The following is a 288,358-nucleotide window of genomic DNA, read 5'->3' on the forward strand; positions in this document are numbered from 1 at the left end:
GGCAAGAAATCCTGGGCAGGTGCATTCACAGGACACCTTCTTGACCTCAACTTCCCTTTCTGTTTTTGCCAGCTTCTTTTGTGACATGAGAGAGAGAGAGAGAGAGAGAGAGAGAGAGAGAGAGAGAGAGAGAGAGAGAGAGCGAGGAGAGAGGTGGGAAACTGGGGAATTGGTTATAAGAAATGTGCACTGGTGAAGGAACTGTATAGGAACATCCTATGCACAATTGTGAACAACTTTGTAACTGTCTATCTCACAGTGATTCCATTTAAAAGTATATTAATTAAAATAACAACTTAAAAATTTTCCCCAAAAAAGCTTATCTGTCTCTAGATACAGTCAAAGCTTCAGCCTATGAATGTGGGTGGGAATGGGGGAGGTCAGCATAACCCAGGCCTAATCAGCAGCTGCAGTGCTGAGGCTTAAACTCTCTGGCCTGCCCCTGTACCCTCACGTTTATCCATGGGCAGAAGGGGTGCAGCTGAAGGTCTCCTCCCAGTGCCTTGACTCATCATACCCTCCATACCCCTTAAGTCCCTGAGATCTTGCTTTACAGCTCTCAGTCTGGCTATTAAAGCTGCAGTTATTTTTCCTCTGACTGCATTCCTCCGTCTCACAGATAATGGCCCTGTCTGCTGACCCTGTATAGTACACAGTAGGTGCTCCATAAGTACTTGTGAAATTAATGAATCACAATATTTACTCATTTGCATTGCTAAAAAAAATATAGACAGTCCATTTGGGCAACTTGGGGGTTGAATGCAATTAACAATCACAAACAAAAATTGAAGTCAACAGTATGTTTCCAACACCCAGTCAGCCAGCCAGCCACCTTCTGTGCCTGACAAGTGGCTGAGTGATCAAAGATCTTTAGGGGACACTTTAAAGTCAAGAAATCAGGAATCCAATGTGAATAAAGAAAAACATGGAAGGGCAGTGTCCACTGTGTACACGAAACTAATCTAGATTTCTGGCATCCCACAAGGTCCCCAGAGTTCTCTAGGAGTAATCCCTGAGCACAAAGCCAGGAGAAAGCCCTGTGTGCCCTACCAGGTATGATGGTGTTGGTGGAGGAGAAGGAAGAGGGAGGAAAGAGGAGGAAGGAGGTAGAAAAGGAAGGGGGAGGAGGAAATAGGAGGAGGCAGAGAAGGAAGAAAGAAAGATGAAGAGAAGGAAGAGGAAGAGGAGAAGAAAAGGGGGGTGAGGAGGAAGAGGGGCAGGGTCAGAGGCAAATGTAGATCTGAGCCCACAATGAGTTGCTTTTCCTCACAGCCAGTCTCTTTCCTGCAAAGTCCTGCCATGATACATGTTCCCAGTTCCCAGGAGGACCTTGAGCAGTGCACAGTCAGTACACAGATGTGTGGCACCCAGCACACAGATGTACTGGAGGAGGAGCTGCTTGGCTCTGTTCCTTTTTCTCTCCCCCTCTAACAATGCTAATTCTGGTTTGACTTAGTTTCTCTCCCCCTTGTGATTCTTGCCTTGACCAAGGTCCCACACTAAGCAGGAGAGCTCACAGGGTTGATATTTATGCTCACACAGCCCTGTCATGTGCTCATTCAGTCCTGCTTACAGTGTTCCAACACCTTTGGTGATGTGCTCACAGACTCCTAGTGAAGTGCCCACACACCCTTGGTTGTATGTTCACACACTCTTCATTGTGGTGCACTTTGTGGTGATAGAACAAATGATGGGGGGGCCCTAAAATATTGCCAAGATTGTCCTGGGCACACTGGATGCTTTGGGGATCAAGCTGATTGCCTGACGCCAGCAAGGCAGGACTTCAGCCCAGTGATGCCTGGCCCTAGGGTTTCTGCTTCCACTTTGATGCCTTCTGTAAATGTTTCTCTTGAATATAAATTTTAAGTGTAGCTAGTCCTTGATTTATGATCAAAAGTTACAGCTAGATACGTTGAAAATATTGTAAATCAAAAATGCATTTACTAGACCTAATATACAGAACACCCAGCTTAGCCCTACCTGCTACAACCCTGCTGAATAATCACATTGGCCTGATTCTGGGAACAGTCATCTAATACAAAGTCTATTTCTTTTGTAACCATGTTTGAAAGATATGTTTAAGTATATTTATTCACACTCTGGATTCAGTGCAAAATAATGAAAACCAAAATATTTCAGTAGCATAAGTCAATATATCGGTGTTGAAACCACTTATGGTTTTGATCATTTAACTCTAAGCAAAATGCCCCTCATTGATACCAGAAGAAGAAAGTATGCTGGGCCCTGTCAGCCTCTAAATGTCCCGTATGCCTGGAATGCATTGAGTTTATAATCTGAATTCACCTTCAACTTCATCTCACACTTGTGGTTTTCTATGAGGCTTCCTTGAGGATGCTGGAGAGATAGCATGGAGGTATAGCGTTTGCCTTGCATGTAGAAGGATGGTGATTCGAATCCCAGCATCCCATATGGTCCTCCGAGTCTGCCAGGAGCAATTTCTGAGTGTAGAACCAGGAGTAACCCATGAGCGCTGCCGGGTGTGACACAAAACACCAAATAAATAAATAAATAACCTATTAGGCTTCCTTGAGAAGAACCATATGCCTTTGTTAGCAGAAGGCCCATTGCCCCAGCATTCAGCTCCCAGCTCCTTTCCTGAGAGAAAGCTCTTTGCTCAGAGGGCTGAGTACCTGGCTCACACTTCTTTCATGAATTCTTTTATTGATTGAGTTGTTCACACCTACCAAGCCCTCCCTCTATGAATCGCAGATAGGGCTGATGTGATGACCTTCCTAACAATCAGGAAGCTATCCCATTACCCAAGAGAGCTCAAAGGGTTGAATGCCACTCTATGTGCTGAAGGTCCAAACTCTATCCCCAGCATCGACTAGTCCCTCAAGCTCCAGATGGGAGCAGCCCCTGAGCACAGGTTGGTTGACTTTGTATTCAGTTCTATCCCAACTCCCAACACACAACAGTGTGCTGTTGATCCAATTTTAGCTTGCTAGAATGTTCTATTACAAGGATTACTTGATGGTCTTGCTACTCAGAGTATGAGCTCTGAAAGACCTGGCCTCTGAATTCCCTTGGGATATCTGCAAGACTGCAGAGTTTTGGCCCTGCCCAGTCCTACACTCAGAGTACAGAATCAGGGACCAGAGAGACTGGGCAGCAGTAAGACACTTAGCATTCATGAAATCAACCTGATCTCACATAGGCTGCTAGCTGAAAATAAGTGGTGGCGTTGGTTACATCATGGGAAATTCTCCTCTGGAACAGCTGTTAATCCCTATCAGTCTCAGATTTGCAAACATCTTTTCACAATTTTTCACCCATCTGCTAACTCTGTCTATGGGCCCTTTGTTAAGTAGAGCTTCTTAATTCAGATGAATGACTTGGCGTCTTCCGTGAGTTAGGGCAGGCCTGAGTGTACCAGGCACATTGGAATGCGGTGTAATGACTCCTGCAATAAGTTGTGTCATCCTCTCTCAAATAACACTGCAGGAAAGTTCAAGTCAGCAGCCGGAGGGTAAAGTTTCACCCAATTTGCCCCGCCTGCCTCACACCTCTGCGCATTTATTTCTGCTTTAATTCCTTTTGTTTGGTTTGTCTATGTACCAGGATAAGGGAGCTCACCTACCTTGATTCACCTTACCTACTGCAATGGCCCCAGGTCCATCCACACCCTTGAGGGATGTGAAAGGCAGGATCCTGTCTTTGCCAAGAAGCTCAGAGGCTCCTGTGAGTCTAAGTTGCTTTTCTATTTTGTCATCTGCTGGTGGGAAGGTTTTTTTCTTTCTTTCACAGACCCTCTGTAATGTAGGTTAAAGGAATAATCCAACTGCTTAGGTCCATTCATTGGCTCTTTTGCCTCAAGAAACGAGATGAACTTTCTCCACCAGCCTCCTTCTAAAACAGTCCTTGGGCTGGTGCATATTGCCCCCTAGTGGCAGTAAAGTGATTTCCTCCAGGATGCTCCTGGCTCCCCAAACCTCTCCGCACTGCAACCCTTCCTCAGTCCCACCCCCACTTAAAGTGCTCAGGCACCCTGACGTCCCCCCGACACTTAACGCTCTCCCTCATCCTTGGCTTGCAGGACGGTGGTGCCAGGCCCCCTGTCATTGTGATCCCTCTGGGCCCATCCCAGGGGCTCTCAGCTCCTCACTCTGGTCATTCTCCTCAATTTTCCAGGATGCAGAAGACTCAGGCTCCAATCACAGCTGCTCCTAGTCTGACTCCCTGCAGCAGAATGGAAGTCATTATATCAGGAGTTAGCCCCTGACTGTCCCCAACTCTCCAGCCACTGGTCACTCCCTTACTCCTCACTCTCTAGTGTGGGTTTAACTTTGTTACACACACACACACACACACACACACACACACACACACACACACACACACACCCTGACCCCTGAAAATGTGATGCTTCTTGCAGCTTTGCAGGTGAAATGATGGCAGGAGTGAGGAGTAGGACTATGATGGCTTGAGTGAGTAGCACACATCTGAGCTCCAGGCTCTGAGGCAACCCAAGTGGCCCCAAAGTACCACTGGACTGAGCTCCCAAACCATCAGCCTCACACAACCAGGGGGTGGCCTCAGGCCCCCTTCCCAACCCCACTGGCTTGTGATCTCAATAGAAGAAAATCTTCAGGGACACATGGTCCTTGCTCCAGTAGGCCTAGAAAAACAAGGTGAACATGAAGACAGAGATGGCATAAGACAACTGCCATCAAGCTGCCAGAGGTAGGCAAAAGTTACTTTAACTGAAGGTACAATGAATCAGCGTGAGATATGGGGACCCCAACATCTTCCACGTCTTTTTTTTTTTGTTTTTGTTTTTGGGCCACACCCGGCGGTGCTCAGGGGTCACTCCTGGCTGTCTGCTCAGAAATAGCTCCTGGCAGGCACGGGGGACCATATGGGACACCGGGATTCAAACCAACCACCTTTGGTCCTGGATCGGCTGCTTGCTAGGCAAACGCCACTGTGCTATCTCCTCGGGCCCTCAAGTCTTAATGGTTCAACCAAAGGAGACTGTCCTTCTTCTGCCCAGGCCTATTTTCATCTAGAAATTACAGGGGCTTGGGCCTATTTTCATCTAGAAATTACAGGGGCTTGGGCCCGGAGAGATAGCACAGCGGTGTTTGCCTTGCAAGCAGCTGATCCAGGACCTAAGGTGGTTGGTTCGAACCCAGTGTCCCATATGGTCCCCCGTGCCTGCCAGGAGCGATTTCTGAGCAGACAGCCAGGAGTAACCCCTGAGCACCACCAGGTGTGACCCAAAAACCAAAAAAAAAAAAATTACAGGAGCTTGAACCTGACACCTACTGACCAGAAGATTCAAGAACCATATACTCAACCTTACTATTCCTCATAGAATAAACCCAGAGCCCCGCCCTCCCTGTGAGTTCCCTGGCTCCTTTGTCTCCAGTCAGTCCTGCACAAACATTTCCAAAAGGGCCCGGAGGACTGTCCTGTCTCTAAGGTTAAGTTAAAATACAGTTATGGCTTTGAGGTCTTTCATTCTCTTTGTACAAAACCTGAGGAAAAGAAAACATTTTCCCACATTCTTTGACTTCCCAAAGTTTGGGGAACAGGAGGTAGAGAGGGAGATGCTGAAGACATCATGGGAGGCAGTGAGGGGAGCAAAGAATATTTTTCTGAGTGCAGCTCCCTTGGTACTGCTCTAGTCCCCCAGATTAGGCAGACCAGGGAGGGCATGGGGGGGGGGGGGTGGAGAGTTCAAGGGGAGGGAGGGAGGGAGAGACCAAGCACTTAGCACTGGGGCAGTAACAGATTCTGAGAGGTGCCCCCACCCCATTCTGGCCCCTTATCCCCTGAGGCAAGGATAAGCATACAATTTCCTCTGGCCCCACAGGTCCTACCGTGTGTTAGGGATTTGGGGGTGGTGGAGTTTTTTATTTGATAGTTTTTGTTTTCGTGGTTTAGAGACTACACCCGGTAGTAGCGTTTGGGTGGACGATATAGGTCACCTGTGATGGAATGTGGGTCGTTCATGGAAGCCAAATACTCCCCTCCTTACTCGCTGCTCTATCTCTCAGCTATCTCGGCTCCCACTTCAGAAGGAAGCCCCGATTCCCACTTCGGGGAGACTCTAATTCCTTGTAGTGAAACCCCAGAACACTCCTGCTGCTGGGCATGTCTCTGTGGATGGAACAGACACTCCCGTTGAGGGTGTTGAGAGAGTTTTTCCTGAAATGTTTCCTCTTAGGAGGAAAGAGGAGGCCAAGGTCGGCCGGGGTTTGAGAAAATGCGGATTGTAGGTCAAATGTGGGTTCTTGCCAAGCCAGCAGGACGAGCCAGAGACAGGCCAGGTCAGACCCATGCCAAGAGCAGCAACAGAGCCTTGTCGCCACAGCCGAAATCTGTGTTCTCGAGGCGCCCTCTGGTGTACAGACTGTGTAACAACAGGAAATCTGGGCGCGTATCTGGAGATGCTCTTGGCTGTATGGTGGGGCTGGAAATCCTAAAATGACCCTCCGATCTACGCCCCTCAGAGCTGTCTCAAGCCCCAACTGCCTTGAGATGAGGGACCTGGGCTGTTGTTCCCTTGACAGCACTTTCCTGGGGCTGCCAGGCAAGGTGGTTGTTTTTGTTTTTGTTTTTAACCAAATCATCATCCTTGAAACTATAATTCTAGAGGAAAAAAATCTTATAAGGATCCAATATCCCTAGTATTTATAGTTTCCTTATTTCCATTGTACCTGTGAGGATGCAGAGGCTTGGTACCATTTATAAATGACGGTGCCAGAGTCCCAGCTCAGCGCCTTGACTTTTCTCTCCTTCCTTCAAAATGCAGCTCTGACTGACTTCCTGTCTCAGGCACATCCTGACATTGGCACTCAAGTTGCGTTTTCTACAACCAGTGCTGGAGCATGGGGTAAAAGAACCCTCATTCCCAGCTGGCAGGAATACCACCTGCTTCTGCCTCTATGGAAACCATTTTGGAGATTCCTTCCAAAAGCAAGAAAGGAGCTCCCATCTGATCCAGTCATTCCACTTCTTAGCATCCCACCACCACCACCAAATCAGAAACATTCATCTGAGGAGATGTATGTGCACCTATATTCACTGCAGATCCAGGCTTAATAGCCAGGATATGGAGACAAGATGTGTTGTGTGTAATGACAGATCAGTAGCTAAAGACACTGTGAAGACTGTGGAATTCACAATGAGATCTTATATAGCCATAAGAAACATGAAACCACGCAATTTGCGGCAACTTGCATGGAACTGGAGGGCATCGTGTTATGAAAAGTAAGTCAGAGCAAGAAAATAAAGGCCAGATGATCTCATCCATCTGTGAGAAACCCAAACAAGAAAATAGAGTTGAATGATAACAAGCCCTTGGCCATGATTACGCACTAAGATTCCAAACTATGGGTGGACATGGAAGTGGGAGATCAGGAGAGGCAGAGGAGGAGTAATAGGATATTGTGGGTCTTATGCGCTTTATTGTGGTGAAGGGTAGAACTTGTGTCATTCGAAACTCTAAACTTGGGGGGAGAGAGAATACAGAGATTAAGGCACTTTCCTTGCCTATGACCAACCGAGGTTCAATCAGTGGCAATGCATATGGTCCCCTGACCCCCTCAAGGATTACCTCTGAGCAAAGAGCGAGAGGTAATTAATACCTAAGTAGAAACTATAATAATAATTCTTATAAGAATGGGGGGAAAGGAGTTTTCCCAAAGAACTAAAGCAAACCTTCAAAGCAGTGCTTGTGATTGAACGTCCTGAGCAATCCTGTTCACAATGCAGCCAATCGGCCTCCACTGGACTATTGTTCACTCTAAAAAGGAATGGAGGCAGCTTGGATACCTGCTATGATGCAGATGAACCAACACCACATCATGCTGACAAGATGAGCCAGAAGGAAATGACAACTTACTGTGTGTAGAAAACATTACAACAGTCACAGATTGTACATTTGTGGGGGCAGGGGCCGGACGAGGGGCCGCAGTGACAGCTGAGTGGGGAGGGTCTCCATTGGGCCAATGAAAGTGTTTTGTGAATATATAAAAGAGATGACTATGAAATACCACTGTTTGACACATGTAAATTTTATCTCAATAAAAGATTTTGTTTAGAAAAAGAGCCTGAGGATCCAGCTCAACCTCCGTATTTCTCACCTCCCAAACTAGACATAGTCCTCCAGAAATGAACAATTTATAAAAGAGTGTGAAAGAGCATGTTGCTTACCTGTTTGGCATTTTCAAGCTTTACAATCTACCTTAAGAACATGAATTCAGCCCAGGCCACCGCTGGCGGGTCTCCAGAACGTGAAAACCGGCGGGCTTTCGCAGAAGCCAGCTGCCCTGTTGGGGACATCAGACAGGGAAAAGCCATGAATCTGCACCCGCCCAGTGGAGCCCAACTGTGAGTGCTCCTTGTAAATGTTTCTCTACTGTCCTCTTGCGTGAAACTCTTGGGAGTGGGGCAAAGGACGCTCCAGAAATCTGCTCTCCCAGACGCCATTTCCAGGGCGGGTCTCCAGAACGTGAAAACCGGCGGGCTTTCGCAGAAGCCAGCTGCCCTGTTGGGGACATCAGACAGGGAAAAGCCACGAATCTGCACCCGCCCAGTGGAGCCCAACTGTGAGTGCTCCTTGTAAATGTTTCTCTACTGTCCTCTTGCGTGAAACTCTTGGGAGTGGGGCAAAAGACGCTCCAGCAGAGCACGGCTGCTCCACTTTGCTACGCGGCCGTGCGCTCTTTCTAAGAAAAGAACACCATCGTAACAAGAAGAAAAAATCACACTAAGAACTGAGCTATAACACAGAAGCAAGCATTCCTCCTTGGACTGTCTTCTCCGTTGAATGCTTGGGCCTAAGATTTGATCCAGTGTAAGGCTTCACCCACGGAGGACTCCCCTCCCCTAGAGACAAGTCAGCCCATCCAGAAAGGGCGGAGCCAGAGAAGTGTGCTGCCCACATCATATAGCCAATGAATACCACCACAACACGTAGAAAAACCCAAAATACAAGTGTGACAATGGGGAAACAACGCAGGCCAGCATCAGACATAGAGAATGAAGAGGACAATTCTGATGACCAGATAATGGCCAACCAAATAATCAACCTCTCAGATAAGGACTTTAGACTAGCAATATGGAATATGTTCAAAGAACTCAAAGAAACCATGAATCGAGTTGAACAGAACACTAATAAGAACCAAGAAAATATGAAGACAGAAATCACAAAACTCCAAACTGAAATAACATATCAATTAACAGGCCTGAAAAAGTCAGTAAACGAAGTGAATGACAAAATGGATAAGCTCTGGGACAGGGTATCAGAAGCTGAGAATAGACTTGGTGCTGTGGAAGATGAGATACATAACAATTCCATACAGCAGGAGAGATTGGACAAAAAACTTAAAGCAAATGAGCAGACAATGGAAAAATTAGTCAAAGAATGGGAACAGATGAAAATAGAAGTCTATGATAAGATCAACAGAAACAACTTAAGAATCATTGGAGTCCCAGAGACCCAGGAAGAAAATTCCCAGGAAGAATCAATGGTCAAGAACATCATTAAAGAGAAACTTCCAGAGCTAAAGAATATAGGTGATCAGGGGGCCGGAGAGATAGCATGGAGGTAAGGCGTTTGCCTTTCATGCAGGAGGTCATCGGTTCGAATCCCGGCGTCCCATATGGTCCCCCGTGCCTGCCAGGAACAATTTCTGAGCCTGGAGCCAGGAATAATCTCTGAGCACTGCCGGGTGTGACCCAAAAACCACAAAAAAAAAAAAAAAAAGAATATAGGTGATCAAATCCTACATGCTCGAAGAGTACCAACCAAAAGAGACCCCAGAAAAAACACCCCAAGACACATCCTAGTCACAATGACAAATCCCACAGATAGAGACAGAATTCTGAAAACAGCAAGATCAAAAGGGGAAATTACATTCAAGCAAGCTTCCCTGAGATTTACAGCAGACCTGTCACCAGAAACACTCAATGCCAGAAGGCAGTGGTGGGATATTGTGACAAGACTGAATGAAATGAATGCTTCACCCAGAATACTATACCCAGCAAAACTCACTTTCCGGTTTGACGGAAGAATACATGGTTTCACAGACAAAAAACAGCTCAGAAACTTCACAGACACAAAACCAGTCTTAAGAGAAAAACTGAAAGATCTAATCTAAGACAAGACTACCCAAAAGACACACCAAATTTTGAAATAAAGATGGCGTTAAATCCCAGGACAATTCTTTCTCTCAACGTCAATGGACTAAATGCATCAGTTAAGAGACACAGAGTGGCTAAATGGATCAAAAAACTCAATCCAACCTTCTGCTGCCTACAAGAAACGCACCTGAATAGTCAGAACAAACATAGACTCAAAATAAAAGGCTGGAGAAAAATTATCCAAGCAAACAACACCCATAAAAAAGCTGGAGTGGCCATACTAATATCAGATAATGCAAACTTTATACTCAGGAAGGTTGTAAGGGACAAAGATGGACATTTTATATTAATCAAGGGGTATGTAGAGCAGGAAGAAATAACTCTCCTAAACATATATGCACCGAATGAGGGGCCAGCAAAATATTTAATACAACTGTTGACAAATCTGAAAAATAATATCAATAACAACACAATAATTGTGGGGGACCTTAACACGGCTTTGTCAACACTGGATAGGTCAACCAGACTGAAACCCAACAAGAATATACTAGATCTGAGGAGAGAAATGGAAGAAAGAGGCTTAGTGGATATATATAGGACACTCCACCCCCAGAAACCTGGATACACATTCTTCTCCAATGTACATGGGACATTCTCCGGGATAGACTACATGCTGGCACATAAAACATACCTCCATAAGATCAAGAGGATAGAAATTTTGCAGACTGCCTTTGCTGACCACAAGGCTCTGAAATTATTTGTGAATTCCAAAGGGACTCAGAAGAAAAACCTTAACACCTGGAAGTTAAACAGCCTCATACTCAATAACCAGTGGGTCCGAGATGAAATCAAGGAGAAAATCAAAAGGTTCCTGGAAACAAATGACAATCAAGACACAAACTATCAGAACTTATGGGACACAGCAAAAGCAGTACTGAGAGGAAAATTTATAGCTTTGCAAGCACACATCAGGAAGGAAGAAGGAGCTTACCTGAGTAGCCTAATGACACAGCTAATAGAACTAGAAAATGCTCAACAAAAGGACCCAAAAATAGGAAGACAGAAGGAAATAACAAAGCTGAGAGCAGAAATCAATGAAGTGGAAACCCAAAAAACAATCCGAAAGATCAACGAAAGCAGAAGTTGGTTCTTTGAAAAAATAAACAAGATTGATAGACCACTGGCAAACCTAACAAAGAAAGAGAGAGAGAGAAACTTGATAACTCGTATTAGGAATGAAAAAGGAGAGATCACTACTGACATGAGAGAGATTCAAAGGGTAATCAGAAACTACTTTGAGAAACTCTACGCCACTAAAAATGAGAACCTGGAAGAAATGGATAAATTCTTGGACTCTTATAATCTTCCACGGTTAAAGGAAGAGGATGTAGCATATCTAAACACCCCCATCACCATTGATGAAATTAGAATGGTAATCAAAGGTCTGCCGAAAAACAAAAGCCCAGGCCCAGATGGATTCACTAATGAATTCTTTCAAACTTTCCAAGAGGAACTACTACCAATCCTGGCAAGACTCTTTCATGAAATTGAACAAACGGAAACACTTCCAAATAGCTTTTATGAAGCCAACATCACCTTGATACCTAAACCAGACAGAGATGCTACAAAAAAAGAAAATTACAGACCAATATCACTGATGAATGCAGATGCAAAGATCCTCAACAAAATCCTGGCAAATAGGATTCAATGCCTCATTAAGAAGATCATCCACTATGATCAAGTAGGTTTCATCCCAGGAATGCAAGGCTGGTTTAACATCCGTAAATCTATCAACATCATACACAACATCAATAACAAGAAAAATAAAAACCACATGATCATATCAATAGATGCAGAGAAAGCATTTGATAAGGTCCAACACCCATTCTTGATCAAAACTCTCAGCAAGATGGGAATGGAAGGAACCTTTCTCAATCTAGTTGAAGCCATCTACCACAAGCCAACAGCAAATATTATCCTCAATGGAGAAAAACTAAAAGCCTTCCCTCTAAATTCTGGTACAAGACAAGGCTGTCCTCTCTCACCACTCCTATTCAACATAGCACTGGAAGTACTTGCTATAGCGATTAGGCAAGAAAAAGATATCAAGGGAATCCAGATAGGAAAGGAAGAAGTCAAGCTCTCACTGTTTGCAGATGACATGATACTCTACTTAGAAAACCCTAAAGACTCTACCAAAAAGCTTCTAGAAACAATACATTCATATAGCAAGGTGGCAGGCTACAAAATTAACACACAAAAATCAATGGCCTTTCTATACACCAACAGTAATAAGGATGAAATGGACATTAAGAAAACAACCCCATTCACAATAGTGCCACACAAACTCAAATATCTTGGAATCAACTTGACTAAAAATGTGAAGGACCTATACAGAGAAAACTATAAAACTCTGCTCCAAGAAATAAGAGAGGACACGCGGAAATGGAAACGCATACCCTGCTCGTGGATTGGCAGGATTAACATAATCAAAATGGCAATACTCCCCAAGGCATTATACAGATTTAATGCTATCCCTCTAAAGATACCCATGACATTCTTCAAAGAAGTGGATCAGACACTTTTGAAATTCATTTGGAACAATAAACACCCTAGAATAGCCAAAGCAATCATTGGGAAAAAGAATATGGGAGGAATTACTTTCCCCAACTTTAAACTGTACTACAAAGCAATAGTTATCAAAACAGCATGGTATTGGAATAAGGACAGGCCCTCCGATCAGTGGAATAGGCTTGAATACTCAGAAAATGTTCCCCGGACATACAATCAACTAATTTTTGATAAAGGAGCAGGAAACCCTAAATGGAGCAGGGAAAGCCTCTTCAACAAGTGGTGTTGGCACAATTGGATAGCTGCTTGCAAAAAATTGAACTTAGACCCCCAGCTATCATCATGTACGAAGGTAAAATCCAAATGGATTAAAGACCTCGATATCCGCCCCCAAACCATAAGATATATAGAACAGCACATAGGCAAGACACTCCAGGACATTACGGGCATCTTCAAGGAGGAAACTGCACTCTCCAAGCAAGTGAAAGCAGAGATTAACAGATGGGAATATATTAAACTGAGAAGCTTCTGCACCTCAAAGGAAATAGTGCCCAGGATACAAGAGCCACCCACTGAGTGGGAGAAACTATTCACCCAATACCCATCAGATAAGGGGCTAATCTCCAAAATATACAAGGCACTGACAGAACTTTACAAGAAAAAAACATCTAATCCCATCAAAAAATGGGGAGAAGAAATGAACAGACACTTTGACAAAAAAAGAAATACAAATGGCCAAAAGACACATGAAAAAGTGCTCCACATCACTAATCATCAGGGAGATGCAAATCAAAACAACGATGAGATACCACCTCACACCACAGAGAATGGCACACATCACAAAGAATGAGAATAAACAGTGTTGGCGGGGATGTGGAGAGAAAGGAACTCTTATCCACTGCTGGTGGGAATGCCGTCTAGTTCAACCTTTATGGAAAGCGATATGGAGATTCCTCCAAAAACTTGAAATCGAGCTCCCATATGATCCAGCTATCCCACTCTTAGGAATATACCCTAAGAACACAAAAATACAGTACAAAAACCCCTTCCTTACACCCATATTCATTGCAGCACTATTTACCATAGCAAGACTCTGGAAACAACCAAGATGCCCTTCAACAGATGAATGGCTAAAGAAACTGTGGTACATATACACAATGGAATATTATGCAGCTGTCAGGAGAGATGAAGTCATGAAATTTTCCTATACATGGATGTACACGGAATCTATTATGCTGAGTGAAATAAGCCAGAGAGAGAGAGAGAAAAACACAGAATGGTCTCACTCATCTATGGGTTTTAAGAAAAATGAAAGACATTCTTGCAATAATAATTTTTAGACACAAAAGAGAAAAGAGCTAGAAGTTCCAGCTCACCACAGGAAGCTCACCACAAAGAGTGATGAGTTTAACTAGAGAAATGACTACATTCTGAACTTTCCTAATAATGAGAATGTATGAGGGAAATGGAGAGCCTGTTTAAAGTACAGGCAGGGGTTAGGTGGGGAGGAGGGAGACTTGGGACATTGATGGTGGGAATGTTGCACTGGTGATGGGTGGCGTTCTTTACATGACTGAAACCCAAACACAATCATGTATGTAATCAAGGTGTTTAAATAAAATTAAAAAAAAAAAAGAAAAAAAAATGCAAAAAAAAAAAAAAAAAGAACATGAATTCAGGGTCAGGAGAGATAGCATGGAGGTAAGGCGTTTGCCTTTCTTGCAGAAGGACAGTGGTTCGAATCCCGGCATCCCATATGGTCCCCTGTGCCTGCCAGGGGCGATTTCTGAGCATAAAGCTAGGAGTAACCCCTGAGCTCTGCTGAGTGTGACCCCCCCCCTCCAAAAAAAGAACATAAATTCAGAGGAGAGATAGGACAGGAATTAAGGCACTTGCCTTGCACAATCCTCAGCATTGTATACAGTCTCCTGCGCACTGCCAAGAATGACCCCTGAGCAACACTGCTATGGCCTGAACCATTTCCTCCAAAAAAAAAAAGCACCCCTGGAATTATTAATTCAACAAAATTTTCTGAACACCTACTGTATGTCAGGTACTATGGAGATGCTCAGAATCAGACCCTGGGTGTTGGGTTACTGATCCTACCCTAATCAATAATTGTACTCCACCCTAGGGTGTGATCTGGTGATTAGATAGTGAATTATCCCTTATTTGGTATTCTTCTCCCACCCTAGGGTGGGACCTGATTCTTGTCAATAAAAGCATGGACTGAGGAAGGCAGGGGCTCATTCTTTTGTCTTCTTCCACTGAGTTGCTCTTCTTCTTAGGAGCAGAAAGCTTGGGTGATTTAAATTCCTTGCTTGAGCACTGGATTTCCTGAACCCATTCTTGTTCCTCTTCACTGTGTGAATTATTTTCTGCAGATCCTTATAATTAGACCTGCTCCCCCTGTCCCAATTGAACAGGGGAATGAGAACTCCCTTTCCTGTCTGGGAGCACGGTGGAAATCAAACATCAGCCAATCTCCTAAAGAACGTGACCCTTAAAAAAAAAAAAGGAACATGACCCTTCACCTGAGGACCTCTGCAGGAGGCTCTTAGATCTGGAGGCACCTTTAGACAGGGAAACAGGCCTTATCATGTATGGATTAAGTGTACTGAGGTGATCTAATGGAAAGGACAAGGGAATAGATATGTGTTGAAATAGCAAGTAAGTCTCTCAGTCCCCAAGAAGAATGAGTCTATACTAGACCCCTACACAATGAACGAGGTAGCTGAGAAATAGAAACACTCGAGGGAACTTGAGCCAAGTAGGCAGTGTAGGACAGATAGACACACAGTATGTGCCAAGGCCCTGAAAGCAGAATGAAAACCTGTGATACCCAAGTCTTAATGTCTTTTCATTCTGATCAACTCAGGAGCCTCTGGAAGGCAATGAACAGAAGGAGGACCTGACCTGATCTTTCTATCATGGGCAATAAAGCATCTCTAGGCCACAATCCCCAGCTCATTTCTCCAGGCACCACAGCAAACGCTACATCCCACCTTCCCACACCTTTCCCCAGAGGCCCACATCTCTGTGCTCTTCACAACACTTCTCTTTATTAGCTGGGCTTGCTTGCCTTTTTTAATTTCTACCTTTTGAAATTTTTATGCCTGATTTCTTCTACTACACATTCTTTTTCCAAGCTTGAACTTGAGCACAGGAGATGGTTCAAAAGGCTAGACTGTGTAGAATCCACAGGTTCCATCCCTGCCTTGTGCAGTCCCCTGGTACTGCCAGGAGCAACCCCCAAGTATCATGCCTGTGTAGCCCATAGCACTGATGGGAACAGCCAAAAAACAAAGAAGCAAATTAGCTAAGATTTCAAAATAATCGATGCTATTGTATGTACAATATTTATTGCCTTCACTTGCTGTCTGACATCTTGACATGTGTTGTCATCACCCCCTACCCTGCTAAGGAGCATGTGGACTGTTTGTAGTGTGGGGCTATGGAAGAAATGCTTCTGAGAATTTTGTCTAGACTTTGAAGGGTTCAGGTTCCTCTGGATGAGCAGCAAGGATAGTGCCGGGGCTCACAGACTTCCGGCTGTGGCCTAGTGTCCATGGTGTGTTGGGTACAGGCTTCAGACTCATGAGGGGCTGTTTCATAGTTGAAGGAGGGTTGAGGGTCCTCCTTGGGGAGTGTCATTTCTACCTTTGGGGGGCACACTTAGCAAGGCTCAAGAATTACTCCTGGTTCTGCGCTCAGAAATCACTGTTGTGGGCCCGGAGAGATAGCATAGCAGGCGTTTACCTTGCAAGCAGCCGATCCAGGACCAAAGGTGGTTGGTTCAAATCCCGGCGTCCCATATGGTCCCCCGTGCCTGCCAGGAGCTATTTCTGAGCAGACAGCCAGGAGTAACCCCTGAGCACCGCCGGGTGTGACCCAAAACTAAAAAAAAAAAAAAAAAAAAAAAAAAGGAAATCACTGTTGTCAGGATCAGGGGACCATATGAGATGCTGGGGATCTAACCCAGGTCTGCCACAGGCAAGGAAAGCAACCTACCCACTGTGCTATTGCTCCAGCCACCATTTCTGCTCTCTTATACAGTTCAGGTGCTACTTGTCCTTAGTTCCTAATACTTTGCCTTTGTCAGTTAATAAGGGCAATTCTCTTCTCCCACACTGCAGTATGTCCCGTCATAGCTCATGAATCCTTTCATTGCATGTTTCTCTGATAAAAGTCACTCAATTTATTTTTATTTATTTATTTATTTATTTAGTTAGTTAGTTAGTTAGTTAACTTATTTTGGATTTTGGGTCACACCCGGCAGCACTCAGGGGCTACTCTTGGCTCTATGTTCAGAAATCGCCTCCAGCAGGCTCAGGGGACCATATGGGATGCCGGGATTCGAACCAACGTCCTTCTGCATGCAATGCAAACGCCTTACCACTGTGCTATCCCTCTAGCCCCAAAAGTCACTCAATTTAGCAAATAATTCTGAGTTGGACAAACCCCTGTTTGATGGAGCAACCACCATGATTAAAACACAGTCTAGTCCCTCATACTCAATGGCATGTGCTTCACCCTATAGCCAACACCTGTGCCCTCAGTTTCTAATTTTGGAGAACACTGATCTGGTGTCTGTCAAAGCACATTGACCTTTCTTAGGATGCCCTATAAATGGGCACATAGACTCTGTGGACTTTGAGACTGTCTCCCTTCACTTAGCAGAATGTGTCCATCCTTGTGGGTGTATCTTGGAGCCCAATTCTTTTTTGTTAAATAATATTTCATGCTTTTCATGTGCCACCATTTATTGACCTATGAATCTATTGAAGAGCATTAGGCTATTTTCCAGTATTTTGGAAATTATGAAGACAGTTTCTATACATACTTATTCAGAGTTCATGTATGACTTTAAGCCTTCCTTTATCACACCTCAACCTGCAGTGAGAGAGTGTTTAACTGTGTAATAAAATGCCCAAATGCCCCCAACACTATCAGAGAGGTGAGTTGGTTTACATCCTTACACTATGAAGCATATGTAAGGACTGGAACTGCATTGAATTTGTATTTTCCTGATCACTAATGTCTGTCTTTGTCAAACATATAACTTTTTTTTTTTTTTTGGTTTGGGTCACTCGGCAGCGCTCAGGAGTTCCTCCTGGCTCTACACTCAGAAATCACTCCTGACAGGTTCCGGGGACCATATGGGATGCTGGGATTCAAACCACCGACCTTCTGCATGCAAGGCAAATGCCTTATCTCCATGTATCTCTTTGGCCCCATCAAACATATATCTTGCTTGGTAAAATATCTGCATGAATACTTTTTGCACACTTTTTAATTAGGCTGATTTATTTTTCTTTTCTTTTGGGAGGAGGGTATTTGGGCCACACCCAGAGGCACTCAGGGGTTACTTCTGGCTCTGCGCTCAGAAATTGTTCCTGGCTCAGGGGACCATATGGGATGCAAGGGATTGAGCCTGTGTTTATCCTGGGTCAGCTGTGTGCAAGAAGACAAATGCCCTACTGCTATATTACCATTCCCGCTCCCTAGATTGATTTCTTTTTTGTTGTTGTTGTTTTGTTTATGTTTTTGTTTTTGTTTTTGGGCCACACTCAGGGCTTACTGCTGGCTATGCTCTCAGAAATCACTCATGGCTTGGTTCCCAAGTGGGACACCAGGGGATCAAACCACAGTCCGTCCTAGGCTAGCGTGTGCAAGGCAGATGCCTTACCACTTGTGCCACCACTCCAGCCCCTAGGTTGATTTCTTAACACTGAGTTTTGAGTTACACCCTTTATCAGTTTATACACATATAAATATTTTCTCAAACTACACAAAATATGGCCAGAGAGATAGCATGGAGGTAAGGCATTTGCCTTTCATGCAGAAGGACAGTGGTTCGAATCCCAGAATCCCATATGGTCCCCTGTGCCTGTCAGGGGTGATTTCTGAGCATAGAGCCAAGAGTAACCCCTGAGCACTGCCGGGTGTGACCCCCCCCCCCAAAAAAAAACCTATAAAAATAGGTTATAAAAAACTACTTTGAAAAACTCTACGCCACTAAAAATGAGAACCTGGAAGAAATGGATAAATTCTTGGACTCTTATAATCTTCCACGGTTGAAGGAAGAGGATGTAGCATATCTAAACACCCCCATCACCATTGATGAAATTAAAACAGTAATCAAATGTCTGCCGAAAAACAAAAGCCCAGGTCCAGATGGATTCACTAATGAATTCTATCAAACTTTCCAAGAGGAACTACTGCCAATCTTGGCAAGACTATTTCATGAAATTGAACAAACAGAAACACTCCCAAATAGCTTTTATGAAGCCAACATCACCTTGATACCTAAACCAGACAGAGACGCTACCAAAAAAGAAAATTACAGACCAATATCACTGATGAATGCAGATGCAAAGATCCTCAACAAAATCCTGGCAAATAGGATTCAATGCCTCGTTAAGAAGATCATCCACTACGATCAAGTAGGTTTCATCCCAGGAATGCAAGGCTGGTTTAACATCCGTAAATCTATCAACATAATACACAACATCAATAACAAGAAAAATAAAAACCACATGATCATATCAATAGATGCAGAGAAAGCATTTGATAAGGTCCAACACCCATTCTTGATCAAAACTCTCAGCAAGATGGGAATGGAGGGAACCTTTCTCAATATAGTGAAGGCCATCTACCACAAGCCAGTGGCAAATATTATCCTCAATGGAGAAAAACTGAAAGCCTTCCCTCTAAATTCTGGCACAAGACAAGGCTGTCCTCTCTCACCACTCCTATTCAACATAGCACTGGAAGTACTTGCTATAGCGATTAGGCAAGAAAAGGATATCAAGGGAATCCAGATAGGAAAGGAAGAAGTCAAGCTCTCACTGTTTGCAGATGACATGATACTCTACTTAGAAAACCCTAAAGACTCTATCAAAAAGCTTCTAGAAACAATAGACTCATATAGCAAGGTGGCAGGCTACAAAATTAACACACAAAAATCAATGGCCTTTCTATATACCAATAGTAATAAGGATGAAATGGACATTAAGAAAACAACCCCATTCACAATAGTGCCACACAAACTCAAATATCTTGGAATCAACTTGACTAAAAATGTGAAGGACCTATACAAAGAAAACTATAAAACTCTGCTCCAAGAAATAAGAGAGGACACACGGAAATGGAAACGCATACCCTGCTCATGGATTGGCAGGATTAACATCATCAAAATGTCAATACTCCCCAAGGCATTATACAGATTTAATGCCATCCCTCTAAAGATACCCATGACATTCTTCAAAGAAGTGGATCAGACACTTTTGAAATTCATTTGGAACAATAAACACCCTCGAATAGCTAAAGCAATCATTGGGAAAAAGAATATGGGAGGAATTACTTTTCCCAACTTTAAACTGTACTACAAAGCAACAGTTATCAAAACAGCATGGTATTGGAATAAGGATAGGTCCTCAGATCAGTGGAATAGGCTTGAATACTCAGAAAATGTTCCCCAGAGATACAACCATCTAATTTTTGATAAAGGAGCAGGAAATCCTAAATGGAGCAGGGAAAGCCTCTTCAACAAGTGGTGTTGGCACAATTGGATAGCCGCTTGCAAAAAATTAAACTTAGACCCCCAGCTAACATCATGTACAAAGGTAAAATCCAAATGGATTAAAGACCTCGATATCAGCCCCCAAACCATAAGATATATAGAACAGCACATAGGCAAAACACTCCAGGACATTACAGGCATCTTCAAGGAGGAAACTGCACTCTCCAAGCAAGTGAAAGCAGAGATTAACAGATGGGAATATATTAAGCTGAGAAGCTTCTGCACCTCAAAGGAAATAGTGCCCAGGATACAAGAGCCACCCACTGAATGGGAGAAACTATTCACCCAATACCCATCAGATAAGGGGCTAATCTCCAAAATATACAAGGCACTGACAGAACTTTACAAGAAAAAAACATCTAACCCCATCAAAAAATGGGGAGAAGAAATGAACAGACACTTTGACAAAGAAGAAATACACATGGCCAAAAGACACATGAAAAAATGTTCCACATCACTAATCATCAGGGAGATGCAAATCAAAACAACGATGAGATACCACCTCACACCCCAGAGAATGGCACACATCACAAAGAATGAGAATAAACAGTGTTGGCGGGGATGTGGAGAGAAAGGAACTCTTATCCACTGCTGGTGTGGGAATGCTGTCTAGTTCAACCTTTATGGAAAGCGATATGGAGATTCCTCCAAAAACTGGAAATCGAGCTCCCATACGATCCAGCTATACCACTCCTAGGAATATACCCTAGGAACACAAAAATACAATACAAAAACCCCTTCCTTACACCTATATTCATTGCAGCTCTATTTACCATAGCAAGACTCTGGAAACAACCAAGATGCCCTTCAACAGACGAATGGCTAAAGAAACTGTGGTACATATACACAATGGAATATTATGCAGCTGTCAGGAGAGATGAAGTCATGAAATTTTCCTATACATGGATGTACATGGAATCTATTATGCTGAGTGAAATAAGTCAGAGAGAGAGAGAAAAACGCAGAATGGTCTCACTCATCTATGGGTTTTAAGAAAAATGAAAGACACCCTTGTAATAATAATTTTCAGACACAAAAGAGAAAAGAGTTGGAAGTTCCAGCTCACCTCAGGAAGCTCACCACAAAGAGTGATGAGTTTAGTTAGAGAAATAACTACATTTTGAACTGTCCTAATATTGAGAATGTACAAGGGAAATGTAGAGCCTGTTTAGGGTACAGGCAGGGGTTGGGTGGGGAGGAGGGAGATTTGGGACTTGGGTGATGGGAATGTTGCACTGGTGATGGGTGGTGTTCCTTTTATGACTGAAACCCAAACACAATCATGTATGTAATCAAGGTGTTTAAATAAAAAAAAAATATGCAAAAAAAAATAGTTTGTGTTTTTATACATTTTACAGTACAAATTAGAGATTGAACTCTGCAGAGATACACCTGAGCCTTGTTTTTTTCTTCATGATTAATTAGATTTTTCAAAACAAGGATTTTTATTTTGATAAAGCCCACTTTATTAATTTTCATTTTATAAGATTACCTTTTTAATACAGTACCTGAGAAATTCTTGCACAATTCAAGATTACAAAGATTTTCTCCAGTAAAATGATCTAGAATTATGTAACCTTTGTTTTATAGGCATATCTAGAATCTGTTTCATATAATCATTTCATAGGGATCACACTGAGTAGTGGTCAGGGAGGCTGGGCTGCTCCTAGCAGAGCTCAGCCCATGCACACTGCTCATGAGCCACAGTGCTCATGAGCCACAGTACTCAGATACATCAAGAATACATCTGGGGCTGCCTAAGAGACCATATGGCATCAAGGATCCAACTCAGAGCCTTGCACATGCTAGGCCTATATACTATCACCATTTTCTGTCCACCATGAAAAAAATAATTTATATTTATTTCTATTTTGTACTAGTATGAATTATGGCCCGAGGGGATTTTCACTCTACAGAAGTCAAGTTGTCTCAGCACATTATTGTAAAGATACTTTTATCCATCAAATTGGCCCATTTCTAGACAGACCTATGTTTGTTTCTTTATCAACACTGAGCAAGTTGAATGACCACAGATGAACAGAAATTTTTTAAATGAAAGAATGTTTGTTGGGCCCGGAGAGATAGCACAGCGGCGTTTGCCTTGCAAGCAGCCAATCCAGAACCAAAGGTGGTTGGTTCGAATCCCGGTGTCCCATATGGTCCCCCGTGCCTGCCAGGAGCTATTTCTGAGCAGACAGCCAGGAGTAACCCCTGAGCACCACCGGGTGTGACCCAAAAACCAAAAAAAAAAAAAAAGAATGTTTGTTTTTCTAATTTGTCTTTTTTCTTTTGTAATTCTTATTCATGATTTGTTTTTCCTGTCAATTGTATAATATTTGGTTTCCAGGGGAAAAGAAAACACCTAAATCTCTACTGGATGTTTTTGAAGAATAAAGTAGAATAATTTCTATTTTGATAAGAGATATTTGGGAGGTAAATTAACATGATGAATCTTCAAATCAATGAACACAAATTATCTTTCCAATTAGATTGTGTTTGATTTATTTTCTCCTTCTTTTTAATTTTTCAGTAGACTGTACTTTATAATCTTGGTGCTGTTGTAAAGGGTATTTCTTTTTAAGTATTCTGTTTCTAATTGTTTATTGCCAGTAGAAAGAACTAGAATTTATTCTTTCATATTAACCTGCTATCTGAAACCTTGCTAAACTTACTATAACCCTGAAGATCACATCTGAAAAACATCTTTACAGCAGCGATTCTATATTTTTTTTATCTCTGTTGCAAAATAATCAACTCATAACATTAGATAGCTTCAAGGTTTATAGCCCGATAATTTGACACATCTTAGATGATTTGGTGTCATTAAATTTCCAGTAAAAGTTTAGTAAACAGCAATCTCACTTCACATAATTACCACTATTTTGGAGCACTACTGTAAATGAAGCCGGTAAGGTCAGATCTCAAGATGTAGAAGTCACTGATGAGGTCAGAGTCAGTAGATGTAGAAGTCACTGATGAGGTCAGATTTCAGGCAAATTGACTCACAAAGAAGCATCCACCAATACTTTGGGAGAGTAACTCAGTTCATTGTAGGTGGGAAATGGATATTTGTATTAAGGGAGAGTAAGGTGTGGATTCTGTGTCAGCCAATGGGGTAGGATGTGAGAGGGGATTACAATAGAGTGTGTGCTCCTATGTTTAAGGAAGACAGGGTAAAGAGATTAGGAAAATCAGGGTGTGTGCTCTGGAGGTTAAAACAGGGTGTGTGCTTAAGGAGATTAACTATATAAGACCACTTAGGATCCCATCTATTCAATTTTCAAAGGCCTAATATGTTGCATTCATTATTGTCCCCTGTCATCTGTCATTTCTAATTTCATGCTTTTTACCTTTTTATCTCAATTACATAAAATATAGTATCAGTTAAAAATAATTAGCACTACTGGGTCTATCTACCAAAAATATCTGAGCATTTCTAAAAAATAACAAACCATATCTAATTAATGGTCAAAGACTGGAATCGTCTCTAAATCAGGTGCCAAATCTCACCACTATTATCCAACATAGTATTGTAAGTTCTAGAAAGAATAATAAACAAGGAGTTTGAACTATAATACAGTGGGTGGGCATTTGCCTTGCTTGCAGCCAACCTGGGTTTGATCCTCAGAACCATGTACAGGCCCCCAGCCTGCAAGGGTGATCATTGAGCCATGAGTGGACCCTGAGCACCACCAGGTATGACCAAAAACCAGAAGATAAATACATAAATATAAGCATGCAAAAAAAATTTAATATAAAAAGTAGTTAAACGTTTTTACCTATGATGTGAAATATATCTAGAAAGCGCCAAAGATTTTACTAAAAATCTATTAGAAACAGTAATTATATTCAGGTGATAATTTATACAAAAATTTATTTTATTTCTATATACAATTAAATGGAACAGAATAAAATTAAAAATCCGTTCCAGTTTTGTAACTGCATAAAAAATTGTTTACCAGAAAGAAGTTAACAAAAGAGGTAAAACACACATACAACAAAAAGTATCTATGACACAGCTAAAAGATGTCAAATAACACACAGAGATGTGTGGAGATCGGTACTCATGGATTGAAGAACTAGCCCTGTTAAGATCATGGCACCACTTTAAAATCTGTCATCTGTGACCAGGTCAGAGATGGAGGCAGTGGTGCTCAGTAAAGTCTTCTCATGACCTAGCAGTATTCAGTCACTGTGTATGTACCACAAGATCTTTATACACCCATTTGTTGTTGGGCACTTGGACTCTTAGCTATTGGGAATATCTCAGCAATGAACACAAATAAGCATGTATCATTTTGAATTCATGTTTTTCTGTTCTTGAGGCAGATGCCAGGAAGTGAATTGACAGAGTCATATCAGAATTTGATTTTTAATTATGGAGAGGTCCACACTAATCTCTACTGAGGTTGAAACCAAGGACTATCCCACCAACAGTGAGTGAGGGCACCTTTTCACCTGACAACACAGGTTGTCTCTGGTTTCTTTATATGGTTGTTCTCCTGGCTGTGAGGTTATTGACATTTTAACACACACACATGTTGGCCATCTGTTATGTCTTCCCTGAGCAAATGCTGCCCCAGTTTTTTGACCAAGTTGCTTAAATCAGAGTTCTGCTGCTGTTTTTTAATGCATTTTTCTTTTGGATTTGGATATCTTTAATCCATTTGGTTTTAACCATTGTAAAATGGGTAACAATGCCTATAATCTTACTGCTCTTTTTCTGCCTTGCTCAGACCCTCCAGAGAAGCATCTCTGTCTACACTTGAGAAAGCCCATGCTTCTAAACTCTATATTTCTATTTTTTGTTTGTTTGTTTGTTTGTTTTTGTGCCACACTTGGCAGTGCTCAGGGGTTACTCCTGGCTGTCTGCTCAGAAATAACTCCTGGCAGGCACGGGGTCCTGGATCGGCTGCTTGCAAGGCAAACACCACTGTGCTATCTCTCCAGGCCCTAAACTTCTATACTTCTGTCTATACTTTCCCCCCTGCACTCAGTTTTTTGTCCCCTTTTCCTCTGGCTTTGACAACCCAGTAACTGATCTTACTGTACTTGGGTAGGTCAGAGCATCTACAGAGAATATCTTCATACAGACTAACAGACAAGAAGCATGCATTTCTTTTTTTTTTTTTTTTTTTTTTTTATTAGTTTTTGGGTCACACCCGGCCGGTGCTCAGGGGTTACTCCTGGCTGTCTGCTCAGAAATAGCTCCTGGCAGGCACGGGGGACCATATGGGACACCGGGATTCGAACCAACCACCTTTGGTCCTGGATCGGCTGCTTGCAAGGCAAACGCCGCTGTGCTATCTCTCCGGGCCCGAAGCATGCATTTCTACTTCTTCTGAACAGGAAACAATCCAATTTGACCCCAGCCCTAAACTTTGGTGCCTGTCAGTTTGAAATCATTCATGTGATATTTAGAATAACTGAACTATGAGAAGCAGTGGCTTAAAGGGAGGGGCGTCTCAAAGATCACCCTTGGCCTTCTCATAAGTGAAGCTCAGACCTGGGGATTCTTTCTACTAATTTTTAGTCAAGAAGCCTAAAGCATGTGGTGCAGCTCAGGACTTGCAGTGCCAGGAATTAATAAGCTGGCCACACCAATAGTGCTTGGAGGGGTCTCTGGGACTTCTTCTAGCAATGCTAAAGGGGACCTGTGGCATCAGGAAATGACCTGAAATTGGCTCTGTGCTGGACATGTAACCTGTACTCTCTGTCAAGCAAGGCCTCTAACCTTAGAAGCCCTCATGCAGGGCAGTTTGTTCCTTCTAGACAACAGTTTCCAGTTAGGGAGTGATGGTGCTGGGATTTCAACCCAATGTGGTGAAGGGAACCTAGATTGTTGACTGCTGGTATATGGTGCATTGAGTGAATGTCTCCTGCCCCACAGATGAAGGTCTGCAACTTTCATTCAATAGCAAATAGTCTAAAATAAGCTGATTGTGTGTGTGTGTGTGTGTGTGTGTGTGTGTGTGTGCACTATAATTTCTACTCTATTCACTTATTTTGGGTACCCAAGATTTATTTTTTAAAAATTGTATTTTGTTAAGGCATCATGATTTACAGTTATTCATAATTGGGTTTCAGGCAACTATGTTTCAGACCAGTTGTATTACTAGTGTCAACCTCCCTCCACCAACATTCCAGGTTCCCTCTCCAACTGCCTGTTACCTTGACAGGCACCTTTTTTTTTTAAGCTGAACAAAACTTTAATCCGTCTACCTACAGCCCCAAAACTGACCAGTCAGGGTTGTCTCTCGAAGGAGATGAACCTCACCCAAGGTCATGAATAGGATTATATAGGGAAGAGATATAGGGAAATTCTAATTTTTTGATGATCTTTAAAATGATTGGCTGTGTCTCAAATACAGGCAGGGGGTGGGGGAGGAGGGAGTTAAGGGGCATTGGTAGTGGGAATGTTGCACTGGTGAAGGGGGATGTTCTTTGTATGACTGAAACCAAATTACAATCATGTTTGTAATTAAGGTGCTTAAAAAAGGAATTAAAAATAAATAAATGATTGGCTGTAGGTACCTTCCTACTACTCCCTTGTGTCCTTCCCCTTTGGCTATCTGGTATGACCAGATAGCTTGGGGCAGTGTTAATGAAAATAGGCCTGAGGAAATCTAACATGTGGCTTATACCATGCAGTCCTTACAAAATGGCGTCCCTCCTTGTTCAGAACCCAGGACCCCACATTCCCTCCTCTTCTTTTGGACCTGAGTCAAATCTTTGACTCTCCTTGAGGTTCCTTGTCCTAGTCCCTACTTATGGGCACATACTGGAACCTTAGTACAAACATCTTAACTGTACCTATGTGTGCCTGAATAAAGCAGGTAAGGAAATTAATTATGCAAGGACCTATGAAGAAAATTGTTAAAAAATGAACAATGGAGGTTTTTCAGGATGATTGAACCATTGTTCATACCAGGTGGTGAATCTTTTCATAGCCTCTCCCACTCCTGCAAACAAGCCTTCACCTACTGCAGTGTCTCATGGATGATCCCTGATTTGTTAGCATAGAAACAACATTGCTGGGCCAGAGAGATAGCATGGAGGTAAGGCGTTTGCCTTTCATGCAGGAGGTCATCGGTTCGAATCCCGGCATCCCATATGGTTCCCTGTGCCTGCCTGCCAGGAGCAATTTCTGAGCCTGGAGCCAGGAATAATCCCTGAGCACTGCCAGGTGTGACCCAAAAACCACAAAAAAAAAAAAAAAAGAAAGAAACAACATTGCTCCCCAGATCCATGTACAGCCCTCCTTCCTTTTTAGGAAGAGTAGGTCCAGTCTCTGAACAGGCACCTTTTTAAGTTGGGTCACATGAGTTCATTGTTATTGAGTCTGTGGTTTCGATATTTAACTCTGTTCTTCCTTAACTGATGTACCTGAATCACCTTGCTCCCTGATCCCTATTGCTTTTCATCTATATCCTTCCCTTGCCTACCCATGACACTAGATTTCTCCCTAAATTCTGGGTCCTAGGTTGATTTTCAAGACACCTCTTAAGTCACTGCATCTCTTTGTTCAATTATTCTAAACATCACATATGAGTGATGTCATCCTGTGTTTATCCCTTTTACTTCTGGCTTACTTCATTTGACATGATTATCTTCCAGCTCCTTTCATGTTGCTGTGAAGCACATGATTCCATCATTACGTATAGCTATAGAATTAACGCCAAAATAAGAGACTGTCTGCCCCATTAATCTTTATGAATAAGTATAAAACCTTTTAGACAGAAAAGACAGAGAATAGGAACAGAGCAAGGAATCCCACATCTCCTTTCCACAAAGCCTCCTGAGTTTTGTTTTGTTTAGGGGGGTCACAACTGGCTGTGCACATTCAGTGTTACTCCTGGCTCTGAGCTCAGAAATTACTCCTGGCAGGCTCTGGGGACCATATGAGATGCTGGGTATCAAACAAGGATCCATCCTGGGTCGGCCTCATGCAAGGCAAATGACTTATTGATAAACTATTTCTCTGGTCCCAAAGCCCCAAAGCTATCACCTCAAAAGGAGCTGCCTGCCAGCTGCATCTCTAACTCAGTGGAAGAAACTGGACTGAACCAGTGTTCATCCCTTATTTTACTTGAAATCTGTTTACTTGTCTGCTTAGGCTTTTGAACCACATCTGGCAGTGCTTGGGATTTATTCCTGACTCTGTGCTCGAGTCACTCCTGGTGGGGACTTGAGGGACCCTATGTAGTGTGAGGGATTGAACTGTGGCTATATGCAAGGAAGCACCTTCCCATGGTACTATCTCTATACTCCCTTTTCTCTTATTTTAATACTAAAAAAAAATTAAGCCTCAGTGTGGAACTTTAACATGCTAAGAAGTCATGTACTGCTTGTAGAAGTTCTGTCTATTGTCCCTGCACACCCGCTCCTGTCTCTTCCCACCCTTAAATTCTTTGAGGTCATTTTTTTCCAATTTCAAACCCCAAAATGCTTTCCCTAACTTGTGTTTGCAGAACCAACCATGAGATTCAAACTCTCCTCAGACTTCCTGTGGTGCAGGCCTTAATAAACGCACCTGAACCTCTACTTGGCCTCATGTCAGCTTCAATTTTCACCAAGACCGAAGGAACAAAGGTCTGTAACCCCACAAAGGGCATTAGCCCCCTGTGAACTACTTGGCTGAGTGTCTGCAATAGAGATGAATGGGGTGAAAGGGGTCAATTTCATGTGAACAGTGCAATCGAATTTTAGTGCTGAACATAAAGCAAGACTTATACAGGTTGATTTATAACATTGGCCAGCTGGAATGTATGTCTTATACCAGTGTTAGTGAAATTATAAAAAAACACTTGAATGAAGAGCTATCTCTTTGTTCCCTGCACCTTAGTGAGTCTCACAAAGGCCTTCAAAGCTCCATGTTTCAGAAATTCACATCTCAAGAGGGTTGGGGTGTCAACCCACACTCCCTAGGGAGAAGCTGGTATGGGTCTGTCTTATCAGGCAGGTAAGGCTGTAGGGTGGATCCGTGGTCATGTGGTCTCTAGGACTTCCCTTGCCTCAAAGCAGTTTCTAGTGGTGGAGCCAAGTGTCCTGAAGATAAAGTGACTTGGCATCTCTGTTGCCCATGTAAAACTTTCCCTAAAGATTTGGCCCCTTTGCTCCACCATCTGCATATCAACTCTCTCTAATTTGGGGCCCACTCCATTCTCCAGAGGTTCCCCTGCCTGAGCAGTAAATCCTGAATGTTGGGCAGGTGAACCAGCACAGAGAAAAAGGCACTTGCCTTCCACCCAACTGATCCCCAGCATAGGGATAGCATTGGGTCACCCGAGACTGCCAGGAGTGATGCCTGAGCACAGAAATAGGAGTATGCCCTCAACATTCCCAAGTGTGGTCCAAAGTCTCCCCACCCCAAACCCTGGTTCTAAATTTAGGAAACTCTGAAGCAGCCATAGTCACTGGCTCCTGTGCTAGTGCTCATTGTCCTTCGAATCACCCTCACAAGCTGGTTCTTTGTACCTTGAAGGACAATTCCTTTTCTTCCCTTGCAAGGCCTCAGCTTACTATAGTGACTTTCAGTCTAATTGGTGGAGGGCACTGGGGAACAGGAGAGGGACTGAGTTCTTCACCTCTAAACAAGGAAGGAGGGACTTTTCTCACATTGGTTTTCTTTTAGGGGAGTCAAGAATAAGTGGGGAACACCCAACAGTACTCAGGGACCACTCCCTGCTTGGTGCTTATGCATGGCTCCCAGAGGTGCCCAGAGGATCCTATGGTGCCAGCTTCAGACAGCTTCTGAGTGTCTGTGGCCTTGGTGTGACTGTTCTCAATGACAGGTGTGGGCACTGCTGCAGCCTCAATGGGGCAGTGAATGGGGTCCCATGTTTTGAGGTCTTTGGTATCCATATGACCATTTCCTCCCCTTCCATATTCTAACTTTGCACATAAGGATGGAACTACCCCTGGATGGTTCTGACAATGTGCCCTGAGCTCAGCCCACAGTATCCTGTGTGACTCCTACTAGAGAGTGTGAGAAACTATATTGAGGGCTGGGAACTCCCACAAAGTGCTTAGGAGACTTGGGAGCCCTGCCTAGCCATTCTTAGCCAGTATTGCAAGTGGTTCATTGCAAGTCTCAAGGACTCAGGCCCTCAGTGTTGGGGATATCCGATCACCTCTGAGGATGCTTGGGGAACTCAAGTTGCAGTTGGTGGTGGTTGGGGAACATTTTGGTTCTGAGGATTGAACCAGGCTTGGTTCCTTAAGCCCCCACATTATCTTTTCAGCCTCAAGGAGTCCCTTTTAAGTTGTACATCCACCTGGTGCCTAGCCTTTGTGACTGGCACCCAGGGACACCCCTTGATTGCCTGGTTCTGTGGTCCAGTAGATTTGGCATTTGCACATCCCACAGGTCAAGAAAGGATAGAAACAGCTCTGAGCCAGCTTTCCCCTCAGGACATGGTACAGACAAAGCACATGTGGGCTCAGAACCAGGATAGTTTGCTAATGGTGGTTGCTGTGGCTGCTGGGAAGGTTTCTAATTTAACACCCAAGGGCCACCCACGGTATTCTCCAGGGACTGAGGCTGGCAAACAGCATCTTCACCATCTCCCTCTGCCCTGACCTGGCTGTTGGTTGCCCCTGCGGGAGATAGTGCCCGAGTCTGGTTTCTGCAGTTGCCCCTGATTGCCTGACTCTGGAGGCCAGCAGGGCCTCAATTCACAGATCCTATGAGACAGGTGGAAAATCCTTCTTAACTGCTGTATTCCCAGGGCACAGAGCAGAGGCAACAAACACAGCTACCACTGAGTAGCTCCTTAGAGTGGCTTCACTTCCCAAAGAAGGAGAATTTGATACTGTCAAAGATGCTGGGGAGGCCTCTAGCTCCACTCTTTACTGACCTTCAAACACTTTATCTCAGAACACAGACAATGATTTGGGGGCCACAAACAAGGAAACCAGCCAGCAAAAAGCCTTCGGGGCCATCATAAAGTCTTTATACTACAGGGGAAGTAGCTGTTGTATGGAGTGTACAGAGCCACAGTAATGGAGAAATGGGACAACCTTTTCCAAGCAAACAACAGATAAGTGTACAAAAAAGGCCTGGGAATATCCAAGATGGTCCAAAAGGATCAGCCCAGGAGCTATCCATTTTTAAACTAAATGGGGCACAGCACCCTGAGAAAGGTCTTGATGAGAAAATGCCCTAGGGAACACACCAGGGCTTTTGGGAGCTGCAGGTCATAGAACAGAGTCCTGGCAAGTGCAAAGGGAGGGAGGGGAGAAGGAAGGAAGGGATAAAAGGAGGGAGGGAAGGAGGTAGGAAGGGACAGAGGGCATCCCATGTGAGCAGAAGATGGAAAAGCAAAGGAACCAGCAAGTTGATATTGGAGAGAAAAGACCAAGCTACAGGGGAAGATGCCCAACCCAAAAGGATTCAGGGGCACCCCAGATGGTCTGAGTCAAGAAGATGCAGACCTCACTGAGCTTAACATAAAGAACTGCTGCTACTGGCATGAGCTGGCACAGCCACTTCTGAGATGAACCCTCAAGGCTGCCCTCTCAACTCAGTGCCAGAGCCTCATGCCCACAGCCACAGCTGCCCTGGCCTTGCCCCACAAGGCAGGCTTATGGTGTGGTGCTGAGCACAAATGTCTTTCACAGATTCAGTTTTACCTGAACTTGCTAAGTAAAGCAGAATCCTGGGACTTGTATAAACTCAACTTAAGGTGTGGCTTTGTTGATTCCCAGAATAAAAGCTGCCATTCCTGAGGTGACCATGTTCCAAAGGGCCTGAGCTCCACCTAAAAGGGTCCCAGACTCAATTCTGCTTCAACAGACTCACAGTTTGACCCTACCCTACAGGTTCATACCTGCCTTATTTGGTGGGAGTGGGGTATAGGGAACATACCTAGCTGTGCTCAGGATTACTTCCTACCCTCTGTTCAAGAATCACTCCTGGTAAGGAATCATATATTGATCATATGATGATCATATGATTATCTCCATCATATGTTGAAGATGGAATCTGGGTCAGCTGCATTGAATGCAAACACTCTACCTTCCTTCCTGGCCCTCATTCCTGTCCTTTTCTTTATTTTTAAAAATTATTTAATTTTTAATTTCTTTAAGTAAATAAGCAGTGGTTTATAAGGTTATTTTTCCACAGTTATAAAGTTTCTCATGATTGAGTTTCAATCATATAGTGTACAATACCCTTCACCAGTGCACATTTCCCACCACCATTGTCTCCAGTTTCCCTGCTTGCTCTGGGGCAGACATTTTTCTTTTCTCTCTCTTCCTCTCTCTTCTCCTTTCTCTTTCTCTCTTTTTCTTTTTAGACACTGGTTTGCAATATTGTTACTGATGGGGTATCATGCATGTCTTCTCGCAGCACCCATTTCTTACCCAGAGTGATCATTTCAACAATCATTTTCATAGTGGTTCCTTTTCTATCCTAACTGTACTTCCCTGATCTTTTTGGCAAGCTTCTTACTATGGACTGGTCTTCTTGGCCCACATCTCTATTGTCTCTGGATATTACTACTATATAATATTTTTGTATAGTATCTTATTTTTATATCCCACAAGTGAATGTCTATCCCCTCTCCATCTGACTCATTTTGCCTAGCATGTTCTCCATATATATTCATGTATAAGCAAATTTCATGACTTTATTTTACTAACAGCTGCATAGTATTCCTTTATGTAGATGTACCACAGTTTCTTAGCTCTTGGGTTGTTTCCAGATTCTGGTTACTGTGAAAAGTGCTGTGGTGAACATAAAATGCAGAAGGCTTTTTTTGCACTGTGTTTTTGGGTATATTTGTAGAAGTAATGTTGCTGGGTCATATGGAAACTCAATTTCTAGTTTTTCGAGGAATACCCATGTTGCTTTCCAAAAAGTCAACATTTGCAGCTCAGTGAATGAGACTCTACAGCTGTTTCAGCACTGGTTGTTTTTGTTCTTTTTTTCATTTTGTTTTGTTTTGCTTTGCTTTGTTTTGGGGCCACATCTAGTGCCACTCAGGGGTTACTCCTGGCTCTCTGCTCAGATATCATTCCTGGCAGGTACAGGGGACCATATGGGATGCTGGGATTCAAACCACTGTTGGTTCTGGATTGGCCGCTTGCAAGGCAAATGCATTACCACTGTGCTATCTCTTCGGCCTTAGTTCTTGTTCTTTACAATGTGTGCTAGTCTCTGTGATATAAGATGATATATTTCATTGATGTTTTGTTTGCATATCCATAATGATTAATAATGTGAAGCATTTTTTTTTCATGAGCCTGTTGGCCAGGCCATCTGCATTCTTTCTTTTAAGAAGTTTCTGTTAAAAAAAAAAAAAAAGAAGTTTCTGTTAATCTCTTCTTCCCATTTTGGATGGGGCTAGGTTTTTTTTGTTGTTGTTAAGCTCTACTAGTGCCTTGTACATCTTAACTATTAACTCCTATCAGATGATACCCTGCCATTTGGACAATTCTGTAACTGCAGTTAGCTTTGAACTAAAGGAAGTTTCCACAGTGTGAGTGTACCATATTATGATGCATACATGATGCATATATGATGCAAATACAGAGCACAAAGACTCCATGAGACTCCAATACTTGCCTATGAGGTATGGAGAACAAGTAGAACCTGGTATTGAAAGAGGACAGGTGTCCTGACATGATTGGTTCCATAAAGGAACCAATCAGCATAAAGTGTGTGAAATGGAGACTGATATTAGACTTTTACACTTAATATTTTAGTAACTCTCATAGCAATGTAAGAAAGGTGAAGCCTTTGGACTATAATGCCAATAATGATTTAAGGTTTACCTTGCAAAGATTAGAATGATATCAAGAGCCAAATATTAAACAATTGTACATAAAAAAAAAAGAGGACAGGTGTCCCCAGATTACAGCTGGGAGCACCATTCTGAGGCTGCAACTGCAAGCTCTCATCCATAATGCAGCGCACACCTCAAAGATGAACCACCAACCCTAACCCCACTCAGGCAATGATTTGGAGAAACCACATGCAAGTGGCACAGGTAAATTCAAAATTCCCCTGAACAGCAGTTTCTGGGTATAGAAGATTATAGTCTCCAGTCATTGCCCAAGTCTTGTGGACTGAAATCTTATTATCTGCAAGATACCAGCAATTGTAAAGCACAGGCCAGAGGCCAGACAAGCAAGACCTCAATAATTAAAGCAGCAAGTGAGCACAAGGGTCACAAATCCCTTGTTTGTTGTCATCTGTGTGCACAAAACTCAGAGCCCCAGGCATCAGCTAGATCTGGCAAATACTTAAAAAAATAAGCTAGGGCCAGAGTGAGAGCACAGAGGCTAGGCCTTGCTGATCTGGGTTTGCAACTTGGCCTCCCATATGGTACCCTGAGCCTGCCAAGGAGTGATTTCTGATCCAGGAATAACCCCTGAGCAACATCAGATGTGGCCCAAAAACCAGAAAAGAAAAAAATGCTCATCAGATTTTCTTGCCTGGCAGAAGTCAGTGAAGTCTCAGGTACTATTTTAGCATTGCAAACAGAAGCAGGATACTGTTGAGAGCAGTCAGAACTCAGGATGACACCAGATCACCAGAATTTATTTGAAAAAAGCTAGAATTCAGCTGCATAAACAGACATCCAGGGAAGTCCTTAGCTACCTCAGTCAGAACTTCTACATTGTTTAATACTCACTTCAAAGCAACAATTCTCAAAGTTCACTGAAATGAATAAATCATTGTAAGAAAAAAATCACTATACTATAAGAAATATTTATGAACAAAACCCATAAAAGATCTATAGTAGCAGAACTCAGCCGAAGGATGGTAGATGACAAAATTGGAATCAGTGACTTCAAAAACAAGATATTAGCAGTAAAAAAAACTAATAGAAAATAGATTTTTAAAAAAATAAATAAAATTTAAGAGATAAAATATAATATCAAGATGAGCAACCTCTGCCTCATAGAATTTCTAGAGGACAGAAAAGAAAGAGGATAATGTATTTTTTTAAAGAGAAGAGTGCGTTTTAAAAATCTCCCAAATCTTACTAGAACTAGACTTATGCACTGATCAGGGGACCCAAGTCTACCAAATAAAATAACTCAAACAGAACATCAATGTATACTGCAATCCAAAGGGCAAGAATAAAAGACAGGAACTGAAGAGAGAGTGCAGGGACTTGGAACCTACCTTGCATGCCACTGACACCAGTTTAATTCCCAGAACCATGAAGAGTGATCCCAAAGTGAGCACAAAGCTAGGAGTGAGCCCAGAGAACAGCTAGCTATGACCCCAACTCTCTCACCCCCAAATAGTTTCCAAACCAAATGTTGTCAATATTGCAAAGGAGTAATAAAACTCATGAATAGACGAAGCAATCTTGAGAAAGAAAATGTTTTTCTTTCTTCAACCTTTAATTAGATTATGAAGATACAGTAATCGAGACAGTGTGGTAAAGGCAGACTGGTATCAGATTAATATCAGACCACTGGGATACAATTGAGTGTCTAAAGACAGACATACAGGCATATGGATCGCTAACCTTTGGCAAATAATCCAGAAAAGCCTTTCCAATAAATATTGGTGGGAAAACTGGTTTAGCCACATGTGAAAAATAAAGTTTGATTTCTCTCACACCATACGCAAAAATTAATTGAAGTGGATCAAAGACCAAAACTCTTGTTTTAATAACTTATACATTGAGGGAAAGATAAGCAGAATTCTACATGATACTGACTTTAGAGGAAATTTTAATAACTCAAAGCCACCAGACAAGCAAAAAGAAGCAAAATAAACATGTAGAATGGCATCAAATCAAGAAACCTCTGCTCCTCAAAAGAAATGATAAATAGGGGCCGGAGTGGTGGCCATGTGTAAGGCAAATGCCCTACTGTGCTATCGCTCCAGATCCAGTACTGGTATATATATATATTTTATGAAAAGATCTGAGCAATATAAAATAGAACTACTTGGATTAATCTCTAATGAATATACTGAGTGAGAAAATTCAATCTTAAGTAACTTGTTTGGTTTTATTACTAAAATTTTTAGATTTTTTTATTTTAGCTTTTAAGCCATACCTGGCAGTGCTCAGGGGTTACTCCCAGTTCTATGCTCAGAAATCGCTCCTTGTAGCTCAGGGAACCATATGGGATGCCAGGAATTGAACCCAGGTTCGTCCCAGGTCGGCTGTTCGAAAAGCAAATGTCCTGCCATTGTGCTATTGCTCCGGCCCCTATAAAATTTTTAGAATTTTAATAAATAAACTTTTAGAAGACAGGGGAGTGCTATTTGAAGATTAAGCATGAGTGGGGTGGAGTCGTTATAAGAAAGATTCTGATTTGGGGTAGTTTATGTCTGAACTTTGAGACACAAAGTGTCTCTTTGTAAAGAGCCTCACATGCACAGAACCACCAAAACGGTGGTTTCTCAAGAACTCTGGTGAGTTCGTTTCAGAGCAATAGCACACCAGGTGTCTTGCCTTGCACATACATGGTCAACTTGGGCTTGATTCCAGGCACTTTAGAATCCACGGTGGCAAACCTATGACACGTGTGCCAGTGATGGCACTCAGAGATCTTGCAGCTGGCACACGGAAGGTCCGCAATTATGATATGCGGGGCGTACCGCACAGTTTTTAGATACTAAAATCTTGTTATTAAGGTTTAATTGACGTGCTGGCACCTTTGAGGAAATTCTTTGGTTTTGTGCGGCAGTTTGGGCACTCGGGCTCAAAAAGGTTAGCCATCACTGCTAGATGATTCCTGGAACCCTGCTAAGATTAATCTCTGAGAACAGACCTAGGAGTAACCCTGAGCACTACCAAGTGTGGGCTCCAAACTCCTAAAGTAAAAAGACTTGTGGGTTCAGTGTCAGCGTCCAAGTAATGGCCTTGATCTACAGTTCATGAACATGAACACTCAGGAGGGCCTCAGCACCTCTGAATCCAATCCTCATTGACCTGCAGAAAGCATTTCTATCAGAAAACATGCAATGGTTTTCAAATCAGAAAATAGGAAGGAGGTTTATCAGAACCCTTCTCTCCTTTAAAAGTTAAAAAAGATTTTCTTTGCATGTTTTTACATTTTTTTTCCTTCAGAAACAGGTCAAGAAATTTTTTTTGCATTATTTGTTTCTATTATGATGTTTTAGGAATCTAATGCAAGATGCAGAGCAGACAATTTTGCCTCCAAAATCACATTTGCCCAGTCTGTTTTCTTTTGCCTCCAATGTCCATTCTTTTGGAAATGATCTGGCTGCTTTCCTGAACCTGTAGCTGAACAAGGAATTGGCAGAGAGATCCCACTCAGAAAGTCTAAACTATAGGGGCCGAAGCGGTGGCACAGCAGTAGGGTGTTTGCCTTGCATGTGGGTGTCCTAGACCATAGTTCCATCCCCCTGCATCTGATATGGTCCCTTAAGCCAAGAGCAATTTCTGAGCACATAGCTAGGAGTAACCCCTGAGTGTCACCGGGTGTGGCCCCCAAACAAAACAACAAAAAGAAAGTCTAAACTATAGACCACCTACCATCAGTAGAGTGTCCTGGCCAAAGCGAGCCAGATGGGCCTATTCAGTGGCTAGAAGCAAGTGTGAGACTGTGAGTTCGATCCTCAGAAACAGCCAAGGTTGGCCCTAGTGCTATTGGGAATCCCTGGTCTCCAGTTCACTGTACCCAGCACATTAATGACAGTGTGACATTGCAGACACCATAGAACCCACAGAACTCACAAAGCCCACAGTGCTTACATGCACCCACAGAGCCCAGCCATACCACAACCAAATTAGGGGAGAGAAGGAACCAGAGTAAAGAAAGGGAAAATAGGGTTTTGCATATAAAATATGATTTTATTTCAAAATAGGCACATTAGAAGGTTTACATCAAAACAGCCAAAATATTTTTAAATCAAAATGTCCTTGGCATAGTTTTATTTTTAAATATTCAAAATGATCTCTTAAGAGACAATATAATTCATAATGAACAAACATCGACGTTTTGTCTACAGTTATTTCAATAACATTGTTTTATTTCATAATAATGCTATTTGGAGATTTTCAACGCCATTCAATATTCTATAGAAATATAACAATGAGCAATTCTACAGTTTGTTAGAGGAGTAAGAAATCAGTATTATGCTTCCTCCTTGTTACAGCCATAGAAATTTCGGTCATAATCAATGTTTATTATCTCAAAATGTTCTTCAGTTGCCACACGCAAGATGTTGTGAATACTGGGTTAATTTGGAAGTACATCCAGAAGCGAAGATCTGAACAGCAAGAAAGGGAGGACCAGGGTATCGAAGTCTGAGGGGAGAAGCAGGGCACCGTGGAAATGGCTGCAACAGGCAGTCCTTGAAGGGCTTGACGACTTTGTTAAGATTCATTCTTCTTGCTCAGATTTTCTCGAACGTTCTGGAACGTTCCTATCACACCAGTCTTTGGTGGGTCCTGCCACACTGCTCCTACATGGAACCCACCGTCCATGGTGGGGCAGTTGCTCTTATGTGGGGCCGGTGGGCTGGAGAAAGAGCTACTAGGACTGGACATGTGAGTTGTCAGCAATCAGAGGGCACTGAGGGATGGGAAACAGCCAGGGGGCCACAAGGACTGGGGTGGCCCCTGTGTGATACTGAGGCCAGGGCACTAGCACTGCTGGTGGGGCTGTTATATCCCCTGCTTCCTGTCCTGTCTCAGCCTCTGTGCACTAGGGTACGGCTCCAGCACCCTAGCTTCGCTCCACGCCCAGGAACCCCAGGCCTCGCCTTCCTCCAGACTTGGGGCTTCTAGGCACATCTGCCCTTTTCCTGGAACACAGCTGACTCAGCCCAGTGTCAAGGGAGGAAGGACCACTGATGGGAGAGGGAGGGTGAACTTCATAGAAGCCTAGGCAGGGAGGGGGTGCCCCAATAGGCTATGCTGTGCTGATACAGCAGGGGGTGGCAGGTGATCCAGGGTGTCACACAGGGTAGCCTGAGCAGAGTAGTGGGGGGGGGTACAGTTGGGGTAGGGAGAAAGATGCAGGACAGGCCTCTGGCATGTTGGAGCTGCTATGGGCAGGCAGAGAGAAGCAGGGAAGCTTTGACTCTTGGAAACTCGAATTCATGCCTCTCTCCACAGAGGAAGTAGGGCAAGCCCTAGTTTTTCCCTGGTAGGGGCCGCAGAAGTCTGTATGTTGTTTCTCCTTCAGTTTCAGGTAAGGGTGCTTGTCCAGGGGAGTGTGAGGCTGGTACCCTGCCCAGAGCCAATTCTCAGTAGGCCTGGCCTCAGCACCTGCATCCTCTGGCTCTCAGACCCTGATCCACTCCAGGCCCAACAGATCTGACAGCTGGAAAGGACGGGGTAGGGGGTGGGGGAGTCATGGTCCATGGCCCACCAGACAAGCAGTGGGAGGCAGGACAGAGCCTGGGGAAAGATTCCCCCAAACAGTGCCCCTAGCCCCTAAAGCTCAGACTGGCATTGAACTGTAGCCAGATTGGAGGCAGTGGGGTGGGTCAACCTCCTTCCCAAAACTCACTACATGTGGGGGGTGGCTCCAGGGGCTGTTTAAAGCACTTGTCAGTCTCCTGTCACCTCCCTTAGGTTGTCTAGAGGTGAAGCCTCTGGGCCTTGGCATTCCCCCCCACACACACAGTGCTAAATTCCTTCCCACCCCTGCCTCCCCTCTCACAACCACCTCCCATCCTCCACCACACCCCCCCCCCCACACACACACACCACTGTTTGGTGCTGGCCTGAGGAGCTGTCTTGCCCTGCCTTGGTGCCTGCCTACAGGAGGAGACTGTCCAACCCACTGCCCTGCCAGAAGCCGGACATTCAGTCAAGGACTGGCCCTGCCACCAGGATTTCTGGCAGTTCAGTAACCAGATTCAAGAAGGCTCTGCCTCGGGAACTTTCCCACTAGCCTTTGCAAATCTCCACACTCACTGCTTGACCCTGACTAAGGGAGGAGTGCTTGGGACCCAAGGAAGACAGACTGTGAGCTCAGTGGGGAGGGACTCTGATTTACCTGTGTCCAATCTGCCTTCCCAGGTCACTGGACTAGGGTTGGCATGTGGGCTAGCAGAGGTGAGGTAGCTGCCTTCCAGGCATCAGGCCTCCATACCATGCCCAGCACAGCTCCTTGTGCTGTCCTAGCTGCATCATGAGTGGTACCTCTGGACAGTGCATCTGTGTGAGCAGCTTAAACAAGTGAGCACTAGCCAAGTACTGTCACCACAATAGGAAGAGGGGCGAACAAGAAAGCAAAATCACAGTGAAACCACATTTTGTTCCTCACAAGCCACTAATTGAAAAATCCTTGGACATACAGAATTGAATTCAGTACTGTCCTTGGATCATGGCATGTCCTATTATCAGGGCATTGCAACCCTCACTTCATTTATTCAGTTACACATTCATTCATTCTTTCATCCCAGGCCTCTGGAATGGCTATGTTGTTGATGATAAGTTTCTGTTGGGGTGTCTCTGCAGTCATAGTTCATGGCTCCTTAACTCAGTGTTTCCTTTGGGTGGAACCCAGGAAGGCAGAAATGGTGCAGATCTGCCAGCCAGCACCCACCTTCTTCTTGGGAACATAAGAAAATTGCTTCCCCTTGCTGGGCCTCATTTTTCTTACTCATTCAATCCTGGTTATGCTCAAATTGTTTTGCATTGGAAACAGTAAAGGAGATAATCCACATTAAAAGCATTTAAACCCATGCAAATTACACCCAGTTTGCCTTGGCTATGACTGTCATTGCCTTTTTTTTGTTGTTGTTGTTGAGGAGGCATGAGTTAGCGAGGACACGCTGGCGAAGGTTCTGGAAACAGGAAAGCAACCATTGTATGGTCCAGCAGGCACCATCGACACCAAGAGAGCACAGCTGCACATTCAGGCTTACTTCCTGGGGCCTGTGATTCCTCCTGGGCCAGATTTTCCCCTGACCTTTTTACATGCCAGGAGCTCTCTGGCTTGGTGGAACATCTGGATGGCCCCACCCTCAAAGTTTGGGATTTAGAAGACTGGAGGAAGGGCACTGAGAATTTGTATTTCTAATAACTCCCATGAGCTGCTGATTTGGAAACACTAGCAACTGATTTGACAGGCAAGGAGCAGCCAAGAAAGGCTGCTCGGAGGTGAAGGCATTTGAGGCAAACCCGGTTTTCCAGATGGAGAAATAACAGCACAAGGGATAGAAATGGGGCTGTGAGTGTAGAATAGTGCTGACAGGTGTGTGGAGAGGAACTAGATGTTCTGTGGTCACCAGAAGGAGCCAGAGAAGAAGCTGCTGTCCAATATGGTTACCTTTGGGATTAGGGGCTGGATTTGGAATTTGAGCAGTGTGAAGGGCACTTTAGGGAGAGACAGGAGGGAGTATAGTTGCCACCATGGGGACAGAGCAGTAAAGAGTCAGGCTTCCCACTCAGGCAAGTGTCACTATCCTTAAACTTCGAAGTTCCTCATACTATTGTTTACCTTGGAGATTTAGAGCCTGGAGTTTTAAGCATGAGCTGCAGCCAGACATGAGAAAGGAAACAGAAAGGAATGGAAAAGAGAACTTTGGAGTCCATTGTTTCCTGGCTAGTTTCAGGCACATGTACAACTGAGAAGGTATCTGGAAGGGCCCAGAACTGGGCTTTAGGTAGCAGTGGGTTTATAGCACCAGTCTGGTAGGTGGCCTTGCTTGGGACAAAGATTGAGTAGATAGTGGAGGAGGGTCCACAGAGCTAGCTCACCTCAAAACACAGCAAAGGAAGAATGAGCTGATGAAGCCCCTGAGGAATTCTAGGGAAGGCTGGGGTCTCTGTTGTTTCCTCTGACCCCAGGCAGAGACCCAGAAGATGCAATAGAAGATGCAAAGTAGCCTTCATAACGTTCTAAATAGGCATTCTTCGCTCGAAGAATGAAGAATGTACAAATATAAGGCTTCGAAGTTCCCCAAGCTCCAACACCAACACGTTGAGCTCCAAAACAAGCTTAAAGCCCAAGTATCAGTCAGTGACATGGGAGCTAAGGAAACAGGCTGAGTATTCAGGACCTGCTTGGTGCCTGGACAGGGGTGTGGAAGGTTCTGGCTGCTGCTCTCCAGGGCAGTTTCTGAACAAAGAGGCCCCCAGACCACTGCGTCACCCATTCAGGCCAAACAGCAGCAACAGATCTGGGTGCTTTGGCTAGATATTGCTCTAGTTCCTTCTCATCTCCCACCTGGACCACAAAAGAACCATTAGCCCATATCTTTCAGACTTGCCAAATCTGCCAGCCACTGGGTGACAGTGACAAGAACAGCATGACTTTCTAATAGGCAGTCACTCCGCTGGTTCTGGGATCCATGCACCAAACCATGTTGGCATAGACGGAATGTGTCAACTGTGTAGGTCCAGATGGCCTTAGGCTGCCTGAGCAACAGTTCCAGGGTGTGTGTGTGTGTCTGCAACCAGAGGGAAAGGTTGCACAAACAGCAGGCCAAGGAGGTTCTGGACCTCCACTTGCTGCTCCAAGCCAGGGCTCAGCAGCTATGGGCATCCAGATATGCTGCCAAGAATTTGCAAGGGGTTCAACAAGCCTGCCAGCTCACACACTGGGACAGGTCTCTGATGGTGTGATTTTCTGCCTTTCCTATTTAAAATTTCCTGTGTCCAAGAAATTTCTTACAATAGCTTCCTTCTGAATTCCCCCTCCCTGAGGATAATGTCAATTTGAAAGCCCCATCACCCATGTCCTCTGTAGCACCAGGTGGGTCTCTGTGGATACAGACACACTTGAAAGGTCCTGGTGGCTAATTGCCCTGTGAAGCACTGTCGGAAACCCCTTTTGATGCTCCCCTGAGCCCCAACATCAATGCTCACATCTTACTTCCGCTCATCCACCTTGATTGAAGCAGAAGGATAAACAGCAAATGCTGTTGTGAATTTCCTTCCAAAATGGTAATTATTGCATCATTCTCTTGGCTGTTTTCCTTGTCATGTACCATTAGAAGGGAACAAGATCATTGTCAGTCAAAGATTGTGGAGATAATTAGAGCATCTATAGGTTAGCAAGGAATCAAATTGGTGCTGGTGCCCATCAATGCTGAGGAGCTGAACATAATTAGAGGGGAAATATGCAAAGGTGGAGATGCAGAAAGCCCGGGGGACTAAATACCGTGACTGATTTGAGTCTTCTGGAGCTGACAGTGCAGAGGGCAGCAGGCAAGCAGGCGCAGTGCTGCCAGAATCGGTGTCAAGGCGCCTCAAGGGAGTGTAGGAGTGCTGCAGAAAACACTGATTGGGAAAACCATTGTTTACCATGGTTTCCAATGTACCAATCCACCTAGCTTTCTCTAAGTTCTTTGCTGCAGCCCAGGAATCATTATTAGCTTTCTGAACAATCCCTGCCCCCAAATTTCCAGGGAACTGCAGGAGTTCAGAGTCCTCTCCCTTTCCTGAATCCTTCCATTTCTATTCACTTCCATATTCAAACACCCCACCCCTGTACCTGTCCACGGGCAGGCACATGCTACTACCTGGGACTTCTTGTTTGATGTAAGATACAAATGCCAATTTGAACAATCTCACCCAAATAGCAGATTGATGAGAAAATGGAATTTTTACGTAATGAAAGTAACAGCACAGGTTTTAGAGGATGAGAGAGATGTCTGCAGGCTGATGGGAGCTATGCATCTTTGTAAGAGTGGTGACAGGTGTAACAAAATTTGGAAGGTTTTAGGAAACATAACAAGTCCAGACTAAAGGAAACAAGTAACCAAGAGAACTGCAAAAGATCCTACATAAGGCCTGTTAGTGATGCTGATCAGGTCAACTCACTCTAGAATATGCAGGAGCTGGTTTGCTTCTCTGCCTCCCATCAAAGTGCCTTTTCCTATATTACTTAAAATACACAAAGACTAAAATCCTGCAACTGACTGCATGGTCTTACAGGCCTGCTTTCTGTGGCTTCTGGAGTATGGGTCCATCTGCTCCCCCTGGCCTGGGGGACAAGACTTCTTCCCAAAGAGTATGCTGGCCACCCCACATAAACAAGCCGTTGGAAGCTTGGTTCACATTTTTTAATAACATGGCACAGTTTACATTACACAAGAAAGCGCCGCCGATGACAACATGCTGAAGATTCAGTCGCTTCTTCTCTTTTCACATAGGATCTAGAAAGGACTTTATTACATACAGGATAAACAGCAAAAAGGTCTGTATAGAACAATCTCTTTACAATACTGAAAGCTATCACTACAGTTCCAGTGTACATATCCCTCTGATTTTTTTCTTTTTAGTTGTCATTAAAAAAAAAACACTGCACAACATCTGGAGTTCACAAAATCTGAAGCTCACAACTAAACCTTCAGTTTACTACTAAAATAGATCTCTCTGCTTATTAGAAACAATGGTCTGGAGTTAACCTTTTTTTTTTTCTTTTTTTCTTTTTTTCTTTTTTTTTCATTTTTTTTGCAAAAACATGATACCAACGTCAGATAGCACTTTAATATACTAGAAGACCAAATGGAACTATTTTTTTCATACATATATTTTACAGTCCAGTAGACAAGATATATTGTATTTCTCTGCTAGTAAAGTCATATTCTCTCCAAATATGTAGACAAGAGGCTTAATGTATTATAAAAGTATTATGAAGAGACATTAAGAGATTGATGCAAACTCAAAAGCACACGCACACACAGGACTTGGTCTCTGCCCCCTTCATCCTCTGTAACTCTCTCTAGCCCCACAGAGGACACTTGGCACAGCCCTTCAGACTCGCTTTCCAGCAGGAACTGGGAGTCACACTGGGAAATGTGCCCCTTGACCTCATCAGTACTGAACAGAGTGAAAAACAATCCATCATCTGAGAAAACGTGAAGCTTTCTTTCAGGATCTGTTTGGGGTGGAATGAAATCATATCACAAAACAAGGAGGTGTGTACAGAAGGACCAGGACACATGACAAAGGCATGGGTCCCACATGGGTATGTGTGTGTGAAATCATGTGACTGATGGTGGTGACAAGATGCTGGCGACCTGTCTGTGTCCCGATTCTGGCATCTGGCAACTCCCATCCTCCCTGGCACTGGTTGCTCATGGCTTTGGCTACCTTTTAGGGTAGCTCTCTGTCCTCCCCCCACCCCTAACCCTGCCCTCCCCAGCCCACAAGCAGCGACTTTGAATGCAAACTTTCAGCCTGGGGTCCAATTTGCAAAATAGGATGTTTCTCCATTTGAAAAAAAAAAAAAATAAGCAAGGAAAACAAAGTCATATCACGTAAGCGCTTGTTCAGGGAAAATATGACCTTAAGTATGTTGTAAATGGATTTGAAAAGGCTCCTTTGAGTTAGAAGGGCTTTTGTGAAAAGCCCTGACATTCATTGCATAGTTGAAGGGTTTAGCTGTCTATAACAATATATGGGAACACAGCCCTGGCAGGCTGTGTTCACTGATATTAAGTCTGCAAATAGCACATTTTTAAAGAAGTATTAATGTATTATGTTACTTAATCTTTATCTATTTACATTTGTACAAAGTAAAGCTTTCATCTTATTACCCTTTTGCATATATGAACCATTAGCTCACGAAGCAATCTCTTTTTACAGAACTATGTACACTGCCTTCCCTTCTCATCTGAAAGAGCTCTGCAGGATGGACCGTGTGGACTATTGCGCGAACCCTCCCTCCCACCCCCGCAACCCCCTCCCCAAAGATCACCAAATCGGCGTGTGATGTCATCTTTACTGTTTTGGTTCCGATTTGAAAAGTTGTATAGGAGAAACCAAAAGAGTAGGAGACGTGGGAACGTTGGACTTGGCTTAAAAGATGTGAAAAAAAATCTCAACATAGAATATACAAAACATTTCAAAATCTGCACCTTAAGTTTATACATATTGTACAAGGGGAGGAGCGGGGGTGTCTCTGGGTGCCCCAGTCTGTGTGTCTGCAGTTGGGACGGTCCCAATTCGCTCAATCGTTCACTTGCTCCGCTCTCTCTGCTCCAGAGATGGGATAGGATCTAGGTTCGGGGGTGCGGCCCTTTCCACCTCCTTATCGAGCTTCAATATCCTTCAGCGTGTGTGAAGGTGGCCGCTCTCGCATCTCGGCGGACAGAGGCGTAGTCCTTCTGGGGGACACGGGGCGGCCCCCCAGTGTGGAGATGAGCGGCGGCGGTGCGCTCAGTGCCGCGGTTGGGGGTGTCTTGTTGAGCAGTCCGTTCTGATGGCCCGCCGTGGGGCTGATTCTGGGGTAGTGCATGCTGGGGAGTCCCGGCGTGAGGAGGCCGGGGTGCGGGAGGTGTCCGTCCAGGGAGGCAGGGTGGGCCGGGTGCAGCCGCGGGTGCTCGTAGTCCTCCCGGAGCATATGCAGGCGCTCCCTCTCGTCCAGGTGGGCACCCCGCTCGTGCTCCCGCCGGGGGTCCACGGACAGAGGGTGGTGGTGGTGATGGTGATGGTGGTTATAATCATGGGGCTCCCTGTCCCTGAAGGAGCGCTCGGCCTCGTACAGCCGTGGCGTGGAGAGGCGATGGAGAGGGTCGTTCCTGAGCAGAAAGTCCCTGCCCAGAGGGTCCCGGCGGTGGATGTCCAGTTCCCGGTAGGGATCCCGCAAAGGGTCGCGGATGGGGTCCCAGTGGAAAGAGGGGTAGGGGAACCGCTCTCCGCCGGGGATGGGGCTGATGCCCATGAAGGGGGTCATCATGCGAGTCCTGTCCAGGCTGCTGATGCTGTTCATGGGGTGAATGCCGGCCACCCCCACCGTCATGGGCATGGAGGCCAGGGGCCCGGGGTGCACGCTGCTCGAGGAGCTGGGGGGCGGCGGCTCGGTGGTGGTGGCCCCCCGGTGGGTCTGCGGTGCCTCGGCGGGCAGGTCGTGCTCTTCCTTGCGCTCCTCCTTCACCTTGACCTCCGCGCTCTTCTTGGGGTTCTCGTAGGCCGGCTCACTCTTGCGCGGCTCGGCCTCACGGCTCGAGGTGCTGTTGGGCCTGGCGCTGTCCACTCCAGGGGTGCGCACGTAGGGCGAGGGCACCCGGGCCAGCTGCTTGGCCTCGTCGGGCCCAGTGCGGCTCTCGTGGCCGTGGCCGTCCTTCTCGGGCGCGTGGCCGTCCTTCGCCTTGTGCTCGTCGGCCGGCAGCTCCTTGCGGGAATCCGAGTGCTCTCGCTCCCGCTCCCTCTCTTTGGACTTGTCTTTCTCGCGAGCCTCAGTGTTCAAATGACCCCTGATCTGTTCGGCTGAGCCGCGGGGATGCCCCAGGGTGCTCACCGGGAGGAGAGGTGCTGGTGAAAGGTGGCTGGCGTGTCTTTTCTCCACGCTTTCCCTGGGATGGGGAGAAGGGGAGAGAAAACACAAGGCAGATGTGAAATGGGCTTGTCGCCCTGCTGGGGGGGCTGCCAATGAGATGAAGGTGAGAGGAGACGAGCGGCTGGGCAGGCAGACTGACCACCCTGATGTCTCTTGCTTCAGCTTTGGAGGAAGTGTGATGGGGTGACGGGGGGGGGGGGGGGGAAATGAGGGCAAGAGGAGAGTCAGAAGGAAGCAAGGCTTCCTGGTGACCCTGGTAGGCAAGCTTTCCTGCAGCCCCATGGTACTGTGCAGTCTGAAATTCGTGATAGGCCAGACAGCCCAGTGGTCTGGCCTCAGCCCATTTCATGTTTCAATCAGTGTGTCCCAAGAGGTCCAAACCGATCTGATCACCCCCATTATATTCACATTCCAGTGGGTCAAAGCCTTTCACACAAACAGTGCACGACACACAGGACAAACACCCAGAAATAGAAGGGCTTCTGCATCGGGAAGAAGAAAGTCAAACTGACGAGATGGAGCTGCAGGGACAGCAGTTGTACAGACCAGCCTGCTGCAGAAACGGAGCCAGAGCTGGGAAGATCTTGGGCAGGGACTTAAGAACCCAGGACTTCCAGAACCCTAAACTTCTAGAATTCACCTGAAGCTCAGGGAAGTCTTTGGGGCAGCTCAGAGAGACCTGGAGCAAGTGAGGATCGAACAGGCCACCTGAGGGGACACCTTATAATTCTGATTCTAGCCAACACGTAGAGGCCATGAGAGAAATCCTCTGTCTTATGCGGTCAGAAGAAAGAAGGGCTCTTTTGTCTGGCTTTATAACTGAGATTGGCTTCTTGGCCACAGCAGGGCAGCTGAGCTGAGCTCTGGCCTGAAGCATGCTCATGGCACAGCACTGGAGTGAGAACCAGTTCTCCTGTGGGCCAAGAGACTTTTTACCCTGCTTCCTCAGAAGAAAATGGTTTCTTTTTTGAGAGAACTCAATTGGCCTTGATGGCCCAGGATAAAGACTATCACATTCAGGGTCTATAAAGGTGAATTAAAAAAAAAATCACTTCACAGAAGCCAGAGCAATAGCATAGTAGGTACGGCATTTGTCTTGCACACAGCCAACCCAGGTTTGATCCTCGGCATCCAATATGGTCCCCCAAGTCTACCAAGAGCAATTTATTTCTGAGTACAGAGCCAGGAGTAACCCCTGAGCACCATTGGTATGGTCCACAAACAAACAAACAAACAAACAAAATCACTTTACACACATACACCAATATACACATAAAGAAAATTAAAGAGATTTGGGTCCTTACTTAGGTCTCAAATGCCAAAAGGAAATTGTTATTAGATATTTACTGTCAAGCAGATATTATATATTCTTTGCTTATTAGTTGATTCAAAATGAAAACGGCCTACAATAAAAAAGACATGTCAAGAATGTTATAACATTCTTTAGGAAAAAAAAATACTGTGAGATAAAAATACTACTTTTCTCTTTGAGATTGCTTCTGTTTAACGCATGCAAATATCATGTTAACAGTGGCTAGAAAGCTCATTATCTAGTAGCAAAACAGATCCCAAACCAAAAATACTTGTTCACATTCCTCTAAGTTAAGCAAAAATTTATTAGTTATCTGTGAGCTCCAAATTTGAGTTGAAAAACAAAACAAAACAAAACAACTTGAGAACAAAAATATGTGACAATGCAAACATGACTTTTGAAAAGCAAACAGAAAGAGAGAGAGAGAGAAAGAGACCTATGAATGAGTTAATGGACTGCACGAACTGCAAAGCAAATATGGTGCTGAGTCATGCTGTGTGTGTGCGTGGTAGGACAGCTCCCTCTCGGAGAAAGGCAGCGACTGAGGCGCTAACCTCAAGGGGCTGGGAGCCTTTGCATGTGTGACTGCCAAGTCAAGGGCGCTCGCTGTGCTGGGGCACTCCTTTCAGGACATGAGAAACTAGGGGGGTGTGAGGGGTGCATTTAGGGACGGGGATGTGAGGGGCACTGGCCAGGAGAGTCAAGCCTATGTGGACATCTGAGCACAAGGCTGGGGCAGGGTGGGTGCGTGGCCAGGCCGTGGCACAGTGGGGGTTCCCCCATGGGGACTCGAGAGCGGTTTCTTTCCGTACCTTTCTTTGTCATCTTTACTAAGAGATGAGTCTCGTTTATCTACATCTCTATCTCTGTCATGAGCTGCGGCGGGCGCGCCACGCTCCAGCTCCCCTGGCTTCAGCCAGGGCGGAGGGGTCGGGAACGACGGAGGCGTTCGGTGCAGCCGGTTCCAGGGTTCATGAGGGCTGCTAAAGTTCTGCACACTGGGGCCATCCTTGTGGCCGAACATTGAGTTGGGTGCTGAAATGGTGAAGTGGAGAACAAAAAGGTTTAAGAGAAATTATATAATCCGCTTGTAATGAAGGTACTTACCAAAAAACTTCTAACAGCATTCAGAGTTAAAATGAATACATATTATTGGGAGCTGGAAAAGGAAAGGAGATTAACACACTTATTAGCGGAATGCTCGTCCTCCACTGGAGAGGCAGCTCACAGCTGTTCTGTTTTTTACACCAAAGGCAGAGGGGGTGTAGGGAGATTGAACAGGTGAGGGCCCCCCAGCAGGATCACGCAGACTGGCTCCAACATATCCGGGGCATGCACACATCCTGGGCATGCAGAGGGGAAGGCTGGTTTTGTAACCCAGTCCCGTTCCACTCAGAGCAGAAGGTATAGTGAACCTTTCCCCACACCCCCCTGCAGAGTGTAGGTCTGGTTTGCCCCCAGCGTGCAAACTTAAGCCAGAGAACATATATGGCCTCAAGTTCACCCTGCTAGAGGGGTTTATGCTGGGAAATGAGTGAGCCCTCCAGTTTCAGGCATCAGCCAAGAAGAGCACAGAAGCCTGCAGAGAGTATTGCATGAGGTACTGTCAACTCGGTCTCTCTGAGCAGAGCTGGTCTGTACCGAGTTCTTGAATAGTGGGAGGGAAGCCCAAGTACCAAGTTGGAAATCCAACTTGCAATCGCTCTAGAACCAAAGGCACATGGAAATGGAAATGCTCTCACTTTAAGGAGAGCTGAGTTCGGATAGAGAGCTTAAAAATGGATGAAACCAGAAAACTTCAGGAAAAATTAAGGGAGTTCAAACAGCTATATCTCTTTCCTAACCCTCTGAGCATGAGTTCATGGTGCTGGCCATTAAAATGCTGGTTTGGGTATCAGTGTGCTCAAACCTTATTCCCTTTTTTAGACTTCCTTTTGCAATGATAAAAATCTATATTGGCTTCCAAATATCATTTTCTTTCATCTATAAAAGCTTGGAGCTCTAGCTAGACAAGAGGCGATAACTTTAGCAGGCAGAGTTTAAGAATTTAGAGGTACTCACTAACTGAAGGATTTCCAAGTCCCCCGAAGGCATTGCCACCAACTGCTGCAAGGCCTGTGAAAGTGGATGGCCGGTTAAAAGGTTCTGCAAATAGAAATAGGAAGAAGGAAAGAGTTGAAGGACATTGGCTTTTTCCATACTCAGGCCGTGGGGCTGGCCTCCCAACCTTTCTTCACCAAGTTCCTGCTGTGCCCAAAATGGGTACAGGGTGAGTGAACCATCTCTGAGAGTTGTTTCTGGGAATGGGGCTCACTTGGTCCTATCTCTCTTTAGCCAGGTGTGGAACATTACTCAAGTTTCAGTGTTCTGAGGAACAGGCCTTACTGCATGTTTCCCTTCTTATGGGAATGTGTTCTGTGAGGGGCCCCCAAAGAAGAGAAATAAAAAAATATCTCAAGTTTCTGAAGATGCATAGTCAAGTTTCTGAGTGTTGCACTCTTGCAGGAAACACACACACCCCACCTTACCCCACCCCTGCAGGTTGAGTCTGGCCTTGAACTCAGAAGAGACACATGACTGGGGTGGTGATGAGAAAGGGGTTCTCATAATCTCATCTTGTCTTTCTTTCCACCTTCTAGAGGTGTCTGCTATCCCAGGCCTGGAGCCCTTCCTCCCACAAGCAGAAAGAAGTCCTCAAATCTGTGGGCCCAAGTGTGATTTGGTTTCCATCAATTTCAGACTGAACCCACATCTACTTCCTGAGGATAGATGGTACAAATACCCATGAGAGCCCTGTCCTGGCCCAGGCTAGGACCATGGTCAACTGGCCTGGCATTTAAAGTACACAGCTGGGGAGTGGAAAGTCTCCTAAATTGTGGGGCGACAACTCACCAAGGTGAGCAGCAGGGTTCAGGAAGTTGCTATGATGAGGAGGTGGCCCAAAAGGAGTTCCAGTTGGGTGTGTAGCACCTGTTAAGTCAAATACAAATGAATTAGATTCTACAGAAAAATAATTTCTATAAAGCAAGTGGCTTTTTGTCACCTAAGGGTCCAGGACTGAGTACCTAAAAAAACATATTCTGAGACAGGAGCCTACTCACAATTACTTCTCCTCCTGAAGGAGTTTGTGGTCCAAGTTCTATGATGGACATTCAGTCATGGAAGGCAGAATGTACTTATTCTCCTGTGCCATAAAACCAAGCTCATTCCTATGGGGTTTTTTTTGGGGGGTGGAGTGGGAGGAATACCACCTGCTTTCTGAGAACTAGGGTCACCTTGGGCTTCTATTTTAGTCACCTGCCCCCCACCTTCAACAAATTGTAGTTTAAGATGCTTCAAATACCTCCTTCCACCCCTACCCTTACTTCATCTTCTTTTTTTTTTTTTTTGGTTTTGGGTCACATCCAGCATTGCTCAGGGGTTAGTTACTCCTGGCTCTATGCTCAGAAATCACTCCTGGCAGGCTCGGGGGACCATATGGGATGCCGGGATTCGAACCACCGACCTTCTGCATGAAAGGCAAACGCCTTACCTCCATGCTATCTCTCCGGCCCCATACTTTCTCTTCTTAAAAAGAGAGAAGGCAAGGGAAAGAGGGAAAATAGGCATGTGAGTCAGGGAAAGACCATATTTGGCAACGTTTAGGAGCTCAAGTTAGCTTGTGAACACAGAGTTGCCGGCAGAGGGCAGTAATCCAGGCATGGCTCTGGGCAAAAAATTGGTCAAAGGATGGGGAAGCCTCTAGTTTCTTTCAGACATTAGTACCCAACTGCAAGAGGAAAGTGACTGAATCTAACAAATACTCTCCAGTTGCACATACTAATAAGAGATTTCTACTAATAAAGTTTAATATTAAAAGAGATCGACTAGAACTAAGTATACTAACCACCTCCATGCTCGCTTGCATTATTTTAGTTCCAGTAAAGACATATAAATGCCCATAAAAATCAGACTGAACAGAGGACCTCACTCTATATTTTTGGTTTGGAATAGTGTTCCCCCAAAATGCAGGACCTAACAGGCAGAAAGGGCAGCTGCTCCCTCTAGCTGGGACTTCTCCGTGGCCGTGCTCCAGAAAGCGAGGAGAGCCCCGCATATCCATTAGCTGCTAACAGCGCTGCCAGCTAAATAAAAATGTGGCCACATACTGTCTGTGTAGTACAAGCTAATTAATGCTTCATGAAGATCGGAGCTTTGCTCAGCCTGGCCCCTGGGGGCATCTAGCAGTTCCAGAATTATTGAAGCAAAAGAAGCCAATTCATCCGTTTGGCTCAAAAGGAAGCCAGGGAGAAATCTCTATTTCTCTCCAAAAATTGTTCTTAATGCAGCCCTGTCTCCGAGCCTAGGTGCCATGGAAACAAAGCCTTCAAATGTGTCCCCAGATAGAAATGACAGAAAAACCTGAGACCTGAGCAAATTCCGTCTACACCCATGGCTGATTCACTGGCTAGGGCAACAAGACCTGTTACCACAATGATTTCTTTCTTTCTTTCTTTCTTTTTTGGGGCCACACCCGCTGATGCTCAGGGGTTACTCCTAGCTAAGCACTCAGAAATTGTCCCTGGCTTGGGGGGACCATATGGGATGCCGGGGGATTGAACCGCGGTCGTGATCTTTCCTTGGCTATCGCTTGCAAGGCAGACACCTTACCTCTAGTGCCACCTCGCCGGCACCCACAATGATTTCTTGCCATGTGGGTGTTTCTACTTTCTTCCTGGATGGAAGTGCCTTAGTCCACCAAAAAAATGGGTCTTGGATAAAAGTCTAGGAAGGCAGCCAGCAGGATGAATGTGGAACTTGCTCCTGAAGGACAGGCCCCTTGAATACTTAAGACCTCAGAGTAAATTCTACTTTCCACCCAGGGTATGAAGTCATGGAGCTGGTCACTTGAGTGAGTCTTTACTAGTGATGACAGGTATTGCTGGAGGAGTTTGTGACAGGCACTGTACACCTTTATTGAGTGATGAGAAAGCCTAGAAACCCAGAGGATTGTTCTTGTCTACCTAATATTCCTTGCAGCTGCTGACCTCAGCAGAAACAGTTGTGAATTACATGGACAGTTGTGAGTAATTTTAAGGAGCGAGTTTTCTCAGAGGCTAATAAGCCCATCTCTTGAATGCTTTATGCCCTGACCCCTAAAATTTCTACACTACTACAATCAACCAGGTAATGATGTTAAAAGCTGTCATCAAGAAAAACAGCAACCGGGGGCCGGGCGGTGGCGCTAAAGGTAAGGTGCCTGCCTTGCCTGCGCTAGCCTTGGACGGACCGTGGTTCGATCCCCCGGTGTCCCATATGGTCCCCCAAGCCAGGAGCAACTTCTGAGCACATAGCCAGGAGTAACCCCTGAGCGTTACCGGGTGTGGCCCAAAAACCAAAAACCAAAAACCAAAAACAAAACAAACAAAAAAAAAAAAAACCAAACAGCAACCAATGGACTCATTCTCCCATTATATATACACAAGGTGACCAACAATGATCTGAATTGTGCCCTTATCTTTGGATCCTCAAACCACAGCTAGAGGATTTCTAAGTGCTCTGTGGGCATGTACAGCAAAGGCAGCCGCATTCTCATACAACTCCAGGCATTGTTTCCTTCCGAGTTTCCCTTGCAAGCATTCTGATCTTTTTTCAATAGCGTTTGACGTGCTTGTGAGTTATCCTGGTTTCATATAGAAGCAAATAATGAGCCACAGCAACGTAAGGCCCCTAAGGGAAAGATGATCCTTTCTTCCTTCTTTAATGAAAGAAGGCTAGCAATGAAGAGCAGCCCAGCTCCTGAGGCCGGCTGTGCTGGTGCCTGGAGCTGGCATCAATGGCACTTTTAGGGAGTAAGGGCGCAGCAGACCACAGCACAAACATCATTTACTGAGCTATCCGAGATGTGCCGCACTCAGCCCCCCTCTAGCTCAGCACTCACCAGCAGCGGAGAACAGAGTGGAAGGCCGAGCCAGGTCATGGGGGTGGTGAATGGCTCCAAAGAGACTGGGACCTGGGGGGCGGCTCAGGAACTCGGGCTTCAGTCCGAAGTCTAGTTTATGTGGGTCTGACTGCATCTGTTTCTAAAAGAGCAACGGGGGTGGTGGAGAGAGAGAGAGAGAGAAAAAAAAAAGATGAAACCCCAAGAGAAATGGTTGAGAAGAAGGATATTAATGATGAGGTCAAGGCAGACAGAATCAACTCTAAATGCACCTGGGCTGCAAGCCGCAGTCTGCCTCTGCTTTTGCAATGTCGTGAGAATAGCAACTCACAAACCATTTATCCCTCAAATGTCAGGAGCGAAGGCCAGCTAAGGATGGATGGGGTGGGTGTCTGCGATCAGAGAGACCAGGATCTGTGCTGAGTTCTGGGACTTGAGGAAGAAAGGCCTAGTGACTGTTTCCAACAGGGATCCCCTAAATAGCCTATCAGTTACTAGAAAGGCCCGTTTTAGGGAGGTTTTTAAATGGCAGTATTTTAAAGCTCATTTTATTAGGCTTTCTGCATGAGTAATCTACTGTGCAAATTAACTGTTTAATAACTGCCACAGAACATTAGTAACTTGAAATTATAAAGAGTATTTGCATGCCTACAAGCTAATTTTCCAGTGATCATTGCTGGAGATTTTAATTATTTCATTAATTTAGTTTTGGGGTCATAATGGCAGGCTTGGGGGATCACATGGAGTTCTGGGGATCAACTCCAGGGAGGCTGCAAGCAAGGCAAGTGCCCGGCTATGTCTCTGGCCCCATGCTGGAAACTGAAAATAGCAAGCAAAACAGAGGTATCAGTTTAGCTCAGTGGGGACTAGTATCCCTATATACTTGAGGAAGAGGAGGGAATAATCTAGGCCAGCAAGCCTTCAAGAATAGATGTAAAGGCCCAGAGTGATAATATTGCAAATAGGGTAGTGGGCTTACACATAGCTGGCCAGTTTTGATCCCTAGCACCTCATATGGTCTCCTCAAACCCCTCCAGGAGTGATTCCTGAGTGCAGAATCAGGAGTAAGCCCTGCACACTGCCAGGTGTGGCCCTAAAACAAGCATAAAATCAAGCGAACATACAAACAAAACCCATAAAAGAGCAGGTGTGATATTTCTGCTTTCCTTCCTCTGATTTAGATAGACTGACCTTTCAGGAGCCTGGCTTCAAAGTTACCTCACCTGCTTGATTATCCACCTTGTCTGAGGGTTTCACCCTCCTGGAATGCTCCCACTTCCTCGAAAGCCTGATTTTCCCTCTAGGTTCCTTCCTCTGACCTCCAATCTCCCATCATGCACACCTTTCCCCTTTCTGAGTCTCCCTTCCTGTATCTCTCACACTCCACCAATGTCCTCTATCCCTTGTTGACTCTGCCTCAAACTCCCTCATATTCTGCCATAAATAAATCCGTGCTTGATGTAGAATTAGAGTTCAGAGAAATACTAGATGGAGCACCCATGAGGACTGAGCGACGAACTGGTGGCAGAAGTTCAAGCCCCCTCTCATCCATCATAGTCATTTAGAATAAAGACGACCCGGAGCACTCTGGCTGCAAGCTGGCAACGTCGCTCCTCGGATGTGGACAGCATTTGTACCATTTTCCACGCACACACTGATCCTCACTACTAAACTCTAAGCAACGGGACCCCAGGGCCCTGGGAGCCCATTATTGTAAGTAACCTGCAGGCGCTAGGCTCCCTGGAGAAATTCTCTGCCAGAGACTAAAAGAATGCGTAAATGAATGCTAAAGAGAAGGGAGAGCAGTGTGAGTTCTGCTCAAATCCATGGGGAATGCTATCATGAAAGTCCCACTATCAAGTAACCGCCAACCCCCCAAACAAAGCTTCTAATTTACTATAAATCTAGAAAAATCTTTTGAGTGCCTCTGTTAATTTGCTTGCCAGATTATTTAGTGCTAATACTACATGGTCCACAGCACAGTTCCATTAAACACAACTTAGTCCATGAAGCAAAATGGAGCTTGGGGATTACTCTCTGAGCTTGCTGGGAAGGGAAGATGAACAGCTATCTCCTGGGCAAGAGGTCTTTCTAATTGAATTGGGATAATGAAAGTTTTAGTCAGCAGAGACACGTCCATGGAACAGAAGTTGCTTCAAGTGGCACATGCAACATCCTTCATCATTTTTAACCCAAGTGTTTCACCTGCTGTTCCCTTAACCACATCATCCGGAGATCATTCGAAGAGAATTGAATGAAGCATCAAAATCTAGTTAGCTCTTCAAAGTACTCACATCTTCTAACTAAGCCAAACCATAAGGTGTCTAATTAAACCTTGCCTTCCAGTTAAGGAAAAGTGAGCAAAACTCACTGATGGGATGTTCCGGGGAAAGCAGGTATTCGGTATCTCAGCAAAAACATTTTGGTGACTTCACTGACGAAGTGGAGTTCAGTCTTCTTAACTCTGAATTAGGCCAGATTATTTTTAGTTACTTAATCTGCTTGGCAATGCTCAGCCTGTGATACAGGCCTGATGCTTCAGTATTTGGGCCCAATGCTATGGGGGGCTATAATGGTCATCCCAACAGCACTTAGGGTCCATGTATGGTTTAGAGCCAGGTCCCAAATTTAGGGTCTACTCTCCCTGGTCATCATTAAAAAAAAATCTGTGCTACCTACCTCTGCCTCATGTTTACTCATTGCTTTTATTATTCTTGTGTTACTCCCCAACACTGCTATAAAAGCTTCGTTGTGAAAAGGGGGATTAATCAAAACTTATTGGAATTCTTGGTTTGCTGTTTACCCCAATTTCTCTAGGCACTATTACACAGAGTGGACATAATCAGAGTCTAAAATCAGGACCAATTCATCTGTTAAGAGGCACACTTTGTCCCTCTGCTCAGTGCTCACAAATGGATAGTTCAGAACATCTTGAGTCAAGCTAGTTGCCTGGCACCATTTCTATAGGCGCACTGTGTGTCTCTTCGTCACATTCAGCTAAGGTATGAACCTTACCTGTGTAGGCACAGTTAAGTCTGTGTCACTAGCTATACTGAGATGGCGTGGTGCTCAGCTCGCATTAACCCCAAGTATGCCTGGAATTTCCTCTCAGGCCAAGCACTGCTGCCCACATCTGCTGGGACAGAGTTTGTATCTCTCCCCTAATGTGTATGAGAGGACCAATACAGCCCCCACACAGGTATCTGCAAGAGGAAATATATACAAACAAGAGAAAGACCTATGGGCCAGAAAGTAATCTGGCCAACACCGACTGTGTTCTAACCCTACCCACTGGTCACTTGGATCACAACACTGTGAACCAAGCATGACTTCTAAAGAGCTATTTAATTATTATTATTATTTTGTTTTTTTTTTTGACCAGACCTATCAGTGCTCAGGGTTACTCCTGTCTCTGCACTTAAAAATTACTCCTGGCAGGCACAAGGGACCATATGAGATGCTGGGGATCAAACCCAGGTCAGCTGTGAGCAAGTCAAATGCCCTACCCACTATGTTATTGCTCTGGTCCCTACAAGAGCTATTTTATTTTATTTTTATTTATTTATTTATTTATTTGGTTTTTGGGCCACACCCGGCGATGCTCAGCGGTTACTGCTGGCTGTCTGCTCAGAAATAGCTCCTGGATGGCACGGGGGACCATATGTAACACCAGGATTCAAACCAACCACCTTTGGTCCTGGATCGGCTGTTTACAAGGCAAACGCCACTGTGCTATTTCTCCGGGCCCTACAAGAGCTATTTTAAACCTCTTTTTAAATTTTCATTTCTTTGATTTTGGGGCCACACTTGGTGGTGATCATGGCTTAGTCTTGGCTCTATGCTCAGGGATAACTCCTAGAGGTTAGAGAACTTCTGGAGATTAAACTCAAACTAGTTGTATTCAAGGCAAATGCTCTACCCACTGTACTATCTCTCTAGGCTGAAGACTTATTTTTCTGAATAGTATGCACTGCTAGTGGGAGTTCAATAGGGTAAAATCTATTCTTCTCAAGTTTCCCAGGTCATGAAATAAAAGTAATGCACCAATTCCCAAAAAATCCTTCATGTGAAGCAATTCCCAGAATTCCCACACTAATATTTTGATTCTAAAATCTATATGTTAAGACTTTATATTTAAACTCTTTAGGTCAAAAACAATAAAAGTGCTTTAAAAAAGGGGAAGAAAACACTAGGAATTCTTGTCCATTTGACACTGTTCACATTTGGGCTAGCTATTATCCCCAGTGGAAAGTTTTCCAAATAGCTTTATCGAAGAGTGCCTAGTCCTGTCTGCTTTGTGGGTCTTTGAAAATTTCCTTCACAGAGAGAAAAACACCTGAATGTCCCCACTGTTGGACTAGGAGGACAAGACTGACCTTGACTTTCTGTTGATGGTGGTATATCTGCCAGGCGATGTGAACATGCATAGCACACCACTTCCCGGGTTTCTGGAACAAGAGAGAGTGGAGTGGTCAGAAAAAAAAGTCCATTCAGAGAAAACCACTTTACATTTCCTCAAAGCTTTCATCGGATTTGGGCAGGGATGGCTTTTTCATGAAACAAGAGCCCTTCGGATCCTCCAACTGTGGCTCTCAGCAGCTCTTCCGAGCCCTAGGCCCGAGAACTCTCGCCAGCTCCCTCGCCTCCCACGGGAGCGGGAGCCAGGGGCTCTGCTTCAAAACGGCTCTCAAAGCGAACCTCCCCGGTTACCAGGGACACCATAGCAAAGCCCGAAGCCCACTTTGTGTCTCTTCTCTCCCTCTCGTCTGGTGCCAGCTGGCAGAGGGGTAGCGCGGGGAGCCCTACTTAACAAAGGCGGCCATGCTAGCATGCAAATCGGCTGTTCAGAGAAGCTAATTAGCGAATGCCCGTGAATCAACTCAAAACAAGAGAGGACAGGACCTGTCATAACCTCCCCCCAACTTTCTTCTTTAACCTCCAAAGCAAGACAAAGGAGTTCCCCACATTTTCACTGAAACCCACTTCTCACAAGTGCTTCACTCAGAGTCAACTACCCATTCAGGTTGGAGGGTGGAGGGAAAAGGGGGGAACACTGTTCATTTCCTATGTGAAAGGGGAGGAAACAAAGGCAAGAACTAGGTCCTTCCTCCCCAGGCCTCTGCAGATAACAAGTCTCTCCCTAATCCCCGGGAATCTACCAAGGCAGTCTACCAAGTTCTGCCATATTAGCGGTGAATCTGGTCTGTTCTATGCCAATAGGGCAGCGACCACCTACTGCTTTTGCTTCATTTGTATTCTTGCTGTGACTAAAATCCAAATGTGGACTCAACGGGGATGGATGGGTGAGGAGAAATCCTGCCTGTCCATACGGCAGCAAGAGACAAAACTTCTGGCTCTCTCTGAAGGAGCTACTCTGAAATAATCTACTTCAGTCCGAGTTAGGGGTCAGTTCTCTTTTCTTCTAATAAAATTATAGGTCGTTTTCAATCACCTAAGTGATGATATAATCCTCCTTTTCTTCTTTTTAGGGAAATGAAATGACCTGATTATCTACACCAGAAATGGGTTAAGTCTAGCAGGAAATCTACTACCCATTTATCTTCCATCCAACCATCTATCATCCCCATCCATCCTGCCCAAGTAAGCCAGCATTTCTCTAGCAGTCATCAGCTGGCCCATCTCCAGACCTCTCAAGAGTTAAACAAAGCAATGCTTAGAGCAGAACTTTCTGACAAAGAAAAGGTCGAGGAGCTTTAACAAGGCAACAGCCAGAAAACAGTACAAGGGACAAGGCTCTTGCCTTACACATGGCTAACTCGGGTTCAGTTTCTGATACCTCACAGGGTCTTCAGAATCTTGACAGGTGTGATCCCCAAGGGCAGAACCAGGAGTAAGTCCTGAGAACTACTGGGTGTGGGCCCCCAAACAAACAAACAAACAAACCAAAGAATTCAACAGCACTCAATATAGAATGAGGCCACTTGGGGGTGTGAGGGAGAGAAGGGAGAGGGGAAAAGGGAGAGAAAAGATGGGAGTGGGGAGAAGGAGGGAGAGATGGAGAGAGAAAGAGGTAAAGAGAGAAGGAAGGGGCCGGGCGGTGGCGCTAAAGGTAAGGTGCCTGCCTTGCCTGAGCTAGCCTTGGACGGACTGCGGTTTGATCCCCCGGTGTCCCATATGGTCCCCCAAGCCAGGAGCAACTTCTGAGCACATAGCCAGGAGTAACCCCTGAGCATTACTGGGTGTGGGCCAAAAATCAAAAAAAAAAAAAAAAAAAAGAGAGAAGGAAGAAGAGGAAGAGAAAAAAGAGAAAGAAGGAGGAGGAGAAAGGAAGATGTAGAGGAGGAAGAAAAGGAGAGAAAAGAAAGGAAGAAGAAGAGGAAGAGGAGGTGGAGGAGGAAGAAGGCGAGAGAAAGACTAGAAAGAGAGTTTCTAGATGTAGGAGGCCTTTATCTCAGTCCACAATTGGGAACCTTTCAGTCAAATCTTTCTCCAGAAGTGCTAACCAGTGTCCGATTTAGCAGGGCTTTATCCTCAATAGTTTGGCTTCTTCTAACACTCAGAGCAAACCAATTTAGGTCATTTTCAATCATTTTCCGAAAAACCTAACTACTGTCTCTATGGCCTGTTTCCTTGTAATGGAATTGTATTTTTAACCCACAGGGAGTCAAATAGAGGTTGCAAAACAGTTCTAGAAGAAGCTTTCTTACCCTTAACATAGGTCTGAAAGGATCTGTCAACTGTGAAGAGAAAATGACAACTTGGTTACATGCCTGTCACTCAAACAATTGCTCTAATTAACAAATTTGTAGTGCTTCATTAGGAGGGGAGATTAAAATGTTAGAATTTTACTTTTAAATGAAGCCCTTTTAGAGAATAATTAACCCATTTTCACACTATCAAAAGTGCCAAGTGTCCCCTCCCCCACATCACAAGCCAGGGGACAGCTACACTGACAAGTCCCTGTACAAGTTTAATCAATAGCAATTTGCCCTATGGCAAAGCGATTTGCTCACATTACCCATCCGAAGAGTTGCCCTGTGGCAGAGTGTAAAAAATGACATGCTCCATCGAGAGAGGAAAGTCTCAGAATACTGGGCTAGCTGGGGGCCAGACCCATAGATCTGTCTGTGCTCCCTCCCAGAGACTCTCTCCTATTGAAAAGGACTGGATCTCCCTCACTTAGTGGGAACCAACATGCCTCAGAAGCATACTTAAGAGTGAGTCTTTAAACTTCAGCCTCACTCTGGTCATCTATTTGTGACTGCCCTTACCTTGCCCAGGGAAAAAGATTCCGTAAAAGATAATCACGCTTCCTAGATTTACTAGGAATGCAAAGAGCTATCAATGAGCCCAGCTCCTATGTATGGTACAATTCCAAATTCTATTTTGAAATAGGCGGAGTTATAAGTTATAAATAAATAACATAACCAAAGCATAATGGAGGTTTTATTGGGCCTTCGAGCACAAGAAGATCCTTTACCACATTAAAAGTAGTGGTCAGAAGAGCTGTGCGGTACAGGCCTCAGGAAAGTGGGGATCCTGACTTCCAGGAATAAAGTGCTTAATGCTTTTCCATTGAAAATACTCGACAGCTATTTCTTTCAGAAGAGTGAAGGCAAAGGAGCAGAGGACAGAGGGTGGTAGGGCGGGCACTATCCAGGCTATAAACCTGGGCTTAGGGCCACAGGACAGTAGGAGCGACCTTGTTCATGAAGAGCAAGGGTCATTTTCTACCACCAACTGAAGAGCTCAACTTTAGGAGATGCTGAAGAAATGACCCCTTGGATGAGCTAAGGGAAAGCCTGAGTCCAGAGTTAGCTGCTCCCCACAAACCCCACCTGAGCACACCCCGAGACCACTTGCTGAGAGCAGACCTGCTTAGCACATACCCGCGGGTCCTTCTGCAGCAAAGTGTGTGGAACTGTCCCGGGCCGAGTGGCAACATCGATAGGGTTGGATGTCTGCAAAAAAACATGAACAGAGTTTAGGAAGGAATAGGAGGCACAAAGCCAAGTTCATTCTCAACTACAGTTCTTCTGTTTGCTTTCATTCTGGAATACCCAGGAGCTAGGAGGAGTGGCTCCCCGTTTCCTCCAGGGATCTCACTGCAGGCTGCCCTGGCACCTGAAGCAGGGGCAGGTCTCGCCCCACTTTGCTGCATGAAGTACCACCCAGCAGGGTGGAACTGCTCCTGAGCTGCTTTTCCTCCCCAACTGCCGACGCCTCTGCCTATCACAGTGTTTTTGCTTTATCACCAAACATTCCAAGAAATGCTTAAGCGAACATCATTATAATTTGCTGTATCAGGTGCTTCTCATCAGAATCACCGAAAGTGTTTCACAGACATTAAGCTAACGTTCTAAATTTTAACTGGCAGACAATAACAAGGAATTACACTCAGTAATTACTCATTAGCAGTGGTGGAAATGGGACAAGAGAACCTAATTTAGGGACCACACAGATCTGCTATTAGATGATTTCTGCAGTAATTCTGCTTCAGCTGGCCCATTCCCACCACCCTTCTTCGTGTCATTAATAACAATGACCTTAACGGTAGGCTTGAGTCCGAATTAACGACGACGACCACAAAAGCCCCAAGCAGCACAAGCAGTGCCTAATTTTATTTTAGCAGGGAAAGAAATCAGATACTATTTCACCAGATATTTTATTAAAAAAAAAAAATCACACCAGGTAGTTAATTCGTATGGAAAAGGAGCTCAAGTTTAGGCACAGAGCTTGCTTAAAAGGAGAAGGAAAAAAAAAATGAAAAGAAAGAAAGAAAAGCAATCAGCTGCTGTACAACTAACAATTAAGCTGGAGTTGTTAACACCCTGATTTGCATACATATGAAGAACTCCCACTAATGAACTGCAATCTACATATTCAATCAGTAAGATGGCCTGGAAAGGCCTATTTCAACACCAGGAGAGACACTTTCTTGCCCAGATGTAGTTTTCTGTGTGATTGGATAATTGTGAGTGAGGGAAATAGCCTAATTTATTAAATGACCTACCAGTCTGTTTGGGGATGCACTAGGGGTTTGATGTAGCCTAGAGGGGACACACCAGGATCTGAGGGAGGAGTAAAGAACAGACTGGGTGAAGAAGCTAAAAATCTCCACCCTATTATCACAAGATCAAGGGTTTACCAGGGCCCCACGAAACACCACCCCCCACCAAGCTGGCAAAGAAGTTTCTATCCATCAGCTGAATGTGATTTTGCAGTATTGCCACAACCTACCATCCCCTCATGGTTTTTAATTGCTTTTCCTGTTTCTGGTTTTAAGGGGAGATGCCTTTGGAAGTGTAGTATGTATTCATTCTTGGAGACAGACCCAAATCAACACTGTCTTTTAGAAATAAGATTGGGGTAGGGAGGGAGGAAAGCAAAGGAAAGCAAAAGTTTCACACAGCAGATTTTCTACCTTAAAAAAGGTGAGAATAGTTTACTAAAAGGATAAACACATTTTGACTGGGGGGGGGGGGCTGATGAAAGTGAAATCAGGGTTATAATAGATGTCAAGCCACAACAAGGCAGTGGTCTGAAAAATTACTCTTCAATATTGGTTTCAGAGGTACAAAGTTGAGCGGAATGTTACTGCCTCAGTAGAAGAGAGCTTAGTTATTATAGAGGGTAAAGGGTTAATTTCACATCAGGATGTTAGTAACTGACATAGTCTTGACCTTGGCAAGAATGACCAGGGCAGAAGAGGAATGGATTCAAAGAGGTGGGTCCTGCCTCCCCATGCGGGCAGACCTTGGGTACAGGCAGATGGGGCTGCAGAGCAAAGGAGGAGAATGAGCAGAAGAGTTTCCCTTGATATACTTTCAATTTGGTATCCCCCCTTTGTCAAAAATCAATAAAGTGCAGTCTGTCTCTCTGCTAACCATAAAGACCTTGAGGACAACTCAGTGCACATATATTTGAAACAATTCCACATTTCACAGAACTGTGAACCAGCAGCGTAGGTCCAAACTATTGGTGAGAAGATAAATACATATATACACACACATATATATGTATATATACATACATATATACAGATATGCAGAATATAATATATAATTTGCATTTTAAGAGATCATAAAAATGCTAGCTCAACTAGTATGTCAGAAGTAGTAGCAACTGAAAATTAAATTATCACTAAAATTTAAAACTAGAAGGAACTAGAAAAAAAAATTGCAGATTAATCCCAATGGTCACTTTGGGTCTGAAAAAATCAGCCACTGGTAGGAGAAAGGATGCAGATCCCACCTGCATGCCTTGGCTGAGCCCCTTTTAAGTACACCTGTGTGTTGACTGTAAAGTTTCTTACCTTGGGCTGAAATGCTCCTTGTAGTGAACCAAAAGGGCCAGTGGGTGGAATCATAGGGGGGATGCCCGATACTGCAGGAGGATAGGAATGGAAGAGCTGTGGCCAGAGATGGAGAGGGAAAACAAGAGTTTAGTAGGAGGCAAATGATATATTCAAATTCCCTTCCCATAGAAAGACATCAACATTAGCAAGCCAAGTAATCTCAGTTTGATGCTATTAGTCAAGAAGCCATGATGAAATGATCACACAGATGTGCCATGAATGTTTAACTTAAAAAGTTAAAAGTAGTTCAGAATCAATCAGCCAACAAATGATGTCCCAGATGAGGGTATCATTAGAAAGGGAGCTTTCCTAATTATTAATTGTTAAATCGGATAGAAGCCCTGAATGGTTGAAGATCTTAATGCATATCAAAAACAGGAGGGGTGCTGAGCCTAGTAAGATGCCCAGAAAATTACAAGTTAATTAGAAAAAGGGGAAAAAAAAAAAGAAAAAGAAAGGAAAAGTAGCAAGTCTTTATGAGTTCTAGGATTTTATACCATTAAAACTCAATTAGTACTTTTAGATTTTTAATAGTTTGAGGAAATGAGAAAATATTCACAATCCTTGCTTCATTAGGTTGTTCTAGAAGTGGCAGTTTCAGAGGACAATTTAATGATCTCATTTAAAACGATGACAAATATTTATGAAAGGGTAAAACAATCCCACGTGTACTTGCAATGGAGCTACTGTTTTTAAGACGGACAAGCTCAGTGTGACCTCACAGGCCACCCTGGATGTGTCCGTTTGTCTGACCCCTGAGTGCCAGGAGAAGAACGATTTGGAATTAAGGATATCAATTTTCCTGAATCGATAGTTCATAGAGCAAAGCAAGAAGGAAAGAAATCTACACCAATACTGCAACAATGCAAAAACATCTTAACCTCCTTCTGAAAAGTCAGATTCTACCACTCTGAGCCTCACAGATCTTTGAAAATGCCCCACCGTTTGGGGTTACATAATACATCAAAATCCCAAGCTCTTCCTAGTGATAAACTTATGCTAGCTATTTCTGCACGATCCTCTCTGTTTTCTAAGCACGCACTTTTGCTGTTGGTCTTTATTTCATTTTGCTCCCTTCAATGATGCAGCAAAGTTTGTCAGACTAATTGATATTGAACTAAATCCACTTAAACGGTGATTGCAAGCCAAGTGCCCTCATTTAAAACTCCTTTTAAGTCTAAAATTGTGTTTTAGATACTTGAGTGCATTGCATCTTAATTTCCCTTATAACATCCTAATCCCAACGCAGGGGAGACCCTGGGCTTTGTCTATTATCTGCTATAACTAATAACATGAAGAAGAAACTCTCCCACTGCACTCTGTATGAAGTGGAGTAATTAAATACATGACACACTAAACCACACTAAAGTTTCGATTCCTCTGTCTCAAGTGGTGTATTTCCTTTTATGGTTTCAGTAAAAAAAACTTGGGTTGTTTTCACCATTTTCCTTTTGCTTTACTCCACTGTTGACATGTTTACACTATTAGCTGACTACTCCCACTCTAAACTGAAAATCTGCAGCATCTAAGTCACAAAACACAAATCTTCCAAAAATTCAGGCCTCCAGGCACTTGCTGGAGAAAATGCATACAAAAAGGCCATGCATATGGTTGATATAAGTAAAGTTAAGACACCTGTTGAACACATTACACTTTCCCTGAAGATATAGATTTAAAATCAGTGAGACAGGGGCCGTCGAGGTGGCGCTAGAGGTAAGGTGTCTGCCTTGCAAGCGCTAGCCAAGGAAAGGACCACGATTTGATCCCCCTGCTCCATATGGTCCCCCAAGCCAGGGGCAATTTCTGAGCGCATAGCCAGGAGTAACCCCTGAGCATCAAATGGGTGTGGCCCGAAAAACCAAAAAAAAAAAAAAAAAAAGAATCAGTGAGATAGGCACAAAAGGCAAAATGCAGTGACTATTAGGGCTGGATCCTTCACGTGAGAGATTCCACGTGAAGGACTATGGACCCACTGCATCTTGCACCTCTATTTAACCAATCTTGAGCAGAACATTGGAACAATGTATGGGAGAACACACACTGTGCTCAACCTTTTGGTAGTTCTGATGATCTCTGGAGTCAGTAATTTCATATTGAATTTTGTATTGATTTCGAATATCTTCTGGTCTTGACTTCTTAGCTATACTCAGCTCTAATGCAGCGTCTACTTAAGTGGTTCAAAGCAGGGATGAATTTACAGACTATTGCTCTAATAAGTAGCAGTTCCAGTGATAAGATAATACCATTCAAAAATCAAAGCAAGAATGTTAAGCAGATTGAATCAACATGACTACAAGCAATGGTCAATCTTCCTTCTTTCTGGCTTTAAAAAAAGATAGAAATAAACTATCGAGAAAAGAAACTTGCAAAAACTTCAGGTAAAAACAATGCAGTATTCACTCCATAATCAAAACATCATCTAAGATGGTTCAAGGTCTTGTAGAAAAACAAACTGGTGGCTTATAAGTCACAGACCATGAACATTTAGGCTGCTACCAATTTATATTATAGAATATACTTTTAGAGCTGCATGAAATCAGTATTATTTAAATAATAATTTTAAATAGAAAAAAAAATAATTCAAGTTTAAGATCTCTTATACTTTTATTTCCAATGGTGACAAGCTCAGGAGAACAGTGTTTAGCCAAGTGGAAATAGGATCTACAATCAGACCAGAAAACCAAATAATCTTTTTTTTTTTTTTAATATCTGAGTCATAAAGATCAGGAACTTTCTACTGGAAGGAAATAATTAACGTTGAGTTCCAGGGATACTGTGTTAATGATCTGGAATGCAAATGGACCGAAATCCTGTGATTTCAGAATTTCCCAACACTATTCAGCTGTGGACACACCAGTGCAGGACAGAGGTCCAATGCCTTTGTTTTAAAGTCTGAGTGAGCTGCTTAGAATCTTTTGATTCAGGAGATGATACTGCATCTTTACCAAAAGCAAAAGTCACAAAAGCAAGCATCCAAAGTGACAGGAGCAATGGGAATTGTTGCAGAGATGATTAGGGAAGGCTGCTGGTTTTGTGGCAGAGCACAACACGGAGAGCAGTGACAGCAAGCGTGGAGCACGGGAAGAGAACTCACACTGTGCCGGTAGAAGGGGTCAACTTTGGTAGGGTATTTGTCAAACTGTAAAGGGATCAAAGCAAAAACTAGTTACTTCAACAACCTATATTTTTCTGTCCACTGCTTCAGCGGAGATGGCCTAGAGTCAACGTCTGCCATGACACTCTCACCAGACTCCACCAGCTTATTGGATAGCAAAGTATTCAGAGCTCTCGAATCCAGACAAGAAATCAGCAGGAACAGCAAATCGAGGTGAAAACCCAGAAGGGGCCTCTAGATCCTGGCCATACCACTGTTTTTTGGCTTTCTGTTCTTTTTTTTGAAACTAGTTCAAACCCAACAGCTAAGTTGAAGAGGCAATTATTTAGATAAGTCGGAACAAAGTGAGCATTTGGCCCGGCTCATCCAGAAAATTCCCTGCCATTTTCAGCTTCTCTCTAATTATCTGCTGTCCCAGTGCAAAGTATGGTGAGCCTGAACTTAAATCCCTTCTTTGGATCATAAGTGAATATCTACCATGAGAATCTATGTCATCGTCCTGGGGTGCTAACTCCTCTCTGACAATTGATGTGTGAAACAATTCACTCAGATTGGCAAAAATGAGCTTTATCCCAAAATGACAGCCCTTACAAATGTAACTATTGAGACATTTCGTTTATTCAGGAAAAAAAGTTAAAAGATTTGCTACTAGGAAAAAAAGCTGGTCTTAAAGCATCATCCATAACATTCTTCTCAGATCACATTTTTATGCTAAACTTTAAAAATGTTTTAAATTACTAAGTTAAGAGCCAGGGAGATAGTACAGGGCCTCGATGGTGAACCTATGGCATGTGTGCCAGCGGTGCATGCAAAGCCCTTGCAGCTGGCACATGGGAAGGGGTCCACAATTAAGATTGCTGCACGTCGGGAGGCAAGTGTGCCGGTGTCTGCTTTGCAGCTCACCTGGCAACAGGGCTGGACTGGCCATTGGGAGGACTGGGCATTGTGTGGCAGTTTGGGCACTCGGGCTCAAAAAGGTTAGCCATCACTGGTATAGGGTAACATTAAAGTGATGGTCTTGCGTGCAGCTAGCTAGCCCTGGTTTGATCCCCGCACCACACATGCTGCTTCCCCCATTTCAACACTGCTAGAAGTGACTCCTGAGTAGTACCAGGAAAAGTAAACCCTGAGCACCATGGGGTGTGAGCCAAAAATAACCCCTCTCCCCCATAAAATTTTATTTCTCCAAAGTCTATGGTCATAGCCTTAAATCAAGCATTTCCTCAAATATCAAGTATCTACTACTCTTGTACTGAGCCAGGCAGTCCATTGATGATACTAAGGCAGAAAGAACCCCTAAGTGATTTTCCGGCACACTGGTCCCCCTAGCAAGACCAAGAAGATGTCACTGCCAGCAGAGCCTATTGCTGGCCGAGCTCTGTCCCTGGGTTCCCTGAGCCACACACAACCAAGCCTGTTCTCCATGGGCCCTGTATGAGAAACAGGGACAAATATCTCAGCAGAGTCAGGGAGGAAAGCTCTGGAAGAGCAGGATAGCCATGGGGTGAGTCTCTGGACAGTGCCCCCTCCTCTGCCCGCCTTAAATCATTTACTTGGGGCCAGGCACAGAGATGACGTCTCTCAGGGCATCTGAGCAAACAAAGCTCCCCCATTCAGAATCCACACTCCTCTGCGGGCATCTAGGAGAAAACTCCCCTTACTCAGTCCAGGACACTCCTACCTAAGATTCAGACTGCCTCACATGGGGTGTCTCCTCTCTCCCTTGCCAAGGCCCAGGGGAGCCCCATCCACGACCATTCTCCAGCCAATCTCCAGGGCCCCCAACAGTCCAGCCCCACCCAACCCCCAGCTGCATAAAAAAAAGTCGTGCTCTACTTATCCTCACATTTCTGCCTGGGGTACGCACCATGGGAGGTGCTGGCGTCGGCATGATGGCGGTAGGAGGGATGGCGTGGGGGAACGGTGTGAAGGTGTGCTGGTGTGTGTGCTGGTGCGTGTGCTGGTGTTGGTGCTGGTGCTGGTGGAACTCGGTCCGCAGGTAAGGCGGGGGGCCCAGGGAAGCCCCACGGTCAGCACTCTGAGAGGCCAAGAAACGCGTGTTCAACTCCTGTCGCAGGATGTCTTGCTCTGGAAGGAAAAGAGAGAAGGTGAGTTATTTCCCTCACCTGGGACATTCTTGGCACAGTTGACATAGGAGCTGCCAAGCCTGAGAGCTGATGCCTGTTGTCTCTCTCAGGTGGTCTCTAGTAGAGCTAGGCCAGCTCTGAGTGAGGTAGGTTGGCTCAGCTCAGTGCAGTGTTGAAGTTCACCTTTGGCTTAGCTGGGCTCTGTTTACCTATCTTTTTTTTTTGGGGGGGGGGGGAGAGGGCCTTAGGTCACATCTGACTATCCCCAAGGCTCATTCCTGGCTTTGTGCTCAGAAATCACTCTTGGCAGAACTCAGAGGTGCTGGGGATCAAAGCTGGCTTGGCAGTATGAAGACCAGGTCTTCTTGGCCATAGCATCTCTCTAGCCCTCTCTTCAACTATCTCATGGATAATCGATGGATAGGGATAATAATATCACAAGGTTGAAAGTCTGTTCTAGGAAGAGAAATAGAGGTTCTATGTAAGTGCTGAAGAACAGAGACTGGCATATTGATAAACGTTAATATGGCAGACCCATGTTCCTGAAGGTTAAATAAAATTTCTGCTTTCCTACTCTGCACATGCGGCAGCACACTGCCTTGGCCTGGCCCATATAGTACTATTACTAAAGTCTCAGAAGTGTTGCAAACTATGCATCTGTCTCCTCCACCAAGAAGAAGGCAGAAGGCTCTACCAAGCCAGAGAAACTCCTTTGCCTGGGACCATACACAATGGCAGTGGAAGAAACAGACAACAGGCTGGTAAAGCACATCCTGCCTGGGGAGGGCAAACAATCATGCTGTGTTGCCCAGTGGAAAGACTCTGGGGTCAGCCACCTAGTTCTCTGGGCAGTGCACTTTCACCCGGGCTGTTCTGGGCTAGTATGGGACTTGGTCCATCTATTTGCTAAAACTTGGCCCACAAAGACTTGAAGGGAGATTATAAGGACATATATAATGAAGCAAGAAAACGGCAACAAGAAAAACTGGTACACAGGGGCCACTTAGGTCAAGATGTGGGAATATGGGGAGGCTGGGTCCAGCGTACCTGAGTAAGTGCTCCCGGCCGGGTGTCCAGGCACCTGCAGAGTCCCTGATGTCAGCGGTGGTGGAGGAGGCAGAGCAGTGGGAGGGGCAAACATATTGGGGTGATGTGAGTGTGCAGGGGCCTGGAGGGTGGGTGTGAAGCTGTGCAGGGGGCTGTGGTTGGGCAGCGAAAGGGGAAACGGGGAGGCTGAAGGGTGGTGTGAGATGTGGGGTGGGGCGGGCTGAGTCTTGGCTGGAGTGCTGCTTCTGCTACTGCTGTGAGACATAAGAAAGGGGGAGAGAGAGAGAGAGTGAGTGAGCAAAGTAGCTACCCCCTCCCCCAATAGTTGCTCTTCACTTTCCCTCACCTAGGCAAGCCCTACATATCTCCCCACTGTACTGCTGGGGTCAACAGCCGAGTCCTGAATCCAGGGACTCGCTGACCAGAGTCTGGTCATTGAATCTCCCAGCGACCATGTGGCCTCTCCCTGTCTGCCCATTGAGCCTGAGTTCCCCAGACACATCCCAGGGGAATATCTTGGACAGTGTCCCAAGCTGACAGGAAGGCTAGGCCTCAGAGCCGCCAGTCACCTGGAGTCATAGAAGATGAGCAGTGCCATAGGCTCAAATCCCCCAAGATATGAGGGGCTGTAGCAGGCTTTGGGGTGGCCTGGGTAGACAGCACTGGGCGAGCCCTGTACCCAATTTTCCTTTGCAGCACTGCCACCCTCCAATACCCCAGTAGTGTTCCCAGGTTTCAGTTACTTAATGGAGGGAGCCCCAGATCCCAGGCTCTTCCGGTGCCCCACCAATAAGCAAACTCTAAACAGGCAGTCCCAAGGTCCCCTCCTCCTGCTTCTCCCCAACCGTCTCTGGAACAGCCCCATTGGCTCTGGCCTTCTCCATCTGTCTCTCTAATGGTGGGGGCCCCTGGACTTGCCCACATTCTGCTCCCCATCACCCTCTCTCCTGAGATGCTCTTCTAGACCCTTCAGTTCCTTGCATTGCCCATGCTACTCCACCTGTCCTCTTCTGAGTCTCCCCAATGGCCCAAACCTGTTTGTTCCTCATAACCCCGACTGCCTGCCTGACCGAGCAACACAGCAAAGGTCTGGCTTGGCCCTGCACAGGTGGCTCACCTCAGGCTGTTGAGGCTCAGGCTGCTGCTATTATAGGCGGACAGTGGCTGTGCAAGGCCAGGGCCTGGGGGGTGCCCCTGTACGGGTGGAAGGTTTGGATGAAGCAGCTGCGTAGGGGAGTGCGGCCTGGGTGCCCTCTGCGCCGGGGGCGGTGGGGCTGGCTGGAGCTGGGCCTCGGCAGGACCCTGCGGTGTCTGTATGCTGGGACGTGGAGGCTGTGGGGGCGCCTCTGTGCGCTGCGCCAAACTGGAGTCTGGAGACGGCGCTCGGGGCTGGGGCTCCGCCTGGGGCTGGGACAGCGGCTGCGGGACCTGAGTACAGGGCTCCTTCAGCACCGAGGACTCCAAGATGGGCTCCTTGCAACAGTCCTGGCTCTTCTCTTGGCTTCTCTCTAGACCCGATATCTTGGGGACAATCGGCCCCGCATCCTGGCTGTCATGTTCAGGTGGTGCGCCAACACCTAACTCCGGATCTGCATGGGGAGCAAAGACAAAACACATAGGAATGATGTTGAGTGTGGTAAGTGGGAAACCCTGAGATCAGGCCACAAGTGCATAGGCTCCTCCGTCCATGTTGGACCAGGTGACTGCAGTCTCTCTAGGAGCACCAAGGAAAGGGGCCTAAGGTCCCGACAACTGCCTATTCAAGTATTCCTTTGTGGGGACAAGGCTTTTTCTGGAGCACTAAGTTAAGAACCAGTTAAGAACCAAGAGTGGACAAGTTGATTTTTCCCTTTTGCAAACAAACATGGTACTTGACCATATGAAAACGAAGAGTGTCCTACAGTAAAGGAAGTGAATGCTATTTAAGCACATGCAGCTGTTTCTTCTTGCTCCCCCTCCTTCCCCACCACCTTTCCATTCTCACTGGCAGAATCAGCACTGGACATTTAGACAAGTCATTTTGTTGTTGCCACTGCTGTTAAGCAAGTGCAAAACTTCAACACAAAAGTTCTGTTTTGGAAATGCTCACCAACACCTAAGTAGAAAGGTGCAAATGCACCTGTAATAAATATATTGTCTGCTCTACACACAAGAGCTGTGAAAGGACTCCCAATCTTGGCACCAGAAAGGTCCCACTGAGGGCAAGGGCAGGTACTGGTCTCAACCAGATTGAAAAAGAGAAACAAAGTTCTCTGAGTAGGTAGCACATAGGTGCTCCTGTGTTGTAGCATTAAATAATTAACGATGGATCTGGATGGAGGTGGATGGAGATGGATGGATGGATTTTTCTCTGCCATCCCAGGCCACGTGGCTCCGCAATCCCCATTCAGCTGGCGGGTCCCAGGTTTAGGTGACCGGCGGAATCAGACTCATCCAGAGACAGGCATCAGCAAGCATCAGCTTTATTCATACCCTATCCACCACATGTGTGGCCTCTATCATAACCTTTCAAGCATTCAGTCATTCTTAGCTAGCCCTGCATCTTAACTCCTTTCAGCCATCTTCCCTTTGACCTCCATGCTGGCCAAAGACCAAAAGGCAGAGCCCTAATCCCCTTGGTCAAAGGCCTTATCAGGGACCATATGGAATGCCAGGGATCAAACCAGGATTGGACACAAACAAGGCAAATGCCCTATCACTGTGCTATCTATCTCTCTGGCCCTTGGACATAAGACTTTAACATAAAATTCTGACTTCAATCAGGTTCTGTAGCTCTCTCTCTAAGTAATGGCACCAGAAATAAAGAAACACCCCTACCTGTGAGCACATTTGCCAGTACCACTGGCATGACTACCCTGCCCACATTTGGGAGTCAAAAGGCCCTTCCTCTTCTTATTACTCTGCTCAGAATAGTCTCTGAAATAAGGGGGCTTCTGTAAACTTGCACCATGAACTTGCTGATTTTATCATTATAAGCCACTATTGGTTCTGTCTTTTCCCTGGTCCTATGATTCTGTGCATACACACAGAATTTACACCAAAGTGAATAATGCTTCCTGATATTTTTTTCCTAAAGCAGACCATAAATGCACCACGCACAAAAGCAAACTGGTAGCCTTCAGGCTACTGAAAACATAGAGAGGTTCCTCCTGGCTTTCCAGCATGATGGTGAAAGTACAAGAGAGGTGTAGGACTGTCTCCCAGCACCATTCTGCCAGGGGAGACTATGCTAGAAGCTGAAAATCGAGGAGATGCTGCATCTTAGTTTCTAACTAGAGGCCAAGGGATTGTCACAGTTAAAGACGTGCGGGGCCCTGCTCAGCCTGAACACTCCTGGGCAAGGGCTTTGGCCTATGGTTTGTTCCACAAGAGTTTTGTTCCAAAAGGCAGTGGCCAGAGATCTTGGGCTCATTACACATGGGTTCATTACTAGGTCTTGGGCAGAGAGCACTCGCCACCTAGTAATGGGTTAAAATAAAGGTTTTCTCAAGAAGTTGTACATGTGAAAACAGTTTCTCACTCCAACAGCTAATTTAGTATTGTTTTGCTTGAAACAGGCATATATTTTTTAGCCCTTTGAGAACTTTGTTCTCTCTAGGTGGGAGTAAAGAATAAATACAGATTTCCTATCTCATTAAGTTAAATTTCAAATTCATGGCTTTGTCCAAGGACCAGTGCCTAAAGCATTCCTCCCATTTCCTAAAGGCCAGTGGGCTTCACTTCTACCGACTTCTGCTGCTCAGGAAGCACCGGGAACCACAGATAAGCAAGTACTCGGCCTGTCTAGCCTTATGTCCCCTCCTTGTTCGTAAGTCATTAAACTTGAGAATTGAGAACAAGCAGCCAAGTTCATGGACAAGCAAGGCAGGGACTTGGGCCTGCTTCTATAGCCCTGTGGCTGGCTTTTTAATGTTTCTCTGCAGCCTCACTGCCTTGGTGCTGGACTCAGCTGGAGTAAGAGACTTCTGGGGACCACTGAACCCTCTCTCCAGTGGAAACCTGAAGGAAAGTGTGTGTGTGTGTGTGTGTGTGTGTGTGTGTGTGTGAATCCAGTATTCAGTGAAAATACTGAAGCACAACCATTTAGGGTAAAGGGTGAGAAAGCTACAGAGTAGATCAACACTGCATCCAGCTAAATCTGAAGGCAGATGTGGATCTCAGTGCTCTGGCACTACATAGAACTGTGAGCAAGGGAATGACAGCTCAAAAGACTGGGAAGAGTCATTTTACGATCCCCATTTATACAAGTCTCTGGAGGTGAAGATTAGGCGTCGTGCATTTTTGTGGCTAATCGGTAATGCAGTTCCTCTTCCTTTCAATTATTCAATAAATGTACCTTCCCAGTTAAGCTTTTCCATCCTGACAGTCAATTTGTCTTACCATGCTGCTCCAAAATTGGCAAGAATACATTTTAAAATAAAATCATTTTGTATTGCTCTCTATGCTCTGAATTTGCCAACGGATGAAATCTGCTGAGACTGAAAGAAGTTAGAATGTACAATTGACCAGACTTATTTAAAAGTTTTATTCACTGCATTTGAGTTTTTTTAATCCCTCTTCTTGTGATTATAAAAATAACACAGTGCTTATAACAAAGACGTGCAAATTAAACGCACACTGTAGGCTCTACAGTAAGAAGAATGAATATAACCACATGTAAATTATATTTAAATAAATGAAACACCAATGTGGGGGAGGGGCAACTAGGCCGACAGCTCGACATAAGCTCTTCTGGGGTGCAGGGGTTATCTGGACCACCTTAAGAGCATTCTGTAAAAAAGATGTCCACCTTTCCTACTACACACTTCTCTGTATTCCTCTTTATTTCCCTCCCCATCTCTTCAAATCATTAAACAGAGGGCCAGTTTGTTCCATTAGCAGATTCAATTACTCGAACGAATGGAAGGATGACATTCAGTCTTGCAGCTCTTCTTCTCGGTCACTGAAACTGTACAATTGAGGAAAACCCACTGTTTGTTCAAGGCAAATTAATTTTCAAACACTGCAAGAGTGGGAGATCAGGGGAATGATGGGTGCTTGGCAGGGCTCAAAGAGATTCCATTTTGTGCTTGTCATTTTGAGTAAACATTAATTACCATCTGGGAAGCTAAGCTCTGTGCTGAAGCCTGTATCAAAAACCCTCTGAGGGCCTCTGGGGTTCCTGGTAAAAACAAAATCCTCAATGGGGACAAATACTCACTGCATGTCCCAATCACATGCAGCCACTGGAAGGCAAAGTGGGGTGCACCCCATGAGGGCAGAGATTGGCCGAGTGGGAGCAAAAGCCACATTCCTCAGCTGAGGGCTCACACTCCTTCAGACGTATCTACCTTAGAACTCAGTCCAAAGCGCCATCTTTAAGAGCAGTCCTGACTTTTTAAGGCCTCTAGACCAAGCATCTGCTCTTGAGATGGATGTTGGCAGATGAGAGCTGTCAGACTGTGGCACCCCCCAAAATGAAGGGCGTTGGCAGCACTTCACTTAAACTATACATTTCTTTTGCACAGCCTCTGGCTAGGGGTGCTCTATCATGAAGGACCAGATCCATGGTAGGAATTAATTTTTTGAGGGCAGATGTGGGACATAAAAATTCGTTTATTTTTCCTTTCCTGAACAAGCATTTTCATTTTTGTAGGTACTGCCTTTTAATATTATTTTTAATTATTGCTTTATTAGAGACCATGGATACAAAATTGTTCACTAAACTGAGTTTTCGTTGTAGAATGTATACCACTCTTCATTAGTGCACCGTTCTGTCATCATTGTCCTGTTTCCCTCCCACCATGCAGGCTTTTTATTCTCTCTCTCTCTCCTCTCTCTCTCTTCTCTCTCTTCCCCCCCACCAAGACCCCATGACTCTGTGGTGTGCACTATTGTTAATAAAGGGGTACCATGCATATCACTTTATCCTGGACATAAAAATTCTTTTTTTGGTTTTTGGGGCCACACCCATTTGATGCTCAGGGGTTACTCCTGGCTAAGCGCTCAGAAATTGCCCCTGGCTTAGGGGACCATATGGGACGCCGAGGGATCGAACTGCGGTCCTTCCTTGGCTAGCGCTTGCAAGGCAGACACCCTACCTCTAGCGCCAATTCACTGGCCCCGGACATAAAAATTCTTAAAAGAAAGACCAAGGATGTGAATCCTGATTTTCTCACTCAGAGTATGACGTCTCTTAGGTGCACCTGAGATAGGCTCCAAGGACATGGAGGAGTGTCCCGAGGAGAGAAAAGCACTCCTGGACCCCGAGATGGTCAACCTTCAGTGTTGCTCCCTGCAACTGACAGAGCCCAGATATGAAGGCCTGTCTCTCCCATGTTCTCATCACACCTAATTAACCCAAGTGTCTGGGATAGCCCGTGAAGAGCTCTTGTGAGACTCGGAGGAATGGACGGATTCTCTAGTCACCCCTTAATTATGGGAAAATACCCCCTTAAGAGACAGCCCAGCTGGGGCCACTGTTTCTGCATATCTCTTCTTCCAAGCCTCAACACCCAGCAGCTGATGTCTCTGGACCAGAGGACCCTCTTCTTGGTTTCTGGTAAGTGCCTCTCCTTCCAGACCCCTTAACTTCTTGGCTGGGTCTATCAGCTCTACTTAGGTAAGGACTCCCACTGTGCATTCTACCTGCTTCACACATATATCAGCACTACCAGGTGCCCTAAAAATGAGCACAGAAGACACCAGAGGATTCTCAACTGCCAAGTGGCATGCTCCCTCTGACCAGAAAGAGCAAAGCTGAGGAGCAGGACTGCTGAGCGCAGGCTCAGATCACGAGGGAACCCTTGACTTATTTCAGATGAACAAGCAGAACACAAATGGTAACTTCAGGTATTTGTTGTTGTTTTTAAAGAAAGCATTCCACCCTTTCAGATGACTAACCAGTGGGTGTGCAGGGAAGCAAGCAGACTGGAATCTCTCAAGCAGCCCTCGCCTGCCTGGGGCTTCCCTGTGAGCTGAGCCATGAGTACTCACAGTGCACCCCTAAATACCGTCAGCACACCCCTCCCATACACATACCCCTGAAATACCACCCTCACTGTAGCATTCCTGGCCACAATCAGATGAAGCTAACCTGACCCACACCACCTTGACAGAAGCAGAAATTCTTTTGAGTGATGACTCCATCTGGAGTCATACTAGTAAAATAGTATGACTTTAGCCATTTTTTTTTTCTTGTATCTGTCCATTTCTGTTGCACCAACATGTTGGACATTACTGGAATTGGGGGAAGAAAAGCATCTAAGAATGTTTACACTAACAGGTGATAATGCCCTGATGTCAGCTAACATGGGCTTTTGCAACACTTGGAATTTTATCAGAGATAACTTTCTCAGGGACCAGGTCAAAGTTACTAGCAGCAAAGAACTGCTGAAACCCTCACAGCCCCTGCCTCTGTGCCACAGCCCAAAGTCCCTGTCTCTGAGCAGAGATACCTAGCAGATAGGCAAAGGCCACTTGTCAGTGCAGGGAAGTGGGATGCATGTGACAATCATGCAAATGATTGCATATTTTTCAAGTCCTGGCCAGCTCCTGCTCAGATCCTAGGCTTCACAGTGCAAAGAGTCCTCCTCTTTCTTGCAGCCTCTGTAGCACACAAAGGCAGGGTTGGGCCTCTGGTTGCAGTAGAGTCCCCATCTAGCTAAAATGAGAGTCCCCTGTTTGCACAGCAACCTATTCCATTCTTGTTTCTTTTCTGATGATAAAGGGAAAGAATCACAGGCAGTAGGGCCTGTGGACAATGCTGGCCCTGGGAATCAGCTGCCACCCAACATGCGGCAAAGCAGAGGGAACCTGCACTCTTACTGCCTCTATCAGGGCATACAGCTCCTGTTTCCTGCTAGGATCTTCAAATACCTGCAGAGCGGCCTTTTCCCAATCTGGGTAAAGATGCCAAGCTGCTCTGCCTTCTTTACAACAGGTTGCTATGAGAAGCAGGCTCTCTGTGGGGGAGAATCTTCCCACCGCTGCATAAATGCTGTCAGCCTTCACAAGTGCCCATCTGGACCCCTGAGGGCAGATAACAAACCCTCTTGAGTGTTAGGGAAGCCTGCTAAGGACCAGTGTGGCCTGGGTGCTGCTGTGGCCCTGCAGTCTGTTTGACAAGCTCTGAGCTCTTTGTTCCATAGGATGATAGGTTTGGTTCTTTCTTTAAAGGAGGAGCAGAGAGAAAAGAACTCCAGGTATTTTTCTGGAAACTGTGCTTTCTGGTCTCGTATGGTCCATCATCTCATCCAGTGGTTCCAATCTAGTATACGACCTCTAGTTCCAATCTAGTATACAACACAGTTCTGAGTGTGAATTTGCAGCTCCCAAGCATGCATGCTCCAGCTTGCACCCTCCCTCAAAAGCTGGCTGCTCAGGTGCTAGCCAGACCCTTGGGTCTCCAGATTTTTGGGTCTCTACCACTAACACCCACTCTTGTAAATCACCCCCTCATTCTTCTCTGCGGAGTTCTCTGCCTATAACTGAGTGGCTGTGAGAGGGAGGAGGAAAGCTGTGTCTTCGAACAAACAATGAGCTCTTCCTGCTGCTTCCATTCCAGCTCCCTATTCTCTGAGGCACCATGAGTAGAAGAAATGGGAAGAGTCCTGTAAGAGTCCTTATAGCAGCAAGCCACCGAAAGTCTGAAACCAGATTCTCTGAGACCAGTACAGGAAAAATTACTGTGATGGGCACAGGGGAAGAACCAGGAACAAGGGCATAAAAATGCAGAAGAAATTAAAAATTGGAAATGGCCTGGGTTGCCGAATAGGGGACCTAGAAAATAGAACTAGATGAGTTATGAGGTTTCATATGTTCCCAAATACTGTCCCTAATGCCACCATTTAGACAGTCACTTTTTTGCAGGGGAGGGTTGGGCCACAACTAGTAGTGTCTGGTGTTGTTCCCGGCAGTGTTTGAGGGACTGTAAATGGTGCCAAACCGTGGTTGGCACATTCAAGGCAAGCACTTTACTCCTATATTATCTTTTTGACCCTTTTAAAGTATCAGGTCTATTGGGGCCAGAGAGATGGCACAGCGGGAGTGTTAGCTTTGCATGAGGTCAACCCGGGAGGGACCCAGTTTGATTCCCTGAACCCATATGGTCCCCAGCCTGCCAGGGGTGATTTCTGAGTGCAGAGTCAGGTATGACTGAGTGCCGCTGGGTATGGCCCCAAAACCAACCAACCAATTAATCAATAAATAAATAAAGTTTAAAAAAAATAAAGTATCAAGTCTACAAATCCTCAAAAATTGATTTTCTTATAGACCATCCATGTAATAAATATTTGTTAGGAAAACAAAACTGCCTTGCCATTCTTTTTATTTATAATCTTCAATTAATCAAAGGAAGAGAAGTATTCAGACAAAAAAAAAATTGAAAGCCACAGCCAGGTTCAAAAAGGCAGTGAAGACATCATTTATTTGGAGCTACCTATTCAGGGTCTGAGCCCTCCAAGCTCCCCAACTGCCGATCTGTTTGAGCCATTCACTGTCCAAATATTAGAGGCTCAAAGTCAGCCTCTGGGAACACATAGGAGGAAAGCTTGGATAGGTCACCAAGCAGTGCCCCAGGAACTCTTGAATGCAAATGTTTTCAGACAACCAAGCTGAGGCTCAGGATGAGGAGTGTCACAAAGGCTTAACTCCTGCAAATACATCAGCCTGACTCCAGAGGTTTTCAAAGCTGAACAGTGGAATTTCATCCATTTATTGCTTCAATGGAAGAACATGTCTGCCTGGCTGCATGTATCCCTGGCTCACAGTGACAGGTTCCTACCCCCCATATCCCACTCAAGGGCTCAATTCTGGCTCCTCTGTCCACATGAAAAGCTCAGAATCACAGCATCAACTTAATTTCTTTCACAGGAAGCCATGGCTCAAGTGCTAATAATTGCTTATGTCATTTAACATAAATATAATAAGTTACAGGACCTAAAGCATTATCTGTTCCATAGCAGTCTAAATAAATTTTGAAAATAAATACCAGGACATCCCATGATCTTCTGTATAAAATTCTCTAAAGGCTTTTTTTCATCATGCATATGCTCCTGCCCTTTATCAGAGGCTAATCCCAAACAGCATCATCTAAAGCTCCAGGCTTTTTGACCACATTCAGGTCCTCTGTACCACCTATTCCAAGTCATGTCTGAGTCTCATAACTGGCTGAACTAATCATCCTCCTTTATTATCTGAGTCCCTGAGAACTCCCCTAAACCTCTGATGAGCAGCCCTTCTATCTACTTATTTACCCATAGACTTAGCCAGGAACACTTACCACATAGTATTACTTTTATTTCATTTTTACCTTTAGTTTCTTTGGGTTGGAGACCACACCTGGCTGCATCAAGGCTTACACCTGATTGTGTACTCAACGATCGCTCCTAATGGGGATGGGAGACACTAGATGTGGTGCCAGAGGACAAACCCATGTAGGATTGCAATCACAGCAAATGCCTTCCCTGCTGTACCATCTCTGTGGTCTCTGTTACTTGTACTTTGATATATACAACTAGTTTTATTTTTTAAAAGGAGCGATCTCTTTAAAAATAATTAACATTTATTTCAATGCCATACACAATGAATTCCTGAGTGAACACTTGATAAATATTTGATTTCTGGGGCCAATGTGATATTATAGTACAGTGGTAGGGCATTTGCCTTGCAAGCAGCCAACCCAGAATGAACCCGGGTTCACTCCACAGAATCCCACATGGTCTCCTGAGTCTGCCAGAAGTGATTTCTGAGCTAAGAGCCACGAGTAACCCCTGAACGCCGCTAGGTGTGGCCCAAAAACAAAAAAAAAATTTGATTTCCTTAGCTACATAATCAATTTATAAAATCTAAGCAAGTGTATTTATGCCTGCAATTCAAAAGAAGGAAAAAAAATCACTATAATGAGAAAAATACTCAATAAACAATTACATATTAAGCCAAAAAAAATGCCTCTTTGGAGCCATTTCCATAATTGGACATTATACTGCAATAAAATAATAGTACACAATACAAGCAAATGTAAAATAATTGGAAGCCATTATGAAGTTTAAGGATCCATTTCCAATATATAATAAAACTAATGTTCTAGCTTAAATTGTGGAAAATTCTAATAGTTTGGTTTTTTTTCCCCTTCCACTTTGTATACATATAGAAACCACACAATCAAAACCACATCATGTTAATAATCAAAGGGAGCCAAAGATCCTGAGCTGCTTGCATGCCTGGGTTTACAGGCTAGACCTAAAGGAGTCCACAACTTTGAGAGAATAAAGGCACTTTATCCCTTAGTTTTGGAACCATACCAGGTAGTGTTTAGGACTTATTCCTGCTTCTATGCTCAGGGAATCACTCTTGGCAGGGCTCAGGGGATCATATGAGATGTCAGGGATCAAACTACAGCCAGTGACTTGTAAGGTAAGTAAGTGCCTTACCCACTGCACAATCTCCCCAGCTCCACAAAGGCATTTTAATGTATACGGGTGGGTGGGGAACTACTATGAAGAGGTGGTCAAGATGGTTTTTACTTCTACAAAATTTTACTTTTGAGCAGAACTCAGTGGTTTCACCAAGAAACATATTACAAAGTCAAAACCCCGTGCAATCAATTTAATACGCTTGTGATTTTCAAAAGAAAAATCAAAGCAAGTCATTTAAAAATTAGACAAAGGATGACTGAACAAAAAATAGAAATGGTATACAACAATGAAACAATGGAGCAATGATGCTAGGATTGTTACACAAATAGGGAATGCATAAAAGGGGCTGTGCAGGAGAACTGGGGGCTTGTCCCAACAACAAAATTCTCTATGAAGGCAAAATGCAGCTGGCAAAGAGAGAGATAAAAATTGATATCAGAAAACATTTATAGAAAAACATCTTCTCCAGTAACACTGGGAATAAAAGTGAATATTTGTAAGCAGCAATTCTATTTTGCAAATGGAAAATGTAACAATAAAATTCCAATGTTCCCAAGGAACATTGGGCTGCAAGAGACCGTGAAGGGTGCTGGAAAGCTAGAGATGCAGGGTGTGTTTTATCAGCTCAGGCTTCCAAAAGCGCAATCCTGGCTGAACCCTTGCCTGTTTGTGGAGCTCCAGATTTTGTCAGAAACTCTCCTGTACAAGAGGAAAAGACCACTCTGAAGTCTGCAAACTACTTCCAAGTTGTGATTCCCACACCTGCCGGTCACTCTGCACAAATGAAGACATTCCAGTTCCTCTTACAACTTCCAACCTGGCATCCTTCAGTTGGTCTCCAGCACCCATCCTCTCTCATGAGCCCCAATAGCTCCTGGCATCCTGGACCACTACCGCACAGATTCAGGAATCCTCACTCACTGGCTTAGTAAACCTACAAGCATCTGTTCCTTCTATGTCCTCCTGGTTCAGAGGAAGCCATTTAACCCTACAGCAGAAGTGAAGCCCTTCCAAAACCCTGAGCTTAAAGATAGAAGGAGCCAGAGCAGAAAGAATAAGATTAAAGCCATCAAGCTAATTAGCTCTGTCCCAGTAACCCTGGTAGCTACTGGGTCACTTCCCTCAAGGCACACGGACTCCTAGGACCTACACTGAATGACTGACACTGGTCAGATTTTTTTGGATTCCATCTACATTAATCTAGCAATTACTCCATCATGCTGCCACCCCAGCAACCATACTTAGACGTGACTCCAGTTGAAGTAATAGGTTTTCAATTTTGGACCAAGAACTCAAAGATCCTCTGAGGAAAAGTTAAGACCTATTTCCCAAGAACTGAAATTCTTCTTCACAAGACCAATTTGAAAATGCTTTACCAAAAGAGGCACAGATGACAGATTACATTATATTTTCTTTTACTAGAAATAAAAAGAATAGAAATGAACATTATCACCTCCGTGCCTTCCTGGCCTCTTACAATCCCAACCATACTCTTTACTTCATCCGGGCTAAATTGACAAGGCCCGTGGGTCACCAGGGCCTCATCCAAGACTATGAACACCAGGCACAAAGGTGCACTTTCAATGTTATTCTCACATTGGCCAATGTTAGTAGTGGAAAGGGCAGATGTGAAAGAAAACAAATTCATTCACTGGGAAAGGAAGCAAGTTCCACCTGATGGCTCTGAAATCTTAACCTTCAGGAACACATGCTACATAATCCACATGCAAAGCCAGGAATGTTCCCTTCAAACCCCCAGATCTGCTCATGATAAATGCTCCTTTCATTTGGGGGAGGGGTAATAGAGAAACACACTTTTTGTCTGCTCCAACAAAGCTGTGTAATTACAGGGCAATGTAGTGTGAAAAAAAGTGCACTTAGGTAAGTTTGTTCAGATCAGATTCTATAGGAAACAAAAGGAAAACAATGGAATGGCCTTTATAAATAGTATTGGAATGAACAGACTAATACATAGACTGAGAAGCTTAGATTAATGCAAGTTTAGTTTTGAATTGCTTCTAAATTAGAGGTTCCCAAGTTTATCAGCCAGCCACGCACTTTTCAGAAAAAAAAAATCACTTAGAAAACTTTTTCCTGGGGCCGGAGTGATAGCACAGCAATAGGGCATTTGCCTTGCACGTAACCGATCCAGGACTAATGGTGGTTTGAGTTCTGGCATCCCATACGGTCCCCCAAGCCAGGAGCGATTTCTGAGCGCATAGCCAAAAGTAACCAACCCCTGAGCATCACAGGGTGTGGCTCAAAAACAAAACAAAAAAGAAAACTTTTTCCTGGAAATCTGCCTTCTTTTAAAGGAACAAAGATCAACTGTCCCTCCCCCATTGTATGTGAGGTTACTAATATGCCCATTGCCCTAAAAATGATCAGGATCTATATTCCCCTTAAAACTCAACACAATTTTGAGATGCAACATATTCTACTTCAAACAAAATGACTGAGAATATCACCTCTTAAAACTCTGCTGTCTTCATTCAAATTAGAGAATGTGGGTGGCCTCGATATCCATGGATCCTGCAGGCTCCAAGGATCTAGGATTTCCTGACATGTTGGTCTATTCGATTTCTAAAGAAACAACACCCCAGGCAGATCACAGGTGAAAAGTAAGAGTCATTCAAACTCCCTGTAACACTTATTTATTTCCTCCAAGTGAGAACAAATGAGTCTTCTGGACAGTGAGTAGGTATAACTCATGGGTCTCACGCCCCAGCCTGGCAAAGTGTCAAGAGGCATTATTGATCCAGTAAGTAACAGAACAACAAAACGAGCTGCTCAAGTGTATGCTTCATGAGACTGCATGTTCCAGAGGGGCTGTTATTGTTTGCATGCAATTCTGTCTACAGAAAGAAAACACTAGGTGGATGTAAAGAAGTGTACTGTGGTGGCCTTATCCCTGGGAAGAAGCTACATGTACACGTATCAAGACCCAGTATTACCACCACATCAGCCCATACTAGGATTGCCCCCACCCATGCTGGCATTAGGATCTCCCCTCAGATCCCAGACAACCCTCCTTCTTTCCAGTGACACACAAGCCATAACACTTCACTGTGCCCTTTACACACCTCAGCACCAAATTTTCTCTCATCACCATTTAACGAGTGTTAAATGTTAAGTCCTTCTACCAATGATAGCATTTTTGTGTGGATGATCCCACTGTTCCACTACGCCTCAGTTTTATTTGTTCCATTAGGCAAAGCACAGTGACTTTTAGGAGTATGTATATAGGAAGAATTCAGAATTCATGACAGAAAGAAATTCAAAGAATGGCACCCAGGGAAGAGATAATACAGGGGTTAAGACATGAGTCTTGCATGTAGCCAACCCTAAACTGATCCCTCTCCAGCACTGCATAAGGCTTCTCAAAGTACTTACAGGGGTTACTCCTGCATATACTGCCAGGAACAGCCTCTGAACACTGCCAGAGATGACCCCAAAATAATAACAACAGAAATGAAAGTGTCTCTGGGCAGCAGGAAGTTGGTCATCAGGGATAATTCTCTAAAACACATCAGCCAACTAACTCATTTACAAATATGAAGAATTTAAGAGCAAATCTATTTTATTTATTCACTCAACAAAAATCCAATCAACAACCGTGAGCTGTAGGTTGGAGAGGAAAAAGAAAGATGAGCTATGATTAATCTCCTAGTGGAATTCCTAAGTGAATAGAAGACATAAATAGCTACACTGCAATGTAGTAAAAGCTCTAGAAGAAGTACCACAAAGTCTGCTGAAATCTCAAAGGAAGGAAGGACTAACTCTTCATTGACAGAAAAACGAATCCCTGAGGCTTAACAAGCTGAAATGATGGGTTAAAAGGAAAAAAAAATGGGCACTACAATAACAGGGATTGTTAAGTGTACACTTAACACCTTCAGGATTTTTAAAAACCTGCTGCTACTAAGCCTTGCTTCTCCTTTCCTTTATTTGAAAACAGTTGGCATTTGCATTCATTTTGCAGTAAGCTCCAGTCAGTCAAAAGCAATTCCAATGCAGCAGGCTTTGGCTGTCTTCATCAGAATGTGGAACTACCAAGAATGAGGATGGTGGGTACTAATAAACTCACATCCTGAGAATCAGGCTCTCTGAGCCTTCCTCTAAAGGGCTTGCGTATAAACTAGAATAAATTCAAAGGATGATAAATGAAATCAAAAGCTGTCTGGTGTGTAGGGGCCGCAGAAAGGCGGAGGGCAGTGAGGAGGGACTGGGCTATTTTTGTGTCTGAAAAGGCAGTCTTGGGAACAGGAGGCTGATTTGTAGGACAGAGCCCAGAGGGAGCAGACTGTAGCCCAATAAATAGCCTTTTCTAACAATTAGAAAGGCGAAAAGATGGAACAGAAAGGTGTCTCTGGGGTCACCAAGCCCAGGGCCATCTGGCAAGGAAGGGGCCACAGACTGACACATCTAACAGGTGCTTTTAGCTCACCTTACAAGATCTCCCACCAATCAAAAGGTCACTAAAGATCAATGTCTGACTTTGGTTAAGTCCCAGCTCTTAACCTCCTAAGCGGACTTAGGGCTGAAATCACACTGACACTATTTCCTAAAGAATCTGGGAGGGACACACACAGTGATCCAGAAACTCCTGGGCATCACCCAAGAAGCTCCGGTCCCCTTAACCTGGTCTCCCCTGAAGCTGAAGCCTTGGGACAAACACCTCTGTAAAAGTACATTGAAGGCCAGGGGACAGTGTGGGAGAGGGGCTCACACTTTTCTACATATAAATTGCTCCTCTGAAGACTCAGGCTGTTCAGAATGGGAATTTAAGGATGCCTTTCAAGAAAGTATTTTCTGGGGCAGGCACCAACTGCCTCTGGGGAAATGGGGCCTTGGCTAGGTGCAGGTGGACAAGGCCATCCTTCTGGGCCCCATGCTGTTCCATGAGATCCTAATGCTGCCTGAGGAATGCACATGCACAAATCAGGTGCATAACCAGCCTGACAAGAGAATTCAAAAGAATCAAGTCATCTCTCAGCCAACCCAGGACGTCCTGAAGCACTCACTGTCCTTGGCAGGTTACTGCTTAATACACTTTCTGGCTAGTAAGCAGAATCTCAGGCAACCAAATTTCATTTTGCCTAATACAGCGCAGCCATAAACTTTTGCTGAGGGGCTGGAGAGATAGAACAAGGCATTTACCTTGGCTGTAGCCAACTCAGGTTCAATTCCCAACATCACACAGAGTCCCCAAAACCCAACTAGGAGTGATCCCTGTGCAAGGAATAAATCCTGAGCAGGGCCATGTGTGGTCTCCACACCAAAATCCAAACAATATTTGCCAAAATTATCCCCAAGAATGACAGAGAACAAACTGACATTTCCGGGGAAGGGTGTCTGACAATGCAGGTCTGGAGTAGGGGAGTAAGGATGGGGAGATCAAATTGAGTATAAGCCATACTTCATCGGCCCCTAAAAAGGAGGAGAGGCATTTACACCGTATTTTCTTTCATATGAACAAGTCTATCCTGGTGTGGTAAGAACTTAAATGATCAGAAAAGCCACACATTTCAAGTTCAAGAATATACCCTTTCCCACAGAGGGAGAGAGGGGATGTAAAACCCATCCAGGGGTGTTCAGGTCCTGAAGAAGAGAGGTACCTAGGGCCCACTGACAGCCAGAGCTGGCAGTCTTAGGGGCCACGTGAAGTAGGAGTGAGGTCTGTGCCCTACCAATTCAGGTCCAGGGATGTTATACGGCCACTGAGAGGATCTTTCAAACACTGGGCCACCTTTTACCGGAGCAGTGACCCACATGCAGCCTGACAACACATATCGATTGGCATGTAGTCCAGTAGTTCTAGAAAGGGAAACCAGTGTGCACCAAGAGAAGAAAAATGAACTGCAAGTGCTTCTACTGAGCCACGTCATCCATCCAAGCAGAGGAGCAAGAGTGTGTCCCTACACCAGAGAAGAAGCAGGAGGAGTGGAGCACTGCCCATGAAGAGGATCCCAGTGAGGAGGCATGCCACCAGTGAGGTCAGCCACTGAGGAGAAGCATATCTAGTGAGAAGTGTCACCAGTTACGAACATTGCCAGTGAAGAGTGTTGCCAGTGCAGAGTGCCATCCTTTCTCTCCACACTCACCCCATGTCTTCAAGTTAAAAACCCACACCTAGACAAGTGTCCACAAATGTATTCACAGCTGTTATTTCCCTCTGGGTCAGAAATGAGAGCACTGGCTAAGGGCACTTAAGAACTGGGAAATGCTGTCTACTGGCCCTGGTGCGTGTCACTGCCTGTATTGCGTGGTCTAACAGTACTGTTATAAATAATCAAATGGCCCTTGGCAGAAACCAAGCTCCCCATCATGAATCTAGGACCCCATTATCCAGGGAGGCTTTGTTTTTCAGTTCATAGGACAATTTGCAGAAAGGCCCCTAAGGACAAGTCTGCCTAAATGCACATAGGAGTTGCAGGATCCCTTGACTGCATCTACAATCTGTTTTCAGTGTGGAGACTTTTATATTATCTGAGCAAAGTCTGTTTAGCAAATGTCAATCAGTGCCCCCACGGAGGCTCAAAAAAAGCAGCTGCCTGGTCCATGTGAAGCCCTGGTGTTCCCCACATGCATCAAGTGTAGATCACAACCACAACATGTGTGGTAGCTGAATAAGGTGGTTCCAGCCACCATGGGCACATGTGCAAACACTGCAAGTACAGTTGGATGACCCCAGGCAAACTCCATAGCCTAGTATGTGTCACCCCAGGTCATCACAACCACTACAATAAAAGGAAGATGGGAAAAAATGGGGGAAAATTAGTAATAATAAAAATGAGTGTCTTTAGTAGAAATTAGAATTCATTTGAGGGCCTTGTTAATTTCCACGGCCTAAAAATGAAAATCTAATTAGGTATATATTAAAACATTTCTTTTTATTGCTAATTGGCTGTCACATAATAGTCTGCCTAGATTATATTCTACTGTTAATTATAACATGGATAAAATTGGCAGTAGCTGTTTTCCATCAAGGTTATCTCTGAGGTCAAAGCCCTGAAACTGAAACTCTCTCTGAGGTCTGAGGGCTTTTCTTCATAACCTCTACCCCACACTGCACAGAACAGAGCAAAACTGGATTGCACAAAGAAATTCCTCTAACCTGATGTCAGAAATGTGGAATTTGGATTCTATGTGGTTTTGGAGACACCCCTTGCACAGGCAATGTTGGAGGAGCCATGTTTTCCAGGTCTTCCCAGCACCCAGGAGTGACAGCCACAGTAACAAAGAGATGGTGACTCTTAGGCAATCAGTGCTACAGTAGAGCATGGAAAGGGCAAGCGCACTTCGGTGGAATGAGCAGCTACTAAACACTTTGCCCAAACATCGCCTAAATATACTTCCTTATACCTTTTCTTGCTCCCTGCCTTTTTTGGTCGTTTTATCACCACTTACAAGGGTCCCCACCAGATATGCATTAAATAAGTCAAAGGAAACTGTTCTCCTTGTGAGCAGTTCCATGTAGTTCAGGTTCTGGTCAGCCCAGGGAGCCAAATTTGCAGCTACCGTGGTGGAGATTGCAGTGAACAATGCAGTCCCTTCTCTGCAGCTCCGCTGAGATGGCAGGGCACGCTTGTGAAAGCTGGTGATTTACAAGGAGGATGGAGGGTGAGGAGGTCAGGCTCCGGAGAACAGAAGGGCATATTTATGACTCAACTGCGCCATCAATCTAGGTTATATCCAGATCTTTCTGACTGCAGGGGATGTGCTTTGTGGAAACATTCTCCTCCCAAGTACATGAAATAGGAAATGCAGCTGATGAGGCGGCTGCAGGCATTTCTTCCTTCCGTTACAGTTCAGTGTGCTCCCGCCCAGTGCTCTCCTTGCTGTGGACCCCATCAATCAGAACAAATTCCTATCTGGATGGATTTTTAACTATGCTTAAAATGCAGACTGGACATTAAAAAGGACACATGAACTTAACTTAAAACACATGTAAAGGAGAGTTTTCTTTCCAGTCAAATTCTCCAATCCAATCACATAGTTTATTTTGAGAGAGCAAAAACAAAGATATCACCAAGCCCAGTATTAAAGCATACTATTACCTCATTATTTCCTTCAATTCACATCTGTTATCATTTGGTACCATAGATAAATTTTCATAGGAGCATTTATTCTCTCCAGTGACCACTTGTATATTTTAATTGCGATCTTACCTTTTAAAATAATACATCTTTAACTCTAGTTCATTTGGACTGTATTCCAGTGTAAAGCAAAGATCTGGCCATCGGGTGAATCATCTTCGATTTATAAAATCTTGTATTAAGTTTATGTGAAAATAGCATTTGTGATGGTAGTACACCTTAAAATTTTACTTATAACTATCGATGTGCGGACACTCATTTTTCTCCTTTACTAATTTTTTTTTTTTTTTTTTTGGTTTTTGGGTCACACCTGGCAAGGTGCTCAGGGGTTACTCCTGGCTATTTGCTCAGAAATAGCTCCTGGCAGACATGGGGGACCATATGGGACACCGGGATTTGAACCAACCACCTTTGGTCCTGGATCGGCTGCTTGCATGGCAAATGCCGCTGTGCTATCTCTCTGGGCCCTCCTTTACTAATTTTTAAACCCAAATTCCACTTATCCTTCTCAACTGTCAAGCAAATTAAAATTTCTGGCTGTGGCTGGAGAGCTAGGTAGGGCAGGTAGGGTGCCTCGTTGCACAGAGCTGACCTGTTCTATCTCCAGCCTCCCATGGGTTGCCCCCTAAGCACTGCCAGAAGTAATTACTGCAGAACAAGGAGTAACTCCGAGAATCTACAGATGTAACCCCCCAAATAACAACAAAATAAATCCTGATTGCAAATAGTAAAAAAAAAATTTCTTTTCTTCTTCTTCTTCTTTTTTTTTTTTTTTTTTTTTTGGTTTTTGGGTCACACCCAGCAGTGCTCAGGGGTTACTCCTGGCTCTGTGCTCAGAAATCAATCCTGGAGGGCTCGGGGGACCATATGGGATGCCGAGATTCAAAACACTGTCCTTCTGCATGCAAGGCAAATGCCCACCTCCATGCCATCTCTCCAGCCCCCTTCTTTTTTTTTTTTAAATGGCCATACCTGCTGATATGTTCAAGGCTTACTCTTGGCTCTGCTTTCAGGGACCATTCTTGGCAGTACATGAGGAACCAAATGTGAAACTGGAGGTTGAGCCTAGTCAGCTGCATGCAAGACTGTGCTATCTCTTTGGCCCCTGATCTAAACTTCTAAACCAGGGGCCCTCAAACTTTTTAAACAGGAGGCCAGTTCACTGTCCCTCAGACCATTGGAGGGTCTGACTATAGTAAAAACAAAACTTATGAACGAATTCTTATGCACACTGCATATATCTTATTTTGCAATGAAGAAACAAAACAGATACAAATACAATATGTGGCCTGCGGGCCAACTAACTTGAGTAAGCTTTAATATTTAGCTTCCTAAGTCATGAAATTGCCTTTTCAAAGTCTCATGTCACAGAGTCAATAGTTTTCTCAAGCTGGATCACAGAAGACTCCCTCAAAGTGAATGGCCAGTCGCTCTGTTCCACTTTCCTTTCCCTTCATTACAGGCCATCCAATATCCTAGTGTTCCTCTGCTCTCACCCCAGCATGTGCTCTGTTGTTGAAATTAGGGGGGTGGGTGTCAGGAAAACACACAAGAATGACAGCAAAGACAACACATGCTTCAATTCCAGGAACAATAAATTCAGATAAAGATCTTTATACAGAGAATGAGGAAGGCAAGTCTGGCACCTGGCACTAAGATAGCTGAGAAGTAAATATTCCTTTAGAGCTCCCAGGCCAATGGCCAGAGCATTTTTTTCAGGCCATCCCTATCAGAACCATCAAGAACCCCCACAAACTCTTAAAGGTTATTCAGGCTCTTAGGGATCATCAGGCCCCTCTGCATTGGACATACCCCTGGATGATTGTTGTTGCTTCCAATAGGGAGGATGAGAAGTACTGACCAGACCAGCCAACTGGGTTGGCTTTAAAAGCCAATTTTATTTTGTTTCTTAGCTTGTCAAGATCCAAGTAAGGTTAGAACAAATGAACCAAATGCTTCTTCCAGGCACCAACTTCTGTGGAATCCATTCAATTTGGTGACTTTCAGTTCTTCTTTGGCAAGGCTTTCTATCCTAACAGAATTGGCCTAAGAGTCAGCTGTGCTCTCTAATTTTTGCCTCATTCTGATTTATATAATATCTTGACCTTAGGTTGAAAATTTATCTCTCCTACTACCAAAGAATGACAAAAACTGTCTTCCTTAACCTTCAGTAGTGCTACACTCAACTCATGTTTAGATCACCAGTATGCAGTAAAGCAGCTCTTATGTCTCATAACAACTGCTTCCAAGTCGTTGCCTCCACTTTAAAAAGTGACAGATAATGATAAACAGAGTTTAAGAATCTTGGAAAGGCAATAAAACGATTTAAGAAAATATTATACAACAGCTCAAAAATTAACTTTAGGGGCTTTTGCAGTTACCAGATGGTTTTATTTTCTATTTGTGGAAACTGACTAATCCATTGAGTGATCCAATGTGGCCAATAAAATTTCTAGGAAGCAGAAAAGATGTAAACTACTTTATTACCATACTAACATCCCACTCCACACATGTGTCAAGATCCCCAGCCTCATTTTTGGTTTCTTCCATGTTAAAGGGGAGGAAGAGATAGTTCACAATTTTCACCCTGACACTTTCTGGGTCTGTAGCAAGAGCTGCAGGACAGATGATGGGAAGATGTGAAGCTGGCACTCACTTGAACAGGGACACCGAGGTCTGGGCTGCTGGCTTAGTCCTATGCTTTTCAGTCAAAAGGATTTGGAGTAATGAAGAGTAAGAAGATTGGGAGGGTTCACTTCCATCCCTATATAATAGATGCTTAATGACATGTCTGTGCTAACCTACAGAGGAAGACATGTCAATACTAGCAGAATCGAGGGGCATTGGGAATACTGGTGAGGTTAGGGGTACAGGAAGGACACAGGTGTTCAATTTTCACAGGCATTTCTCTGAATCAATAAGTTTTCTGACATCTCTGTTTGAAGACTTTCCTACAAACTTATTGGGGGGCATAAAGTTTGCAATTTAGGCAGCCAGCATCACCATTATATATCAGCCAGGTTTTCCTAATTCCATAGAATGTCCTATTTATACAATAGAAATAATTAGACAGTTTCTGAGAGGCCTGGGAAATACCCAACCCTAAGTCTAACCTTAAGCTTCTATTACTTCTGTGGACAGACAATTCCCTCCATTCCTTCCCTTCCCTGCAGACTGAAATCTTTAGGAGCCTAACCTTCTTAGTTACAAAGTTAGGGTGTAAACTGTTTAGAATTTGTGAATGGTGCATAAGCTGATTCCTAAAGTTTGCACTACTAGATGCTAGTTAGATCAGTGATTGGCAGCTGCCAGGCCTGCGCTCACAGCTGCTCAGTGTTGGCATGGCTCCCATGGCAGTTTCCTCAGGAGGCTCCATATATACCTACTGCTAGTGTTGGCTATCAGAATGGTAGAACTCTCGTGTGGCAACAAGAAAGTGAACTGTGCACTATGGTGCATCACACGCCAGTATGATTACTAATATATTCTGAATACTTTTTGCACCCATTCTCAAAAATAGTGCATACCTTCTCTGCATCGGCCTAAAACACAACTGTTGGATTGCAGGCATTTTGGAGATGGATGTTGTATGACAGATGATGACAAGGAAGAACTGAAGGGAAGAAAGATTGGGAGAGGGCTGGGCCTTCCTGGGCATTTCATCAGGAAAATGAGTCCATAGACTGGATCTGGGGCCACACCTCATAGGTCCAGATGCCAGGAGTAACCCTGAGCTCTGGGTGTGGCCAAAACAAAACAAAAATATCACAAAACTTGGATTTAATGAAGAGATGATTCCTATTCTTGTTTGTTTGTTGTTTGTTGTTGGGCCACACTCAGGGGTTACTCCTGGCTCTATGCTCAGAAATCACTCCTGGCAGGCTCGGGGGACCATATGGGATGCCGGAATTCGAACCACCATCCTTCCATGCAAGGCAAACGCTCTACCTCCATGCCATGTCTCCGGCCCTCGTATTCTTAGAATAGATAGCATTTGGGGATCATGGTCCATTCCCGCTCACACTATGTTTCTGTTTCCGACTGTGTCAAATGAAAGGAGAAAGAAGTAAAGGAAAAGAATGCTATTGTGCTAGTCATTTGGAAGGAAGAATCACATGAGTGATCAGTATTCAGCTAGTTTTCTTCAAAAAACAAATAAAAGGAAGAGAGAGAGAGAGACAGAGAGAGAGAGAGAGAGAGAGAGAGAGAGAGAGAGAGAGAGAGAGAGAGAGAGAAGGGAAAGAGAAAAGGAGAGTATACTTTGGAAGATGAGAATCAGAAATGACAACCCAGAGGATGACAGAAACTATTAGTGAGTCAAATATATAGGCCAAGGTTTGGGATCCAGAATAATGAAATCCAACTCAGTAATAAAGACAAATAGCTCAATTAAAACAGGGTGATGGATTTGAAAGTTCTTTCTCCAAAGAAGATAAATAAATAGCTAATTCACACACAAGAAAAGATCTTTCACCATTAGACACAAACCACAATGAGATGCCCACTGGGTGGCCACAGTTACAAAGACAGTGCTGGCAGAAACATGGAGAAGAACACACACTCCTGGGGAGGAGGAAAGGAAAAGGTTTGGAAAAGTCTGGGAGCATGTCAAAGGTGATCACATGACTCAGCACCCCAGAGAAAGCAAACCTTTATCTACAGCAATGTGAATAGATGGACACTCACAGCATCCTTCACAAGAACCCCCAGATGAAAGCAAACCAGTGATTTGCAAAACGAAGCCCCAAATCAGATCCCTGGCACCATCACAGTAGCCTGATGACCTCTGAGCCCCAATGGCCCTGAGCAGCAGGGAACAGCTGGGCCCTACTAGTGAATGGTCAGGCCCTACTGTCTGGCCGAGTGGCCCCCAGACCCTTGAACACTGTAGGAGACTCTACTTCCCTCCCTCAGGAATATGTGGATGAACTGTGAGCACATGATTCATAAAGGGATTGGTCACAAAAGCCACATGCTGAGCAACTGCATCCCTATCAAAGTCCAGAAGAGAGAAGTCACTGACACAAAAAGGCAGATTAGGGACTAACAGGTGTTCGGCGATGGGAGAACTGGGGGGGGGGGGGGAGAAAATCTGAGAATGGGGGGTTCTTTTGGGAGATCATAGAAATGGCCCCTATTGACTGTGATCCCAGTTATAACTTCTCAATTATTTTAAACATACTAAACTGTTCACCTTAAAAGGGAATATCTCATTTTTTGGGAGAATTTCATTTTTTTTAATATATTGACTATTCTTTAATATAGGGCAGCAGTCATCTGATCTGACAAAATTTTAAGTTCATGGCACTGGGCTTACCCAGTTCATCCAATTACAAATTTCCATTTTATCCTGAACATGAAGGGGAAGAGTACATTGGGCCTGGTTTTCCCAAATCCACAGACCTCGGGACAGAAGAAATTACCCGTCAGCTTAATAATCAGACAAGACAAGTGAGGACTGATTCAAGAAAGTTCCAGAAAAGACCTAAGCCCTGGCCTCAAGTACTGGAAAAAAAAACTATAAAGCAGAGAGTTTAATGCCCATTTCTCTAACAAGGCCTGGGAGCCTGAACATGGGAATGTCACACTGGAAACTGGAAATGACAAGTGTGGAATGGAGATATCTGCTCCTTAGGGAGGAAAGGGGAATCCCACTTGAGGTGGGCTAAGAATAAGGACCCAAGGAAAGGTGGAAGAGCAATGGAGTATGAAGAGTGGTCTACGTTAGCCTGGATGGTTTTCTGAGTTTCTGGGCTGGGCCCATCTATCTCCCCACTCTGAAAACCTCTGGGAAGCTGCAGGATGCAAAGAAAGGGCTGGCGTGTGTGACTGTCACCAGTGGGCCTGCAAAGGTTCACAAAGAGGACAAAGTGGGTCCTTCCAGCTGCTAGCCTGCTACCCTTTCAACCCCAAGAGAAAGCTGCACAGGGAATCAAGGAGAAGTTTCTTTTAATCAGAGGGCATTGTTGAGAAGCAATCTGTGGCGGAAGAAAGTTAATGATCAGCCAAGAATGTTAAATGGCTGGGCCCTCTTTATTGGGGCCACACACAAAAAACTGTCGATGTGAACTTCCCTGGCCAAATTACTGAGAAATCTGTCCAAGGCAAGGCCCATACGAAACTGAGCTGTGTGTGGAGCAGCTGCCCATCATCCCAACATACCCCAGGCTCCCTCAGAGCTACTTTTGACTAGATAGTGTTGTACTGCAAATCTCACAGGAATCCTGCATGTTACAATCAGGATTAAGTCTAGGATCTTCATCTAACCTTCCCTGGAATTAAAGCATTATAAAAAGAAATGAACAGCTTTCAAAAATCTCTGACAGAGCAAGTTAGAGCCAAATCTCAGAACTGTACTTTGTAAAACAAATAAAAAACTTGCTTTCTATGTATAAGCTACTGCAAAAGTTATGTGTGGCATTTTGGACAAAAATTATCTGTGAGATTACTTAAGGTAACAGATTTTAAAAAGCATTTTCAAAATATAAGGGGGGTTGGTATTTTTAAAAGTAACATATTTTAAGTCTCTTACAAATTAGATTTTGATGATCAGCCTTCAAAAATAAATCTGTGCATGAAAACCTGTTCCCATTAAACTGGCCCCTGACTTGAGTTTGCTCAGAGAACCATGAAGATTCAGAGTTATGAAGAGCTACACTAGCTAACTGCATTCAACTATGAGTGGAGTCTTTGCAATCCAAAGTGGAGCAGAACAGACCGTAAACCAGGTACTCTCCCCATCTCTTGTCCCAAGCTGCCAGTAGGTGGAAGGACCCCGTTTTCCACACAAAAAGGAAGCAGGAAAACCTATAAATCCCTCCACATTTTCCTGTCACAAGTCTAGTCTCAATGAGTTGTTTGGTTAATACGATTTCAAGATTTTTTTTTTTTAATGACTAGCTACCATTGCTGGTAGAAATTAATGATGGCCTTTAGAAGCTCTTCTCTCTCAAGTTACAGTTTACAAAATGACAGATTCATCTTACAGCTTCAATTGTGTAAACTGGTGACAGAATCCCTCCTGGTACTTCAGGCGTTTTCACACAACAAAGCCAGTGTCTGAGCTTGACTTGATTTCATGCCGTCGTCGCAGTGGCCAACACAGAAGACTTCTGACAAGCCCAGGTGTGGGATTGCAACTTGTTAGGTCAGGTCTGATATTTAATGCAAACTTGTCTTATAAAACCCAGACATATATCCTCGGATAAGTTGGATGCTTAAGGAAGTCCCCTTTGTCTTCAGACCTAAACTATTAATCTCTGAAACTTCAGTTTAATTGAGGGCCTGTGATAAACAGGCTCTGGAGCCCCACCCTTGCTCCCTGGAACACATGCTGGGGTGCAACTTCTGTTACCTGGGTATTCGCCTGCAGGTTCCTGCATGTGGGCCTGGAAGCAACTGTCTACTCTAAAGCTTTCTTTGTTTCCACAGGCCAGGTGGGAATAGGCTTTGTCCCTAGGCCCCAGCACAGTTAGGAAAGAGAATGGGGTGACAGTGCTAATCCTCACACCCTCTACAGAGTGCTGGGGATGAGGTAGGGGAGGGCCACAAAGTGCCAGAGAAGGGCAGACCAAAGTCCCCCTGGCTTCCCAAGGACCCACCCTTGAATTTACCTGATCAAAGCCTAAGAGGAGGAAAGGAGGGAGAATGGGGAAGAGGGGGAATTGAGCTTTCAGATGCTTTCAAACAAGATAATCCAGCGTGTTATCCTTTACACCTGCTTCTCAAAAGAACAAAAGCCCAAGATCCACTCTCAATATAGGTCACTCGGTTCCAGATGATGCTATTATGCTTAAGCCTCTCTGACTTGACAATATGATCCTCTAAACTGGGGGATTAAAGGGTCTTGGGGTGCTCCAACTGCAATAAGCTGGACAGGGCCTCTGGATTTCTTAATGCTTAAGATTTTATCTTCGCACAATGTCTAGATACAGTATTATAGACAGTTCCATTAACTATGGCATTTCCACTCAGTGAGTTTGTGTTTTTATCTCTTGTTTATTTTTGTCCTGCTGTTAGTATGTTAAGCCACAGAAATTTAAGAGGCTTGACATCAGGTGACATTTTGATGGAACTTGTCAACAACCAGAAAAATGGATTATATATACATGTTTCAAGTTGTTTAGCATATTTCTACATCATGATTCACTAATTCAAATAATGGGAAATTTATCAATAATGTATTCTTAAATGAAAGGCCAGTTTTCACATTTATTATGCTAGGGGCTGAAGCAGGGCTCCACATATTCAAGGCCTGTGCTCTTATCAACAGAGCTACATCCTGGTCCTGTCATGCAAACAGATTTATAGCAGTCTCTGGGTGAGATCCTCAGTGATAAAATAAATAAAAGATACTAAAAACTCCCTGGGTGTTAAAACATCTCCCATTACCTTTTCTTAAAATCTGGGGGAGGGGGAGGAAACCCTTCCAAACCCACATTCTCAGTTCACACTATGATTTCTTACTCCTCACCAAGCCATATCCCTTCTTCCCCCAGATGCTTTCTTTATGCTTGAATACAATTCAAAGCATAAGAGCTGTGCTGTCTCTGTTTATTAAACGTGTCCATTTATCTCTAATGGGGGCACAAGGTTACTCCACAGCTTTCAAATATTCTGCCTAAGTCAAACACTAAACACACAGAAAAGCCTTAACCTTAAGTCTTGGGTAAACTCTCAAATTTCTTAAGTCAAAGACCTCAGCGGGTACTAAAACAGATTTAGAACTCTCCTGGAATGTCACTGCTTCATCACTCATTCATCATTTCTGTTTGCTAACAGGAAAACCCTCAGGTAACTATGGAATAAAAATGCATTTGGGGCTGACAGCCACCACAGAGCGTGATGGGACCTACAGGATTCTTCCAAATCTCATTCTTTCTTCTGACATAATTCTCTTAAATGGCTGTGCTTGTTTTAAAAGGATTAAGGGCCTGGCACTAAGGTCTGCATTCTTCCCAAAGGCATATTTTTAAAATGGGTTGGGATGGTCACTGCCATTGAAATGCTCCAGGCTGATGACTTTTCAAACAAGCTTTCAAGGTGCTGACAATGGACCTTCACTCAGGTTTACTCAGAGTCCTCCTGGGACTCTCACCCCTGAGAAGGAAGATAAAACCATTTTCCAATTCAATAGTCTCCCATCCTACTCTCTTTGCAAAACAGTCCGTAAGGCAAGTTTGTGTGAATAAACTATAAAACATGATTTCCTTTTAAAATCTCTACTTCTAGACCTGGGTGATAACACAGCAGGTCATTTGCCTTGCACATGGCTGACCTGGGACGAATCCAGGTTCGATCCCTGGTATCCTATATAGTCCCCTGAACCTGCCAGGAGCGATATCTGAGTGCAGAGCCAGGTGTGGGCCAAAAACCAAATAAATAAATAAATACTTTACTTCTCCCACTTACATATATTAATGTTCCTGAAACAATAATAGCATAATCAGCAATATGTGGTGCTTCTCTCCTCCTACCCTCCAAAAGTTAGTATGAAGCCAGAGGAAATAAATTATGAATGTGTGGAAGTGGCAAAAATGATCCATTTGGAGTAAATACTGTAGACTGAGCTTTAGCACATACCTTAGCATCTAACACAGAATTTTGAGATGGAAACAAAACCTTCTAGACTTCTCATAATCCTTAAAGTTCTTTGCATTTTTTTATTTTATATATTTTATTTAAACACCTTGATTACATACATGATTGTGCTTGGGTTTCAGTCATGTAAAGAACACCACCCATCACCAGTGCAACATTCCCATCACCAATGTCCCAAATCTCCCTCCTCCCCACCCAACCCCCCCCCCCCCGCCTGTACTCTAGACAGGCTTTCTATTTCCCTCGTACATTCTCATTATTAGGATAGTTCAGAATGTAGTTAATTCTCTAACTAAACTCATCCCTGTTTACTTTGCATTTTTTGTTTTTGTTTATTTGTTTGTTTGGGGGACTTTGGGTCTATATTCATGCCATGGTTACTCCTGACTCTATACTGAGAAATGACTATGCTGAGGGCTAGACCCTGGGCTCCTGCTTGTAAAGCTAGCTATATTCAAGCTCAATGAGTTATAGCCCCAGCCCAATGCTTTGCCATTTCTTAAGCTTGCTATAATAAGAAAATCCAACTATATTATATTTCTGTGTTACAGTGTTGTAAATAAAATGTTGAGTCAAATCACTGATAAGCACATATAGAAAAAGTAAAAAAGTAGACAAAGATTATGGTGTTCCTCTAAAGTCACAGGGTTAATTCCCTTTATAAAAAGTAGCCCAGCAGGGCCTGGGCCAAAGCTCAAGTTTTAGCCCATGCCTGGTAGGTGTGAGATTGAGTGTCAATTCCCTTTTCCCACCAGTGCTGGTCCCCAAGCACTGGGGTGTTAGAATAACTGGTTTTTACATTATTCAAGATAACTCTGCTTATGCTTGTCCCATCTGAGCGGGAAGCACCTACAGGATTGGCCCCCAACCCCTACCTCCAGAGTAGGGGGTGGTCCTACTCTTCCCAATAAAGACCTCAGTTCAGAGAGACTACGTTTGGTTTTGTTTCCACAACTAGCCAGTCTGCCTGCCAGTATCTATGCCTGCTTGCAGAGAGCTTATGGTGGAAGTCTCTGAGCCCATTTTACCTCCCTAACTTGTGTGGATTATTTGCTGGGTTGATGTTGATTCCAGACCGATGTTCCCCAACCCCTACCCCTTGGACTGGGGCATGAGACTTCCACTACACTGGGGCCTAAAACTGCCAGCTACAAATAGTGGGAAGTAGCTCTCTTTTCCCCCTATCCATGACTGAGTGTACACCATTGTATCATCATCATCATCATCATCATCATGAGTTCAAGTATAGCCTTAGACTGTATCAATAAAAATAAGTTTTCTATTTCCAAACCCATCAACTGATATATAGCCAAAGGCTGGAACTCAAACTGAAACTCAAGAGTTTATTCTATTGGAGAAGCAAATAAAGTGAGTATGTGAGTACTCACATACTACTACATGAGTTCTTCTCTGCTACAAATCAAAAACCAGAATATCAACATAGCTATGGGGAAGTGGGGAGCAGTCTCCTGGCTCCTTCCAGCTCCCCAAAGCTGTGTGTAGGCTCAGTGGCATACATGTAAATACCTGCTGGCTGGCTAAGATGAGCTTTGGGAATAGACTGTGCAACAGCGGGAGCATAAAGGGGGGGGGGGGGTCCTTCTTCCAAGCCCAGGGATACCTTTTGCTTCTCTGGAGTTATCTGGCTTCTCTGAGGCTCCAAGAGCTATTGGATATCAACAATCAGCTCAGTCAATTCTCCCATTGCCAGAGTTTTAGAAGGCTTTCTGGGAATAGCCCAGCAAAACTAGGAAACCTGGAATCCAGCAGTGCTGAAATGTTCTATTTAATGTTTAGCCTGGAGGGGCATGAGTGTGAACTGAGTCCTAGTGGGAACGTGTTTTTTAGCCAACCGAGGGCAGAATAGGGCAAGGCCTCAGGAAGGCCTCCAGAATTCTGCCATTTGTGATTCTGATAAAGAAACTGGTGTGCTCCCTGCCTTCCCATCTCCCCACCAAAAGAAACAAGAAACAACAATAAAGTTAAATATGAAACATGGCTACATCTACTGGTCTTCAAAGCTAAAAATAAGACCAAACTGTTTAAGGACCTACAAACACTTAGATTATACTATTTCAGAATTTGAAAGGAACAGATTTCTGGTGATTAAGGGGATACACAAAAAGTTCACAAGGCATTATGAAAACTAATGGACACTCATTCCCAACTTAAGGGTTGCTGAGCCCCACTTCTATTCCAGCATTGTCAAATCTAATCGGTTAAATCCTTGTTTGATGAAAAGATTAAGTCTTAAATGGTGTGGCAGTTAACAGGGCTGGTGGTAACTATTATATATTAAACTCTAAATTCCAGTAGAACCTAAGTTGTAAAAGCTCACCCACCTCCAGTCATCACTTAGAGCAGCGGTTTTCAACCTTCGCACACCCATGGATTGGAGGTACAAGTCACTGGCTACCAAAGCTCCTCGTGAAGTCCATATCAAAGATGACAACCACCACAAACAAATGTTCCCTGCAGTCACATTAAGCATTTCTTCTCTTCCAAAAGCAACTATATCCAATACCACAAAGAAAGAGCTCAATTACAGGACTACTTCTCTAAGAGAAAAGTAATTGGGTAACAAGTTCAAACCCCTGTGAGGAACTTATGATGAAAAGTTGATGTCTGTGGAGGAGGGAGGTCAAATGTGAGACTGGTCAGACCTAGCTCAGAGCAGGAAAGCCTATTCTATACATACCTCTGCACACACAGCTCCACATACCCACACACATTTTGAAAACACTCATTTTGGAAATTTGTTGTTGTAGTTTTGGTGCTCTATCAGCTATGCTCAGGGCTTACTTCTGGTTTTGCACTTAGGCATCACTCTGACAAATTGCTAGGGATTGAATCCAGGTTGGCAGTGTGCAAGGCAAATGCCCTACCCAAACCCACCATACTATCATTCCAGCCCCATTATGGAAAGCTTAACATTTTCTTTTGATCAAATGGGGAGATCAGAGTTTTGTTTCCTTGAATGTCACAACAGTACCAGGCTTTATTATTGAAAAGATAAATTTGGGTTTTTTTGTTTGTTTTTTGGAGGCCACACCCGGTGGTGCTCAGGGGTTACTCCTGGCTCTGCATTCAGAAACCACTCCTGGCCGGCTTGGAGAGCCACAGGGATGCCAAGGATCAAACCCAGGTCCATCCTGGGTTGTCTGTGCATGCAAGGCAAACACCCTACTACCACTGTGCTACCACTTCGGCCCCCTGAATTTTTATGGCATTATATCCTGAGAGCATTAACTCTGACGTGGTTTCAACTAAAAGAAATAGAGCTAACTCTACTGCAGCATAAGAAGCAGAAGATAGCATTATTCATAAAAAAAAAAAAACTTATACATATTATGGGGCCAGAGTGATAGTATAGTGGATAGGTAGCAGCATTTGTCTTGCACACAGCCAATCTGGGTTTGATCTCCAGCACCACCACATATGGCCCCAGAGCCTGCCATGAGTCCGTGAGTATCTCAGAACTCAGAGCCAGTAGTAAGCCCACAGCACATGAAAGAGAAGGGATTTCTAACCAAAGTTGGGAGCAAGCCAATGCAACTTTACAGGCAGGCATGGTGATGTGTGTGTCTGTGTGTGCACGCATGGGTGCATATGTCTGAGAAAACATGGTCAGCCAAAAGATCCTACCAACACCCCCCCTCTCTCTAACTAGGGCACAGGGAAGGGCAGGAAGGCTCTTGATGTCTGCAGAGAAAGTTGATGGAGGGTTCCAGCTTGTATTCCTGTCTATCTCTCCTACTTAATCTCACTAGAGGCTGCTGAAGCCAGGGGCCGACTGGCTGTTCATCCTTCACTCTGTTCCCTGAGGCAGTGTGAACACTTCTCAGTTCCTTAAACTCTAGAAATATTTGAACAAACAGGTTAACTTTGAGGTTTCAATAGCCTCCTATCTGTCTGGTGGCACTGAAAATTAAAGTTCCACATGCAACTGACTCAGCCTACCAATCCTGACAGTTAACGACTTCAATTCAGCGAGGATCCAATCCCAACTGGGATTGGATTGGGGAGACATTCTGAGTCCTGTGAAGGAGAAAAGCTAGAAGAGGCTCTTGCTCTACTCGAGGAAAAAGCCAATTTCCAAGGTCACATCAAGAACTTTCAGCTTCTCTTCAAATATAGTGAGGGAGGAAAATGACATGGAGGGTAGGGAGATATCAAATGCCTCTTCTGGGAATGTGGCATTTCATGTTTGGTTTTGAAATCTGTGATTTAGAGGTTAAGAGTGATAGGGCGATTCTTGTTTGCCCAGATCTAGGCCTCAGGAGTGCTTTGAATAAAGGATTAAGTCTTTAGCTCCTGTGAAGGGCCCCTTCACAGCTAAGCAACCCTAAACAAACACCTCCTTCAGAAGCCAGTACTTCATTTCCACTGTACATACCTTTGCTCTGAAGCAGTAAGCAAACTGTTCTCCCTCAAGGCGCCAGAGCTGCCTGCTCTCAGGCCCAGAGAAAGAGGAAACTGAGTCCCCTTTCAGTGTGTGTAGTATATGAAAATTGGAAACTTTTTCATATACTACAAGTGTGTATAACTCTACAGGGTTTTTTCAGCCCTGGGGTGTTTTCTCAGTCAAACACCATCTCCCTCCAAAGGGCCTAGAGTAAACCCGTGAAGTGATGTGAACGAAGCACAACTCATAGTGAGCACTGGCAAAAATCAGCAGCTTTGGAAAGGATCCAGATCCTCAAGGGCAGTTCTACCAGCAGAGTTCAGGGCAACTGCTGTCTTTGCTCCCAGTGAACAGACTTGTTCACTCCCCCAATTGTCCTGGTCCTATCTATAGTCACCTATATGGCCACTAAAAAAAAAAGCCACACAATCTCAAAGCATTTTTCAGATGAGCAGAGAGGGCAGAGCGATAGTACAGCAGGGATGGAATATGCCTTGCATGCGGCCAACCCCAGATCCATCCCCAGTACCTCATATGGTCCCCTGAGCCTCACTTGAAGTGACTCCTTAGCAGAGTCAAGAATAAGTCCTGGGGCCGAAGTGGTGGTGTAGTGGTAGGGCCTTTTTCTTGCACGCAGTTGACCTAGGACGGACCATGGTTTGATCCGTTGGCGTCCCATATGGTCCCCCAAGTCAGGAGCAATTTCTGAACGCAGAGCCAGGAGTAACCCCTGAGTCACCGGGTGTGGCCTCCTCCAAATAAACAAAGGGTGTGTTTGTGAAGAGGCAGCATTCAATGGTATTTGTATTGGGGTCATTATCACCCTAAGGATACTCTTAGGAAAAGTGAACAAAAAAGGAGCAAGGAAGGAGGCTGGCACAGGGGCATGACCAAGGAGGAGATTGCAGTGGTCTGCTTGGATAGAAGGTGGGTCAAGAGGAGTCAGAAGTTGCTCCCCAACAATAAAGTAGTTTTTGCCAGCCAGGCCACAGAGAGGTGGAGTGAGAGAGGCGCTCAGGACAGTGCCAAGGGCAGAAGGGGTGGGCTGGGAGAAAACAAACACACAAATCTTGGCATCTGCTTATCATCCTCTAGAACACTCAGCAGTCTGGGTAGGGATGGGATCCCCGTGGTTGGCAGGTTCTGTGGGAGCTTCACCCTGATGGCATTTTCTGGGTCAAAGCACACTGGACAGCAGTGGTTTACAAGGACTCATGCCCTCCTCTGGAGGAACTGTAGGTCCCCTTGTCAAAGAAAAACTCTTGGTGGGGAGAAAACTCATTGGAATTAGAGAAGGGCAGGGAACAAAAGGCCAACCGGCTATCAGGACCTTGTCTCTACAGGGACCTGATCTCCCTCCCAAGTTAACTGCTGCTTAATTTAAAATTCCTCTTTTCCCATTTAGTATTTTGTTTTGAATTGTTGTGGGGGCTATACCGGGCAGTGCTCAGGGCTTACTCCTGGCTCTGTGATCAGGGATTACTCCTGTCAGGGTTTAGCGAACACAACATGGTGCCAGGAGATCAAAGAGGGATCCCACATGCAAGACAAGCACCCTAACAATACTATCTCTCCAGCCCTTCCAGTTTAGGATTTCATCAATTATCAAAATAAACATGTGATTCCCAAAGTACACGCAATCAAGTTTGGTGGGAGGCAAGTTTAAATATCACATAAGGGCTGAGGCACAGTGGGTAGGGCGTTTGCCTTGCAAATGGCTGACCCAGGTTTCACCCCCAGAATCCCATATGGTCCCCCAAGCCTGCCAGGAACGATTTCTGAGTGCAGAGTCAGAAACTTAAGTGGCCCCCAAACAAAACCAAAACTAAATTTAAAAATCACATTAAATCCTCACTAGAATTATGTGGCTCAACTGAAGCTGAGGTGAGGCTGTTTTGGGGCCTAGAATTTTGCTATGGAGTTGTCTCAGAAGAGATGGAGTTATCAGGATTTGCTCTCAAGTGCCTCACAATTCTACAGACTGACTTAGACACTGTGCTGTCAACGGGGACATTTTCACACCACCTGGCTGCTGTAATCAGGGCTGGCACATCAAAAGGTACCAGGGAGTATAGGCCAGAGGCTGGGCACAGGCTGGTTCTGGCCATTTCAGGTATTCATGCATAGAGACAAACAGACCTACTCACTACTGAGGGAATGAAACACAGCAGCACATCACAAGCACACTGATTCCAGACCCTCAGAACAATACCACTTGGGATCATGAGATTATCTAGCCAAAACAAGTGATTAGATTAGATCAAGCCAGCCTTAGGCAAGTGCCCTACCTGTTTTACTATCTGTTCAGCACCTATTCCTTACTTTTAAAAAATCACATCACTTTGACTCTTCATTCTCCAAGGTTGGAAATAACTTCTAGGATGTTACATTTTAATGTATTTAGGTTCAGAATATATATCCTACTACTATATATGGTGCACTGGATCTGGCTGGGGACAAGATTCAGATGGCCTCATCCTTTTAGAACTCTAGAAGTGGAAGGATGAAGAGAGAGCTCAAATTCGGAAGGCTTCCTGGAGGATGTGGCATTTTAACAGCCTTGTGAAGGCAGCTTCCTCCCTTTCTCCCCAAGAGATGAGTTCTAGCACCCCAGTGGAGGTATGATTGACAGCCAACCCTAGACAATGTTTTTTCTCACATACATACCTAATGCAAAATTTAGTTTAAAATCTAGACACAATGAAAGATGGCACACAGAAACCGAAAAATAATTCTGACAGTATGCTATAATCAAAGTTATATGGTTTTATGTTCATTCTCAAAATATGGCTTGTAACTTTGTTGGACTGAACCCTCCTAAAGAACGCTGCCATGGAGGAGGAAGGCTGTATGTGTGTCAAAATTTCTGGATTTCTTCTTCAGACAGAGTTATGATTTGAGGCACATAAACTATTAGGAAAAGGCACAGCAACTTTCAAATGTGAGCTGCATTTCAAGAAAAATGCCAACAGAAAAGGTTATGGACATATTTATAGACTTCCCAGGAGAGCACCGACTTCTTGCTCTGACACAACTAAAGTAAAAGGGTTTGGAGTGTATTTGAGGGGAACCACAGAGTCACAGAGGCATCACTCTGGGGACAGGATTCCTGCTGGCTAACAGGGAGGGCTTGTATAAAGTGACACTCTGGCCATCTTTAATGATGGTTCTAGCAAGGATTGTCAATGAATGGGGCCATCGATGAAAGGCTGATGTAGAACTTGGCTCTGCCAGGATCAGGTTGCCAACAGCCTGCATTGACTAAGAAATCTTGGCATCCCTAAAGCTGGGGCCCACTCTCATTGTGCATTCCTAATGCAAGGCAATATGGGGTCAGGGCAATACCCATAGACCTCTGCTAATCTCTAAAGGTTTAACCTAGACCCAGGGCGGCTCCCATTCATGGGAGCAAAAGAATAAGGAAATGGCTCCTCCCAAGGTTCTAGAAAGCAGATCAGTCCACAGTGCTCAAGGGAAGTCACCAGGAATGAAGAGGAATGAGGGAGGAAGGTACCAGGCTTGTCTCTTATAGATGTGCTCTGACATTTGTGATGGTAAGAAGGCTTATTCCTGATGTTGCTTGGGGGATCATTTGGGGTTCCAAAGACCAAACCCATCTCAGTGGCATGCAAGGCAAGCTTCTTCTGACCTGATGTACTATCTCTCTGACTCCTAAACTAGCGCTTTTGATCAAAGTTTCTTGCTAGTTTGCCACGTGCATAAAAAGGTTGAAAGCTAATGTTTTAAAATAATTCAAAAATAAGAAAACTAGAAGGAACTATTAATACACCTGTGGCAAAATCTCAGTAAAATCTAGATAATGGGGCCATATTAATGTGTACACTGAATTGTTTGACTTTTTAAAAAAGTGAATCTGTGGTGAAACTGACTTCACTTTGACATGAAAAGTTCATTTCACATATAAATACATATTTGTTCAGTTTTGAAATCCTTCAGAAACTCCCCAGTGAGAAATGCATTTGAATCTGCATGGCTTCCCCATCCTTAGCTCAGAAGCAAAAGCCTATGTTGCATGAGCATCACAACTACAGTCAACACCCCAACTAAAGTGTCTACCATCTTCTCTCACTCACCACCAAGCAGGTGATCCCAGGCAGGAGTCTGCAAATACAACAGGAGAGTGGAACAGAGGAGGAAGTGCTATAGGCCTTGCTTGGGCCTGGCCTGCAGAAGGTTTGAGCCAGAGCACTGCCCTTAGCACCTCCAGGAGAGGCTCCCCCCCCAAACAAATATCCAGAAAACCTAAATGAGTAAGCACCACAATGAAGAGGGTGATCCCTGTCAGGGCTATATGCAACTCATTCAGTGTGGATCCCAGTCAGGGTAACATGACCACAAAGCTGAGATACAAGGAATTTTAAAATGGAAAATGAGTTAAAGGACAGAAATACGATTTGGGGAATCCTGCAAGGAAGGAAGGAAGGAGGGAGGAGGGAGGGAAGGGAGTGAAGGCATGGAGGAAGGAAGGAAGGAAGGAAGGAAGGAAGGAAGGAAGGAAGGAAGGAAGGAAGGAAGGAAGGAAGGAAGGAAGGAAGGAAGGAAGGAAGGAAGGAAGGAAGGAAGGAAGGAAGGAAGGAAGGAGGGAAGGAGGGAAGGAAGGAAGGAGGAAGGAGGGAAGGAGGGAAGGAGGGAAGGAGGGAAGGAAGGAAGGAAGGAAGGAAGGAAGGAAGGAAGGAAGGAAGGAAGGAAGGAAGGAAGGAAGGAAGGAAGGAAGGAAGGAAAGGAGGCAAGGAGGGAAGTAAGGAAAGGGGAGGGAAGGAAGGAAAGGGGAGGGAAGGGTGACGATAATTTCGAAAACTTTCATATGCACAAATCTCAAAATATACTCCTTGGAACAGACTTTTTCAGCATTGCTGGGTTACTAGTTAGAAGCAAACTTCTGAGATGCTCCAAGGCCCACAAAAATGAGAAAGCCCAGGGGTGGCATAACCAAGCCACCTGAGTGGCCTCAAGTCTTCCAGATAGTCCAGAAGTGTGGTGGGAGGTTGAACCCCTTGCTGATGGTCTGCGAGTCCAAAAATAACTCCCAGAAAGATAAATTAAATCCCATTTCCACCCCCCTTTTAGGGGAGACCTTGGTAATAATAGCCGGAGTAAATAATCAACAAAGGCAAAAGATTAGGGGACCAAAGGTTCAGCAAAAAGAGTTTTTTTGTCAGTTGCAGCCAGCTCCAAAAAGCAAACTGATCAAGCCATCAGCTCTGGCTAAAAGCCCCTTACGCCTCCCCAACAAGATATTTTATTCTTTCCTTAATCGCCCCCACCTGGAAGATCCAGGTGGGATGACAGGCAAAAACAATATTACAAAAAATACACAACACTGAAGCAGGTTGGATAGATTCTGAAAACCATTCTTGAGGGACTCCTAAAAAGGCTGTACTGTTTGGACAATTTTCTAATTCTTGGGAACTTACTTTTTTTCTTTTGAAATCCCATATATATATATATATATATATCCACATAGCCCCAAGACTTTAGAAACCTTCACACGAAGGGGAAGATCTTTCAGACCCTGTAATCTACAGTGTTCCCTAATTCTAGCTACTGTTGTTGAACCAAGAATTTATATGGGACCTGTTTATTGGATCAATCCCCAGAGATCCCAGCCCATCTGACAGTGTGTGTGTGCTTATGTTATGCTAGCCCTTCTCACAGAAGGCAGCACGCATTTGGCATGGAACCACTGCCAACCAGGAACCAGAAAGAACAGAGTGTCTTTGAGAAGCTGTTGAACAAGTTAGCTCAGCTGGTAACATTGGCACAAAATCAGGGTTCAAAGCCGACTTAGATCAGATACAGCCCAAACTTCCTCCACCAGGGTTAGTCCTGTTCACCAGGATGGAGGGAGGAGAGGTCAGGAAGTCCATGACCAGGAGGGCAGTGAGCCCAAACTTAGGTTCACAATGCTGCCCCCAGCATGAGCATGATCCCAAGCATGAGCTAAGTCGCAGAGGAAATTATACCTGGCCACAAACAGACTTGACTCCATCCTAGCCCAGGACTGAGTTCCCCAGAGGTGCGAGGCCCATGCACCTGTCCAGAAACCTGGGTGCCAAAACCATCTTCCTCAGCAGTAGTACCAGAATCATCTGGAAGGCTGGTTCTGCATACACTGTCCAACAGACAGCCCAGAGTCTGGGAGCCTCAGGAGGATTCATACATCCAGCCACCATGCAGGACAGCAAGGCGCTGGTCCCCAGACCATGTCCTTGAAAACCGTTAGTTAGTCTATCTGGCTCGAACCTCTACCTCATTCAAGGGTGTCAATGGCAGGGTCCTCAACACCCAAGAACCTGTCTGTCTATGGAGCCCCCTGTAACCCTTTAACAGGATGTTCCAATTGTTATGGGGTTAACTCATATACATGAGTGGGGTCAACAGGTAGGAGGGGGACCACAGGAGGAAAAGATGGTGGAAGCGTTCGGCAAACACCTTTGAGCGTCCATGGCTCTCAAAGTTGACTGCATCCTAGCATCATTAGAATGGACTCAAACCCACCAACATCTAGACCCACCTAGAGACCATCGTGAGGTGATTGTCATGGCTGTGGTACTAGCAGGAGTCTGAGAAAGAGGTTATAGAACCAGAAACACCTCCAGAAAAGTCTGGGAAGGGAGTGGGGAAAGAGGAGTGAGAAGGGGGTAGGGGAGAAGGACAGAAGAAAAAAGTAAAGAGTAGAGGTGTGGAGAGAGGGGGTACAGAGGGCTAGGGAGCAGGGGAGAAGGGCAGAGGGGGACACAAGCACCTCTGCCTCACCTGCAGAGCCCCCCTCCCAAGCCCTCCCAGCAGGCTGTCTGTCTGTCTGTAGGCCGCTGGGATGGGAATGACAGCTGCTTGTCAGGCTGCATAAGAGAGGCTTCACTCTCAGCGGTAACTAGCGCAAGACTTCCAAGCTGTCACTCTGGGGTGTCAGCACCAGGCGCAGTTCAAAGCTGTGCTCTGACACGAACCAGGCAGCGCTGTGACTGTCATTGCTGCAGACGCCTCTGTGCCGACACCCATGGCAGCCGCACGGCACCCGGGGTTTGTTCCACCCAATTATTTGTTTGTCGCCTGGAAGCCCGGGTGTCGAGCAGGTACTGGAAGGTATTTTTGGCCTCTACACAGGCAGACGCATAATGAGGCCCTCCGGTGCAGGTCTGTGTTGTCAGTTAGGTGCTAGGCTGATGTGCAGACGAGCCTGAGCAGCAATTAGGGGATTTGAATAAGATAAGATGCCTGGCAGGAGGCTGAGGAGGCCCCCCAAAAGTCGCCCTAACTTTTAAAGTCACAAAAGCCTCTGAGTAGGCAGTTCTCAAGTTTGTGCCACAGTCAGCACAGGCAGGGCTAGGAGCTCTGATCTTGCTCAGAAGGCTGCTCTGAGGCATAAGGCCCTGGCCAAAGGGGTGATGGGCCAGTGGGGGCAAATATCAGCTTCCCATAAGATGTAAAGCAGAGGTTGCCTGTTAATTCAGCAGTTTCTCTTCCCCAGGAAAGAGGCCTCAAAGTGGGAACCTGATATCTCAGAAGAGACCACTGACCAGGCAATGTGGCCCCTATAGCCAGTTGTAAATGCATATACACAGAATTTTGTTTCTGGTCCCCCAAACTTTGGCTGTAGCACACAGCAGTGGCCCGACATCTAATCCAGGACTCAGTATCTAGGTGTTGAGGATCCCCTGATGTGCTTCCTTCATCCATGACCCATCTCAGCAAGGGAGAGAGAGACAGTCCCAACAGACCAAATTCCCCTGAACAAGCCGCAATTGGTTGAGAAACAAAATGTACCTAGTTCCTTCTTAAATGCATTCATAGTATAAGACTCCACTACTTTGGGAGGAAATGTATTCCTCTGGGGAAACACTGCCCTTTTTCCTAACTCCAAACCATGCTTTTTTTCCTTTAACAGGCATAAGGAGGGGAATAAAGCTAAAAATGCAGCAAACAGCAAATCTGGTATTGAGAGAATGCCGTCAAAATTATCCTCAAAAGTCGGAAGCAAGAGTGCTTTGATTAGGAAGGCCTAGGTAACCTTCCAAAAAGACTTCTAAGTTCTCTGGCAGCTATAGACAAAGATGAGGGGGTGACTTCCTCCAATGATCTAGAATGGATTGTTCAAGTCTCATGTCAAGTCTATTAGGTAAAACGAGTCTCTCCACAAAAAAGAACAAGTAGCCTATAGTTCACCTCTCCCTAGATACTCTAAGGCAGGATTTGTTCCAGGCACCTGTGTCTAACTAGCAGCCATGGAGGAAATAGCCAGATGTTCCTCTGGAGATGTCAAGGGAAATGCAAAGGAACCAGCACCCAAACCCTTTGATCAGTGTAGCTTCCTATACCTTTACTGTGCAGAAAACACCTGCTAAAGAAGAATCAACACTGTTACTTTTTATTTTAGAATGTAGAAAAGTTTATGGAAAAGTAAAGGAGAAGCAAAAGGAACTCTTCAGGTGGGGAGGGACTTAGTATAGGATTCAACAGTTACTCCTACTCTGTAAGTTAAAGCCAAATAGCAAACAATTAAAAGAGGCAGCTCCATCAGCCCTGATCCCTCATGGATAAGGTCTTTTCTACCTAAGGAGACTATATCTTCTGCAGGGCAAAAGCAGAAGACAGTTGCTGCTGACATGCACAGCCTTGAGTCCCAGCATGTGCTACCACACTCTCAACTCTCAGGAAAAGATATGACCCCTGGCACAGGATCCAGAAAGAATCTAGAACACTCCAAAGCAAACTATGGACAATGAAACCTTAGAGTATATTCAACGTTCTCACATGACCAACAAGAATACCAAGTGGATGTCACTATACATGGTGACAAGGAGCCCAGCCAGACCTAGCCCAGATCTTCTATGACTAAGAGCTGTGCATCTACCTCTTCCAATTTGGAAACAGTTAGAAGATATAAGTGTGGACAGAGCCTGCACCACACATGATGAGGCCAAAGTTCAATCCTTTCAATGGCACCTCCCCAACCCCACCAAAAACCTCGCCAGGTGCTCCCTCTCAAGCACCAAGCTGGAATTAAACCCTCAGTCTGCTGAACATATTGTAAAAATGACAAAGAAAAACCCTAACTGAGGAATCATGAAGAGACCCCAGTGTTGAACAGGTCACAGGACTCTACACTGCCCACCAAACCTCAGCCACAGCTTAAGCAACTAATTTAACAAAACTGCAAAGGAGGGCAGTGAAGAGTATCTGTTAGCAAAAACCAGAAGATGGCACGTTGGTGCCCACAGGAGCCTTTCTTCCTGCAAGGGGGATGCCAATGCTGCGTTCTGAACTCTGCTGACTTTTCAGGGCTCAGATCAGTTCTTCCTCCAAGCCACTTTAATGTCATCAGCAAGTGGCTTCTTTCTCATAACCTCTTCAGAAAAAAATCTTTTAGTTTGGGAAGGATGTGGCTCAGCAGCAAAGTACTGCCTTGCATTCAGGTAACCCGAGTTGGATCTCCAGCACCACGAAATCAAAAGAAAGCAAACCCTCTTTCCAATTTTAAATGTTTAAACTCTTTATCTCCTGTGACATGTCTCATGCTGGTCTTGTTTTCCTCTGGGTCTTGGGCCTATAACACAGCCAACATGTAAACTGTTGGCCACTGAATGGGAGGGTGACAACATGGTGCCCATTTCTGGTCCTGAAGGACAGACAAGGAGGCAGCTTGCTTCAGAGCTGACAGATCTGAGCAAATTGGTCTTTCATGGACCCCAGTGACTTAGCAGATGAGTCCTGGAAGAGACCAGCAGACAGTTCATACTCAGAAAAGCCAATCAAGACAAGAGGTGGCATGGCTGGGCTTGCAGCAAAGAGTTTTCCTATGGAGAAACCTTCCTGGCTACAGACGGATAATGAGAAAATGATGTCATCTTGGCTAAAATTAGGTTTTAGTGTTACTCTGCTGAGAGATGTGAAAGGTGATAGATAAGAGGGGAAAATGTTTTCCAAGTGGCTTTTAAAGGCAACCAAATATAACCGCCTCCCACATCAGTCTATTAACAGGCACACTTGAGACATTTCCCTCTTCAAAAGGACTCTCAGAGAAAGCGATGATGCTCTCAACCTCCTCCTCTACGAGACAAGGTTTCTGAGGGTCAGAGATGCTTGCCACGGAACCTCCTGCTGAGAAGAGGCCGCTGTATGCCAGGATCACGGCTGACATCAGTCCCACAGGGAATGCCTGGCTGGAAAACCCTAAGTTACTTCTAAAGAAAAGATCAGCCCTGCACAGGGACAAGTGCAGCCCAGAGAGCAGAAACATGAGAAATGTGGCCACAGGAGAGGTAACCCCAGAGGCCTGATGTTGGGGCCCAACTGCAGTGCAGGGACCTTGGTGACTCAGGCTGCATCGACTCAGAGAGAGCAAGTGCTAGCAAGCCTTAGGGGAGACCCTTCAGCAATAATGGAAAGGCCCTCTCCGCCTCTGGGGACCACAGAATTCTGGGAGAGGTGGTGAAGACTCATTTGGACCTGAGAAGGTGGGAAACTCCCCATCCCAGTGGCAGTGGGAATTTTCGGAGGCAGTCTTTGTTTTTCTTTCTCTCCATATTTTTCTCCCATAAAGAGAGGAGCAAAAATGGGAACCCTAAGGCTACACTCTGCCTTCAAAAGCTTCTGCAGCAGATGGATAGACCAGACCCTGTTACTTGATAAAGAGAGGCAACAGCAGCTTTTCTGGACCACCAGCTATGACAGGCCGTTATGTGTTGCACTGCTGGATACCCAGAAAAAGTTTGCAATAGAAAAGCCCCAAGACATGGAACAATCCCACACTCTACCCCCAAAGAACACACACCTCTCAGCTCTCTGGTTCAGCAGACACTAAGGGAGGGATTGTGTGTGTTTTACTGCCAAAACTTTTCTGCTCTGACTGAAAGTTCTCCACAAACCACCCAGGTGGCCTGCCAGCTGCTCTGTACCCTCCTCCCACTACCAGTTTATTGAGTTGGCTTGAAATGCCCTCTAAGACGGGACCCAGAGGAACTGCCATTTACAGCCAGCTTTCCACCTGGAGAGAAGTAAACCTCCATACACCCATATGTGGGTCACCTACCTAACTAGGCCTAAGAATACACTCCCTGAGTCAGATCAGGCAGCTCGGTGAATGGCTGGAAGTTTGCAGAGCTGGGGGTGGGAGTCTCTGAACCTACCAAACACATCTTCCATGGAGCAAAGTTTCCACTTTTACAAGGAGATAAAACACGTTGGTGACTGTCCTGCACTAAACCAGACAGCTAGAACGTTTGGGCACAGAATTAAGTCACGGCTACATTGGCTCCACCATGGGTTCCGGAATAAATTGGCAAAACTGAACAGTGAGGAGATGACCTGAGTGGCAATCAATCATTTCTCCACTGAAGTTTCCGACATCTCATCCAATAGAGTCACTCGCATCAGATTTCAGCAAAACGCTCCCTCAGACTGTGCGTTGCTGGGCTTTCAGAGTAATTGAGACAAATTTTGTTAAATAAATCCCAGGCATGAGTGTATTTGACTTATGCACAGGAAAAGAAACAATTCTTGTGTAAGCTACAAAACAATAGAGTTTTATCTTATCTGAGAAACTTATTGCTGCTTGCCTGTGTGTGTTTTACTGCCAAAATAAAATAAATTGAATCAGCTCACACATGATAACATGCTCTTTCCTAACTCATACTAATTGCTTGGCTAATTGATGTTTGTTGAACTTTCTCCATTTCATTGAGTGATTAGGTACAAAGCTAACAGTTGACATCTGTAGGCGCTTAACTGGCGTCTGTAATTACTGTTAATGTTAAATAATTGTTAGTTAATTGGAGTGGTAACTGACTGAATGGAATCCAGATTGCAAAGCAAAAAGAGACCTAGTTAAATAAACATACATTTTCAGAGAAAACAACATTTTTCTGCTGGTGTCAGAAACTAGAAATAATCCAGAGGCTGTGGGCCAGCCCCAGGCATCCTCAGGGCAGGAAAGTCCCTGCCTGAGGCCAGCCCCACCAGAGAAAGTGTTAGCAGTGAGGAGGCCCTGGGTCATTGAACTGCACATTAAAGACTCTCCAGAACAGATGAGATGTTTTTATTCCAGCTTCCTAATATGAGCATGTGCTGCTTTCTGAGACAACCAAACAGGGCCTTGTTGGTGAACAAGACACTAATCCAGGGCTTGAGAGCCCTGCTGTTTTGTTGGCTTGCTCCTGAGAAGGGTGCCCTATGGAGAGGACTAAAGTCCAGGGAGGGCACCCCCTCCTGGTGAGTTTGCAAAGCAGCAAAAGGATGTTTGGTCCAACAAGAAAGGGACCTGCTCCTTGAATCTGCTCCAGCATGGAAGTTTACCACCCCAGCACTGAGGCTCTAGCCTGCCTTCTACTCACTCCGTCAACTGGTACCACTGTTGGAACTGGACCAAAGTCATCTTCAGGATCAACTGGAATACTCAGGGCAAGGTCCACCCCATTTCCCAAGACCTCAGGGGAAAAGGTCTGCAAGAACCCAGTATTGGACTCACACACACACATATATCCCTGACCAAGACAGGTGGAGGGAAACAATGCCCAGCCCCTCAGTAAAAGGAGGCATCTCTGAGGATTCACAGGGAGCAATTCCATTTACAAATTTTGTTGGGAAGTGTCCAGACTGCTATAGGAAGGTCCATTTCCAAAACAAAAACAGCTGGTTGATGCTACCTGCGCTGTAGGGCAGGGGAGGGAATATAGAGCAGTCAAAGCCTTAGTCTCTCATCCACCTTCATAAGGCTTCAGTGGCCCACAGGTGGTTCTACATACTTCTACCTCCTCCCAAAACTGCACCAAAAATGTTCCAAGAGAGAAAACAAAGAGCAAGTGCTCCAACTTTCTCTTCTCTGGGATTTAAGACCTTTACAAAGATACAGTTGGCTCAGTTTCCTATTCCTGCACATGGGAACATACTTTATGTGATATCTCTTTTTTAAAAGCCCAGAATTGTAAAAGTGGTCTCCATATGTTCTTTATGAAGAAATTTTAACTCTATGCCCACTCAAAAAAGAGACAGAATACAATTCCACAATTCTGTCTTCAAATCACATGGTATGATAGCCAGAGCCATAGCAAAGTGAGTTACCTTGCAGAACTCTGACTTATCTTCAATCTCCAGAACCTCTATCATCCCCTGAGTGTCGCCAAGAGTGATCCCTGAGCAGAGCCAACACTAAGCTCTGGAGGGGCCTGAACTATAGTGCAGCAGGGAAGGCACTTGACTTATAAGCAGCTGACCCAGGCTCCATCCCCAGTATCCCATATGATCTCCCAAGCACCACCAGGCGTGATCTTCGAGCACCATCAGGAGTGATCCTTGGGAGCAGAACTATAAGTAAGCCCTGATCACTGCTGGGTGTGAGCCAGCAAAAAGTCACAATATGGGTCAGAGAGGTAGTACAGCAAGTAGGTCCTCTGCACACACAGAGTGTGCCTGGGGTACTGCCATGATAGATTCCCAAGCAAAGTACAAGGAGTAAGGATTTGCCACAGGTCCACCCCAGGTTCAATCACCTGCACCACAAGGCTTCCAAAGAATCACAGGTGTGGTCCCCAGGAGATCCTGGACACTGCCAGAGTGGGCCCTGACACCTTGAGCCTAACTGGCATCACACTCCTGAGCCCTAGCACTGAACTAATGACCTGGCTGACTCAGCATCTCTGGGAGTGGTCTGAGGCCCCCTGAGCACTGCCTGAGAGAACCAAAGCATATTCAGTACTCTTTCTTTTAAAGATAGGGAAAAATATTCTTCCCCTGTTCTTTGTTTTTGTTTTTTGTTTTTTGGAGGGGACCAGACCTAGTAGTGCTCAGAGCTTATTTCTGAGCACTGCGCTGAGGGATTAATCTTGGCCAGGTCGAAAAGTCATAGGAGTACCAGAGATTGAACCCAGGTTGGTTGTGCAAGGCAAGCAAGAGCCTTACCTGCTGTATACTCCATCAGTCCCCAAAAGGGACTTTTCTTAAAAGTCAGTATCGGCCTTATCTATTATAGCTCTTACCTATTCTGTCACAAAGTCGCAGAATCTCCCCTTTATCTCTAAACCTAAAAGTGAGTGTGTGGGTGCCCAACCCCGACCCTGACCACACTTTGCATCACTTCCTGATTACTTACTTCCCATCTTCACCTCAATTATTCTCAATCTTTCAACACTACTGCTACGAGCACTGTCAAAGTTGCCTAAAAGTCCCTTGGAAGTAAAGACTCGAAATTCCTGTGTCACACTGAAGTGCTCAGGGTGAGCCTCAAGAAGAAATTGGATGCATCCCCCATACCCAGTAGGGCCTGGCTAGAGTTCCAATTGGTGCCTTCGGTTTGGAGGATCCAAAAGGGGCTCTAAACTATAGTATGAGACAAAGGTGAAGGAAGGTAAGAGAAGTGATGGAAAAGCAAAGAGTGAAAATGTCCCTTGTGGCACCGCTTGGCTGCAGCTTGCCTTGGGAAAAAGCCAAGGGTAAAAATGCCCCTTGGCCATCTCTTGGTTGCAGCTTGCCTTGGCTATAGCAAGAATCCTTGAAATCAGGGCCAAGGCAAGACGGTGGATCAAGGCCATTCCTTCTCCAGCCCAGAACTACTCCCTCAGGGCCAGTAGGTGACAAGCAGGTTCTGCAGGGCCTCAGAGGTCTCTTCCTTTCATCTTTTCCTTCCTCCTCAGCTAGCTAAACTTTGGAGCACTGCAGAGTTTAAAGGAGACAAGCTACTGTGATTGGAAGGTTATGCACACAAGTCTTCACTTTCTGCCTTTCAGCTGCTCACTAGAGGGATGAAGGAACTATATCCTGGCTTGCCTGGGGGCAAGAAAGAGGGAAATAGCCTGGCACTCTGCTGACCTAACTTGAATCCCAGCCATTCCTTATGACGTCAAAATCCTGTCAGGAGTGATCCCTCTGTAAGATCTCTCTGTAAGAAGTAAGACCACTGGAGGTGGCCCAAAGACCAAAATGCAAAAGCAAAAAGAAACAGATAAGAATAAGTCCTCCAGATGTAGGAGAACAAATCCCTCTGCTCCCACAGCAGTCAACCAACCAAAGAGGGACAAGAAGTTAGTCTCTTCGGGCTGGAGAAGTGGTGCTAGAGGTAAGGTGTCCTGCCTTGCAAGCGCTAGCCAAGAAAGGACCGCGGTTTCGATCCCCTGGCGTCCCATATGTTCCCCCCAAGCCAGGGGGCATTTTCTTTTTGTTTGTTTTTTTTTTTTTTTTTTTTGGTGTTTGGGCCACACCCGGCAGCGCTCAGGGGTTACTCCTGGCACTATGCTCAGAAATGTCTCCTGGCAGGCTCGGGGGACCATATGGAATGCCGGGATTCGAACCACCAACCTTCTGCATGCAAGGAGTGTTTACTCCACCTCCATTGCTATCTCTACCGGGCATTTCTGAGCACTTAGCCAGGAGTAACCCCTGAGCGTCAAATGGGTGTGGTCCAAAAAAACAAAAAAAAAGAAAAATATGTGTGTGTGTGTGTGTGTGTGTGTGTGTGAGAGAGAGAGAGAGAGAGAGAGAGAGAGAGAGAGAGAGAGATTGGGAAAATTAATTTTTTTCCTTTGGCAGATGGTTGAGTTACAAAGACAGAAGGATTCATAAAATTCACATGACTCTCCAGTAAACACTTAAACACATCGAGATTAAGGAAGGCAACCATGGCCTTGATTAAAGTTAAATAATTTTTCACTTCTAAAACATAAGCCTTGTCATTTGCGGGCTCATGTTCCCACCCTCTTTGGACATGCTCTGCGCTCACGGGCATGTCCTGTGTGCTTGCAAGCACAAGGCTAGTGCCTGATTTGTGTTTAAAATGGGAAATAAAGGCGCTCAGAAGGAGGCAACAACAATTCCTAACACCTAAACATAAAAGTAGCAGGAGTTCTAGATTAAATCAGATAAGCTATCAAGCCTCGAGAAATAAAATCAGAAAAACCAAAAAGGCAAAAGTGATAGATAAAGGCCTTATCTACTCCAAATCAGTCCCTCCTATTATGGATCTCAATGTTTCACACCCCAACCGAGAAGCCCAAGGTCACATCTTTCCCATGATTGAATACCCAGACCTAAAGCAGCTAAGGACAAATTCAAGCTCAGAAACAAGCAGATAAGGGCTTGAACCATGGTCCCTGCTGCTTTTGCCCTGCAGGATCCCCAGATGGCACACAGCCCAACATCAGAGCTGCCCCCGACCCCCGCCCTGCTATAATCAGCTGGTGAGATTAGCACTGCCCTCCCACAGTGAAATTTCATGGACCAAATCTGCCCACTGCCGGGCTCAGCCGCATAATCTCACCAGCAGCTTAAAAGCCACACTCAGGGAAGGCCAGAACACTGTGGGACTCCTGCGAGGAGAGGTGACCTGCAGCTTCAAACATCTGGGGGGTGGAGGGAGGAAGATACACATGTAAACTACTTACACTCCAGTTTCACCACTCAAGAAGCCAAGCTTTGAAGATTTTTCCCAGTGGCTTTTGCTACCTGGTGTAAATCTGTCCTTTCTCACAGTGCTTTTTTATTGCTTTTGGCTAAGAAGGGAGAGCTCTGAGCTGCAAGGCAGGCGGGCTACTTTTCAGGAGAACTTGAACTTGACGTGTGCAAGAATGAAGGCGGACAGTTCCTTGAAGGCCTTGTCAACCTTCTAGCTAGGAAGCAAGTAACAACACCCCCAAAACCACAGATAGAAGCTCTAGATCTTGAAGCAGTATTGACATGATCACTACACAAAGAAGCTCTTTTTGAAGTTGTTTTCCTGATATTTTAGCAGTCTGAATACAAATCCCCTTAACAAAACTGTCCCCAAGTGCCTCCATCCACCCCAATCTCTTTCTCCGGAGGGAAGAGGCCGAGGAGAGTAGGAACCAGGCCATCCTATTTGGAAGCACCTGGATTTTGCATAGATTCTGACTCTTGTCATTCATGTTACCAGCAGGAATTAGCATAAGGCATTAAGGGGGAGCTCAGGGAGAAAAGAAAGGGCCATTTTGATGGAAATAAGGGGCAAAAGAATAATCTGCCATCAACTAAAATGCTTATTTGGTGTATGGTTTCCCAAGCAAAGCTTCCAAAAGCCTATGTTGATTTTTCGTATACACAAAGAAACGCTTAATCCTTTCAAGGCAACTAAATCACCCCAGAAAAGCAGCACTGAAGAAAGGCACCCAGTGGGGGGAGGGACTATTCACAACAAATAGATGCCACAAATCACACAGTGTGAGTAAACAAAAATAAGCATGTGGGAAATGTCTGATTGGGAAGGGAAGATGGGGAGGTGGGTCAGGCAATGCTGGGAATTGGGGAAACGGGGGTCCCTTACTGTCTTCATCTGATCAGTGAAGCGCCTTCTGACCCAGTGAGGCCTGGACACAGGTCCCCAGGCCAATAGGAATGGAGATCTGAGGGGCACATCCACAGAATGAAGAATCCTTGTCCCAAAGCAAACCAAAGACAGTCACACTTCTGTCAGGCAAAACCTTCCTTCAGTGGCCTTTCCCTTGGGTGATTGTCCGAATTCCTTGTCTCATCCAGAAATTCCCCTCAAGCCAGTCTTCTCTTGCCTCACCCCAACAGTCACTGAGCTTCATACAAGAGCGCTGTCTGCGATGAAATGCACAGATCTCTTTCAGTGGGCTTTTAGCATAATGGAGAGTGAATTTATATAAACTTTCGTTCCATCAAAATAAATGATGAAATATAAAACTGGAAGTATTCGGTTATGCAATAAAAAAGATGAAATTCAATATGACAACAATTCTGGGGGCACCAGCAATCACATAAGCACCTACACCTCAAGGGAGCGCTAAACAGAAGGGATGATTTAAAACTGTCATCGGATCAAATTCCCAAAGAACCTGGGAGCTCAAAATAACTACACTTGAAAATGTGTTCTTACTACACCAGCTAGCAAAAATTCTAGCCAGCAGGCAAGGACAGAATGGGGTATGGTTTTGGATTTCCTTTTAAGAAGGCTCTGTTCTGTTCAAGTGTTACTCAGTATCTCTCAAGCTAGCATGAGATCAGCACAGAAAACAGTCTTGTTATTTAGGAATTATCATGACTGGTGCAATTGGATAGAGGGAGGCATCAAACAGTTTTACACAATCAATTTTTTTTTCAAATGATAAGCTTGTGAAGTCACTAATTAGAAACCCCTATCAATGTCACTATTTGCAATAAAACGGTTACAAACAAAACTGCCCAGAAACATAGGTATTAGAGAGTTTTTCCCTTCATGTTCTGCTGTATCATTGCCTCTCTTAATCTGTAATTGCACTTAGAAAGAAATTAATGGAGAGCACATATTTAAATTCTGCCCTCTAGCTCATTTATTAACTTTACAGAAAGCCCGTAGCTTGTTTACGATTATCATAATACCACGATTACAAAAACACCGGAGCTCGTTATTCATAGACTGCAGGGGGGAAAAATATCCACTATTTATCGTTTTTTCCAACTACTGACAGCTGACCAGTAACAATAAAGTCATCACATTTTGAGAACTGCTTGCATTTCTTCTCCTACGTTAAAGTAAAGCCACACAGATAAACATTGATTTGTTGATCAATTCCATTCTCCAAATTTCCATGTATTTTTGTAAAATAAATTGGTTTTCATCCCTAAGAATGTAAAGATATTGTCTCAACACAAACACACAGAATCTAAACAGTAGGTCCAGAACAACAAGAGAAAGGCCTTTTTTGGGTTTGGTTTTTTTTTTTTTTTCTTCCAGTGACAGGAATATAAAAGCAAGCCCTGTGCTCAGAATTCAGGAGCCTTACCTTTGTTTACAATAACAGTATTGAAGAGTTTCTCAGAGCTGGCATCTGAGGCCTAAAAAACAAAAAAGGGGAAAAAGTGTTACTGCCATTCATGCTGTCATCACCATCATTATTACTATTATCTGAAATCAATATACTAGAGCCCAGAAACACCAGCCGGAAAGCAGTTCCCCTGACCTCCAGAAGGTGGTGCTAACTGACTGCAGGCGGGAGAACTGCAGTGCAGCTATTTGCTGGAAGGAAAATCTGATTTTAAAAATGTGTCCTTATTAGACATATTATCTTTGCAAAACATATTTCCACAAAATAATATACAAAGCCGTTCAGCTCATCCACATAATGATTTTGCAATTTTCCTGACAGATCATTCTTCTGGAAATGGTACCTCTTTTTTCCTGCTATTTTGCAAACATACTACCAATGTTCCTATTTCCTTTTCACAAATCAGAAATGCCTATTATTTAACACTAAGCTTTTCCTCACGAAAAAGTGTTCACTAGCAATTCCTGAAATTAATATTTCAAGGCTCGTCTGCTACCCCTAGATCTGTCTAAGGGAACTAGGCCGACTGGCCAGCCGGCACGAGTCAACCCATCCTTGCACAAACATGACTTCCTGTCCTTTTTCTAGGGATCATGTCTGCTCATTATTACACCTCGGCTTGAGAAAAATGACATAAGGCTGTTTAAACAGCGAGGGCAAAGACAATTTAAATTGAATCTTCTGGAAAATAAACTTGAAGTCATGTTGAGGGGAAAGATGCATAATGCTCTAGCATTGAAGAGTATTTCTGAGCTTGTAAAATCAAATGAAAAATTGAGGGACAGCCCCCCCTGCCCACAGCATGACTTGAAGATTTTAGCTGCAGTTCAAGTTATCAAGCTGTATGTAAACTGTTTTTGCTACACACACCTTTAAAAAGAAATCACTTATCTTTTGTTAGACAGAGGTGCAATGTCTTGATAATGCAAAGCATATAATAATGAGATGAATACAGAAGAACAAAATATAAGAGTGGGGATTCTGAATACAGTCTATTCTAACTCTGGGGCTGGTTTCTAGGGACAAAGAAGATAGCCTGGCATGTGATATACAAAATATGTAATGATCAACTGCTATCTGTGGACACATTCCAGTTCTCAAGGCAATTGGTATAACAGAAAGACAAGGAATTTTTATGACTATTCTCCCTTTTATTTCCATTTTAATCTTCCTACTGAATGGGGGGTTTACAAGATTATCAGATTAGCCAAATAACGTCCATAAGTGCCAAACAAGTGTCAAACTGTGTATACTTACACATAAACAGGTTCAAATAAATCAAAGATTTTTCCTTTTATTTTACACAAATAAAAGACTATGCTGAGGGCCTGCCTGGTATCTTAAATGCAACTAACTAGATTTTTATAGCACATTTTTATTAAAAAAAAAAAACCAACCCCCCAAAAAAAGTTGCATGGAGGGGAAATGATGTTAAGCAGACCAAGAACATAGAGCTCTAACAAGCTTATAGGAACAGTGTAAATTCTTCCAGCACATCAAGTGAGTTATTGTGGAATGGATTTCTTAACTAAAATCTCAGAGACGGGAGTATTTCACTATTTTTCATGAGTGAAAACCTCAGTTCAATTTGCAATGGTCGTAGTAAATTCACGCTCAAGAATATTAGCTCCAGTTGACAATTTGTTAAAGGGGGGGAAAAAAGTCTCTTAAAGTCATTTTTACCAAACTGAAAGAACCCCCACAAATCGGGGCATTACCTATTTGTCGTCTAAAAGGCCCAAAGAAATAGGGTAAAATAAAAGCCCGCATAAGTAAATGACAAAACCCAAATCCATAATGCATGGGAAAGGAAAAGAAATGCTTTTGATTCTGTTTTCATTTGTGCTTCGGTCTATGCAGAGAGAGTTTGCAGGTGCCCAGGCGGTTGCCACATTTATGGGTGCAAGCACATCCCAAACAAACTTTGAGGGTGCCAACCAGAAAGGGAATCGGGAAAAGTCTGTAGGACATTTAGAAGGCCCTCCAAGATGCCTTCTAAAAGCAAGCTTTGTCAGTCTCTGATTCTTCTTGCTCTGTATCACAAAGCCTGAAATAGATGATGCTTTCTTTCATGCTGCCAGGGGCAAAGGGTGTCTTTAAAAAGGCCTCCATAGAAAAATACCCGACGAAATAGAACGCAACGAGGAATCTAAGGATTCCAGTTCCCTTTTTCTATCCTAGACCAACCCCAAAAGTCAGAAAAGAGCTTCTCCAAAGTCTCCCGTGAGAACTACCGAAAAATCCTCGCCCTTCACGAACTTTTCCATATTCTACTTTTGCTTTTAAGGCATCTGTTCAAAAATACTTGACTCCTTGGGTTTGAAACGTTGGGATGTTTTCTATTTCAGTGCTTTGAGAAAAGTCTGCAATTCTCCTGGCTGCTTTTTTTTTTTAAACCAGCAACGCCTAATGGAAACCTGGTGAGCCGCGAGTGTGCAGAGAGAGAGAAAGAAAGAGAGAGAGAGAGAGAGAGAGAGAGAGAGAGAGAGAGAGAGAGAGAGAGAGAGAGAGGAAGAGAGAGGGGGAGAGAGGGGGAGAGAGAAAGAGGGAGAGGGAGAGAGAGAGAGAGAGAGAGAGCAGCTCCCCATGCACAGCAGAGAGAGAGAGAGGAGAGAGAGAGAGAGAGAGAGAGAGAGAGAGAGAGAGAGAGAGAGAGAGAGAGAGAGAGAGAGAGAGAGAGAGAGCAGCTCCCCATGCACAGCCGAAAACCTACGAAACCTGGGGAGTGGAGGTCGCTGTTTCATTTCACACACATTCACCCCCACCTCCATCGACGTTGGAGGATGCAAAGCAAGAGGCTACCATAAAATTTACCCTTCCCGGGGGGCTCTCTTTTGCATGCGTTTATTTAAAGGGTGAGGTGGGGAGAGAGGTTGCAAATCTGCATTCCTAATTTTACGAATTATTAGATGCTGTCGTGATGCTTAAGGAAAAGTTAAAGAAGTCGAGCAGATCGCGGGAGGAAAGACGAGAGAGAGGGACCGAGCAGAAGAAAAAAGGCAGCCTGGCGAGCAGAGCGAGGCGCGACGCGGCCGCGCGGGTCCGACGTGGGCCCTGATTCCCTTCGGCCGCAGGCCCCGCCGCCGATCACCGCACTCGCACCCCAAAAATGGGGCTTTGGACGGGAAAGAAAACCCCCCTCGAAACTTAAGCGCGAGTTCTTTCCCCTTCTCCACGGCCGCCACGAGCTCCTTTCGCTTCCTCCGCACCGCTTGCTGGGGGCCCGGATCGCCACCTCGGCACGGGCCGCCCAATTGCCACGGGAGCCCCCGGCAAAGCGCCCTGGCTCCGGCCCGCGCCGGGCAGGAACCCCGCAGGACGGGGAGGCACCCCGAAAGGCACCCCGGCAGCACCGCGCAGCTCCTGCCGCCCGCCCACCACCGGCCGCGGCTCCCCGGACCCGCCCGGCCGGCCGGCCGAGAGGGGAAAGTACAAAGGCGGGCGACCCGGCCCGGCGGAGGGGAGCCAGGAGGGCAGCCGGAGGAGGGGGACCCACAGTGGGGGGGAAAGCTGGGGCGCACCAGGCGCGAGCAGCTCCGTCCGTCCCCGTCACCTCGTCCGCGGGCCCGGCCGCCGTTAACAAAAGACCCCCCGACCCGGCCGCCTCCCTCCTTCCCCGCCGCGGGCTGCGAGCGGACGGGCGGGCGGGCAGGCGAGCGAGCCGCGCCCCCCGGGGCTGCATTACCTGATCGGCAAGGGTTAAGCGGTGCTGTCAGCCCCAAGTTCATGGTTCGGATCCAGAGCGGGGAAATCGCAGCGCAACACGGAGAGAAAACGCCCCAGTAGGAGCGGAGAGCGAGCGAGCGAGCGAGTCCTCGGTGCCCGGGCGCCAGTCAGTCCAGGGAGGCGGCGAGCACAAGCTTCGGCGCCGGGCGGGCGCTGCAAGACGGATCCCGCACCGCACCGCGCACCGCACACGATCGGCACGGCCGAGCCCGGCGGGCGGGCAGGCGGTGGCGGCGGCGGGAAGCGCGCGCCCGCCGACGGGTCCCCCCCACCACCAACCCGCGCTCGCCCGCGGTCTCCGGGCCGCTCCTGGCGGCGCGCGGGGCCGGCGGGCACAGGCGGGGACTGTGGCACGAGCGGGAGTCCCGGGCGGGCTTGGCGGAGACGAGCGAGCGGCCGGCCGAGCCGCGGCCGCCGTGCGCGGAGCTAAGAGCGAGGCGGCGGCGGCGGCGACAGGACAAAGGAGACCATGTGCGGAGGGAGGGAGGAGGGAGAGGAAGGAGGAGGAGGAGGAGGTGTAGGGGAGGAGGAGGAGGAGGAGGAGGAGGAGGAGGAGGAGGAGGAGGAGGAGGAGGAGGAGGAGGAGGAGGAGGAGGGCGCACGGCGGCGGCGGTGGCGGCGGCGGCTGCTTCTCCCCGGCGGCTGCCGCGGGCTCCCAGACTGCGGGGCCCGCCTCTCCAGCAGCGCCGCGGGCCGGGTCCCGCCTCTGCTGCCGCCGCCGCCGCCGCCGCCGCTGCCGCTGCCGCTGCCGCCGGGGTGCGGGATGGAGACGCCCCGGGGACCGTCCGGGCTTTGGCTCGGGCCTCCCGAGCGGGCGGGCGGGCGGGCTTTGGCACGGGATCGCCGGCGCCTCCTAGCCGGAGCGGGCGTCCTGGGGCTGCCCGGAGCTAGCCGGGCTCCGGCCCGCTCTGCCTCTCCGCTGGCGCGCGGCTCAAGTGAACTCCATGGGCGGCCGGCGCGGCGCGGCGGGGCGGGGGGCAGGAGGGAGCGGCGGCGCGGGGGGCCCCCTCGCTCCAGACAGGGCTCCCCGAGGGAGGGCGGGGAGCGTGCCGCCTGCAGACGCTCGCCTAACAGCTCGCCCAACAGCACCCGCTCGGCGCTCAGCCCGGCCCGGCCCGGCCCGACCCAACCAAGCCCGAGTCCAGCTAGAGCCCGAGCCGCCGCCGCCGCTGTCGCCGCTGCCCCGCCCCTGGCCCGCCCCTCGCGCCGCCCTCCGAGCGCCCCGCCGCCCGCTCGGCCCCGCGGGGCTGACGTCCGACAGCTGCCGCTGCTCCCCGCCACGCGGGTCCGAGGTCCCCACGGCACGGCCGCCGTCCCCGTGGCGGGAACTACAGCGCCCGGCGAGCCGCTTCCCATAGATGCCTGGGCCCAGAACGGCCACTAGGCCCCGCTGCTGGGCCTGGGGGAGAACATGGCCAGGCCAGTCACGTCGCAAAGGGCGGGCCCTGGGCGGTTTTGCGGGCTCCGAGTGGCAGCAGCGAAGCTAAAGCGCCTGGCATGCACACCCCAAAAGAGACATCTGGTTGGAGATGAAGTCGCATCCCGTGTTAGAACATAAAAGGTTCTATGAACAAAGACGCAAGGTCTTAGGACTTGAGGACATCCCACGTGTGGCACCTCCAGGCTGCAGGAGCAGGCCTGTTGCCCACTTCTCCGCGGGGTCTCTCTCGGGTACAGGGGGCCCAGCGCGCTGGGGTGGGGTGCCCGAAGCTGAACACCACGCACTCGGACTTGGCCCTTGTTGTCTAGTTCCCCAGCAACTCCTGGGCAGCATATGGTGGCCCTTCTGTCCAGCCAAGCGCACCTCCTCTACAGATTTCTGGCCTCCTTTTATTCATAATTCCAAGTGCAGGCGCAATCAAGTTGTACAAGGCCACACACACGGAGGTGAGAAAACCTTTTTAAACCTCTGAGTTTTTGTTGTTGTTTTTTGTTTTTTACCCCTACATGTAAAGCTTGGCTTCGGAGCCTTAGTGCTCCGCAGAAGTGGATGCGATTTCTCCAATGCAAGAAGGAAAGGAAGGCCTGGCAAGGTCTAGTTTGCACAGGAGGGGACTCCAGGCTCATTCTGGTGGCCCTGGGTGGATGTTAACAGTTTTCACATTCCCTTCCAGGTCTTGGCCAATCAGAGAACAGCTGGGAAGAGAGGACAGGAACAGGGCTGTGAGGATACCATATGCAAATACCATGGAGATAGGTTGAAAACAAGAGTGTCTATTCCTCACCTCTTAGAAGCTGATCATCCATCACTATTTGAAGTCCTAGCACTCCTGGAAAACTTCTCAAGGGAAAAAGGGGGCTCTTCCTTCCCAGCAGCCTTTTTCCCCTTTAACCTCCAAATGCAATTCATTTTGGAAATATGAGGCTCGCTCTCTCTCTCTCTCTCTCTCTCTCTCTCTCTCTCTCTCTCTCTCTCTCTCTCTCTCTCTCTCTCTCTCTCTCCCCCTCTCTCTCCCTCTCCCTCTCCCTCTCCCTATCCCTCTCTCCCCTTTCCACTCTTAACTCCATATGATGAGATCTGGCTAAACGTATTTTTAAAGACAGGGGCTGGAGAGTAATTTTTCTGCTGGGAACTTCAGGGAAATCAGAAGCAAAGGTGCCTAGGAGGGAGTAAGCTTTGAGTTCAATTTTTCTGGTTGCTTACAGGATGGCATAAAAGCCAGCTGAGACTCACAAGCCAGGAAACATTCTACTCACAGCAACTCAGAGGCAAACATTAGAGTTTCATGCAAAGACATTACATGGATGTTTCTTTTGGAGCAATCTAAACAGGGTGGCTTTCCAGTTGTTCTAATAAAGTCAATGTTATGACACTTCTTCCAGGGTTTGTACAGGGTAAACTGAGACGCACAACAGTGTAGATAACTCAGCAAATGAAGGACAACAGCCACCAGCCACAGAGACCTCCACAGTGCTTACATCAGACTGTTAGCTCTGCTGATCAGGGATTAGCCTTCAGTGAAAGCCTGGGATGGCACATGTCCCTGTATCTTGATTACTTGCAACCAGAATAAAAGGAACCAATACCGATGCCAACAGCCAAGCCTCCAGAGAATCCAAGGAACATGGTATCTATATTGTTCTTCTGCACCTGGCCTGCACCTCGCTCTGTCACGGCTGCTCTGCTGCCTTCTCAGTGTCTCACCAGACTTGGGAGTGAGTCAGTTTTCATTCTCCAGCCCCCACCCCAGTTGTTCTAGTGCCCTTTCTTTCTGAAAAAAAACAAAAAAAAAACAAAAAAACCATGTCAGAACTGGAAGTAGAGCGGTACTGAGCAACCCCAGAAGGAAGAAAAAAGAAAGAAAAGAAACAAATTGGGATATTTCACAGAGGGGGAGGGTCACTGGATTCTGTTCTAAGGTCTTTTATACAATCCAGAATATTCGTGTGTGTGTGTGTGTGTGATATTCTGTCCCCCTTGAGAAACCTAGCTGCTCCTTTATTGGAATTTTAATCTGAGAATTACAAAGCCAAATCATGGGCAGCCCTCGGGTTTGGGACATCCAGAAGGTTTCACTCCCCAAGAACTAATGGGTTCTCAACCTTAGCTGCAGCCTCTGGGCTGGATCAAAGGGCATTAGTCTGACAGAGCCAGGGCCCCAAGGAGAAGTGAACAAGATGGACTCAACAGACTTTCCACTGAAAGATCAATTACTTCAGACACAAACACGCTTTAAACACACAAACATCTTGGCTAAGGTTATGATTAGCTAGTTAGGAATCTAGAAAGGAGCCTGGAAATATAGCTACCTGGCAATATATATCAATGCATGTTTTCAGAAAGCCTGAGTTTGATTTCTGGCATGGCAAGGGATATAAAGCTAAAATATGGGGTTGTCTTCTGGAAACCTCAAAACCCATTTAAAGCTAAAGTAGATTTTAAAATGAATGGAAGTCATTCAAAATCTAAAATGGCAAGGGTATAGAGCTTTAAATGTTCCATTTGTATCACAAATTACTAGATTGAAATAAACTTATAAACTAGATTGAAATAAACTATTTTGGTATGATATTTCTCACAAATTCTAGTCTTCTATCATATAGAAAAATTCACTAATTTCATGGTGATCACACTGTCTAACAGAACCTGTCCAGGTGGATCTTGGTGAAGGGTTTAAAGAAATAGTCTTCACAAGAGATTCCTTAAACACCTTTAATTTACATAATTTGAAAATCCCAGAATGAAAATGAGCAGATGAGAACCACAGTCAGTTAGATGTAAGAAGACTGTCACTTGCCTGGCCTCCACAAGGTTTGGTCTTTCCGATTTTAAAGTTAAAGTTGTGAAAATCCAAGTTTCTGTCTGTTCTTTGGACAGAGGCTAGCTTCATGGCTTTCTCATTTCTAAGCCAGGAGAATTTGGGAAACTCTCTTCCTACTGTGCATCAGTTTCCCCATCTGTAAAATGAGTTGACAGCAGTTCCGACACCTCAGGAATAGCACCTGGCACTTGGCAAATGGGATGTGTGTTGGCTGTTATGAAACAGGATGCTCTTGGGAAAGAAATTGGGGAGGGCATATGTGCTTTGCACACAGGAGCCTCAAGTTCCCTCCCTGGCATACTAAATGGTCCCCTAATTGCCACTAGGAGTGACCTCCCAACATTAAATATGCTGTATCCCCCAACCACTGCCAGCCACCCCTGCATTAAAAAAAAATTCAGATGATGCTTTTTAGACTGGATAGATGACTCAAAATGACTGGCACTCCTGGTGTGCTTGTGGGCCCTAAGTTGGATCCCAAAACTGCATGGCTCCCTGAGAACTCTGGGACCACTCTCAAGCACCCCCAGGAGTGGCCTCCCACAGAAAACAAAATGACACTTCCATTCTGATGGCTGTATAGATCAATGGAAGGGAACTTGTGAGTATAAATTCAGGGCTTTCCATTCTACCAGATTGTCTCCACACCGACCACAGAGTGGTTGGGGAAATGACCACACAGGAGGACAAAAATGACATCAATTCCCAGAAGTGGTGACAATGCTAGGTACCATCTGCCCTCTTCTGCTCTGTGGCTCACAGACACTGTGGATGAGGCCAGAACCTGGACACTCAGGCAACGTGGGTCACAGAAAGAAACTGGCAACTTGAGAGCAACCCAGGACCTGTCAGGTTAAAAGTTCAATTTTACATCAAGCAAAATGTTGTGAGAGTTCAGCTCCTCCCAGGGAAGACTTCAATCTCTTAAAATGTAAAATAGCACACATGCCAATTATGTCATTTAGGCATGTAAAATTGTAATTTCCAGTTCAAACAGGCCTCCACTCCATCTATGACTACAGAGCAGGTTCTTACTAGTGTGGAAGCATGTTTTTGTTCCTTTCCTCTGTGTGAAAAAGCCACAACCTCAACATTATTTTATTCTAATTACTTAAATTTTTGTTTGTTTTATTTTGGGACCATACCCAGCAGTGTTTAGGAGTTACTACTGGCAGTGCTCAGGGGACCATATGGGATACTAGGGATCAAACCTGGATCGACTGCCCTACCCACTGTGCTATTGCTCTGGCCCCTTATTCCTTAATTTTTAAGGCCACACCCAGTGGTGCTTAAGAGCTATACCTGGCATTGTTCTTATGGGTTACCCCTAGCAAGTAGCAGATCACAGGGGATCCTAGAGATCAAAAGAGGTCAGCCATGTGCAAGATAAGTGCCTTATTCCCTGTACTATGTCTTTGATCCTCAATTTAAAAAATATATTTTGGGGAAGGTGTGTTTTGTTTTGTTTTGTTTTGCCATACCAGCAGTGCTAGTGGTTACTCCTGGCTCTTATGTTCAGGGGACATATGGGATACTGGTGATTGAACCCAGGTCAGTTATTGCAAGGCAAACACTCTACCTGCTGTACTATCCCTCCAGCCCTCCAATTTGATGGTTAATATGACAGAGCCAGGAAGATTCCATGGTGATTTTATTTATGCCACTATCAAGGCATAAACCTGGGATTCCTGGAAGTAAGGAACAAACATGTGAGGGGGATGTGCCTTTATCCTCGGTCCTTTTTTCAACCTAGAGTTTCTCATGAACACTGTTATTTACATGTGGAATTTTCCATGCTTAAGATCCAAGACTAGTGATAGATGTACAGGAAAAACACGGAGAAATGGTAGAGATTCTTATGGCTGCTCGTAAGTTTGGGGTACTAGGTGCATGTTGGGGTAGTGGATGAAGGGGAGGAAAATGGACAGAAAACAATTGCTGGAGGCCCTAGAGATTTTCAGGGCAAAATTGCCCTGCCAGTCCCATCCTGACCATTGTAAGCAATGGGGACCACAGGGTGGACCTCAGCCAGAAGGTTGGCACAGTTGGAAACAGCCTGGAGCTGTTTGCTGGGGAGGCCTGCTTCTTGCCTCTACTAATCCTTCACACTTGCCTCCCATGCTCTCCAGCCCAGGGCCTTTCTGTTGCTGAGGCTGATTCATCTTATGCTTAAGCCCATGAGTTCTTCCTCCGGTGATGTACGGCTGGTCAACTCAGTCCCTCCCCTGCCAACTGAAGGATTCGAAATGGAAGCTTCTGTGCTGACGGGTGGAGGGGAGGGGAAACTGCAGTAGCTCATGCTCTTCCTGTTGAAAAGCAAAAGCCTCTACTATTCTCTGCCTGTGTTGCTACCATTGATCATGGGTTCGCAACAAGAGGGAAGTAAATAAACTGGACTGGGTTAGTTTATAGTGCGTGCTATTGAGACGCAGCAGGGAATAAATATTTTCCAAGTGCAGAAGTCAAGGAAAAGAATTCTACTTTGAAACTTTGCAGGGTACTATAAACTACAAGGGGACGGGATCAGTGTAAAAACTATAAAATATCTCTTGCTTAACTGCCAAATCTATATTAAAATATTAATATTAAGACTCTGACAGTCCCGCACAAAAAGGAAGCATTGTGAAAAAGAAACAGAAATGTAGTTTGGGCTTCACATCACCATTCTTGCTTCATCTCAGACACTGGAAAGGGTGTTGGGGTTTGCACCTGCTAGGCTTCGCTCCCTTCAACCCCACCATGAGGTCCTATGGATGACAATCCACAACTTGGGACCATGAGCCCTTCATATAGGAGCAAAGCCACACTGGACAAGGACAAATGCCCATCCTGCCTTAGTTATCTGCTTTAATCTTCAATATTATGGGTGTCTCTTGGGATTCCCACATAGAAATGTGGGTAGAGGAGGAGGAGGAAAGTTCATTAAACAACAACAAAAATGCACATAAAGTGTTTACAGAAGCTAAAATGATGGCCAATGTAGAACACACTTTGCAACTGTGGAGAACATGTCTATGGTGAAAAAACAATAGGCCTCTGTTAAAGTAATTTCCTTGAACTGTCTTGATCTCTGTTATCCAGGATTTTTCACTTATTAACTTGCAGGGGGGTGTATTTTGGGTTTGAGGCCATCCCTGGCATTACGCTTGAGGTTTGCTCCTAGTTGATTCTTGGGACAATATGCTTTGGAGGGATCAACCCTGGTCTCCCATTTACTAAGCTTGCACTCCACTCCAACCCATGGAACCATTTCTTTGGTTCCCGTGATTTTGATTTTCAGGCTTATTGAATTTAAAAAAAACATGGATGTAGGCTTGGTGACTAGTATAGTAGGTCGGAAACTGGATGAGCATGTGTTTAAACCCAGTGTCTATCAAAGCAGCTTTTGGAAGAAGCTCGTTTTCTTCGCCTAAAAAAAAAAGAAGAAAAAGAAAAAGAAAAGGGCAGTCCCTGAAGTCACCGGTAGGGGCGCAACTGTCTGTGTTTCAACAGATATACCAGTGGGCTTGTATGTGAGGTTCTGTTGAGGCAGGGTGGGAATTGGCCTTTCCCGGTGTCTATGAGGGTGGTGTGATTTAGAGAGTTCCCCTTAATTTTCAACTGTCCAGCATAAAGAATAGTCCCTAATCTACCCTAGATGTTCCTCAGCTGGATACTTCAGTGGTTCTAATTTTAGTGTCAAGAAGAGGAACAAATCAAGCAGCAAACTATTGAGGTCCAGAGTAGAAAAGAGCATTAAACCTAAATCACATTCCCTGATGCCCTTTACTGATCCTAAAGTCAGTGCCCATCAGGGGGTCAAAGACCTGCCATGGCAACAACTGTTCCTAAAAGTGCTCACAGTGATTCTATCATCAGCCTGGAAATTAACCAGAGCCATATATAGATGGGTATTCTCCATATGTAAGATGAGGCCAGTGACACACAGGGTCAGCCTGCCCTTTGGGAAAGTCAGAGGGAGGTTCTAGCACAGTATCCAGCACTTCTTTATGAAGCCACCTCCTACCACTCTCCACCTGCTCTACTCCAACTTGGAAGCCCTGTGGATTTTCAATGTTGAAATATGCCTATTTCAGATCAAAGCTAACTGAGTTCTGATGTCTAAAATCTAGAGAGGCTTCAAACAAAGTTCAAAGAGTGATGGCACCGTTATCTTTAAACTACAGGAGTACTACCTGGTTATGTGAGACTTCTGCTCCCAAGGATAATCTGAAAACCATGAGAAATGGTTCCCTACAATCTTTCCCCAAAAGGTTTGCTATTCTTTCTGAGAAATTACAAATCTTCAGGGTACTGGAAATTCTATTCCTCCATTCATACTCATGGTCTCAATCAACTCAGCAATACCTTCATGCTTGTATTTTAACTTCATCATGAAGCATCTTGATGGGCTGAAGATTTACTGTCAGAAAACTCTGTTGAGCAAGAAGAGGTCAATTTTTTTTGTTTCTCAAGTCCTGTTGAGTCAAAGGTTGCGGAGATACAAGGAGGGCAGCTAGAACATCAAAGAATTGCCTTACTTTAGCTCTCTTGAGATCATTCCTGTGACTACTGTTTCTGAATGTTCCTCCTTCTCCTGTGGGCTGAGTTTTCCTCCCCCTGACCCTCCTATACTAATAGACTGGAGTATGCAATTCTATAGTCTCCATCACTGCAACTTCACAGATAAAATCAACTATTCTAGCATGCCAGTTGTCCTGTTTAGATAATGCTCTGAAAGGACAAGAGCAAGTCTGCACACCTATACAGCCTTGCTAATTCCTCTCAGGTATGACAGAGACTATTCAGAGTTCTTGGTAGCAAATCAGCCTGACCAGCAGCTGTTTCTTGTGCTCCCAAGTGAGTTTATCTTACTAAGGAAACTTATCCAAGAAACCTATTTCTTTGACCCACTGCCACTTTTCAGAGAAACAAAACAAAACTAAGAACATAAAACATCCAGCACCTCCCACCCTTCTGTCCCTATCCAAATCTATCTTCTTCCTCTGGATAAAGAGAAATCACCCCCAAATGCACCTGAGGATATTACAAGACTGTTCTAGTCTTTTCATGGAATAGCCAGAAGTGCCATCACCCACTTTGGGAAACAACACTTCTGAGTCACGCATTTCCTTGGTGGGAACTGGACACTTTGATGAGCAAAGAACTCACAAGTGAGCTTTGTCCCCTCTCGATCTGCCACAGTCTGGCCAATGTCATTCCTTCTGACTCTGTCCCAGGGTCTCATACCAGACTCATAAGTGATAAATCAATACCTGCATGCATAAAAACTTTATCTCTATTAATTCAAAACAGAAGAGAATCACATCCCCCAATAAACCAAACTGCAGTCCCCCAGTCCTCCCCCATTGAGTATTTCGCAGCAGCAGTAACTGTCAGAAGGCAACAAAACGCACAGAGGTTTTCTTAAACATTGACTGATCGTTAAAAATGTTCTTTTTCCCTCCTTACATTGGTTCTTTATAGTGCTCCTCTTGAAATAGGGTGCCTGGTAATATTGTGTGTCTCTGGCATTCTCCCACAAGCGGGGATACCTCATCTTCTTTTCCTTAGATTCGGAATTGGATTGTGACCATTTCCACTACTACCACACAGCAGCAGAAGCAATGTTCTGGCACAGCAGAGAGTAGGTGTTAAGAAGGCCTCCACCTCTTCTGCTTCCCTCTTGGCACCCCGCCACCATGTTTCAGAGAAGCCCAAGCGGATCCAAGAGCACTGTGCTGCAGGGCCAAAGGTCTAGCTGAGTTCCTAGCCCACAGCCAGTGGCATGAGAATAGACCACGCAATCATAGCTCTTCCACCCAGTGAACAGCCAGCGTGCATTGTGGAGAGAGGCGCTGTCTCAGCATCACTTTGCCCAAAAGGCAACAGTTGTAAGCAAGTAACTAACTGTTGTGTTAGAAGTGATTCAATTTGTAGTCTGTTACAAAGCAGTCGGCAACTGAAATCATCGTGTAGGTCAAGCTCCTGCTCAGAAAAAGAAAGGTGAACAGAGCCAGAATGAGGTGACTCTCAGAGGCCTGGCTTTCCTGCCTTTACACAGAAATAGCCTAGATCCTGAAGTGTGCATTGCTGGAAAGAAAAAAAAAAAAAAAAAAAGACAGCAGCAACCAAAATCTAGGTGGAAAAATAAATCTTTTCTGAACCTCCCCTCCTCAAAGTTTTCTCTTTGATAAAGTAGAAGAAAACTTAACATGACAATATTAATGAAAGAATAAATCTGAGCTCTCCCTTTCCTTTTAGAGGCTACGAATGTTTGCAAAACTAAAAAGTCTTTAGTAATCCCTTCTTTTATCTAAAACAGATTGCAGTTTTAAGCACAGCCTCATGAAACTGCAGGTTCAAAGGAACCTGAAACTGAATTAGCATAAAATCTGGAATTCTCGTTTCTACCAAATGCACAGCTGCCATCTGACAGCTCTTCTGTGATTTCAGTATCAAATGGAAACTGAAAGTAGCTGAGGTGGCGTGGGCCAGGGCTCCATCCTTCCCATCCTCACTCTGCTCCTCCTCCCGGCACATTCAGGCAGAGGAGGGGAATCTACCTGAAACCTTCCTGTGAAATGAATCCCCATATGGAAACCACGCAACTGAACTTGGGGGCGAAATACGGGCCAGGGACAGCTCAGAGCAAGGAGGGTTGGGGGCTGCCCAGAGAATAGGAATATTTTGTTAATAGTTCTCAGTGTGCTAAATATTTTAAAGTCAATGTACAAAAAAAGAAAGAAAGAAGAAAGAAAGAAAGAAAGAAGAGAGAGAAAGAAAAAAGAAAGAAAGAAGAGAGAAAACGAAAAAAGAAAGAAAGAAGAAAGAAAGAAGAGAAAGAAAAGAAAGAAAGGAGAGAAAGAAAAAAGAAAAGAAAGAAAGAAAGAAAGAAAATGGAAACTGCACTGACAGAGCAGGTGGAAGTTGTCCTTTGCCAGCGTTTGCATTTCAAATGCCACGAAACCCACACTCCATACAGTACAATTTCAACACCAGCAGGTATGTTGATGCATCTTCATGATTCACTTAGCACTTTCTCAGCTTTCCCTTAGGTAATGACAACCCTGAGCAACTGCATTTAATTCTAGAGAACCCGCCAGAGGCTGCTTTGCTTTGGGATGAAATCCCATCACTTCTGAGGCAAAAAGTTGCACTTCTTTGTCTATGGAAGGGGAAAAAAAAAAAAGGATAATATATAACTGATGTCCTCTGAGAAGTACTTAAGCTGGAAGAGAATTTTCTCGCCCTCCCCCAGAGAGGTTGGATGTGCCCAGAGCTACCCTCAACTTTCTCCTCTGATCCCCCAGATGATCAACTTCCTGGATTCAAGTGACAGCTGGCAGGAACCACATTGGTGGCACATGAAAAGCAGGCTGCAGCTTCCCAGGGAGCAAGAAGCAAGGCCTTCTCCTCGCTTTCTCACAAACCTCCTGCCAGGCCTGCTGGCTTCTCCTAGCCACCATGCCCGCTCACTGCCATCTGCTACTGAAGTAGAGAGCGGACTGAACATAACACCTGCCACCGGGGGCCCATAATGTACAGGAACCTTGGAGCCAGCGGGGTGAGCCCGGCTCCTTGGAAAACTCGCGAGATTCAAGGGAGGCAAGGGGGGCTGCCCGCAGGGCTTGCATCCACCTGAGCTCCTCTGAGGGCTACTGTCGCGGTGCCACTTCTCATATTCTCCAGGAGGAAAATGACTTTGTGAGCAGCTGGTATTTACACAGAATCTTAGAGGGAGTTGACGGATTTAATTACAAGTGTTAGTAAAACAGGAAAATTGTAGCCAGGCTTTGAAATAGCCACCCAGCTTTATGTAACAAGACTTTCCTTTGTGTTGCAGGAAGAAATGCCATTTATTTTTCAAGTCATGAGTTTTCTTGGAGAAGGGGTGGGAGTGGGGGGAGAAGGAGTGGGAAGGAGGGGGGAGAAGGTGACTGGTGAAAATACAGTTGCAAGCTGCGAGCTTTTTTTTTTTTTTTTAATTTATGATCTTGTCCTTCTTATACAAAGATCAAGTCACAAACAACATTCTCTCAGGTCTTGTGCTCTGAGCTGTTTTCCTGTTGGCTCTTGTGATGAATTTTCTGTTATTTTCATAGCTCCCTTATGGCTGACAACAGGCATTTGTGCAATGACTGGCTGGCCTGTAGGTACTGTGTGAGGCCATGAAATGGACCTCAAAGAACTGGCAGACACAAGGGCTAAAGAACCATTTGATTCTCAGTGGCCACAGCGCACTGTGGGATTTAAAAGCTGGTTGCAGGGCAGCCGCTGTAGAAGTTAAGTTACAGAGAGGAGCGGTGCCAGAAGTGGGTACCAGGAGACTGGTCAGAGGCCAGGCTTGTCCCTGCTCCAGAGGCTCTGGGGAAGCCACGGGGCATGTCTCCACCAGCAAATGCACACAGATTGTAATTCTTTCCTCTCGTTCATATTAACACATTACCTAACACATAATCCAATCTTCTCCCCTTATGATGCTAAAAATGATGTTTTCCTCTCCATTTTCTTGGAGTTTACAATACTAAGATCTAAGTAGGACATGCTGTTTGACTTATCTTCCCCCACCCCCTTTCAGGAATTTCCTGGTAAATCAGTGAAACGTCAGAAGTGCTCTATGGTTTGCATTTAACCCTTCCAACTGTGAAGGACAATTTAACTTTCTCATCCACAAAGCCCAGCGCCAGCCTCATGAGCTCTGTTGCTTCTGTCACTGGGTACCACAGGCCCATAAAACACATTTGTCAGCTTTGTGTTTGAAAGCAAAACCAAAAGGATAAATGTGTCATCACATACTCTTTAATCTGAAAGCCACAGGGGAAGGACTTCAGACAGAAAGAAAATATACACTTCTCTCTTTCTCCTCTCTCTCCTTTCTTGTCTCCTCTCTCTCTCCCCACCCCTCTCTTTTTCTCTTCTCTCTCCCCTAAGCCTTCACCCCTACCCCAGCCCAACACACACAAATCAGAACACTGTGAATTGGAGCTGGGCTTTGTCTTAATCAAACCATTCCTGGCCAAGGCAATGTGCAGACCACATTGGGAACCAATTTAGTCATTTCTGACTTCTCAAGAATCAAATAAAACAATAAATAGCCTGAACTGGGCTTGAAGGGGAAGAGGACCACATGTATTTCCTCTTAGGGATTTTTTTTTTTGGTAACATGAAAGTTTGGCTTGAAAAGAACTTATTGCACAGCCACATGTGGCCTCAATAGGATGACTCTTTAGTTGATGAGACAGATTCCAGATTCAAGCACACAATATCGAGATTTAAATCCTCGGGATTTAGTAATGGAAAGTTTGGGTCACATTAAGGGCTGCGGGATCCAGGGATAAGATTTAGTTTCAATTAGCCTCTTGGGCAGCATGAGCATCCCCCTAAGAAGCACCAGATGTCTCAGATTCCGCCTCTTGCCTTTTCTCTTGGCGCTTCCCATTTGATAGGCCAGAAAATTCCTGGCTTCAAACCCTTTCCTTGTTCAGAAATTGTCCATCATCATCCTTAGAATTAGCTGGTTAGCTATGGAAAACTAAAAACTTATCCCTAGGTTTTGATTTTAAAACTTTTCAAGTGCACAGTCAAGATAAAGGGATGGTCTGAATAATGACTCCCTACCCCTTCATCACATCCCTTGATTTCTACCATTTGGCCACATTTATGTTCTCTTTCCTCACTCTTAAGTTCAATATATTAAGACACACACATGCACGTAAGCCACACATCAATTCATTATCACTCATGTTTGATGGAGGAGGAAGTCTTTGCTGGCTTGCCTTCAAGCACTTTCTTCTGAACGGCTGGATTTAAACTGATCTGGTTCTATTTCCTTGTGGCCCCACTGTCCCTGAGTTGAGAAGCCACACATGTGCATGTGCCTACTTTCTGCTTTTAGGACTCTTGGAAATAGAGATCAGCTGGGGCCCTGCAAGTTGCTCAATAGTAAAACTGGCTAAGGGGAAGGAAATGGTTTACGTTTGGGGAAGCTGTTGACACTTACTTGCGTTAATACAGACTCAAAAGTTGTTTTATTTTGAGCACACTTGACTGTGCTGAGGGGTTACTCCTGGCGAATGCTCAAGGGTCACTGGTAGACCATAAGGAGTGCCTGGGATCGAACCTAGGCCAGTCATGTGTAAGGCAAGTGCCCTTCCCACTGACCTAACTATCCAGTCCCAGACTGCAAAGTTTTTTGTGGGGTATATGTTGGTTATGCCCCTATCAATTAAGTAGTATTTATCTTTTCTTATTATTTCTTCATCTATTGAATGGAAAGTAGAAGATGCTCTTTTCTATGTGAGGATTAAGTTAGCTGCAGCAGTACCTAGCACAGACAGGCTAAGCATCTAATAGATAACCCTATTATTGTATTGCATTTTTTTTACATGTCTTGCTCCCTTGAGCATCTCTTGGAAGAAGAGCAGATAGGCAGGGCCAGAGCTACATATACAAATGAGCACACTTGAGTCTCATGCAAACTTTCCCTTAACTTGGAGGTCTATTGTATAATAGCATTATAAATATGAAGTAGAGATTATTAAAAAAAAAACAAAAAACCAAATCTGCTGGAGAAATAGCATGGAGGTAAGGCGTTTGTCTCTCATGCAGAAGGTCGGTGGTTCAAATTCCGGCATCCCATATGATCCCCTGAGCCTGCTAGGAGCGATTTCTGAGTGTAGAGCCAGGAGTAAACCCTGAGCATTGCTGAATGTGACCCAAAAAAAAAAAACAAAACCCAAAACATAAATAAATTCAGCATATTATTTCAAGCACATTTCAAATCCAATTTAACACTTATTTGGGGTCCAGAGAGATAGCATGGACGTAAGGCATTTGCCTTTCATGCAGAAGATTGGTGGTTCAAATTCCGGCATCCCACATGGTCCCCCGAACCTGCCAGGAGTGATTTCTGAGCGTGGAGCCAGGAGTAACCTCTGAGCACTGCCAGGTGTGGACCCCCCCCCAATAAAAGAAAAAAACAAAAAAAATCCCTAATTTGTTTGCTTCTAGGCAGAGCCAATATGGAGGAAAGAGAAGACAAGTACAAGCACAAGAAGAGGCTGAGGTCATGGGAGTTCCAAGAAATCAGGAGAGGCAAGGAATATCATCCAATTGGAGAAGGCAGCAGAAACAGGGTAAAGGAAAAGTGAGAGGCATAAATATTGGTGAAATTGATGACCATATGAAGAGCTAGACAAAAATGGAAGCCAGTCTAAGATACGGGTTAGTCAAAACTGAAAATAGAAGCACAAGGAGATTTTGAGGGACTGAAAAAAAATTGCTTTTTAGTCTCACATACCACAAAGGGTCCCACTGTGATCAAAGAGGGAAAGCAGAAGAGAGGGGTCAGATCAGACAAGGAGAAGGGGTCCCACAAAGGCTATAGAGACACAGCTTCCAAGGGCTAGAAAAATAGCCAAAACCAACACACAGATACCATCAGTGCTCACAGGGCAGGAAGGAAGGAAGAAACCCAGAAAGAGGGGACAGTAAAAAGGGACTTGAGAAAAATATCACAAGCATACTGAGGTGGGTCAACACTTCTAGGAACTCAAAGATGGCAACTGCTGAGGCCGCAAAAGATGAGCCCTGAGCAATAGGGGGACTGGCCTTTGTGAGGTGCATCCAAGAGAACTGCGAAAGGGAAAGCAGGGCTGAAGCTCAGAGGAAAAGTTAAAAACAAGAGCTGTAAGCAGACTGTTTGGTCGTGGTGACTCCTGCAATTCTGCATTATCTGGGCTGGTGGTTCAATGCCAGATCCCAAGAATACGATGCTGCTCAGGGCCTGCAGTATTGGAGATATCAGGATATCCTGTCATGCTGGGATCTTCAAAACTGTGCCCAAAGATACTTGAGGGGGCATGCACTGTTGGGGATAGGCCCTGAATAGGATATATGGGCCCAAATCACTATCTATCTCTCATGCTGACTCTTTTTGTTTATTTGTTTTGTTTTGGGGTCATGTCCTAATAGTGCTCAAGGTTCTGCAATCAGGATTACTCCTGGAAGCTTGGGGGACCACATAGAATGCCGAGGAACAAACCTAGATTGGCCCTGTGAGAGGCAAATGCTCGATACACTATACTATCTCCCTGAAACCCTCCCACCCCAAATACAGACACTTGAACTGTCTGTTTTTGTTTTTTTTGGGTCATACCTAATAGTGCTCAAGGCTGTACAATCAGGATTACTCCTGGAAGGCTCAGGGGACCATATGGCATTTCCAGAATCAAACTTGGGTACATTGCATGCAAGACAAGTTGCCTTCCCCACTATCCTAATGTTCTGGCTACACCCAGACTCTTCCTGAGAAGTGTAATATAGAAGGACTTAAAATAGAGGATGGGGCATTTAGGCCATGAGTCTGTGCAGATGCCTCCAGTTTAAAACTACCACTTGCAAGAGACTGTCACGGACCCTTCTCCCCTGCCAGTCTGCCTCTCTTTCCAGAGAGAAGCCTCTGCTCTCCCCATCTGTCTTCTCATAATCAGGAGGAGTAGCCATTTATGCCACATCAGCAGAAAGTAACCCAAATGCCACAGCCGTTACTGTCTATGGGAAGGCAAAGGAGCCGATAGAGCGTGATGGCATTTGAAGTGCGTGATGGCATTTGAAGTGCGAGGTGAGATCCATACGTTTCTCTGTTTCTGGGAACTCCAACTCCGGACTCAGGGCCAGAGCAGTCCCCATTCTGAGAGTAGGGTGCAAACTGGGTGTTTCTGTCTCTTTTCTTGGAATGCTTGCTTCCCTGAAATGTCCTCTCTCAGAAGACCCCTCCTGAACAAAGCTATCATTCTAAAAAGACACATAGAAAGCACCGTGGAATTGCTCTAGGGGACTGTTCCAACCCATCTGGAATCTTCTCCACCCGGAAAGAAACATGAAAACAAAGATGGCTCCAAATAGTCATGTCCTACCACACACACACACACACACACACACACACACACACACACACACACACACGACAGAGAAGGGACAATCCTGCTGTGGAGCATTGACAGGAATAAACATGGGCATCCTTTGTCACAGGTGACTGATTTCCACATGCAAGCTGCTCATTTCTGGGACAAGGAATTAAATAGGAGTACTTCTATAGCCCAGGTAGGTACACTTGAGGTACAGGAGAAAGCGGAATAATGGGGCTGGCAACTACCAGTCTGAAGGGTGGGGTGCAGGGTTCTATCATGTCACATAGGATGTCACTTTTAAGAGAATGAACCAATGCAAAAAAGTTGATGACTATTTTCCATACAAAACACAATTGGTTGCAATGGGAGGTTGCTCTGTTCCCCATTAGGCAGCCTCACTTGTCAGACAAGCTCCGGATCTCACTGAAACCCATTGTGGATTCTTTATAGTTGGCGGGGAAATGTGACGAGACATTCCTTACACCACATTCTTTCTTCAGGCTGCTTTTAAATCTCGAGTACATGCTTAGCCTCCTCTTCCCACAGGAAAAGGAGCTCTGGCTTCCAAAGACAGGTAAAGCGGGTCACAACAGCTACTTTGAAAGTGTCTGAGCAGCACAGGAAGTGGAGAGAGAAGACCAGGCTGCCATTATCAATGACTGCAGGAACCCTGGAATCACATTAGGTGATAAAACACTTTCTGGTGGACACCAGAAAAGACCATCATCACTCCTACTCATGCACACCCTCACTCCCTCGCTCAGTCTTCTTTTTTTTTTAAAGAAGGCTTTTACCCTCATTAAATAAAACCTTATCTCAGAAAGACTGCAATCCTCAGCAAGTGACAAGTGTGCCTAATCTCATTTTCTGACAAGTGATTCTGACAGCACCTTCCTTTTGATTTCTGAGACATGTAGTTAGACATATATTAATCTGTCACTCATCATCCCTAGGAAGAATCAAAAAAAAAAGTGGGGGAGAGACAGAGAGGGAGAAATGAGCATTTGTGAATATGAAGGTAAGATAAGAGGCCAAGACATTTACTTTGACTAAAGCATGAATATGGTCCACTCAGAACCCCTCCCCAGAAGGCACATGGACCATCTACATTGGGGGTCATAGGGGCCTCCTCTGGCCCAATGTGGGCCAGAGGAAGGAGCATGTGCTCAAAGAGAGGCAGACTAGGATTATAATCTTGGCCCACCCTTGTAAAAGTTGGCTCAATGACCTAAAAATTTGTCTTCTCTATGTGTCCCAATCCCCTCTCTCAGCTATGCTCTGTGGTCCTCTAGCTGTAAGAATGAGGTCATTGATTCACTCACAGCTAGCTATGCACCCCTACACAGGAACATAACTGCTGCCATTTCTACTAAGGTCTTACAGAAAATGAACTAGAAGATTCCAATTTTATGTTGGGAAGCAACACAAGATAGACCCTTTATCCTATGGTTTATTCAAGCAGTTTTCTCCTAAATATTAAGGAGCAGAGATATTCCACTGTTCCTGCTCTTTGAAAGCAGCATCTTTGTCACTGAGGCATCTGTGACACATACTCTGTTTCATGTCCCCTGGGGTCATCTCACCCACCTCCAATCTTCCTACTCTTATTTAGGTGCTCAACCTTCAGGATATTTTCTGATCCTCTCTTCTCAGACTGGTATTTTTTTTCTCTCTTTTGATATGAGACTTCAGACAGGCTGAACTGAAAAAAAAAAAAGGTCTATGCCAAATCAGCTAAGATCCCCTTAGAGGTGACACAATGAAGACCCTGGCCAGAGAAACTACTTTCCAACTGGGGGTAAGGTTGGGAGTGGGGCCATACTCAGTGGTGCTCTGGGCTTACTCTGCACCCTGGTGGGACTCCAGGAATCTTATAAAATGCCAGGAATTGGGGCCAGAGCAGTGGCACAGCAGTAGGGCATTTGCCTTGCATGCAGCTGACCTAGGACAGACCGTGGTTTGATCTCCCAGTGTCCCATATGGTCCCCCAAGCCAGAAGCAATTTCTGAGTGCAGAGCCAGGAGTAACCCCTGAGCGTCACTGGGTGTGGCCCAAAAACCAAACAATAAATAAATTAGATGCCAGGGATCGAAACCTGGCTGGCCGCATTTAAGGCAAAGGCCCTACTTGCTGGACTAGTGCTCTAGCCCATGTCAGATCTCCCTCTGTGCTGCCTCACCAAACCCGAAGGAAGCTGGGAAGTGGGATTTGAAAGCAGTGCCCTCTTCAGTCCTGGCTCACTTTAGAGGGCCCAGGCCGGCAGGAGAAAATGAGTTCTAGATTGGTACAAAGCAAAACCTCCAAAACTACTGATATTTTTACTGAGATGATGAAAAACAAAAAGAATTTTCTCCTTGGTCTGTAGTACTAAGCCCAGCAGACAGCACAGAGAAGGAAAATCTCTTCATTGCCTTTGATGTCAGAAATTATCTGAGCAAGTCCCACGAAGGAAGATACTAAAAGCTCCAGCCATCCTTTTCAGGAACCATTTTCTGAGACTTGACAATTTTCCCTTTGACTGGCCACTCTAAGCCATTTTCTAGAGCTGATGAATGCAGGGTCAGAAGGAAGCAGTTCTAGCCAGGCTCCTGTCATCTGTACAATGAAGTGTCCTTTGCGAGGCCTGACTGAGAGCCCCTCTGCAATCACCCTACTGTTCCTGGCCAGACACAGGACAAACAGGTCACAGATTTGAAAATAGGTAGAGGGTCACAGAGGATACACCAGAAGTTCTAGGAAGACAGGTGCTCTCTCATTTGAAGGGTAAATCTGCAAAGCCCTCAGGCTGCAGTCAAATATGTCTCACTTGGGCAGCTACTGATCACAGCGAAGGGGTCCACTGTTACTATTGGGTCATTTCTAGCTTTCACATGCATAAAAATGTGTAGCCAGGGATCAACAGTTACTGTGTGCTCAGATGAGTCAACTTGACAGCAAGAACTTGGTCCCCATTTCCTTCCCTCACTTGGTAACAATGGTGACAAATCTTGATCGTAGATTAGACATTCCAGCTTCTCTATTTGACACTTGCTGCTCTCTGACATGTGCTCATGAGGATGGGGACTTCTATGTGGGTGAAATCAATTATCATTTGATTAAGACAGAGCAGAAAAAAAAGCAATAACAATCACGATGTCATTTATGAAACCTGCCTTCCCAACCCAGGCTCTTGGCATGCAGAAAAGGTAATTAAAAATGAGTTTCAATTAAAAATAATGTAAAAACTGAAATCAAATAAATATTAAGAAGCCAAGTGCCATGATTAAGTGTTCGTGAGGGGAAGTCTTCAGATACTGACAGAGAGGAGGCCCAGTACACACTGACAGAGAAGTCTACTTTGTCGTTGAGTGGAAAACCTACTCTATAGCAAGATGACAATCAGGCTCCCACTGCCATTCTGCAAGTGAACAACTTGTCCTTGTTTTACACTTCCCTCCTAAAGTGCTCTGTGCCTCAGCCTGCTTTGTTTGGAAAGGGACCCCTCCCCTCTTTGACATCTGTCAGTGTGTCCATCTGAATCTGCTCATGATGTGATTCTCCTGTGTAGAATAGGATTGATGGGTGTGTTCTGGTGTCAGAAGAATCAAGTCAGGCCCATACTGACCTGCATCTCAGGCACTTTTTGCAGTACCCTCACTTTCAATGATTGGGCAGGGTGTGGGCTTCGCGTGACCTTTTGAAAAACTCAGAAAAAAGGCATAGATCTTGGGGACAGAATGACTACAGAACAGAGAGGAATGACAACCCGATTTTAGTGTCAACAGTGTGGTATGAGTGAGTCCCTTCGCTTTCTCTGAGACCTCTGACCCTTCCTACAAACCAAGTGGTCAGATTAGCTGCCTGGGCTCCTCTCCTAAAAAGTTTCTCTGTGTACTCTTCCGCACCCTTGTTGGATAACTTAGCCAGGCCAGAGAGATAGTACAGTGGGCAGGGCACTTTCCTTGCATGTGACTGACATGGGTTCTAACCCTTGCACCCAACATGGATCTCTGAACACTGGCAGAAGTGATTAGTAAGAGCAGAGGTAGGAGTAAACCCTGAGTACTGCTGGATGTGGAGAGAGGAGGAGGTGAAATAGAAGGAGGAGGAGGGAAAAAAGGAAGAAGAGAGAGAAAGGAGAGAAAGAAGGAGAATGGGGAGGTGGTAGAGGAAGAGCAAGAGGAACCAGCAACTTAGAAATCTATCATCTGAATAACCAGAAGGGATGTAATTAAAAGTCACTGTTCTGTTCCCACAAACACACCCAGGATCTTCCCATAACAACACCATGGTAATTAATGAACCTGCAAAATGCATGCCACCGCCCTGCAGGCACTGCCAAGCCTGGGTTTGGCTAACCCAGGCCTCCATCTCCTGCCCTTGCCTCTCACCAAGGCCCGCTCCTGTGAAGTTCACTTCTAGCCCCCGGCTCTTTGTGAGAGAGCATTTTCAGGGGCACAAAAACTCATTTCTGGAATTTTAAAAAATCATTAAATTGATAACAAAAATATAAGAGAGTCTGCTGGCATCATAATATTCCCACATCTGTGCTATCGCCTGCTTTTCCCTCTCTGCTTTGAAGGGATTGCCACAGAGCAGGTGCCAAATTAGTTCCTGGGGACCCTGTTTGGGGAGGGTCCCAAGCCCATACCCAGACAATCCCTGCCTGGATGCCACTGCCCAAATTCTCCAGGGCTGAGGTCTTTGTGGCCTGGACCAGTTCAGACATGAGGAAAATCTATTTTGGGAATTCTCTACTTTTAACACCCTGATGTCATTTGCTCATGCAGACTGGCCCTGCTGCCCAGAAACTCTATCTGTCCTATCAACTGGCTAGCCTCATATACTTGGAGTGTCCTGTTAGGGAAACTGAGGCCACGTAGGGACAACTGTGGGGTATCTGCTACAGTAGAATGGCAGTAAAAAAAAGGGTTCTCAATCCTGTGTAGACAGGGCGAGGAGAAGCCTGAGAACGAGAATTTACAGAGAAAGTTCTCAAGTGAGCCATGGAGAACCACAAAGGGCCAACTTTCTCATCTCTACCCTTAGCAAACTCTGCTGATCTGATTCAGCATCTGAGAGTCCATGATAGGGTCCCCTCACATGGCTCCAGGACCTGCAGCCTCAGGGGCTCCATCATGGCTCTGATTAATCAGAACCACTCAACTTTCAGCAAGCCCCCCTACTCCCATACTCATGAAATATGTTGATGTTTGAGAACAAACATTCTGGGAGAGACATCCAGGTGAGTTAATAATCAGAGAGATAAATTTATGCCCAAGGTAGCATATTCAGGTCTAACTGGGAGAAGGGAAGGTTAGAGTGGAACTGCAATCTGGTTTTACCAAGTGGATCCCGCTAAAGGCACAACACACTGTGGCATGTAAGCAGGAGCCCAAAACTCGGTTCTCTGTGTTAAGTCAGCATTTAGCTTTCAGGATGGGAAACAGGATTCCCATCTTCCCAGAGTTCTGCAGAAGCATCCACAATGGGTCAATGAGGTCTGCATAAAGGCTTGTGGTGACCTGCCAGCCGACAGTTCCCATGACAGTCTGGCCTAGCCTAAATCCAGTTGGATTTTCCTCCCAGTACTCGTTTGGTGGAAGGGTAAAAGCCAGCCAAGGGGCTGTCTTTGGGGGCTTGTGTCAATCTTCCCAGGGAAGTGCCAGGTTTCCACCTGGCCCAGGGAAGGATTTCTTTATTGGTTAGGCTGGATGAATACATCCCAGTTTCTTTCTCAGCACAGGTATATTTTTCATTCACTGATGATGGTGGAAAACCTCCTGCTCACACATGTATTATAATAAATGCATTATAAATGAGTAAGTAGGAAACAGTAAGGAAATGATGTTTTACTTTTAAATGCTAATTACGAAGCCCTGGTGCAGTTAATGTGCAGGGTGTTCTGTCAATTTTTAATGTTTATGCCAAGTGTAGTCTTCAATTTAACATGAGCTTTTAATCCTTTGAGTACTAAATTGCCTTTTAATGCTTGCAGAACAACATTGTGTTTGCACAAAGTCAGGTCTGAAAAATGTATTTAGTACAAGGTGTGTTGTGAGAAGGTGGGGGTGGGGTGGGCAGGGATCCTGTTTTGAAGGAGGAGGAGGAGGAGGAGAAAACAAGAGCCAAAGCAAGCAGCTCCCTGCTCCCATCCAGTGCCTCATTTCCTCTGCTTTCTGAGGCTGCGGGGAGCCTGGCTCTGAGGCTGCTGATTTTGCCCTCCAGTGAAAGCTCCAGCTCCCAGGAGCACCATCAACCCCAGAGTACACCTGGTGCCTTACAAAAGCCACAGAAGAAGGCAAAGCAAAGCTGGGGCATTGGATATATCCTGGCTACCCCTTCCCGACACCAAAGTAGAAAGAAGAGGTGTTTGGGGCATATCTTTGGGGGATGCAGAGGGCCCAACAGAACCACACATTATAAGGGAGACTAAGAAAACATGTTTATTTCCTACACAGGAAAAGAGGCTTGGCTCTAAATGGGAAAGCCTAGTGTGACACAGGCAGTGGAGGGCTGAGCATTACCCCACAGGCATGGAGGTGGTCTGTTTAAGGACTTCTCCTCCTGGTACAGACCCAAATCTGCTGGTCATAGGGTCTAAGTAAGCCTCACATTCTAGAACCTATTTCTCCACTCTCAATACTCTATCCTGACTCCTCAGTGCCATTAAACATATTCAGTGATGGGGCCGGAGAGATAGCATGGAGGTAGGGTGTTTGCCTTGTATTCAGAAGGATGGTGATTCGAATCCCGGCATCCCATATTGTCCCCTGAGCCTGCCAGGAGCAATTTCTGAGTGTAGACACAGGAGTAACCCCTGAGTGCTGCTGGGTGTGACCCAGAAACAAAAACAAAACAAAACAAAACATATTCAATGCTTCTGAGATTAGATTCAAATAGCAGAACTTATCTATCAGCGAAAGGAACTACTTTTTTTGTTTGTTTTGTTTTTTGTTTTTTGGGCCACACCCGGCAGTGCTCAGGGGTTACTCCTGGCTGTCTGCTCAGAAATAGCTCCTGGCAGGCACGGGGGACCATATAAGACACCGGGATTCGAACCAACCACCTTAGGTCCTGGATCAGCTGCTTGCAAGGCAAACACTACTGTGCTATTTCTCTGGGCCCAGGAGGAACAATTTAATGCCCTCACTGAATGATGTGGACAACAGAGAATACTGATAGATTCTCATCATCCCATTCTGCAGAAGGACCCACTGCATTTGGGGTTGCATTCCTGCTCTTCCTGGGACCTCTCTCCATTCAGGGCTGCCTCCCTTGTCAGAGGCCATGCTTGCCCTATCCGCTCCTGACAGTCACTGGCCAGCAAAGGCCTGGGCTTCACCAGCCTGGACAAGTATTCACACTCTATCAAATGCTACTGCAGTTTGACAAATGCTTTCCACCTCCACATGGGAGAGCTGAGTTGATGCAGACCAAGGAGTCCCCTCCATCTAGTGGTGGGGGAAATGTATCCCCTAACTTTGGTCACAGAGCCCACCTGAAACCCTGCTTCATATTAGTTGTCAGCCAGTGCAATTGCTCTTTTGAAGGTTTGGGATGATTGGGTCTCAGTTGTTCCCTGTAGAGTCTCAGAGCTACCATATCAGTCCATGCACCTTCAACCCCTCAGCCAGGTAGAAAAAGCAGCTGTTTTCCTTAGCTGATTAGCCATTCAGAAAGAAAAATGGTCACAAACACACACTCAGTAAACTACCTAATGATTAAATACTATATTGCTGAAATTTGAAATATAAAAGGCCATCCTTCTGTGTGGAAGCTAACAGGCACGCTTGACAAACTTCAGTACAGCTGCCCAGACGGCGCAGGAGCTAAGGGGGAGAGAAATTATGAGGTTTCATCACTTTTGAAGTTCCACAACAACAGAAAATACCACACAGAGTCCCAGGGCGGTCATTTAGTCGAGGGTGAGCGCAGCACGCATGGCCACCTTAAATAAGGGTTTTATGAAGCTATTTATTACATGGTTGGCCACATAATAATTTGATGCGAAACTACGTGTTAGCTTTAAAGGTACAAGGAACAGTGACTGAGCAGACAAGGCAAGTCTGGGTTTTTTAAAAAGATCAAAAGCTGAGAGAGTTCTTATCTTTTTAGAAACTGAGGAGACTTCTAGGTCTGGCCTTATGCATGAACCTCAGAAGGTGGGAAGGGCAGAATGCCAACCTGTACATCTTAATTTCAGCTGCCCCTGAAATCACTTATCTACTAACCATCACACCCAACCATTTTATTTCCACCTCAGTGCAGTCAAATGAAAATGGTCTGGGTATATGGATTCCAATGAAGGCCACATTGGCCAAGGTGACTTGAGCTAGGACCCTGTTCTATTGGTAAATTGTGACTCCACCCCAGATACTACATGTAACTTTACCTGTTAGACTGCCCATACCTGGGAAGGGTCTTGGGAAGGTTGTATAAGGCCTTTGACTGAAAGGATTAAGGATTTTGCCAGGATGAGCCTCAGTGGTCTGGGGTGCAGGTTTCAAACCTGTAGCTATCTAGCTACAGAATGGTTCAGTTCCACCTTTCAGGTGCCATTTGTTGTTTAAAATAATAAAGAAGGCCCTTATGATGGAGCTGGATGGAGGTCAGAGGAGACATGGCGGAAAAAAGTTAAGACGCAGGGCAAGCTAAGAATGGCAAATGCTTAAATAGGTTTATGATATAGGCCACACATGTTGGTCAGGGCCAATAAAGATGTTATCTCTCTTGAAGCCTGCCTGTGAGTGAGTTTTCTACCCGCTACGACCACCTGAAGTTGCTGACCTGCCAGTTAATGGGGGATGGAGCCACATGGCCGGGGCCTAAGGACAAAGGCCTCCACCTCCATCCAGCTCCATCATAAGGGCCTTCTTTATTATTTTAAACAACAGTAAATAGTGGTTCTCTGAGGTGAGACAGTGAATAATTTGTCTCCACTCACTACCCGTCCAGCTCCTGATCTTGCTTTCTTCTCTAACACAGAACTGTCATAGGCAGGCAAGACCGAGCAGAGTTTCTGCCCCAGATACTGCCAGGTTCTTGGCACTCAGTAAGACCTCTAGACTAGTTCTTGACAATAATTCATGAGTGATGGACCACTGGGTCATTTGTGGGGCTCTTGGGCCTACAGCAGAGCTGATAGAGAAGAATAAGAGGAGATGACAGAGTCACAAGATAGAAAGACAGGCTTCTGAGTCATTAAGGGGCTCAAGTTCTCTACCGCATGGAGTCAGTGCCATAGATCAGGAGTTGACTCCATTATCTCTGGGTCTCTACTCATGTCAGGTTCTACTGACAGCTGGAACTTTCCACGGACTCCATAAGAACCTCAACTACAAGGAGAGAGACTCAGAACTTGCTATTCAATCTTGATAAAAAAGGGTGAGGCTGCTTGTCTGAGAATTACTAAGGGTGTGCAAATGAAATGCAGGAGATAACAGAAAGCAAACAACAGCAAGAATCAAGCCCTTCTTTCTTCAATAACTAGACTCCAGTCTTCCAGGAACAGCAGCCCCAGTTTACTTTCTCCATACAACAAATTAGCAAAGAGCTCAATGCAAGTTCTTCCCATGATGCTCTCTGTTAGATCAGGCAAGAGAAGAGGAGGCAGAGAAGGTGGAGACAAGCACACTCATCCGCCTGGTAACGTGGTACAGCCAGGAAGATCTTTATAAACACCTGCCTACCCTCCATCATGAAACCTTCTCCCAGGAAAAGGCTAGTGGGAAATGACATTATTATTTCCTCATTTGGGATAAATTGCTACAGGCTGAGGACTAGAGGCAACAGTGCCAGAGTCATGATTTATGAAGTCCCGTGTCTCCCTCCTGGCCCTGAGATGCATTTAGAGCTCTTGCGGCAATATCCGGGATTATGGCTTTCAAATGAATCCCGGCCCACACATTATCACCAGGTGACCCGCTGGGTTTGGAAATGAGTTTTCCCAGGCGGCAATTAGGAGTTCCCTTCCCTTCTTTCTTTTTTTTTTTTTTTTTTTTTTTTTTTTTTTTTGGTTTTTGGTTTTTGGGCCACACCCAGCGGTGCTCAGGAGTTATTCCTGGCTGTCTGCTCAGAAATAGCTCCTGGCAGGCACGGGGGACCATATGGGACACCGGGATTCGAACCAACCACCTTTGGTCCTGGATCGGCTGCTTGCAAGGCAAACGCTGCTGTGCTATCTCTCCGGGCCCTCCTTCCCTTCTTTCAAGACATGCCTGCCTTCAGGACCTGGGTCAGCGGGGGAAGGCTGGCGGTGGGCCTGTTTTGAACTGCAGGGGGTGTTTGTACCTCCCCACTCTCTGCAGAAACCCCCACACAGTGACGCACCATAGCTGCCCCAGTTCTCTCACCAAGCCTTTCTCCATCTTTCCCCTCAGCCCATCTTCCACAGGGTCAGGAGGGCCAGCAAGCTGCCGGGGGAGCTGTGGAGCTCTGGAGGGGTCTGAGGGAGTCTGCGAGGGGTGTGAATGAGGGTCTATAGGGTGTCTGTGAAGATCTGTCTCCCTACAGGTAGATTCAGGAGGACTTTCCAGAGAAGATCTTGCTTTCCCCACAGGAGACAAAGCTGTTTGTATTTGGCAGGCCAGGGCTGCCTTCCTGGGTGGGTTTAAGCACAGCATTTTTTTAGGACAGGAAACTGTCATCCAGCCAGTCTCAGCACCTCAGTTCCCTGAGAACACTTGCTCAGTCAGCACACAGGTGTCTGTGGAGCTCGAAACCGGGTCACTTATGACTCTCACGAAAGGTAGAGCCCTTGATTCCACAGCACAGAGCGAAGGAGCCATCCAAGGCTGGGCGATCAGAGTTGTAAGCAGTAGAGAGACCACCCTATGTCGACAAAGGAGCCTGCTCATGCACAAATCCTTTGCTTTCTTCTTCCATACCACCCTTCTAATCAGCGCAACATGTCCCCATCACATCTCTCTTGGGTCTAACTACTCTTTTACCCACTGGCTATGGAGAGCTCAAGTAGCTGCTAAGTGGCTGCTGGGTATGGAACAGGCCTGAGTTCCAGCCCTGAGTACCAAGCCTGGATAGTCCCTGAAATGGCCAGATGTGCCCCCACTCCTCACACAATGACAACAACATCAATTACTTCCTGCCCAGAATTGCACATTCTTCTGCCTCTGAGTTCCCTTGATTGGAGCTGCCAGTTGACTGGGCGACTGGCTGTGACTGCCAACTCTGAACAAGACTGCGTGTGAAGAGCCCATTGGTGTTCACATTCTTGGAGCACCAGAAAGGAGACACCAAAAAAATAAGCCAATAAATCAAAAAAGGCATCTATAAACTTTGAGGATTAGCAGGACCAGAAAGATGGGTTGCTGCTCCCTGGAATTCCAGATGGTCCCCTAAGCCCCACCAGGAATGATCTCTGGGCATATTCCCAGAAGTAAATCCTGAGCATCACTGGGTGTGGCCTCCTCCCACCCCCTACCACCAAAATAGGAGCTGGATGGTTGGGAAGCCCAGAAGGTTCCATTTAGCAGAAGAACTGTAGAGTTTGTGCCACAGGGAATGTGGCTGAGGGAAAGGCCATAGGGCAGAGTGGGTGGTTCAGTACAGGCGAGTGTGAGGAGGAAGCAGTGAGAGAAGCCACAGAAGCAGGACCAAGCCAGGCCTCCGTGGGCTTTATCAAAGTCATTGGAAGCTGACCGGCTCCCTCTGAGTCAGTGATAAAATGGGCCAGACTAGAGGCCTGGTGACTAAATGGCAGGCTGGTGGACAGGAGTGCCCAGGCACAGAGCTGACCTAGCCCGGCCTCAGCGCTCAGAGGTCAGGAAAGTTAAGCACCACCGTCTGCTTTCTGGGGAGGGGACTAAAATCCAGGGCATGTGTCTCAACTTGGTGCTCTGACAACATGTCTGACTTGGTGGAGGAGCTGCTAGAAGAGAGGGCAGGAGACAAGGGGAAGCTTTAAGGAGTGAGTGCTGAGCATCAGAAACTGAGCACAAACCATGGGGGTTGCAGGCTTCTCTCTGGATCTCCTCATTTGAGGTCCCTGGAGTTGGAGCCCAAAGTCATTCCCACAGAGGCAAGCAGGGAGACCAGATTTGTCTGAGTGCTGCCTTTAGGGAGCTTCTGGCTCTTCCTTTCGCTGAGACTCCTGGTCTGCAGCACGTGTCATCTCCCAAAGTTCTCCATCCCACACATGAACTGGGTGTACCGGGTATGGGCCAGACCCTGCACAGGCCCTCTCCTGCCATTCTCTGGGGCACAGAATACTGCTAGAGGCGCAGTGAACACGGTACATTTGCTTTGCTGCTGTCACCACCATAGCCCACACTCTGTGCCTGTACCCAGCCCATGAGCTCCCACGGAAGGGAAGAGAATAACTCTATGCTCCACCCCTAGAGTGGAACGTCTATTGTGGCAATAAGCCCTGTGATCACAACTTTGGCCACAGCTAGAATTGATAGGTGCTGGATTTCAGATGCTCCTGTCTTTGTGGAGAATCTCCCAAGGAGTGTGCAAGGGGTCCCAGAACTGGGTGTTCCAGGTATTACAGAAGATTCTCCACTAACATCAGCCTAAAGATGTGATGCTTTCGGGCCCGGAGAGATAGCATAGTGGCGTTTGCTTTGCAATCAGCCGATCCAGGACCTAAGGTGGTTGGTTCGAATCCCGGTGTCCCATATGGTCCCATGTGCCTGCCAGGAGCTATTTCTGAGCAGACAGCCAGGAGTAACCCCTGAGCACTGCCAGGTGTGGGCCCCCCCCCCCAAAAAAAAAAGATGTGATGCTTTCAGGCTCTGTAGTGTGAAGGCCTCCCTCTACACTGGAGCTGCCCTGGGCATGTTTGGGGCCTCCAGGGCCATAGTAAACAAAGCCTGGTGCCCATGTGATGTCAGGGATGGAACCAGAGTCTGTACAAGCCTTGTTTCTCTGCCAAGTTTCTCCAGCCCATGTGCAGAAATGGATGAAGGTGGAGAGCACTAGTTCTGCATCTAGACTGTGGAAATGAAAAGTTTGCAACTTTTGTGCTTTGGGTTCCACCCAGCCCAGAGACACCAGGAGAAAGAAAGCCCTGCAGTTAGGACTTTGAAAGCTTCCTGGAGGTTCCATGGCACCAGGCTGGTCTTTGAGTAGCATTCAGCAGACTCTGCAGCTGTGTGGCCACCAGCAAAGCTGACAGTGGCCCTTCCTATGTCCTGTTCTCCCTCCTGCTGCTAATTCTGCTAATCCCCAGCCTGGCTCTGGCTCGGGTAAATCTATCTGTGTGGCTCCTGCCAGGCTGCAGAGAGCCTTAAGGATGTAGAACATCTCTCTGACAACCCTGCGGCCCACCAGAGAGCCGCCTGGAAAACCAGTTGGATTCGCCGAGAAGCCGGTATGAAAAGTGCTGAGGGCTCTCTGGCGCCGGCTGCCACGCATGTTAGGGCCTGTGAATAATAAAAGAGGAGCTTGTAATTCGACTAAAAAATGAAATTTCCCCATTTTTGCAGAATAAACAAAAACAAAATAATACATTAGCTCCGCAATATGTCTCTGCTTCGGGGCTTCAGATTGTCATTAAAGCTGGATTTTTATCCATGACAGATTTCTCTACTCCCTTGCAGCCGAATAAGGAAACACACAATCTTATGCGTCTCCTTTCTCCCTTTCTTCCATCTGCATGTGGGGATTAACCTGCAGAGGAAGCCTCTGGGCCCTGGGCTCTGGTTTACAATGCTTTGCTTTGCAGTCTTGAAGTCTCTCCCCCAGGCACTCCTAAAAACCTGAAGGAGTAACTGGGAAATACCCCACACAGTTTTTGGAAGATGAAGGCTTCTTGGGATGTGGTAACCCCAAGAGAGTTACAGGGGCTGCTGAAACAGGATTCATGGAGTACCTGCAACTGGAAGAGCTGGTGCCCAGAGCTGGATCAAAGCTTCCAAAGACCTTATTTGAGGGTGCGATACCTATCTCCTCTGAGCAATGAGTGAGAATGAGATGGGGGCAGAGAAACAGTACAGCAGGGAGGGAGCTGGAGCCTGCCTCACATGCAGATAACCTGGGTTTGATCTGTGGTGCTGAATATGGTCCCTGGAGTACTGCCAAGAGTGATACCTGAGCACCACTGGATGTAACTCAAAAACCAATGTCGGAGAGATAGTACAATGTCTGTGCATGTAGCCAACATCAGTTTGATCTCTGGTATCACAAAGGTACCCAAGCCCTACCAGGATAATCCCAGAGCACAGAACCAAGAGTAAATCTTGGGCACCACTGGGTATGGCTCCAAAACAATACCCCCCCCCCCAATACAAAAACACCAAAGAACCCAAGAGTAGGTGGAGGAGTGTGAGGCCTTTCCTGAGGGTACAAACCTCTCCTAGGCTTCCACAGAAGTCCAGGCTCAGAACAGTTACTCTAAGGGTACAAGCTAAGACCTTCTTAGCAATGTGTCAGTATTGTGCTAGTCTCTCATGCCATGAATTAAATAAATAACGATGGGGCTGGATGGCGATGGATGGTGAAGGATTTCTTTCTGCCATCCCAGGCCACGTGGCTCAGCAACCCCATGAACCGGCGAGTTCCAGGCCCGGGTGAAACGCGAAATCACTCACTCACAGGCAGGCTTCAGGAAGAATCATCTTTATTTAGGCCCTAGCCACCACGTGTGTGTGGCCTATCTCATAACCTTTTAAGCATTCGGCCATTCTTAGCCCTGCATCTTATAATTCCATCATCTTCCTCCGAGAGCCCAGCAGGGCCAAAAGGCAAAAGCCTTTAATCCCCTGGCTTCCGGGTTTATCTACCTATTCCAAGACCCCTCCCTGGAATGGGTCGGGTCTTGGAAGTAAGGTCACACCTATTATCCGGTTCCCAAGACCCCTCCCAGAAATGGGTGGGTCTCAGATAGGTACCCTACACCAGACATGTGCCAGTATTCCAAAGGCCTGATGCCAGGTCCACAAGGGTGCTGACAGGACAGACCCAGGGTGAGGCCATGGAGGTCTGGAGGAGCTGAGGATACATCTTCTGAGAGTTGGCCACATTCCTTGCAGCTGCATACGTAAGTCCTGCTGAAGGCAGCTTCCCACTTTCATTATTCCCATGCTCCTCTGACTGTCAGAGGCAGGGACACAACATGGTATGACCAGATACATATAGACAAGGAAAAAAGGGAAAAAAGGCTTGGACATGCCCCAGCCCAGAAGGCCTGAATGTGCATCCTGAAACTCTCTCCTGGTAGAAACATCCTTCTTGGGTTCTCAGGTTCCTACCCACAGTCCCTGGAGAAAGCCCTCATTGGCAAGAGTTAAGGTAGATAGGGGTGACTGGAATACAACTCAACCTCACCCCATGGAACTCTGGGCACTGGTGGCTGAGTGACCAGAGAGATGCTGAGGGAAGCACACAGCACTAGCCCCGACTTGACTTCAGTCCTTCAGCCAGAGCCACTCCACAAGTGGCCCAGCTGACAGAACAGCTCACTTCCAGCTCTGATGTCTTGATAGGTTTTTAACAAATTCTCTTTCAGTTATCCAGCTGCTTAGCTAATCAGATATTATTACCTCCTTTGTGCTTCCTTTCTCTGCTCTCTCTCTGTTTATCAGGCCTGCCTTGCTGTAAAAAGAGCTCCGTAATGATCCCTATCTAAATATTTCACTTCTAATACAAAGGTCTGTGTTTTGCATTCCAGAGAGACTCTGCAGCTCACTCTGCTAAGAAGGAGCTCCCCTGCCTCTTTGGAGAAAATAAGCTGATTTGAGTCGTACACGATCTCGATGGAATTCCCCTGTTTAATGGATCCTTCATGCCAAACTGGGCAGGCCAGCACTGGGACTGAAGATCGACAGCCCACACACTCCGAGGCTTCAATCCTGAATGCTGCCCAGCAGCCACATCTCACAGGGAGATTTGGCAAATATCCGAGGCCTATGGGACAGCCATGGGGGAGTCAACCCTCAGAGCAGGGAGATATGAAGTGTCCCACGGGATCCCAGACCTGTTGTCATCAGCCACATGCAGTACTCTCCATATTGCTGCTTGTCCTTCAGAAGGTCTCTGACTTTCACAACAGTCCTGGTCTGGCATGAACTATACACCTGCCTATAGGACATGACTTAAGTCTGGGCTTCAGAGGCAAAGTGAGGCTCAGCTCAGGCCAACACCTTCCCTAAAGAGGATTCAAATTCATTTGTGCGAGAATTGATGGGCTCACCATCAGTTACTCTTCTTGGCAATGAGGCAAAGACCCCTGGAACAAAAGGCTGGCAGAAGCCTGAGAGCCAGTGGTCTGCTGAACAGGCCTGAAGCCTGGGCAGTGAAGCAGAGCTAAGGAAGTCAGGGGATAAAGGGGCTGTGCTGTGTGTGTCAAATGAAGGGGCTTCTTCAGAGCTGCCATGCCCTATTTCAGAGAGCACCAACTCCTGGGCAGTGCTTAAGAGAGGTGTCCCCAGGGCAGTGATGAGTGGGCCCATATGATCAGGCAGCATAGTTCCAGAGCCCATTTTTGCATCTGTAAGATGGAGCAACTGGTACCCCAAGTATTAAAGTTGGCTTCATAACAGTGTTTTGGGTAGTTTTTTGGAGGGAACCATACCCAGCGATACTCATGAGCTACAAATAACTCTGTACTCAGGAACTACTCTTGATGGTGCTTGGAAGACCATATGTGACTGGGGATCAAACCCAGGTCATCCGTATGCAAGGTAAATATCCTACTTGCTGTATTAGCTCTCCAGCCCAAGCATGACAGTGCTTTGGAAACTGTCACCCTTTCTAAAACATACAAGGTATTGAAGAGTTAACTTTACTTGGCATCTCAAGGGTGAATTCTTTCAGTTCTTTATAATTCTCTACTGTTTACACATGTAGCATTAGGCCAATTAGTCAAATCATGCAATGAAAAGTTTTTTTTAACAACACTGTAAAATTAAGGTTGATAGAGGAAAAACATGTTTTCTGAATTTTGAAAAACCAAACTACTATTATAATAGCCTTTTACTATAAGACCCAATTATGTATTTCTGTGCTACAATAGGTAAACATACAGAGGTTGTATTCTGAAAATGTGAATTTTGTTTTGTCAGTCATGGAAAATCCCAGCACAGCATTTTTGTAACCCAGAAGCTATCGATAGATAGAGATACCAAAGAGCCAGACAGGTGGTAAAGACATTGCACCCAAAAGGCTCAGCAAGCTCAGTTCCTCAGACACAGAGCAACCCCTGCCAAATAGAGAAATCAATGATGAGGAGTCCAGATGTCCATTCATGATCAGGAAAGGCTTCTGGCCACACCAACGCATCTGTCTAAGAACTCTTGGCAAGACTTTGATTTTGGGTCAACGTAAAAGGTGCCCCAACCCCCAACTTGGGTTTAAACCCATCATTACAGATGCAGTTGGTACCTATATCTCTCTTCTCTGCCCAAAAACTCTCACTATGCTCTGTAAGACACCAGAAGTGATCCTCTACCCAAGCCAATCATGGCCACCCTATCCCCCTAGTCCAGAACATGTGGTGTTACTCTGGAAACCCTGGCAGTTTCCAAAGGGGAAACTACTGGACACTTTTTTGGGGGAAATTCCCTCCTTAAAAAAAAAAAGCTGCTTTCCTGCATGGCACCACACCACAAGAAGCCTCAGTCATGCTGCCTCTCTGAGGGGAGAGAGTTCCCCAAAACAGGGAAGAACTGGAAGCATTGGGGTTTTCTGTGACATGGCTCAGCTCTGCACCTCCAGGTGGAAACCTTGCTGGGAGAGAGAGAAGTAGCTCACAAAGGAAGGCATCTTGCGCTGGGCTTCTCCTCACCTGCTAGAGGACCAAGGGGCTGACTGCAACTGTCCAGAGGAGGGATGTAGCTGTGACATGATGGTTCCTTAGCTCCCTCCTTGGGGCTCCAGACAGCAGCCTCTGGACAAGGAACTGAGAAAGCATCCAGAGGAGGTGGTGTAAACCATCACCGGGTTGGAAAATGGTATTTTTCATGCCGAAAGCTCAGAAGCTTAGAGGAGGTTGTCCAACTTTCCATTGGGAAAGGCTGAAAGCTCATGAAGAGGACGAGTCATTCTGCCAGCCCCCCATGTGCCAGGGCCTGTGGTGTCCCGCGGGCATGTGCTCTGCTGTTGTGCCTTTCCTGCCTCACACTGCCATGCAGACACATCTGAATGGAGTTCCAAGACCTACACTGTGGGTCTCCAAGCTCTAGAGACTAATTATTTCAAGTCAACCTGCAGTGTGCACTTGGGGCCCAGTTTTAACACTTCATATGGCTGCATTTACTAGCCTTGCTACTGTCAAAAAGAAAGACTATTGCTCCATGCAATACTTTAAAGAGCCAAGTGACAATTTTTCAAGTAATTATCAGCAAAAATGCCTCATAGAAAGGTAGAACCTGAATATCCCACTGAGAAAAACTACCTAGAAAAACAATGAGGTGCTACAGACAATGCTGCAAAGCAGGCATTGTGGCAGCTCTTTCACAGGTCTTTGCCCACTTTCCATGATGTGCTGCCTTGTGGACAGAATTTGTTTGCTTTTCAGTTTTTTCTTTGGATATACCTGTTGTTGCTCTTGGCACAAGGGGTCTTTCAGGGTCATAATTTGGGGACCAGCCAGTACTGGGATCAAACCTGGGCCTGCATCATACAAAGTATGCATTTCAGCTCTTTGAGACTTCTCTCTGTCTCCAGGAATAGAATTGAATCTCATTTTTGATGCTAAAAAAGTCAGGAGATTAGTAACACTGAACTACATAATACTGTATATCCTTGCAAAAAAGTGAACAAATTTACTATCCACAATTTTTACTGCTTTGCAAGAAATTTCTTAGTTATTAGCTATGTAGGTAAGTGATCTTTCTAAAATGTAACCAATATTATTTATCCTCCTACAGGTATTCTCTGGTTTAGAGTAGACCAGAGGCTAATTATAGCCCACTGTATGTATAAATAAAGTTTTATTGAATGCAATCATATTCATTTCCATATTGCTCAGAATGCAGCTCAGTGGTAGAGTCATGTATGGTCAGGGTAGTGTGCCAATCCCCATCTCCCTCCTTGTCCTCACACTCCTCACTCACCACCACTTTTACCACTCGCCCACCATTGTACTGTCTTTGGTTGCTTTTTTTGCTACAAAGCAGAGGATTCCAGAAAAGAAAACTGTACATACCTCAAAGTCCCAAATAATTACTATGTGCCCTTCACAGGAAAAGTCTGCTGCCTGGCCTTGCTTTAGAGCGATGGTTTATTCTCTTTCTCTCAATTGGCAGATAATGCATTTCTACAATACATCTTGCAGAGTTGTAAAGTACTCCAGTAATTCCATAGTTCCATAGCCATTAGCAGTGATTTCTGACTTATTATGGGTTGTGGTACAAAGAAGATAAACTGTGGATTACATACAATTTTCTTGGTCCAGACTCTAATTTTATCCTTTGTGATTCAAGAAACAAATCACAAAGCATGAGAGAAAATCATATTGAAATATTAACACTAAATAACCATATCATCACCATTAAAGGACATTACAGAAGCAAGCATTCTAATTTCTCAAAGCAGAAAATAATTGCAAATTTCTAAGCCCAAACAATGATAACAATTTACTACAAGGTACTTATAACTGATTGTCATGTCCCAGTGTGCCTACTTGAGAAGCATTGCTCTGATTTAAAAATATTTTTTTAAACTTTATTTTGGGCCATAACTGGCACTGCACTAGGGGCAACTCCTGACGGTGCTTGGGAAACCCTGCAGTGCCAGGACTGAAGCCAGAGATCCCACATTCAAAGCCTGTTCTCAGCCAAATGAGATCATCTCTCTAACTGCAGAACCACTGACTTAAAATTGATGGGTTAAAACAATAAAGAAGAAGCATTATCCACTCACTTATTCATCCATATAAGACATGCTTGTCAGCTGTAGGCAGGCTCAGTGGCAAGCATTTTGGAGTCCAGAGTCACGGAAGACCCGGGTGCATGACCTTGGTGCTTAAGAAGGTTCAGGGAATAAATTATTGCCCCTTTGAGGGATCTAAAAGGAAGTAGTGAGGAAAGAGGGGCTGGAGGGGAAACTGCCCCAGGAAAGCAGATCTAAGAACCTTAAGGTTAACACACTTCTCCCACAGTCCCATGATTAAGTCCTGGAATACAGTTCAGAACCCAAGTATCCAGGTGAAAACGTCTTTTCTGGGGTATTTGAAGTGTTCTGAGTAGTTAGATTTTCAAGGAGATATAAATGCATGTCAGGTGATGCTATTTTTAAGTTTTATTTATTTTGCTTATACCTGCCAGTGCTCAGGGCTTACTCTTGGCTCTACACTCAGGAATCATTCCTGGCAGGACTTTGGGGAATATATAGGGTGCTGGGTGTTGAATATGGGTCAGTCACATGTACGGCAAGTGGTTCTACCCACTATACTATCTCTCCAGATCTATATTTAAATTGTTATACTTTTTATATAGGTAAAAGGAGGAACTGGAAAGCAGTTTGCCTTGCATGTGGCTGACCCAGGTTTGATCCCTAGCACCCCGTGTGAATTCCCTAACTGCACAGCTATGTGTGGTCCAAACATCTAACCAAATCAACAAATAAACAAACAGCAACTATCCCAGGAAAGAGCAACTGTGCAAGGAAAAGGAATCTGAATATGAGATGACAAATCTGACCAGCAAATAAAAAGAACTATTTCAGCATTACCAAGAAGTCAAAAATATCTGCATATCCAAACATGAACAAGAAACTAGCTGTAGCTTACAATAATGGAAATCACACTAATGAAATCACTCTTGAAATTCAGAGCTACTCCAATTTTTTATGATCCTTTCGCAATTGGGTAGAGTCTTTCTGTTTACTTAGTCTTTAGTACAAATGATGATGTACGACCTTATGCTCTTTATAAATTCTTATATTTAAACAATGTCGATCCTTTTTCTTCAGGCTACTAAGTAAATACCATCCTGGCAACTAAAATGGTACACCTTGTTTAACTCTAAAATATACCAAGAAGAAATAAGGCGAGATATTCTATTGTATCTTATTACTCATATCTGCAGGGTAACTCAGGGCCTTCACCGTCCATTGCAAATGGGCTGGTTCAGTGCATCCAGCAAGTTGAATTTTACTTAGAAGACTGAGAAATCTGATGAAGGTTGCTGTCCACTACTTGGTCCATCCTAAATAAATGAGCCTTGATTGGGCCTATAAATATCTGAGATCAGAGTAACAATTTATGATTATGTAATCATAACAATCTGACAATGTATTAACTGCTCAGAGATGCACATAAACAACCCTTACTACCAAAGCAGGACAGAAAGCACAAGAGAGAAACCACACTCAATGCTGTGTGCACCAGTGTTTCTCCCAGGATGCCTCTGGCCAACCTGATTCTAAGCTCTTCTGAACTGAGTGAAACTTATCTTAACCTCACTTCCCACCAAACAAACTCTAACCTTCCCTCAGCTGCTTCAGGAAGCCTCTTCCTAATACCTTGAATGTTCCTACTTCATGTATTTGTTTATTCAAAATGGGTTTGAGCACAAGTAAGAGTATCTATATTACTTGGCTTTACCATTTACTAACTATGGCCTTAAGTGAAGTAACTCCTCTCTACTTAATTACATGTGTATGGAAGGTAGAAAGACTAAGAAAACATTCAAAGCCCATCTTGTAGGGGTCTTATGAGAATGAAATAAGTTCCAAAATATAAAGAGCCTAAAATGGTGGAAATATAAAGTGTTTGACAAGTAAGATCTGACATCTCGTCTTTCCTCACTCTTAATTGAAATTCTTTTCTGGGTCTCAGATACCATGATCTCCTCTCCTGACTTCACAATTCATCTCCCACCCACAGGCACTGTTCATGGATGTGTAGCTTTCCCAGAAACAGTAAGTAGTTTCTTTTTCAGGCAAATTCTTTGAGAATAAGACTTGTATGTTTTGGGCTTATTGCACATGAAAAATTAATCTGATAAAATGATAGGCTAACAGCATGATTTCCCTAATCTTTTAAGTGTAAACTACCCCAAGGCAACAAAAATTTATAACTGGTCTGTAGTAGAAAGCTTACCATGGCAGTGAGGGTTAGGGGGAATAGGATATGTGAGGTGGGGAAACAATGGCATACTGGTCGAAAAAAGTGAATATTCTGGTAGAGGATGTGATACTAGAATGTTTTATGCATAAAACCCTACCAATAACAGCATGCTAAATTATGGTGTCTAATATAAAATTAAAAAATTTAAAAAAATTGTAGGCTAACAATTAGCAGACTCTGACGGGGCTAACAACTGGAACTAAATTGCATGGTGGGCCATCAAAAACACTATTTTGGGTAGCAACTGTCAAGGTAGTTAGTAGTAGGACACTAAAATGTGCAACACTTACAGGCTAGTAAGCATCTGAAATGGCAAATAATGCCAGGAAGAAACATGAGGGGGGATAAAACATAAAAACAAGGGGCAAGAGCATCTCCTTTTACATGTGCTATTGACCAATTCCCATTCTTTGTGACTCAGAGAAGTGAGACAGTCAGTGGTTTTCAACCTTTTTTACATCTACAGACCAGTGAAAATAGAACCATTCTGTGAACAGATAAATCAATAATACAAACCATTATTTAAGATAAGACTATGTTTCAACATTTCTAAATCAATATTTCTAACAGTACTGTGATGTCATCCAGGGGTAGCATATAGTCAATGAAAGAAAGATTTTTTTTTTAATGTGAACTGGCAAAACTTTTTTCTACAGAATGCATAGGTAGGAATGCATTCTCCAGGTCAGATCGTTGGCATTCCTATTCAGAAAAGGAAGTTAGAATCAGGGGCCTTTCCAATCCTAGACTGTCCTCATGGGTTACCTTTGAAGTCACCACTGAATGTGGACTTTGAAGTACCATGTGGCACTCTGAGGCCTTCTCCTATGCATCAGACTGATGTTGGGAGTCCCATTAGCCCTTGCTTGTAGCTGTCTTGAGAAAAGAAATGAGACATACTTTAAGGCACAAGACCTCAGAGAAAGTTTGTTGTGGGGCATCTGGAGCAGAACTTCCTGATTTAAGGGCAGATTCACAGAGTGGGGGTTCTTGGGAAATGAGTGACAACAGAGTGACCTTGAAACCATTTAGAAAAAATCACAAGGACAGCAAAAGACAATTGAAGAAAATTTACAGGGAAGCAATTTATCCACTTATCCAGATGAATTCACCAGTTAATTTTGGGGAGCCATGGACCCCCCATACTGTTTAAGTTCCATTATTTGAGCCATACATCTTTATTATCAACATGCTAAGACCCAGATAGCTCAAGACTGAGGCACATCATTAAAATTTGAGAAACTTGGGGCCGGAGAGATAGCATGGAGGTAAGGCATTTGCCTTTCATGCAGAAGGTCATCAGTTCGAATCCCGGCGTCCCATATGGTCCCCTGTGCTTGCCAGGAGCAATTTCTGAGCATGGAGCCAGGAGTAACCCCTGAGCACAGCCGGGTGAGACCCAAAAACCAAAAAAAAAAAAAAAATTTGAGAAACTTGATACACAGATGATCTTGGGTGACCCACAAAATCCTCCCTGGCATATATCTGGCTACTTTATGTTTGTTCACAGGTTGCATGAAAACAACCACGTTTTTTTCCTTTTTCCTCTGTACATGCTAAAAGCTTGTTTTCAGAAACTGAGGCTGATATAGCCAGAGAGCCAGGATAACAGATAAAGGGGCCTCCTGAATTTCAAAGCACATTTATATACTCGTTTCTTAGATGAGATCTTTAGTCTTTCCTCCTGCAGGGTTGCTTAACTAACCTATTTTAGCATATTGGCATTATTGGTTCTTTTCTAGTGTTTTTTCCCTTTCTCTGGAGGATTTCCTGCCTTTCTATATCATGTTTCTGCTTTTAAACATTTTCTCTTAGTCTGTCTCATATACACAGAGTAGTCCCATACCAGTCAAGGTCACAGAGCTTGTGTCGAGGTACACAGACAGGTAGCACAAACCTGCAAATTCAGATGGACACATAAGGACAGTCAGTCCAAAAAGACTTGTAGAAGGCTCACACAAGCTCTCCTAACCCCAGCTGTAGGTGTGGGGCCTAAGAGGAAAGTGCTTTGATGAAGGTGACATGAGTTGGTAACATCAAGGAGTAAGAAGAACAGCCCTCTGGGAGTGATAGAGGCAGAAAACCTTAGGATAGAGCAGGAACTAAGAACAGAATATAAAAAGATTGTTTTATGAGCTTTGATTTATTTAACTCTTATCAAAGCCCTAGAAAAGGATTTGTCTCAGATTCTAAATTAGACAAAGAAAAGCTAAGTACTTGCCCGAAGTTTGTTCACACTCAAAACACATGTCACCATCACTCAACTATTTCCAGTCCCTTATACCAGGCCATGGGGGTGGCAGGTCCTAAACAGCTAGTGTTGGTAGGTCAATAGCTCAAATAACAACAAAACTAGTAAGTCCCATGAATTCTCCTGTGCTGAGTCTCTGCACAACAATGTCTGCAGTGAGTTCACTGGACTTCTGTGTTCCACATAGAAGCAATTCCAAACTGTCCTTCTAGGGCTAGTGTCACCTGAATGCAGGTGAGTCACCTCTGCATAGTAGAGAGTGAGCAAGGCACAGCCAAAGAGAGCAGTATGACCAACTCTTCCCCAGAAAGTGGACTCTGCCCACTCAGCACAGGCCATGTCCTAGTAAACTCACATTAGAGGAAGGCCATGGAATGATGGTTGTGGAGAGGGAGAACAGATATGAGGAAGACAAACCCACCATCTTCACTATCACTGGCTTGAAAGTAATCTAGTCATTGGGACCAGGAGACAGTACAGGGTTAGGGAACGGGCCTGGCATGCATCTGAGTCAGGTTCCATTTTAGTACTACATGGGCTGCTGGGCATTGACAGGTGCACCCTAGAAAGTCCCCAGCAGGACCAGGGTTCAGGGAACCCTGACATCACAGGGTATGAATATCCTTCAGTCCCTGCACTGGACCACAGCCACGTTGGCCAAAAATCACTGATAGGCCCCTATATCTTCAGATATCTTGGGATCTTCATCCCAAGAGATAAAGGTTCCATAGAGGTTTCCCTACTTTAAGGTACATCCAAAAAAATATTTTCACTGAGTCTCTGCACATGAGCATGAACACCACATTGGGCCTTTGCAGCTTCTCTTGTCCTGGCAAACAGTAACAACACCAAAGCTGAGTGGCTCGTCCCTGTCTCACCATGTCACTGTTCCCTGGTAAAAATGAGTAGGGGCTCTGTCCTGAAGTGCAGGGGGGCCTTTATATGAGCCAAGTGGGGCTTGAGGTGCTTTGCAACACTCACTGGGGTTTTGAACATGTTCCTCAACATGGAACAAAGTGTGAGACCCAATGATCCTCTCTGGCTCTGTGTGCCATGGGAGAATGTCCAAGAGGGGCACTGCTGGGGCGCAAGACCTTGCTGTTCAGGTCAGACACAAAGGGTTGGGATCACCCTGCGTCCCCGCCTGCGCCACCAGCCCAACAGCCAAACACAGCCCAATCAGGCAACATGTACAATAGACCTAGGCAGGGAATTGGCAGGGCATCCTTCGATCAGACTGTTCACCAGCCTCAGTGTGGGCTGGTCTGGCCCAGCCCCAGCCCGCTGCCCTGAGCCAGAGCCCTTGCACTAATGCAGTCCTTGAGCGGCAGCCACGCAAAGCCTAGATCTCCTGGCACAGCTTGAGTCGCTCTTGCCCGCAGCTGTCAGCGGCACAGTCTGTTTGATGCCGCACGATGGCAGCGATTCAGTCATTCTGGGGATGCTTCCAGGCTGTGTTCTCGGGCGTGGGGAGAAAGAGAATCCCCTCGGGGAGGCAAGAGGGGGCTGGTCCCCCTGCCAGCAGGCTGGCTTGTCCTCATCTAAACACTGTGGAAAGTCTGCCAGGGGGGTTGTTTTGAAACCTGGCAGCTGAATGGCCCTGACGTTTAACTTGGGACCATCCAGGTGACCTCTGAAGTGAGATGCTCTCCTGCCAGCCACCCTGCCCGAATGTGCCGGCGAGCTGGCGGCAGTACTAATAGTACAAGATCCATCTTGACATTATCTAGGCAGAGAGGGAAATGGCCCCTTTGGTGAAACCCCATGGACTTTGCCTTCACCTCACGGCAGAAGGCTGCTGATGCAAAGGCTGGTATTTGCCTGCAATCTTTCCCTGGGAAGTAATTAGTTTCCATTTAGAGGGATGACAAATTGATCAGGCAGGAGTCGCACTGAGCTCAGAGTTGAAGCTAAAACGGCGAGGGCTGTGGCTCTGGAAAGGCAGGTTTGAGGGTCCGTCGATGCATTTTACAGTTTCAAAATTCAATCACCCAACAGCAGGAGAGGAAAGACACTGCTCTGCACAGAGAAGTGAAGCCTGCATCTCCTTCTGCAAGTTCATTATCGCCCTGCTAAAGCATGACGGCGGTGTGAAATGGGTTAGACGCACGGATGCCTCTGTTAACGGCCAAAGGAAAAAAAAAAGTCGCACATCATTAGGAATGGAATAAACGATACTGAGGCACAGAGCAGAAATGATTTGATTAGTAATTTCCAGTTTTGAAAAGACCTGGAAAAGTACCAAATGACTCTACAGAAGGTGTGATGGAGTTCTTAATTGCTATAACTGCTCTGGGAGACTTGATGATTTGTGACATAGAATACAGCACAGTACGCTAACGCTAATAACCGTTAATTAAATGCAGCAATGATATACTCTCAAAATGCACATACAAGTTACCATAATTTCTAGATTAAAAGCTGCACTGTCAGAAGCCAAAGGCAAAGAAGGGTGGAGGGAACAAGAGACATCTCTCTCGCCTTCCTGAGCACAGCCCCCGGGTCTACCCCAGAATGCAGCGGCCAGAAAACACTATGGGACCAACACACAGAGCAGGAGAAAGTGAAGCAGCTCCTGAACATGCTGGCCCTCTGGAGGGAGAGTTATTAATTCTGAAAGGCTGTTGCTGCACCAGACCATCTGGTGGTGGGATGGGGTTGGGGTGGGGGTGGGGTGTTTCAGTGGCTGGGGCTGCTTCCGGTTGGATCTGCCTGGCCCCTATGACATTTCTCACTCGAATAGTTGTCCAGCCAGGTCAGAGATGTTCGGGAGAGGCAGCTGGTGGGAGCACAAGCCCTGCAGTTGTAAGTACTCCCTGTTCCAAGAGTAGCCCCTAATGAATGAGGGGAGGTGAGGAGGGTTGATGTGGGGCTGGCAGGATTGACATGAAAGCCTCATTTGAATGGAAGATAAAAGAAGCCAATTAATCTCCTTCCCTTTGGGTGCAGAGTGCTTGGGAGCCTGAAGGAAGAGACGAAGGAAATGCTACTACTTCCAACTCAATTATCTTGGTCATGGCAGAGAAAGCTAGAACAAATGGAGAGAGCCAGAGACGATGCAAATGCACCATTTCAGGCCAGGGCAGCCTCGACTTCTCGCCTTTGTATTTTGTTTGTTTGATTGATTGGTTTGATTTGGGACCACACCCTTGATGTTCAGGGATTACTCCTGGCTCTGTATTCAGAAACTATTCATGGAAGTGCTTGGGAGACCATATGGGATGCTAGGGATCAAACCCAGGTCAACTATACGCAAGGTAAGCACTGTACCTAGTGCTATCACTCTAGTCCCATAACTTTCTACTTTAGCTGTAACTGAAACCACCAACCTTTAGGATAAAACAAGCATTCTGTCTCTTGGAGCAATCCTGGAGCTTGAGAAACACTGTGTAGCTGTTTGCTAACCAGGATCCTATAACTCCCTATGACCAGGGAACTGAGACAGAAAAGGAACAGGCCAGGCAGATTCATCCTGTAGTATGGAACACAATGGGGATCAATGCTCCTAGGGTAAGGAGGAAGCAGAGGCTTGGAAAGCAAAGGTCTGGATCAGATGTCTTGGAAGAGGAACCACTGAAGCCAAGTGTGTCCCTAAGACAACCAGGGGGCTGCAGAGTCCAGGAACTGCCCTGAGTAAGAGGGGGAGAAGCCCGAGAGAGGCTTGGGAAAAGAGAGCAGGCCTGACAGGGTAGTGAAGGAGGGACAGAAAGGCCAAGGTACATGGGACCCTTTGCCATTCCTGGGCAGCTTAGGGGATACTCACTTTCCAGAACCTTCAAGAGCTTCCTTTACCTAAAGCTTCTCCTGACCACAGTCCCCAACATGACATCCCAGTCCCCTGAGTTCCTTTGACTCCTCCCTCCTTCAATTCCTTCCTTCCTTCCTTCCTTCCTTCCTTCCTTCCTTCCTTCCTTCCTTCCTTCCTTCCTTCCTTCTTTCCTTCCTTCCTTCCTTCCTTCCTTCCTCCTTTCCTCCTTCCTTCCTTCCTCCTTTCCTCCTTCCTTCCTTCCTTCCTCCTTCCTTCCTTCCTTCCTTCCTTCCTTCCTTCCTTCCTTCCTCCTTCCTTCCTTTCCTTCCTTCCTTCCTTCCTTCCTTCCTTCCTTCCTTCCTTCCTTCCTTCCTTCCTTCCTTCCTTCCTTCCTTCCTTCCTTCCTTCTTCTCTCCTTCTTTCCCTCTGTCCCTTTCTCCCTCCCCTTCTTCTCTGTCCTTTTAACCTTCTTCTTCTGCTTATCTCCTCCCTCATCTCCTTTTCCACAGAAAATCGTGGTTCTCTTATGGACTTCAGAGAAAGAAGGACAGAGAGGCCCGCAACAGCATGGGCCAATCACTTGACACAGCTCAGTCCCATTGAGAACATGGCCTCTCAGACTTGACTCCAAAGAGCCTCAATCAGAAACTTAATAATAATGCATCCAGGTGGCTGGAGAGATGGTATAGAGTTTAAAGCACCTGAGTGGCATTCACCCAATCCCAATTCATTCTTCAAACACCATAGATGGTCCCCAAAAGTCTTCAAGAGTGATCATTGAGTACGGAGCCAGGAACTGCCCTGAATAAGAGGGGAGCAGGGGCTAAACACCATTGAGTGTGGCCCCCAAATTAAAATAGGTGTACATGGGGGCTACTGTGATGCTCATGTGAGGAAAGGACCTGGTTTGGGGTTGTAGACCACAGAGCTGAGGGAGGAAGTTATAGCTGAAGCTGTTTGAGGAAACGGACAGACTGGCCACATGTGTGAGAAGTAAAAGCACAGGACTTGGGCAAGAGAGAATCTTTGGGGACAACTGTTACTTCAGGTGTTGGTATCTGGCTTGCGCACTGAACATCTCAGATGAAGAGAAGGGGAAAGACAGATCAAAGTAGATTCCTACCTGATAATTAGGGCCTTTGGATGGATTTATAAGGCAGTCCAGGAACCTTCCAGCACCCTGAGGAAATGGCAGAGTCACCAGAAACCCAGAGAAATGGCAGAGGACATGGATTAGCAGAAGGAGAGTTCAGCCTGGAGCACTGTTTACGACAGGTGCTGAGAAGCATCTGTGGTTAGGAGGAGCAGACACCTCCCAAGCTACATACTCTCTGGTCTAAAGATCATGAGAGAGATTGAGTATGGGGGCTTTGGTTACATGCCATCATCATCCTCAAAGTGATTTTGAGGACCAAGAATGTGAGCAGAATTTCCCTGGCTGAAAATGAAATCTGGGATGACACAGAGGGCAGAGGTCACTAGAGGCAAGCCAGGAGGTGTCGAGAGAAAAGAGATACAGGATAGAAGAATTTCATCGGGCCCGGGGAGATAGCACAGCGGTGTTTGCCTTGCAAGCAGCCTATCCAGGACCAAAGGTGGTTGGTTCGAATCCCGGTGTCCCATATGGTCCCCCGTGCCTGCCAGGAGCTATTTCTGAGCAGACAGCCAGGAGTAACCCCTGAGCACTGTCGGGTGTGGCCCAAAAACAAAAAAAACAAACAAAAACAGAAGAATTTCATCAAGCTGGGAAAAAAAGTCAGACATTCCTAATTATAAGCTCTTAGTAGAGGGTCTGAGAGCAAAGAGACTTGAGCTGGAAGAGGAGACCTGATCCTTTGCAGGGTCAGTGCCTGCTTAGGGCAAACACAAAACCAGCCTCGGTGCAGGGCTAAGTATGAAGGCAAGAGAGTGGAAGTCTGAGGAAAGAAAGCAGGGTTGGAGGTGTGGTCACCTCGTGTTTTCAGGGAACACTATGGCATATAATATGGTGAGAGGCTGAGGGGAGTTAGAAGCGAGAGAGAAATATGCACAGAGGCTGAATCTGGATAGGCTGACTTCACTTCAGTGAATGGATGGCTGGGCTGTTATGGTCCTAAACAGGTAAGTGTACCAGCCTAGAGGCAGAAGAAGCAGAGTTCGGGTGCCTGCATAGTTTTGCTTCTAAGAACTCAAATTTGTTTGAGGTCACAAATGGAAATAAACCTGGGCCCAACTCTAGCAAATAGTTTACAGTTTTATGGGAGAGATGGGTAAGACTTAAAAGTGAAAATGTAGCCAAGATGTTAAGCAAAGGAAGTATAGAGAGGCCTGTGAATTGATTGGGAACAGAGGAAGACTTCTTAATCCAGACTGCCCCTGCCCTCCAGTGTATCTATTTTTTTGGTTTGTTTGTTTTTGCTTTGTTTTGGGCCACTCCCAGTAGTGGCACTCAGGAGTTACTCCTAGCTCTATGCTCAGAATTTATTCATGGCAGTGTAGGAGACCATATGGGATGCTGGGAATTGGACCTGGCTGCAGCATGCAAGGTAAATGCCCTACCCGTTATACTATTACTCCAGGCCCCAATTCAGAAAAATAGAAGAAAATGACAAATAACCCACTGTAGGATATATAACATACTACAAAGCAACAAGAAGTTAGAAACATAAAAATCTCAACTCAAAATACTTTAAGCCTATGAAATGGCAAAAGCTAGAAAGGGGGAATAACAACAGGTGTTGATGAGGACTTTGGCCTGGTGGTGAGGGGTCTGCTTAGAAGTAGGTGATCAGAGGGTGTGCAATAGTTACTAAAATTAATCCAATGCTACTCCATGGCCCAGCCGTTCTCCTGGGGGTGTCTATCAGGGAAGTCACTTCAGTTCCACAAACAGTCCTGTACATGTTCCCAATTCAAGGTTGATTATGGTACTGGTGTCTGTCCTGGAAGATGGAGAGGGCAGCCTCAATTTTTTTTAAATTGTATTAAAGCACCATGATTTGCAAAGAGGTTTATAATAGCAGTTATGCATATGATTCAAATATATTTTACTTGGGGAATTGACTTGTATTATGGATTTTTAGCAACATTAAGAAGCTGCAAACTCTGTGCACACGGCAGCATCCCAGAGCTTAAATACATCATGTCAAGTGACAGGAAACATCACCAAGATTGAGCACTCTGTATCACATCATCTCACACTTCCACCTTGCAAGTTAAACATGCTACAGGGGAACACCCCATTCAGCAAGGTTCCAGAGCCACCTGGCATGTTTGGATGGGTGTCTGCAGTAGAGGAAGGCGTTGAGATAAAGGGGGAAAACTAAGAGATATCTTGCAGAGACCCCTGTGACAGTGCCTTAAATTAAAAAATAGGATTCATTTGTTATCTGACACCATAGCTCATATTTATACATGCATTTTTTTAATTAGATGGGAGAGATGTGAGGGTCTGATAAATATTCCTGTGGTCACGAGGTTCCTCTTATGTCTTGAAATTTAGGCAGGCCAGGACTGATTTCAATTCATGCCAGTAAAAAGAAGTTGCAAGCCAGGACCTGGGCGCTACTGGGAAGGGTCAGAAACACCCTATGATGAGGATCTGGAGCAGCAGGAGTCACAGGAGATGCAAGGTAGAAAAACAACTGTGAATGACTCTGGTTTCAGGCCAGGACCAAAGGAGCTGAATCCACCTCAGCAGCAGTGTGGAAGGAGCTATGCCTGGACTCTTGTAGGAGGAGCAAAACTGGAGGAGGCTGCCCAGAGGCTTTCCAGAAAATTCCAAGGTGGCAGTGCTGCAGCCTACATCAGAGTTTAATGCCTTTTTTCACAAACAAATTGTCTTTGTGGCTACTGAGAAGTGTCTCACTGTTTTAGGCCCACACGTCTATTCAAGGAAACCAAGTCTCCTTTTTCAATCTTCACCCACAAGCCAGACGGGTATTGATGAAAGCCTCTCTGTCTCCACCCCCCCCCATACACACACACACACACACACACACACACACACACACACACACACACACACACACATTAGCTCTGTACTAGTTAGAGAGAAACTGTTTCGCTCTAGTGCATCATGGGATTGTCAGCATGCCAGACCCTTCCATATGCAAGGTTTTTTCCCCTCCTTGTGAGTTTATTTTCCAAAGGTTGGTTCCGCTTATTTGAAATGATTCAAGTGCTAGGGCTCTAACTTTTTCCCTTGAGAGAATTATGACTGCTAGAAAAAATTTCCTGTTTCATCCTAACCTGTCAGCCTACCATCCGGGCCACCATCAACCATTTATTTTTCTTACAGGCACCAAGAAAAATGTTTTCAAGTATATTTTCTAAAGAGATGAATGTCACAAGACATCTGCATGCACGTACTACTTACACCACGGCCTCCCCAGGAAAGAGACCACAATGCTCTTTTAGTCTCCAAAACGTGTCCCGCGAGGCTAAATCTGTTCCAAGTGAGACTATAAACATCCCCCAGCCCCCTCTTTTGCCTGACAACCTTAATCCCTCTAAAAAGGCTCAGCCAGCCTTACAAGAGAGAACATACTGGAACATTTCCATGTTTAGTTCTTAAACACAAGGAAACTAATCAGAAGAGCTATAGAGAAACTGTGACCTCTGACCAATGTGACTGCAGCAGTGACACTGAATTCCCTTCTGAGTTCCTCCCAGAAACTGGGGATAGATAGGGCTGCTGACCTGTGGCTTCTCAGAGGGAAACTGAGGCAAGGAAATATCCAGTCTGCATCTACAGTAGCTGAGAGAGGCCTAATAGCTGGTCTGCTCAATCCAATTGGGTATAACCAATGCCATATTTCTCTGTGAGCAGATAAGAGAGAGAGAGAGAGACAGAGAGAGAGAGAGAGACAGAGACAGAGAGACAGAGACAGAGAGAGACAGAGACAGAGACAGAGAGACAGAGAGAGACAGAGACAGTCTTCATCTAAGGTAGCTGAGAGAGATCTAATGGCTTGTCTGCCCAAACCAACTGAGTATAACCAATGCCATATTTCTCTGTGAGCAGGTGAGAGAGAGAGAGAGAGAGAGAGAGAGAGACAGACAGAGACAGAGAGAAACAGAGACAGAGAGAGACAGAGAGAGGTGCTCAGATCCTCTGGAGGGCAGCTCATTTGCCCTAAACTCCAAAGCAATTACATAGTCTCTCACCAGTGCTGAGAAGACGATATTTCATTGGGTTTTATCTGGAAAACAGATTTTTGTTATTCTTCCCTCTAGAAAAGGGGTAATAAGAAAAAAAAAAAAAAAAGAACGTTGGTGTGCTTGGTGACAGTGGTGGCGGTTGGCAGTAGGGAGTGGTGGCTGGGGGAAAGGCCTGGCAAATGATACTTTGACATATATTATGCGCTTAATCTTTTGTGGCAACTTTTTTACATTTGTAAGAGTTATGGATTTTAAAAGTCAGGGCTAAGATGACTTAATGAGCATTCGCCCCCCTGGAAGTAGAAGGAGGGCTGATGTGTGTTAGTCAGCTGTTAGCTTTATTGCCTCTCTTCTGTACTAAAAGTGACAAGTTGAACACATTATAGAGAGCTCAGATGTGTTATGCAGATGAAGCCTGCAGCAATATCTGCCTGCTCTCTATTATTTATGATGTCTATATAATACAATGGACTGAGATTTAAGCCATTGTGATGCAGTTTGTTTTCCAGGGTGCTAAAGTACAGCACATTTTACAGAGAATTGCATCTCTGTTACATATTAATCAAATCCATCTTACATGCAGCTCTTACACTGTAAACTAAAGGGAAAAAAAGATTAAAGCGCTTGGCTTTTCCTCAGCTGTCAAGGACTGGCAATAAAATAATAATAAGGGCTTCTAAATAATGTGTGTGTGACAGGCCTGTGCTGGCTCGCACAGTCCTTTATGGAGGTTAACTACAAAATAAGTTCCAGTGAGTGATCGGGAACAGGCATGTGTGTAATACTGGAATGCCAACGATGGCATAATTCTTGAAAAGTTCATTTGCAGAAAATTCTCTGACTTGATGAGGCAAAGTTGGGCCTCTTGAATCATTCTGCCACTGTGTGCGGGCAGCATTTGCAGAGTTGTCCTGAAGTTATAGAACTTGCCCCACATGCAGTCCATTACAGCTGGCAACTCCATTCCCTGGCACCCAGGTGCGGGGGGGGGGGCTGTCTGCTCCCCAGGAAAGGGAGTCATGAGGAAAAGGGTTTTATGGCAGGAGATGTTCAAAGGTTGTAGGGTTCTGAGTGTGGGCAAGACTGGGGACATCACTTGTGTTTCTCCATGAGGGTTGATGGAAGTTTAGTGTAATTTTAGTTTGAGGGAAGAGGTTCTGGAGGTCATATAGCTGCTCTAAGCAACCCCTGGGGTGGCCCAAACCTCCACTCTGGAAAATGCTCCCTGGCAGTGAAGGTACTTTCCTGTCTTCTTTTCAACTCAACAGATTTCCCATTATCCTCCCACCCCCTTTGCACTCTCCACCAAAATGGCAGGTCCCAAGTGCTAGCTGTTTCTCATTCTTGCCCTCAGGAATGAAAATTGCCCACATGTCAGCCTGGACCTACTGTTCAGTTCCAGGTAATTTCTGAAGAAAGGAGGGCAGGGGAAATTGCACTTGGAAGCATTTACAGAAAGTTAACAAAGAGGCTAAATTTGCTCCTTTGGGGTAATCGGCAGACACAGCACAGTGGGGTTAGAATCTGCCCTTTACCTAAAAATGCAAGGTACAAATTTTCTACACTTATGGCCTGGCTCACCATCTCTATAGGCTAGTCACTAAAATATCCCACTGAAAGCATCACTCTACCTCTCTGGGGTCTGCTTTTCTCCCTGTATCTAGTGCAGGAAGAACAATGCTTTCTGCCTCATTCCTCAAGTCTCTAAAACTTGGAGTAACAGTCTCCAGATTTTTCACCTTTCTAAAATGAATACCCATGATTTAGAAAGGTTGGAATATTTTAAGTTGTATGAATACTTCTAAAATATTTCATTTGACTTAAAAATCTAATGTTTTAGATTTACTAGAGGCCCATGGTTTGTCAAAGCTCTATGTTAAGAGTGTTCATACCTCCATTTCCAACATCTAGTTGGAGTGGTCAGTCTGAGGCGTGGGATGTCTATATGCAATTACACAGGCTTTGAAATTTATCTTGATGTTTCCAATTTTCAAGGTACTTACAAAATTATAAAACTTTTTTTTTTGTTTTTGTTTTGGGTTCACTCTACTAGTATTCCCAGCTCAGTGTGGTGGGGTGTTAACTCCTGATAGTGTTCAGGAGACCATTCAGTGCTAGGACTTCACACACACACACACACACACACACACACACACACACACACACACACACACACACACACACACACACACACACATATTCTGCAACTGAGTCACATTTCCAGCCCCCACAAGGCATTTTTAAGACAACATTCATGTCAAGTCCCACTTCAAATGGGTGAAGTCAGCTCAGCTATTAGTATTTTTGAGAGCTCTATAAGTGATGGTCTGGCCAGGCTATGATCATTACAGAGCACATGATGAGAACTAAGAGCTAAGAACATGAACCTGGAGTTGGGGAGGTGTCAAGTGCAAACTTCGGCTACAAAAGCCCCAAGTTTGGTCCCTGGTGATGCACAGTATCCCAAGCACCACCAAGTATATTCCCTGTCTACAAAAATAAATAAATATAAAGGAAAAGAATACAGAATCCAGTAAAGCTAGAAGACCACCATGAACTCAAACTGAACTGGGTTAATGTCCCACTCTGCTATGTTAAGCTTCAGCTCCCTCGAGTAAAACAGCTTCTTGCCATAATACACAGGAGTCTGGACTACTGTCTGGACTACAGCAGGTGCTCACAGTATAAGCTAACATTCTTTTCCTGAACTTTCTGCAAACCAAAAATAATACCACACTGGCATATAGAACACCTGCAAGTTAGCAAAGCACCTGGTGGGCGTCAATCTCACTTTTTCCCCAGGAAGGCGACAGGGAGAAGAGAAGTCTGTTACTCTTGTTTCACACATGTGCAGCTGGCCCAGAGGTGTCCAGTGTTTTCCTAAGGTCCCCCAAGAAGGTGTTTCCACCTAGAAGATTTCCTGAGGTCAACAGCTTCCCCTTCACACAACTGCCAGAATTCCGGGTGCTGTCAGTGACTGTGGCCTGCTTCATGGAGATCATGGGGACGTCTGGCGTACAGCCCAGAACAGTGGCTCCCGAAGTGTCCTCACAGGCAGGGCAGGCTGGGCTACACCACAGGGCTGGATTCAGGGGGCCGAGGTGTGGCCTGAGAAGCTACGTTTTCTATCATTTTTTTTTCAGAAGACATGTTTTTTAACAAGTTCCCAGGTGGGGCCGGAGAGATAGCATAGAGGTAAGGTGTTTGCCTTGCATGCAGAAGGTTGGTGGTTCGAATCCCGGCATCCCCTATGGTCCCCTGAGCCTGCCAGGAGCGATTTCTGAGCATAGAGCCAGGAGTAACCCCTGAGCATTGCCAGGTGTGACCCCCCAAAAAAAAACAACAAAAACAAAAAACCAAAAAAAATAAATAACGAGTTCCCAGGTGCTGGCTGGGGCAATACAATAGTACAGTGGGTAGGGCATTTGCTTTGCATGCAGCCAACCTAGGTTCAATTCCTGGTATCTCATATGGTCCCCTGAGTAATTTTGAATACAGAGCCAAGAGTAACACTGAGTACTGCCAGGTATGGCCCAAAAACAATAACAACAACAAAATTCCCAGATGGTGTACATAGTTCTGGAGTGTGACCCTACCACCCCAGGGTGTATGGTAGGATGTATGGGGCTGCACAGCCTGGGCCTCCTCATTTTCATTTTCATGAGAGAGCCCCACACCCTTCCCCAAGCAAGGCCACATCTCCTTCAGCTTCATCCTCAGTGTGGGCTGGGTCTGTGGTAAGGTCATCATCTCTACAAAGAGCTGAGGCCTGGTGCAATGCAGCCAGGAAGCAGCATAGCCTGACTGGACTCTTGAGTAAACACAGGCACCTCAGGAGGCAGCATAATGACAACCTGATTTCTGCAGGCATTTCTACTCATGCCAACCAACAGTGCCTGATGCCCCCACCTGAGGCGAGCATGGCAGGCCCCTCAGCCCATCACTCTGAGCAGGGAGAAGAGTGCCCATATCGCAAGAAGGGCACACTTCATCCTGCAGAGTAGCCAGCACTTTCTAGTGGTTGTCCTCTGAGAGAACCTAAAAGCTAAACTAAGCTCTTCCCGGCCAGCACCATCACCTCCCTCTCCACTACTCCACCAGGCCCACTGGGAGTGAGGCACACGGGACTCACCTCCACCCTCTTCCTGGCCTTTAGGCCCAGCCCAGGATGCTCCAGAGAGAATCAGCTAAGAGCAGCTATGGCTCTTTGTCTGCTCTCAGGAGGTCTTGCCAAAGGTGCCTGGGGCAGCTGAGGTCCCTTCCTGCAGGCCCAGAGAAATGCCAGGAAGTTGCATTACAGTCTGGGCCCAGGCCTGAGGGCAGTCAGGGGCTGAGCTGCTTTTGTGAGCGTGCCCAGTCTCATTTTCAGGACATTGATGGCCTTTCTAGAGCTCAATAGTCTTCAGTAGCAGCCAGAAAGATAAGTCACAAAGTTGGTGAACTCTGAGAAAAGGCATCTTCCATGCATGGCCCAACATTTTAGTAGAGTTTGAAGGTTATTTTGCATATTCTGTCATCAGCCATGCCTGCCAGCACTGGGCAGAAGTAGCATATCACATACTCTGGCTGGGAGAGATTGAGGCTGTGTCCTCAATTCTCACAGATGGAAGGATGAGGGGTCTATTACTCAGCAAAGTGACTACCAAGTGGAAAGTTGGTGGACCCAAAGGGACAACAAGACCTGAAGGGAGTTTCTGAGTTGTGAAGTCCACAGTCTGCATTTATGTTAGAGGAAAGCCAAGGAGTTGGCTAAAGTCACAAGTTGGAAAAGATGGGCTCTCAGACAATGAGGCTGTCCCCAATCCGCCTGCCCTTATTCTTGAACTGTGCCCTCGTCATGGCTCTTCCCAATCCTGTCCCAGACACCAACCAAACTCACCAGTGTGGTAGGCCCTAGAGATAATGGACAGGGGAAACCATCTGCTTAGCCAGTTCAGTCACCAACCCTGCATAAAGTCATCTGAGCCCTGTCAAAAGTGATGCCTCAGCACAGAACCAGGAATAAGCTCTGAGCAGTGCCAGGTGTGGCACTAAAAACGAGAAAAAGAAAAAGATGCCAGATACCAGAGGTGACAAGGTTAGCTTGGAAATGCTCATAGGTTTTACCAGCCTTAGCTTAACCCCATCCCATAATTTGTGAGGCCACTACCCATGCTGGACTGTTAATATGTGGGGAAAAAAAGGGAGTCTGGGAGTGAGGGAGGTGCTGGATACTCAATGAATGCTCTGGGCCAGCACTGAGTCTAGGTACCCAGATGTCCTTTGCTTGTATGCTCTGTAAGGCTCACAGGACCTCCAGGGTCTCCAGAGTCACTTACACTTCTGATTTCAAAGGAATCCACTCTATACTGGTGCTTCCAGTTCCTCCACTCACTTCCATACACTGCAGGGCACCACTGTCCCTCTCCCATCACAAGGGAGGGAACCGACGTGTTTACTGGTGAGATATCTAGAATCATCTTGGCAGACACGGAAAGGCCAAACCTACAGAAAAAGCCCTCAAAAATACCATCACCCTTCACCTAGATTCAAAGGTATTTACAACTTTAACTTATTTTTGTCAAGTGTGTGTCATATCCCCAAGTGCACATGTACAGACATGCACACAGGTACTCAAATACGTTTCTGTCTAGAAAAGCATTTTAAGATTAAGAGAAGCACCATTCTTGGAACCAGCATGGTTTTCTGCATTAGCACCAGAAATCAAACTCCTCTCTTCCCCCAGGGAGGCCCTAATGCCACTGACTTGCTCCAGGGTAGGTTCGTATGACCCCCTGATGACAACCTGTTACACTGATAGGCCGTGGGCTAAGGGTGGAGGTCTGGGAACTTTGGTAGAAGGAGATCAATACTGTTGGCTGGAATGGCCCCAATTCACTGTCACTATATGCCTGAAATACAACTATGAAGAACTTGTAATTCACAAATGGTCTTAACTAAAAAAAATAATAAAGGATGCAAGTAGTTCCTAAGAACAAGAACATTAACACTTAAATTTCCAATGGATATATTGCCTAATATCTAGTTCACATTTGAAATTCTCTAGTTACTTTAAAATACTCTTTGAAATAAGCTTCATTTTGTAAGACACTATAGAAAGTGAATTTATGTATTCTATAACGTAAGTGCTGAGAATATTTTAGACAAACAAGTGATATGCTTCTCTTTTCCAGCATATTACTTAATTTAATTTTCCTCTTCTTCCTGTTTTAGCTGATTTGGCATAATTTATAATATTACAGAATTTCAGAGGAAGAGTTTAAAAGCTCTCATGGGACTAGATATAACTCATAGGGCTGGAGCTCATGAGAAGGCTGTGGGAGGATGCCTGGGCCCAGAACTTTCAGGTATGACCCCAAACAAGCAATACTAAGGATATAACTATAATAAAAACAAACCTCCTCAACTTCCAGAGTCACTGTGGTCCCAAAGTCATAGACTAGTGCACCCAGACTGGTGCCATCAGAAAGGGCCTGGGAGGTTCCTCCCAATACTGAACTAATCTGTGGGAGCAGCAGAGAAAGAAACCAGGCCTGGGTCCCACTTAGGGCCTTTACAGCAGAGATGGGGAGGCTCTGAGGAACCGGAGGAAGCCAGGATGTCCAGGAATCTTCCAGGGATCCACAATAGAGCAGGCAGGGGGATACAATGTCTCAGATTTCTGCATTTTCTTTCCCCATAGCCGGAGTAAGCCCATAGGATCACTGGTCACCCCCTCACAAAGACTATGACTCCAGTTTTCTTGCCATCGACCTTAATGTGTGAATGTAAATATGCATATATGTGAGTGTGTGAGTGTGTGGTTGTGTGTGTGTGTGTGTGTGTGTGTGTATATATCTGTCTGTCTCACTGACCACTGGGGTGAGGCTGACCTTCCATCCTGTCTCACTCACTCTGCACAAAGGCCCACCTCAAAAACCAGCTTGCGGGGCCAGCGAGGTGGCGCTAGAGGTAAGGTGTCTGCCTTGCAAGCGCTAGCCAAGGAAGGACTGCAGTTCGATCCCCCCTGTATCCCATGTGGCCCCCCCAAGCCAGGGGCAATTTCTGAGTGCTTAGCCAGAAGTAACCCCTGAGCATCAAACAGGTATGGCCTGAAAAACAAAACAAAAACAAAAACAAGCAAACAAACAAACAAAAAAAAAAAAACCAGCTTGGGCCCAGAGAGATAGTGGCGGTTGCCTTGCAAGCAGCCGATCCAGGACCAAAGGTGGTTGGTTCGAATCCTGGTGTCCCATATGGTCCCCCGTGTCTGCCAGGAGCTATTTCTGAGCAGACAGCCAGGAGTAACCCCTGAGCAACGCCGGGTGTGGCCCAAAAAACAAAAATGAATAAATAAATATATAAATAACTAGCTTGCAGCTGCAGGGACATGGGTTGCCTGGAGGATTTTTGGGGCATCACAAGGCTGTCTCTGAGGCCTACAGAGACTTCTGGCTGTGCTGAAGCCACTGGGGCAATTACTCGCCACTAATAGTGTGAGACCCGAGGCAGGAAACAAGGAACCGGTGCTGCATAGTGGGCTAGCGGGAGAGCCCGGGAGAGACATAAAAAGGCGATAGGATTTAGAGAGCACTCTTAGGAGAGAGAAGGATGATGGATGGAGAGGAGCCTGGAGGGGGAGGAGACCGAGAGCAGGCAGAGAATGAGCCGGAGCAGCCGCAGGAAGGAGTCAGCTGAGCCCGCCAGTGTGGTGGTGTGGCAGGAACTGAACAGAGATTAAAATGGGCAGGGGTAGGTAGGAAGGACGGAGACTGGGGTGGGTAGGGGCGGACGGAGGGCAAAGTCTGGGCGAAACTAGGCCGGAGGGAAGGCGGAGTCTGGAGCAGGGGGCGGGAAGGATGGAGAATGATGCAGGCGCGGGGAGGGCGGAGACTGGACCAGGGGTGGAGACTGGGCCAGGGCGGAGAGAATGGAGACTGGGCAGGGATGGGAGGAAGGCGGAGACTGGGTTTAGGGCGGGCCGGAGGATCCGGGGAGGGAGAAGCCAGGTTCTTAGCTGGGAGCGCAGCTGGGTTCCTGGGGGTTCTCTTTTGTGAAATCAGGGTTCCCCGGGGTCTCCCTTCTGCCCCGCTCATCCCTCAGTGATCCCCCCCCCGGAGTGTCACGTCACGTCTGGAGTCACGCTTGCCATCGACCATCCCCTTATGCCCAAAGGGGTGGGGGCTGTGGAGAGGTCGCCCCCTTCTCCTGGATGGACACTGACCGGCTCCTTTCCGGGTCTCCCAGGAACTCTAAATCCAACCCGGCTGACCTGCCAGCGGGATCGCGACCTCCCATTTGTCCCGCTCATCTTTGGTAATAACCGTTAGGGACAAAGGCAGGCGCTCACACCTGCTGCCCACGAGGCCAGGAGCCCAGGACCCGGCGGAGTGGGGGGTGGAGGGCTGCCCTGCAAATCTCCTTGTGCTCATGGGCACCCCCGCATCCTCCTGCACCGACCCTGCAGAGAAGGATGCGGGCGAGCAAGCCCGGAGGCCCTCACCGCTGTTTGCAGCTGCCACATCCCAGCGCTGAGCTGCGCTGCGGGGCCCGGTTCGAGGCCCGCTTGGTTCCCCGCACCTTGGCTCTCCGAGGAGGCTCGGGCCTCCGTGCGGTTCCTAGGATCACATTCTATTTGGGGGTCCCTTCCTTGGTCCCTTGCACCTAAGTGGGGCGCTGTGCCCCTTTGCCCCTCGCTCCCAGGGCCGCCCGCAGCAGCAGCAGCAGCAGCAGCGGCGGTGGCATAGGGGGCCCAGCCCCGCCCGGGCCTCCTCCAGGCCAGCCGGCAGCCGGCAGCCAGCAGCAAGCCGGGCCCCAGCCCTGCTGTAAAGTATTAACTCATACTGAACACAGTTTGTCTCCGAGGACCCTCTTGGCCCCTTCGTCATCCTGTGCTGACATTTTAATCGTGCTTTTGTGGGAGCGGGCTGGCAGTTTGTCATCAGGAATGGCGCGGCGAGGGGCCAGCGCGGGCTGCTGGCTGGGGCGGCTGCTGGGGGAAGCGGCCCATTCTGACAGACTGAGCAATAATCTGAACTTACTGCGCCGCGCCTGTGGGACACCAGCCGGGCCGCTTTATCTTCTTCATTAAAGTGCGCTCAAAAAAAAAATCCATTTTCCTTTAAAGTCTCAGGAACAGATGGAGTAAAATTAATTGCGCCATTAAGTCCCGATAGACAATACCAGAGTGGTTTTCTTTCAACTGTGCATGTGTGTTACAAAGTGCTCTTCGTAAAAGGCAATTACTGCAACATTTGCCATAAAATAAAGGTTGCTTTAATGGGCAATAAACACAGGCTTCAAATTTTGTATGAAATGGGTCTCCAAAGGGCGCTGTTAGAGGCAGCTCAAAGGCACGACTGACTTTAGTATTTCTGCTCGGGCTTCAGCTCAGCCGGTTCCGAGAACAATGATTCCCACCCTCGGAGATATTCTGCAGGAATTATGGATGGGATGTGTGCGCGCAGCGCCCGGTCTCTCCTGCCAGACTTTGCTGGTCAGCAACCGGCAGGCAGAAGGAAGGTAGGAGAGAGAAAGAGAGAGATCAAGAGGAAAAGGGGGAGGAGAGGGAGTGAGAGGAAGGAGTGAAAAAGGGAGGAAGAGAGGGGACCCTGAGTTCACAGGGGGATGCTCAGCAGTGCTGAGGGCCTGAGAGGCAGAAGCCCTGGAAAGTGAGAAGCCTGGCACCTGGGTTTGGGACACAATTTACTGTCTTGTGCCTCAAAGGTCTGGAGAGGTTTTCCACTTTGTGCCTAGGAAGAAGGCTCAGTGTGGAAAAAAAAGAAAAGAAAAAATATATATAGCCCTTTAGGACAGAGATTTGGCAAAAGGGAGAACAGTCTGTGCTTTACAACCAAGACAGAAATGACAAAAAGGCGACAGCAGATTGATGGCAGCAGTGGCCCCCCGCCTGCCCCTTGCAGCCAGGTTGGACTTGGACCAGGCAGTCACTAGCTCAGCACAGGCACTGGGGAAGGAGGCGCCTTCCAAGGCCCTGCCCATTGCGTGGAGAAGCAACCTATAAATCTTCCCCTCGAAGGGATCCACGCTGCACAGACATGGTTGGATGGGGGCCGGGATGTAAAGAAGAGCAGAAATTCATTTCAAGCCACTCTATTTCTACATTTCAGTAATTACAAAGTTAGCATGACATATAAATGATCCATTAATTGAAATATGGACTACACCAACTCCCATATTTATGGTATGAATCCATATTTCATTAAACAAATTCAATAAGCAAATATATCAAGGAGAACATGAGAGCATTTTTATATTAAGTCTCCGATCAGGAGCTAAATGGGCCATTTTTTTCGGTCCCCTATACAGACCCAGAGCTTCAAAAATATTAAAAACAACAACAACAACAAAAACCAGACCTCTTGGCAGAGAAGCGAATGCTGCTGCTGCTGCTGCTGGGTCCTGAGTTGGATCCTGCACAGCAAAGGCCCCAGGTGAAAGGGAACCGATCAGTTAGTTCATAGGAGGCGCTGTGGCTATAGGAGGCCATAAGAGGTGCTGCAGTTGCTCTGGCTGCTCCCACTGAGCAGGATGGCCACCAGCTGGGCAAAGCCATTGGCCTCACACTGAACCATGTTGCAGGCTGTTCAGGGCCATGCTTCTTCAACAGGGATCCAAACAGTGGTGCCACCGCTTTCCCTCCTGTCCTTCCTTCTGCGACTCCCCCAGGTCAGAGGCAAATATTCTTTTCACTGTGGAAGCACCAGAAGACCCCGCCTTCCAGCCTTGACCCTGTCTGATAGGGCAGGATCCTGGCTGTGGCTTATCACCTTGGGGGATGGGATGTAGGGGATGGGGGTGTATGGGTGGCCCTTTCCCTGCTGACCTCCTCCTCTAGCTTTTCAGAATGTGATCCAGTGGCTAAGAGAAGAGTTTTCACGCATTATTTTTTTATGCTCAGAAAGTGCTGATTATCAGATTTGGGGCATGGGTGGGAATGTTTACGTATCACTGTTAGATTCTTGTGCTTCCAGAGTACAATAGAAAAGCAACTTGAAGGCTTCACTGTAATTGTAGCTCAAATTCACAGCAGCCCCTTCTCCAGTGAATTTGGTTGATTTCAAGAAAACTCCAAGGTCCTTAAATCTCAGACATAGGTTCTATGAGGCTCTCAGCTTAATATAGTGTAGAGAGTGATATTTAAGGACAAGAATACAGAAACAACTAAATTGTAAACAATTGAAGGCTAGCAATATAGCACAGGGTAAGGTGCTTGCTTTGAACACAACTGGCCTTGTTTCATCCCTCGTGCCCCATTTGCTCCCCCAGCACTGTCTAGAGTCATTATTAAGGAGTAAGTCCTGAGCACCATGGAGTGCAGTACAAAACAAATAAAAGTATAGGGAACAAAAGGAAGAAGGAGGAAAAAGAGAAAGGGGAGCAGGAAGAGGAGGAGGAGGAAGAAGAGCAGGGGGAGGAGGAGAAAAAGAAAAAGAACAACAAAAACAACAGCTCAGGCAGGGTCAGTAGAACACTTGCCTTTCCCAGATGAGGCCCCAAGTTCAGTCTCTGGTTTCATAAAAGGAACTCAACTCAATCTATGAAGGCCCCACCTGAGTGACCCAGGATCTTCACTCTGAGGGTATTCTCCCTGACTCTTGCTCATTAGCTGATCAAAAATGCACCTCAACATAGCCATGATCTGTGATCTGGCTCTTGCTCTCAACATTCCTCCAGACCATCCTCTTGTCCTGCACCCCTCTCCTGAGTTTTGGCCACCAGAGAAGTTCCAGTCCCAGGCAGGGCCACACTCTTCCATCTTCCATCAGCCAGATCACATGTGACTTCCAGGTAGGCCAGGGCTTTCCTCTGCTGCTTGCTCCCTAGCCTCCTGACCACCTTTCTTCTAGCTCTGATTGTACACTCCAGAAATTCACTGGTGGGGCCGGCAAGGTGGCGCTAGAGGTAAGGTGTCTGCCTTGCAAGCGCTAGCCAAGGAAAGATCGCGACCGCCATTCGATCTCCCAGTGTCCCATATGGTCCCCCCAAGCCAGGGGCAATTTCTGAGCGCTTAGCCAAGAGTAACCCCTGAGCATCAAACGGGTGTGGCCCGAAAAACCAAAAAAAGAAAAAAGAAACCGAAATTCACTGGCTTTTTTTTAGCTAAGCATCAGGTCTATGGTGAATACATACTTGATAACCAAAAAACCAAATCTGAGATCAAAGATTCCCTTTTTTCCAGAGCCCTATTGCATTGCTTCTGAAACGTTTCCTACTTGTAAGTCTTGTATATTCAAGAAATGCAAGATGGCTGAGGTTTCTGGAAATCTCTCTGGTAAGTTACAAATTTGATTTTGAATCAAGTTTTTGGTAATTACATATTCAGAAACATTTTACTCTGGTCAAATTTTCTTGATCCACTCATATTCAGATATGGGGTCATGGCTTAAGAGTTTAAGAAAGAGTCCCTGATTATGCTGAACAGATAAGGAGAGAGTGATTAGAGCTAATTCTCTTTCTGAAGATTTCAAACCTGCCCTGAGCACCAGGGCAACCACCAAACTAGAGCAAGTTGTGAATGAAGCTGGCAGGGATGGAATCATGAGCTGGTACTACTGGGGGGGAGGAGTGTCATTGGTTGGAGGAGCCCCAAACAATGCTCAGGTGCCCATGGGTGTTACTCCAGGCAACATTCAGTCAACTAGGCAAGGTGATTCAATGCTGAGGCCTAATGATATGCATCTAGTGGTCACAAGTCACTAGCGTCAACCTGGCAGTGATCAAGCAGCTAGCAGTTCAGAGGCCTCTAGGGTCATGCTGTGGTACTCCAGGGGACACATGGTACCAAAGATCTAACTCCATGCCTTTCTCATACAAGGGAAGACTACAATAATTTGAACTATATCCCCTGCCCTTGTACTTTTTAATGACAGAATACAAAGCCAGTTTTGACTCTGAGAATTCAACTGTTTTCCCATTAAAAACATCTGTGTGTGTGTGTGTGTGTGTGTGTGTGTGTGTGTGTGTGTGTGTGTGTGTGTGTGTGTTGTATTTTGGCCATATCCAGCTATGCTCAGGCCTTATTCCTGGTTCTGTATTCAGGGGTTACTCGTGGTAAGTCTGGGGGAATCGTATGTGGTACCAGGGACTGAATCTAAATCATCACAAGCAAGGCACCTTACCCAATGTACTATCTCTCTGACTCAAAAACAAAGTGTTTTTAAGTGTACTTCCCTACCTCAAGTCTTGCCAAAGAAATTACTTAAAAGATTCATATTTCTAGTCATTAATACAATTTTTTTAAGTTTTTGTAAAGATTCTAGAATGAAATAATGACTTTACTTTGATTAATCTAAAATGCTATGTATAATATTATTTTTCATGATCACAGTGATGATTAGTTATTAAATGTTCGGGTAGGGAGAGGGAGACAGTTCTGCACCATCCCCACCAGTTTAATGTGTCTGTCCACAAAGGTCCCATGAGAGGTGAAGACAAAAGTACTTACAGAAAATGTGCCCAGCCCTCCCTTATCCTCAAGGAGCTTTCAACATTATGAGCAAAATCACAATATAAGTCAAGAGTCAGAGAGTTCATCTGCCCTGGGAGTGCTAGAGCTCAGTGCTCTGGGAGATGGGGCCCCTCCACAGAAGAGCTGAGAACTGCAGAGAATCCTGGGCATCCCAAGACACTGCATTGATGGAGGAAAGTGCAACTCCAATAGTCCTAAGTCAAAGTGGTTCTTCCCGCCCTCTCTCTCTCCCTTTCTTTTCTGTATAAGATACGTACCAAACACTTTACATGGTGTGTGTTCCTGTTAGAAGCACACAGAGAGATGACCTCCCTGACCTGTGGGCCATAGTAGAAAGAGTCCACTTCATGCTGAACTGGTGTCCTGGCTACCTATGTGGTCAGTACAGTGTTAGCAAAGTTCAGGGCCTCAGAAGAGATCAGGTAGGTCCAGGTGTGTTCAACTTGCCATAGCCAGCCCAGGAACTCAGGATGGGAGAGATAATCCTAAATCAAGAGGCTAGGGATGGGTTTCTCAAGAGCACAGGAGAGGCTATGAGCAGTTTCTGTGGAGAAGCAAATTTCTGGGAAGAAGGGAATGTCAGAAAGAGCCTCAAAAGGAAGCTGGTGAGTGAGACACTCACTGCTGGACAAATTCTCTCTCCCTCACAGAGAAAGAACCTGTTGGGACTTACACTGTGCCACGCGCAGATGGGATGTAATGAATGTGGTGATGATAATGATGATAATTATTCAAATTCTTCCTATCTCTACACCCCAGGGAGGCCAGTGCTGCTTTTTGTCATCTGACTAACTCTGAGAGGTGACCCTCCGAAGTTCACTAGGCAGTGTCTGCCCACTCATGGAGCTGGATGTCAGTCAGTTCAGCATCTGCTCAGCTCATGCAAGATACTCAGGAGGACACAGCAGAAAAATAAGACTGTCTGGGGTCTGCTTCATGTTTATGTTTGGGGGGCTGAGGACAGGCCTTGCTCGGAGAACACCTCAAGACAAGAAGTATTGGAGGCAGAGAATAGTTAGAGCAGGTAAGGTGCTTGCCTTGCATGCTGCTGACCCAGGTTCAATCTCCAGCAATCCATATGGTAGGCTGAGCACCAGCAGGAGTGATTCCTGAATGCAAAGCTAAACCCTGAACATCATAGAATGTGCCTCCAAAACCAAAACAAAAAAACAAAAAACCACCACCACCACCACCAATAAAAATGCCTAGAAAATATAAGGCATAAAGGACAACTAACAAATAATGTGTATTCATTTGCTGCTCTTCCAGAAGAGAAGTGGGGACTTAACATAAACCCATATATACAACAGTAATATGAAAGCTCAAATAGAAATAAAACTAAGGAAGAGGGAGTAGAACAATTACAACCATGGAGGCTGAGAAAGATGGTATGAGTGGACACTGAGCCCCCCACTTCTGGCAGACAGAGCAAAAGGCAGAGGCCTGGCTGGGGTGGCACGTGCTGGTGGGAGAAAACCTCCACAGGGTTTCCAGTGGGAAAAACACCAGGGTGTTAACCAGTATTATCTGCAGAAGAAAAGATTCTCCCAGAACATGCAAGTAATCTCCATATTGGATTTTAAATTATCAATAAACCCAAGGTATAAACATTAAAGAATGTTCCGGTGAAGATAATTCAATTGAGGAAGATAAACTAATGCCATTCACGTATGATCTAACTTGATAAAAGGAGAAAGTAGAGATTAGCCAGAGGCAGGGAGCGAGTCCCTTGGTTGAGCTGAAGTGAAGATGGCTGGTTTTCCCTGGAAGAGGAGGAAAAACTGAAAGCCCTCAGTCTAAGCAACCCTCCAGGGCATCTCTGATGGAAGACTCTGTTTTAAGTGCCCAGGATAGCTGCTATTCTGGCCTGAGGCAAAGCCAAGAGGCTGCCTTAGTCCCCTTGTTGGCCTAAAAGGCCTTCAGGAAAGGCAAGTTCCACATCAGGAAGGGAGTGGCTTTGGATTCACTGAAGGGTTCTGGAGTAGGGGTGTCTCCAGATCTCTGCTGTCTGACAGAACTTACTGTGAGGATGAAGATGTTCTCTCTCAGTGGGGGACACACAGTGGCCACTAGTCCAATGTCCCTCCTATGTTCCTGAGGAAAGAGCCTTTGGGTTTGGCTTAATGTGAACTGATTGAAAATCATATCTGCATCTTGGAACTCAGCAAAGGATCCTTGTTTGCTGAGTTTCATCCAGGCATTATCCTGACCTTCCCTGCTCAGAGGTTGGGCCTACCTCAGAGATGCTCCTGAAGGCCTCTCAGGAGACCACAGAATCCAGGCCTCCTCCCAGACACTTGAATAAACCAGTCTGTTAAATGAATCTATTTGGTATTGACTAAACAAATTTCAGAGAATGTTTGCCAAACACAACAGTTGAGGTTGTGATAGAACTGGGGGTGAGTATTAGTAGCTATGAGAACCAAAGGCCTTCCCAAACTTGTCCTAATTCCCACATAATCCATGGCCATAAAACACTGTCAGGCGCACAGGCAGCCACTCTCCTAATTGCGGTGGTAGGAGGGCATGCCGAGAGTTCATCTAACTGTGGTAATTAACTCCCATCTTAATGGTCTCAAATAAAACACATCTCTGTTTTCAACACTTATGATTGAGATCACACATGTCTGGATATCATTTTGGTCTACCCCTGACTCTTGCGGTGGTAATAAAACACAGCCTTTGCCAGAGTATCAATAGCCAATGATTTGGTGTATGCTTGGCCCTTAGCTGACTTTCGTCTGCAAAGAAAAAGGCCAATGAAAGATGTATGAAAGCTGCCAACAGTTCTGGATCCATTTTTCCATAAGTCAAAAGAGTACGTGTTACATAAAATGTTTAGAAACATGAGTTAAGTTTTGTCACAATGCATTAAAGCTGATTTCAGGGGGGAAAAATAACAAACCTTCCCTCAGTCTTCTCTCAGACAGCAAATATAACTTTGGGTGACTAAAGAAATTCTTGGCAAGAGGGCTGAAGGGTTATGGAACAGAGGCCCAGTGATTGAATTGGGGCAAGGCTGGGAGTGAGCTAAGGACTGAGAACCCAAGCAGGGCTGAGGGACTGGGTGTGCCTCATGGAAGCGGGTGGAACACCACAGTCTGTTCAGCAAGAAAGCGCTGCTCAGAGAACCACCAAGACACCAATCCCAACAAACCCCAGGACGACATGGCAAAGGGGTAACAATCTGAGGCATGAGCTGGCACAGATCAGAGAAGAGCTAAGAAAGAACTGGAGAGATAGCACAGCGGTAGGGCATCTGCCTTGCACGCAGCCAAACAGGATGGATGGAGGTTCAAATCCCAGTGTCCCATATGATCCCCTGTGTCTGCCAGGAGCGATTTCTGAGTGCAGAACCAGGATAAATCCCTGAGTGTTGTTGAGTATAACCCAAGACCACCTACACCCCCCAAAATGAATTAGAAGAGCTAGGAAATCAGTTCAAAGGGTGAGCCCATGCTTTGCTCATGGGAGGCCTGGCTTGAATCTCATGCATCGTAGGGTCTCATGAGCACTCCTGAGCGTACTACTGAGAATGATGTCCTAACTCTGCCAGGGATAGCCACCAACAAAACAAGAAAAAAGCTAAACAACACAAACAAAAAACCAAGAACTTGGAGAAAGTATTCTGTGAGAACCACATAGAAATGAAGATGCCTAAACATCTCTACTGAGAGGCTAGTGGGAGACATGGGGCGTCACTGGGCCCTCGACAAGTCACTGCATCCCATTTTCAACTCAGCCAACCTCAGTATATATCGCCATGCTGGACCTAATTTTTTTTTTCCCCCTTTTCTCTGATCCAGTTTGGGCACATACACGTTTACAGATCTGATAGTTTTTCCTTACTGTTTTCTGAGAAAAATGACACGAGATGGAAAACAGAAAAACCAACAGGTCTATGGACTGAGGTAGGAAAGGGCTGATCTTTGGGTTACCCTCTATGCTAATCCAAAGAAGGCTGTGATGAGGAGAATGCTGCTAGAAAAGGTTTGGGAAGAAATTGAATAGGACATTCACAATAAGGTTAGAATAAGTATGGCTAGGCTGGGGAGATAGTACAGTGGGTAGGGCACTTGTCTTGCATCCAGTAGATGGTTTGATCCCTAGTCCCCCTGAGCACTGCTAGGAATGATTCCTGAGTGCCAGGAGTAAGCCCTGAGCACATCAAATTGTAACCCCAAACAAAACAAAAAAACCCTAAAAAACAAAGCAAAACAAAAACCAACAGTGTTGGTAGCAAGAGAGGATGTGCAGCATATAATTATTTAGCAGAGACTAAGGGACAGGGTGTGGGAGGAACATGGGCCTCCTGGCACACAGAATCAGGGCAGAATCCTACCTAAGAAATGAAGCAGGTCCTCTCAGGCAGCCCAGAGAAGAAGGTGCCCCTAGCTCATTGAAGAGGCCATGCCCTACCAGTGGTCCTCAAACTATGGCTCGCGGGCCACATACTGTATTTGTATCTGTTTTGTTTCTTCATTGCAAAATAAGATATATGCAGTGTGCATAAGAATTCGTTCATAAGTTTTGTTTTTACTATAGTCAGACCCTCCGATGGTCTGAGGGACAGTGAACTGGCCCCCTGTTTAAAAAGTTTGAGGACCCCCGAAGCCCCACGTCTTCCTCTGAGTCCTAGAGGAGCTTACCCCAGGTACATAGAGAAGGAGGGCTGTGCAGATGAGAACCTGCCCTGCCATGGATGTTCTAGTAAAAGCTAATCTGTCTTTTCACCTTCCTGACATTGTCCCTGTGCACCTCACCATATCTGCACATGCCCCCTCAAGAGCTTCAGACTGGGCAGATCTTAGGCTTTCCCTGCAGTCCTTCTCCAAAACTTCCGCTTCTCTCTGGGTTCCTCTGCCAGTCAGGGACCAGTAGCAAAATGTAGAAACAGATCCCAGTAAATCAGTTGCTGATATCAGGCGGGGGTGGGCTGCTCCTTCCCTCAGGGGCACCACCCCACATGTCAAAGCCAACACTCATAGCTCTGCTTATTGAGGATCCCAAGTCACAAAAATGGATGTGACTATCACTGGAAAGGGAAGGGGAATAATAAAAACATTTTAAAAATTGGAGTAGTGTCCCGGAGAGATAGCACAGCGGCGTTTGCCTTGCAAGCAGCCGATCCAGGACCACAGGTGGTTGGTTCGAATCCCGGTGTCCCATATGGTCCCCCGTGCCTGCCAGGAGCTATTTCTGAGCAGACAGCCAGGAGTAATCCCTGAGCACCACCGGGTGTGGCCCAAAAACAAAAACAAAACAAAACAAAACAAAACAAAATTGGAGTAGTGGATTCTGAAGCAATAACACAACAGGTACAGTTTTGCCTTGCATGTGGCTGACCTGAGTTTGATCTCCAGCATTCCATATCATCCTCTGAGCCTGCCAGGCGTAATTTCTGAGTGCAGAGACAGGAGTAACCCCTGAGCATGGCCATGTGTGGCCCTCAAACAAAACAAAACAAAGTGGAGTAGTAGTATAGATAAAATTTATAGGATAGGGTCAAGAGTAAAAGGTCAAGGTAAAGCATTTGCCTTACATGCAGCCAACCCAGGTTCGATCCCTGATATCCCATATAGTCTTCTGAACCTACAGGCGTGCTTTGTGAGCACAGAGTCAAGAGTAAGCCGTAAGCATAATTAAGTGAGGCCCCACAACCAAAAAATAAAATAAAAATAAAGAACATAGATAGTATAGAGGTGAAGGTGCTTGCATACTTGAGTTTGGTCCGCAGCTACACGTATGTATCCCCAGCCCTACAGAATGATTCTTGAGAACAAACTGGAGTAAGCTCTGAGCACAGCTAGGTGTGGCCTAATCCCAAATAAATAAATAAATAAATAAATAAAGCATCAATTTCTACACAAAAAACCAAAACACAACAAAGAGGCCAGGAAACCTTGCCAGGAGCAGGGGTGGGAGAGTGGGGGTGGGGAGGGGGTTGAGGGTGGGGAAGGGGGAAGGAGAGACTCCTCTCCCTCAAGGAAATCTGGACAGATGCTCCCTTAACTTCCACAGAAGCTCTGTCTGGGCCTAAAGAAAATCAATGAAGGGGTAGAAAATCCTAATGAAATCCCAGGCACAGAGGGGCGAGTTCAGGCTAGTCCAAAAGAAATGCGTATGGGGGGTGGCAAGGAAGGGTTGTGGTTGTGGTTGTGGCTGTGGCCCCTAGGCAAGAAGGGCTGGACCAGCTCTGGGGTACTCCACTCTCCTCTATCCCTTGGTTACCCAGACAATGAATGAAACATAAAACACAGAAGTGCTCCTGGACAGGGGGCCCCAACAGGCCATGGGGATGGATGTGCACTAAGTTAAAAAAGCTCAGAGGTAGCTACTGAGACAGGGCCCTTGCCCTATCTCTCCTTGAAGCTTGGTATCTGGGGCCCAGTGGTAGGGTCTCTTAATGAACTTTGGTACTTCTCCTCAGAGTATGGGTTTGTATATGAGCATGAAGGAGAAAGTGGAGGAGCAGGAGAAGATGGGTAAGTCAGGTGCACCTCAGTCCCCCCTCTCCTGGTTGCTGCAGAAGCCTCCTAGCACAGCTGTTCCCCACACCCACTTCCCTCAGCCTCAGCTCAAATGCTAATTATTCCCCAAGGGTCCAAGGCAGCCTGGACAATAACCTCTTCAAAAACAAAATGCCAGAGCTGCACAATAATTTGTTCCCCTTCTTTGCTGGCTTTTTTTTTTTTTCTTTGCACCTTGACTGGCACTTCTAATTATTTTAGAGGGAAGAGGCAAGATAGGAAATCAAAAGACCTGGTTCAAAACATCGTCTCTTCCTTCTCCTGGGGTGAGCTGGTCTCCTGCACGATAACAAGCCCGAAGCGCATGGAGGCCGCCTGTGCTCCCCAGACAATGGCCAAGGACCAAAAGGAAGCAGCCAGCTCGGGAGGCGGCAACCTGCTGGCAGGGAAGGGTTAAAGCCCACGGCAGCCTCAGCCCTGTCTGCGGCTCCATAAAGAACACAAAGCTCAGTGGGCCAGGCAGGAAACTCCCACCGGGTCCCTATTAAAGCGGATCAAGTCACACATGTCGATATCCCCATTTCATAGATGCTGTAATTGGTTTGACAGGAGTGAATCCTGCTGATCCCCATCAGGGCAGGGCTGGGGGAGAGCCTGCTGGAAGGGGGGATCCAGAGAGAGCCTGGGTTTTTGCTGTGGCTGGTTTCAGGAAAGCCTCTTCCAGCACATCAGGTGCTTTGAAAACAGGGTGTGTCCAAAGAAGAGGTCCATTCTTACACACACATACACACACACACACACACACACACACACACACACACACACACACACACACACACACACACACACACCATTGTTCGGATCTAACTGGGAGATGTTTTTAAAAAAGGCACAATAAAGCTTTTTCCTCTCCCAGTGGAGAAGAGGATCAAACCCAGCTCTCCCTCCAGTAATCCCGATAAATGCGGTGCCAATGTTCTAACAAAACGCAAGGGCTGCCGGTGCAGCGTCGCTCTCACTCTTGTTCTTCTTTTGTGCTTTCCTTTCTTCTTGCTCTCTCCCCCTGTCTCTCCTTCTCTCTTCCCTGCCTGTGTCCCTTGCCAAAGGCATTAAAAAGAGATGAGAACCACTCCACGAAGCGTGGGGGGCATGCTAATCCACTGGCCCTGCTTTGCTGGGAAAGCAGGTTTTGAACAAGGCCCCTGGCACAAATGGGATGAGTTTAGTGATCGCAGTTTAATTCTTAATAGGGCGCAGTGTGCTCTGCGGATATGAAATATGCAATGTGGGGGAAACAGAGTTCTTTTTGGAACTGGCTTTCCTCTTGCTTAATGAGGGTCGGGGGAGGGTGAAGGCACAAACTGAGATCCTAAGTGAAACCCAGGAGAGGTAGACTTTTCCAGGGAGACAGGGCTGGCAAGGGGCCAGGGCACCCCTGCGCTCCCCCAGGGCAGCTGGAGTCACGGAAGGTTAGAGAGGATGTGCAGAAGGTCTTCTGAGACCTGCCTGGCCTCCTCTTCCTGCTCCCCATGGAGCCTTAGTAACCTGCCCACAGAGACAGCACAGACCCAGGGCAACTGCCAGGTTTCTCTCAAGGTCTCTGGGGCCCAGTTCCAGTCTCAGCTCGAGGTGCTGATACCTCATTCTCTCCAGCAGCAAGGGTGAGTCTGTCACTGGGCCAGGAGCATGAAAGTAAGTATGGAAAAAAGCTAGACCTTGTGAGAGAAAGGGCAAACCCATACACTTCCAAGCTTCTTTGGAGCCACTGCACACACTTTGGATGGCTTTTGGATCTGAGGTATATCCCTCTCTTCCCCCTATTAGTCAGTAGAGGGAATACATTGTTTGGGATTTGAAACACACAGGCAATGGGTACAAACGGAGATAGATCTTGGCTAAAAGTAGTTATGGAGGATGTGGAGGAAGAGCCTTTTTGCTTGGGGTAATGTTAAATTTCTTTTGGAGGAGTTGTGGAGACAGAAGAAAGCAAAGAGGAGAATAATTTGAGCAAAAGTCAAGTTCACCAAACTATGGAGGCCACTCCACACATGTCCTAGAAACTCACTGGTAAAAAACTGTTCTTTCGGGCCCGGAGAGATAGCACAGCGGCGTTTGCCTTGCAAGCAGCCGATCCAGGACCAAAGGTGGTTGGTTCGAATCCCGGTGTCCCATATGTTCCTCCGTGCCTGCCAGGAGCTATTTCTGAGCAGAAAGCCAGGAGAAACCCCTGAGCAACGCCGGGTGTGGCCCAAAAACCAAGAACCAAAAAAACAAAAAAAACAAAAAACTGTTCTTTCCTTCCTCTCCTCTCCTGCTATGCTTCTTAGGACTTATGCCTCAATCCATGATTCATCGTGAGAGCCATGGCAGCCCCTGTACCATGACACTAGTCCCCATCCCCTTTCTGCCACTGACCTTCAAGCCCCTCCTCTGGCCTGTTTTTGGGCAAGATGAAAGACCAAGGCACAAGGAGGCAGATGCTTCTATTTTGCATATAAAATTGGATGACAAGGATTCTCTTCTTCTTGGAAGGCAGATGTGATGGCAGAAGATGGAAGACCCATTATGTGACCATGAAGAAAACATTAAAAAAATCAGAATCACTTTTTACCAATGGCAACTATAGCCTTTCTGTGACTTTCTTACATCCACTTGTGACCAGTAAATCCTCCCACAATTCAGATTGTTCCATCCAGCACTCCATGGCAGGGGAAGCCCTTTAAGTGGAATAATCCAGCACCAGTGGCTTCATCTTTTCTTCTGTTTACTTCTGGTTTCACTCTGAGAATAAAATTCACACACACACACACACACACACACACACACACACACACACACACACACACACTGAAAATCCTTCTCTGCTCTTAACTTTGTTTCTTTAGTTGTCTTCTGGGACCTAGTTCCATCAATATTCCCATATTCCCTCCCCAATCATTCTTATTGCTCAGCCGAAAAAAGAAATGCTCGGTTTTTCCAAACCTAAATAAATAACTATTTTAACATACTACATTCATGAAAACATCACTAGGTTTGGAAAGGAATGTAACCTGAACCTTGACTGCTCTTTCATGGAGCAAAGGACTGAGCATGTGTAGGAGAGATCAAGAAGGCTCCAGACACCAGCACAAACATCGGAGATGAGAGACATCAGATCATAACCCAGAACACTTAAGGCCACGGGCCAGCTTTTGGCGGAGTTGACCGGGTTCCCCACAGTCAGGGAGGTCAGTAACAGCTCTAGAGGCTAAGAAGCTCTGAGCCTAGGCTAAACTTGCCAACAGAGCTGCTGTCCACCGGCTCTACCTGTAGGATGACAGGATCCTCAGTCACAAGTCAGGTGCAGAACTCGCCCAAAGAAGCACCCACTACAGATAACCAGTGCCTGCAAGGCCCATCTGCATTCAGATTTTGTATCTAGCAACATTAGAAAAAGATACACATATGCTTTCTATCAGTTTTTCCTTATCTCTGAAGAAATCCCTCCATTAAATATCTGCTGGAAAAAGAAACACTTTTAACAGAATGCATGGACTTTGATTTTGTCTGTCTCTCATCCAGGCAATGGTGCACCTGGTGCCAACAGCTGACCCACCCCTGTGCCAATCAGGGGCCACACATGCTGGTGTCTTAGAGATTCAGGGACAGTATAAATACCTGCTTTTCACAAGGGCCTACCTGGTAGGCTATGTAGGAAGGTTGTATGAACATGCAGCAGAAAACGTCCTCTTCCACAGAAAGAGCCTTCCAGGGCTGAAGGGAGCAGGGCCATGATGTAAAGCTAAGCCCGAGATTTACTTGGACTTAGTTGCAAGTGAGGAAGAGGACACTGACTTTATCCAAAGGCCTACACAGCAAAGTGTGTGTTGTGTTATCAACTTTGAGGTCCAAAGAGTTTTCAGCCAGTTTTTCTCCTGCATTGCCTACTTTGGTCCTTTAGATCCAGGACTTCATGCATCCCCCCCTTTCTGTCTAACCTCAAACCACTCATCTCCCCATCCCATCGTCCAAGGCATAGGATCACGCTCTGGGCCTCACAACCTTCCTTGCATCAATTACAATAGGGACACTTGTCCCATACTAGCCCCCATGCAGCCGGTCTGCCAGCATGTGCCCCTCATTCCTGGCTGGGTGGCTCAGAGTGCTGGGCTGTTTGAGTCTGCAGCCAGCTTTGGTGCTGGGTTCCCGCCAGGGGAAGTGGATTTGCCCAGCACTGGAGTGCCAGCTGGCTGGGCTGCTCCCCAGGGGCAGCTGTAAACAGAGATTACCAGGGACTTTGTTCAGTGGGGCTGTGCTCCCCAGGAGAGAACATCACAGCCGCATCAGCACTAATGGGCCAGGCTGAGCAGGGAGCCTGCAGCTTGTCTCCTGAGCTGGACAAAGGCCATACCTGGGGAGGCCACTAGCTCAGAAGCTGACAGCTCCCCTCCAGCATCCACACTAAAGGCAAACCCCACCCCACACTAAGCCCCACTGTGGGCGCCCCTGGGGCCCACTAAATTACAGCTGAGAAACGCAAACTTCCCTGAGCTGTCACGTGAGCCGCCTGCAGCCTGGGCGTTGTCATGGAGACAGAGGTAGGGGCATAACTGAGGTTGGTCTCCACGTCCATAAAAAAGGAGAAGTAATTTAAATTTTTCTGTCTAAGACCACCAGTTCATTAGACTGAGAAATTAAATTGACAAATTTTTTTATTTTTTCTCCTCCCAAGAGGAATTTTGGAAGGGACTCAGGAACTAGTTCCGGTGAAAGTTTGGCAAGATTTGAAACAGCAGTGACCCAGGAGGATGTGCAGCAGTTTATTTCCAGGACCTGAGATGGTCCTGGCCTTAGCCTGCCCCCAGCATGCAGGCTCCTGGCCCAGCAATGCCACTCATCTGGAGCAGGGGCAAGAAGGTCCTGGGGAGGTTTCTGTCCCTTGGAGGTACCTTTTGGTAGAGCTAAAGCCAGAGCAGCCTGTCTGGGGCTACACAGATCTGGTGCACATAGGTACAAATATACTCACACATGTTCATGCCACACTTACACATACACACCCACACAAGCAAGCACATGCATGCCCACATTCATATGCGCACACACATACATGCTGGTCGAAGATCACATGTGTGCATGGCCACACTCACACATGCATAGATGCGGCAGGTGCACAATGCCCAGGGAGCCTGGGAGTCAAAGACACCAGGCCCTGGTGGGGAGGATCCGTGCTGAGTCCCCTCTGTCCCCTCCAGCTGCTGTCCAGGCCACTTTATCCTCTCGATCAGCAGAGGCCTCCAGGCTTTCCTCCTCTCTTGGGTCAACCTGACCACAAAGGGGCTCCTGGAGGCTGATCTGGTGTGGCCTGCCCTGAGGGTCCCCAGCTAGGGAGGATGGAGACTTAATGAGCTCTCTCCAGGGTTCATCCCCAACAGCACACAAGAGCACAGTGCCCGCCTCCTCTCCTCTCACTGCACACAGGCAAGAGGGCGGCAGAGTCTGCTGGGGCTCGTTGGCAAAAACCAGAGTATTGCCAAAGAGGATTCAATAATCTCTGTAGAAGTGTCTCCGTGGCCCAGATTTTGGTGGTTAGATCTGGAAAGGGATGAGGCAGCTCTTGGAAGGCAAAAATCACACACACGTCCACACATGCATACATGTATAGAGATGCCTCTCCAACCTCTTTTCCTCTTGCTATTCTGAGGCTTGTCTTTAATGAGCAGCTCCAAATGACAGCTTTAATCACTGCCTCTGGCCACTGAAAGAGGCCGCTAATGATAGGAAAGAACATAGGGCCATTTGCATCAATCAGCTCTAGTCTAAATCACTTTTTATGATAATGCACCCAAGCGAAGAAGAAAGTCTCTGATGTCGCCTGCATGATGATGCACCACCATGCTGTCTCTCCGCTCAGACCTCCACATAAATCTCTTAAAGAGGCACACACCCCACCCGGCCAGCCCTGCACAAGCCTCGTTTTCTACACCATTAATGAGCCGCCAGGGCAGAGTCACGAGGGGCTGAGCAATCTGCTCGTTTAGTTTTCAGCTGTGGGGATATACTCTCTGTTAAGAAGATATAAATAAAAAGATACAGGGGGAAGAAATTCGACCAGTTAGGTGGCTTCTGACATCGTTGTATGCTGGTTTTAAGCTCCATAGATAATAAAGGTGGACACGTTGCCAACTTCCAGGTTTGCTCAGCCTTGCAATGAAAGGCCCATGGGGGTCCAAGCAAGAACAAAGGATAGAAAGGCTCAAAGTTCAGAGCCTGTGTTTTCCGGGGCCCAGGTGATCTTGGAGAAAAAAAAAAGCACACAGCTCTTCTGGGCCTCAGTTTTCTTTCCTTAATATGTTGATGCTGGCATTGTAATTTGTGTTGACTGAGCCACATCCAAGTGTAAGCCACCAGGGGTTGCACCAGCATCACTATATTAAAGGGGAATATTAGGAATATTAGTAGATTACCTCCATGGTTCCAGTCTGATGCTCACTCAAGCCTGTCACTTGAATTGATCTCTGTCTATCCCAGAATTCTCTGAGCCATGGGAAGGCTGACCTTTCTTCCTTCCCATTTTTGGTTCAGAGTCTGAGCACTCCAATGCCAGTAGACAGCTCTCTCAGGGGCTCTCTAGAATATAGAAGAAGCCTAGAGATGCTACCAATATTTTGCATCAACTGAAAAGCCATTATTTAAAAACTGCACAGACAATTCTGGTTCTTCAGGAATTCAGACATGCCATCATGAAGATGAATGAAATCTAGGGTTCTTTTCCATTTTCCCCAAACTATGAAGCTCTCTTAGTAATCTGAGGTTCATTTGCCCCCCCCATAGTGAGGGAAAACATTGTTTACTTATACACAATAAGAAAGACAGTACTTGTGCATATGTATATATATATGTATTATAGCTATGCACACACATTCTATTTGGAGATATGCCTAAAGCAAGCATACTTTAGGCTTTTTTGTTCTTTTAATTTCATGTTTGAAATTAAGGTGCTTAAATAAAGATATTGTTTTAAGAAAAAAGGAAAAAAAAATAAAGGGCTACTACTGAAAGTGACCTTTAGCACATGACAGAAGCAAGGCACAGGGCAGTAATGACTTGGTTTGATTATGCAGCAGTCCACAAACAAGAGTTTGAGAAATGTTAGGTAGAGCCAAGTTCTACTGAGAGTAGGTGACATATGTATTCCCCTGTATTTCTAGAACCTCTCCAGATCCTAGAGTTAAGTGCAGAGTATTAGCTTTGTGCTTAAACGGTTGTTCCAAAGAAGACTGATGGATATAAAAATAACTTCCAATGGCTGGAAACTTAAGAAAGAAAATGGCAGCTCCATTTCCTCCAGAGTCCATCTGGACTGAGTTTGCCTACAAGTGTGAGGCAAGTTGTTCTCCCCATCATGCCTCAGTTCGAGCCCTAAGTCTATAACAGGGGTGGCAAACAAGTTCAACACAAAGAGCCAAAATTTTAAACTGTGAGAGTCAGAGAGCCACACCACGCAGTGACCTGCCAAAACAGACAAACACACACACAAAAGCATATAATTTTAACAATAATACATTAAACACATATTGCATTTTGCCATTTTGATTGAGGGTAAAAATTCTGTTCGCCACCCCTGGCTATAGCATTGATATAATTTTTACAATATCAAGGAAAGTGGATCTTGTTTATTTCTATTGACGGGCACATTGGGCAGAACTTAAAGGCTCAGTGCTTGGTGGTAACTCCAAATGGTACTTGGGGTCTGTGTGAAGTGAAGGTTTGAACCTGGGCCTCCTGCACATGAAGCTTGACCTGCAGGTGATGCATTCTCTTGGGCTCTAGGCCAGTGCTTTTGCAAACACACCCTCTTTGATTCCAGCCGCTCCTCAAGATTCTAGATAGCAGGAAGAAGAAAGGGAGAAGAAGAGCGGCCTCTGGAATCTTTAGGTGCTCCTGTATCAGCAACAAGTCATTCTAGCAATATTAGCCAGAACTTACTGTTATGACAGCACCGGTTGCACTGGAGGCTATAAAATAAAGCAAACAGTTGTGCTAGGTGTGCCTGTCTCAGCCATTATGAGTGCTGGTGGGAGACTCATTGGTCACATGCTCCAGCACCTAAAGGGATATAGCATGCTCTTTATGTCAGCAATAGTAAAGCAGGCAGGGCACTTAGAGGGACCTTGTTTAGGTTACTGGCACCACATATGATTCCCTGAGCCCCCAGGAGTGTTCCCTGAGAGCAGAGCCAGGAGTAAGTCCTGAGCACAGCTGAGTATGGTCTCCAAAATAAAATAAGCCATCATAAAGTTCCTACCACTGAAGGTTTGGAGATGCATCCCCCAACTGTACTTGTGGTCAAGTCCACACTGCCAAGGGGGCTTGCCTCTGCAACTTTCTTTGTGCTGAGAACACAGGAGCACCCTCCCCCCAATTGAACTGAGAAAGCCACTGCTTTAAATCACTCAAACCACTTGATAATGTGGGATAAATAAAACTTTGGCCTGGGATTCTTTGCCACTGGAACCCACCATGGAAGTCTCTGCATTTATTTGTCTCCCAAAGATTCCAACAAGAAAACTTGTAATGCATAACTCTACATATACCGATGATGAGCCGCTCAACAGAGAGAGAGAGAGTTTGAAAAGCTTCTGTATATCACAACGTAGGTCGCAAGCTTCCTAAAGACAGATGTGGTGCCTTTCAGTCTCATGGCGTTTAGCACACAGAATGTATGCAGGAAACGTCTGAGATTGAACGTATGAATGAAGCTTCCAGGCCAAGAAGAGGGCACAATGTAATTATTCAAAGGATACAAAAATGTTTCTTCACTATAACTAGAGTGGCAAGGACTCTCCTAAGTCTGAAATTGAGCTAATCCCAGAAGGCTTCAGGTAAAACTCTTCACAGCTATTAGATCAAGATGAGACTCACATTTAAAGATCTGGAGGTGGAATAATTGCCTAGGCTGAGAATTGCATTTAGTGCCCACGCCAATACAAGAAACCTCTATTTTCCGTGATTTACTAGAAATGTTCCAGGTAGGATACATGAAATAGACTTCACTGGGAATTTTTATGTTTGTATAAAAGAAGAGGAGGAAGGAATGAAGCAAAGAAGGAAGGAAAGTAGAAAAAGAAGGAAGGTGGGAAAGGAAGAGGGAAGAAGGTTGTTGATGGGAAACAAGGAAGGAAGGAAGGAAGGAAGGAAGGAAGGAAGGAAGGAAGGAAGGAAGGAAGGAAGGAAGGAAGGAAGGAAGGAAGGAAGGAAGGAAGGAAGGAAGGAAGGAAGGAAGGAAAGCACTGTTTGCTCTCATATTGGCTGGTAACATGCCTGCCTGGGATCACGTGTCTATGTGGTGCTTGCCCGTGGCAGAGACTCAGGTTTCTTTTGCCTTAAGATGCTCGTTTCTGTAGCTGGCCCACCTCAGCTCTCAAAACTGATACTGTAAGATTCCAGGTCTCAGGTCATTACTTATATGATCTCATCCAGCCAAAATCAAAAACTAGATAACAAACTAGATTTCCCAGGATTTCCAAGGGCTGTCAAACAGCACCGTGCGAGGCAAGATGCTGTTTTATGCCATTTCAAAATGGGTCTGTCACTGTCTGCAAGTTTGGCCCGAGTGAAAAATGGAAAATGTTATGCTACATTCTTCACATGCCTGGAAAATGGAGTTACAGAACAGGAGGAGCCCTTAAAAGAGAGCATCTGGACCATCTGCCTGCTCAGCAGAACCAAAGGAAAGCTGACAAGTACCCAGAGCATGAGACCCCTGAGCACACCACAGGGGCCAGGCCCCCTGTTGAAAAGTCCTGATGTATCATGTCCACCTTTAAGAAAGACTCAAGGCCCATTTGTGTACAGTTTTGTTTCCTTCTTTCCTTCCTCCCTTCCATTTTCCTCTTCTCTCTCCCTCTCTCCTTCCCTCCCTCCCTGCCTCCCTCCCTTTCCTCCATCCCTTTCTCCCTTCCATCTCATTCCCATCAGTGCTCAGAGCTTACTCTTATACTTCTGGCAGGGCTCAAGAGGCCATATGGGGTTGACAGGGATCCTCCTGGGTGTCCATGTACAAGGCAAATGCTCCCCAATATACTATGCTCCTGCCCTGAGTGGGCTTTTTTTCTCTGTGAAGTTGACTCTCATTTACTGTTGCCAAAAATTAAGCCCAATTTCCCAGCTTCCTTTGCAGCTTGATGCCACATGTTGAAAGCAGCCACGTCAGAGGTCCCGGACAAGGGACCTGCATGTAATAGGCCTATAACCCCTATAGCCAAGGGAAAGGGGTTGTGTCTGCTGGTCCTCTTTAGGCTTTGAGGTCCTATAGTCACATGATGGAAAGCTGCCTATTTAAGTGGCCTCTAGGAACAAGTGTCAGGTGCCAACAAAGATGAGACCTTTAAATTTTCAACTTCTATCATATTCTCATTTCCAACATCCTGCTGGTAATTAAAAAAAAATGAGCCTGTTTGGCAGGTAGCACTGTTTATAAGAGTGCTTTGCATATTGACATTTATAACAGAGGGCAGGTGCCCATCAGACACCCTGAGCACAGTTTTTCTCCCTGCTCCAGTTCCACCCAGGCTCTCCCCAGCCTGGGGCAGAGTTTAAAGCTGAACTAGGCAATATGTGCCAAGGTGGTTATTCTTAGAGACATAAAAGGGCAGAGATTATGGGACTAGGCGTGTGTCACAGGTGGAAGAGTGTAGGCTTGAGAGGCATGAAGCCCTGGGTTTAACACTCAACTTGTCATGACCCAGCACAGCGCTGAGTGTGGCTTCCACAACAAATTAAAAACAAGGCAAGGGGGCCCGGAGAGATAGCACAGTGGCATTTGCCTTGCAAGCAGCCGATCCAGGACCTAAGGTGGTTGGTTTGAATCCCGGTGTCCCATATGCCCCCCCCCCCCCCCCCCCGTGCCTGTCAGGAGCTATTTCTGAGCAGACAGCCAGGAGTAACCCCTGAGCACCGCCAGGTGTGGCCCCAAAACCAATAAAATAAAATAAAACAAGGTAAGGGATAAATACTGTTTGGAAGAAAGATCTAGCCCATTGGAAACAACCTGCAGCCATTACAACCATTGTCCTAGGGCTGCTGGTTCCCCCTGGTCCTGAAAACATCCTCAGCCAAGCTCTTGCCTCCCTTTGGGTGTTCAGAATTCAAACCCAGATGAAGTAACTGCACCACCTCACACTATTCTCTGTGTCCATTCCACCGTGTCTACATGCTAGTCCTCTAAAAATATTCCAAATATTCATTGTTGTTTTGTCAGAGGTGGAGAAAGATAAAAAAATTTATATTTTTTCACTGAAAGAAGCGGCCATTTATACTACTGGCACAATGGCCTCCCTTGACAAGAGTTTTCTCTCTTCCTCTTCTCCCTTTCTTTTCTTGGCAGGAAAAAGAACCAGCACTTGCAACTTTCTCAGGCAGGCTCAGGGCCTTGTGCAGCTGATCTGAAAAGTACTGGTTTGACCCGCTGGGGAGTTGCTCCTGGGCTGGCAGCTTCTCTAACTGAAACGTCTATCTTAACTGCTGACTTGGCATCAGCAGGAGGGTACCCCATGGGCTAGGCACCAACCTGTCACACACTGGGCCCTTTTCCAGCATGAAGCAATATCCTTGGTGTGCCAGTGTGGCTGGCTAGCCTCTTCGAATGAGGCTCTTTTCAGTGTCTAAAAACCAGGAGCATCAGCAAAAGGTGACAGGGCATCTGGGGAAAGTGGGAGTGAAAAAATTTTATTGCAAGCTCAGTCCACAGGATACTAAGAAACCTGTAGGTCCCTGTGCCTGGCCTGCTTAACATGTACAAAAGAGAAAAGAGAACGGAAAGAAACGGGTCACTTCTGCTTCTACCCAAAACCATGCTGTGTGGGAATTCAAAGAGCCTTTCCATGTCTTGGTCTTCTATACAAGGTAAACAAACAAAAAGATAAGAGAAGTGAAACATCCTACACAGATATAACTAGGCTTCAAGAAATAAGTATGCAAAATTTCTGATTGGGAGAGAAAATGAATGGTGAGTGGTAGGATAATTCATTTCACGATAGAGTTCCTTCTCTCAGGATTCATCTCTTCTAAATTTTTTGTGAGTTTAACCGAGAGCTGTAATGAGTCAGACCTACTCATCAGAGACTCTGTAGGCTCAAGCCTTATCTAAGAGGCATCTTCAAGAGCTCAGCAGAGCAGAGCAACCAGAAAGTCACGATCCAATTGTGGGCTATTCAGAAAACAAATGCTATAATCCTGCCTTTCCAGGGTTTCCTGTTGCAGTCCAAGAAACAGCGACTCTTAACCAAGAGGTGAGAGGTAACCACTTTGAAAACTACGAGATAGTTATGAAAGTCATATGAGAAGTACAAATAGATGAAAAGATTCATGGACCAGAAGAATTAATATGGTTAAAATGACTATTACCAAATTGAATCTATTGAATGAATCCACTTTAGAGAGGCAGAAAAAACTAATCCTAAAGTGTGTATGAAACCACAAAAAGACCTTGAATACCCACAGCAGCTCTGTAAAAAAAAAAGTCAGAAAGCATCTGGCTTCCTGAAATGAACCATAATATAAAATACAGCAATCAAAATAGTAATGATACTGGCATAAGATCAGACAAATGATTGATAGTGCAGAACTGAGAGCCCAAATAATACCCCAGTGGACATGGCCAACTTACTTGATAAGGAAGTTAAGAATATGCAACGTGGAAAATAGTCTCTGTAATAACTGGGGCTAGGAAGATTAGATACTTGGGGGTAGGCATACTTGGTGGTCCAAAGGTATATTTCTGGCTCTGTGCTCAGGAATCACTCCTGGTGGGGCTCAGGAGAACCTATATGGTGCAGAGGATCAAAACTGGGTCAGGCACAAGCAAAACAAGAACCATACCTGCTGTCTTTCTGGTCCAAGATTAGATATTTGGATATGAAAGAAAGAAACCAAGCCCTCATATAATAGCACTCAAAAAATGAACTCAAAATGCACAAAAGATGGAGGCCCTGAAAACATGAAACTGCTGGAAGAAAGGGCAGGAAATTCTCTTTGATAAGGGTATTAGCTGTAAATTTTGGATATGCCTCCTAAAGCAGAAGCAACAAGAGTAAGAATAAATAAGCACAAAACTTCTGCACAGCAAAAGATATAATCAACAAAGTGAAAAGACATCTACAGAATGAAAAAAATATTGCAAACCGCAAGTGTGATAAGGGTATCTTATCTCTAGATCATCTCATACATCTGAAATATTTAAAGAACTTGAAAACTCAAGAGTAAAAAGGTCTTCAACTTGAGCAGATATTTTTTTCCAAAGAAGACACACCAATGGCCAAGGAACAGAAATAGATGCTCATCAGCTTTAATCATTAGAGTCAAAGTGAAAAGGAGGTATCACCTCCCTCACACCTGTTGGGCTGTGGCCAAAGATGAGATCTAACAAAGACTTCTGAGAAAACAGCAGCATAGTGTACAAGAGCTGAGGCATAGTGGCAGCCCCACTGAGGGCGGAAAGAAGAAAGAAGCTGGGTTTATGCATGTGGGCATGTGCACACACCATAATGAGACATGCTTGACCAAACAAACCAGGAAAATTTGGCCATTTTTAGCAACATGGACTGCTGTGAAGGGTATGGTGCAAAATAAAATCAGCTGACAGAAAAGACAAAATCCAAATGGTTGTACTCAGATGTGTATTATAACCCACACAATACCTAATCCAGTAAAAGAAAAAAGCAGTCAGTGGTTACTAGATATATGGGATAGGGTGGAGGAAAGGAACATCTAGAGCAGGGATCTTCAAACTACAGCCTGCGGGTCACATGCGGGCCTGCAGAGGAGTCTGATCTGGCCCGCCAGCAGTGAGCACTGTTTGGTTGCCAAGATACCTGCCAGCATATACACTCAGTGTATATCCAAATATCAGGAACCATGCACTCAAAATGGTAACCATCTTTGGTAGCACTTATGCCTGTGAACAGACTTTTTCAAGAATGAAACATCTGAAATCTCCAACCAGATCAAGATTAACTGATGCCCACTTGCATCACTTGTTACGGCTGGCAGTGACAAATATGGAACCGGACATTGACCATCTCTTTAGCCAAAAGCAGGCTCACAGTTCCCATTGAAATACTGGTGCGTGATCTGTTTATTTATAAATGGTTTTCATTTTATTTATATAAGATATGTGCAGTGTGAGTAGGGATTAGTAGCTCATATAGTCTGGCCCTCCAGCTCTCTAAGGGACCGTAATCCGGCCCCCACTTTAAAAAGTTTGAAGACCCCTGATCTAGAGAAAGGTGATTAAAAGAAGAATCCCTCCAGTTATAAGATACAAAAGAATTAGGGATGACAGAGACTGTCAGATAGAACATGACTACAGTTAATGCTATTCTGTGATACACACATAAAAGCTGAGGATGATCCCTAACTGTTCTCATCACAAGGATTTCTTCATTTTCTCTTTCCTTGTCTCTGTATGAGCTGGTGGATACAAACTACATTCATGGCAGCAGAAGTCATTTCATAGTACATGCAAGTCATATCATGACACATGTTCCCCTAAATTAAAAAAATATTTATATATACATATATAAATTCAAATAACAATGAAACTGGCAGGGGACACTAGTGACTTAAATACTTCAATTCTCTAGAAAAATATGTTGGAGTGATAGTACATCAGTTAAGGCACTTGCCTTGCATATGGTTACCCTGGTTTCATTTCCCAGCACCCCATATGGTCCCCTGAGCCCACGAGGGGTGATTCCTGAGTGCAGAGCCAAGAGTATTTCAGTGAGCACCACTGAAACCAACCAAACAAACAAAAATCCCCAAACGGAAAACATTCAGGCACTGCCCTAATGCTTCAACCTCTCTACAGACTTGGAAACACTTTTCTTCAATGAGCCCAGGGTGATGTCACAGAGTGTGGAAGATATTACTACAATGGAACACATGGTACCAGCACTAAACAAACACCAGTGAGTGGTGCCCTGAGACCCAGAAACTCCTGGGAGAGAATCTGCTTATAGATGGAGAATCAAAACATCCCATCATTAATCCTTAGCAACCTGTGATGTCAAACTGCCAGGTAAGGATTCTAGACCAGGTAAAGTCCTGGTAACACCAGCCAGGCCTGAGAGCACTCAGCATGAGGTAAGGTGGTGGGTGGCCTTGTTTTCAAAAGTGCAGGGGCTTTGGTGAGGCTAGAGTATGAGGAAGAAGTTCCCTTGAATGGCTCTATTGTGAGCCCAGGTCACTATGGGAGTCCACAGTCTGCAGTGTTTCAACATGCAGAAGCTGCTAGAAGCTCTGCGGGCTTGTCTTCTAGTCTCAAAAACTTTGAGGGACATAGAGGTGCTACCTGCCTGGGGGGTTGGGGGAGACCTGGCACTGCCACCCAGAGAAATGTTAATAGGGAATCAGTGGGACTATTTAGGGTATGAAGAAAGTTTATTCTTGTTACTATTTTGTTTGGGGCTTTTTAAGCCTAAAACCCACACCCAGCAGTGCTCAGGGCTCTGCAATGAGGAATCACTTCTGGCAGTGCTGAAGGGAACTATATGGGGCACTGGAGATTAAACCTGGATCCATTGGGCTCACCGTGCAATGCAAGTGTCCTACCTGCTGTTCTATCGCTTTGGCCCCAAGGGCATGAACAAGGTATTTATTCTCACCTTCAGTGCAGAGTGAATCATGCTGTTCACTTACTCAAGAAGCAATAAAATACTGATTAAAAGGGCACAAGTCACTGTGTGGGTGATGAAACAAGAATGAATCCCTTTACCTTTCTAAGGTTGGCAGGGCCGTGATATTGGGGAGCCCATTGAGGGCATGCTGTCCTCTTTTCTCAGGTCAAATTGTTCATCTTCCCAGCAACCTTTGGCCTGAACAAAATCTTCCCACAAGCCTAACTCACTCTATGCCAGCAACTCCAGCAGGGCTGGGCCAATGGCTGCAACAGACCGAGTATTGCCTCCACATTGCCACTGGGCACTCTGTCTTTCACTTTCCCATACTTAGTGAGAACTTTACAGTGAAGCCAAAGTAACTACAGAGAATGAGACTCCAGAATATCCCCTAGGCTCTTTTGGAGTAAGAGGCTACCTATGCAAGAAAGTTTCCACAGAGATACAAATGGTGCACAGACCAGAAAAATGATGATAATAGTCTCTAAGTAAATAAAAATGCAGAGAGCTACTACCTCATCACGTGCACTGAAATGGTTCCACTGAAAAGATGAATAAAAGCAAGTACTGGCGAGGCTGTGAAGAAAGTAAAACTCTCATACATTGCTGGTGGCAATGTAAAATCATGGAAGCATTTCCAGGGAAACAGTTCTGGAAGTTCCTCAAAATGCTAGACCTAGAATTTTCATAATAATTTAGCAATTCTAGTTAGGTATCTGCCAAAGAGAATTTAAAATTAAATAGGTTCACATAAAAAATTTGTACAGAAGAGAGGGAAAAAAATCTTATACATGAGGGTTCAAAGAAATTGTAAAGGATTAAGATGTTTGCTTGCTTGTGGCCAAACCAGGTTCAAACTCCTGTACCCCACTTGGGCCCTACTAGAAGTGATCCCTGAGTACAGAGCTAGGTCATGGTCCAAACACAAACCCACAAACTTGTACATGAGTGTTCTTAGAAGTAGTATTTAGCAAAAAAGTAAAATCAGAAATAATCCAAATGTTCATCAATGGATAAATAATTCAATGTAGATTGCTTATCAGTTTAAAATGCTGAATCTCTTGTGAGCATCGCAGCCAAGTTTACAAATGCCATAACTGAGCAGACCCAACCCCAATCACACCCACAGAAGCAATGTAGGGAAGGGGGAATATTTTTTAAGCGTGAAACAAAAAACTGAAGGACTGATATGTGCTACAACATGCATGAATCTTGAAACCATCATTCTTTTTTAAATATATATATTTGGGCCACACCCAGTGGCTCTCAGGGATTACTCCTGGCTCTCTGCTCAGAAATTATTCCGGGTAGACTTGGGGGACCATATGGGACACTGAGGATCAAATCTGGGTCAGCTACAAGAAAGGCAAAAGCCCTACCTGCTGTGCTATTACTCCAGCCCCCCGAAACCATCATTCAATGTGAAAGAAACCAAACACTAAAGGTGACATATGTAGTATTCACTTTGTATAAAATATTGAAGAAAAACAAATCCACAGAGGCAGAAAAAAGTGGGTTAGAGCTGTAGCCTTGGGAGAGTGTGGGGAGATAATAATGGGAGAGGTTTAGTGAGAGATCAAAATGAATTACCAATGATGGTTGCACAAAGGCGGGTACTCACTAAAAAGAAGTAAATCATATCTTTGAATGTGGTGAGCTGGGTGGGGAGGGACTGTTAGTGCAACTCTTCTGTGCAGGTTTTGTGGGAGGCCAAGGTTTGATTCTTATGGTCATTATGGTCACCCTCCAGTACCTCTGGAGTGAGCACTGAGCATCAAGGCAGGACTAAGAGCCATTGGGCATGGACCAAAAAATAAAGAAAACAACTCCTACCAAACTTTATTCCTGAGCTACAATGTATAAATATAATTTATTTTAAAAAAAAATAAAACACCAAAAGGAAGTCTTAGGGGAGTGTTTATCTTTAGGGCACAGAACTGTCCTCTGGAGAACTTGTTTAAACAGGGGTGCTGAGCCGCCCTGACTCAGCAGGCCAGGGTGGGGCGCAGGAATGTGACAGGTCCCCATGCTGATGGGTTGGCTGGCCAGGAGCCAGGTAGATTTTGAGAAGCTCTGGCCCAGAGCAATGTTTCTGCCATGTCTGATGTGTGTGGTGGACACCGTTTTAGTAAAGGTTCTGCTGTCCAGTCAGGAACAGAGTCAGCAAGTGCGTAGGTGAGGCTGGACAAGGACCCCGGCTATTGTGAGACTCAGTCTAGTGGAGAGTTGCCCATGTGCTTAGGGAACCCAAGTCTGGCTCTCAGGCTTGAGTTCTCCTTCTAGCAGCCCCTTTAGATCCTGCCCTCTTACAGGCTCTGACCAGTATACTTCTGCTTGCTGAACACTCTGGAAGATGCTATAACTTGGGCCAACCCAACTTGACCTCATGAGGGTCTGAGCTGACATTTAGCCAACAAATCATCAGGGAAATCTTGTTACCATGTACATTTGTTGTGATAAATCAAAAGTTTTAGTATCTCTCTGTCTCTCTGTCTCTGTCTCTCTGTCTCTGTCTGTCTCTGTCTCTCTGTCTCTCTCTCTCTGTCTCTCTCTGTCTCTCTCTCTGTCTCTCTCTGTCTGTCTCTCTCTGTCTCTCTCTCTCTCTCTCTGTCTCTCTCTCTCTGTCTCTCTCTCTCTCTGTCTCTCTCTCTCTCTCTCTCTCTCTCTCTCTCTCTCTCTCTCTCTCTCTCTCTCTCTCTCCTAGGCCACACAGCATGTGGGACGTACTCCTGACTCTGTGCTCAAGGCTCATGCATGACTTGAATTCAAGCACTTAGTATCTCTTGGGTCCTAAGGGTTGAACACTTCTAACACACTCTCGTTGGTGCCACTGCACGGTTCACATTGAGGGGCCGCAGGCCGCCTGACTCTTGTCCTCTTCTTGTTCTATGATGGGAAGAGTCTGACTAAACATCTGGTGAAGATGAAACATCTTCAAGGTCACAGAAGGTTTTTCCCACCTGCTCTGGAGATCAAGTTTGGGAAACCAGGTTACAGGCAAGTGTTTCAACAAGGTCTTTCAGGTACTTCATCTAATCTCTTGAACCGAGGCCAGACCAACTTGCGCCTTGCATCTCTTCTCTATTGTTACACTGGCTTCAGGGCCCCACTGGGGCAGAAGTGAACCATCTGCTTTGTGCAACTGGCAAGAGGCAACCAATTCAACAGCAGGGCCCATTCAGGGAACCCAAGATTGAGGGGGGCAGAAGTCAATCAAGTGGAGATGGAGAAGAGGGAGGTTTGTGGTTGTCATCTTGCTCAGAGCTCTTTGTACACTAACACTTCTAGGCCACTTTGTGCCTGAAACTTAGAATTCCGAGTTAGACCATTAGAATTTTGTTTTGACCTGAACCTATTTCTATTTTGCTGGGAGCTCTTGAATTTGTCTCTAAGCTTTTTTATTTGTTTAGGCTGGTTTTAGATCAATGTCGGGATGACAGACTTAAGCAATAAAAAGAAGAAAGGAACTTCGGGATCAGATGTTAAAGATATTTTTACAGAAGGAAACTCACACTATCACACCAGAGAAATCTACTGCTTCAAAGGCAGATCCTGGGCGCGACTAAGCCAGGCACCATTTTTTAAAATTTTTTTCAATTATCTTTAATTTAAACACAATGGTGACAAGGTCGTTCATACTACAGGTGTTTTTACAGATAAAGTTATTCATAATTGAATTTCAGATATACAATGTATAACAACCTTTACCAGTAAGCATTTTCCACCACCAACATCAATAATTTCCCTCTCACTCTCCCTGACTGGCATCTTTTCTAGAGGACAGTTACCCACAGCTTCTTCCTTCCACTACCTAGCTCAGAGGCTTCCAAACTTATTTGATCTATAATTCCTGTTTTCAGAATAAAAATTACTCATGGCTCTCAACACTGCTCCCTTGAAACATCTACCTTCTTTAAGCAAATAGCAAACACTCTCCAGTTGCACCCAAGTTTACTACTGCTCCCTGAGATTATTATAGCATTCACCCAGGAGTGAGCATCAGCCACTATAGGAGACACTGACCTAGTTCTCCTTAGAGGTGAGAATGCCCAGGGGAAAAGGGAAATATGAGATTCGGCTTTAATAACGGCCTCTTGTGAAAAGTTATGTATCCTGGCAATCTGTCTTTCTTGAAATTTGTCGGTCTCAAATTCCCATCCAGGTTGGATATTCAAGAATTTGCCAATTGGACTGGAGAGCTAGGACAACAGCGAAGGCACCTGCCTTGCATGCAACTGACTGGGGTTCTACTCTTGGTATCATATATGTTTGGTTCCCTGAGTCTATCAGAGTAAGCACCTCCAAGTATGGCCCCCAAACAAAAATTTTTAAAAAGAAAGAATCTGCCTATTGTACAAGTTCAGGGAACAATGAAAGCGTCAGTGTCTTCTGTGCCTGAGGAACAGTACAGACACCCCAAAAAAGAGCCAATGAAGTGGTTCTGAGAGCCAGGAGCTTGGTACAGCACCATCAGCTTTTCATGGCAGTAATGCCAAGATAGGGCTGGGGAGAATTTGGAAGATGCCCGAAAGCTCTAATATTCTGGAGAGTAGTACTGGCACAGCAGTAAGCCCTCTGTTTCTCTCAGTTCCAGGTTACCTGCAAAGCACCTGGAAGGGTGGCAGTGAACCATGGGCACAAGCGTCTCTCTGTACCTAAAACACAAGTGCATTTTCCAAGTAAGTGCTTTGCAGGCCTTCAAAACCAAGGTGTGTAGCTCCTTCCCTGCCGCTGTGTCTCTAGGGTAAAAGGCGAACAGCACTGAGCCTGTACTAGGCAATAAGAACAGCTGCCCAAGCCAGACCTCATAGCAGAGGGAGTGAGGGGGTACAGATTAATATTGTCATTCCCAGTGCTGATTATTAACCAATGTGCTTGAAACTTAGTGATTTCCAAATCTGCTGGAGCGACTGAGCAAAATCAAACACCCATCTGGGGGTTTCAAAGATTCCCAGAACGCCATGTACCAAAACTACAAGAAAATCATCCTCTGAGAAGGTTTTTCTCTCCAGCTTCCCTGCTTCCCACGAGGGGAACAATGTCATGAGAATATAACAGTGAAGGAAATAAGACAACACTAAATAGGAAAGTGACGTCTTTATAATTAAAGATTAGCTGCAGACTCCGCACTCCACGCTCTGCGGCAACTTGGGCCCCTTGTGAGGGCGGACAACAAGGACACCTGAGATTTTGCTACCTCCAGCACAGAACCTGAGACAGAGACACTGGAGAAGGAAGCTGGGGATCGCCCTGCACTGGGGATCCCTGAGCTCAGCTGTCCCTGGAAGCGCCCGGCTGCCAGTGAGTGCCACAGATTTCTTGCACCATTTCGAAACCCCCTCAGATTGCATCGGGAGACTTTCACAGCCAAGAGAAAAAGTCTTACTTGGCCAAACTGGCACAACCCTTTATCAGAAATCCATCTCGGATCACCTGACGTGTGCCCGGGCACCCACACGGATTGCAACCCACGAGTAACTTACCCCCTTCAATGGGTTTCGTCACCATGACACTAAGTTATTTCAATTCCTACCCCATGGCTCCCCCAAGAAATAAAAAAAAAAGTGCACTATAATTATATAAACTCTTAATTAAAACCGAAGAATTCAGCGCTGCCATTACCCATCAGTAATTCCACTCAATTAGGACAATAGACTTTCATTTATGGCTGAACTCCTAATTGCTACTCATTTTCCTGGTTAGTAATTGCCAATCCTATCAGACAATGTGCTTAAAGAAAATTCTGCCATGAAAGTCTATTTGTCCCCCCATCAGAGAGAGGGAGAGAGAGGAGAGAGCAAGATGGACTCGGAGAGCGCTTAGCTTACGTGGTGGTCTACATTCCGTCCTCTTCGCCAGCCCCGGGCGACTCCAGGCTTGGGGCTCCGGAGTTTAGGGGTTCCCGGGGCGCAAGGGCGGGTGCCGAGATCCAAGAAGACTTACCCAGAAAGGCGACGCGTATCCAGGTAGATCAGCCCGACAATCCCAAAGCCAAAAGCAGAGGCGAAGAAGCCGACGACGACGCAACCCCAAAAACCTCCCCTGGCCAGATCGATCGGCGGCGTTTGCAAAGGAGCAAGTTCGTTCAGCGGTTGCGGGACACGCGGCCCCGAGACGTGCGGGTGGCGGGTGGCCAGTCCGGCGACGGGGACATCGCGGCCGCGGCTCCGGGCTCCCTGGTTCGGTTCCGACCAGGGTCTAGCTTGCGGGCTTGGAGCGGGTAGGCGACGGCGCGCCCCGGCCGCGCGGCGCGGTGCGGTGCGGTGCAGGCGGCGGGGCGGAGGAGAGAGAGAGAGAGAGAGCGAGCTCGGGGCGGCTGGTGGCCTCGCCCGCAGCTTAGCGGCGACTAGCGCGATTCGCCGAGGCCTCGGCCCCCGAGGAGCGCGCCGCCCGCCCCCGCCCCGCCCCGGCCCGGCCCGGCCCGCCGCGCTCGCTCCCCATGGCCGGCTGTGCTAATTAGCCCGAGGACTGCTCCCCGCCAGGGAAACTTGGCAATTTATTCCCGGGCCCGGGGGAGGTCACCCGCGGTGCCCGCGCCGATTGGCTGCGGCGGAGCCGGGCGTGCCGCGCGCGGGCCCCACCGCCGAGGGTCGGGGCAGGGCCAGGCTCATTTCGGGCTGCGGGACGAGGCGGGGGGCTGCGGGAAGGCTGGTGTCTAGTGGGCACGCGTCCTCGCCGCCTGCACTGGGTCTGCCCGTCCACAGCGGCCATGCAGCCGTATGTCCTGGGATGGAGGAGGAAACCCAGGGTGCCCGGTGAAGGGGCCTCGGCTTGGAAGGTTTAGGGACATGCAGTTTAGGGACGTGGGTTTAGGGACATGCGGCGCAGACCCCGGTTCTCGTGGCATCTCGGGTTATGGACCGCACAGGGGTGACCCGAGGCTTGCCGTCTAAGGAGACTTTCCCAGCTGAGCGCTTTGGTTCACCCCACAACTTGCGAGGGAGGCCTAGCAGCAGAGGGGAGCAAGGAGCACAACCTCCGCCACCCCCTGTCCGAAAGAACCTGGGACAGGAGCATGAGATGGACTCATCCACCTCTGGTTCTGAGTTTCGGTCACAACCCCCTCCATGTTCCTTAAGTAAGCAGAGAGGCCTTTGCATCCAGCAACTGTTTCGAATCCTCAGGGCCACACCGCAGCAAGGATCCAACTCGAGGCCTCCCTCCTGCAAGCCAGGTATGAGCTATACCTACTGAGTTTGGTTCAGCCAGGCCTCATATTGAAAGTTCACCCGTCTATGGTGGCACAGGTCACCTTTACCCTTGCCCTCCCCCCCCCCCCCCCATCAATCTACATCTCTCTAACTCCACTGCTCCCTGAAGGTCACAAACCCTCATGTTAGAAAGAAGTAGCCCAGGGCCTGAGCCATACATAGCACAGTGGGTAGGGCATTTGCCTTGCCAACCCAGGTTCAATTCCTGACATCCTTTATGGTCCCCTAAGTCTGCCAGGAGTAATTTCTGAGCACAGAGCTAGGAATAACCCCAGAAGTGAGGCTCAGAGGGAGGAGAGATGGAGAGAAGGAAGGAAGGAAGGAAGGAAGGAAGGAAGGAAGGAAGGAAGGAAGGAAGGAAGGGAGGGAGGGAGGGAGGGAGGGAGGGAGGGAGGGAGGGAGGGAGGGAGGGAGGGAGGGAGGGAGAAGGAAGGAAGGAAGGAAGGAAGGAAGGAAGGAAGGAAGGAAGGAAGGAAGGAAGGAAGGAAGGAAGGAAGGAAGGAAGGAAGGAAGGAAGGAAGGGAAGGAGCTGGTGGCTGTCCTTAGGCTCAGGCCTGGGAAACCTCCAAGTCTCTCTGTGGGATCCTGGGTACCAAGAGCCCCAGCACCCTCCTGACTGGTGACTTAGTGTTTGGCCCTTAAATTTGCAGAGCTCAGCATCCGAATGATCTAGTCCTGCTCCTGGCCAGGGATGCAGTCCTAAGTGACCCTGTGCTTCCCAAACATTGCCCAAGAGTCCTAAGGAGGAGTGGAAACTGCAACCGGTATTTAAAGGGGCCTGCCAGGCTACTCAATCCATACTGAGAACCCTCACTCACTCTATCACTTCTCTCCTGGAATGTGGGAGAGAACATGGAGCAAGGGTCAAGGTCATAAAAGATTTGTGAGCACTGGCTCAGGAGACAAGGAGCACTGAGCTGTGCAGGATCACCAGCCTGATCTCAGCTGTGATCCTGACACTAGAGGTCATGGCACAGAGCTCTGCCTGGGATGGCCCAACCCAATGGCGCCTCCTGACTCTGCTTCTGGGGCTGAGACCTATTCAGGGTAAAGGCTTTGCTTCATGTTACAGTTACTCAGGATATCCTTCAGGGAGATTCCCCAGCCCACTCTGAGCACTTTTCAGTGAGTGCCCTGCATCTCCAATGTCAGCCAGGGGACTCAGCCTTCCCATCCAGCTAATGGGAAGAAGGTACTCTGGCTTTTATGGATGGTGAAGTAGCACCCTGTTTGCTGAAATATAAAATCTGAAATATAAAAACCAGCTCAGTAACTTCCACGAGTTAAAGAGAAGGACTGAGCAGGATCTCTGTGAACTGGGAAACTGGCATACTCACTAGTATATGAAAAATCTAGATTCCTGGGGTCAGAATGTCAAGAAAGCAGGTAAGGTGTTACTAGGTTTGATCCTCTGTTCCCTGAGCCCTCACATGTGTGATCCCTGAGCACAGAAGTAAATCCTGTATACCACCCAGTGCAACCCGCCCCCCCCACTAGTAGTTAGCCTTTCTCACTTGCTTTGGAATGTATCAGGACAGGGACTGGACCACTCCAAGTGGCTCTAACATTGCCTCACTCCTGATTAGAGGCTGGTGGGACCAGAACCCACATCTCTTGAGTACCAGAGTAAGTCCATTTGTAAATCCTGATGACGAATCATGAACTGCGATTGCCTTGAACTTGGAGCAAGTTAAATAAAAAACAATTATGCAGCCACTCTACTGATCAAAAGTGTCATAAATACATAAATACAGCGATCTGAGGCTCCTCACAGAAAATGCGGGCAGCGGCAGGATTTCAGAGCTGCCTCTTGCTGACTAGGGAGCTCCCCCTCACAGCTACGTGTATGTTTGTGATGACTGGCAGATCTGTTCTGTTTGGTCGACAACTCAGAAACGTTTTTCTGTTCCTGCCACAATACTGGGAGATTTCCACATTCAGAGACAGAGCACTCACATGCAGCCAGTTACTCATGAGGACCTGGAGTGGAGAGAGGATTTAACGGAGTTTTCTTTTCGGTCATAAATTAAATGACTGGTTCAAAGTTCTGGAGAGGCAAACCAGGGGATGAGCCACCACCTTGCCTGCCCATCAGCTGCAGTCAGAATTGCTTAAGGGAACGAGTGAGCAGTCAGAGAAGTTCTGACACATGGGCCGACTTGAAACATTCAGCCAACAAGCCCTCCTCATGTCAAAGTATGCTCAAAAGCTCAAAGGACCTGCAAGAATCTCTTGGATCCTGCTCCTTGGTTCTGAGTCCCAAGTCAGCAGCCACTTGCCACTGTTCTCTGAGGCCACTAGTACCTGAACCTGGGACTCAGCAGGATGCAGTGACCTGGGTTCCTGTCTCCCCTCTATATGCTGCTATCACTGCTCTGGATGAGGGAGGCAGTATAGACTATTAGTCAGAGAAGATGGGTGTGGTGGGGAGTAGTGGGCAAGACAGTTACAGGAAGAGAGGAAGCGCTTTGGGGAGAAGCTTTCTCACATAACCTTGCCATAACTACCACTGAATTCTGGGGAAGAGCTAAGTTATGGCAGCTGAGTAGAAATCATGTCATGTCCCCCTCCCTTCCTCAATCCTTCCCTCCCTGCCACACCCCAACACTAGCAGGACAGCTTGGGGGCTCAGAGCTTAGCCTCATTCCATCCCCTAACCTGAAGATCACTCAAAAATTCCCCTGGGAGTAAGGTGAAAGGAATAGGCTGCCATCACCCTTGTCCTTGTTGTGGGGGTTGAGGAAGCCAGCTCAGGCTCAGCAGAATCCTTTTCTGCCTGGGGGTAATACAAGGCTTCCCACCTTCTTTCAGCTGTTGCCTCTGTAGGAAAAGTTCTGAAGGGATTTGGGGTGATATGGGGTGTCTGGCCAACGTTTCAAAGGAGATGCTTCACTGTCAGAGAAGCTTTGTCACCCCTGATCCAGAGGTTGGAGTATGAATACGCTTAGATCTCAGAGTAGAGGGTTTCTAAAGGAAAAAAAAAATCCCAGAAATACTCGAATTCAGATGTTATAAAAAAAAAAAAAAAAAAAAAAAAAAGGCAAAGTGTGAGAAGCCAGAACAAAGCGGGCGCAAGCAGAGGGAGTGAATAACCTTTCATTCCTAGCCGCTTCCCACTAGAGACAGCCGTGTTCTGCTCAGCACTATTTGATGCAAATGCCGCTCAGAAAGGAGCCAGTGGATAATAGATAAAAAGATTATCTGTGACATTATGAAAAATGAAAGTTGAAAAATGGCTACGAGTCCCTTAAAAACCCTCTAAACTTTATTCCGTCGTGTTGAAAGGCACAAGCAGCACTGGGTTTGATTCAGTCCCGGGGCTTCTTGTCTCTCTCTTCCATTGTTCACCTGCCTCCACTAGCGCATCCGTGTTCAGAAATCCTTCCCGCTGCTTTCTCTTTGCTGAAAACATAAGGGCCAAGAAGCCAGCACAGCCATGCTTCTTTCTCCGAACTTGACTCTGATGCAAGAAATTCAACTGCAGTGGCGACCCTCCCCCCTGTCTCTTCCCTTCCCTGCCATCCCCCCCTGTGCTGAACTGGCTGCACACTTGATTTAACAGATGAATTACAGATGCAAGGCATGGGTTTCCAAGGCAGGAAAGAGTCTGATTTTTGTCCAGGTCTCTCTTGATTGGCCCAGCATGGAAGTCTTTCATTTAATGGGCCAGGTCCTGCTGAGAAGACCTCTGCTGGCACACACCGATTTCTTTCTTGCTGGAGAGAGGCACAGACATCCTAAAGAGATTTTTCAGCTCCTGGATTGCTGGTGTGCTCACTACAGATGAGTCTTTTTAAACAGAGCATCACAAGCACAACCCAAGACTCCAGGCAACATTTCATCCATTTGACCAGCCATCTCTGATCTTAGAGTGAGCTCAGGCTGGAACAACTGATTTGAACACTGAGACCAGGAAAAAAAAAAGTCATGCCTCATCTCCCACCCAAGCAGGTCACCCAAGTCATAGCAGCTGTGGGACCTGCTCCAGATCCCAGCTCAGCCACCTGCTAGCTGAGCAGCTTTGAGAAAGTTTGAACACCTGAATGTCTCCATTTGCAAACCAGATACTAAAGGTAATTAGCTGGAGCCATATGGAAATTGCTGATTTTTTAAATTTTCAACAAAAGTCACTATGCATCATATAAAATTGCCACATTTTTTTTGACACACAAAAGCGGTAGTTTATATGCTCATTCAAATACCTACCTCAAAGAGTGTTTGTTGGAAAGAAAACAATCCAAAATGAATGACTCCAGTGAATGACTGGAGGAGTAGTGCAAGGATTAAGGCACTTGTATTAATACCTTCCATTCAGTCAACCCTGATCATCATAATATCTGGCACCATTATTATTCCCCAAGAGCCATCAGGAGTGACTCCTGAGTATAGAGTTAGGAGAAGCCACTGTGCACTGCTGGGTATGGACCCAAACCCCATAACTAAATGAAGGGCTTTACCAAAGTTCCTGGGACACAGTATGTGTTTAGAAAAGACTAACTATTGCTGGAATCGACAGTGTTAACCCAATGTCAACAATTAATATAGTTCACAGTAACCCTTTGCTGTATGTAGATCACCATGTCAGGGGTCCCAAATCGTCATCTGGCCTGCTGAGATGGTAACAATATAAGATATCACACAGCTCAAATTCCATCCTCTCAAGACTCTCAAGACTCTCTTGCCTTATTTCTGCTGGGAACCTGTGTCTTTCTGGGGCTGCCTGACCCCACTTTTTTGGTTTGTATTTGTGTTTTAGCTATGCTATTTTTTTGTTTGGGGGGGCCACATCTGCCAATGTTCAGGGGTTACTCCTGTCTCTGCACTCAGGGATCATTCCTGGCAGTGCCCAGGGGACCATATGGGATGCTAGGGATCAAATCTGGGTCAGCAGTGTGCAAGGCAAGTGCCATTATCTCCTGTGCTATTCCTGGACACTGTCTTAAGTGTATCAGGATGACTAATATTATACCCAAAGAACTCAGAAATATGTTAGAAAATAAACATCAACCATAAAGATGCCAAGTGCTGACAAGTGATGGGGAATGGGGATGTAAGTCCATTCTCTGCCTGGCACCCTGGTCCTATTGCTTTTAGCTCTGCAGTCCTAGTGTGTACAGGAAAGCCACTGCACAAAACAGTGCCCTGGGCAGAACTAGAGCTGATTCACTGTGAACATGCTCCAGGAAGATTCGCTAAGATCCACATGGTGAGTCCTGAGATCAGCATATGCTCTCTGAGGGATACTGGAGAGCTGGAGGCCCCAAGTTTCCACCTTCATGTTTCCCTAAAGCTGCACATTTCTCTGTGTGCTTTCCTCTGTTGATAGCAGGTACAGAGAAAAATGAGCTGTGTACTGCCATGGTGGAAGTGAGAAGGAGAGAGATTTTGGAAGCTCAATGGCAGTGCTGACCTCATGGACAGGAGGCTGACCCTCCGGGACTTAGCAGCTGCCCTTGGGCCAGGCTTCAGGCTGAAGCTTTGGTTTCACCCAAGAGAATCAGAGCCAGGCAGCTGTGACTTCCAAGTGGGTCTCCACACTGCTTTGGAAGGTTCAGGCTAGCTCTGCCCTGAGGCCAAATGCAGAGCTTTGTTCATTCATGCTTCCTAAAACTACATGCCCAGTAGCAAACAAGAATACTCTTTTTTTCTTGCTTGTTTGTTTGTCTTGTTTTGAGGCCACACCTGGTTGTATTCAGGGCTTACTCCTAGATCTGTACTCAGATGTCATTTCTAGTAGGGTTTGGGGACCATATGTGTTGCTGAGAATCAAATACACACACACACACATTCATTCCCTCACTCACTCATATTTTGATACCTTCATTTCTCATTGGTCTAATCATTATTGTCTTAAAAGCTTTTATTACTTCTCTTAAAAATTATATAATATTTCTGGTTACATAAAATGTAGGAGAAAGGATAAAAATATATGTAGAAAAACTCCACAGCCACCATCTAGCTTATGAAATATATATTTCAAATGCCTCCTCCAGGGAGATACTAACACTTATTTGATATTTATTATGTATGGTATGATATTTATTGAATTCATGAATCCAATCCTCTCACCACACATTCTCTGCATGTCTATAAACTTAATTTCACTGGTTCTGTTGCATTGTGCCCTTCTACAACTTTAAAACAAGAAATCGGGGTTTCCAAGAGGTGTGCAGTGGGTCTCATTCAGTGGCCACATTCAGTGGTTCTCTGCACACCAGGCAAGTGAATCAATGCTTCGGTGCGACAATATGGCGGCACTTGAGCCAGTGATACTGTGAATTACTATGGGTCACCCCGATGTACTCAGGGACCTCCAGGGCTACACCCCATGATGTGACAGAGCCCCATTGAAGAAGCTGGAAGGGTATGTTGTGTGGGATGTTGGTCAGAAGACCTCTGCTGCAAAGCATGCACTTACTGCTAGCCCCAAACAGGTTCTGATTACTGGGTAGAGTATGGTTTGTTTGCCTTGACCCAATTGGCTCCTGGATGGTGTCTCAGGGGATCATATCATGTAGCCTCCAAACTAGCATGCTTTGGGGGGCGGGCTGCAGAGATAGCACAGAAGGTTGGGCACTTGCTTTGCATGCAGCCAACCTGGGTTTGATTCCTAACATCCCATATGCTTTCCATATGCGGTGCTCCCATATGTACTGCCAGAAGTGATCTTGAGTGCAGAGCTAGGAGTAAGCTCTAAGCATCATTGGGTGTGATCCCAAACAAAGCAAAACCACTAAATAAATAAACAATAAAAGTAGCCTCCTTTTAGGATTCAGTTAACAACTACTGCAAAACTGGATCTGTCCTAGTTTGTACAATTGTGGTCACTTCTGGCCACAGCAGCTCTGATTGGTATGATGGCTCAATGCTTTTGCTTTTAGAACAATGGATTGCTTAGAATGAGGCAGTAAGTTTTATCCTTTTCAACATTTATTTATTTAGGTTTCAGACAGAGCCATACCATACTGAGCGGTGCTTGATGCTTACTCCTGGCTCTGTGTTCAGGGATCACTCTATGCTTGGGGGACCATATGGGGTCAGGCCAGAGTTAGCTGCATATAAATCAAGTGCCTTAATTCCTGTCCTATCTCTCTGACCCTAAGTCTGTGCAAGTCTTTATAGAGAACTACAGTAAGGACTGATGAACTAGTACCATGGGCAAGGGGCTTTTCTTTCATGTGTTCAACCTGGATTTAATTGTTTGGCACTCCACTTGATCTCCTGAGTCTACCAAAAGTGATCCCTGAGTGCAGGGCCAGGAGTAGGCCTTGGACACAGCCGGGTATAAACAAACAAACAAACAAATAAATAAAATAAAAAGAGAACCATAGTCTTCTCTTCAGTGAATGGAGAGTTGGGGAGAGGGAAGGTGCAGCTCTCATTCCAAGGGTACTATAGAACTGTGCCTGTCAATGCTCAGGGCACAATACCCACAGTCCCATGGGGAGTCTAGAGTGCCCCGGGGAAGACTGGCCCCAAACTGGTCTGCAGTTCCTTTACTGATACACCCCTGAGATCGGAACTAGGGCTGAATTCTCTGTTGGTTCAGTCTGGCAATAGAAGCCAAAGGCCTCTTGAGGATAAGGCAGTTGCTAATTCCCCAAGTAGACTCAGGAAGCCAAATGCGGGGGTCTGGTGGTACCTACCTCTCTAGACTGGTGGAAGACCCTGGATTCACATCTGAGCACTGGCTTCCTGTGTGCCTCCCATGTGCCCCCGACTTGGCCTGCTTCTACTCAGAGGCTAGGCCAGTGCCTGCTGTTCCGCACTGGGAGACCTGCCTTGTGGGGTGACTTCTACTTCTGCTATAGCCTCAGCACGCCCCCCAGAGCCCTCTCCTGGTGCAGGGCTTTGGCATTAAGATGCACAAACCCTTTTATCTAAGCTCTTCCCGCCCAAATTGCATTTGACCGGTCTCATTTCTGCCTGAAATTAAAACACAGAACTTATCAATCCCAAACTGTCACAGCGTGACTGAAACCCTAGAAATAAATCCAGCCTAATGACAGAGCGCGCCGGAGACCTCAGTGGGAAACAAGATACTTTGTTTAATAATTATCAGCCCTTTTCAGGGCCTGTCTGCTAAAGCAGTGGTGTCAGCAGGAGCAGAGAGAATTACCCCCAGATTTCACCCTGGGAAAGACTGAAGCCATTTCCAACCAGACTGGATGTTTTTGATGTACATTTCTGATATTAGAAGCAAGGCGGCTGTCTGCATTTATACTACAAGGCGTAATGGCAGGGTAAAGAATCGGGGTGGTGGCAGAGATCCAGCTTACTAATGAACAAGCTTATCTGGGGGAAAACAGCTTTTCACACTGTAACAAACAATGAACACCTCTTAGATAACAAACTCAATGGCAAAAATGCAGCAGAGCCCCATCACAGGCCCCTAATTTAATGGAGGCACTTGCAGCATTAGTGGTTTCCATTAATTTTTAAAATTAATTTTGTTTGGCCTGCAGGGAAAATATTTCCTTTCTTTTTTTTCTTTTCTTTCTTTCTCTCTCTAATTTTTTCTTTTTGAGAGTGTGTGCGCTTGCTATCCTGCAGCTCATTAACACTCCTTACTGCTGTTCTACAAAACTATCCATAATTGTCCACCTGCTAGCTAGAGGCCATTTGAAAAAAAAAAAAAGAGAGAGAGAAAGCAAGCTGGGAGAAGGCAAAAGGTGGATTTCTGGTTCCTGCCGCAAACAACTGCTCTCCTGGTTTTCCCAAGCTGCCCAATGACCCAAGGAGGGCAGAGATGTGAGTGGTCATGGATACCACAGGGCAGGCTGGGACAGGCCAAAGCAGGGCTGTTGGATAGTTACCATCACTCCTCTAAAGCATGTCACCCCAAAACTGACAGGCCTCAAAATGGGAGCCAAGTTCTACCTCATCCCAAGAATCATTTCTCAGGATCAGAGAGACAATATAACAGGTACATGTTTGCCTTGCACACACCCTCGCTGGGTTCAATTCCCTGCACTACATATGGTCCCTCAAGCACCCCAAGGAGTGATTGCTGAGCAAAGAGTCAGGGATAAGCCCTGAGTACCTGCCAGGTGAGGCCCCCAAATAAAACAAAACCAAACAAACAAAGGAATCATTTCCTTTGACTTTCACCCCTCCCATGAAGGGGTTAACTACTGGCTACCAAGAAAACAGGCCTGTTCCCTGGGCCCTAGGCCTGGAGATCTGGGAATTCATTGCTAATCACTGCGGTTGTGATTTCTGATTTCAACTGGCAGCACAGAGAATTGAACCCGAGTCCCCGGAGAGCAGCCAGCTCCACAAGGCAGACCTTGAGCTTGTTAAGCTGCGGTGCTGCCATGCGATTATCAATTTTAAATTAATCTCCCCCGTCTCTTTAAAGTGGCTGCTAAAAATATAATCTCTGGGATATCTTACCATAAGACTTAACTAAAGGGAAAAATTTGGATACTAATTAAGTGCTTCCCCCTCTCTAAGCTCATGGTGCAGCTCTGCTAGCGGCTGTGGGGCCCTGGCATTGGAGAGGCCAGTCAGGGCCCTCCCTAGGCCTGAGTATGCTGCTCTCTTAAATGACACACCTTTCACCTAACCCTCAACCAGGCAATATGTGTGTGGACAAAAGGTTAAAGAGCTGGTGCTACATTGTACTAAAAAAATAAATCTCTCCCTATCTTTAACCCAAAGAGATTTGGGAGGGAAGGGACAAGTTGTCTAGACATACTTTTGCTGGCTCATTTTCTAGGGATACAATCTGTGTGATACCTACCCAGTGTTTGCGGCTACTTCACAGTAGCAGAATAGAATAGGGTGAATGGGGTTCTTTCTTTTTTTCTTTTTTTTTTTTTTTTGGTTTTTGGGTCACACCCGGCGGTGCTCAGGGGTTACTCCTGGCTGTCTGCTCAGAAATAGCTCCTGGCAGGCACAGGGGACCATATGGGACACCGGGATTCGAACCAACCACCTTAGTTTCTGGATTGGCTGCTTGCAAGGCAAACACCGCTGTGCTATCTTTCCGGGCCCGAATGGGGTTCTTTCTTACTCACAAGAAAGAGTTTTTTCGGGGGTGGGGGGGAGCCTTTGATTCTGGACACAGGTTTTCTAGGGGAGTCAAGAAGAAGGCAGCTTGGGCCAGAGTGATAGTACAGCAGGTAGGGCACTTGCCTTGCATGCGACAGACCCAGGTTCCATCCCCATAAGGTCCATAGTCTGCCATGAAGTGATTCCTGGGTACAGAACCAGAAACAACCCCTGAACTATGCTGAATGTGGTACCACCCCCCAAATACAAAACAAGGCAGCTGACAGTAACATAACCCCCTGGTTCCCTTGCTCTGTGGTTTTCTGACTCAGGGAAGTGAGCCTCCCCCCACTCCCCTAGCTTCGTCTCCATAGGGAGAACCCCAGCCTCCCTCTTTGTCCCAGATGCCTGGTCACTTAAGCTGGAGCATAGAAATAAATATTGGCACTTCCTGAGAGCAGCCATTGGCTTGCAAATGCAAATTCCTAAGTGCTGAAGGCAACTCTGCAGGCTGGGTCCCAACCCCAGGAGCTTTATATTTTCAGTTTACCTGGAAAGGTGGAGAGGCACTGGGAGGAAGTAGATGAGGAGGATGAAGAGAGCGTCTATATTTGGAGGTGGTCCTCCCTCTGACCCCACACTTTTTCCCTGGGAGTAGTAAGGACCTGCCTCTAGCTCTGCATAAAATTAATTCCCTTAAGTCTTTAACTTCTTTATTCAGTAAGAATGTAGGAAGAAACTGCTTCTTTTCTCTACTGCTAACTCATATGTGTGAGCTGGGCGGGCTGATGGTAGTGGTGGTGGTGCTTCACCCTTACAGGCCTCCTGGGCAAAGAAGAGGGCTGGGCAGGTCAGTGCTCAAGTTCTGGTTCCCCTGTTCTGGGTAAATGCAGATGTGGCCAGACACAGACCAAGGATTGAATCTGGCACTGCCTTTGATGCCTAGCTGACTGGTGAGGAATTAGACAGCAGCTTTAAAACAGTCTGAACTGTTTGAACAACATCAAATACACAGACTTTAAAGTCAAGAACTGTCAGTATATGCTTGGGCTGTTGGGGGCTAGACAGAGGTCTTTATGCAGGAGGCTGGGATTGGTCCCCAGCACTGCATGGTCCCTTAAACTCTGATGAGTGTAGGGAGGAGAGGGAAGTGTATATATATATATATATATATATATATATATATATATATATATATATATATATATATATATATGTGTGTGTGTGTGTGTGTGTGTATATATGTATATACATGTGTGTATATATGAATATATGTGTATATATACATACTATGGGGGGGAGAGAGAATCAATGGTGTCACCTCAAAGAATTGTCAGTACAAAGATGAAATAAAATCATTGTCAAATCTCTCTTACACATGTGAAGGTTTCCCCCAAACCTTAGCTGAATAAAAATCTGGTCTGGTTGTCTGGTACTGGGGGAGTTTTCTAAGGTTCTGGTTGGTGAATGAGGAGGTCAGGAAGACGGTGCCCTCATGGTGGGACCACAGCTCCTGGTGGCTTCATGGTTCTCAAGGCGAACCACATTTGATGGCAAACCACATCTATTCCACCACAGATTCCTCATGGTTTTCTTAAGCATCTACTTGGAAACCTATATGAGACCTTGGGACCTACTGAGGCAAATTCACAAATTAACAAAACTTTACATTCACATTTAGGGGCTGCCTGGGCTCCTCACACTTGTCTGCTGGTTCCATAGTGATGCCTCAGTCACAGAGAAATCCAGTTTACAGCCTGGTTGTTCAATGCCTCTTCACTCTCTTATTTGCCCTGATGCTTTAATTTGCCATTTGCCTGAAGACATTTATTTATCACTGTATCAAAACCTACCTTCTCTGCAAGCCAGCACCATTTTACAGCTTGGGTGTGTTGCAATGAAGCCCTACATTACTCATAAATCCTAAGGTTGAATTTAGAACTGTTTTATGAGAGCAAAATCACAGAGACTGCCCACTTTCCAAGCTACTTCATCTACTTTTGGGCCTGCTTTCCTGTCTGAAGAATGAAATAGGAAATGTAGTACTAGGCATGGGGAAGGATAAGCAATGATGCTAGGCCAACTCCACTTACCCCATTCCCATTTTCAGGGGCCAAGATACTGTAGAGAGCACATCTGCATAGTACCAGGCCACTAGGAATCCACCCTGTCTCTCCTCTTTGAAACTTCCCTGCTGCGAATTGCATGAGTGAAGCCACCAAGTCTCTCACTCTAATGGGCTCTGGGCTGCTGGCTGCTGAAAGACAAAAATCTGCTTTGAGGCCCAATCTATTTCAGAGATGTGGTTCCATCCACAAAGCCAGGGCTGGTAGTTTTGAAGGCACTAAGTTGTGGATTCCTGAATCACTGTAGGGCCTGGTATCTGAGGCCTGGAGCCTGGCACGGCAGGCATCTCCTGGCTTGCAAACATTCCAACTTCCCAGCAGTCTGCTCGCAGAGCAGCTGGGCCTCATCTATTTTCTTCCTGCTGCTTCCAGGTTGGGTGTGAATCATGTCTGAAGAGGAAAGAAATGGTGGCTTAGGGGCAGGTTCTCTCCAGTTCCCACTTCAGCCAATCTCCCCACTGCATAGGTCCAAGCCCCTCTCCTCAACAAAGTGACAAATGAGGCACTAAATCAGTGGAACCGTGAATTCAATCACTTAGCCTGAATGGAGAAAGCCCTAGAAGATGGATTCTATCACATTAAATAGCTTGACTCATGTCAGAAGAAAACAGACTATAGACCACTGGAAGAAAAGCTTCAACAAATGAATTATTAATTGCACCTCTCTGTCCTATCCGTCCACAGGGTAGGATTGAAACTTATGCCTTATGATGTGATGGAATGTTCCATCAGTAAGCAAGTGAAAGAGACTGCTAACTTGATTTCTGATGAGCTAAGGCAAAGAGGAATAAATAAGACAGCACCAATTTTTTATTAGCAAATTGCTCAGGGACAAGAATTCTTGTCTCCAGAAAAATTTAATCCCCCAGAGCCAAATTTTTCATCTAAATGTCATCTGGAGGATCTTTGTTAATTTGACATTTGTCAGGATTGCCTATTAAGAGAGCAGTTTCCAAATTTTATTTTTCCGTGTTCTTAATTTTAATTTATTTAAAGAAAAGACAATATACCTTTAATCTGTGAATTCAGTTTTACCTAGCAACATATTTTACCGAGGAAAAAATTCTTGCTGGAGGGTGTGATTCAATAAATCACATAGCCGGGGCAGGAAGATGCTTTGCAGGGGCAGAAAAATGCTTTGCATATAGGATGCCTAGGCTCAATCTCTTGCACTGCTTGATTCCCTGCACACTCCTAGGAGGGACCCCAAAATATGGTGCCTTTGAGTACCACAGTTGTAGCTCCCAAACAAAAAAAAAGAGTAAACAGCAACAGATAGGTTTTATTGGGGGGGGGAATCAATATAAAATAGGTAACTGCTGACAAGCACAATTTGGTTAGGTCTAACAATAGAATGGCCCTGCTGTTTAAAACTGTCAGTAAATGGAAAAAAAGTTGAAGAAGTTTCTTACACTTGATGGTTTTTAAAAATTTTTTTCCCAAGGAACTCAGGTTTGTGCCTAGGACCTCATACATGCAGAGAACATATGCTCTCCCAATGCCTCGGTAGGTAGATACCAAGATGACCAAGGCAGCTAATGAGAATTGTCTTCAACTAATGGCTCCAACTTAGAGGGGAACATTATCAGTTTTTCATTATTATTATTATTATTATTATTATTATTATTATTATTATTATTATTATCAGTGCCAGAGATTGAGCCCAGGGCCTCATATATGCAAGGAAAGTTCTTTACTGCTGAACACCATCCTGGCCCCAGTCTATCTTTTCACTTACAATAAAATTAGAAATATCTTAAGGGGCCGTCATGGTGGCGCTAGAGGTACAGTGTCTGCCTTGCAAGCACTAACCTAGGATGGACCATGGTTCAATCCCCTGGCGTCCCATATGGTCCGCCAAGCCAGAAGGGACTTCTGAGCGCATAGCCAGGAATAACCCCTGAGCGTCACCAGGTGTGGCCCAACAACTAAAAAATAAATAAATAAATAAATCTTAAAATCCCAGAACTTTATATAGTTCAATAACTTTCTTTTACTTTATTTTTTGTGAGGGGTCACTCCCAATGATGCTCAGAGGTCACTCCTGGATCTGTACTCAAGAATCATTCTTGGTGGGCTCCAGGTACCATTTGGGATACCAGGGATTGAATTTTTGGCCATGTGCAAGGTAAATGCTTTACCCACTCTCTATACTATCATACTGACCTTGTAGTTTAATAACCTTATAGTTAGAAGAGAAAGAATTATTATTTCATAAAAGAAGTTTTAGAATAGACATTTGATTGATAATTTCACTTATCAAAGGGAAGGACTAGGGTAGAAAAACAGCTATGCTGAGATTTTAATCCCTTTCTGCCACATTTACGGCACACAGCACTAGTCTGTATGCTGCAGACATGGCAGACAGCACTAGTCTATGTGTCACACTCTCAACAGGCAATACTAGTCCACCTGTGATACTCATGGTGAACAACACTGGTCTATCTTGTCTTTGACCTGAAATTCTCCTCCTCCTTGACCTGAAATTCTCAACACCTGAACTCTACAACAGCATTTCTCAACTGGGGTCAATCGGAATATTCCAAGCAGACCACAGGGAAAAAACCATGTAAATGGGGGACTATGGAATTATATGGGTCACAGAAAGCATTGAAAAGTAAAGAAAACAGAGAAGACATGGAGAAAAGAAAATAAGTTTGAAGATAGTTGAGAAACGACTCTAGATAATTGCCTAGTAGACTAGAAAGGAGAACAATAGGAACCAACCCACCAGCCTCAGAATGAAGGAGTTTTACAGTCTTTTACTGCTCGAAGTTTCTAGGTTGGCTTCTAGAAATTATTTTCACACCCTACTAGGACATTGCCAAGGACAAAAAATACATAAGGACAAAAATGGTACATGAGCTTGTCTCAAGGGAAAAATACAGAATACATAGTTTAGTCAATTGTTTCCATGGCTCTGATGATTGAATAAAGAGGAAAAAAACAGAATTGCCATATTGGAGTCTCTAGCTTCAAAGCAGGGTGTGTCCTGATGTTAACTCTCACCACAGGATAAGCCCCAAGTGCCAACAGTCTCAGATGAGTCTATATCAATTTATCAATTAGGTAGTTAAGGCAGGTCATGTGCTATAGCCCAGGACCAAAAAGAACTTAAGGCAGCTTTAAAAGATAATAAAAAAAAAAACCACTTAAAAATTACTGATGGATGAAAATAAATCAACTATGTATGCCCAGGAGGGATCTCAGCAAGGTTTGCCTGCTAATCTCCTGTCCTTTATTTACAACAGGTGAGTCACAAAACCAGTCTTCTAGCAGCCCCAGTGAAGAGAGACACTCATTGGGGCACCTAATCTCTTCTAAGACTCCCCTAGGAAAGTGAAGACAACTGTTGGAGTGTTGCAGAAAGCATGTAATGCACCTAGCTAATGGTTTGGCCAGTCTTTCATTCAAAGGTCCCAGCTTTGAGTTCAGAATTGCAGTTCAGAGTTTCTGCAGAGGGTAGAGAGTACAGCAAGTAAAACATTGCGACTTGACTTACAGAAAAGCATATAAAATATTCCTGAGCACTGCCAGGAGTGATCCTTAAGTACAAAGACAGGAGTAATCCCTGAGCACATGAAGTGTGACTCACCCTAATCTCTCCCAAATCAACAAAAAACAAGTCTCTGCAAAACTTATAATGCCACTTCAAAGAAGAAAGTAGTAAAGGTGAACTCTAGTTTTCTGGTGGCTGGCCTTATTCCAGACAGTCCCTGGACTATATTCCCCAAACATAGTCCAAGGGACACTTTTAATTGGTGTCCTTATGCTGTGTTGCTTGAAAACCACAGCACAGATACTACTGCCATCCCCATCTTCCAAACAAATTGGCTTAATCTGATGTAATTCAAAGGTTCCCAAACTGAGTTGGGCTATGGCCCCTTTTCAGAGAAATAGTTACTCAACAGTCCCCAGAAATCTGTCTTCTATAAGCAAAAGTATCCTCATTGTACCCGAGGTTATTACTGCTCCCCAACCATTCCAGTACCTGCCCCAGGGGTGATGATGGTGTAACACTGACCTAACCTAATAATCTTAAACAAAGTTCCTTATTCTAAAAACATATATTCATATCCATGGGGAAAGTATTTGAATAAATATTTTGCCAAGTGCCAATATGAGGGAGAAGGGCTGTCAGGCTCTTTGGATTCCCGAAATATCATTCCTCAGAGTCATATATGGAGAGTAGTTGGATTCATCGAGACTGGGTGGCATTTCCTGACAATTCCTTGGAAGCTTTAACTTGCCTTGGCCGGTTAGAAGTAATAAAAACTGAAGTGGGTAGGGCATTTTCCTTACACATGGCCAAACCAGGTTCAATTCCCAGCATCCCATATGGTCCTCTGGGCATTGCCAGGAATGATTCCTGAGTTCAGAGTCAGGAGGAATACATAAAAATCACCAGGTATGGCTTCAAAACAAAAACACAACTAAACAAAAAGTGAGACTGTGTGCTTGAGGGCCAGATCTGATTTGCTCAAACAAATCAAAATGCCCAAAGCTCTCTCTAAGTGAACTTTCAAACTGTCTGGGTTCTTTGATCCACCCTTCACCAGAGAGGTGGAAGCATTATGTTCCAAGAGCAAATGAAGTCTTCAAGGACAACGGTGTTGCTGGGTGTGAGAAACTCAGTATGGGGAACAAAGACTTAGAAGCAGCTGAGCTGGGCATTCTGAATGGGGAAATTCTGAACCTATTGAATTCTCTCTCTGATCCTTCTTATCTTAGAGACCCCAGATTCAGTCTGTGTTGGGGTGAGAGGGCCACTGAGTTTCAGTTACGTGTCCCTTGGAGGCCAGATGGGGATTCAAGACCTTCATCCCCTTTGGTCATAAACTATAAACTGGCCCAGCATAACTCTACTACTCTGGAAACATGGGCAGCCAATTACACACTTAGATGCCAAGACACCACTTCGCTTGGTATTTCAACTAATAGGAATCTTCTAAGTTCATGAAGTGTTGACCATCTATATATGAAGAACAACTACCTCCCAACTAATGGGACAGTGATGCATGCAGTCTTCCCCTGAAAGTAATTATTTGCTCCCCCAATCTAAAATGTATAGTGCCAAATATCAGGAGATCTAACTTCAGAGAGAAGTCGGGCAGAATATCACAGAAGCTTGGTGGATGGTGGGTGGTATGTTGGGGAGTTTCAAACAACCCACCTGTATATTACAGCAGCTTATTTCTGAGGTTCCCATGATGTGCTCCTAATGGGTATAAGGATGTGCTGACTTCCAAAGTGGGACTGACAGGCCCGCAGTTAACTGTCATTTCCATCACAGACTTAATAGCTTTGCCAGGCATCCTCCCAGCATACGAAGAGAAGAAAGGTCCTGCTGTATGACAGCATTCAAAAAGAATGCATGTGAATGCCATTATGGTATTGAAAGTGTCAGGTGCCAGCAGAAAGGCCCTGATCAGACAGACAAGCATCGGGCTGCATGCTTGAAGGTTATTTGAAGCCTGTCATTTCCATTAGCTGGCTAACCACAAGTGGAATCATTCATTAGCTGCTTTCTTTAGTACCAAGGTGGGGCTGGGAGCCGAGATGGGGGCAGGAGAAGGTGGCGAGGCCTGGGCTTGGCACTTTCAGTTCCTACCCTATTAGCAACACATGATGGCTGGCAACGGGAGGGGGTGCACACAGGCGGCAATGCCCCCTGTGCCTGCTCATTAGTGGCTGGCAGTAAAGCACAGAAACGAGTGGACATTGGCACAGGCTGGCTTTCTGTTCTCAGAGAAGGCCAAAAATAATCTCAGTAGATTTAATTAAAACTGCAGTGAACAGATGGGAAGATGGAAAGAACTCCAACTGGAGACCACTCATCTGTCTAGGTCTCCGCGAGCGTTTTAATGAAGCCTTCGCTGTCGGCAGGTCCCAGTCCTGACACATCCCTTTCTGGTTATGCAACGAAGCGGAACGATTACCCAGCAACTCTGCTTAAAGCGGCAGGGGCCGATTCCCAAAGAAAAGGCTGGCCTGACCCCCTCCAACGATTACCACAGTCAAGCAACAAGCAAACAAACAGCCTCTTCCTTCTGTTTTGATCTAATCCCAAAGTGAGAATTTCTCCTCCTCAGAGCCTGGTGGTGGTGGAGGCGGGAGGCGGGGGAGACTGGAATCTAACAACAGACTTGAGATTTAAACCTCCAGGTTGGGCTGAAACAAAGAGGCTCTGTCCAAATCTGCCCTAGTTAGTGGCTCCTTTCATCCTTCTGACTGTGCAGCCAGCCAATGGTGGGTGGCAGGGGGCAGGCCCGATGCGGCAGGAGTGAAGACCCATTTCTGTGTTCAAGGAAAAGCCCAGCACGCGTGCATGCTTACTGATTGATCGATCGATTGATTAGCTGACCGCCCTGGGAAAGCCCATATTTCTGTTGCAGGGAGGAAAATGGGGGCTCAGGCTGCCAGCACTAAAAGGGTATAGAATACAGAGAGGGAGGAATCTGCTTCTAATTGCCTTGGACTGGTACAGAGAGCTTCTGAAGCTACATAGAAATTTGCCATCACCGAGGGCAAGGGAGATCTTTAGAGCAAGTCTTTGAAGCAAGAACTCCAGGGGATTTCTATACAAAGATCATTGGCACATCTGCTCCTGGGAAAGTAAGGGCAGAACCTCTGCTGACCTGATGGGCCTTTCTGGGGACGGAGAGTTTTGATGACTCCTATATGGCAATAGGGAGTAGGGCACAGTCCTACATTTTGGCAGTTTACGGGTAAAGCACGTTTTAAATAAAGTGGAAAATGCCTGCCCAGTTGGCAAAGATCTCTCCCCTGGGCTCCCCGGACTCCACATGCAAACCCTTAGCCACACATCTTCATGGAGAAAGAGGGACTGTTTCACTGTGTCAAAGAAACACATCTTGGCTTAACCAATCCTATCCTTCAGACACTGGGAGTTCTTCCTGATGGAGGAAATGTTTATTTCCGAAGAAAAGCCAGGAGTATATGGAATCACACAGATAATGAATTCTTTGGAGAAAACCAGTGGCATTTTCCAAACAAGTTTCCCTTGAAACTAGTTATGCAACGGTGTTAAAAAAAAAAAAAGCTTTTGTTCAGCTAAGTTTCCTACTATATTAATCTCATTATCCTTTGAACCGCTTAACTGGCAATGCCAAATGCAATTTGTATTCTGCAGCAAAGCGAATGCTCTAAAATGATTATCCCAATATGAACCGTGGCAATGCTTGATATTGTTGGGTCTGAAAGGCCGTCTAACCACTGAATACTGTTCCCATATGCCTTCTGAGTTTCATGACACAATGTTGCGTCTGCTTTGCAAGGGATAAATTAAGCGTGTGAAAGTCTTAGCAAAGCCCTCATTTTCCAGTTAATCAAATCTCCCCTAATCAAATTAGCACACATAATTCCTCTGGATGCATGGCACAAAAAGTGCATTATCCCCTTCTTTGGAGTTGAAAGGGAGCAAACAGCATGGTGCTTTTCTCCTTTGCTTGAGTGGGCCTAAATAGAGGAGTTCTCCAGAAAGACAGGTCGAGGTAAACTTTGGCAGCATTGACGTTCCCAGCTCATTAAATCCACTGCGTCTGTGGCCACCTCCGGGGACCAGTGAAGCATTCTGTAATGAGATACTTGTTTAATTTTCCTTCAAAGGCCGGACATCTGTGACAAACCTCCCCATTCCAACCCCACACAGGCAAATCTATCAATAGGCCTAAGGCCTCTATCTAGTTTGATGGAGTGTTTTCCATTGAATAAACTAGATAATAAATTTTGAGGAGAAAGGAACAATTGCCATTAACTCCGTTCTCTCCGAAGAGTCGAAGTCCATCATGAAAATTCAATAGCGGCTGAGCTAAATGGATAAATGTTCACAGTCAACCTTTTTTAATTGATTTCCCTTCATGAAATGATCTAGTCTCTGAAGCTAGCCGTCCCAGAGCCCCTCTTTAACCTTTCTTTTCATTCCAAATACATTTAGAAGCACTGAACAAAAAGGAATAGCTAAAATATTAATCTCCCTTGAGAGCAAAGGCCTGCAACAGACCAGATTTTCAGATCAATCCCCAACAGTGCCCGTGGCCTACAAAAGAATGAAACACACTTTTAGCTCTATTCAGTGTGGCACCGATTCTGACCTTTATTGAAAACCAACCACCACATCCCGCCACTGGCAGGGACTAGAAAGCCTTTCTTCCATAATAGGAATTCAGCACAGATATTGTCAGGTCTCGGCTGTGCAGTCACTTCTGCTTATTCCATAATGAGGCCTGGAACATGCATAATGAAAGCTGTCGCAACAATATTTTCACTTTAATGCTTTATTATGTCTAGGAATATGTTTTAAGTAGTAATATTTCACTTCCCTCCCCCTTCCCCTGCTTCTCCCCCCTCCAACCCTGCCTTTTCTTAGACTCAATTTGCTGGAACCCTTCAAAGGCACATGAAATAAGCTCTTATGATTGCTGCCATCTGAACAGCATGCAAGGAATTCATTAGAGCCATGTCTCAGGACTGCGTCATTTTCCCTCCACAAAGGTGACCCTGTAGTTCCCCTCCTAAAGCACGAGTGTGTCCTCCTCTCCCCCATCCTCATTGCCGGGATCAGCACAATGTACATCAGCCATGTGTATCCCATGTGCTCTCTGGTACTGTCCTGACAATCCAGGCTGCCAGAGCGAGGCCAGAGGGTTCCACAGGGCCCAGAACTCACAGCAACAATGGAAAATGCACTGGGTTACCCACTCCATGCCCATACCTCTTCTGAATCTGCCACATTCCTGCCTACCAAGGCTCACTTTATGTGTTTCGTTGCCCATAAATGAGAGGGAGAAGATGGAACACACTGATTTCTGTCCCCATGCATCTTTTCCTGCTGGCCTACCAGTTCAGATTCTTGCCAAGTCCTGCCACTGGAGGGAGGGCTCGTATGGCTGGTCACCCATAGAAGCCAGACAGCTGGGGGGTTGTTGATAGCCTGTGGAGCTGGGGGCTGTCACAGTCTCTCCTTTCTGCCACACAACCCCTAAGGGAGACACTGATGGCTGATCCATATAGACAGCAGCTTCCAGTTCCAGCTGGAAGCAGAAGCCCAGATTCCACACTGACCCTGGAGCAGAGCTGAGAATAAGAATGAGCCACCTTTGTGGGCTGGTGTACATAAATAGTGCTTGTATTTATGAGAGTACAAGTTAGGAAATCACCTCGTTCCCTAAGTCCCAGATTTCTTCCTCCTATCAAAAGAGTTAAAAAAAAATAGTTCAAATTGGAGCTGGAGTGATAGATAGTACAATAGGTAGGGCTTTATTGTCTTACACACAGCAGACCTGGATTGGACCTTGGGCATGCCACCAGGAGTAATTCCTAAATTCAGAGCCAGGAGTAACCTCTGAGCATGGCTGGGTGTGGCCCACAAAGCAAAAGTTCAAACTATCTAAAGTTTTCTTAGGGAAATGGAAATTCATTCTGAGAGCTCTGAGGGCAGGACTGGGTGTGGGCTGGCTGGGAATTGAAGCGGGTTCATTCTAGGCAGCAGCTGACTTCCATTTCTCCTTCTAATCCTCTCAAGAATCTTTAAAGCAGTACTTCCATTTTATACAGGAGAGAATGAAATCTTTGAGTAACCCTCCCCAATTTCTGTTTTTGTAAGACTTCAAGCTCAAGTTTGTTTGTGGTCAGGTTGAGACTCTTTCCACTAATCTTTGTTGTCCTTATAGGTCAAAGGGTTTGAATCGATGCCAATAACAATGTAAAATGTTTGTGATTCAAGTACCCATCTTCAAATAGTTATTGACTATGGATAAAAGTAGACTAAGGCTGTTGCTTATTCTACAGGTTCTCCAGGATGAGAGCAAAAGCAGCCAATGCAGCCTGATATTACAAGGGATGAGCAGCCAGTGTGGATGAGGTTTTAGTGGGGAGGAGAGGAAATGACGGGTTTCTTGGGATGTGGCTAAGGGAGAAAGTTCATGTGTGTTACTTGTGTGTGAGTCCTGAGTTGGATCTCTAGAATTAAAAAAAAAAAAAACAGACAGAAATCAGGTAGAGAGGCAGACAGGAGGGCAGTCTTTGAGATGGTAGACTGAGACCTATTGTCATGGGCCTTACGAAATGTAGAACTGAGGTAACTGAACTTTACTAGAAGTCAGCAAAATGTAGAGCGTGAAAGAAGAGCGATCAGAGAATGGGGACGCAAAAAGAGGCACTGAGTGGGAGAGGAGAGGGGAGGGCATATGCCAGGGAGGAGAGAGTGGGACCTCGAGTAGGAATGGCAATCACAGCTCACCCACGCCATGATCTAATCACATCTGAAGGGAGCAGGTGAGTGGGATAAAAGCACAGGTATGCTCACTAGGAGTGCAGAAGAGGCAAAGGCAGAGAGGAGAGGCCTTAGTTAGGATCCGGCTCCTCTGGGCCAAAATAAGGTGAATAGTTTGGTCATTTGTGTTGAGTCTGAAAGAATTTGAACATTCACTGAGGCTATGTCAGCAGATAGGACTTTTGCCTTGCATGCAGCTGACTCAGGTATCCCAGTGGTCCTTGAGCACCATCAGGTGTGATCCCTGAATGGAGAGAGGGATAAATCTTGAGCACTGCTGGGAACAGTCCCATAACAAAACCATAACCCCCTCCCCACCAAAAAAAAACCCCAAAAACCTCCAGAAAAGGAGAGGAAGTCAATTAATCCCTTTCATTAGGAGTTTCCCAGGGCACTTGCAAGACTCCTTATGCAAGACTGGCCTGAGGCATGTTCAGCTACCTCAGGCTTCCAGACACCCAGATATTAGTGGGAGGCAGAAGGTTCCTGAAGGGTCTGATGCCACAATAACAGGAGACTTTCAGGAGGTGTGAGCAAGTCTCCCTCCCTCCAGGCCATGCCTGACTAAGCCACTCTCCCTGCTGTGGAGGATGGCGCCCCCACTCCCAGGTCAGAGAGAGCTCCAGCAGGCTCTGCAGGAGCTTCTGAGAAAGACTGTGCCTTCTCTCAGACTCAGACCAGCATGTCATTGGCACCTCATTGGAACCGTCTTTACTAACTCTAATGACAAAGTTTTAATATGTTGCTTTAGTTGTGTTTGAGAGGGGAGGGTGAAGATATTAAAAAATAAAGTGGGGGAAAGACCAAAATAACCAGCTTTAACAAATGGCTACTGGTTTAAAAATAGTACTGGGGTTTAAGTTAGTGCCTTTATCTCAGTGGTTGACCTTGCTAATACAGTATGTAGATCTCTTGCCAACTAATCGGCTGACTGTAAAGCACGGCTTCAAGCTGTGGTCAATGATCTGTAACAGGAATGAATGAGAGGGTTTTAGCAGCCAGGATCTGTAGCTACTATCTGTATCTGACAGCTGTCACCCTCTCTGCAGAGGCCAAGGCCTAGACCTTCATTTAAAAGCAGCATGGCTGATCAGATTACTGGGACAGTGTGTCAAAACTGACTGCGCTGAACTAGGGAGACAGAAAGTCAATCTATAAATAGCAGCTTTGCTGCTGCCATGAAGCGCTGAAGGGTAACCAATACTGAGCAGCACATGCAATATTTAGTCTTTGCAGCCAGTGGGATATAACCACGGCCCGATCAGATGCCTTGCTCTATGATAGAATGTAATGGAAAGATGGGCTTTATGGGCAAGAATTTAAAAGAGTTACATCCTTGGCAATGGTAATGGTCGCAGAGCAATAATTGGTTTGAGCCAACTTTATGAGCTAACAAGGTTCCCTTGCACTTAATAATGTCCTTAGGGCACAGGGACTCAGCAAGTCACCTTCCCATAAGGGGCCTGTTTCTGACAGTCCACGGGGACAGCCAGTGTTGAAACACGGAGAGTGATAAAATAAGAGGCTCTCCATTTGATATCTATTATAGATGTCACTGGGTCTTCAACCAGAACAGCTGCGCAAAGTATTCAGGGAGAGTCTCGCCTCATGAGGGAGAGTTATCTATAGCCATGCTGATAGCGCGGCTTAGACTGGGCAGCACCAGGTTATAAATGAGCCAGCTGACATTTTATAGTATGTACCAACTCTTCCAAGAACCATTTGTCACTCTTCAAGGTTTCCACTGATAAAGCGGGGATGTCGAAAAATTTGTCAACAACCACAGAAAGTAACCCTGAGGTCAGGTCCGAGAGTGACAAAGAATGTGCTTATTTGACATTCTACCAACACACACGTGGAATGCAAGTGTGGAGGCTTTTCTAGAGTCTATCCAGGTCACAGGCCTCCTGATCAGTGCTGGTGAGGCACGGGAACGTTTGCCATGGGAACATGGACATGGAGACGGGGCAGTATGAAAGCAGCACTTGGAACTGGGAACTCAGACCTGGCTGAGTGAGCCTCAGACCCTACCTAGCTCTGTCACTATGGGTGATTCTAAAGAAGTAGATGCACATACACTTCTCATTGAGTGCAAGTGCCCCTTGTTCTTATATAGTCATTTTTAAGAAAAAAAAAAAAAAACACCAGGAGAAAACAATTCTAATAACAGCTCACACTTCCATGAATCAGGCCCCTTTGGAAGAGCTTTATGCATATTGCCTGCTTCATTCTCACAACCCACCAGAGAGAGGCTATTACACAAGTTACAGATGAAAACCCAAGACACAGACAGGCAAAGTAAACAGCTCAACACCACACAGGGGAGGAAATCAGGATTCAGATTCAGGCAGGCTTCCCAGCTCCAAGGACTCTTCCTGAAACCATCCTTTTCAGAGTTTCCCCAGGAAGATACCATGTTAGCAGAGGAACAGATGGGAAGAAAAGATCAAAGTCATTCAGAACTCCATAGGGATCTAAGACTATCGAAGAAGAACCAAAGGTCATCTTGGCCCTAGGACTGAGCCTCACCCCACAGGGCCCAGATGCAGGCTTCCTGACCACCATTCTTCTTCTGCCACCAGGCAAGACTGATGAATTCCCCCAAAGAGAAACATACAATTCCTAAGAAAGCCAACTCCATGGGGTTTTGATGTCTGTGGGGTGCCTCTTTGGGCCCTGAGGTATTAGAAAACCATTTCATATGGAAAATATGGGTTAGACATTCTGGGGAAAAGGGTTTGGGTGTGCATGGCAAAGGGGCAACCACTGACAGTGATCTCAGGCCAGTTGGGAACATTATAAGAAATACCTGTGAACAACAAACCAGGTGGTAAGTCTCCAGAGACTGACTTCCAACTCCCTTTTATGATTGTGGTTGGTCATCTGAGAGAAACCATGGAGAGTGGACTAAAACCAGAGGAAAAGTTCCATGTGCTTCCCATGTCCCAGAAGAATTAGATACAACAGCCCAAATAGGAGACCAACCTACATATGTGACAGCAGATGATTGGATAAGGAAGAAGAGGACACTATAGATTTAATGCAATGTTACTTTTCTATTAAAGAAGATGAAGCCACATCACTGGGGAAACAATAGATGGAATTTGGGGGTGATTATGTAAGAGAAATAAGTCAATTAATTAGTTGATGGTTTCACTCATATATGGGGTAGATGAGTAGCTATTATTCACATAAATATTACAAGTGAAATATAATAAAGCAAACAGACTGCATAAACCAAGAGAACTGACTCCTAACCTGTGAAAATGATGTTGGTTACAGAGGGAAAGAGAAGGTTAGGAGAAATGGTGAAAGATATCTTAGTGGGATTATGGGGTGGTATGGTGCTGGCTGGAACTGTAATGCTAAGTATAGTAATGCTAATTACATACATATGGAGGTATAAGCTAAACCCCTAAAGTGTCCTAAGACTGTAAATAAATGATAAGTCAATAAAAATAATTCTGGAGTTTTCATGGCTTTTGGGAATCCAGGAAGCAGTTGCTGAGAAGACAAGAGGGGGCAGTAACTGAAGATATATAAGCTCAGCCTTCAGAATTCAACCCTAGTGGGTCTATGAGCAGGGTCTCCAGAGGAAAACCTGCCCAGGAATAACAGCCAATGTGTGGTTGTACCAGATCACCAGGCCGGCGTCCAGTCTGGCAACTTCCCATAGAGATATTTCTCAATGACCCTAAGCAACTACCCATGGACTGACTATGTGGAGTGTCAAAAAATCAGCCAATTCAATCAAGCAAATGTTTGTTTTGAAAAAAAAAGCAAGAATGAAGAAATTGGGCTGAAGGAATATTCAGCATTCAGGAGGCATGTCTACTTCAGGGCCCTGGAGACATTTCTCGGGTGCAAAGGTTTTCTTAATAAAGGGTTTCATTGGTCAGTTGGATCGAGACATGCACACACTGATATTTTGCTTCTGGCAATATCTTAAACCCCCAGTTAGGCAAGAATAAAAAACGGCAATGGCCTTGAGAGTGCAGCCAGGTTTATACATGGCATACACATCTTTGAGGATTTGGAGAAATCTACAAGGGATCCAATGCTTTTCCACCTATTGACATTTACAAAGCAGTTTAAATCATGCATGAGAGGCCTCCGGCACATGCAGTTCACAAAACATAACTCTGAGCTCCCAGGGAATTTAAGCTGACCAGCACTCTTTATTAGAACCGACAGTAAAAGACAGAGATTGCGAAATTCCTACCAGAAATGCAATACCAAGATGACAGCCTTAATGCCAGTGGATATATTATGTAGATTACCTGACTCAAATCTTTCTTGTTAAATAAGTTTCATGCATTCTTTTTTTTTTTTTTTTTACCTCAAGAATATCCTTCTGCTTCACTAGGGGAATATCCCTTAAATTCCTTGATCATTTATGTGGTTTTCAATATTTTGGACATGCTAACTTAGCACAAAAGATCAGATTGAGATATTTGAGCATTGAAAAGTGGTTAAACATTGCAATGAACAACAAGGCTGAACCTTGAACAAAATAGTTGAATGTTATTGTTTGTATAGTGCGTTACTGTTTTCTAATTTAAAAATAAAACATTTCCTGAGGTGGATTCATTTAACTAATTCCCATGCCATCTAAGCTTTTAAGTATGAATAATTATGAATGATAAGAATTTCACCTGCATGCTTTTATAGTACATTTTTGAAGGAAGTAAGGCTCTAATGAAAATTGGCCAAAAGGAAAAAAAAAAACCCAGTGAACACACTCAGGCTCTACAATTTTCATAGAAATTGAAATGCAACATAGAATTTGAAAATTCTGTTAGAAAAGGTCAACATGGCTGCGACCAGCAAAGGAAGTTGTTGGCAGTATAGCAATGGTGACAGTTGGCCAAGGGTGAATTTGGCAGCACCTGAACTAGAGTAAAACTGTAATTTGCTTCAGAGTTTTTGAATGGATTAGACTAGCTGCCTCTTCTAGACTTCTCAGTATGCCTTGATCTGGCATTGTCTGTATTAAATCTCATTTCTGCTTGTGTGACTGACTACACCACTTTTTTTTTTTGACAGGGCACCATCTATGCTAAGCAACACAGCAATAGCCAAGCCACACACACACTTCTTTAGTCAGGGTTCACGTCACTGGGAATGGTTCAGTGGCTGTGTACATAGGAGAGGTCAAGCTGCTATGGATTTGCTTATCTATTTTGCTCTGATAGTTACAGAGAAGTGATTCCAGGTGCCAAAGAGACAGTGCAGTAGGTAGGGTGCTTGCTTTAGAACACAGCTGAGCCAGTTTGAACCCTGGTACCACATATGGTATCCCAGCACTGCTAGGAGTTACCCCTGAGCACAGAACCCGAGCATAGTCACACTACTGGATCTGATTCCCCCAGAAAACAAAACAAAGCAACAACATAATCGAAAAATAGGAAAGGGTTCCAGATTCAAAAGCATCAGATCTGTTGTCTCAAGAGAATTATATGCCACTTGCAGAGAAGTTATTTTTCGAACATACAGAGATGCTTAAGTGATATTAAAGTACTTAGTACTTTTTTTGGGGGGGGGCATGAAAGATAGTACATTGGTAAGCCTTGCATGCTCTAAGCTGGGTTCAATCCCTGGTATCTTTTATGGTCTGCTTCCCCTGAGCACTACCAGAAGTGACTCCTGAGCATAGCTGGGTATGGCCCCCTAAAATAAAATAAACAGAAAAAATTTCTTTTAGAATTCATAGCTAAATTTACATTGACTTTTCTTCCTTATTTGTTCTCTTTTAACAGTAGGAATTTCAAACATATAAAAATGATGGAGAATTATTTAATAAGTACCAGCCACTGCTTAGTTTCAACAACAGTCATCAAGGACTAATCTTATTTTATCTGAACCATTTCCACTACTTCCTCCTTTTTAGCTAATTTTTATACTAACTGTAGACATTAGACTTATAATATCTACATTTAAAATGACTTGCAATGCAAGCTGATAAAGGTACAATTATAGTCTATGCTTCTCTATTTTTACATTAAAATTATTCTCATATTCAAAATACAAACAAAAGAATCACTTTTCTAGATGCCTTCATGGATAATAATCAAGAACAAGTGGAGAGAGTTCCTAATATTTTGGGGTAACTACCAGGAACAAAAAGAGTTGAGTCATCGATATATAATGAATGACTTTCAAATGATATCGTGAATGATACTTAATATATGTGCAAACATACACTTTGTTCAGGATTGTAATTCAAGGCCCAAGAGTGACTATTTTAATAGAGTAAGCCTGAAATCTAATCTCCTTAAAAAAGGATTCCTGTTAGTACAAAATAAGAGACAGAGCATGTATTCTGTAATCTAAGTAGTAAACACAATTGCACACCCCACAGGCAGGCCACAGTCTTTCAGAAGATGATAATAAAGAAGCAGAAGATATATTTTTATGTGCTGGGTATAAAAACACTGTTGTGAATAAGCACTTGAGCATCAAGATCATGTGTAATCCATAGATGACCCTTCAGCCTCTGAGCTGAAGAAGACTGAGGTGGTCTGACACCCTACAATCAACCAAATAAACTTCCTCAAACCACCTTCTGTGCTTACAGTCATGTTTTTTTTTTTAAATTACAGCACCGAATGAATTACGTTCTATTAATAGAACTGACAGTTGATGAAATAATGCAATAAAAATAATCTAGGAGTGACCTCAAATGAAACCACAAAGACATTAGGTTAATGGAAATAAAATCACTCATTGCACAGTGATCCGACTTTTTCATTTTATATTAAAATAAAAAGCCAACCTAAACCTTCCTCAGGATATTACATTTTGCAACTAACCACAAAACACTTCCAGAAAGGGGGCTTATTTCAGAAAAATCTATATGCGTTTTGATTTTTTTTTCCGAGGGTGAGCAGGTTTTTCTGTATCACAAGGTAGTTAAATGTGGAAAAAAATACTGCAGTGATATGAAATAAGTGAAGATCATTGATCTGAAATAGTCTGTAATTACCATTTTAAGGGCAGACACCTGTTTTACAGAGGAGCATATATATATGCAGCACACTTCCTCACTATGATTACAACAGTGAGTGATGCCCCACAGTTTCTCAATTTTAATCTCTCTCTCTCTTTTTTTTTGGCTCTCTTTTCTGCAGGTGGGCAGGGAGATAGTCTATGTAAAGGGGATGCAGACCCAATTTGGTCCCCCCCCCCAAAAAAAACCCTGACTGTTCTCTTCACTATCTCTCCAAAGCTGCACAAGATGGATTTTGGGGAGTTGGGATTACATACCTAGAAGTGCTGAAGTCTTACTTCTGGTCCTACACTTAGGGACGCTCTGGGGGGATGTGGGGAATGACATGCAAGGCTCTGGATTAATCTAGGTTTGTTTTGAGCCTGGCAAGCACCTTACCCACTGTTCTATTTTCCCTAGCCCCAGAAGGAGGATTTTAAAAATTAGAAAAAGAATAATATAGGAATGGAGAGATAGCATGGAGGTAAGGCATTTGTCTTTCATGCAGAAGGTCATTGATTCAAGTTCCAGCATCCCATATGGTCCCCTGAGCCTGCCAGGAGCGATTTCTGAGCATAGAACCAGGAGTAACCCCTGAGCGCTGCCGGGTGTGACCCAAAAACCAAAAAAAAAAAAGAAAGAAAGAAAAAAGAAAAAGAATAATATGCTGAAATTAAGGAGCAGATTTCATTGACACAGACAAAACCAAATGGAATCTAACTTCACTATAAGATCAATGATATATATATAATTGGGAATAACATAATTGGGAATAAAAATAGAGTGAAATTACTCAATGATGCCTCATTGCACCATAATATCTCTTATCACTTTGAAAGTACTGCATGTCCCTCATTTCAACATCAGGTGGATAAGAGTTTAGTAATTTCTTAAAATCTTGGAGAACCCCAACACTTATTCACAGAGTTACATCAAGAGTATTATTTGGTCCAATCTTCAGTGACATGGTCAGTTACTTTATGTTGTGTGATGGTCAACTTGTTTTTCTCTAAGCCAATCCATCTCAACTTCACATAACTCCACATTTATTGTTTCCTCAACACAAGAAAGAACTTTCTACCTACATATGTATAATTTCTGCTTGCTTTTCTTAGCTCTCACTTCAGAGGTGCTTCAAGGTGATTCTAATTTCTCCCTTCAAAGGACTCTAAGTACTAGAATTCAAAAAGTAATTGTATTCTACAAATCTTCTCTTCTCCAGGGAAAGTAAACCATGTTAGAAGTTCATAGGTTATAGGTTCAAAAATATCTTAGCTATGGAGCCAGAGAAATAGTACAGGAGTTAAGATGCTTATCTTCCATGTGGCCAACCCCAGTTTGATTACAAGCACCCCATAGATGGTCTCCTGAACAATACCAAGAGTTATTCCCAAACAACAGTGAAAGTAAGCCCTGAACTGTGTGTGTGTGTGTGTGTGTGTGTGTGTGTATGTGTGTGTCTAGCTTTATGGTGTAGTCAATTTGTCTGTCTGTATGTTGAAATCTTGAAACATTAACACCAGGTTAGAGATAAAAATTCTTAAGATCAGAAATTATCAAATCTGTTCCTTATTAAGGAATGTAATATGTATGCTACAATTTCCAAAACCTAGTTGTCCTTCAAGTAGAAGCTGATTTCTTCCTGCCTAGATATAGAAGCTTGACTGGTATTTCAGCAGATACACATAGAACACATAGAACATACCATATTTTCCGGTGTATAAACAAAAAAAAGTCAACCGAAAATCGGGGGTCATCTTATACGCCGAGTATATCCCGAAAAATGTTTCAATATGCTGCTAAACGAACACTGTCTGAATATTGCCACAAAACGAATTTTCCAACTCGATCCTGCACCAATCACTGCAAGGCTGCTCAGACCTACTCTCTAACTCAGCCAATCCAAGCAGGCTTTTTATGCATGCAAATTAGACAATGTTCTGGACCCGAATGTACACTGTAAAAAGCCTGCTCAGATTGGCCAGAGTCAGAAAGGAAGTCTATGACAGTATAACCTTTGAACCTTTGCTTGTTGTGATTGGCTCACTGTGGTACATACAGTTGCAGCACAGGCACGTTCTGTCTGATACAGCGAATATAGGCCTAAACCTATGTTTTAACTGCAAAATTAGGGGGTCTTCTTATACGCCCGGTCATCTTATATGCTGGAAAATACGGTACACATAGAGTATGGACCTCCCACTAAAAAAAAAAAACAACAACAAAAAGCAACAACAAAAATAACCACACAAAAAATCAAACAAAACCCTCCAAATGTTGGCCATTATATCTTTGTCTTTTCATTAACTTTCAAAAATAACATTTCTTAGTAAAATGCCTAACTTGAATACAGGCAGGGAATGGGAAAGAGGAAGGAGGGCCTTGATGGTGGGAATGTTGCACTGCTAAAGTGGTGTTCTGTTTATGACTAAAACCTAACTATAATCATGTTTCTTATCATGGTGCTTAAATAAAGAATTTATATTTAAAAAAATAACATTTCTTTTTTTTTCTTTTGGTTTTGGGGCCACACCCGGTGATGCTCAGGGGTTACTCCTGGCTATGTGCTAGGAAATGGCTCCTGGCTTGGAAGACCATATGTGACTTTGGAGGATAGAGCCTTGGTCCATTCTAGGCTAGTGTGGACAAGGCAGATGCCTTACTGCTTGTGCCACCACTCCAGCCCCCTCCAAAACATTTCTAATCATTTCAAATATTCTTCATAAAATAGGCTTCAAGAGTACCTTGCTCAGTATTCCCTGTTTGTTTGATTTTTTTCATTTGCTCATTCACTCATTCATCCATCAAACAGCAAAGTAAGCCTTTGTCCATTTTAAGTTCTGAGTATTACACTAAGTGTGCTGGATAAAAAATCACAGTTGACATGTAAAGAAAAGAAAGTGAAACAATGAGAGCATAAATGGACATGTTTTCTAAGACCATTTCTAAATAACTGACATTGCTCTAACCTATCAAACAGAGCCCATTTAAGTTTCTGCTCTGTGCAGTAAATTTCTGTAGAATTTCTAGACAAGTCCCTCCACTGGTTTGTGCATGGTTAGTGCCTTCCCAGAAGGCAGTTATTACCACCTCTTCCCACCTCTGTATTAGGGTCCTTGTGGCCAAATGGACAAGCAAGAAGATGAGTGCTTCTCCATCAGACAATAATGGTTTTTTTTTAATATATAAAGATACATTCCTGTACTCTGTAGGTCATTAATGAGAGGAGAAGACAAGTTTGCTGGAAATCCTCTAGAAAGGCTTTTCCTTCCTATTACGAAAGTAGATTTGGTGCCAGAGGGATAGTACAGTAGGTAGGGAGATTGCTTTACATGCAATCGAGCTTCAATTGCTGACATCTTTTATGGTCCCCAGCATCATCGGAGTAATTCTTGAGTTCAGAGCCAGGATTAATCCCCAAATATTGCTTAGAGCAGCCCCCAAACAAAAAACAACAAACAAAATGGAATTATATCAGAAATGTCCTCTGCCTGCTTTCCTTACAGGGTATTTGGGGAGCAGGGAGATGATGCTTGCAGTCTTCTTGCAACATAAAGTAAAACCAGAGACCCTCAAAGAAATAGTTCCAAACTCCTCTGACTATCTCTGGCTATCCCTTTGCAAGATACCTAATCAAATATCCTTCTTTTTCATGATCATGTTTGTGAGACTTTCTGTGCAACCCAAATCAACCTATGTGACACAGAGGCAGACAGTGTCTTCGGAGAAGGGGTTTTGGTGATTATTTGACTGAAAGAAAAAGTTAAGCTGTTATTGGTAAAAGAAGAAAACTGGAAATTTTGGAGAAGGACTTTGTGTTCTTACATGCTGAGTTTTAGAAAAGAAGAACAAAGATTGAAGAAGCCTTTGTTTTGAGATGATTATGATAACCTTGTCCTTGTTTGGATTGTTCTCCCAATAGGCCTTGAGATAGAGCTGTCTTATATCTCTTTACCAACACAAACTATACATATTTTCTAGAGTAATGAGGATGGATTCCCAATATCAGGGGCTATATATGCAGAGGGGGGCTGGGAAGACATTACAAGGGGTGAGCACATGCCCAACATGTACAAAGCCTTGATTTGATCCCAGGTACAACATGGTCCCTGAGCACTGATGGGGGATTGTTGTGCTGTGGTATTGGTGGGCTGGGGGTCAGAACACTTTTAAGAGAAAACAAAATGTTGAATGTTGAAGGCCAGGCTTTGATTTGTTCCTGTTGGCTTCACCTATAGGGCCAAATCTACTGAAAACATCAAGTGTTTGGGTTGGAACTAAAGAACTTTATTTAAGCTCTCAGATAGAGAAATAAATTTGAAGTTAAAAGTTTGGGGGCAAGAGAAAGGATATCTTATCCTGAAGTTAAATAATGATGTGGGAGACTTTGAAATCAGCAACCAGCAACCAGGAACCTCAGAGATTGAGTCTATCTCTGATTTCACTTAATATTAGGAAAATGAATTCTTCAGAGTTAAAAAATTCTTGGAATAGAATTTTTCTCATTTATGAAATGTAATACTTAGAAAAATGCTTTTGACAGTTAACTAGATAGCTTTATAAATATGTTCTAAAATCTTTTAAAAAACTTTCAAATTTTAGTCTAGTCCAAACTTATGTTTCCCTTTACTCAATCATTTAATAAATTGAAACTCTTCAATGAAAGTTCATTAGAAGTGGGCCGGGAGAGATAGCACAGCACGTTTGTCTTGCAAGCAGCCAATCCAGGACCATAGGTGGTTGGTTCGAATACCGGTGTCCCATATGGTCCCCTGTGCCTGCCAGGAGCTATTTCTGAGCAGATAGTCAGGAGTAAACCCTGAGCACCGCCGGGTGTGGCCCAAACTCCCCCCCCAAAAAAAAAGAAAGTTCATTAGAAGAACCTGAAGTAACCACAACAAATCAACTGTACTCGTGCTTGAGGAAGCAATGGAGGAGACACATAACACTGGAGAAGTGAGTGGATGTGTGGTTGTGTTGTGTCAGCTGAGATCTGAAGAGCAAAGCAGCCTATGGGGATAAAGAGGAGTTTGGGGTGTGGAGGGTATACATCTACTGAGGGAGACTCATCAGGGCAGGTGCTTTAGATAATGACAACTGAAGGACCAATACCCTGCCAGCATCCCTCTGCTTGGACAGAGTGTTTCAAAAAAGGGAACATGCCTTTGAGGCACCATGAGCTCAACTTCTTGGAAGAATAAACCAGAGACCAGTGTGACAGACAAAACCTTCCTGAAAGAGCCAAAGAAGTTGGCATCTGTCGAGGCGAGTGTGGGAAGAAGACAACTGAGAGTTTGCATGCCTTGGACTCTCCGTTCCTTCACCTTTGTACTACCAACAACTTGGAAATGGTAATTTTGAAATGGGCCTGCCTTTTTTCTGGTGGTGGCCAGATAAAAGTATGACAAGTGAGAGGAAATAAGGAGTGGGCAGGGGACAGTGGGTGAGGGCTGGTGAAGAAAACAGGAGTTAGACACAAAAACCTTCACCCAATACAGTAATGGTATTGGGGGGATTGATGCAACTAGGACAGCACAGAAAGATGGAACTGATGCATGGCTTTCGGGCACTGATTCTTCTTCCTTCTTTCCTCCTCTTTCTCCTCCTCTTCGTCCTCCTCCTCAACTTCCTCCTCTTTTATCTCCTCCTTTATTTATAGGCCTCAACTGGTGGTGCTCAGGGCTTATTCCTGGATCTATGTTCAAGGATCTCTTTGAGCAGGGCTAGTATGGAGTATCAGGGATTGAACCTGCAATCAGCGGCTCCTTTGGAGTGTGCCTCTCTAGGAGGAAGCAGGAAGTAAAGAGCAAGCAAGATGTCCCTTATTGGGGATCCTCAGCCATAAGCAAACTTTGTTACCCACATTCTCCATGCTTGAGGTTGTTGCCACACCCCTAATCCCCCTGCTTAAGTTTACCTGCAAGACCCTCCCATTCCTGGGAGGGGTCTTGGGAAATTTAGATAAGACTTTGGACCGGAAGGGCTAGGGTATTTGCCTGGATGCAGCATGGAGAAGAAAGCAAGATAGATGGCTGAAACAAGCTAGACACGGGGCAGGCTAAGAATGGCATTTTCAGGGGCCAGCATGGTGGCGCTAAAGGTAAGGTGCCTGCCTTGCCTGTGCTAGCCTAGGACAGACCTAGGTTCGATCCCCTGGTGTCTCATATGGTCCCCCAAGCCAGGCGCGATTTCTGAGCTCATAGCCAGGAATAACCCCTGAGCATCACTGGGTGTGACCCAAAAACCAAAAAAAAAAAAAAAAAAAGAATGGCAAGTGCTTAAATAGGTTTATGATATAGGCCACACACGTTGGCCAGGGCAAATAAAGCTGATATTTCCAGATGCCTGTCTCTGGATGAGTTTTCTACCCACCGTTCTCCTAAACCCAGATACCTGCCGGCTGGAGGGGGATGCAGCCATGTGTTCCTGAGCTGAAGGACAAAGGCCTCCATCACCATTCACCTCCATCCAAGCCCATCCTAAGGGCTGTAATGCTACAGAAGTGACCGTGAAAAGCATGGCAGTTTGGCAGTCTAGATACAGGCAACATTGTTGTTTAAAATAGTTTTGGGGGGGCACACACACCAGTGCTCAGGAGCTACTCCCACATCTGTGCCTTGGGGATGATCCATGCAGTGCTTGAGATGCCTGGATTGGACCTGTCCCTCCTGCATAGAAAGTCCTCTGACCCACTTTTCCTGATCAGAATTTGCCCTTTTTGCTTTATTTTTTGTCTTTGAAAACCTCATTGGGCAGTGCTCAGGGCTTACTCCTAACTCAGTATTCAGGATCACTCTTGACAGGATTCAGGAGATTCTTGGAATGCTAGTGATCAATCCCTGTCTTTCTGCCCCCGGCCTACTTTTTAAAGCAGTTTTCCTCATCATGACATTTATGGCTTCAAATGCTGGGTAATTTTCAGGAGCAGGTTCTCTGCAGCAGGGTCTGCATTGCAAACTCCTGCTCTTGAGGAGAACAGGAGCTGTGTGGAAGCCATCTTTCTATTTCTCCATCTGTTGCCCTAAATGTGGTGGCCTGGGGCTCAGCTGCTTCTCTCAGGGACTGCAGAGAACATTCTGGAACTTGTCCCCAACACTGACACTGACTGAGCTGTCAGCTTCCAGGGATCAATATGTGGGCACCAGAGTCTGCCTGCCTTTCCCAAAGCACCCCCATCCTGGGCAGAGAGAGGTGCTGATATGTGGGTAAGCAAGTAGCTGTTGCAGCTGGTGCCATGTGGACTGGCAACATGAAGAGCAATTCATTCCTTATTGCCACAGTGTCTACCCAGGATTGGTAGGGACACCTTGGCCAGAGAACCAAGCGCTGGGCTTTGGACATGATACAAAATCTGGGTCTGAATGCACTGCTACAAGAACTTACCCCACCTCCTGCTGGACAAAAGAAGACCCTGCACATGAGGGGTGTGCAAAGGTTCTTGCCCCCAAGTGAGAGTCATCAAGAATGAGAGGACAAGCCTCCCATTCACCTGACTAGGACACACACGCAGGTGCAGCTGAAAGTTTCCTGGATGGACCACAGAGTTTCACTCTGAGTTTTCAGGGTTACTTCGCACAGCCTCCAGCTTGCCTCTCAGCCTCTCAAGTCTCTCACCATCTCTGTCTCTGTCTCTCTGTCTATCTCTCAGCGGCAGAAGCTGATTTGGAGTGGGCCTACCATGCCCTGAGCATCCTGGAGGATGCCCAGGAACACAAGGTGATATTGACAGCCAGCATCAGATCTGACAGTGCCGACAACTCCTGTGTTGCAGCAACCTCGGGGACCGGAGGACACATCTGTGAGATGTAGTAGCTGCCATCTGCACAAACTGCATTATTTAACTGCGCTGGCACTGATTAACATTTGCTGGAACCTATGGTAATGGGCTCTGGGGCTTTGCATGTCTGCTACACAGTGGCAGCTGAGGTCTCCTGCTCCATCCTTAAAACAGGATGCTTTAATTTTTAATGGAGCACATGTTCGATTGGCTATACAAACAGGCTAATCTGCAAAGCATGTGCTCAATAACAAGCCCGGCTCTGCCGCCAGAATATCAACATGCCTGGGCCAAGCTGAGGAAGAGAAGCTGTGCCCCAGGCTCACCTCACCAGGCTGGAGGCCCTGGCCAGCTGGGAGCCGCAGGGTAGCTGCAGCCAGACGCCCCCTGTGGCCTCTCTGGAGTCTCTAAGGGTCTTTAGCTCTGGCTGTGGGCAAGCTCTAGCCATTGGGCAAGGAAGGAAAATGTGTGTGAAGGCCTGGCCTCTGGTGTACAGGCAGCTGCGGCATTAAACATGGAAGTGCCCTCTGTGCCCAGGCATGCAGGCAGTGAGGACTGGGCACGCAACTTTGCACACCTGCCTTGTGCCCTACAGCCTGTTCCTAGAGGGGCATTTAAGCTTGAGTGAGATGCAGGCCTTAACTTCTAAAATCCAGGCGAGAAGTGGTGTTAGAGTCAGAATAGGGGAGGGCACCCAAAGGAGACAAAAGGGCTGGGTAAGGGGAGGCTTCCACCACCACAATGAACTTACAGATCTGGGGCCATTGTCTGGGACCTGGGAAGCAGCCAGTGTGCTGACAGCTACAGAGAGATATACCGTGCAAACCTAGTAATGCTTGGAAGAGTGGACGCTGCAAGCCACAGGACTCTCTATTCCCAGATTCTAGATTTCTGCAAAACAATAACAGGAGGCCCTCCCACACCCTAAGGGACAACCACAAAGTTCACTCAGCACACCTGAGGTTGGGTGAAGGTCTGTTGTGAAACCCCAGACAGTGAGAATGCATGTCAGACTGGAGTTGGCCTCACATTTTCAAATCTGCTTGCTAGGGAACCTTCCCTTCCAGTTATCCCCATAGGTTCCTTGGCACAGCAGCAATTAGAGAAGCCTGGAAGGGGCTTCCTCCTGAGCACATCCTGGGTTTGGGTGGTTTAGGAGCAGAAGAAATGGGGCTGAGCTGTCCAAACCACCCATCCCTGCTGCTTGCATGTCTCCTTCCAGATAATTGAGTGACTGCAATCACGAGTAGCATTGATTTGCTTGGGTGTGTTTCTTTATCAGGTTTAAGAGATGTATGTCCACTCTGCATTCAGTGTGTCGTTCTGTCACCTGCCAGGAACTGGAACCCAGCGACCATTTGCTAATTTGAATGAACAGAAATCGACCTCCTGGATCCTGCAAAGCCAATTAGCAGGGCTCAAAGCCTTCCCACAGGCCTCCCAGGCTCAGTGCTTCCACTCACCAGAGTCCAGCAGTCCCCACTTTCCCAGATGACCTCCCCCATATGGCTGCCCTGGCTGTCAAGGGGAAACTCCACCTTTAGACCTTCTTGGGTGGGCAGCTGACATTATTAGCTTCACCCCTTTTGATCCCAGTTTCACAGCTTCAGTAGCCCTGACATCTTCTAGCCTTGCCACATGGGTCAGTAGGCTATTGTTCAGCACGGGACCCCTTCATCTCCAGCTCATCTCCTCTGGCGAGAAAAAGCCACAGAGGTGAGGGGATGTGGGTAGAAGTTAGTCTTCAGAGTCAAATTGTTTCTTGCGGAAGATAGGGTTGAGGGTTATTGGAAAGTTTCTACCATAGGCTGGGGTGGTCGAACAAATCCCCTTTTCAGGAGGATTCACAACCAAACCTTAATAGTTCTTTTATGAATCCTTAGCTTGTAAATATTTAACTTTATCTGCTCTGCCCTTGCTCTTTCACTCAATTGAAAGCTACTAGAAAGTTCTACTATAGCCAGAGATGTCCAGATGACTCCCTGTTCTCATTTGCTCTTGCTTATTTGACTCAGGGTGTAAGTTCTCAGAACTGCCTACAGAAATAGAGCTGACACTAGTCTGCAGCCTCATAGAGATCTCTGCAACATGACCACAGAACAAAGTTGCTGCCAAAGGATCCTGTGAAGAAGAGAAAGATCACCTGGTGAGGTTTCTGGTGACTACAGCCTTCCTGCCTTCCACAGCTCACCAACCATGTTTCCCCTTGAAGTTGAACTCCCAGTAAATTTCTGAGAAGTCACAACACATGAAACATAAATGCAGGAAATGAAAAGTCAATTTATGGTGCTATGTCTACACCATCATATAGAATTGGTCTCTACTTTTAATAAATGGGGGTTGGGAGTTTGGGCCACAATGATGGTGCTAAGAGGTACTGGGGTACCAGGTAGGGGACAGCTGAATGCAATTCAAATACCTTCACCCCTATACTGTTTCTACGATAAAACTTAACTATTAAAAGGAATGGTGTATTTTGGGAGCAACTCCCAGTTCTGTGCTTAGGGTATCAGGGTTCAAACCAGGTCTTCTGTGTATAAGGCAAAACACTTAACCCTTGTACTATTTTTCTGGTCCGTCTACACTCGACATCAAGTAGGAAAAAAAAAAAAAAGACTTAGACGGAAGCCAAATGACTGTACTAGAACATCTGCCCTAAAATCTTCCCAGAGTTTAAACGTCATGATTTGTGGCTTTGCTGCCAAGCCCATTGCCCCACAGTTCAGGGATCAAAGGGCAGAGCAGACCTTCTTGTTTGTCAAATGAGCAATGAGGTCTGTAGAGGGCTGGCCTGTTTGGAGAGCAGCCAGGTGAGGTCAGGCTGCTCTGTGCTGCATGGGGCCATGCCCTCACCTGGCTCTCCCAGAAATAACTGAGTGCCAGGACGGTTTGCACTCAGAGATTTCCTACCTGGATGTCATGGGCTGCTTTGCCAATATGGCTGAAGTGCTTTCATCTACTTCTTGCTACTCCACAGCCCACAGACCTGTCACTACTCTCCAATGTGGGGGATCTGGGTCATCAAGCACTTTAATTAGTCTGTCTGGAAAAATGAAACTGATCAAATTAAATATTAATCACATATAAACTGCAGATAAATCAGTAGGGGAATTATCAAGCAGGAAGGGCCATTCTTAAGCCTGGCTCTTTTATTTTTTTTCCGCACAAAAAATTTCAAAGGCCTTTCCTCCTGCTCTCTGTCCCCTGCCAAGCAAGCTGATTCTCAAGCAAAAACAAAGCTTGATTTTCCAAGCACAACAATGATGTCTAACCAGAAGTTTCTTTTGCCGAAAGACTGAATGGAAAATTCAGTTCCTTCAATCTTTCTAAATCTTTGCCTCTGATTGGGTTCATTAATAAACATGCTGATTTTGTTACAGGGAGAGACATATGGTATAATCCGCTAACAGGAAGAAGTATTTTGCATTTTATTGTAGAAAACAAACATGCAAACAGGTTCTCACAGATGGTTTTCTTAGCTTCTGGGAGGGTAAAAGCTTAATAATGCTTGAAACTAGTTTTTCTTTTTAACAACAACAAAAATCCTCACACATCTCTAGTGGAACTACTTATAAATTAGATTAAGTTCCACTCCAAGGTTTAACAATTTAGAATTCACTTCTTCTTGTTTAAACTCTCTCTCAATCTCTTTCTCTCTTCCACCCTTTAAATTTGCTTCCAAGTTCTCTTTTCTTAGAAACATTAACTTGCTCAGATAAGCAAAGATAATTCAGCACTGCATCACTTACCCATCATCATAAAGGAATAAGATTTTCTCACAAATACATTTTCCAGGTAATTGATACTAAACCTTTAAGATTTTTCAGAATTGCTGGTGATGTTGGTTTTATTTTAAATAGACTTTACTTTTCAGAACAAATTTGAGATTTCCACAGAAACTGAGAATAGAGTACATCATCTACTCTCCACCTAACATTGCAAGGCACCTTTGCTATAATCAATGAACCAGTCCTTGATAACATACAAGTAAAACATATACTTTATTCAAGTAAAATAAAAATTTTCCTTTAGCCAATTCTCCCTAGTTCCTCCCTACTTTTTGTTCCTAGTCCAGGGTCCTTTCTACTCAAGATACAATCTTTGCATGTTAAAACTTCTCCCTTGATGAAGAAATTCCTGAATATCAATGATCCTGATTTGATTGATTAATGAGTACTGAGTTATTTTGTAGGAAGCTTCACGATGGGAATTGGGAGTTTTTTTCCATGAGAAGATTTTAATTATGTGCTTTAGGGAAGGAGATAAAAGTGTCTCCAAAGAGGTGTAATTTTCATCACAAAATATAACACAAGGGTCTAGCAACACAACTGATCACTCCTGATATCAATGTTGACCTTAATGAGGCTGAAGTGCTGTTTGTTGGGGTCTCTCAGTGCAGCCCACAGCCTGTCTGGATGGGAAGAAAATCATGGTAGAGGCCATGTTGAAGGAGTGGGCTATGCATTCTCCTTAAGGGTGGAATACAAGCACTGAGAATTCTGCTTGGGAGATTTTCTCTCTTTCCCCAGGCTTATAAATTCCTTTATTTCAGTATGGATTCATGGATATTTATTTTACAATGGGCTTATCATTCAGTGTTACTTTATTTGCTGTTTTATTCCAACTGTTCCATACTTGTCTATCAGGCACTTCTTCTTGACTCCTATGTCATACTATATTAATAACAAAAAACACTTTCTTACTCCCTGGTGCTATGAACCAGGCTGGACTTATATTCTGTCTTCCTACCCCTTGCCCATCCCAGAATCAGTCCTAGGAGTCACGATTCCTTTCACTGGATAATTATTTTTAAAGATCTGGATATGACTGTGCTGGGCTCTCCCACCTGTCAAGGCATAAGGAAAAACTGTGGTTGTATACTAAGCCCCATACTTTTTTCTATATAACCATCTAGATCCCCCTCAGATGTATAAGAACTTGGGCTGAGGTCCCCAACTCTGCATTTGTATGTTATCATACAAATCAGCTTCCTACCTTGTGGTCTTAATTCCTCTACCAAACAGTGAAAAGCCTAATGAGATGGTAAATTTAAAAAAATTCTGTAGATTTTGTAATAGTTCCTGGAAATGATCTTTTTAAAAATTAAGAGGGGAATGAGGCTAGCATAGTGGCAAAGCTCCTGATTTTCAAGAGTGAGACTGAATCTGATTCTTAGTGGCACTTTGAGGTGGGATTGCTAAAGCCACAAGAGTATGCTGCAGCTTTATTGTGTGTGTGTGTGCAAGTGCCACAACTGAAAATGTACAAGCACTGTGGTGAGGGGTGGTGTGCCCAGTGAGAACATTTGTGATCACCCCAACCTGGTAACCCTCGAACACATAGTGAGTGCACCTGAATTCTGGGGAATCACAGAGAAAAAAGAACATTAAAAAGCAGCAGTGGTGATGAGGACTGATGTGAACCTATAATGAATTCTTCAGTTAGTGAGATCTAACTTCTTGGAGGAGGAATCACTGTTCAGTTTAGATATTTACATTCACCTCAGAAACTAGACTCAAAGTCCAAAGAGATGCTAAGAAGCTAGATCAATGGGTTGATTAACAAGTTAGAATTTCTCAGGGAAACATGATGGAAGCTGATACTTCAACACTCAAGAATTGGGCAGGTTCACTGGTACTTGAGTTTACTTAGGCCTCAGAGCCCAGTAGGGTGAGAGGACTGCCTTCTAGTGCTGAGAGGAAAGGTTTTCTGAAATACAAGGCTTACATGAGTGAGTTTCAGCTGATATATGTGGGAGTTTATATATATACATATGCATATATATACATATATATACATATATATGACTGCTTTTCCAATCTCTTCTCTCACTAGTATTATAATTCTTTGACTTTTTTATTTATTTAAACCATTACAAAGTTATTCATAGTTGGGTTTTAGACATATAATGTTTCAAGACCAATCCATTACCAATGTCAACTTCCCTCCACCAATGTGCCCAGAGTCCATTCTGGCCACTCACCCTCACCACAGTCTGCCATCATAACAGGCCCATTTTTAATTTTGGTTGTTAAAGTTTGGATCTCATGATTTCATTGTTGTTAACTGGCTTGGATATTTAGTTCTGTCCTTTTTTAACACCACCAATGCACCTGTTCCCTGTCATTTCATCTTTGACTTTACCCTCCTCCACTCAGTTTCTTTTCTTCTCCATACTATACTATATCTTTATCTTTTTGTTATTAACTATATTCATGTCTCTGCTCTTCTCTTCTCCCAAACCTTTCCTAACAACCCTGTTCCTAAGCACAGTTACAAAAAAAAAAAATCACCCAAACCTCTCAGAAAAGAAAGATTAATGCTTAAAAAATGTTATTTGGGATATAGGGATATAGGGTAAGGGTGAAAAATGTACTTTGTATGAGCCAACCCCTCAGTTTGAGCCCTGATACTGCATGGTCCCCTGAGCATAGCACTTGGCAACCTCTAGCACTGGCCTGGAATCACCAGACTGTTTGTGGGATTAGCCTCCAGGTTCTAAGTATAGCCAGGAAATCTTTATTTAACTAAATAACACTTAAAACAACAATAATAACCACAACAATAGGCTGGAGACAAAGTTCTGTACAGATAAGAAGGTTTTCAGGGACCTAAGTGACCTCATAGAAAGGGCAGCATACATCTCTCCTAGATGGGACTCCCTCATGTTTGATTTAGGGGTTTTCATATCTGCTCTAGGGGGGCTGCTGAGAACTCCAGCCAAAAAGGAAAAAAATCAAGAAATGGTAAGTCAGGGCTAGAACAATAGTACAGCAGGTGAGATATTTTCCCTGCACAAGGCTGACCTGGATTTTTGATCCCTCGCATCCCATGTGGTCCCCCAAATAACACAAGGAGTAATTCCTGTGTGCAAAGCCAGGAGTAAACACTGAGTATCATGGGGCCCGGGCGGTGGCGCTAAAGGTAAGGTGCCTGCCTTGCCTGCGCTAGCCTTGGACGGACCGCAGTTCGATCCCCCGGTGTCCCATATGGTCCCCCAAGCCAGGAGCAACTTCTGAGCACATAGCCAGGAGTAACCCCTGAGCGTTACCGGGTGTGGCCCAAAAACCAAAAAAAAAAAAACAAAAAAAAAACACTGAGTATCACTGGTAATTCTATACCAAGTGGCATTCCTGTTTCTTTGCTAGAGTGGTGAACATTATTTTCCTCTATTGCCAGAAAGCTCATGTGGAATGGCCAAACTAGCTATTTGCCCCATCATCTATACTGCAAAGTGCAGTCAATCACCTTAAAAATTTAAAGAAAGATCAAAATGAATGTAGGAACTATATTCTTGACTTAAAGGACTCAATATTGATAAGAAAGCATTTTTTTTTACCAATTCCAAGTTGATCTACATATTTTCAAAATTGAAAATTTAACAAATTTTTTCTTCTTCGGAAATTGACAAGCTGATGCTGACACTTTAAGAGGAAATGTAAAGTAGTCCAAAATAGGTAAGTGATTGGCTAAAAAGAAAAATAAAAGTTAAAGACTCATAGTCTCAAGTTGAAAGCTTCCTAGTAGGCAGTCAGAACTGCCTGGTAATGATAAGACTAGATATAGATGTCCCTCTCAGAGATACCACATTTGAGTTTGCTTTATATTCTTTGTGTTTTGTTTTGTTTTGTTTTGTTTTGGGTCACACCTGGCAGTGCTCAGGGGTTACTCCTGGCTCTATGCTCAGAAATAACTCCTGGCAGGCTCAGGGGACCATAAGAGATTCCGGGATTCCAACCACCATCTTTCTGCATGCAAGGCAAACACCCTATCTCCATGCTATCTCTCCAGCCCCTTGCTGACTGAAAACTGAGCCTCTAATGCAGAGATGCAAAAATGGACACACATGCAGATCTGGGATTATGAGATGTCAGGATGAGAGACAGAGGTTAATGCCCTGAGAATGATCTTCTAGCCATAAGATACTTTTTCCAAAGGAAAAAGGCTTGGCTGAGACCAAAGGATAGAAAGAACATCATGAATAAGCTGAAAGAAACTTGACCAGAGTAGCAAAAGTTGGTTATAGCCAAAGTCAATCTTGAATAAACCATTTGCCAGGAAAAGTCTGCTCATCCTCAAACAGTGCATGATGGTTCCCGGTGCATGGTGGTACCATCTAGAGTGCTTAGTTAAAGCAACTGATAAGTGATTTTGTGTCCTGAGCAGTGAATTGCTTCACATGCATAAGAAACCTGTGAATAACTTGCAGGTTACCCCTCAACACCCAAGTTCAAGTAAACTTGAACAGCACAGAACAAACCATGCAAAGATGTGGATTAAATAAAGCTTGAGGGGACGTCAGGAAATACTGCACAGCCTAGAAGCTCTTTGCTTCCTGAGACAAGGCCCAGTAAATGGGCTGGTGGACAGTGCTCTGCAGTCCCATAGTCTGACTTGTGATTTTCTCAGGGCTCAGACCCAAGTCCTGCTTTTGGAGATGAGAGTGTTCTTCAGACACTAAGGCCCCAGGCCTACATGCTCAGACGCAGAACCAGAGAAGTGAGTTTATCTTTCTCTGCCAGAGAGGGAAATAGTCAGCTGCTGCATGGATCCTCTGGCATGTCCTGAAGTCATTTAGATTTCCAGGGACACCTGCTAAAGCATGGATCTAGATGACTTTATCACAGTGACACCCCTCTCTGAAATGCAAGTCAACACAGCCACTGGTGGCCAAAGCCAATCAATGCCAAGGTTTTGAAAGTCTAAACTGCAAGGGGCTAGAGAGCTAGGACAGTAGGTAAGGTCCTTGTCTTGCTTGTGCCTAACTTGGGTTCAATCCCTAGCATCCCATATGATTCTTGAGCCCAGAGCCATGAGTAAACCCTGAGACAGAATTGGCCCAAATGCCCCTACCCCAAAGAAATAATAATTATTAATAATAAATAAAATTTATTATTATTAATGTAAAAATCTGCATTGTAGACCTGGCTTCCTATGTCACCTGGAGAAAAGATAGAAACATCTCCGGTTTCCAACCATATGATGAAACCAACACCTAGTGAAAGGCGCGTTTATTCTAATGCCTGTGATGGGTCATCAGGGAGCCCTTGTCAGTGACTGGGCTTTGGCCTCAGTCTAGCAGCTGGAAGTAAACCAATACCGTTGCCCGAATCTCAGCTACAACACTCTCGGTAGGCTTTGCTCCTGTCTTTGGCAGCAAACCTCCTTTACGTAGTTATTAACTTTGAAACATAAAATCCAGGCACCAAATCATAAAGCAGAAAAGACATACATAATTTGGGTTAATTAAAATGCCTCCAAGTGAACAGGTGACAGATGTCAAGCCTCCTGGCACCCGGAAGAAAGGCTCTGCAACAGACTATTAGGATTCCTGTGTTAATCAGGTAATAGTAACTTGGGTAATTAGCAAATCACACCAAATCTTGTTTAAGTCCCAAATCTCATTTAGAGCCTTTTGGAGAAACTGTTTAAATACAAAGGACACACTCTCCTACTGACAGAGATGCTGCTTACTGGGGCAGATGTCCCAGCTTCCCTGCCTCTATTAAATCCACTTTAATTATGCAGTCTCAAGGTCTAATTCACCAAGGGCCAAAGACAGAGGACTTGTCCCTTTGCTCTTGCTCTGGAATCAAGGAGCCTTAGACTTTGGAGTTCTCCTACATCTCAAACTCTCAACAAGCCTGAAACCCAAAAACCTAATACAAAACCAAACCAAACAAAATGGCGGTGTGTGCCACAGAGGCCCATTCATTAGGGAAGGCCCAGATCAGCATATTCCCTATATGTAGACAGTGGTGGCCATTGTCTCAGGATAAGATGGACCTGGCTTCCTGGAGCCTGAGGCTGGCTCCTTAATCAGGTTTCTGGGTTTACACTGCTGACCACCTGCTAACCCACTAAACCTAGATTTAATGGGGGGAACAGACCCGGGTGGAATCACAACTCAGATTCATCTCTCTCCTCCAGCTGGTTACTTAGTGTCATTTTATAGAGCTCTTCACAACAGCTCTAGCTAGATGTAAAGGACATCTGGAACATTACCGGATTCCAATACTGTCATCTTGCTGAGAATAGCTCATACTGGACCTGTTTGTACACGATTGTTGAAGCTCAGGGGCTGCCAGATATCACTTGTCAGTGACAATCAATTTTTCCTTCTTGGCTGGAGTACTCCCAGTATTCAGTTGTCTTACCTCCTTAGTGCTCAAATCTCAGACTATTCCCATCCTCTCTTTATTTCTTTTTAGGTACTGTCACCAATCACCAGCCAGCATCCTGGAGAGGGCTCAGGTAGGAGGGGCAGATATCGTCACTGAGTAAGGAGAGAAACCATAAGTGGCTTGGGGCAGCTGAACTCAAAGACTTAGAACAGGTGGAGGGCGTTGGCCAAGTGTCTTCTATCTTTGAGCCCCACAGGCTAAATGGAAGCAAAACTGTTGCCTTATTGACTCAGGGAGTATGAAATCAAAGGTGAGAGTGATTCTAGTGTTAGCCAGCCTTCAAAGGCCTTCTGAGGAGTTGAGAATTGTGAGGCTGGCCTGGGCACTGCCAGGAATCATGGCACCTCACCTCTCACTCAATGGGATGACTGCTGGCCTATTAACTTCCTTCTCCCCACAGAGTGGGGAGAGCTCCCCCAAATAGCCATTAATGGTATATGTTCTTCAAAGAGAGGCAGCATGAGGGTAAGGTGGAAGCCTTGGAAGGAGAAAATATCCCTGAATGTGACAAATTCTTTTAGAATCAGGGGACTCTGGGCACAACTGTTATGAACCACTGTGATTCAGAAAAGTCACAACAGCAGCTGGTGAACACTCCCACAGGAAAATGGTGCTCAGTGGATGCCAATGAAGGGTCTGAAGACCAAGTTGGAAGAATAAGACTTTTTCACAGGAATATGAGATTGTACTATTTGAACAGTAACATAGATAGGACAGGTGAATTCACAAAAATGAACACCCCCAGACTGGAGAAACAGCATATGGGTTAAGACTCTTGCTCACAGACAACTGATCCCAGTTTGATCTCCATCACTACATACATTCCTCTGAGGAAACAGAAGGAAGCCCTGAACATAGCTATGGCCCCCAAACCAAGCCAAAAGGAAAACAGAACCAACATGAATAAAATATAAAGAATTAAAAAAAAGGAATAAAAAATAAAGAATTTCTCTTGCAATTAAAATGGTTAAGAGATTGGGGAAAATGTAAATGAGGTGAACTCATGAATGTCTATTATGCCCTGGGTAACAGCAATGTTTCTGAGAGCAGATCCTTTTACCTCCACCTCATAGTTCTAACAAGTAATGCTGATCAAGCCATTATCTGATGACAAGCTGTTGCTGATATGCTTTGTCCCCTTTTGCACCTTGTGTAGGGAGAGTTATTCCTTCTGGAGCATTGATCCCCACTCCTGCTCTGGCCAAGACTTCCTCACAAACCTGCCATCTTGCAGAAAGATTATTCCCTGCAATTCCCCTCTGCTTTTCTATCTTACAACTTAGGGCCTGCATATCTCCACAGTGTCTTCAAGGGAAGGTCTAAGCCTGTAGTCTTAGATCTAGCATGGTGTCTATGCATAGCAGTTACACTAAACTTCCCTATAATGTGAAACAAAATGCAGCACTATATGGACATCATAACAAAGATCTAGATCTATAACAAAGATCTAAACTTTTTCAGTGACAGAGATTGAATTGAACACATCCCTGGCCCCCAAAATTTAACAGATGGGAGGTCATCTTATCCTGATAGGATGATATTTCTTTGAGTAGAATAAATGGAGTTTGCTCGTAGGCTCAGGAATATCAAATGCACCCGGGTAAGTGGAACAGATATGCTGGTTGTATATGTGTAGAAAGGCTCAAGTAACTAAACATTTCTGGTCAAGGTGCCACTAAATGAGGCAGGTGGTGACAGCTTGACAGCCCATTCCAGGTCATTCTTGTCTAAGAATAAGCAAACCAGAGCCCATATGGGAGCCAGGAATTAAAATGACATCACACTGTGGAAAGAAGGTGGACTTGCCTGGCAGAATGGAAAGGAGACTGAGAGCAAAACAACTCAGTTGGGGAGATGCTTCTATTTTCAGTTGCAGAAGGAAGCTGAATAGCCAGGAAATTAGAGTTAACCTTGTAGACCGAGGAGGGCAGAACCAATGGGAGAAGGGCAGACTATTTCACTTCAAAGGCACAAGTTCCTCTTGAATCAGGATACCTTCAAGCCAAAACCAAGCAGGACCAAGAATTACAGCAGCAGACTTGGCCCAGATCACCTGACTGGGGCTATGTGGGAGACAAGGCAGAGAAGCTCTCTCCACAGTCTCTCTTGAGTCTAAGCAACTCAGACACCAACACTATATCCAATAACAAGGCCACTCTAAGCCTTAGCACGTCACTGAACTCATGGTCAAAGGTACAGGCTGGTGGCTCTGCCAGAGCCAGTTCTGCCAGTGGAAGGTAATTAGCTTGGTCTACTTCACCTGAATGAGCAAGTGGGATCTTCTCTGAGGCAACTTCTCTGAGCACTTCCCTCTTTCTTCTATAAAAACTGCTGGCAACCAAAGGAGGCACCAATCTGGCAGTGTGTGATCCATCTCCCCACTGCCAGTCTGAATAGTTTCTATGCACAGGTCAGCTGGGCAGGCTAAAAGACCTTCACCAAAAACCAAGGAAGCATTCTGGGCTTCCTATTGGCAATTGGGACGAAGGGCCTTTTCTTCCCTTCAGAGGCCTAGTTAAATTCTTGGCATTGCTGCATGGGAGCAAAGCGACTGTTCTAGGCAGAGGCAGGGCCCAGCAAATGTCCCTGATACCTGCCAGTAGGCAAGATGCCTTCTCAAGGAAAGGCTGAAAGCAAGAAGAACTTTCTTCTGTGATCTGGAAAATTGTATCTAGAGGATGATCACTGCAGCACTACCACAAAACACAAGAACCACCCCAGCACCCAAGGAAGTCTGTGAGTGGATTCCTTTCCCATTTTGTTCAGCTGCTCAAAGTAAAGTGCCAGGCCAAAGGCAGGGTGCCAAGAGCTCCTTTCTCCAAGTCCACAGTCCAAGTGAAACTAAGAAAAATGAGACTGAGGAGAAGAAAGAAACCCGGTCCACCACAGAGAGCTGATGGCTGGGAGCCGGGAGGAGCAGAGCTGGCCTGTCGGACGCTGGGGCCTCCCGGGTGGCTGAGTGCATGGCCTACATGGACGTGCTGAGAAGGCCCATCCCGGTGCCAACCCCAGCCCCCTGCCAGGGAACAGGCGGACAGTGCTGGTTTTGTTGGCATATTTTTCCTGTTTGGTGGGGTGCTTTTTTCCTGCACAGCAGGCGCCAGAGTGAAAGCTGACAAGCACTGGCAGAATTTTAAAAATTGCTGCCACTCTCTCACAGACGTCCATTATGTCTCCAGAGCCTGACGATTCTCAGCATAAAAGCATAATCAAGAGAAATCATGGTTCAGCTCAGTCAGGGATGGGCAGAATAGTCCATTTAACTTTATGTTAAAAAAAAGGAAAATAATTGGACCAAAATTTGTTTGAAATGGGAGTAGGAAATGGCTTGTTTTCAATCTATTTCAAATGAAAAAACCCCCATTAAATACTCATTGGCAACTATTTAGTTTGGAAACAAGTTTAGTATTCCATGGGCAGTGGACATTAAAAGTTGCAGCACAGCGTAATCTGGGTAAGAAGCAGCTGACAACCCATGACCTAATTCCATGGGCTGAATGGAGGAAGGCTGGCGGGAATAGGACTCACAGCCTGGCTGGCTTTACAACAAAACCTGCAAGACCAAACTGGCTGACGAGCTTGGAAGCAAGTCTTTCAAGTTGACTGAAAAACCCCAAACTAGCTTTTGTTTACAAATACCAACATGACAGTTGAGCCCAAAGAGAAACTGAAGATATGGGGGGAAGTAAGTCACTCAGAGGACCCTTAGGACACTTAGGTGGGACCCTAAGAGTCTATCCCACCTATAGCACCCCAGTCCCAGAGCCGGAGGAGCCTAGGGGTTCCTCATTTTCTTTGGCTGTACTAGGAGTTCTAGCAACACACTCAGAGGCAGTGGCCTGAGGTGGGAGCTTTTGCTCATCTTCAATTTCTCCATCTCCTCTCCTTCGTAGTCAGGATCTGCAGAACCTGAGGAGGCTTTAGTGTCAAGTAGTTAACCACAGAATTCACAAAGAATTCCAAAGGAATGGGAGACTTTTTTGTTACACTTCTTGCTTGACCAAAACCTAGCACAGTACCTGCTCAGGCCATGTTTTCTTGAGGGAGTGAATGAATAAGTGATTTAGCTAGCAGACAACTCAGGAAATTGTGAAGGGAGAGATGTGGGCCCGAGAATGGGTCTTCTTCCTCCAAGCATGAGTAGTGTTCATTCTAAAAGTTCACAGATGTTAAGAAATGAACATTTCACAGCTAGGTAAAACATCTGCTAACTAATAATCTTCAAGTAAAATCAGAAACTCTTCCAAAGACATTAAAGGCCCCTAGCATGGCTGATTCCAACAGAGCAGAGGTGTTTTGGAGCCCTTGGAAGAACAAAGGCGTCTGTCTTGGTAGCTGGTACTCCCGAGGCCCTGGACCTTCTGCTTTTTGAGCCGAATATTCTATTCAGCAGCCTGAAGGGTTCTCCACCTCCTGAAATATTGACACTCCTCACTTCCTGTCATGTTACATTTACATTCTTCTCTTTCTGTTTCTTTCTCTAAAAAATTCCCATCTGCCTTCAATTTCTCTCTCATCTAACCTTTTTGTTCCTGAAAAGTGATAAAGGGTTTTAGTTGAGAACTGTTCTAAGACTAAAGGGCTACATCTCCCTTCAGGGTTAAAAGTAAGTTGTCTCAGCCCCAAGACCCTTCATACCGGCTCCCCCAGAACTGGCTGGGCTTGGATGAGTCACCGGGATCTTTAAATAAAATGGAGAGAGCTGCTAGCTAGAAAATCTTAATTTCATTTATAGCATGGTTTAACTTTAATAGAGTTTGCATATATAACATAAATCAACCCGGGAAAGGAAGCCTTCTTCTCTCCAATTGTTTTACACATTTCAGTGGTGTATAAAAACACAGTCTGTCATTTTTAATTTTAACAAAACAGAATTAATTCTCAGAGACTAAAATTTTGATAAAGCACCCACAAAATGATGCTGGAGTTATCAGGAGTGCATACATGTGCTTAAGAAGAGCATGGTTACAGATGGAATGTCTTGATTTTATGTGAGGCTGTCCTACTATGTGTGGGCTGTCGGATTTAGGACTGGTGCAGGAGGGTGTGTGTGTGTGTGTGTGAATATTTGTTTGCTGGTGCTTGCCCTGTTTCTCCTGATGGCTGGATTTGGGAATCCATACCTTAGTGACTGAAAGTGGGGGAAAATGTGGAATGTGTCACAGTCTGAATTTCCTCAGACTTAAGAGGTTTTTTTTAGACACAAGGGAGGTGGTGTGGAGGAACTGGCTATAAGGTTGGACCCATATCAAGTGCTCTTCAGGTAAAGACCCTTTCCCTGCTATTATCTCTTTCGATTATCTTACTAGATAGATTTTTTTTTTTTTTTTGGTTTTTGGGCCACACCCTGCGTTGCTCAGGGGTTACTCCTGGCTGTCTGCTCAGAAATAGCTCCTGGCAGGCACAGGGGACCATATGGGACACCGGGATTCAAACCAACCACCTTTGGTGCTGGATCGGCTACTTGCAAGGCAAATGCCACTGTGCTATCTCTCCGGGCCCACAAGATGGATTTCTAGTGAGCAGGGCAGCAAAGGTTTGAAATCACGGGGTCAATTCCAGAGAGAAGTCTGCCATGAAGGGCCATGTGGCATGTTTGTGGCATGTTTGTGGTCACAACCATAGACCGAGGGTATGGAATCCTCTCCTTTTTCCTGGAATAAGTCCTTGAACTCTGGTTATAACCCTGAACTTCTTGGTGTTATGTTGCTCCGATTACTTTGAAAAGAACTACAAGGAGCTATCACTTCCTGAATCAAGAGCAAGGACAGGGGTGACCTCTGGGGTCTGTTTTGATCTTGGGAAACTCTCATCTCAATGTGACTGACCAACATCCTGCTACAGTGGAGCCTTCCTGGTTTCCTCTTTCAGCATCACTACAGGCAGAAGGTACAGAGACTCTGAGTAGGCTTCAGTGGAGATGAAGCCAGGAAGAGTCTAGCTACTGCTGGCCCACGGGCAAGTAAAGATACAACAGTGCAGTGATTTTGCAGTGTCAAAGTCACTATAAATGACTGTTTCTTATTCCAATAATATCTACCTCTTGCCTCTCTGGTATTAACAGTAATAAAAAATATAAAAGTTATCAAGTGTTTCACTGTGCTAGAATCTTGGTACCTTATATTATTTATGCCCTATAAATAATATACTACATTACATTATTTCCCCTAATAATCCTATGGAGAATCTACTTTTATAATAACCTAGACTTTATTACTTAGAAAGCTGAGGCAGAGATGGGGCTGGATAGGTAGTACAGCATGGAAGTCTTATGTGGCATACAAACAAAAGGGTTCAATCTCCATATGGTCCCTTGAACACTGCCAGGAGTGGTCCCTGAATGCAGAGTCAGGAGGAAGCCCTGAGAATTTTTAGATATGGATATGGTCCCAAAACAAAACAAAATGAAAACTGAGGCAGAGAGAGAATTTTAATTTCCCAAACAGTTGTAGTGCCATCAAAAGGTGTTGACTGTAGAACTTTGTAAATCATCTACAAAGTGTGTGTAGAACATTGTGTAATTGTAGGATCATCACACAATTTCTTTTCTATTGTGAAGTAAAAGTGACAGTTCAGGAGTTGTGATTTAAAAAAATCTGATTTGTTAATTCAGTTTATTCAGCAACCTATCAACTCTGATAGGTCTTTTACAATGAAAAGAAATTTTGTTTTCTTTGGGTTTTGCTTTTGGAGCCACACTTGGTAGTTTTGGGGGGCACAGTGTTCAGGGGATGTTTATGATGGTACAGGTGGACCATGCCAGGGACTGAATCTGGGACTCCCACATGCAAACATGCATTGACCAGACAATGCTTGCTTCTTTTCCTTTTTTTTTTTTTTTTTCTGTTCAGGGATTGAGCCCAAGGTCTCACACATTCATGTAAGGCAAGTTCTATACCCTTGAGATAACTCCCCAGATCTCTGAAACAATGAATTTTCTTGGTTTGCAAAATCCTGACTTGCTTATTAAGAATCATATGAGAAAAAAAATAAGAATCATATGAGCCTGAGTCCGAGAGACAGCACAGTGGTAGAGCATTTGCCTTGCATGCAGCCAACCTGGGTTCTATCCCTGTCAAAACATATAGTCCCTGTAATCCTCCAGAAGTAATTCCTGTGCACAGAGCCAGAAGGAAGCCCTGAGGATGACTGGGTGTGGTCCAAACACAAGACCATATAAAAATGTCAAATTAAATCTAAGATCAGCTGATTCCAAACCACACAACTGAACCATGGAGCAAGTTCAGACTGCATACCCAGAAGCAATCTACAGCTCAGCTGCATCTCTGAAGTGAGACCTAAAGAATGGAGACACGTAAAGCCAAGAGTCAAGCACTTCCTCCTGTGCCTGACTGCAACTGAACTTCCAGAGACACAGCTCATACTAGGACCCCTTTGGGACCCAATAGGATAAAATAGGGAGGTACGATCCTAAGCAAATAAAAGGTGGATCAGTTAACTGCTGATAAGGTGCTTGTCTTGCATGTAGCAGATCTGGGTTTAATTCCTAGAACCTCCATAATCATCCCCTGAACCCATCAGGAGTGATCCTTGAGTGCAGAGTTGGGGTAAGCTTGGAATAAATGGACCCTTCAAAAAACAGGCAGACACCTAACTGTACTGTGTCCAGATGCTGAAGAAAAGGCCCCTGTTCAGACATGCCTCCTGATTCTCTTCCTACTGGGATTCATTTGGGGGGGGGGTACACCCAGTGACGCTCGGGGTTATTCTTAGCTATGTGCACAGAAATTGCTCCTGGCTTGGGGGACCATATGGGATGCTGGGGGATCGAACCAAGGTCCAACCTGGGCAGCCACGTGCAAGGCAAATGCCCTACTGATGTGCTATCACTCCAGCCCCTCCTGCTCTGATTCTGATGGCACCACAGCAGATGCTATGAGCTGTGGCCTACCCAATGCCTGCACCCTATTTATGCCTGCACCCCAGAGTGCACTTCTATATTGGGTTCCCTGAACCAAGTAAGGTGGGTGCCTTGACAGGTATGGCCCCTAAACAGCAACAAAATAGAAGTTACTTCAACTCAGTAAGTTTAGGGAAGTGGCTCTTTAGGAAAAAAAGGTTCAAGACACTATCTTTTTTTAACCTTAAGCCACAGATCCAGTTTGCAGATCTACTTATTTCTATTTTTTTTTTTAAAAAAATCTATTTTAATTAAAAAAACTGTAATGTTAGGATCACTCCTGGCAACACTCAGGGAACTCTATGGGTTCTTGGGATTGAATCCAGTTTGGCATCATGCAACATAAGCACCCTACTCCCTGTGTTATCTCTCTGGCCAACAGCTTCTAACATGGTACTGCTGACCTCCTGCCTTGGTTCCCAAATGCAGGTCTCAGGAAAGATGATCTCCCCTAAGAATAATGAACACGGAAGTCAGAGCTTCAGGGTCAAGTGTTTAGTGAGATGGAGATGGGGGCACCAGAGTGGGAACAGGAAACAGTACCATTCTGCAGGCCCTGACCCGAGGTTCCTCTGCAGGACAAAGAGAATCAAGTGGTCTGGCAAATTTTCACCCTCCACTGGGCACTAGGAAACGGGAGTGGAAAGAACCACAAAATGCATCTTGCAGAAGCACATCTCGAATTCTTGTCTGCTCTGCTATCATCATCATAAGTAATTCTACATGGGTAGGAAAAAGAAAGGCTTGAGCATACGGTTTCTATCTGTGCTGCACAGAAGCTGATTAAAAATGCTAACTACCATGATTGTCCAACCACCAGACACTCCCCAGAGACCCATGCTCACAGATGGTGATTAGTTTGGGATGGCCAGAACATTCACCAGGACCATGTTGCTGTAACACCCACAGACTATCTGTCACATTCCCAGGAGGCCGTTAAAGGCTGTTTACTTCATACAGTTAACTTGAACCATAAGCTTCACAAGCCTCTTTGATACAATTTTAATCACTCTCCTCATAAACCCCTAACACTCTCCAGCACGGCTTTGCATTTGCACACGGCACAATGCGCAGCTCCCCTCGGAATTCTGCAGCTAGCAACGCCCCCTCACCAACTTGTCTCCCTCCAACAACTGCTGCCTCACTCCAGATACTGTCGGGGGCGGGGGGACTGATTCATGCACTTGTATTAGTGATCCCCAGTGTGGCCATACATCATGGCTCCCAGTAGAAATTGGGTGATAAAAGATCAATACTGGGACCTTGTAACAAATGTTCCACCAGGGAAAGTGCAAGCGACTGTTTATCTTTTATAGAATATCTCCCCTCCTCCCCCAAGCAAACTAATTTTCCAGACTGACCTCAGCTATCCCCCTTCTGATATTTATTTAGAGAGGAAAAAGAAGTGTGGCCCTGAGCACCGTTCCAGCAGGACTACTCCCACATCTTGGGGGGTAGCACACCCAATGGTGCTCAGGGATTACTCCTGGCTCTGTGCTCAGAAATTACTCCTGGTAGGCTCAGGGAACAATATGGGATGCCTGGATCAAACCCAGGTTGGCTGTGTGCAAGGCAAATGCCCTCCCTGCTGTGCTATCACTCCACGCCCTCCTCCATTTTTTAGAAAAGGGTTTGCATGTTTACCTTTCTTAAGGATGAACCCTACCTGAGTATAGGAGACGTGCTTATGTGTGGTGCAGGAGACCATGCAGTGCTAGGGATCAAACAAGGGTCTCTGAGCTATCTGACATGCACTCGAGCTTGTTGAATTGCCTCCCCTCCCTCTGGGAACCAGTCTTGAAGGGGTACAAAGCCTTTCTGATTGTCACCAGAGAACTCTGGTCAGTGGCACCTCCCCAAGGACCCTTCTCCAAATTCACAGTGGCCTCCATTGAGCAGGCTGGCAGCGCAGGCTGGCAGCACAGGCTCTCTGGCAGAACTTTGGGCCCCCAAGCTGTGACATTTGACAAATATGCCAGCAGCAAGAAGGACAGCCAGGATGCAGGACCTTTAAAGTAGTTTTATGTGGATGCTATGTGCTTCTTTTATACATTTCTTTTATAGCAGGGTTTGTCTCCACACAGACGGGAACCATCCAGAGCATTCAGCCTGGGCTACAGTCCTGCTTCCACCCTCAGCAGAGATCTACTTTGCCAGGTTGGCTCTCCAGCATTCTTGGTTTCTTCATTTGTCAAATGCAAGTCTGTTCTGCTCACTCACAGAGTTGCTGAGCAAATCAAACCAGAAACTATTATCAAGAGGCTTTGCAAACTGTGAATTATTAAATAAAAATTTACATCTACTCTGCTAGTGCTGCTGATGTTGGTTCTTTATTCCCTGTTCCCAGCGAGGTGAAGATGGACCTGTAGGGAGGCAGCCTGCAGTTCAGTATGCAAAGCTGGTCTTCTCTGGCCTCCCCATCAATGGGTTTGCCCAAGTTCTTTGTGGCAAAAGCCAGCGCAGTGGTGTTTGCCTATGGCCTGGTGTCTGTAGGAATGAAATTTTTCCTTCACTAACAAACCTAGTTCAGAGGAAGACTGCCTGGCTGCTGTGTCTTCCCATCACCTTTGCCTACCTTGCTCTTCTGTTTCCTCTGTTTGGGGTTCAACCTTTTTAACTAGTTGTTCTGCTTTCTTGAAAAAAAATTTTTTTTTATTTTAACATTTTTTTTCCAATTTTTACTGAGGCACTGTGACTTATAATACAGATAGTGATAGAATTTCAGGCATATGATATTCCATCAATGAGCTGAAGTGATATTAGTTAGGACAGCAGGTACTGTGGTTGCCTTGCATGTGATCAACCCAGATTCAATCCCCAGCACCCCAAGCGGTTCCCTGAGCCTGCCTGAAAATAATCCCTGAGTGCAGAGCCAGAAATAATACCTGAAAACCACTGGGCGTGGCTCCAAAAACAAAACAAACAAACAAACAAAACCAACACTGTATCCACTTCCAGTCTCCTCTCCACCCATGTTCCATGGTCTTTTCCATCCATGAATGGGAGAATTTGGTGGCTTTGTTTCCTTAAATTCTCCTGCAGACCCACTCCAGGTAGAATTTGGTTCTAGATACGACTGAAGCAGCAGGCTGGGGCTTTGTTTCAAATGCAGCTGTGTGGCAGGAACCAGCAAAGTGGCAACATCTTTTATTACGTTAATTATTTTGGTGTTGGAGCCACACATTTGGGCTGCTCCTAGTCCTGTACTAAGGAGTCAATCGTTGATAGTGCTGGGGGCAACATGGTGCCAGGATGTAACCAGAGTGAATTGCAGGCAAGGCCAATACCTTGGCCCTGCCGTCTCTCTCCACTCTCACCTGGGAGGCTTGTTTCAGTCTACTAGACTTGACCCTTGTTCTCTTCCCCATGTTCAAGACTTAATCTATATAAGCCTTCAGCTTTAGGCAAGAAAAGTGATTCATTTCACAGGGTATTTTGTAAAAAGCGAACTTTATATTTGCTCAAATATACTACCATGATAAGTATCAGGGTCTCAATTCCAACCCCCAATCTCAGAGTCCAAACTTGCACATGGGAGCACTGGCTGGGATGTGGCCCAGCTGTGACACCTATTTTTGTGAGCATGAACCATGAATCCTATGCCTGGTGCTGCCTCACACTACTGACTGTGATCCCCTACAATGCTGTGGGGTCCCCAATGCCACACACACAATTTCTGGCATGTGAGCCCAAGACAGCAGCACCTATTCCTAGTGCCAGCCAGGATGAGCCATTCCCCCTTGCTCTCTTCTGCCAGGACCCTTGCTCATCCTGGGTAGATACAACTTTCCACTGACTTTCATGGCTTCCCTCTGTCCACATTACCAGGGTTTCTTTGGGAGAATCCTGACCTACTGTCAATCAGTGCTCTGGGAATTCCTCTCCCAACACTATCACTTGCACCTTCTCAGGCCTTCCTTATGGAGAAATCTATTCTGGCTCTAGTTCCTGGCATCTCAGTGAATGTCCGGGGTTACATTATTCAGCCGCCCATTTTACAACTGAGCAGCTAGAACCAGGCTCATGGAGGCAGATGTGTGAGGTGTGGCCCAATTTTACTCGATAAGGAAACTCTAAAATCATCGGAGACAACCTAATTTCTGGGCTCACTACCAGCACAGTCTGTCTCCTGATTTAATTTTAAACTGAGGGGGGTGGGGAGAGAGACAGACAGAGAGACAGAGACAGAGAGAGACAGAGAAAGAGCATGCTATCTCAAAAGGGAGAAAATTCTTGGAGGAATTTGCCACTGGAGTCACAGCTGTATGCTGTATCTTGGTGATACTTTCAGGTGCTGTAACAACTTCCCCAGGAACCCACCCACCCCTCTGCTCAGTCGAAGTCTGAGTGCTATTTATGCCCACTCTCACTTTCTCTTTTTATATTCCCTTTTTTAACAAAGGGAAAAGTGGCATAAGGTATAGCAAAGTGAGAAATTAATTTCATTTTGTTTGTACTCAGGCTAGGAGGTGAAGAGGAAATCCTTTTTTCTTGCTGAGAGCAAAGAAAGAATGCGCAGGGCAGGGGTTGTTCCAGGATTTTGTAAAAATGGCATAAAAGTCATGTTGGTCTAGACCTAAACTGTTGAGTAAGTAGAATCAAGTTCTTTATAGCCAGGGGACTATGCCTCTAAAGAGGGAATGACAAACAGAGCAGTGAGCAGAGAGAATCTCCAAAGCTGTAACTTCCAGGCCAGACAGCGATAGCATCCAATCACATTTTGCTGATGGATGAAAGAATAAAATTTTAACCACTCAGCAGAGGCCTTCCACACAAGCCCTTTCCAATCAACTTGAAGAATGCTGTTTGTTTTTTCCTTTTGTTTTTGGGCCTTTCCTGGCAGTAATCAAACCTTACTCCTGGCTTTGTACTCAGGGCAGTGCTTGGGGAGGCCATATGTGGTGCTGGGGATTGAACCAGGGTCAGCAACATGCAATGAAAATACTTAAACCTTGGGGCTGGGAAGGTGGCGCTAGAGGTAAGGCGTCTGCCTTGCAAGTGCTAGCGTAGGACAGACTGCGGTTCGATCCCCCGGGTGTCCCATATGGTCTCCCCAAGCCAGGGGCGATTTCTGAGCGCATAGCCAGGAGTAACCCCTGAGCGTCAAATGGGTGTGGCCCCCCAAAAAAAACAAAAGAAAATACTTAAACCTCTATACTATCTCTCTGACACCTGTGACTGTTTCTTTTCTAATTAATTAATATTTTAATTAATTAATTTTTAAAAGTTAGTCCTTGTGATTTATAGAGCATTTTATAATTGGGTTTTAGACATATAATGTTCCAATATCAATCTTTTTACTAGTGTCTACTTCTTCCTTCCAGCTTTCCCAGTTTCCCTCCCATCCACCTGTCTGTCTGCCTCTATGGCTGGCACTTTTATTATTAGTGCTTTTAATTTAAGGCCCTGTGATTATAAAATGAGGTGATGGCCAATATAGAAAAGACCTCTGTACTACTATGTTCATTGCAGCACTACTCACAGCTAGAATGTAGAAACACCGATTCTATGTATCTGTATATCTGAGAACACATGAGTGGATAAAGAAACTGTGGCATATCTATACAATAGAATAGTACACGGCTGTTAGGAAAATTGAAGTCATGAAATTTGCTTACACATGGCTGGATATGGAAAGTATGTTGAGTGAAATGAGTCAGAGGGAGAGGAAAAGGTATAAAAGAATCTCATTCATCTGTGGGATATAATAAAATATATTATGTTATTAATATCCAGAGACAGTGGAGATGACCAGGAGGAAGCTTGTCAGAAGTAGCAGGTAGTGAATTTATGGCAGATCAAGGGTCACTATGACAATTATAGTTGGAAATTACAACTCTGGATAAGAAGTGTATGCTGGAAGGAGATAAAGTGATAAGCATGATGCTCCTTCACTAATAATATTGGAAACCACACTAAGAAAAAAAATGAAGAGAAAGAGAGAGAGATAGATAGATATAGATATAGAGAGAACTAAAGATAGAGATAGAGAGTTGGATAGACAGATAAACAGACAGACAGATAGACAGATGGACAGACAGACAGACAGACAGAAAATGTCTGCCACAATGGTAGGTAGGGAAGAGGGCAAGAGGGAGGGTGGGAGAGAATCTGGCACCTGGGTGGTGGGGTGAAGGGTATTGAACATTATATGACTGAAACTCAATCATGACCATTGTAATTGTGCATGTCATGAAGATTCAATTAAAGAATTTATAATAAAAGTAACAATTAAATGAGGTGATGCCATCTGGCTATGGAGCATGGCCCTTCAGAGTGTGAAGAAACCTTCTCTAGAGACATGGCGATTGGACTGATTTCTGGAAAAGACTAAGGCATGCAGATGGGCAAATGGGCCATAGAGAGCCCAGGAATGACAGCTCAACTTGCTGGCTCTCACTTCTAGAAGAGACTCTGCTAAAATATTTTGAAAAGCCTAATACATAGAAAGGTTAAGAAGCATTTGGAATCCGGGTCCTGGGGGAAGAAACAGCTCTGAAGTGTCGATGAACAGTGCTGAGTGCTGCTTGTGTGTGAAATAGTGCCAAGGTTGAAGTCAGCTGGTAACAAGGTGACAAAGGAGCTAAGTGGCTGGTGAGGGTATGCAGAGGGAGGAGGGCGAGAAGGAGCTCTGGGCTCACATGTGAAACAGAAGGAGGTGCAGACAGGGGCATGAGGGTAAATGCAGGGGACAGAAACCAGGTCTTGAAGTGGAACTGGCTGGGTTTGGTTGGCTCTGTGGGGATGAGCTATAGGCACATGGCAGAAAGTAAGAGTCAACCCATCCCCGGAGTGTTGGACCCATCTGGAAAGAGACTCATTTCAAAGAAACAGCTCCAGGCACAGGTCCTCAAGTGTGACCAGGGAGCCCAGAACAGTGCAGAGGCTTTCCACCGGCAACCCCCTAGCACATGGTCCAAGGGAGATGTGAGGGACATCCTTGATGTCATGCCCCCACTTTCCCCTTCACATGTTTGTTGATGGTGCTTATGACTAGTGGCTCACACTTAAAAAGTGGTTGGATTGACACAATTGCAATGTTCTGATCTCTGCCTCAAACTCACATATGGTCTATTATGGTTTGAGAACAGGCTTACAAAAACAGTGGTATTTAGAAGTAGAAAAAGACCATTTTGGGACTTCTTCAGGTCCCAGGAAATAGGAAAACTATACTTTCTGCTTTGTTTTCCTCTCACTACCCATCAGAGCTCCTTCCACAGAGACCCAGACAGAACCAGTGTCAATAAATAAGTGGTTTTGCCATCTGTGATTGAAAGACTCAGTGGTAACTACAATAAACTACAACAGATTTACCTCCATATATAACTGGCTTGTTTAGACAACTTCGTTGAGCTGATCAAATTTGCTGAATTTCTTTTTAAAAATTTGGAGGTAGCTTTTCGGTCATGTTTACCAAAAATTATGTTGCTAAAAAATCGCCTTGAAGAACTGTAAAATTTCTCCTGCTGGCAGTGTCCTGATCACACACTTGGAGCAGTGGTTGGCACCTCTTTTCTACTAAGAACCATTGACATGCTCAGAACATCACTCACGGGTCAAGCAATACAGGCAGATTGGTCATGGGCAGCCTCTGAGAAGCTCACGTGTCTGCCCCCTTATGTATCAGACCATAGGCTTTTGTGAGGCCTGATGTTCCCCACAGTTGCTATGTCTGGGTCCACTCAGGACCCGTTTCATTGTAGACTTCTCAGGTCCTGCAGTTCTCTCCCAAAGGATACAAAAGAGGCAGGAGAGAAGGGCATGCTTCCATGTTAGAGGCAAGAACTCTTGCTTCTAGCCCCATCTTTCTAGGTCTACCCCTGACCAGATTGGGATGCACTGTGCTATTGGTCAAATGGACTAAGCCCAGATCTCCAGGCTTGTTTAAGATATTGTATGAACACCAGGATTTGCTTGCAAGGTCTCCTGCAGTTCTGCCTCAAGAGGCAGAATGGCCTTCCTTTCGGGCAGGAGTCCAACAGCCACAATAAGATGTCAACTCTACCACCTGCACTTCTGATTTCTAAGCAGAAGTCTCTGCCCTGGATCAGCAACAGAGAATACAAACACACCAGGCTCTTGTCAGAGAATACAATCTCAAACTGTCTGTTATTCAACTCCTATCAAAAGCCCAGCTGTGAAAAGCAATATTTACAAAAGATTATTTGAAGGACAAGCAGTTCACCCTTTCTTCAAAACACTCTCAATTCTATCCATGGATCAAACTCTACCACCTCACAGCTACACGCAGGGGCCATATTACTTTAGCTCCACACAGAACAACCATCATTAAATTGTATTTTAATGTCATACTGGTTTGATCTTATAAAAAAATTTCCTACAAGGAGCAGCCACAAAAAATCGGTTATTGTATTTGATGAAAACATTGTTGGAATATGGTTCATTATATAAGGGTTCACACAATGAAGTTTTCTTAGAAAGTAGCTTAGAAAAACATTGATTTTTTTTTTTTTTTTTTTTTTTTTTTTTTTTTTTTTTTGGTTTTTGGGCCACACCCGGTAACGCTCAGGGGTTACTCCTGGCTATGTGCTCAGAAGTTGCTCCTGGCTTGGGGGACCATATGGGACACCGGGGGATCGAACCGCGGTCCGTCCAAGGCAAGCGTAAGCAAGGCAGGCGCACCTTACCTTTAGCGCCACCGCCCGGCCCCGAAAAACATTGATTTTTAAATGATAATTTCCCTTTCCAAATAATTTTGGAGTGAATATGTCCTTGGCAGCCAAGAATCCTAGGGCCAAATCTAAAACTGGTGACCACATTGATTCTCATTTTCCCTATCTGTGCTCTTCTTTTCTCGGTCACTGTTTTCTTTTTCTATATTTATTGTTATTTATTTGATGCATTTTCAGGAGTAAATAATCAAGCCTTGCATACACCTTATCCAAGCACCTCATATACCTGATTTCAGTCAGATGTAATCCCTAAGCATTGCTGAATGTGGGCTAAAAACCTAAAACAAAAGGGGGACAGAGAGATAGAACAGGGAACAAAAGACGTATACTGTACACAGCTGATCCTGGTTTGATCCCCAGCAAAGCACACAATCTCCTGAGCCCACCAGAAGTAATCTCTGAATATACAGTCAAGAGTAAGCCCTGAATACCATCAGATATGACCCAAAAACAAAAGTCAGGAAGAGACTGTTCATGTGGACACAAACTGTGCCATAGACTGTTCTTATTTGAGCTGCAACTCTCTTGCACTTGTATGATTGTAGCCTTTGTAAAAATGGGCTAATAATCTTACCCTTCATCAAGGTAACCTGTAGTTGTACTTGTCATGCATCTAAGCACTTTACTAAGTATGATCTACATAGTATCTACTTAGTTGTCTCAATGCCAGATGAATTAGTATTACATCTCATATAGATGAAGAAGCCAAGGTTCTGAGAAGCTAATAATTATCTGTTACTTACTTAGAACCAAATATGGGACTCCAGGATCCAATAGGGTATATCCACTGGAACAGAAACTGGTCACTTAATGGGAAGCTGATCATGTTAATAAATGCCCCAGATCTACAATGCTAGAACTTAGCATTTCTCCTGTATCATAATAAAACACTTCACCAGTCAGTTCAGTTGCAGCCTATACTTCTCGGGCTCTAATCAGAGTCCCTGGGAAATGATCTAATGAAAGGAAATGATAGTGTATTCTGTACAGACGTTTGTAAGGGCTCTGTATATATATATATATATATATATATATATATATATATATATATATATATATATATATTTTTTTTTTTTTTACAGAAGGCTCCTCATCATTTAAACAAAGAAGCCTCAACATCATCAAAATACCTCAGGCTTTATGCTTTTGAGAAACTTCTCACCAAGTCTCATAGGCATTTCATGACTTGACCCTGGATCCAGAAATGGTTCTGTCACACAGTGCCTGCCTTCAGTGCTTCTTCTCAACCATGGCTGTAAGATCTCCTCCACTAGCCTTCAGCCCTGTGAGGGAGGGTGATGTGTACTATTTCAGACCATGAGAAGACATAGCTTGGGAGCTTGATCTTTGTCCACAGTACCTGCATGAAGTGATGGGGGATATAATTGCCCTTTCTCTGATCCAACATCTAATAATGGGAAGATATAACGATAAACACAGAACACATTCCCCAAGGTTTCCAAACAGACTGAGGTAGAAAAACACACCATGAAAGAAGAAACTGACTCTAAACCTATCTGCATAAAAAAATAGTTAGCAACATACTACAACTGGAGTTTAGAAAGTGCAGGAGGAATGAAAACAAAATGAGTTCAGTAAGAAAGTTCACTGAGTAGAAAGAATATTTACTCCTTCTTTGAAAAGAAATCCTCATCTTAGAAGAGTCGTCAGCTTTCAAAAGTCCTCATCAAGTCTCCTTCTTAAACCAGGTACTGGTTCTGGTGCTAGGAAAAGAGAAGTGAGCAGTGGAATGAAGTCGCTACCCTTGCACTCATACAACCACCTTTAAAAAGTCAAAATAATTCTCAGAAGTGGTAAGAATTGTAAAGGTTTTTTTTTTTTTTTTTTTTTTTTTTTTTTCGGGCCACACTGTTTGATACTCAGGGGTTACTCCTGGCTAAGTACTCAGAAATTGCCCCTGGCTTGGGGGGACCATATGGGACACTGGGGGATTGAACCACGGTCCTTCCTTGGCTAGCACTTACTAGCGCCACCTCGCCGGCCCATAATTGTAAAGATTTTAAAGGGAAGATTTTTGTTTTGTCTTTGTTTTTAGTGGGAACAGGGACCTTCCTTACAACAAATTCCTTGTAGAACAGTGTGAGCTAAAAAGTGTTTGGAGATGGTACCCTTGATGTACTCTCTAAACTGAGACTGGAATAAAAGAAAGAAGGCAGGATGAACATTCTAGGCAGAGCTTGTGAGAACAAAGATGAAGGTCCAGACAGCTCCAGCTTCGTGAATCTATGAATCAAAAATGGAGGCCATGAGGCAGGTTATGGGTCTTTGGGAGGAATAGGCGCAAGATCAGATATAGCCTTAAGGACCACAGTGACAGACTCAGGGGGAGGAGATGAGAGAAAGAACAAAACTGAACAAGTAAAAAAAGAGACTTGAAAGTATTTCCATTTTGAAACTACTGCATAAAGATGCGATTTTCCAAAAATTCAGCATTAATGAAATGGTGGCTTTAAAATGGATAATCATTATATATGTGTTATACATATACAGATATGTATACATATAATATATACATTGCATACTTACTTTATAATCTATAAATTTTAACTGAATGATCTATAAATTAGATATTAATAACGTTGTTAAATATATGTACATATGTTTGGTTTTACGGCCATATCTGGCAGTGCTCAGGCTTTACTCTTGGCTCAGGATCACTTCTGGCAGTCTCAGGGAACCATATGGGATGTCAGTGATTAAAACCAAGTCTGCTACATGCAAGGCAAATGCCCTACTACTGAACTAGCGCTATGGCTCTGTGATCCTTTTTATTATCAACGAAGTGAGAGACCAGGTCTATGCTTGAAGTGGTAAAAGCACGTGTCCTGCATGCAGGAAGTTCTTTCTCTGACACTGCATGTCACCCTAAGCCACCCACCTCTAACCCAGGACTGCTGGATGTGGCCACCATAATGACAAACAACAATAAGACAAGAGTCAAAACCATATCCTTAGGTGCAGCTGCCATGTCCGCACCCAGCTAGCTCACTCTGTTCTTGAAAGAACGCTCTGTTCTTGTAAACCAATCTATGAAAAATTATGGCTATACCAGAAAAGCAGCTGAAAACTGATAATCTTGAAAGAAGAAGGAAGGCCAAGTCCCCAGGCCATGCCTGCTAGACCCATCACCCACAATCCCTGTTTTACCAGTGGCCCTGATTCACCACTCCTCTATGGCTTCCTGCAGAGACACCAATCTAACCAATTCTCCAGGTATTTGGGCTTATATCACCAGGACATTATTTGGCATTGAGTGCAGGCACCCAATTCCACTTCCATTCTTGCCTTCTTGTACTTTCAGAAGTCCTGGCAGCTGGAACTAGTCCCCACAAAATCCATAGTATTAGAAATAGTCCTTAGAATTCCTGGACTCCAAATTTTTAATACTATCATCCCCATAGAAACACACCAATTTAGATGCCAATGTGTACATGAAACCATCTAATGTTCGGAAACAAAAGAAGTAACAGAATGGTTAACTAGCAACAAGAGCTTACTAACTCTGACATTAACTTAATGACCTCACTGTAAGATACAGAAATTTTCATAAATTTTCTTGTTGCTGTACTTTGTTTCTTCTTTATCCTTTCTTTTCTCTTTCCTTTTAACATATTTTCCTCCCATTTACCTGATAGCAAATGTATTATGATAAACAATGTCAACTATGTGAAATATGGATTTTAAATAAAGTAATTTATATTTATAAAAAATGGGACTGGTGAGGTAGCACACGACATAAAGTGTGCCACCGTGCACACCTTTGTTCCATCCCCAGCACTGCATGTGTTCCTTTGAGCACTGCCAAAGAGTTTCACTCTTAAACTGAGCCAGGAGTAGCACCAAGTGTGACCCAAATTCTCTAAATAAATATAATTAAATAAAATGAAAAAAGAGTCATAGTCTATAAGAAGGTATTTGTGAATCATACATGCATATATAGGATTTGCATCCATTATATA

The 288,358-nt window shown here is 45.2% G+C and overlaps 1 protein-coding gene and 1 non-coding gene across 2 annotated transcripts; one reads left to right on the top strand and one right to left on the bottom strand.

Annotated features, from left to right (window-relative positions):
* Positions 1-46,161: 46,161 nt before the first annotated feature.
* Positions 46,162-219,899, bottom strand: LOC126029918 (autism susceptibility gene 2 protein-like). Its single transcript, XM_049788156.1, has 16 exons — positions 219,711-219,899; positions 219,132-219,386; positions 123,513-123,564; positions 72,381-72,852; positions 71,264-71,517; positions 69,997-70,217; positions 68,109-68,153; positions 64,973-65,068; positions 62,547-62,618; positions 61,365-61,394; positions 59,073-59,144; positions 54,697-54,838; positions 51,669-51,746; positions 50,838-50,921; positions 49,589-49,811; positions 46,162-47,480 (listed from the first exon to the last, which is right to left on the bottom strand). The coding sequence occupies exons 1-16, from the start codon at positions 219,897-219,899 to the stop codon at positions 46,217-46,219; spliced, it is 3,549 nt and encodes a 1,182-aa protein (XP_049644113.1). The 3' UTR covers positions 46,162-46,216.
* TRNASTOP-UCA (transfer RNA opal suppressor (anticodon UCA)) lies at positions 152,886-152,972 on the top strand. Its single transcript has one exon. It is a non-coding gene; the product is annotated as a tRNA-Sec (tRNA).
* Positions 219,900-288,358: the final 68,459 nt, after the last annotated feature.

Source organism: Suncus etruscus, chromosome 15 (genome assembly GCF_024139225.1).
Source record: "Suncus etruscus isolate mSunEtr1 chromosome 15, mSunEtr1.pri.cur, whole genome shotgun sequence".
NCBI classification, from domain to species: Eukaryota; Metazoa; Chordata; class Mammalia; order Eulipotyphla; family Soricidae; genus Suncus; species Suncus etruscus.

Excerpts from the sequence above, each read along its gene's own strand:
- LOC126029918 (XM_049788156.1), bottom strand. The coding sequence starts at position 219,899 with ATGGCCGCTGTGGACGGGCAGACCCAGTGCAGGCGGCGAGGACGCGTG. Across the intron at positions 49,812-50,837 it reads ACTTGGAAATCCTTCAGTTA|CACCCAACTCAATGTTCGGC; the intron begins GTGAGTACCTCT and ends TCACCATTTCAG. Across the intron at positions 47,481-49,588 it reads AGTAAAGATGACAAAGAAAG|GGAAAGCGTGGAGAAAAGAC; the intron begins GTACGGAAAGAA and ends TCCCCATCCCAG.